The 288,358-nt window shown below is 41.7% G+C and overlaps 2 protein-coding genes across 3 annotated transcripts; one reads left to right on the top strand and one right to left on the bottom strand.

Moving 5' to 3' along the window:
- Positions 1-51,005: 51,005 nt before the first annotated feature.
- Positions 51,006-54,661, top strand: DBX1 (developing brain homeobox 1). The gene is made up of 4 exons (XM_066552930.1): positions 51,006-51,357; positions 52,010-52,111; positions 53,753-53,955; positions 54,263-54,661. The coding sequence occupies exons 1-4, from the start codon at positions 51,006-51,008 to the stop codon at positions 54,659-54,661; spliced, it is 1,056 nt and encodes a 351-aa protein (XP_066409027.1).
- A 6,803-nt stretch (positions 54,662-61,464) lies between these two features.
- Positions 61,465-274,850, bottom strand: NAV2 (neuron navigator 2). 2 transcript variants are annotated; one of them, XM_066552951.1, is made up of 40 exons: positions 274,167-274,850; positions 216,622-216,739; positions 213,358-213,410; positions 199,633-199,705; positions 194,454-194,685; positions 192,833-192,901; positions 189,776-189,933; positions 170,062-171,166; positions 167,715-167,827; positions 164,330-164,438; positions 160,557-161,000; positions 147,412-147,534; positions 115,856-115,994; positions 109,982-110,273; positions 108,344-109,046; positions 104,428-104,895; positions 103,369-103,434; positions 102,124-102,168; positions 99,489-99,649; positions 95,828-96,016; positions 88,974-89,026; positions 87,681-87,704; positions 87,497-87,571; positions 84,047-84,130; positions 83,360-83,471; positions 82,886-83,031; positions 80,318-80,326; positions 79,750-79,922; positions 77,763-77,916; positions 76,650-76,809; positions 76,074-76,174; positions 74,673-74,768; positions 73,822-73,990; positions 71,485-71,720; positions 70,160-70,314; positions 69,626-69,697; positions 68,952-69,148; positions 68,660-68,778; positions 65,390-65,593; positions 61,465-65,156 (listed from the first exon to the last, which is right to left on the bottom strand). In XM_066552951.1, exons 1-40 carry the CDS (start codon positions 274,422-274,424, stop codon positions 65,031-65,033), a joined length of 7,383 nt encoding a protein of 2,460 aa, XP_066409048.1. In that variant the 5' UTR covers positions 274,425-274,850; the 3' UTR covers positions 61,465-65,030. The 2 variants fall into 2 exon arrangements, with proteins under 2 accessions (XP_066409048.1, XP_066409049.1); XM_066552952.1 differs by lacking the exon at positions 192,833-192,901.
- Positions 274,851-288,358: the final 13,508 nt, after the last annotated feature.

The following is a 288,358-nucleotide window of genomic DNA, read 5'->3' as shown; positions in this document are numbered from 1 at the left end:
AAGGCTGATTTATTAAGCATCTTGGCCAGTTGTCATGATTTTATAGAAAAAAGCAGAACTGTGATCATTAATGGACATCTAAAGGGGTGCATTATATGGCTGGTTTTATTTGTAGTTGACTCAAGGCTCTAAAATGATGTAACAAGGGATCATTTTTTAATCCATGCCCCATTTGTTTCACTGCTCTGTCAGGGATTCTAAACGGAAAAGGAGTGCTTTGCGATATCTCTGCAATTCTTTGCTTGGATGTTTGTTTCCAAAGCTTGCTCGTCTGATTAGTAAGGCAAATGACACGCAGAATAAAAGAGGGGTGTAACATTAGTTCTTTGAACAGTTAAACATCTTCCTGTCTCAGTGATTATTTCTCTATTTTTATTTTAATTTTCATTTTTTAGCAATAAATTCCTAATTTACATTGCTGCCATGTGACCTATAGGGTAAAAAGTCCCTTCATTCCCACTTGACCAAGATCAAAAGCCAATTACAATCTGATTCTTTGATTCATTTAAGCACATAAACCAGGAATAATTCATAATTGCCCGATTTCAGCATCTCTCTGAATTGTGACACTCATGTTTTTTAAACCTAAAAAGAGGTTTTAGGTGTGTATCAATATGGCAGTGGTGGAAGATGAAAAGACTGACTTGCCAAGCAAAGCCCAGCTCTATAGAACAAGAGAAGCTGCATTGCTCCTGGGGCTCCTGGAGCAGCAATTAAGACAAAGCCACAATTAAAGACTGTATCTGCTGTAACGTTTTACAATTATAATATTATAATAATATTATAATTACAATTGGTGATTGCTAACAGCTGTGAAATACATTTCAAGGTGGTTTTGGTTCTGTTTTTTTTTCAATCAGCCATCATCCTTACATTAAGAATTAAATACTTCCTGTTAAAAGTATTGAGGTAGCATAAATGCTGCCTTAATGAACATACCTACCTATATATTAAAATTCTTGATTTCATTAATAGGATAAAGACCAAACAGTGGTTGTAAGGTAAATTGCATGAATAATTTACAGGAATGCAAATAGCACTTTGTCTGCTACAGAATAACAGTTCATCAAGAGCATTACCAGAGGTCAGCAGCTCAGTTAGGAAAGATTTTCATCTTTTTTAGAAGGAAAACTTACAAGCAAGTTGAATACAGGGCAGAGCTGTAAGTCAATAAACTTTAGTCTCAAATCATAAAAGGTTTGAGATCTAAAAGTACCCTAATAAAATTTTGATTTTTTTTAATAAATACTCACTTTTCACCTGAAAAAAAAATGGGGAAAACTCAATTTTACCATGAAAAAATTTCTCAAAGTTCTCCAGCCAGTGCATGCAGGATAGCACAAGCTGGAAGCTCTTAACTGATGGTTCTGGGCTGTAATTAGTCAGTGGCACATGCCAAAATCTGAGCTGTAATGAGTCAGTGGCACATGCCAAATGTGCTGGTAGGTGATGTCATACTGGGTTTGCAGATGCTTTCTCTGAGTCAAATGAAATGTGGCACATCCTTGATGCAACACCACTTCAGCATTCTGGGGTTTTGTTTATTTTTATGGCAGTTTATTTTTATTTCTGCTGGGCTCAGGCTGAGTTAATATTTGCCCTGCCAGGTGCTTTTCCTCCTCAGCCCCTGGCTGGCTGTGAAGGGTGCAGCACCCCAGCCTCCCCTCCCAACATCTGTCTCAAACAGCTGCAAAGAGAGGGGGCCCTCCTTCACAGGAGCACACCCCCAGCATTCCCCTGGTTTGAACTCCACGATTTTCCCAGTAATTGCAGCTCTTGTGGAGCTGCAGTTATTTTCTCACAGAGAGCAGATGACAGAGCAGAGACTGCAAGAGCTGGCACTGCCTTCAGCACAAAGCAAAGCAGAGTTGTCAGCACACAACCATCTGCTGAGAGACAAGACAATTCAAAAGAAACAGCCAAGAAAAGCAGGTGCTGCACAAGCTACTTACTGCCTGCTCATTTAGCCTCATAAAACCAACTTTGAAGAGCTCTGGCTTTTCAGATTTGGCAGTGGAATCTGGCAGTTTGGCAGTGATGCTGGTGCAGAGAGCACGAGTGCTGCCCTTGACTCTGTTTGCTAGTGAGATCCAGCACGGAGTATTTCTGGGATTGATAACAAGAAGTGTCACTTTGGCCCAGCTCTGTGGTAAACTACCAAGGCTTTGCTGCTAAACTATTCATTTTATGGAATCCAGTGGCCAAGAAGGCAGGGTTTATTCCCCTAAGGATCAGAAAGGAGTATTTCTGGGATTGATAACAAGAAGTGTCACTTTGGCCCAGCTCTGTGGTAAACTACCAAGGCTTTGCTGCTAAACTATTCATTTTATGGAATCCAGTGGTCAAGAAGGCAGGGTTTATTCCCCTACGGATCAGAAAGGAGTATTTCTGGGATTGATAACAAGAAGTGTCACTTTGGCCCAGCTCTGTGGTAAACTACCAAGGCTTTGCTGCTAAACTATTCATTTTATGGAATCCAGTGGTCAAGAAGGCAGGGTTTATTCCCCTACGGATCAGAAAGGAGTATTTCTGGGATTGATAACAGGAAGTGTCACTTTGGCCCAGCTCTGTGGTAAACAACCAAGGCTTTGCTGCTAAACTATTCATTTTATGGAATACAATGGTCAAGAAGGCAGGGTTTATTCTCCTAAGGAGCAGTAAGGTCTGAATCTCTGCTTTTGTACAGTTTTTGTGAGTGAGTCAGCAGCTGAAGGTAAAGCAGGATGAGGTGTCTCTCAGAGCTGAAAACTTCTTTCCCAAACACTTTGGACTACAATCAGAGATCATACAAATAATAAACCTCTGTCATCAAGTCCTGTTTTCCTCACTTGAGTCTACACACTCATCTGGAGAAGTGATGAAGGAAGCTGTGGGAACAAGATTTGATGTCTGGGAGAGCCTTCTCAGGCAAAGATGTGAACTGTGCAACTTCTCCATCTGCTAGGAATGATTCTTACTGCTCATCTGCTGTGGTTCCATAACTGTGAGCTGGAGGGACCTGTATTAACAGGTTATGCTTCTGAATGCTTCCTCGTGTCTATCCAGTGGATCCCCATTTCTCTGTGTGCCTTCATTTATTTAGAAATGAGGAGGAAGCAAAAAATGTCTGAGTGTGTGCCAGTGTCTGAGTCTAAGAAACTTCACACGTCAAGGGTTTTCTGGTGCCTATTTTCAGCCTAAGAAAATAAGTTCCCCTTTCCATCTTCCACATCCAAATCACCTCCACCCTCATCACAGACTGTTGATCTGCTTTACACTGCCTAGGATAATTTAATTTTTGACAGCCAGCATATCAGCAAGGCATCCTTAGTCACCAAACCCTGATGCACAACCTTAGAAAGGCACGACCCAGACTGCATGTTGCAGAAATTATATCATAGCCCTGCCTCCCAAAGCAGCCTGGAACTCACTTCTCCTCAAAACATGGCCAGCTCATTGTGCTTGATTTGAAAATGCTTCGCTCAGGGTGGAGTTTATGCCTGACACAGACCAGATAAACTCCCGTCAGTGCCTCACAATACTTTTTTTTTTTTTAATTTAATCTTTAAAAGGACAGGCTGCTGGTTAACTGAGAGTCCCCTGCTTGATTGACAGTATCTGTCAGAGGCAATGAACTCCACTTGAACATTGCCTTTATGTTCCTGTGTAAAGTTGTTCAACTGTGACCCTTCCATCTGTTCCAGCTAATCTGAAAGTCATTTAGGCCCGCTTCTCCATTCATCCCAAACACAGCACATTCTCCTGTTAACACACATATGCAAAGTTGTCAGGCTGTCAGCCACGTAAGGGCTTTTTTCCCCTCTTCTTTTTTTTTTTTTTTTCCAGACTCCCACAACATCTGTGTATACATTTCCTTGTAACGATTATAATCACGAAAAAATAAAATCAGAAACTGGCTCAAATCTTGCTAATTACATTAATGAACATAACAGTAAATGACCCAGCATCACTTCAGAAAATATTCACAGGGGGTCTTTAAGGAAAGGTCATCAGGTAGCTGACTCCAGTGCTCCAATGTGCATGTGCAAACCTCCATATTTTAAACACTCAAACAAGTTATTGCCTTGGAGGTGTAAGATCTTTACCAAATATGTGGTTTAAGATTTTCAGACTGCTACTCATAAACAGCTGTTCAAATATCTAAGTTTGTCATATCCTATTTGATATGCAATTTTAAAATGGATATGAACTTATGAAAAAATGTCTGGAAATTCTAAACAATGTGGTACTCTCAGTTAATTTGCTCTTTAGAATTCATCTTACACCAGTAGGAAACTATTCCACTAACAATGTCAGCACAGTTAGCATTTATCTTGAGAACAACTAATAAATCACCTGTTCCTTGCACACAAAGTTAATGCTGACAATATAGTTGACTTTAAATTCAGGAGAGTAAGTATTCATTATGGTCCTGCTCAGATATTGCTGCAAAACTATGAAATACATCCAACAAAACCAAGAAAAACCCAAGAGGCAATTTCTGATGTGTCCAAGGAAATACAAAGGGAAGGTTCTCACCCAATCAATTTGTTATTGCCACAGAAGAAAATATTTTTATAGATTTCGTAATTCATTATTCATTTCTGGTACATGCACACACCAAAATCTTTACAAAAGACCAGGTTTTTTACAAAAAAAAAAAGAAAAAAAAAGCATAATGCCATCTATTGTAAACTACTTCCAGAACAAAGAGGAGAAAAGTGCTAAAATTTATGGAATAAAAACAAAATCACAATCAGAGGGGGAAAAAACCAATATAAGAATTACTATGGAGTTTGTTGTGCTTCTCAAAAAGATCATGGCTGTGTGCTGTACACACCCACACTGTGCCTCCAGTATTTATTATATGGAATGTGTACTTCTGGCAGAATCTTGACTTCTTGGTAAATGTTAGCACAAAATGAGTGACACTTGTAGCAAACCTTTGTTCTCGTGGCTGATTTCTCTGACAGAAGTTATATAGAAGAATAGAATCAGGAAAAAGAAGGAAAAAAAAACCCAACAGAAAAAAGCCCCAAATCTCCCCAGCCTACTGTTCAGCTCTGTCATACAGAAGTAAAGAAACTAGACCTCCTATTCATGTATTACCCACTCTGGTTGTCATGCAAGCTTTTTGGCCATTCTCATTGTACTTGAATGGTGGTAAAGTAATAAAGGCAATGGGATGAACTTCTCCTTTTTTTCTCTTTTTTTTCCTTTCTTTTTTTTTTTTTTTTTTTTTTTTTGCACTCACAAGAAAAAAGTGTTCTGGATTCCTGTTATGATGTGATGGAGGCTCAGCAGTGAAAGTCTGCCAGCCTCACATTAAAGACTGAATAGTACAAGTTTAAGTACAAGGTTGCCATTTGTGCTATGATTTCTTTCAATTCTTTAAATACTGTGCTTTGAGCTTACACGAATTATCAACAATAAACTGAAGTAATCCTTATGTGCCCAAATGCTTTCCTGCTACAATTATAGGAATACTGCTTGTAAAACCTGATCTAACAAACTACTTCAAAGTTGCAGGGTTGATTGCAAAATGCTCAAAAATTACTCAAAAAGGCTTGTCTGTCTTTTCATGCATATAGTCTCTGCTTAAAATAGAGAGCCTCTTCACCTATCCATCAGCAAAGATTTTAGGATGAAATTCCTCTGCTGTCTTTTGAGCTCTGTAGAACAGACAGAAAATCTGAACTGGCCTGGTCTGCAGAAAAATGTCTCCTTTTAGGGTGTTGAAATGGCAACTTGTGCTGATGTGGGACACATTTTTAGATGTGTTTATTTCTCTTGCCATGAAGTCCTTGAGACAGCCAGCCTGTCCTGGTGGGGCTTTGACTGATGAGTGCAGTCTTGATTTGCCACAAGTGCTATTAATGGAGAAGCTTTGCCTTTATTCACCATTAGTACCATTAATGAGGAAGCTTTGACAGTGCTCCCCAACACTTCTGGACCCAAAAACTTGGTGTAGAGACACCTCCTGTTCGTTGTGGCACTGCTCTTCATACCTTCTTGCATTGCTAATGGTCAAATGAATGTCTTAGGGGTCTAACAATGCAGGTTTTCTAATTAACCCAGGAAAGTGTCATTAAAAATACAGTTAAAATAGCTTCCTGGTATCTTGACATGAAAATCATGCTGGACTTCAGGGATGGGTTCTGAGTGCTGCCTGATATGTATTGAGCTTTTGCTTTACCACCTGGGGATCACTGTTGCTTTCCTTTTATGTAGGATAAGGGAAAAGTAAAATGAGTTTGCCATAACACAGGGCAATAATTTCAAGAGAGAAGATGTCACAAAAAGGAATTAAATTTCCTTAGAGATGGAAGAGAAGGTGGATTTTCATGAGTAAGGGATCTATGCATATATAAAAGACCTTTAGGGAGAATGTGTGTTATTGTGTTTTCCCAAAATCTCAGAACAGTAAAAAACAACTACTATAGCACAGTGAGAGAGAAGTTATAACAAAACTGATATTGGAAGTCCAAGAAGGCTGCAAAGAACAAAAAGTATCTAAGATTCACTGAAATCTATGGCTCATGCCAAGTTCGAACCATAAAAATTCAAAATTCAAGTTTGAATTTTTGGAGTACTCATGCTGGTTGTTTTTCCAAACATCAACACTTTGTAGGAATATGTAATAAATTGTTAATGTGTTTAGTCTGAAAGAAAAATTCATGGATTTACAGTCCCAGGGAAGAGGCTCTGAAGGGGAGTTCATGGGGAAAGAGAAAAGAGAAAAGGGAGAGGTTCCAGCTGATAATAAATCTCATTTGTAGACATTTGTTTTACTCTGACAGCAGCACTCCTGGCTTTTCTAGGATCTGGTTATTTCTCTGTATCAGAAGATGAGTACTGAACATGCAAGGTACAAATTACCCTTTGGCTTTTTACCCTGTCTAGTTTGTATTGAATCTTTGCCCAGTCCTCACTGTGGGAAAAAAAGGTTATTTTATTTTACCCTTATACTTTATGATACTACTTTTATCTGAACACACGACTGATAAAATGATAAGAAAATCTGCTTGTAAACATTACTATGTCATCTACTCTGTACTCTCAATGATGAAAATTAGAAACTGCCTTAAAAAACAGACCTTTTTTTTTAAAAAAATGGGAATTCTTATTATTTGCCTTTTGAATTTTGCCCCTAAAAAAACCTTCAATAAATGTTTCAAGATTTATTTCACAGTCAAAAGGCCCAACAGTGTACTTTTAAATGAAAAGAGAAAGAAGGCAGCAACTTCTTTGCAACTCTATGACTCCAAGAGCTGGGGACTAGAAAAAGAACAATAAAAAAATACAGATTTCTGAGCTGAGATTGGGGAGCTTGAAAGTCAATGAGTCCATTCCCTTCCATACAGCAACTAATGGGAGGAGATAAAATCATTCAGCTCTTTGCATGATCCTGTCATACCCACAAAAAGAAAGGTTTTTCAGTGGACCAATGTCTGTCTTTAAAAACCAATTCTACACAACAGAAATTTTAGAAATAGAAACCTGATATGTTCACCCACTGAAAAGGAGAAACCAGAAAGTGAATTCTTCAACTTTCATTAGCAGTTCTTGCAATTTTTGAATGTGTAGTGACATTACAGAAGTATTTCTTGTGGCCCACAGAAAATGATACAAATCTGCTGATATTTTCCCATGCCCAGATTTAGGTGTTTAATCTTTGCACTCGGAATTGCCACTGACAGTCATTTTTGAGCTGATCACCTCAGGAACTTCTTGCATCTCATCTGCATGTAACAAACAAATCCCTAGTAAGGAACAGTTCTGTATCTCTGTTTGCCTGCCCTGATGCTTAATTTTTAATATTTTTTAAAAGAAATTGGTTTGATCCAAAAGAGAACTGGAAATAAAGAAAGGTACATATATTGCCCAGGTTTGCCTGCATATTTACAAAAATCAACTTTTTCAGCTACAGTGCTATTTTTGCTTTGATTAAACTGAGCTCCAGGACACTCCCTGAATCTTTAAAAAGCAAGGTGAAATACTTTTTCTTATTATTCACATTCAGCTCAAAATCAGAAAACAAAACTGGCATTGGAAAACAAAATTTGTTACGGTTTGAATGTGATCAGTTCACAATAACAACTGCACTGTATATCTGACAGACATTTTAAGGCACAAAGAAAGCTCTTTACTAAAGACATGGATGTGCAGTAGAGACAGTGGAAATAATTATCCTGTTAAAAAAAAGTCTAATCTAAAATCCCAAATTAAGTTTGGTTAAAATCCTGTATTTGTCACTTGAGGATGGCTGAGCTGCAAAAGAAATGTGGATGGGAGGGAATAATCTGTAGTGCAAGCAGAGCCAATTGAAGGATGTTAAAACAAACAGTCCTAAAAGCCAAGGAAGCTGAAATAATGACAGAAATGGGATGTAGGAATATCAGCCATGTTAACTCACATGCACCATGATCAGTCAATACCATCATCAATGTCCTTCCTGTTTAAACACTCATTATTGTTTTTGCATGTGGCAAGTTACTTGCAATGACTTTAAGATATTTGAGAACTTGGAAAAACAGATGCTGGGTGAAGTACAAGCATGAATTAATTACTGCAAAACTTCAAATATCACACAGCAATCACTTTATTTTACATCTTCTTTAAAACCTACAGTGGATGTTTTATTTTACTTTCAAAATAAATGCTTTCTAGGATATTTAAGCCATATTTAATCTTTTCTCTTGACTTCCAGTGAGACTGTTTTTTTTAATGAAAGCTGATATCCTTACACAATGACATGACTCCAGGAGCTGTGGCTCCTGACAAAAAGCACCACTTTGAAGAAATTGTCCAATCCATGAGAGCAGCTGGTTGCACTGGGTAATAACTAGTAACATGATCTGTCTCACTGAATAACTTTGAACACAAGTATTTTTTAGCTCTAAAGGACCTAAATATAAGTTACAGACACAGAAGTCAGTTTAATGCATAAAATTTAATAAAGAAATAGGAAAAACAGTAAAGACACGAGGCAAATAGCCATAGTGCTTTACTCACTCTTGAGCTTTACTCACAGGAGTATTTGCTGCTGCTCCTGTGAGAAACATTCACTCACTGTCTGTTCATCAATCCCACTCCCTTTCTCCCCACACAGCACAGAATTCCTCTGGGAAGCACCCTGTTAATTTAAATGCCACTTGCCCATGTCAAGCCACACAAACAGACTCATTTCTGGAGCTGGAACAGGCTCTCTTCTGAAGAGAACACGCTGAAGGGCAGAACTGGCAGAGCAGCAAAGGTGCTCACACTGGAGCTCATATCCAGGAGGGAAATTTGGTAGAGATCCCAGGTTTCAATAAAGGAAGATCTTGATGAAATATATGTCCAGAGATTTCTTCCTCAGCCCAGTGGGAACCATCAAATGGGTTTGGGGAGCCTGTTCCAATGGGTCTCTGCTCTCTTCTGAAGAGAAGCCTCTGCACTTGTCAGACCTCAGTTTTCCAGGGATTCACCTGGACACCCTGTCTTCTTTCACACATGTTAAATAATGAATTTACCCACTAATCTTTTGGCATTGTTGCACAGATTTATTGCCAGCTTTTTCCAGTGTCACGGTCTGTCCTTACGAACGGGGTTCGTGATGGTTCATGGATTGATCTCAGGCTGCAAAAAGAACCGACACGGCACAGGGGGTTTGCAATGATAATCAAAACAAATGCACCTTTATTGAATGACCACAGCAAAATGGGATAGAGGGATTAAGGGAGAGAAAAATATAGAGAAAGAGAGAGAAAAGAGAGAGAGAGAGAAAGAGGGGGATATAGCTACAAAGTCCTTTGGTCCAGTCCAGTCGAGGATCCGCCCGTTACGTCAGGGAGATCTCGACGTCTCTGGCTAACTCAGAGGTTTTATTATGATAACTCTATTGGAAATAGTGAGGGGGGGAACAGATACAATAAGGAATAGATGTGACAGGTAGTCCATGTTCTCAGCAGTAAACGAGAGCCATTGTGTTCTTGGTCCAGTGGTCACAACCTGCAGGCAAACATCTCGCTTTGGTCAGCTTGCCTCCCCCACACACCTGCCCCGGGCTGGGGGTTTCAGTCCCAGTCCTTGGAAGGAGCAGAGGGGCCTTTTCACATGGGGGTTCCATGTCTCAGTCCTTGGGAGGAGCAGAGGGGCCTTTTCACACGGGGGTTCCATGTCTCAGTCCTTGGAAGGAGCAGAGGGGCCTTTTCACATGGGGGTTTCGTGTCTCACTCCTTGATGGAGAGGCTCCTTACATCTCCGTCTGTCTGTCACGGCGGTTGCAAACGACTGAGAGGGATCTTCTGCAGGGGAGCACCCAGAACTCAGGAGAAGTCAGCCAGGACAAGAGGTGGGACAGCTCCCAGGGCTGTTGTTGCAAAAAGGACACGGTGCCCCCTTCTTCTTCTCACTGGGCTCAGTGTAGCATACAGCAAGCAACACCTGTGAAAACAATAACCTAGCAATGCTCTCAGGTCTCGGGCCCATGGCGTGTGTGACTTTCTCCTACAGAGAAGACAGGGGGGTCTTCTCTTCAGTGGTCCTCAAATGACGATTGTGAGGCAGATGAGGGAAAATTCGGACAGACTCTCACACCAGTCAAGTAGCCAGAGTGTCTAAGAGCCTTTGCTGGAGTCACAGCATGAGCCAGAGGCACTGGGAGGGAGAATCCTGGAGCTGCAGCAGGGCCAACACCCAGCACAAGTCACAGCAAGAGTCACAACTGGGCTTGTCAGACTGAGCAATGAACACAAGCACAGCCTCATCCCACCAAACTGAAACAACCCAGCCTCCTAAACACATGGAGAAAATCATTTCAGAACAACAGTAGCATTAAAAAAATAAACTCGTGTTCAGGAACACGCAGTTCCAACTCAATTTTAGCACAGCCCTTCCTCCAACACCCAGGCAAACAAAATGTCAGAAATTTTTTTTTCAAATTACCAAAATTGTTCGGTCTTTGAATGTATTTTCTTGAGCTAACCAGAGATGGAGTGTGTTTTCCAAATCCTTCACCCAGAGACAGAGCAGATTTGTAATCACCATGAGGTCCCTGTGCCCCACAGATGTGTTTTGGCCACCTGAAGGTTCTGCTTTGCCTGCCCTGCCTGCAGTTCCTTGCAATCATTCCTCCTCTGCTGTCTGAAGTTACACGCTGTGGTACAATATCTGAGCAAGTGACTAAATCCTTCTGGTACTTCCTTTTGTAAGTGGAAGTTAATGAATTGATTTGGGGAGCACTTTTGCCCAAGAAACTCAACAAGATTCATTTTGCCCAAGATTACAACCAGTTTATAGCTGCCCAGGATCTGATGCTATTCAGAAACTCCAGTGTTGGTGATTTTTATATTACTTATCCAATTACTGCAATGAGACAATTTTTTATATTACTTATCCAATTACTTTTATATTACTTATCCAATTACTGCAATGAGGTCTAACAGTCTTACATAATTGACTGCTCAACACAAAAAAGCCTAAATTCAAAGGAAAATGCAACAGAGGACTATTGGGAGGGAAAAACCTCAACCAACCACAAGTTTTGTTTGCATCTCTCACTTTAGATTCATTCATGCAACATCCAGAAGTAACAGGTATCTGTAGTACACAGGCACAGCAGCAGCAGGATTGTCTCTGAATCACAGCCCAGGAATTGTTTGTGTTTTGAGCTAAACTTTCTCCTCTAAGAATTTTTAATTAAAAAAAAAAAAAGCCCAGCCTGGTATCAATTAGCACCATCACCACCCCCCTCTTCCTCCCACCCCTGTCCCCCTATCTAGTTTGTAAAGCCCCATTTAATATATTTTCTTAAAGCTGTGTAGTGGTTTCAAGGACCTCTGCAGGGGGAAGCAGCCAGGCAGGTTCTGTGACACTGGTGCTGGGTGGCAGCAGCACAGGCAAGAACCAGGGTGGGAAACATTGAACTTCATCCTCAACAAGTATCAAAAGGAGACTTCATTAAAGCCAAAGATTTTTTGCAGTGAGGTAACAGCTTATAATGTATTGCAAAGAGATATGAGAAAGGGCAGATTTTTCTTATCTTTTGTTATTGGAATTGACCCTCAGGGTCCTTAGGCCTTGGTGAGAGCTTAAGCAAGCTTAGATCAAGGAAGGATTTTGAAATTGAATTTATTCAGATTAGCAAAACCTTCCATGAGAGGATTTACTCTCAACAAGCTGTTGCCAACTCGGAGCTTAGAAAGCCCAGCACATTTTACTGATTTACAATCAACTTTTTTTTTTTTTTTTAAACCCAAGGCTAGCCTCATTAAAATGTTTGCCATCAACATTCACACAGTAGCAAAGATTCCCTGCCAAATGTTTATTTATGGGTGTTTTCCTTGCTTGTTCAGATAATTTTCATTCAGATGACGTTTCGGGGTTTTAGGAAAAAGACATTGTAAATAATGATACAGGGGGAAATATGAGAGGAGGAATGCAGTAATGAAAAAGTGCTCTATTAAAATGAAAGCTGCTTCTCAGTCACTGCTTCATTTCACAATAAAAACATATCCAGACTGCACATAAAAAACTTCGCTCTTGCACTTGATGTATTGATTTTGATGTTTCTAGCTCTAAAAAAGTGAATTATACGTTCCTATTTGTGTCCTGTGACATGCATGGAGCTCTCTCTCAGTCCCAGCTGTTTCATTTCAGCAGGGAAATAAAAGTGTAGTGAACTCCAAGAGAAACCCAAGCCGTGCTCAAACCACCCAGCATTTCAGCATCCACTTTGCAGGGACAGGATTTTGTCTCACAGCTCCCAAACCCAATTTGCATGGTTGAAATTCATGATGTGCTTGCCCTGGGAAATCTCTTCAGGCAGAGGAAGAAGGTGCAGCAGGACTTGCTCAGAGATCACTCCTGGATGGCTCTGCCAGCTCTGTGCCACCCCTGTGTTCTGCAGAAATTCCATTTTGGCAGAGTGGGAAACCTCCCCGTCCCTGGGGGGGCTTGAGGACACAAATGCAGGAACTCACCTGTTGGGTTCAGCATTGTTTTGGTGCCTCAGACAACAACTGAACTGCAACAGTCTGGCTCAGCCAACTTCTGTTAGCACACTCTAAACAGTACTTTTATTTTTTTTTTCAATTAAAAATTTAAAGCCAGAGCAAGACTGAACTGTTTGTTGCAGCTCCTCAGTCTTGTGACTTCCTTCTTGGCTGAACCTTAGAAATGTATTTTGCATTTCAATGCTAGCTGTGAAAATCCATCAGGGGAAAGTGAAAATATAGTAATACTGAAATTGCGTATTAATATAATAATATAAATACATATTAGGATAATATAATTATATATAGTATATAATATAATTATATTTATATATATAATTAATTGTGTATTAATATAGGGTGAAATGGTGCAAGGAGCCAAACCCTGCAGCACTTGCTAAGAGCTCTCACACTGAGTGAATGCAGGAACTATTTTACCCAGATTTAATTTCCTCAGCACATTCAGATTTCTCCACACGTATCAGTGCTTATTTTATTTCTCCAGCTAAACTGGTTTTCTTTGACTTAGAGCTTTATTGTTTCTTAGTATAAAAAGGAAAAATAAACTCTAAGTATGCACCTTTCTTAGTGTGGAAGATTTTTTGTAGTATTTATCCTGAATTATATCTGTTTTGAGAAACAAACAAGCATAATTTTATAAAGCCTCCTAGAAAAATCTTCCAATATCAATCCATAAAATGTTTTCACACCTTTAAAGTGTTTTGGGTTTTTTTAACCTGAAAAATATGAGAAAAGTATATTTAACAAGGAACACTTCTACATAAACAAAGCTCAAAACTTGTAGAATATTAGAATCAAGAATCAAATAGAATCAAGAATCAAATAAAATCAAGAATAACTACTTGATTTTATTTAATAATCCATTGTTTTCATGTTTCATTTCTGATTCTGATTTAATTTTGTTCCTTGGAAATGAAAGAATTAACTATGAAATTTTATCAAGTAAAGACCCAGAAAGCTTTTTTTTTTTTTTTTTAAATGGAAGCTTTTAAGAGAAACTACTACAAAGGACTTTGAAGTCAAATCTTACATACAGCTCCCTTAAAGATGGACTGGTAAAGGCACTTGTGAACTAGAACAATTAATGAGATCTCAGCCTTTGCACCTCTGGTGTCTGCAACAGTCCTGCTGCCAGAGAGCTTTCTTCTTGTGATTAAAAAGCAAGTAAACCTTCTGTAAAAATGTACATAAATTTTCTTTGCATTACTGAAAAAACTGTAAAATTTTAATTAACAGAATTGAATTTTTCCTGCAGACAAATGGGATTTTCTTTTTAAGCGTGCATATATTTTGCACTAACAGCAATTTCTGAAAAATCATCTTCCCTGATGCATGATGTGTGCTGAGAATATGCTTAAGGTACATGGGATTCCCCTTTGCCCTCTGCCAAAGTGTGCACATGCATGTGTTATGCGAGCCTGGTTTGGAAACTGCTGCAAATTCGAATTTTGTATACTTGCCTAGCCCTAAGCCCATTGTGCGTGGCATTAGGCCATTTCTTGTCAGAAAGATTACTGTTGCATGTATACTATCTCAAATGGTCTTTTTGTGACCTTGCTCTGTGCCCTGAAACAAATGAAGCAGGTTTCTGGCAGAGGTTTTTGGTTTTGTTTTTTTTTTTCCCCTGATGGGCATATTAGGAGTGGGGGGGGAGAAGAAGGAAAAAAAAAAAAATCATCATTACACATGCGGTGCACCAAGGCACACAGAGTTCCTTGTGAGCCTACTGAGAGAAGCAGGCACAAAGAAATAGTCATTGCAGCTACAATGGGGGAGATCTAGTATGCATTTCCAAGGAATCACATTTTGGGGAGAATTACAGAATAATTACACATATGCTTAGATCATGAGCATTCAATGAAGCGGACAATATTTTGAGGATTTAAGATGTTGGTGTTGTGGTCGTCTCTAAGAAACCAGGATAATTCAGACATTCAAATGCAAAAATGCACCATTTGGAGAGTGTAATGCGCTCTGTTCTGGTCAGTGTTACAAATTCGGAAAGGATTCCCCGGCTGCAGACATCAGCCACTTAATACTTAAATCTGTTTCCAAATGTAAAGCATACAACAAAAGTCCTTTGCATTAATGAAATGGATCCTAACACCAGTGGAGTGACACATTTCATTAACGTGTCACATTACAGATGTAAAATATAATTACAACAGATATGCCTGTCCTACAGCTTGATAAAACCCGTGGATGAAATGTTGTTTAACTGATTATGCAATAAACCTCCATCTCAGTCCCATCATTTTCTGGCTGTAGACTGAGCTAATTTCATGCCAACATACTGAATTTCTCAGCCTTGCAGCTACACTTAGGGCTGGCTCAGCCACATCAATTTGATTTCTGCTGGTACAACAAAAATATCAGGCCATGATAATTGTCAACTGCTAATTAATTGTTAGGAAGCGCCAGCAAATGAGTGCAAATATATTTTGGGTTTCCCTACCAGCATCGCAGCATAAGCCATTGCCACTCAGGCTGGCTGTGCTTTTAAATACAGAGAAATGCTACGACACAAGTTTAAAAAACTTCACATTGTTTTCTCTCATATTTCATAAAAGCAGAGCCACTGAGACACTGAGTACAGCAGAGAATCAGCATCTAACTCATTTCTTTTCACCTTCTACTTTCTTCAAGTCTGTTTCAATACTCTTTAAAACATGGGACAGGTTTTGATCTTCTACTTCCTTCAGATATCTTTCAATACTATTTAAAATATGGAGCAGGTTTCGCTTCTCTGCATCTGGTCTCATTATAGCTGAGAGCAAAAGAACAGCATAATCAGTATGCAAATGAGTGTTACAGCATCACTCATGTGAGCCAGGGTGTTCTGCAGTCACCAAAGGAAAAACAAATGTATTATTATTGCTGTTATTGTTATTACTATATCTAAAATATGCTAAAATTACTATATCTAAAATATGCCTTTGCAAATCAGTGAAACCATGGCTGTAGTCTGAAATCTTGTCCTTGGACGAGCACGCTGCAGAATTTATGGGGCTGTTGGTGTGACGAGAGCCTGCTTGGAAAATGATGAAGTCTGGCAGACTGTATGTCATTGTGGCTTCTGCAAACATTTACTTCTGGGAAGTCCTGATACAGGGCTAGTTTATGGCAAGAACAGCCTTCAGACTGAGGCACAGGAGGGCTGGAAACCCAAGAGGGGATTTTCCACAGGGAACCCCATTCTGGGGTTACAGAGGCAGCACAAAGTCGAGCTCAGTGTTTGAAGGCTGAGCCACCACAAAATGCAGCCTCAGCAGAACAGTTACACCCCTTCAGAGCTTCTGTCCAGGCAACACAATGAATCTGAGACAATTCCTCTAGCTCTTCTCCCAAATCACACCACCAACATAAAATAATAAGGTCTTTTCCAAGAAATTCAGACACATTTCCCTTCATTTATACTGTGGTTCAATTAGCCTCTCTGATCCCCTTTGATTGTGGGCTTTAGCACTTCTCTTGGTGCATTAGCATTGAGGTTTAAAACTTTTGCTTCAAATTAATCTAATTAAATTTATGAAAGCAAATTAAACTCAACTTATTAAATGTACTAAACAAAAATTATCCACCGAACTGTCTTACAAGTTCACAGGATTTTAGAGCCTGAAGAACCTGCTAAAAATCTCCTACTTGGATCATTCTAGACTTGAGGGGTTTTAATACTTTTCAGTGGACTTTTTATATCTTTGTGTTTCTTGGCAGAAGAAAAGAAATTAATAGACCTCATAAAACTCTTTAAAAAACAACAAAGAACAAAACAACAAAAAAGAGAACCCAAACCCACACAACTTTATGTTTCTCTGACACTGCTGATGTAATTCTGCCTATCAGGAGATAAAGTCACTTGGCAGCAGTGAAGCATCTATTTTGAAACTTTGAAATTTTTATGAAGCACAGGCATCATGTGCACATGAAGTACTCAAAAAGAAAGGAAAAGATGGCAAAGCTGGTAACCAGCAACAGGTCCCTACTGTGTGCAAGAGTATGGAACTCTCAACTTGTAAAGTTTATTTAAAATCCTGGTTTTGTTTTAAACTGCCACAATAAGTGAAGAGTAATTATAATCAGGAATAATAAAATAATAATAATAATTTTAAAATTCAGGACCCTGTGGACCATCAGGTTCATATGAGCTGTGAAATTCAAGTGTAGATCACAAAATACAAATGTGTGAATAATATACATAAAGGTAAGCAATTCCCTTGATGCAAAAATTGTAAATGCCCTTGAAAAAATAAACAATTATCTTTCTATGATAGAACATAGAGAAAAACATGGTCTAGTATACATTCAGTCCTTGCTAAAACAAAAAGGAAATAAAAAGAGAGGAATATACTAAATAAAATAACAAAAAAATTGAACTTCATGATTAAAATAAGTTGATAAACATAAGGTTACATCTGTAGCATTCTATTACACGAGGATATAAACCAGGCAGAATTCACTTGACATAAATGTTTGGATTGAAGAAGCTTCTGCTGTGAACATGGAAGTGGAACAGGCATTTGCAGTAGCAAAGAGCAGCTTGCCAGTGCTGTGATTCCCCACTGATCAGACTGTGCCAAAGACTTGGCTGATGCACCATCCTAATGGATGGACTCATTTTCCCCCCAGAATCTTCATGTTTCTCTCTAAAATGTAAAACCCAAGGGCTTTTCTCAATACATATATTTTTAATTTGGTTATGCTTTGCTGGCAGCACCCCTTCACAGGATTTAGATTGATTTAGAATATGTGTTGATTTTGAGTACGACTGTGTTGCTTAAGTCTCTTTATGTTTCTGCTTATTATTAACCGTAAGTCATGAAAGAATTATGAGTTAATTACTTTAAAAAGAATATTTTTATTCCCTTGTAGTCATGTCACACTTTCACCCACCATTGTTTAATTGCATACTTTTTATGAACTTTACTGTGTTACAGTGACTTTCAAGCAGCACCATGCATACTTCCTTAGATGCTACCAGAGCTGAGAAATATCAATAAAAACGTTCATTACTGGGACCTTAGTCTGGGGAGACCTAAGGCAAGTTTTTTAAGCCATCTATTATCAATTCAAGCTCCCCTGTTTCAGCAATGGCTGAACAGACCTCTTACCTCCTTTGTGTTTGTGGAGTCACATCTCAGCCATTGTCATTCCAGCCCAAAATGCAGCATGGGCTGAACCCCCACCTTGCTGCTCTCACTGTAGTGGAAGGATGAGAAAGGGGAAGGGGAGCAAGGGAAAGGGGGAGTGTCATCCTCCATTCCCACCATACAGTGCCTGGAGCTCTTTCTGCCAGCACATTCCATTGCCAAAGGCCAAACCCATCCCATTCCAGTATTCCAGCCAGTATTCCCTGTGCTCATACCAGACATGGCAGATAACAGTCAGGGGTTTATAGGGAGCATTTACAAATACTCCTAGGAGTGTTCCCTCCCACCTGTTGATCCTAGACATCTTTGCCCCCACTAGGTTCAATAAGAATAAATTCCATGTAAATGTACAAGACAGAGGTAAATCTGATCATATCAGCCTAAATGAAATAGCAGCCACTCATTCTGATGGGACTGTATTCAATGCTTCCTGTGGTAACTGCAGACTTTGAAGCAAAAGCTCCACAAGTAGTGGAGATCTGTACAGTCATCTGTAAAACCTCACTCTTCCTACTGTCCCTAACAATATTTTGGTGATATTATCCTTAGCACAGCACTGGAGTAGATGTCTGAGCAGTTTATGTTTTCCATCAGCATTGTTTTTTGCACTGTGCTGAAAGATTATGGAGAGGGAAGAAGCAGAACATCAATCAAGGCTCAGCTGTCAGACAAGAGGAATGAATTTGGGAGTCCGATTTAATTTCATTTTCACAGAGAGTAAAACTGCTATGCAGTTTTGTAGCTCAAGCCTTCCCACAGGAGTTATTTGTTGGGCCCTGCAATGCTTTTGCTTAGTCCAGCTTTATGTTTTAGGAGCTGCTGACCTGAGTGAGGTTTCTCCTTATGCACACCAGCACAGGCAGCCAACTCCAACCCTTCCAGTCTCAAGTGAAGTGCTCCGTGGGAGGAGATACACAGCTATCTACCAGCAAACAGAGCAGTGGTCCCTGTCTCACACTTGCTGGGTCTCTGTTGTTGCCTCAGAAAAGCCAGATCCATTTCTTCCTCTTACTCAGACCTTCCTTTTGATTAACAGCTAAAAGAATTTCCCTGTTCGATCATGAACTGGTTAACTAAATAAAATTTCTGCTAGAAATGCAGAAGAACACTAGAAACTGAACATCCTCAGAGTTAGAAAACAAGAAGTGGAACACATTCTAAAAAGGATTTATTGAGGTCTTAATATGTCTTGGCTGTTCTTTGACACAAAAATGTCTGGTGGCTTGGGAAAGCATATTTGCATTATCACATCCCCACTGGCAAACAAGACTCCATAGGCTCTACTGTGGCTTCCACATTCTCCATAAAAAGAGACAGGAAAGCTCCCCCAGCATGGCTCAGTTTGCTCTGTGTGTCAGCCAGTCAGGATACATATTTCACCAAGCACAAAAGCAATGTCATGTACTCCCTCCACAGAGCCACAGGAAAGTGCAAGGGCAACTCTGACAGAATCACCATCACCTCTGTCAGAGGTCACCAAAGAAGTTTCATCAGCAATGAAACTCAGGCTACAAGGAGTCTGAAGCTTTCTGAGGTCACTCAGAAACATCCTGTTCATTATTATGGGTTCAGGCAATGGCCAGATCTGCCTGGCACACACGAGTTCCACACTGTAAAGTAAAGAATGTGATATCCATCCAAACCCACCTGCATATTTGTTAGGATGCTCTTTGCAGATGGTCCCTGTAATGTACTGGAAAAGTCCGTGACCTAGAAAGATTTGGAGTTGCATCTCTGCCTAGCACTAACTAACACAGCCCCAGGTTTATTCAAATAGCCTGAAGGTAGAATCATGGAATGGTTTGGGTTGGGAGGCACATTCAAAGATCCTCTAGTCCAACCTCCAAGATGAGCAAGATCTAGCCTTGCAAATATTTGTGTGCCTTCCAAATACCCAAAGCCCTGAACATGGCATTCATGTTCAATCTGAAATGTTTAATCATGTTTACTCTGAAATCTAATAAACCACCCCTCAGATGCAAACCAGCAAACAGTTAAAGTAGAAAAGCTCTGTGTGACTTCAGGTCTGTTCTAAACGATGACCAGCCCAAAACATAAAATACAAATTTCTCCAGAACACCATCTTGCTGTGGAACAAAGGACGCTGCAGCACTCCGCAATTTGGCTGGCTTTTCACGCTCTCCCTATTCTTCCAGGGAAATCTTAAGCCATGAAATTTCTTTTTTGTTAACGCAAAGACATGGTAATGTCAAGCATTCATGACCATAAGCATGGAAAATTGATGAAATTACAGTGTGTTCAGGAAAATAATGCAGTGATGACAGAAAGAATCTCTGCTTGTATCTGTGTCCTGGTGGCAGCTTTTTGAACAGGTGAACATTTTTTCCTCCCTCTATGCAAAACATCTCTTTGCATGAATACATCAAATAGATGCCCAGGGAGAAAGGTCAAAGGGAAATACTCACACAAATAATTAAGATATGAAGAGACAGTGTATTAGGTTCAATAATGCTTTTTCCACTGTCTTATTCAGTTGGGGTGCACCTTCCAACGTGACACAGGACACTGTCTGCAAGGCTCTATAAAAATGGAAAGCAACAGAGCTGGGCTTCTTGCTGCCCCAAAACCAGGACGGGCAGAGGGTGGATAAACAGGGTATCCCTCTTCCAGAGGTCCTCACAACCCAGCAAGGGCCATCTGGAAGCTCCACAACCCCATATTCTGGGCACTGCTGGTTTGGTCCTGCAGCTACAGTGGGATCTTCACACACCTTGGTCCCACAGAGTGGCCAGGTGAATAAATAAATAAATGAATACATCAGGCCCAACAGTCACGTGTGACACTATCTTGGGCAGCTCTTGAAAGGGTCAAGAACTGGTTGAAACATTAATTACACTAAGAATTCCATCAGTAACATTAAAGGCTAAAATTAAAACTAGAAGACTAGGGGGAAAAGAAAGAGAGTTAAATGAAACAATAAGGAAAACTAGAGAGAATGAATACAGGTGAACACTTTTCTCTAAGAGCCTGCCAGGATCCCCTCAGACTGGGGGGAGCACTTGGCTGTGTCCCCAGTCCAGCTCTCCTATCAATGGGAGTTCCTCCCCACAAAGAGTGTTCCCCTAATTTGTGTGTCAGTTTGCTCTGCTTGGGGACAGAGTCTTCTCTGCTAAAGAGCAAAGCTCACAAGCCCTTCTGACCAGCACCTAGCTTTCATCATAGACCAGCAATGTGGAGAACTTGGTCATAAATGGGAATACTACTCCCTCAAGGATGGGATTGCTTTGCTGGGAAGATATCCATCATAGTAACTTCATACACTCACACAGACAGGGTGTCCTCCTTTAAGGGTACCCCAGGAAAAGGCATTCTCTTCTGGTTTTTTTTCCTAAATTACTCTTTCCATTATGGCCACACCCTGATTTTAAAAGAATGGTTGCAAAGAATCACAATGACCATGCTGAAAGCATAAAATTAATCTAATAGCAACACAGTTTCTTCTAACTCAAATTTATCAGGGCAGGAAATACTTCCAGATATTTCTTGGAAATCCTAGCAGTAATATGTAGTTTCTTACAACTTTTCAGTCTTACATGAATGTCTAGATTTCAGATTTCCCACAAAGGTATCTTTTCCCCAGGCAGACAGAACACAACTCCTGTTTATGTGTCTTTTTTGTCCAGTAGGTGCACAAGTATTTAGGAAGGGGTCACACAGTCACAGCCTCCCTCCCATGCCCTGGACAGCTCAGCTGCAGCTACTGAACACACAGTCTGAGGCAAAGCTGCCACCATTTGCCTCCTCTTTGGCTTCAAACAGGAGACTGCATGTCACAGAAGCTCATGCCCATATTCATTATGGGGAAAATAAATGCATGACTAAATTTCCCCGTGGTTCAGGTGCTGCAGGCTGACACAAACCTAAGGTTTGGTTTTAAGGCAGCTCTTCATCTGCCACAAATTTGCTTCTCCTTCAGTCTCTGGGCAGGGACCCTGCAGTGAATCAGGGCAACCCAACGAGGGGGAGAGAAAATGATACATCTGACTCCATGGATATCAGAAGGCTAATTCATTACATTACTATACTATATTATTCTATATTATATCACACTACATCTAAACTGAATCTGCACAAGCACCCAACTGCACTGAAGTGCCCAGAATCTCATGGTTGTCACCCACAGCCCCCACACACACCCACACAGGCCCTGAAAGGCCAAGGGATCAGAACACCATCACTGTGGGTGAACCATCTCCATATTGCACCTCTGTGGCACAAACACAGGCACAGCAAGTGAGATAAGAACTGTTTCGATCATTCTTTTCTCTGCTTCTCTCACTGCTTGTCCCAGGTTCAGGGAATATGAATCCCACAGGGCCCTGCAGTTCCCTGGCCCAGTTTCCATCCAGCCCCCAGGTCTATGCATCCCAAGGTTTCCTTGCTAAGGATATCTTTCTGGGCTTCTTAGCCAAGCCAGCTGATTTGCAGGCAGCTGCCATCATACTACTACTTTTTAAAAATCATAAATCCTTCTTGTTGTCTTTTTAAAGTCACCTCTAAATGATTTCCTGCACACGTCTGGGAAACAGAACTGTTTTCTTAAAAATCTGGAATTCATATATAAGCAGAAGGCTCCAGAAGCAGATGTACCTTACATCTAAAGCTCTGCCATAAACTGGAGAGAAGCCGCACCACAGCTCCAGATCCCAAATCTTACCCAAGCCCTGCATTTGGAGAGAGCAGGAGTGAAACTCTGCCATGCCAGACAGTCGCGCTTTACCTCCCCCAGGCTCTAAGCAGCTTCCCGAAGCACAAGGCAAATGCAAACAGGGAGAAGTCCTGTACAAAATAAACAGGAGCTGAAGGCAGGGCGGCTGCACAAGTGCTGCAGGAATGAATGGCAAGCTGTGTTTTCCATCCCCGATTCCTCCCTCACCATCACTCCGCTGTGCTCATGCTCATGTTGCCCTCTCGTGGCTGCTGGGACAAAGAAGCAGCCCCTACCTCAACCCGCTTAGGACTGAACTGCGATCATAGATGTATTTTTGGAAGTTTAAGACCAGCTTTTTATCCCTAAGAGTAATCCATTATAGCAAGGATTTGTACACTGGTGATTCTACAAACATCCTTACATCTTTCACAGAAGATTCTGTGGGGTTGGAAGGGACCTTCAAGCTCACGTAGCTCCACCTCCCCTGCCAAACTACACCAGTTTGTCCAGAGCACCACCCAGCCCAGCTTCCCTGGGCAACCCCTGCCAGGGCCTCACTGCCCTCACAGGGAAGGATTTTTTCTGAGTATCTCGTCTAAATCCACCCTCCTTCCCCTTAAAGCCATTTCCCCCATCCTGTCACTCCATGTCCTTGTCCAAAGCCCCTCTTCCTGTCCCCATGCCAGCCCTCATCTGCTCCCACACACACAGCACCATCACCTTTGTGATGCACACTGAGCACATTCATACTGATTTTGCTGCTTTGCTCCACTGCTTTATCCCAGCACGAAAATTCAAAGGCTTCTCTCACTGACACAAATGAGTTTCCTCAGATCAAGTGCAAGCAAGGGAAGCCCCTCAAGCTCCCAGCTGAGGTTCCTCTGTCTGTGCCAGGGAAGCCATGGAAAGCCCTGTCACACCAGAGACCATTCAGCAGTAGGAACTGGTCTGTAAGGGCACCACCACCAACAGCACCCAGGGCCTCGGGGTTTCTGTCAGGCAGTGACTGCCACTCTCCCTTCTCCCAAAAGCCATTCAAGCTCTCAAAGCCCTACAGCTTCCTCTAATGCCCACGGATTTCACCCGCAATTAGCTGGCTTACCAAATACTCTAGAGATGAGCTTTAATCTCCTGGTGGGTCAGTGATTAAGGTACAAAGTGTGAATAAGCCTTTATAATCAGAGGACGCTTAATATACATGAGGCATAGATACTGTATGCAAAATAAACTTTGTTTCAGCAACAAAAAGAGCATCAGGATGTGGTGCTCAGGGGGGAAAAGAAAAGCAGTTTCATTTCTGAGAGGTTTTAGCTCTTCCTAAAAGCTGTCTAAGTTAATTCAGGAAGACAGATAATTGCTATAGATGGACAGAGTGCCAGAAGAAACGGGATCCAAAAAACCACAAAATTGTCAGAACTGGACAAGACCCACTATTCATCAATTTTGAGCCCTGAGAATACAATGAATTTATTTTTCCTAAACTATTTCTATAGCAGATGCTGTTGCATTTCTCTCTGTAAACACAAATAAATAAATAAATAAATGATGTTTACAAATAAGCACAAAGAAAATAATAAATAAATAAATAAATAAATAAATAAATAAATAAATAAATAATGTTCACAAATAAGCACAAACCTTTAAAAAAAACCAGTGCTGTGCGACACTGACTAAGAAAAAAAAATGCAGATACAAAACAAGTATGAAAGCACATTAATTTATATCCCCACAAAAAAAGAGTGGAGAGAACCTTTTTATTGCTAAAGCAATATTAAAGCTTCCACAGCTAAAGCCACTAAGTAGGCACTGTTTACAATTTGATTCCACCACTACTTAAGAGACTCAGGAAGTTAACTTGAAGAGTTTCCACTTCAGAATTCCCTTTTAAATATTTCTCCCTGTAAGGTTTGACATTTCTTAGAGCTCTCGTTTCTGCAAATGCGTGGGACAGCACAGAGCAGACACCTGGGACAGTAAATGGAATGAAGTCTCTTTGGTCTAGAAGGATGGAAGAGGAATCAGAAAATGTCTCAATTCTTCCCAGTTTGTTTCAAAGCAGCTGACAAATTTTTGTGGGGGGAGAAAATTAATCTTGTAAATTGGCAAGGCATGAGATATTCAAATGTTCAGAATCACAAGTCCATGGCTTTATCCAAACTCACTGTGACATAAAAGAGAACCTGTAACCAGCCCCAAGCCTTCCTTTTTGATACTGGGCTGATACTCTGTGAACCCACAGACATTTTTCTTCATAGATTACTAATTAAAACTTGAACTAAATTTCCACCAAGACTGAAAATTTGGGAGAGGAGTGTATGACAGAACCAAAGGCCACCAGCTGCAAGAAAGCACCCATAAACATGGAGCACCTTGGTGAGCTCTTGGGTCACTACAGGCTGATAACTCTACCCTAATAAACCACTCCAAGTAGAGATATGGTCTTTTCACTTTTCTTAAGCATGAGGAGAAAATTGGTGAGTTTAGAGTGAGCACGTGGTTGCCTTTTTCATAGCACTGTGGTCATCATTGTGGTAGCATTGTTTTCTCCAGCCCTGCCAATGAAATTTGATCTCAGTCTGAAGCACTCAGTGGTGGATGAAACGCTGCAGTGTTCATGAAGTGCACAGGCCAGCTCTCAAACAATGCGTTTCATTGATAGGCAGTGGACGTGAGGTTTTGTTTCAGAAGCCAAATCCTCCCCCACAAGAAGAAACATTCCTTTCTTAAGTGTTCTGGCAAAAATTACTGTGCACAACACTGCTGAGAAGCTGGACAGAGTCTGCAGATTCATGAGGACTTGGGAACCACCTTGAGACTTTTTGTCCCTCTGCATTGAGTTGTCTGGGGTTGACACAACTTTGCAGCACTCGCTTTGATTTTGATTTAAAGCTGTCCTCAAAAAACCATTTAAAGTTAGTTATGAGCAAACCTCTGCAGCACTTCAGCTGAACTACAGCAGAAACAATTCGTCACAGCAACAGCTGGAACAAGATGTGTCAGCAAGATGAATGTCTTGTTCATGCACACTGCAATGCTGATCAGCACCAGAGGGAAAAAAAAAACCAGTCTGTTTCCAGCATGTTTTAGGCAAGAAGAAATAGCAGTGAAACATTTTATTTCAGTAAAGATGGATAAATGGATGTATCTTATCAGATTTCTTGAAATAATCCGGGGCTAAGTAGAGCAGAAAGCTCCTGAACCAAGTCAAGTCTATTCATTTGTATTCTCAAGATCATTAAATGATGATCAGGCAGATGTCATCCAAACATCCAAAAATCTCCATTGGGAGGCTACCTCTTTCTGACAGAACTAAGTAGAGGAATTGGATTTCTCAAAGTGTTCACTCTGAGTTCATTTTTTAGATTTCATAATTATTTAGCACCTATTTTAATTGCCAAGTCTATCCCTATGTAGTCTAAAAATTTGCCCAGGTCTTTATTGCCCAGTGAGATTGTGGCAGGCTTTTGCACTGAAATTTCACACACCATGCTAAAGTAACTATGGTTCCACAGAAGCAGAGCACAGAGCACATCTTTTACTTTCTGGAAGTTAACATACACCTCTATTGGTCTCCAGGCATTAGGTAAGTACAGAAACAGACCAGTCTCTGCAGCTTTTGGCTCTGTGCACTCACTGAATTCCAGAAAAAGAAGAAAAACCCCCAACATTTTTGGACCTTTACCAAACATCTTGTGGCCAAATGTGATTGAAAGCAAATTTTACCTGATTTTAAGTTTTGTTTTGAAACATTTGGTCTGGTTCTGAAATCCTTAAACTTTCTGTTTATTTCCTGCAACTACCACCCTTTGCTAGCAGCATTGTTACTATTTTTTCTTCACCTAACTTACTTACCCTTTACTAATTAAGATTACTATTTGTGTAGATTTACCTTTTTTATCCCACTCCTCCCCTGAGTGCATCTGTGTTCCTATCCAGCACAAACCCAAGGCTGGCCCAGGGCATTATTTTCAGATGAGTTTCAAATCATGTAAAATTTGAACTTGACTGATATGGGAAGTGGATAAGGAATACTTGTGTTTGGGAGATTAGAGGGAAGGCAGAGATGTCCCATTTGACTTTTGCCATGAGTGGAAGATGAAACCATTGCAACTTCTTGCCCTTGGCTCTGATGTGCAGGACAAGCAGAGGAACAGAGGAAGACATCTCCTTTTACAGCTGGATTTGTTATTACTTCTAGATTAATTCATTCAGTAGGATTCTCTTCATCTCCTTCATGTTCCTTCTGCCTTTCTCTCCATTCCTTTGCAACTCTCAAATACCCCGAACATTAAAAAGTCAGTTAATATTACCTTGAACAAGTCACTCAAGTTTGAACACTAATTCTTAGATCTAAGAGGTATAGATACACATACACAGATACCTCTATCCCATATAAATGTCTAAAAAGAGTCATGTATTATGAAGCTATAATTCTATTTTTTTAGCAGCCTACAAAATCAACATTAAATGCCTTTCTGCTAGCTTTCCTGACTCACAGGTATCACAGCTCAAGATTTTTTCCCCTAGCATCTTAATCCTCCATCCTGCACCATGGATTTAGAAGGAGACAAGATAACCAGGGCAGCTGCCTTCAAGCTTCATGTGCTTCAGCATGGTACAACCACCAAAACTGTAAAATCAGTGCAAACACACACAGGCAGGCTTGCTCTCTTTTTGCCTTCTAAAACTTCACGAGGAAGTTTTGCAAGGTTTCTGCAGAATGCAAATTACCACACATCCAGTCCAACCTTCCTGCTTTGCTGCTGCTCTAATCAGCTTTGCCAGTTGCATCCATGCAGTAAAGAATCCTGATTCCCTTGAACTCAGCACCCCCAGTCCCCCAGGCTGGGGATGACAGGGTGGGAGTGTGCCACCTCAGATTGTCTCAGTGGTAAAGATTTGTGGGAAGTAATCGGGATCAAAAGGCATTTGCTTAAATTAGCCTTATCATTATGACATAGAGCCCAAGAAATCTTCACAAGGGAGAAAGTTTTTCCTTGAAACTTTGAGCTTTAGGGGTATTCAGGCCCTAAAAATTTCCAAAATTCTCCTCATAAGTAGTTTCAATGTACATATGTCATTAAAAATCATCCCCAGTGTACTTGTCAAAAATTAAAAAAAAATTAGAAAATTCCAACTTTTTGCCCTTCCTAACAGAAATCATTCCATTTTGACCACCTGATGTGCCCTTGGGGTTAATTAGAAAATCCCCATCAAGAGCTCAGAGGCCAATATCAGCTGTCAAAATCCCACATTCCCCTCTTTCACCTCTTTCAAGTGCAAAACAACCTGTGTCTGAAGATGTGCCAGAGAATAAAAGGGCACACCACAACTACTGTGGGCTCTGACTTAGACCTATTCATGGCCTCACCACTATGAATACAGCAAAATCTCAAATGAAAGTTTTAATCTCCCCACTGCATTCAATCCAAAGAGAAAAGGGCTTCCCTTTTAACAATTTCCCCCCTTAAATCTTTTGTGCTGCCGTGCTCCTGAAAAAGCTGAGATTTTGCTCAGCCCCAGCGAGGGCTTTTGCCACAGAAAGCACTGCACCTAACCCTTTGTGCTGACATAAGAGTAAAGGTCTGCTTAGACCAAAAGTAACTCATGCAAAAGGCCTTCAGAGGGTCTAAATACAAACTGAACAAGATCAGAGTTAAAAGTGCAGGCATCTGATCTCACCCAGTTTGCCTTCCATGCTCCTTTCCCTTGTTTCCCAAAGGTGTGTGGTAAATACAAAGACAAGTGGGGAAAAACAAACATTGGCCAAAAAAAAAAAAAATAAAATAAAATCAGATGTTCTAATGCTGGAAGATGAAGACAGAAAAGTCCCGTTATTCCATAAGTCCTGTTATTCCATGTCCTCTGCATCTGTGTCCAGATGAGATGAGATCTCTCTCACATGTTCAGGTGAACACACCACACCAGAAAAGTGCAGGCTTGTTGTTACCCCAGCCATCACCAACTGCTTTCCTCTCCCTGCAAGCAGACCCCACTTACAGGAAAGTCAGCAATAACTTCATTTTGCACTCAATTTCATGAATGCAGGAAAACAGCAAAGGCTATGATTTCATTAATGGCTCAGCCACGTGCAGGCACATTAATGGCCTGAAATGAAAACCAGAGCAAGCACTGAGCATCTTCAGATGTGCTACTCCGTCTTTTGGGGTGCTTTTTTGCCATTTTACCACAAACACACTTTTCATCCCACTTCACTGAGAGCAGAACATTCTTGCCTAGTGCCCCCAGCCTCCCTGGTTGTGCCCAGCCCCTCTCACCCACGGGGGCAAGGAGCTTTTCTATCCTGGAGGGACCCCAGGACTCCTTCTCCCCCCTTCCAGGGATTCTTGTTTTTTTCTCCTGGTGAGCAGCAACACCTACATTGTATGGGCAGAGACAGGGAGCATTCACAGCCCTCAGCAAGCCATTCACTCCAGGGCAGCTGGAGAGGCTCAGGGCTCGCCTTGCCCTCTTCACTCTTGGATGAGTTTTGTGCAAAGCTGGGGCTTGGGGTCCTTTCCATCCCAGAACCAAGCAATTAGTGAGAGGTGGAAAAAGGAGAGAAAGTGTTTTTTTCTTTCTTCATTGTTTGTTCTTTTTATGTTTGTTTGGAGCTAAATTATGTTATCTGGTTGCACTGGAAGGTATGTAAAAGCATACTTGGGGAGGAAAAAGGAAATGAGGTTTGATTAATTAATACGTCCTTGGGCTTTTTGCTTTTATACTAAAGGTTTGCAAATAGCACCTCCTATTCATGGAGCAGTGAGTGGAACTGCTGCTAGAAGAGAGGCTACTGGCCAAGCAAGATTAGGGGTGTTTTAATTTAGTATTGCCCTACTTCAGACAGTGACTCACCTCTTTTCAGAGAATGTTTTTGCAGATCAGAGTTCTAAAGATCCTAATAGGCTGCTAACAACTTTTGTCCCCTGAGATTTGTGCTGTACTGACCAGGATCACATTCTAAAGCAGCACTGTGGACCTTTACACAATAAAACCTATGAAAAAAACTGAGAAAAAAAGTTTTAAAAATATCCCCCCCTCACAGCTTTACCCATCATCCCATCTCCTTTCTACTTTATTTGCTGTTGATGCAACACCCTTGGATTTCCAATTGCATGTTATCATCACGCTTTATTTCTATTAGAGATGCACCAAATACCTCCCACCCCCTCAAAATTACATGGGCCACCCTTCCTTAGTAAGTTTAAATTTTGGTGTTCTATTTAGTGAACGAGATCCTATAAAAACAGAATAAACAGTGTGGTTTGTTTCTGGTGAGCCAAGCACTAAGATCAGTGAATTGGTTTCATTGGTTTGTTAGTGATATAATTCATTATCTGTTTTTAGGAAAATATTAAAGTAAAGTAAAAATACCCATCATTAGTGCAAAATGAAAACATACACCAGGGATGAATTACATCCTTGGGTTTTCCTTTGGAGAAGCTGACTGTGCTAAGCCACTGAAATAGCACAGTGTGATGACATTGTGATGAATCCAGTAAGGCAGGATAATTTAATATAAGTGTCATGGTACAGCCACATCCTACTGGTGGCCAAGGCAATGTGCTTCACACCCAAATACAATCACTACAAAATAATTTTACTAGAAAATTGATCAATAGAAAATGCTGTTGTTTTCCATATGACAGCAAAATTTTTTCGTCTTCCTTTTGCCTTTGCTAATACTAAAATAATAAAATATAATTAAATAATTATATCTTTAGGACCAAATAAATAATGTGAGAACTAATTACTACAGAAAATAATTTTGTCCTGTTGTTTTCCATAGTAACATAGTATTTTGCTATTCAAACCTAAAAATAAAAGTAATTAATGGCAGATGTTTCTGGATGATTTAGAAGGCTGTGCAGCCTTGTCCTGGTTGACACTGGACAGCAATCAGGAATATCCCTGTCAATCCAGAGTAAGAGTCAAACAGTTGGTAAAACACAGAACTCCAAAGAGTGAAACACTCCCTTCATTCCCATTGCACAGACAGATGGGGGCAAAGAAGGAGCGAGGAGCCTGCCGGCCTCACTCAGATGGTGGCTCACTGTTGCCAGGTCAGGTGCAGTAAATACAGAGCACGTGGGAGTCTTTCTTCACAGCTTGTGTAACCGAGCAGAAAGTTCAGTTTGAAGGCTTCAGTTCAGCTCTTTCCATCCTCTCTCCTTTCTAGATCCTGAATTTATCAGACACCATTAAAAATCAGCAATTACAGCTGATATACGCAGGCTTTAAGGAGAGTAGCTATAAATTAGCTGGTAAATTGTGTTTTGTGCTCCTATTTGTTACATGATTTGTTACCTGATGGTACAGGACAGCAAATGGAAGCAGAGACTCATTGACCTGGATATTGAGAAATATCTTCAGTGTTTATTCTCAAAAGGCATTTTAGGTGTTCATTGGACAATTAAGCTGCCAATTAATTAACACAGGCAGTCTCTTGGTGATCTCCAGACAGCCCTTGTTGGAACCCAGGACATTCCTCTGGCTGCCCTGGAGATCCTGGCTCAGGGGGCTCAGGGACCTTGGCACAGAGTCACAAACACCTGTGCCTTGGATTTTAGCCCATGGAAACAATTACCAGCTTTGTGTGAGGAGTTACAAGCCACAAGGGTTTGAGTAGAATGATAGTGAATTTGTCACAGGGTGGAAAAGTAGAATTTTGGGGTTTTAGAATGGGGGTTCAAGAGGCAAGATGGAGGAATCTGGGCATGTCCTGTCCTTCTTCTTCCTCTTGTCCTCCATCTTCTGCTGTGATGGTGACACTTCTGGATTGGTTTAGAGTAGAGACAGACTGTCTAACATAGGTGATGGGTATTGGGAAATTATTGTAAATAAAGCACAGGTGGTTCTTAGTATAAAAAGCCAACACCACCCCAAGGGCAGGGACTGTGCCACAGCCCAACCTGCTGGACAGATCTCAGCAGGTCAGAGAAGGAATGGAATAGACAAGAGAAAATAAACAACCTTGAAAAGCAGAGCTGAGGAATCCTGACTTCTTCTTCGGTTGCAAGGCTGGGGAAAAAACCTCTTTAATACCTCAGGAGCCATTTCAGCAACACAAAACCCAAGAAGCCCTCTCCTCCTGGCCCGTGCCTGGTGAGGCTGTCCCCATCCACCCCTCAGGTCAGTCTGGGTGGCAGCAGAGTGTGGCACTTCCTTTGAGGGTTCCCGGAGCACAGCATTTAAATAAAATGTCACACACAGCAGAGCAGGAATGCCCAACTCCCACAGGCAGCAAAGCTGCTCTGTGCAGCTGCTGATGGGAACCCCAAGTCCAGGAAGCCAGAACAAAGGAGACCAGAGGGGCCACTTGGATAAATTCTCAAGAAGGTTCAACCTCCAGGAAAGTCCAGGGACAAGTGACAGCTCCAGCAGAATAACAGCAACTTAAAAACAGGGGAGGGTACTAGGGAGGATATGTGACCGTGTTCACAGGGGTTCTTGGATTGGGGAAGAGATGAGGATCTGACTCCATGTTTCAGAAGGCTTGATTTATTATTTTATGATATATATTACATTCAAACTATACTAAAAGAATAAATGAAAAGGTTTCATCAGAAGGCTGGCTAAGAATAGAATAGGAAAGAATGAATAATAAAGGCTTGTGTTTCAGGCAGAGAGTCTGAGCCAGCTGACTGTGATTGGCCATTAATTAGAAACAACCACATGAGCCCAATCCCAGATGCACCTGTTGCATTCCACAGCAGCAGATAACCATTGGTTACATTTTGTTCCTGAGGCCTCTCAGCTTCTCAGGAGCAAAAAATCCTAAGGAAAGAATTTTTCATAAAAGATGTCTGTGACAAGGATACAAAACTTAACCAATAGTAGAACAGCAGGGGAGGAATGTAGGTGGGGATCAGAGTCCAGGTAACCAATAGGGGATGACATGGGAGGGGATCAGGCTGGGCACACCAATGGAACTTCCAGGTGTTAGAAAATTAATCCACAAACACAAGAGGTTTATGTCCACAAAGGAGACGGAGGAGTCCTTTCTGGCTTTATTCCAATAAAGGGAGAGGCCATGGGGCATTCCCCTGGGACGTCTCACATTTTTGGAGGATGCAAAAATGTGAGATCCTTTTTATCCCAATTTCCCAGCTGCATTTCCCTTCTCTCTTTCCCCATTGGCTGAGGGACTTGAGAGGTTCAGACTTCCCAAAACACCTGATCCCAGAGATTTCCCTCTGATGTATAACCCTCCCTTTTAATTTTAATTCTTATGGAATTTAGGGGTTCTTCTTTCCCATTGTTTCTTTCATCTCTTAATGTCTAATTTCTTTTATCAGCAAACCCAAAGTTTATTTGTAAAAGCAAAGATCTTTTTCCATTCATCAATCAGTGGAATCCTTCCCATTGTTTCTTTTATATTCCAGACCTAGTTTTATCTACCAGCAGACCCACAGCTTGTTTGGAAAGACAAATCCACTATTCCTCTCACAGGGAAGGGTGAGAGAAAAATCCACTATTCCTCTCATAAGGAAGGTTCTAGAGAAAGGGGTGGGGTTACAATTGATGGACAGGGCAAGAGGGCAGTACTTCCAGGATTGGCAGGGAAAGGTGTAGAAATCAGGGAGATTGACATGGGGGCTGACATAAAATTAGGTGGAAAAATAGTAGTGAACAACTTCAGGGCAACACCATTGGGGAAACCAAAGGGGGTACATGGAACAAACAACTTAAACTCACTTTAAGAGTACAACAGAAAAACAATCTACCACAGTTAATGATTTGGGAGATAGGACAGGAACAGAGTTGTGATCAGCCTCTGGTTGCTACAGCAAAGTCAAAATCTTGGGAACCCTGGGAAGAAAGGCATAGTATCAGCAGAGTGGGATTTGCTGGGATACGCCCTAGCAAGGAATCAGTGTGGCCAAAATTACAACTCACTTGGCCCTAGGGCAGGATTTTAACAGATATCTTACATTAAAAACAACCCTTTCATCCTGTTCAAGGAAAAAAAAAAAAACTCTCAGGACAGCTCTACTTTTACCTGATTTCAATAAATGATTGAGATCTCGGTGAGAGGCACAAACCCATAAAATTTTATTGCAGATTTTATGCAATTACTTTTGGCCTCCAGAAAACTTGAATTACTCTTCTAGTATGACACAAAGATTAGATTTGGCAGTAATATTTTAAATATTACTCCTTTAAGTCCTTTTTCCTAAAACTTTTGAGGATCTGTCACTGTCAGCTCAAAAATAAAAAAAAAAAAAGGTATATTCTCTCAGAATTGAGTTTGATGAGTACTGAAGTGAGGTAGAGAATCAAGAGTACCTTTGACTTGGATTCTTTACTGGATCTGTGACTAAGTCAATAATCTGTTGCCATGACTTTGGACTTCCATTTAGCCACCACTTGAATATCACTGTCAAAACTTTCTCTCTGGATGTGACCAGAGCAACCCTTCCACTCTTCTGTAGTTTCTACATCCTTGAATTGGTGAATGGCACTTTGCTGTTTTGTGCATGCAAAATGTTTTAGGTATGATTGTGCCACAGGTGTGGCACAAACTCCACTCCTTCCAGGAGAGATTCTCTGTCAAATAAAGACAATTCAGTGAAAACTCTAAAGCTCACAGTGATGGGCACAGTATAAAAACAACAGATAAAGACAAAGTGAGCAATGTGGCAGGGAATTGCCAGGGGATCTGCCTGTTTGCAGAATGTCTCCTGTTTGCACGTGAGCACTGCTGAGAAGCCAGAGCCCTTGCTTAGGACTGGTTTAATTTATACGCCCTCAGAATGAGGTCATATCCATATCATGCATGATCTCTATTAGCTTTACAGATGCCTTAACCTGAGAAGGTTCAAGCTCTTCAAGAGCTATTCACACTTGGCAGATTGATATAGTCACTGACAATTCACTGCCATCCAAGTGTATCTGGGAACACAAAGCTCACATAAATATTGTCGGGCATATCCCATTGTCAGTCACTCACTTCTGCCCCTCAGCTTCCTGCAGCCCTGAGAGGAAGATCATTTCTCTCAGTGTCCTATGTCTGGCTGACCCAGCAGGCACAAAGTGGTTTCCTTTTAACCAGCAATGGACTGTGCTCAGAATGGCAGACACAGGTTTGTTCAGCCAATAAACAATGTGAAAGCTCTGAGGCCGGGTGGGCAGAGACTGGTGAGAAAGCCTGGAACAGCTCCTAGTGGTGTTCCTACCCTGGAAAGGCTCCAGGAGGAAGCAGGAAGGCCTATTGGTGTTTTTTCTTCTTTAGACCTGCCTGCTTGCTCAACCTAAGCCCTTACCCAAGACAACTGTGAGCAGAGCACGGGGTTTTCATGCTGTACTCGTGGCTTTCCAGCCCAGAAATTCCCTTGCTCTGGGTTTACTACTCCCACCTGAGCTCCCCTCTCTCTGTGACAGCTCTCAGGTAGGAAGGCATGAAAAGAATAATAAAGGATGAGAAAAACAGGAGAAATAAGTGTGCAGAACTCATGGCTTTCAAACTTAGCCTGGACCAAATTTTCTGACTGATAAGTCTGGTTGAAAAAGGTCAGATGTGCTCCATTCCAAATTTGGTGAGTAGTCTTTCTTGCAATTGCCTGACATGCATCTCTCTCACACACTAATTTGGCCTGAAAAGAGTAATCAAATTAAATTAATATATGCTCCTAGCTGCACTAATTCCTTTTATTCAGTCATAAGCCCCTGTTTAAAAAAAAAAAAAAAAAAAACAACTTTCTTTTTCCCTTGATGAACTTCCAGGTGAGTTAATGAATGAAACTCACAAAGAAGGCAAATGAGTGGCAGAGCTGCCACAAGTGAAACCACAGACTCATGTGGCCCAAACAGGAGTGTGTGTAATCCCACATTACAAGCAAAGCATTGCAAGCTAAGCTCATCCTCTTTGTCTGAGCACCACCTTCATTTTCAGCTGGGCAGCCTGGACAGACTGGTTTATTGGAAGCACACGAAACAACCTGGGCACTGCCCATGCAACATTTTATTTTTTCATCCTAATTATTGTCACATGTACTGTTATTTGACAATTTTGACATGGCAGACACAAAAAAAAAGCACCTCTTTTCTTTTCTGCTGCTCCCCTCTAATGCAATGGGAATTACTGGAAGTAAAATCAGTTAATATCTAAACTGCAAAAATTGTATGCTGAGTACCAAATGCACGAGGGAGAAACAAGAAATCCAAAACTAAAGCTTTCCTTTGAGCTGTAAGCACAAGTAATTTAATGTCTGTTTCTGGTAAAGTATGGAAAAAAGTAAATCTATTACTTCACTGTCAAAAAACCTTCTTGATTTAAGTACTATGAGCACTATAGCCAGACCTGATAGAAGGAACAAGAGAGGCTGAGTGAAATTTATCCACTTGCATCATTTTGTGTTGCAAAATGGGACCATGAGAAGAACCCAGGTGTCACTGTGATATCTTCTGAAAAATCCCTTGCCAGGATTTCTTCTCGTGGGAAGCTGAGAAGCTTCAGCTCCTCCCTGTTTTGCTGCTTTGGAATGTGATTTGGAGAATTGTTTACCCAGCATGTGAATTGTTTTAACTTAATGACCAATCATGGTCCAGCTGTGGGAGGCTCCTTGAGGCTCTGAGGAGTCACAAGATTTTATTATTCATTCTTGTTAAGCCTTTTGGCTGTATCCTTCTCTTTCTTTAGTATAGTTTTAGTATAGCATTCTTTTAATATAAAATAATGTAATATAACATATATATAATGTAATATAATGTAATAATATAATATAATATAATATGATACGATGTATTATAACGTAACGTAACGTAACATAACATAACATAAAATAACATAACATAACAATCTCAGCCTTCTGAGAGCATGGAGTCAGATTCATCCATTCCCTCACCCTGGAGACCCTCATAAACCCCACTCCCAGGAGCCTTGGTGCCCTGAAGTGTCTTCAGGCACCTCTTCCCTCCATGGCATCAAGGTAGGCAGAAGTCCTGGCTTTGCCTGAAGTGCCCCTGGCTAATCCAGAGGGGCACATTGCATCCCCCAGGGCAGTCAGACAGGCACAGAGGGTCCATTCCCTTTGCCTTCCCCCAGATTAAACCACCAGACCCACATCAATCACTGGCTGTAAAAGACATGGAGTAATTGGACCAGGAGGTTGTCAGCAGGCTGAGGGCTTCTGTTCACAAAACAGATGTCTTGGCTTTTCCTTGGTCTTGTTTATTCCTCATAAATACCAGAGCAAGGCAGCAGAGTCACCATTCTCTCGTTACCCCGTTCTGTTAATCAGGCATGACATCTGCTTGTATGGCCCAACCTTCTGCAGGTCCCAGACACTGCCCTTCCACAAGAATTAACCACAAAAATGCTGCAGTGGGGCTGCTTTATGACCTTGGATAGGATCAATTTGTTCTGTGCTTTCAGACACTGATCTTGCAGCAGCAAACATACAGACACTATAGCAGGTTTGGCTTTTTTTACATAAATAAGGGGTTTTGACCACCACCTTTCCTTTTTCAGGGGCAGCTTGTCAAGATGTCTTGCCTAATTCCCAGCTTCATAAAGAGACAGCACTGAACTGAGGAACAGCACATCCTTCCCAAATGGCTCTGAAAAGCAATCAGCAGAGTGAAAGCCAGGTTAAAATAATAATTAAACCAGGAGCATCAATAAAATTATTATTATTATTATTATTATTATTATTATTATTATTATTATTATTATTATTATTATTATTATTATTATTATTATTATTATTATATATTATTATTTCTATATTAATTTTATATTATAATAATGTATAATATATTTATATATTATTATATTATTATTATTATAAATATATAATGATTATAATAACTTAATAAATGAATAATAATTATATAAATAATAATTTTAAAATAATAATTAAACCAGGAGCCTGGTGGGCTAAAACCAGGAAAGAAAAGGAAATAGCAAAAAAAGGAGAAAAAATGAGAGAAAGAAAAAGGGCAAAAGAAAATTGGGAGTTAAAAGAAGTAACCAAAGAATTCAAGAAATAATTATGAAGTAACAAATTGCAGCCTGAACTCGAATCATGGCAGAGGGGACCCATGGGTTTATGCAGAAACCAGCAACAAGGACCAAGAAGGGGATGAGGCAGGAAGAACCCCTTTTTCCATCTTTGTGCACACTTCCAAGTGATCCACAAATCACAATATTCCTGCCTAGAGCGCAAACTCTTCCTACCCTGTCATTTGCCTTGGCATAATTATAATCTGTGACATCAGCTTGATTCCCCCAAGTATCTGGATTCAGAGGTTTCATCAGGAATAGCCCCTGTGAGCTTCCTCAGCCCCCAGCTGAAGGGGGGTAGGTGGCACACCTCCTATCCCCACTGTCTGTGATGGAAATCTTTATTTTAGCAGGAGCAACTGACCTCAGAGTGAAAACCTTGGTGTTCTGCAGTGGGGGCAGGTTCAGCACAAAACCCTGACATCTTGAATCTCAGTGGATGCTTTCAAACTCAAGTGAATCCAAGAAGCAGCCCAGATCTCCTGCAAATACTCAACTAACTCTGGAAAATGTGCACCTGGAGGTTGCCTCCCACTCTTCACACGGACTCTGCTCTGCTGTGACTCCATCCTGACACCCTTGCTGGAAGTTTTATATTTTGCCTAATTAGGGCATGTGTTTTTCTTGCTGACAGAATGGCTACAGACTTCAATAAGAGCAAGATTTGGACTATTTTTTGAAGCTTCTCCCTACAGTGTCTTGTGAATTTTACACACTTCTGTCCTCAGAGGTCACACGGTTCAAAACCAGTCTCAGTATCTGTGTGCAAACATAACATTCTTTGCCACTCAAGCACTACAGGTGTATAGATAGTAAAGGAAAAAAATAATCAAAACCAGACATTACACTGCATTTTATACATGCATTGGAGATGCACAGTATTTAGGAAAATTAGGGAAAAGATGGGATGTGATAGAAAAAGATTTGTGTGACCTCCCCATACATTGTCCTCTGTAGGGGTGTGACCCAGGTGTCATCTCCAAAAGTGAAATAAATGGAGAGGCTTGGTGGGAGGGGAAGCAAATGAAAAAAAAAAAGCTTTTTTTCCTTTTTTTCCTTTTTTTTCCTCTTTGAGCCTCTGCTTGGTGCCAGCGCTGATGTTAGACCCACTCCTCCCTCAGCACTCTGTGAAGTGCACGTGGCCAGCAGGCCTGGGATCTTTCACTCCCATGTCTCACAGGATAACCAGGCTCTCAGCACTTACATTTCAAGGGCATTTGTCTCTCCTAGCTCTCCATCTCTGCACAGAGCTCCACTGCAGTCCAACATTGACTCCACCTACACACGCTGCAATTTTGTTTAGGCTTCATTTTTATTAAATATCAAAAACTATAAAGGATGCTATTGTTATAATTACAATGAGAGCAGCATCAAACACAAAAATGGAAGTGTAGCTAGACGTCAGAACACAGGTTTTTTTCAGGACGGTGTCAGACTCCCCAGTGAACAAGTTTAGCTTTCAGTTTTGCACATCAGGGTTGGGGGGAAAACGGCTTGAGGAGCCCTATAGAGGTGCCTTTGCTTCCCTGACTTCTCACACAATATTCTTTCAAATGAATTTAAGGCTTTTTTGTCCAAATCCCCGCAAAAGTAACCACACTGCAGTTTTTCTACTATTATGCAAATAGATTAATCAGCCAACGCTCCAGTGAGAATTAATTTATATTTGAATCAAATGAGGCCTTAGATTCTTTATAACCCAGTCCCCAGGCCAAGGCCTGGGCTAGGTAGCAACCTCATATTATTCATTTGACGAAATGTGAACTGACATAAATACCATGGCTAACTTTCAATCCGATTACCCCGTTACCTCACATCAATGCTCTCCCAGCCATCAGCCCACAGCGTCCCTCCTTTCAGCAGCGCAGCCAACAAGTGACAACTCCTCCCTGATAAACAAGCACCCACGCTGCCACCTCGGACCCCCACTCTTAACCCATCATTCCTGCTCAATGGCCCTTATTCAGCAAGGTACTTTATTTTGTTTGTAGGAATCAGGGCGCTAAACAACACAAAAATACTGTTTTGCCGGGGCTGTGATTCAAAGCTGCCCTTTCAGAGCTGCTGAGCACTTGAGGCACGAACAATAAACATCCAAAAAAAAAAAAAAAAAAAAAAAAGGGAGCATCGTGTCCAGCCATACACAGATATTACACAGATATTTATAACAGTCATGCACACAATTTAATACTGTCACTGACATCTGTTATCTTTCATACTCTCCTTAACCCTTAAAAAAAAATTAAAACTATGTTTGGGGCTACTATGTCCAAAGGTCAATGTAAAGTGAACCCACATTTTAGACAGCACCCTTATACTAAACTCATGTTGACAACCACTAAATTCTTTCTATTGCCTTGCACAGGAACTTGTTTTTTAAAAAGGCTTCCCTCCCCCCCACTTTAAAACTGTAAGCATTTAAAAAGCTTGGCTAAACAATCCACCAGGTGTGAGAAAAGCCTTTTCTGTGCAAGCAGCTCTGTGTCAGAAACCTACACTTTGTAATTAGATTAGCAAGCAAGGACTGAATAGCTCTGATCAAAACATCCCCCCTCTGCATATTGTTTATAGTGCATAACTGATAACTAAGCTTCTCTAGTCATGGTTAAAATCTACTTAAAAACAGGAGTCCTGTGCACTCTGGAATTTAAATGAAGAGGAAAAGAAAACAAAGTGTACATTCTTAAAAAGCTGTATGTAATTACTTGCCTTTCTTGCTTAAATGCAGCTTGATTTGAAAATACGTCATAAAACAAGCCCTATGATTTAACAGCAGCTCCTCATGAAAACATTACTTAAAACACAGCTAAGAAAGTTAGAGATGTGGGGGTTTTGCCCTAAAAACATTCTTCATGGTGAACTTGGGAAGAGAAGGGGGAAAAGCCTCTTGGGCCACATGGCCCCAGCATTGAGGGACATCCCAGATCCCTGTCAGCAGAGCCAAAACCTCCTCAGCCCAGGAGGATGGCTTGACTTGTCAGTCTTTGTGGATTTTTCCATGTGGCCAGATAATCTGCTTGTGGACTGGAGTCAGTTTCCCAAGGTAAAGAGCAAGTTTGAATGTGCTGACATCCTGGACACGCTAAAAGTGGGATGAAGAAGAGTTGCAGTAGGTTAGAGAGCACATCATCCCTCCTGTTCCTTCAGAGCAGGGACCTACACTCACCTGGCTATGATGCTAAATGGAAAATAAGGTGCTCCCTAAACCTTTCCTACAAAGCTTTTATATTTTTTCTTGGAAATGATGAGACTGTTTCACAGCCCTGTTTCATCTGCCCAGAGTGCAAATATCCCAGTTATGAATTTCTAACTCAGCCAGTCCAGTCTGACATCAATCCCCTTTGGCACTGTGGGACCAGGTGCAAGTCCTTGTGTGCACCAATCTTTCCAAAGAGAGACCTCTGATTACTGGTGCTTCCTGCTGAGGTCAGCACACCCCATAAATCCCATTGTTACTTCATTCTTCCTAAAGCAATCTTTTAGATATTAGGGCTGGACAGCCAGAACTGAGACCAAAAAGCTGCCTTTTCTTTGGCCAGTAGATGCCGTGGAAACAGCAGAAGATAACAAGACCTTCTCTGTTTTTCCTCTCACAGATCTGGACACAGTTACTGTATACACAGCAGTGGATGGAAAATTTTCCATGCTGTCCAGCCTGCTCCTGCTTCTGCTTTAAGTGCAGAAGCAGGGAAAAGGCCCAGACATGAATTGCCCTGGCACAGAAGTCCAGCCTCATTGCTTGAACTCTGCTGAGAGAGAGGGTCTGATCACAGTCAGCAATGTAGTCCTGTCTCTACACATTCCCTCCTGCTGATTTATTTACCTGTAAGAGCAGGAGACATTCACCAAAAAAAGAGGATATAAATTTTTTTTGTGTAGTACCATTAGGGAAAGTTAGATAAATGGTGATAGGTGAGGGACTAAGTTTCAATTTAAGACCTAAGACACCAGAGAAATTCCCCTTATCTAGTACATTCATGAATCAGGAGGTTGCAAATGTAGCTTAAAGCTACAATTATTTCCTCTCTCCTGAGCTTTCTGGGTCTGACAAGTCACAGCCAGAGTATGGGGCCTCAAAAGAGCCCTGTCCTGTGACAGGACAGCACAACCTTACCAGATTTCATCAAGTCAAACTTTAAATCTGCTAAATCCCACCTGATGCCCCTAAAGATCTTAATAGAGACATGTAATTTTATGTTCTCCACCCTCTTACATTTTTAATGGACAAGGAAAAACAGAGGAAAAAAAAACTATAAAAATCATGACATGATGAGAGCCAAAAATGGGAATGCAACCACTAAACCATCATTTTTTGTAAAGTAGTTCTCATTGCTACAGGTATGACGAGAAACCTGAGAAAAGCTGTTTCACCTTATGAAGATCCTCTTCAAATATTCTGGCTGTCTCATTCTAAACTTCAGTTGTCTTTGGTATTTCCCCCTGCAGTACCAAAACACTCCTGACAGAGTCCTGAAAGGAGACAAGTACATTCTAATTCTGCTAGGGCTTAACCCCACCGCATTGAAATTACCATGAGTTTTGCCCCTGACTTCAGCCCTGACAGAACAAGCAACATTCTCAGGCCAAAGGCATGGGGAAAAGCTTTTCTACAACTCTCTTTGCATGCTCACCCTCTCCTTAGTCCCAGAGATTTCTGTTTTGCTTTCAGAGAGCTGAAGGCACAAATGAGCAACACACTTTGGTGTGCGTCTGTCTGATCTCGGGGCTGCTGGAACACAAGTAGGGAGTTTTTCTTCTGTTTGTCAGAAAGAAAAACTATTTTCTGAGAGGGGATGTGCTTTCTGCAGCTTGGGAAAGCTCCCAGGAGAGAGGCCTTGGCTATTTCAAGAAAGATTCTCAAGGGCCAGGACGCCATCAGCTTTTCTCGATGATGAAATGGAAGAGCCCTTCATCTCTGGACATCAGGAAGCTGCACTACCTGCAAAGCAAAGCCCAGCAGAAGGGTGGTCCTGTTCTAGTCTCCAGGATAAGCAAAGTGTTTTCTGAAGAGAACAGCTCTTCCTCATGAGTGGAGATCCAGTGGAAAATCTCCTGGCTCTGCTATCTATATATCTAATCTATATATCTATATATCTATATATCTATATATCTATATATCTGTATATCTATATATCTATATATCTATATGTCTATATGTCTATATATCTGTATATCTATATATCTAGATATCTATGTCTATATGTCTATATATCTGTATATCTATATATCTATGTATCTATATATCTATATATCTAGATATCTATATATCCATATATCTATATATCATCTATATATCTATGTATCTGTAAATCTATATATCCATATATCTATATATCATCTATATATCTATGTATCTGTAAATCTATATATCTAGATATCTAGATATCTATATAATCCAGTCATCCTGAATTTAGATAGCTACCCTTAAGAATCCTGAAGAGATGTCCATGACGCCTAAAACTATGAAGCTGTTAATTCCTTGGGCATTATTGCTCCTTGGTTTTCTGTACCTGAAATTTGTACCTGTACTTGGTGAAAGCATCCCTCTGGGACACAGAAATACAGCAATTTTCATTCATCTCACTTCCCATTTTACACAAAGGAACTGGGAGCAGAGCACATGGACCACATGGACCAGGGCTTGCTAACTCGTTTCTCTGTGGTTCTGTGAAGGTGAAACATGAGGGGTAGTTTGTCATTCTTCTGTCAGAGCTGCAGAGATCAAACACACTCCACATCAGCATCTACAAGAGCAGCTTGGTATGTCTGGAAATCAAGCATTCTGTCTTTATTACAGAGGTCCACACAGCTGCTCTCATCATCTATGGGTGCAGCACCTTGTAGACATGGACATGGCTGTGCTCAGGGCTTGGTCTGTGACTGAACCACTGAACTGCAAACCCATCACCCAAGGGACAAGGTCACAAATGCAATACTTGCAAGGAGAAAACACTAAATGCCCAGGGAATATGATGATCAAAAAACCTTGGAAATCACTTTTTTTTTTTTTTAAGATATTCCCCCATTTCAGTTGTGAGAGCATTAAAGTATCCCAATGTCCCCCTAAACCAGGACACCCAACAAGGAAATTTTGCACTTGTGTTTACTAAGAACTGTTACACAGTGTTTGAGTTTCCTTTCCTTCCTTATCACACAGCTTTGGGTCCCTCCAAATGAATCACAGGATTTAAGGACCTTTCAGCACCTTCACATAGGACTCAGAGAGAAAAACACTCACCCCACAACCCCACAGCTGTTTTCCCCATTAAATCATGAAGTCTGAAGGTATTTTCACCTAAAAGGAGCAAATTGAGCTTCCCAGGCTATCACCATCCTTCTGGCTACCAGCACATAGCTTGGGGAGGCCTTTCCATTGGGAAAAGTGCTTACAGGTACCTGAGCTCTCATCAGCATCTCTCCCAGCCCAAAGGAAGTGAAGCATCAGCTGGCTGGCATGGAAGAATTCAAGGGGTTGAGGGTTAATGCCCTTTTAAGAAAAGGTGTACAAACAAGAGAAGGTCCTGGTTTTATCCCACAGGTAGTCAAATTGTAATTCTGTTCTTTCTCTGAGACACAGAAGTCCCTGTGTGATGTTCCATCAGGCAAAGGGGTAGAGAGCAGCCTTTAAATCCATTCTTGTGGCAGACATCAAGGGAGTGTGTTGGCTCCAGGACCCTCAGTTCAAGGTGACAGCAAACTCTCAGATTTTGTGAAATCCACCCCAGGACATACTCATTCTCCTGCTGAATTGTGCTGAGAGTCCTGTCCTCCAAAGAAAGTTGTCCTTCCTGTCATAACCTGGAGGGTGAGGAAAGAACTGGGTCTTAGAGGAAAGCTTTCAGGTCACAGTACTTAAAAGTGCCCACTGCAAAGAGATTTCAGCGGATCAGTCAGCAGAGAAATTTGCCACCGCCATAAGCAAAGGATCACAATGCAGTTTGCAGGAAAGAGGCAGAAGTCCTCTTAAGAAATTATTTGAAAGACAAAAGGATTTTTAATTCTTCTGACCTACTTGAGCAACATGAGAGAAACACATTTTTGAGAAATTAAACAGGCAAGTTTTGTGTTCTGTCATCCTCCTCCACATTTCATCTGTACAGTCTAATTTGTAAATCCTTGGGGCAGAAACCACAACTGAAACAAGCAGGACGCTGCCCACCAACATCTGAAATCCAAACTGCCTCTGTCCAACTCCCAGAAAGGTTCTACTGGGCCAAGAAATCATGAAATTGAGGCAGCAAATAAACCATCATGTTGTATTTTGCAAATCCTAGCTCTCCAAAATGTGGCAGTCTTATCTGGTGAAAGGAGTTGTTTCTAAGGAAGTTGTGTGGTTGTTTATTAGACAGATCAATGGAGAAGAAAGAAGAGGGATTGTTCAGCCCCAGATTATTTTTTTTAAAACAAAGGTGGAGGTTGGGGAAAGGATAAAAGGACGCAATGGACAAAAATAATCAAATTGGGAAGAAAGGATGCAAATCAAACGGGCTTGGAAGGAGTTAGTAAAGCGCGAGCAAGAGCCAGGGACTGAACTAAAGTTAATTACTTTTGACATGATCAGATCATCTGGTTGCATTTCAGGCTGTGTGCACTCCGGGCTGGCCAGCATGAATGGCGAGGCTAAAGAAAGTAACTCTCCCCTCGAGGTCCCTTTGCCAAGTCTGGGCTGTGCACTCTGTCCGAGATCCCTCTTTCTTTGCGCCGAGAGAGAGAGAGGGGGAGAGGAGAGAGAAACACAGTTAACCACCTGTCAGGGCTGAGGACACAATAAGGCAGCCCCCAAAAGAGCTTTTCATGCATGCGTAATATATTTGTTCAGCTATTCACTTAATGAAGCTGATAAATGTGATGCAAAACAATAGTCAAGTTAATCTATTTAGTAAAATGTTTTGAGACTCTCAGGCGATGTTAAGGAGGGTAGTGTGCTCGGGGACATTTTCATTTCAATACGCTCATCTCTCCCCTCTTAGGGGGGTTTCAAGCAACCTATGTGAATATAATTTCTTATAAATGTGTCTTTAATGGGTTTAATTCACCCTTGCCAGCTGTTTTTTTAGCTATTTTGTAAGAGCAAAACAAACGTGCCAGGCTTGGAAAGCTAGTTAAAATTAGTTTCGGTCACTGGGGCCAAGCTATATTTCCTGCAAACCATCTGCTTGATTGGCACAATAGAAGGATTTTCAAGAAAAGGGGGGATCTAGAAGAGCTTTGAACGAACCAACAGTTACTGTTCCTTGTGCTTGAATTCTAAAGGTGAAGACTTAGGTGTCTTAATACAGCCTCGCCCCCGCAGCCTCCATTCAAGCTGCCGGCGTGGTCCATGAGCATCGTTAGGGGGCTGGGACACAGCGGGGAAGGAGCATCCCTCCCCCTCTCCGGCGGAAAAAAAAGAGAAAAAAGGAGAAAAAAAAGGAAAAAAAAAAAAAGAAAAGGGAGTTGGGGGTGGGGGTGGGGGGGGGAAGGAATAAAAAAAAACAACCTTAGAGGCGCCAACCACCGCTTTCGGGAGGGAGGAAGGAGCGGGCGCCGTGGGCCGGGCAGCCCTGGCGGTGTTCGGCCGGTCCCTGGTGCATTGGCTCCGGGAGGGGCAGCGGGAATTGCGGCTCCCAGCCGGCTGCGGGAAGCGGCCCGGCAGGGACAGCGACAGGGACAGCGACAGGGACACTGCGACACAGGGACAGGGACAGGGACAGGGACAGGAACAGGGACAGGGCACTGGGACAGGGCCAGGGACACAGGGACAGGGACAGGGACAGGGACACAGGGACACAGGGACAGGGACAGGAACAGGGACAGGGACAGGGACAGGGCACTGGGACAGGGCCAGGGACACAGGGACAGGGACAGGGACAGGGACACAGGGACACAGGGACAGGGACAGGAACAGGGACAGGGACAGGGACAGGGCACTGGGACAGGGCCAGAGACACAGGGACAGGGACAGGGACAGTGACAGGGACAGGGGGACAGGGACACAGGGACAGGGACATAGGGACAGTGACAGGGACAGTGACAGGGACAGGGACACAGGGACACAGGGACAGGGACATAGGGACAGGGACAGGGACACAGGGACACAGGGACAGGGACAGGAACAGGGACAGGGACAGGGACAGGGCACTGGGACAGGGCCAGGGACACAGGGACAGGGACAGGGACAGGGACACAGGGACACAGGGACAGGGACAGGAACAGGGACAGGGACAGGGCACTGGGACAGGGCCAGAGACACAGGGACAGGGACAGGGACAGTGACAGGGACAGGGGGACAGGGACACAGGGACAGGGACATAGGGACAGTGACAGGGACAGTGACAGGGACAGGGACACAGGGACACAGGGACAGGGACATAGGGACAGGGACAGGGACAGGGACACAGGGACACAGGGACACAGGGACACAGGGACAGGGACATAGGGACAGGGACAGGGCACTGGGACAGGGCCAGGGACACAGGGCCAGGGACACAGGGACACAGGGACACAGGGACAGGGCACTGGGACAGGGCACTGGGACAGGGCCAGGGACACAGGGACAGGGACAGGGACAGTGACAGGGGCAGTGACACAGGGACACAGGGACACAGGGACAGGGGCAGGGACACAGGGACACAGGGACACAGGGACACGGGGACAGTGACACAGTGACACAGGGACACAGGGACACAGGGACACAGGGACACAGGGACAGTGACACAGTGACACAGGGACACAGGGGCACAGTGACACAGGGACACAGGGACAGTGACACAGGGACACAGGGACACAGGGGCTGTGACACAGTGACACAGGGACACAGGGACAGGGACACAGTGACACAGGGACACAGTGACACAGGGACACAGGGACACAGGGACACAGTGACACAGGCACACAGGGACACAGGGACACAGGGACACAGGGACACAGGGGCTGTGACACAGTGACACAGGGACACAGGGACACAGGGACACAGGGACACAGGGACACAGGGACAGGGACAGGGACACTGGGACACAGGGACACAGGGACAGGGACACAGTGACACAGTGACACAGGGACACAGTGACACAGGGACACAGGGACACAGTGACACAGTGACACAGGGACACAGGGACAGGGACACAGGGACAGGGACACAGGGACACAGTGACACAGGCACACAGGGACACCGGGGCTGTCCCGTCCCGCGTGGGGCCGCGCCGTGGCGCTGATTGAGACGTCCGGGGATGCGGGAGAGCCGCGGGGCTCCGAGCGCGGCTCCGGCCGCCGGGGGGGCGCCGGCCCGGCCCTGCCCAGCCCTTTGGTGTCCGGATTTGCAGTGCTGGCTCTCCCAATTTCATGCGGATTACCGGCCTCGGACCGGGACACACGCAGCTTCAGCCCTTACCTCCCCCTCCCTGCCCCACCCGCCGGCAGTTTTGAGTTTGGCCTCTTTTCCTATTTTTTTTTCCTTGACAAAGAAAGTGAGTGACTTTTAAGAAATAAATTTGAAGATAAGGACATTAAAATGAATGGCAGGAAACACAAAACTGCCCGAGCATAGGTCAAACGGCATTAGTCACAGGTTTTATCCTGAGACATTAGAATTCCCTTTCTCTTAAATGATCACTGCCTTTGAAAAGAAACTTCCAAAGGAGATCTCTTAAAATGAGATCCTTTCGTCTGATTTCTTGGTTTCTTATGGTCTATCTTCCCTTTCAATAGATGTCTAGTCCCTTTTGCCGTGGTGCTTAAGGAATTCTTTATGAGTGTGCTCAGACGCATCGCAAGGAACCGGGTCCACGCGTGCCCCAGCATGCGTTTGACCCAACCTTCCAGAAAATGTCAGCCCCTCTTCTTTAAAACCAGAGAAATTAGCAGCAGTTGGTCTATAGTGAGACCAAATGCCGCCAATGTATATGTAAAGAAAGGAGTAAATCATCTCAAAAGAAACCTATAATGACTGTAAAAAACGAAGTGTTCCCGGAACAGCCCGGGCGGAGCTCGTTTGGGAAACGCCGGGATCGGGGGGCGGCTGGAGAGGGGCAGGGGGCAGGGATGGCACCGGCAGCTGGCGGGGTGCCAGGTAATTATTTCACTGGGCAAGACCCGTTCGCTTTTGCCATTCGCTACCGTCCTAAGCGACTCCCCGAGACCAGCGCTGCTCAGAAACGGGGCTGGAGATAATCCCGGATCCGGGCCGGGGTGCGGGGCGAGCTGAGCGGGGCCAGGGGCAGGTGCCGCCACTCGTCCGAGCCCCCCGCGCTCTGCCCACGCCTTCCTTCCCCTTTTTCTCTACCTGCTAAGCACCAAGACCAACAAAACCTCCAGCGAGGTTTTATTTCAAAGTGATGCTTTCAGGCGGCGGACGGACCTTCCAAGCCAGGTCTGCAGGTGCTCGTCCGCTGGGGGCCGGCGAACAGCACCGGGAAAGCTTGTCAGTATCATAAGAGTTTCCAGGGCTGATTCCGTCCTCTCCAATAAATAACTTTTTGATTTGAATCAAGGGAGAGGTTTAACAGACTTTCTTTCTTCCCTAATGTGATATAAATCGCAGATGCACTTTTATTGAATGGTTAAAGCATCGACATGGAGATAATCAACACAAAACGTCCGGACAAAAACCATCGAGAGAAATAAAGCTGGTTAATAAGATTTTTGAGAAAGCTTTGTGTTAAAAAGTAAAAAGGGAAAACAGCTGAAGGTGACAGTTAGTTCATGGTTAATAGGATAAAGGCTGCATGGTTGAGCTGCACACTTCTGCTTGCAAAGGTTCAGACACACCAAAGGGCTGAATAGGGTGCTTTTAAAACATAGGACATTTAACACATCTGTTATAGTCTTTAACAGAGAAATCAGGTAAAACCGCTCTCAATAGTCGCTTTCATCACGCACCTCCAAAGGAAACTAACTACACTTGCGCCTATTTCCACCACAAACAAAACCTCTCTGCCAGAAAAACCCCTATTTTCTACTTTCCCCTGAGACGATGCCACTCGTCCCTCGCACCAAAGTTAGGGGACTCCGGGCTCTGTGGCAGAGACACCTTCCGAAATCCCACACACGCGCGCAGATAAAAAGCGATTTCAGGTGAATTTGGCTGCTTCGAGCCATCGACACCGACAGAGCCCAGAGTAGCTCGGACAGCTTCAGCCAAAAGGTCCAAATGCTCCAAAATTGTCTTCATTTTCACGGCTGGAGGGTGGCGATTCCCGCTGTTTTGAATGTAGAGAAGCTACAGAGGAGCAGCAGACTGCGAACCCCGAAGGGGTTGCTCTGGTCCCCCAAAGGTGCCCAGATCTCTGCTGTGTGCGATATTCAGATTTTGTGGGAGCGGGGTTCTCGCCGACCACACCAAGGCTCGCATTTCGGTCTGGGCAAACCTCTCTCCCGAGCGCAAGTACACGAGACTTTTACGAAGCTCGGATCTCGAAAGGAGAGGTGGACACCGCAAATATGCCTTATTCCGGACCTTTGATGTGCAGATAGAAAACCAACCCCATCTATACCAATACAACCCCACTAATTCTGCCTCACACTAATAGCAGGAGCAGAATATGTTCAAACTGCGGTGGGACACACTCTCCAAACGTGTTTCTCGCTCAACAGAGCTTAGTTCCGCGTTTTGTAATTCGTATTTTCAAATCCACAAAACCCGTGCTTTTCTGAGAGTCCGCAGATAAGTTTCTATGAATATTTATTGATTTATTTCCTAAACTCAGCAGGGGAGCGGCAAATAAATTTAGTGCTTTCTTTAAATAATTCCCTTTCTACGAGGCAAGATGTCATTTGAAACTTTTAAATAGGCATTTAATTAGCCTGTGTGTGTTGCCTCTGAACAAAACCCTGCTGGGAGCCTTTGGAGCGCTGTATTCCAAAGAGGCGGTCAATATGCAAAATTGATGACTACACTTTCTTTGTGGCGGGGCCATTGTGCCCCGGTTGCTTATGAAGTCTAATCCAATCATAAATTGCAGCCCCGGACCAATGGAGAAGCCGGGAGCTCGCCCTGAATGAAGCTCAAGTGGAGAACTTTGTTGAACCCCATTGTTGGGGCTGTCACTTTTGAAAGAGCCTCAGCGGGGCTGACCACTATAAAACCCATGGTCCATGAGGAAGGGGCAGAGAGAACTCCGCCAGACTCGCTGGCTGGATCTTTACCGACCCAGGTTTGCAAAGCAGAAAACAAAAGCAAACAAACAAACGAGGCGGCGGCGAGCGGCCCCAGCGCGGCCCCTGCGATGATGTTCCCCAGCCTCATCGCCCCTCCGGCCGTCTACCCCAGCCTCCTGCGGCCCACCCCCACCCTCACCTTGCCTCAGTCGCTGCAGTCGGCTTTTTCCAGCCATTCCAGCTTCCTGGTGGAAGATCTGATCCGGATCAGCAGGCCCACCAGCTACCTGCCCAGGACTGCCCCCCCGCCCAGCATGTCCCCCCCGAGCTCGGCGGCCAGGACGGACGCGGGGACGCCGGAGCTGCCCAGCTCCACCACCGCCGGCTCCAGGAGGATCTGTTCGCCGCAGACTTCCAGCAGCGACTCCACTTTCCTCAAGTTCGGAGTCAACGCCATCCTGTCCTCCACGCCCCGAGCCGGTAAGCGGGGACAGCCCGAGCGTCGCCAGCGGGGCTGGGGACACAGCGGGAGGGGGTGGCGGCCGGGGTAGCGCAGGGAGCCGCGTTAGGAGAGGGCGGCAGGAGCCGGTGCCGAGCTGCAGAGCCCTCCTCGGGCATCGCTCGGCTCGCAGAGCCCTCATCGGGCATCGCTCGGCTTGCAGAGCCCTTCTCTGGCATCCCTCGGCTCGCAGAGCCCTTCTCTGGCATCCCTCGGCTCGCAGAGCCCTTCTCTGGCATCCCTCGGCTCGCAGAGCCCTCCTCGGGCATCGCTCGGCTCGCAGAGCCCTCCTCGGGCATCGCTCGGCTCGCAGAGCCCTCCGGCATCCTCGGCGGCCGGGACGGACGGGAGGAGCAGGCGGAGGGAAGGGTCCCAGAGCCGAGGGGTCCCAGAGCCCGGCCGTGTCTTCTGGCTGAGCCTGTCCTCACTTTGTGGGGCGCCGCTTTGCTGGCAAAACCAGCGAAAGTGCCTCTTTCCCTCGGCCCTTCCAAGTTCGGTCTGATTCCTTTATTTTTTTCTAAAAGTGCCCAGCGTTGGTCTCCAGACCGAGCGACAGAACCCAGCCTCGCCATCGGTCGAATCCAACCGGCGGTTACCTTCCGATTAATTTAATTTTATTTATTCATTTACTAGAAACCTCCCCTGCGTTGCTTCAGAGCGTCCCGCCAAAGACTTTCTCCTTCCCGTACTTTGAAGGCTCCTTCCAGCCCTTCCTCAGATCCTCCTATTTCCCAGGTGGGTGTTTGAAGTGTCCCTGTGTGCCGGCGCATCAGCCCGCTGGTTTCTCCCCGTCCCCGCGTTCCCCCCGGCGGGGTTATGCCGCAGTTCAGAGGTTGGAGGGAGTACAACATTCAAGCATCAGTCGCGCCAATTTGCTGCCCGATTTAGCACAGGCAGTGACTGCCTGACATTCCCTGCCCGCTCCCCCCGCTGATCCGCAAATTAGCCGGGATTGTCACGGTCCCGAGGCGAGGCGGGTCCCCGCTCTCTCCCTCCCTCCCTCCTTGGCTCCCTCCCTCCCTCTCTCCCTCTCTCCCGCCCGGCCCGGGGATGTTTCAGCACCACGAGTTGCGGTCAGCTCCGCGCAGGGACACAGGGAAGAGGGAAGAGGGAAGAGGGAAGGAGGCTCTCGGTGTCCCGCAAAGCTCTCCGCGTTCCGGGCGGCTCCAGCGGAGCGCTGCGACTGCCTCACCCTCTGCTCCATCACCCTCTGCTCCACCACCTCCGCCGCCTACCAACCCTTGGCTCCTCCGCCTCCCCGGTTACACCGTCCAACAACACGGGGAAAGGAGAGAAAGCAAGGCCAGGGAGCTGTGGTGGCTACAGCACCGAAATATTGTGATGCTGAGAGAACAATTTGTGGGGTTTTTCAAATTTTAATTTTTTTAAGTGTTAATCTAATTACACAAACAAGCTATGAATTTAAAAAGAAAACAGGGAAAGGGAGAGAGAAAAAAAATAACCCAAGCTCTTCTATTCATCCTCTGGATAATGGAATTTGCTTCCTTTCTCCAGCATGTGAATAGCCTAACAAAAACAACTTGAGCTTTATAAATAGCTTTTCATGTCCATTTAATGAAAATGATTTGGGGAAAGAGACGATTGTGCCATCAGTATTCTCCCGAGGAGCCTGGCATGCCGTTGTGTTTAGTTTGAAAGTGTAAATCTCTTTTGTTCCAATAATATATGGCGTTAGCTGCTTGTCCTCAGTCTTTTTCTGTTAGTTCATTACTACACAATTACCATTCACGCTTCATTAGCATCTCTGTCTCTCTTGGGGAGGTTCCCCCCCTCCTTTTTTTTAAGGCGAAACTCTGCCCTTTCTTATCATACTAATGCCATTGGGAACCAGGCAGTGTGCTAATTAGCTGCAACTTTTCATGTCTTCGAATTGAATTCTCCAACTTTGGAGCAGGGGGGAGGGAGAGAGAAGAGATTATTATAAAAAGATGAATACTGATTGATCAAAACTGCATCTGAAGAGGAGCGGTTTTGTTCGGAATCAGAAAAGTCCTCATTTTCATCTCCAGCATAATAAAGCATCTGAAATGATAAAAGCAGCTGGAAAAAAAAAAAAATCGAATGCTTCTGAGTGGGAGGGAGAGCTTTTTTATTATACCTCTATCTTAGCCGGTACGCCTCGCTTTGCCTTTTCAGGCCGGGGGACCTTTGAATCTCCCAACAAAACCGGCCACCACTGACCCATTTTCTCCATGTGAGCTGATAGATCTAATCCCGGCCACCGCTGCCTGAAAGGGGACGCTCGGATAAACCCAAAGCTCCTTTTTCACGGCCCCGGGTCGGTGAGGGCAGGGAGGGATGGCGGGGGCCGGTCCCGCCGGCTCAGCGCGGTGTGTCCGTGTGTCCGTCCCGCAGCTGCCTCCGCCGTGGTGCCCATCCCCGGCACCTTCTCGTGGCCGCTGGCTGCCCGCGGCAAGCCCCGCCGGGGGATGCTGCGCCGCGCCGTCTTCTCGGACGTGCAGCGCAAGGCGCTGGAGAAGATGTTCCAGAAGCAGAAGTACATCAGCAAACCCGACAGGAAGAAGCTGGCGGCCAAGCTGGGCCTCAAGGACTCGCAGGTGAGAGGGAGGGCCGGGGCTCTGTGGGGATCCCCCACTGGCCGGGGGCTGCTTGAGAGAAACAGGGGAGAAGGGGATGGGAGCACGGAGAGCGCCCAGAGCGAGTTACAGCCAAAAATGTCACCATTCCCAGCTGGGTGAATAGGACCAGCCTGACTGCCCCTGAGCTCTCTCCTAGGCTCTTCCAAAGATCAGATTCTGTGTTTCCTGTTAGCTTTGCGCAGGGTTTTGAGGATGCAGCCAAAACCACCTTTTCTGGTGCCTGTTTCACTGAACTGTTTCGCTTCTTTGTTGCTTCGTCCCCTAGGTGAAGATCTGGTTCCAGAACAGGAGGATGAAATGGAGGAACTCCAAAGAAAGAGAGCTCCTCTCCTCTGGTGGCTGCAGAGAACAGACCCTACCCACCAAGTTCAACCCTCACCCAGACCTCAGTGATGTAGGCAAGAAGTGCTCAGGAGAGGAGGAGGAGGAGGAGGAGGAGGAGGAGGAGGAGGAGGAAGTTCCCCCTGTGTGCCCGGCCAGCCCCCAGCACCCCCTGACCTACCACCAGTCCCCAGAACATCTGCACCTGAGGGACAGACTGGACTCCCAGATGTGTCCTTCTCCATCCCATTCCAGCAGCCCCAGCAAACCCTCAGACTTCTCAGACTCAGAGGAAGAGGATGATGAAGGGGAGGAAGAAGAGGAGGAGATAACAGTATCTTAGATCGCTTGCCTCCCCCTACCATCACACGAGGACACTGCAAAGATGTAAATAAACCAGAGTGCTATAAATTGAAGAGGTGCTGTCCCACCCCAATGTCCACATGCTGCTTCAGTGCAGGTTCTTTATCACAATAGCTGCGAGAGTTCCTTCTCACTGGTATTCCTCATTTGTTGCCCTGTGTAGAGGTTTTCATGTTCATGATATCTGCCCAGCTTTTCATAACTCTCTCTGCTTAGCAATCAATAGTTGCTCAATCAGCTGCCTTCTTCCAAAAAACAGACAACAGGCAGCTCCTGGCCATTCAGTAGGGAGGAAAGGGAAATTTCCCTGTAGGAAAGGAAACTTCTTCCCCCAGATTAAAAAAAATCATCAAAAATACAATATAGACAGCATGACAATATCTGTTAGCTTTCAAGTGAATTTCCAGCTACTATATTACTTCAGCTGCTACTGAAGACTTGTCTGATCTAGCAACACTTTCTTCCAAAATAAATAACCTTGAGGGACCCAGAGCAAGCTCTGCCTCCCTCCTCACCCCAAATGGCACCATGCTTGTGCAACAAATCCATCAAAATCCCTGGAATGACTTTGAAGGTATAATGCAAGCATGCCCTGTGTAACGGAGATCTTATATATTTATGATTTTTGTCTTAATTTATTCATCAATATTGTGTTCAAAGCACTGTCTAACCCACCTTCTTGCCTATGTTTGTGCTTATTTTCCACTTTGCTTCTCCTATCCATGGTGTGGACAGAGGAAAGTGGATACATCTCTTTGATTTTTAACTGAACTTTGCTGTCTTTGCACAGCTTATATGAACTGTACACTATTTTGTACACTTACTCTGTATGGGTGTTTTATACCAAGGTTATTGTCAATGATTATAACAACGGCTCAACAATGCTTCTCTCTTTTATTTTTAATTAAATGACAGCTAAACTACAGGTGAATGCAGCTGTGTAATTGTGTAACTTATAAAGAAACACTTTTATTTTGTATTTTACCATGTACAGACTCTAAATATGTATATATATTAAAGTGGATGATTGTCAAATAAAAAAAAAAGTAGATTTCCAAATTTGATCATTTGGTAGTACGTGGTTCTAGGTAACAGGTTGTTGCATTTTGTGTCTGGGAGAGGAATCTACCTTATTAGTGATTCAATAAGAATTTATCAGTTTCTAAGTAAGTGACTTTACAAGAATATCTATCTGCCTTTTAGCTGGGGAACAACTCTTCACACATCACTGGGATACTACAGTTTATAGACTGGGAGCAGGTAATTAATTAATTCATCAATTCTTACAGGGTAGAGAAACAGAATGAAAGAGATAAACGTAACTCTTCAGCCTTAGGTCCAGCCAAGGATCATTACTATAACACCAGGCAAATCCTTAACCACCCACCTGCTTTTTGTTTTTACATTTTTGTGATACACTACCGAAATATCAGTGGGTTTTGCCTAGCAGAGTTTTTCTGAAACAGAGATTTCATTCCAAAATTGCATTTATTTTCTGCCACATGATCTTAATGTCCACCATTCATAACACACCAAAACAAAAGGAACAAATGCAGCAGATGTCCCCTGGATCCAGATCTCCCTCTGAGAGAGGAGAGCTCTCTCCACTTCACTGCCACAGCCACAAGGGAAGGTGTGAAAGGAAGAAGAGTCCTACAAAAATCATCTAGCCCAGCTTCAAGGCTGGCCAAAAATTAAAAGTGCTATTAAAGGGCATTGTCCAAAAACCTCCTGAACGCTGCCAGGCACAGGGCATGACTGCCCCCTGCTAGAAAAGCTGTTCCAGGTCTTCAACCTCTTTCCAATTGGACACATCTGAGCTGGGACACATTGTCACATTTCTCATCTTCTACCTCTCTGACACCTTGAAGCCATTAGCAATTGATAACATACAGGTGGAATGGAAAAAGAGATGGAAAAGACACAGACAGTATTTATCCCACAAAATACAGTGAAACAGCAAAAGGGCTTGTTGGGTTTGGGTTTGTTGTGTTGTTGTTTTGTAAAAGCCATGCACAAAAGAAAAGCTAAACAAGGAATTCATTCACTGCTTCCCATGGGCAGGCAGGTGTTCAGCCCTCCCAGGAGAGCAGGGTCCCATCACACAGAATGGTTACTTGGGAAGACAAACACCATCACTCCAAACATCCCTCCTCTTCCTTCTTCCCCCCACTTTATACACTGACCATGATGCCACACGGTCTGGAATGTCCCTTTGGTCAGTGGGGTCCCCTGTCCTGGCTGTGTCCCCTCCCACCCTCCCAGGCACCCCCAGCTCCCTCAGCAGTGGGGTTCACAAAAAGCAGAGAAGGCCTTGGCTCTGTGCAACAACAACAACAAAAACATCTCTGTGTGATCAACATTATTATTAATGTCTAAACTATTATTAATTCAGCACAAATCCAAAGTACAGCCCCCGACCAGCCACTGAAAGAAAACTTAACTCTGCCCCAGCCAAAACCAGCACATCCAGTAAGCATAAGGCTGTAGTTAAGCAACTTATAAAGACAGAACTAGTTCAAAACACAGTTTGTTTTTAAATCCAGTGGGTACTCCAGAGAACACAGATGCCATCACACAGACTACGACACTCTAGAAAGGAGCAAGATAAGAATATCTTGTTCCAAAATAAGAACAGGTATTGCTTGTACAAAACCCTCCCAATTCATTGCTCAACAGAAACTGCTGATCTTCTTGTACCTTCTGCTCTTTGCATTTTCTCTGCACTAGAAATGCTATCAAAAATAACTTTTTAAGACTGTTTCTTTCAGCATGAGGGCTATTGCATCTTACACTGCTAGACAAATAGCCTTACTAAAGGAAAAACATCATGGAATTGCCATTTAACAGGGAAAATCCTTACCCAAAATGTGACATTTATTAATCTTGAGGGAATCAGAAAAACAGAAACTTCCACAGACACAGAAGAGTTTAATTTGCAGCCTTAGGAGAAGCTTAGATTGATATAAAAATACAATGCACAGACATTTTTATAGTCATAAGTAAGAATATACCTTAAGTAAGTAAGAAACTGTTTAGGTAAGATGATGAGAAGTTTATGGTGTAGTAATGTAATAGTATGAAATAGGTTAGGAATTTAGAGGTTATAACAAAAGCTTATGTGTACATGTGAGACAGAATCCCATTAGGCAAAAGTATCCACAGTGCAGCAAAATTAAGTAAAAGTAGTAGGTCAGAAAAGCAAAATAAACCCTGTAGCAACTATATTAATTTAGAAAGTTATATACTGTCTTATAACAAAGAACTTGTAACTACTCTTGAACTAGAGCTGACAGCCTGCCCCTCTAAAATCTCCCAGCCTCTGACTGATGTTTACCTGAACAATAAATTGTTCTTAGCCTGAAAATAGTCCCATCCCTTCATTAAAATCAGCGACAATAATAAACTCTACACTTCATTTATTCTTTTCTCCTTTCAGAGTCTTTTTTTTTTTAATAGCAAAAAAGCATTGTGTGACTACTAAGCACAAACATTTGAGATTGGAGGATACCTTAATATGAAATTAAAGGGCTTGTTTTCGTTTACCAGCAGCTGTCAGACTGCATCCGTGGCTGCAGAAAAGGGGGCTCCTTCTCCAACCCTTCCCTTGAACACTCTGAGTGAAGAATCCAGAGCTCACAGTTGCCATGGGATGGCCCATGTGCCCAGCTGCACCCAGGGAAGCACTGCAGAACCCGCCACCCTTTTTGGAGATCTGATGTCAAAGGCACAAACTTGTTCTCTTTCCTCAGATGCGGAGGGATGCTCGTCACATGGGGAGGATCTGGGGGCAGCTGGGTTGTCCTGGTGTGCACTGGGAGTGCAGCTTGGGTGTATTTCTGAGAGCAAAGAGTTCCATCATTTGCTGTTAACATTTACAATGTTGGAGGCAACCTCCCTCACTCTCTCTTTCTGTCTCTCTCTCTATTTTTAACGCAGCCATCTGTGTGCTTTGGGAAAGGAGGGAAGGTGATAAGTCTCGGGTTTTGGTTGATAATTGCTGCCCTGAGATGTGCAGGGTGTCTCTGCTCCAGCCCACACAACTGAAGAACGAGTCTGGACTCTTCACTCTTTGGTCTTGAGGTTGTTTATTAATTCTTATCTATAAAATTTCCTTTCTGCCCAGGGGAGATCTGCTCAGCAGGGCAGCCACAGGCACTGTGACCGCCCCCGAGGCGCTGTTGTCCTTTTATACTACAAACTACATAGAACATATTGACACTGAATTCCCAATACCCATCACCCATGTTAGACAGTGCACCTCTACTCTAAACCAACCCCAAAGTGCCAACAGCACTGCAGAAAGTGGAGAAGAAGAAGAAGAAGAAGAAGAAGAAGAAGAAGAAGAAGAAGAAGAAGAAGAAGAAGAAGAAGAAGAAGAAGAACAAGAAGAAGAAGAAGAAGAAGAAAGGCTGGACACGCTCAGATTCCTCCATCTTGTCCCCATAACCCCCATACCAAAAATCCTAAAATCTACATTTTCACCCTGTGATCATTTTGTTCTTACACCATTCAAACTTGTGTGACTTTCATGTCCTCATACAAAGCTGGCAACTTGCTCCAGGGGTCAGAATCAAATCCCCAGGTGTTCTGGGCAGCATGCCAGGGTCCTCAGCAACTCTGGACACCAGAGGGATGTACTGAGTTCCGACAGTGAGGGAGGCATCAAATGCAGTTTGTTAGAGAGAGCACTGAAAGGTGGGAACAGCAGGGACAATCTTCTGTCCCTTAGATGCTGAGCAGCACCCACACACAGCATCCTGGCCACCCCCCACCCACGGGTGTGGGCATTCCAGGTATGACAGGAGGGGTTTTCTCACAGCAGAAGGACTCTATTAACCCTTTCTGCTGTCAGACAGAAAGGATGTACCCATGAGGCCTTCTTGCTGCATGGTTGGACAAAGCCAAGGACACACAGATGGCTCAGCCCCATGGCCAGCAAGAGCTGCTTATCTCTGTTAGAGTGGCCTGAGCTGGACAAGGGCTCTCTGGCCAAGCCCTGGCCACACTCAGGCTCCCTGACATGCAGAGCACCAGATCCTTGACCTACAAAGGGCTTTCAGTCAGGATCTCAGTGGAAGCACGGCCTCTTCCCATCTGCCTGTGGATCCCATCTCATGTAGGATCCTTCAGACCTCCTAATTTGGCTAGCCCCACATGGGTGAACTTCCTGGAGGGGAAATTTTCCATATTTAGCCAGAGCATGGTCTCCACCCCCTGTAACATCTCTCAAACAGCCTCTGAGCAAATCAGACATACCTGTGACTGAGCAAGCTGCTCTCACAGAAAATGTCCCAGCTCATTGCAAGGGGTTGGACGAGAGGACCTTTAAAGGTCCTTTCCAGCCCAAACCATCCTATGATTGAGGAAGGAGAGAGGAACATGGATTTCTGTGTGTGGCTAAACCAACCAAGATGATGATGATGGGGAAGGATTTGCCTGCAGTCAGCCCCACTGCCAAGGGGCAGAAAGTGGAAGCTGTCCTCAGCTGCTGTGCTCTGCTCTAACCCCCAAAAGCCCAGATTAAACACCCTCATTGGTCACCACAGAGCTCAGTGTCAGAATCCTGGGCATCAGGTAAGTGGTGAAAGGGACAGAAAGCGAGGGATGCAGGATGGGAGCCTGCAGGGTACCAGGAGCAATTTCCTCTCTGGTTCTTGAGGGGACCACTCCAGAGCAGCAGTGGCAAAGGGCAGAGGAACGAGAGAGGTGTCAATACATCTCACAGGCTGGAGGCTGAGTTTATAGAACGACTCCAGAGAATTTCCCATTTCCACTGCAGAAAGGAAGGAAGTCAGCACTGATCCTATGGCGCTGAGAAATGATGAGATGGATCCAGGAAAGACATAAAATGAAACAGGATGTTGGAAACAAAAAAAAGTAGGAAAATAAAGGTTAAAGAGAAGATGAGGTAAAGAAAAGTCAAGATAAGTGTAGATAAGATAAGACAGTGTGCATAGAGCAGAGAAAAGAATAATGCAGGAAAGGGACAGGGCAGCCAAAAAAGGAAAGGAAGAAATCCTGAGAGATAATAAAAATTTTGGCAGTCCAGTATGGATTCAAAAATTGTCCAGGATCATGGCTGAAGCATTTTCCAGGACCAAGTCTAGGACATGCACTTCTGTGAATCAAAGGAAGTTTACAGAACACAGAAAAATGTGCTTGAGCATGTCCAAGGCAATTCTGCCTGGAAAACTGCTGTGGGGGACAGACAATGCCCACATTACAGACCATTAAGAGTCATTTTTGGATTGAACAAACAATCATCAGTTTTCAGCAGAGCTTCTCTTCCTATTTTCTTTGAAATTTTCTACATGTGAACGTGTCCTACCAACATTAATCATTCAAACTGTCAAAAAAGAAATATGAAGCAGTAAGTCTCTAGGAAAAACAACCCAGACTCCCTGGATTTCAAGTGCAGAGGTCTTTGCATTTATCCTTTTTGAATAGAGAACTTTTACTTTTTTTTTTTAGTCAGAGTATTTATTTGTCAGGAGGATAATAGTTTCCTACATATTCAATACTGTATAACCATAATGTCTCTATCAAATGGGTGAAGAGAAAATGGGAACACTGTGTGGAATGTGAAGGTTGTCCAGAGGGGTGGGAGATGCCCCTGGGAACATTCCAGGCTAGACTGGATGGACAGGTGAGGGCTGTTGGCACCTCCTCACCAGTACTTAATAAAGCCAACAAAACCAAAGGAGTGAACCCCATGATCTGCAAATGAAAAATCATAGAATGGTGATTGGGAAGGGATAAAAAGTTCTGGGGAGCCACAAATCTGAATAAATAAGCATTAATTTTATTGAATCATGAATAATTTAAGACTGGTACAATCATCAGCTTTATTCTCCATGACACGGGGTGGGGAAGGGGTAGAAACAGGGAGAGTGAGAAAGGGGAGGCATGATCTCAAACAGACCATTCACAAATTCCAATCCTAAATGAGAACTGAAAATTAAATAGGGAGAGGAGCAAATGGAAAACATCATAAACGTACACAAAATACTCAATTCCTAGTTTTCTCTTTAAAAATGGCTAGAAAAAATTCATCAAAATGCAGCACTTTTAATCAAATATTTACATTTCTATGTTACAATGAAAAAATGTACATCTTATAGAACATATTTCATAAACTGTTCCACTGGAAACGACTAGATCAAAACAGCAACCTTCCATTTAATATCAACAAAGATTTTTTTGCTTTGTTTTTGTATATTATTTTTTTCTTGAAAGAAAATTGCCACATTTAGACAAGATTTCATACACATAATATCGAAGTTAAGCATCAACAATGAAATATCAAGTTTGCTTCTTTCAAAATGTACAAAAAGGCTAACCAACCCCCTCCCTCCCCTTCCCCAAATAAATCACATCTCATTTATGGCCTGTATCATTCTTGGCAGTTCTGAAGGAAAGAAAATGGTTTATTCTCTCAATTTACAACTCAACACGAATGTTGCATAGAATCTTGCATTTCTTGTTGACATTTTTTTTAAACAAGCCAACTTTGTAAGGAGGAGAAAAAAGGAAGGAAAAAAAAATAAAAAAAGGAAGTGTTTTGAAAAAGCCTTAAATGAGAAGAAAGTCACCTAAAGAAAGACTTAATCTATGAAAAGTCTTGATAAAAACTAAGACGTGTGCACAACAGGTAACCCTGCTTCCCGAAGTTTCAGAAAAGACATGGAATATTGTGATGCTCAGAATGACTAGCCTATTCAAAATTGCCTCTCTCACTTTAAGCCAAGCTAGTGTCAATAAAAAAAGAAGAGATAATAGAAATTTCTTCCTGAGCTTAAGCACAGGATTAAACATGAGAAAAAAAATACCCCGTTCCCCACAAATAAAACACTACTTTAAACATGTCTTTTAGCACTCAGTTAAAGGTCAACCAAGACATTTTCTAGGATATTAAGTCCATTTAAAGCCCTAGCCCTGCAACTGGATTTTTTTACAGGCACACGCTCTGTCTGCATGGATTCAGTTGGGGGATTAGGTACCAAAATTCACAGTAGTAGCAGGTAAAGTCAGTGCTGGGAAGCAGAATTGTCAAGACTACTGGAAAAATTAACTTCTCTCAAACTCATCATCAGCATGCTATGGATTTGATTCCATACAGATCTAACCCATTTTTTTTACAGTACCAAGAACTGGATTAGGAAAATTGGCTTTAATTTAATGGAGTAACCTTTGTTATTCCATTCAGTGAAATAATGAAATCAGAGTTCATAAGGTTAAAACAGTAACAACACCAAGCTCTTCCCCCCGTCATTAAAATATTTAAATTTTTCCTTTTACAATATTTTTCTTAAAAAAAAAAAGTCATCAGCACTTAAAAGTTGTAACAGGAGCAGATTCAAGACCAGCTTAGTAAGACAAAGTACAGGTATATTACAGAAAGTCATGAGGTATAATAAAACCATCCTCTCAAGCTGAGCCACAGAAGCATGAACTTGTTTGTTATGGTCCTTTAAACCCACAAGCTATTGAAAACGTGTTTGTAGTAAGATTTCTTTCTGTACATTGAAAAACCAGCATATTCCTGTAATTTATTAGAGTTGAAAAGCTTCTTTGTCCCTTCTGCATGGATAAAACAGCTCTTCAGTGATTTGTTAGCTGGGGATTGACATGAACCTGAAACGTTATCTCATTTCCCTCCTTTTTTTGTCACATTTAGACAAATTCTAGTATCTCATACAAACAATATTCACAGCAACTTATATTTCAAGAGATGACTTTAGCCCTGTTTCTTTAAATAAAATCCCATAATGTACAGCACTAATTTAATCAAACACAATTAGTACAAAATAAGGCATCGCTTTTAAAAGTCAGCACCAGAGGAGAGCTGGAAAGGCTCGTACAGATCCCTCCTGAGGAGTGAGGTGTTGGCTGAGGTACAGCTGATGTGCTGGGGGGGATGGTGTCACCAGGAAAGTGCAGCTCTTTGGGAGGTGTTCTTGCTCCCCAGCACAAGTACAAGCCTGAACACTGATCGTGTAGGTGTGTGCGTTCACAGAGGAGGAGAAACCAAAGCAGGTTCACAGCTCTGCCACAGCTCAAGAGCATGGCACAGCTAAACTCAAAGGACACAGTACTCAGTACCTTATCTTTTTTTTCCCAGACCTGAATACTGCTGAAATGCTATTTTTAAATTATTTTTTTAATTTGCAATTAAAAAGAAAATTCATGGAAGTATCATCACCAGAGTAGCACTGGAACTGCCACAGAGCTGAATTTTAATTAACCCCGTTATGGGGTGCTGATTGGAATGAAACCTCTGAACAAAAGCCAAAGTTTTCTAAAAACAGCTGTCACATTTCATGGCAAGAATTAAAGCCTGAAAGTCTGACTCATCCCTTTGCAGGGGTGCAGCTCACCTCTGTGTACAGAGCTCACCATGCCTGTGCACTGCCAAGGGTAAGCTGGGAGCTGTAGGACTCCATGGGGCACAGCCCTGCCACTGACTTCTGTGAAGGAGGGAAGCCCCCTCTCCTCAGGGTGGATTAGTGGGGTGTAAACACCACAGAAGTCAGCCCAGCTGGTGGTGTGGATGTAAGTGGGAAGAGAATTGGGCCCTGACTAGCAAAAGGCTACCTGATTTTTCATTTGTAGCAGGATTGATTGCTACACAGTGTTTGAAAAAAACCTGATTTGTTCAGACTGTATACATATTTTTATATATTCCTATTTATATATATAATCTTTATAAACACACAATGAAAGAAAACCAAGGTCTCAGACTGGCAAGGAGAGCAGCGCTTTTTGTTTTAGTTTTTTTTTTCCTTTTCTCTTTTTTTAATATTTATTCAAACTTCCCTGTTTTGCAGCTTTGCCTTCATTGAGTATTATTAGGAGGCAAGTTATAGATATTGTTATAGCACCAGAACTATACGAAGCTGAGTTTAACCCACAAAGCTGACTGGTAAAAGTCCAGCCCTCACGTGAATGTGTTTGGTCAGAAGCAGCATAGGCAAATATTCCCTCTCCCCTCTCTTTCCAGACAGTACATGGCACAAAGCTGCTTGCTTCACAGCTGTGAAACTGCCCCTCACCCCAGTCCCTTCAACTTGGTAATGATGATTATTTTTTAACATCTTCAGGATCTTAGGCATGAGAGCTTACAGCAACTAAAAAGAAGGAAACAAAGGAGTAGTGCAGTTCTCATCATCGTCAAAAGAAAAACAATAAAAAGGTCACTTGGGTTGCCTGCACCCAGGTTCAAGATTGCTCCAAGTGTCTTGTTCTTGCAGCTCTTAATACTGAGATCCCAGCTCAGGAAGGTGTTCTTTTCATCAGTCTGTGATCAGGGCTCTTGCCAAGAGGAAACAGCTTCTGTCTGAGGGAGATCACAACGTGGACTCCAGAGAGGAATCCAGGATGTCATCGTGATGGCTGTTGCTGTTGGAGTCGCTGTCATAACTCTGGGGACTGGAGTAGTTGGCTGCCTCCTGGAGTCTCATTAGCATGTTCATCTGCAGAGCCAAGGAAGTTCATGATTATTTGTACTTTTGAGGTAGGAGCAACATTAACTCCACGTGACAGCTACAGCGGCGTTGGCTTTGCCAGTGGGCAAGGAAGGAAAGGGAGGAACGAGCAGGGGCAACAACACTGAGACTCAGAACAGAGGTACTGACAGTGATTTACTGGGATTTCCCTAGGAACAAGGCAAATGAAAGAGTTCTGCTGTCCAGAAATGGGAGCTTACCAGAGGATCTCCTTCAGCATCACTCACTGGAACTTGTTTGCTGGTGGAGCCTTCCCGGGACACGGAGTAGCCATCGAAGCCCACGTCCTCAGGCCTCAGCTGGAGCAGGGGAGGCCACTCGTGGTGCTGGGGGCTGGCTGCCCAGGGGTAGGTGTCCATCACCCACTTGGCAGGATCCTCCCAGGGCGCTCTCCTCCCATACAACTGAAAGAGCACAAAGCCATGTCAAACATTCCAACCATCTCAGCCACTGCCTACCTAACCAAAATGAATGTGCCATGGCTCTTGTGCTGCAGGAAACACTTTACAAGCAGGACTGAATGGGAGAGTTTCCTTGCCCTAAACACACACAAAGCCCTTTGTCATGGCAATGATTTGGAAGGAGCTGACCACCTTCTCCAAGACTGCAGTGCCCTTCTCTTGGCACCAGCTGAAGGAAGAAATGCCTGAAAATAACATCACCTAATTAAGTCAACTTAAACAATGTCAGCACACAAAAGAAGCCGTCAGTGCTGACATCTGGCTTGCACTGGCAGCTGCCTTACAAACTGCCATCCATGGAATGTGGAGGAGGAAACGTGAGATCTGTCATCAGGCAAGAATGATGGATGTCAAGGCATAAAGTTTTCCATCAGATTTTTTTTGTGTTCAACCAAGAAAAAGCACCAGCAGCATTTGTCCATGCTCAGGTTCCTAAGTAGGCAAACTCTGCTTCAAAAACATTTTTCTGGATGGAACAGACTGCACTAGTGAATAATCCCAATGTATCCTCCCTGTTCTATTTTATTTGTCTTAGCTATTCATTTGAATGAACTCATTTGAATTCATTTGTCTTAACATCCATTTGAATGCTTCATGACTTCCAAAAGCATAAATACAACTGCAAGTGGCTTTAAAACATTTATTTCCACTTTATGAATATCACCAACATCCTTCAGCAACTGGTGCTTGTCTCTGACATTTTGTCACTGTCCCCTTCCTGTAAAAACAACGGTCTAGCAAAGACATTCTCTGATGGATCTAGGACTATCTCACTTTCCTCAATACTATTTCTCCATGGTATGTTTTTTGTGGGTTTAGATTCTGCATGCACCAAGTATTAAAGTGCTGTGAGGCAGGAGGAGCAGAGGCTCCAGCAGATGGTGCTAGGCAATCTGAAACAGACCCTTCATCCTTCAGCCCTGCTACTTTATCTTCCCAGCTGCAACGTGGGGCCAGCCAGATTTCCTATTTTAACCTTATTCTCAAATTTACAATGATACATGTCATTTGTATCATTAAGTGGTGAGGATTTTGTATTTTTCACACCTTTTCTCCTGCAAAACGCCGAGTGGATCTGAGCTCAGGAGAGATTAAATGACTCACCAACCATGGCAACCAGGTCTGTCACCCCTCCCACTGGCACATTTTCCAGTGAGCAAGTCATGGGACAAGGATGGAACAGGTTGCTCCACAAAGCATGCAAGAAAAATCACAGGAGTACGAGTGACAGTGGCAGGAAGCCACAGGGACTCTGTGTCCTCTTTTTGCTGGTGCTGCATTCTGTACTGATACACCAAGCAGGAAGAACTTGGGTTTTATACAACCTTCTAATTTTCACATCCCTGTTTCGAAGAACAAAACAAGCCAGCTCCCATGGGAGCAATTATTGTAAGGATTCATTTGGTTTGCTTGTATTTGACCCAAAATAATTCTCTAAATGAGAAACAGAAATATAAAAATAGCTGAGAGCAGATCCACAGAGATCAGAGCAAAATTAGGAGTCCACCTTTCCTTTCTGGAAGGCAATTTCAGGAAAGAAGATGGGCTCTCAGAGGAGTCTTTGCGGGTGTGAGGGAGAGAAAACTGCCCCAGATGAAACCCACCTTTCTAGCATTAGCTTGTTCATTAGCACCACTCTGGCTACTCCTCAAGTACTAAAGTGCATCTTCTTATCCATCAACCAAACAAAAGAGAAATTATTTAAATAGGGATGAATTAGTGCAATTTGGGGAAATGGGGCTGAAGGGTACAGAGAATCTAAAGCACAGTGAGAAACTGAAGTCCTTACACCTGGAAAGATGGAGATACTGGGCAGAACAAGGAAGCAAAAGGATGGTTTTATCAATTACTCTCTCTCCACTTCCACTACTAATTTTTCAATGCTTTCTACACGTACTGATCAATGATATGAGAGCTCCAAAACCCAGTAGAAGGAGCCCATCATTACTGGGAGTATCAGTTCTCTCCATTTCAAGAGCAAGCAAAATCACCAGCTCTCCTTTCTCTTGTTTTAGGTTGGAAAGATTCCTGGTTCCCATTACCTTCCTTTAAAACAAGTTGCATGTAAAATGGTTCTCTTGTTCTATTTCTAGTAAAGTTCCTGAGTGTGTTTTGTACTCCAGGATCTATTGTTTTCCTTATGGCTAATAGTCTACACAACTGTCCCAAAAAGAATGAGGTCTCCAAGTACTGGCAAATTTCAAATGGCAGCTGCCCAAATTGTACCCAAAACTTGGAGAATTCATGTATTTCACAATTTTTTAAGAAGCCATTAGTAAAAGATTAGTTCTAAACCATATTTTAAAGTAGGTGCTGCTGGGCTTATTCTGTGAACAAAGAGCTGATTATTAAGAAACCTCTTTTTTTCTCCTACCTAAATGGCAAGTCCACAGCAATTCTCTGCTGAACCCTCCTCCTGATTCCAACAAATTTCATAGTCAAAGGGACACCAAAAACTATTCTAAATTGCCAGATTGTCTGTGTTTAGTAATTGAGTCACAATCAATGATGATTTCACTCCATCCTCTGAAAGAATTATGAAGGAATCTACTAAAAAATAATCTTAAATACTGAGAAGTTTTCAAAATGTCACTGATACTGCTCCTGTCACTCATGTATACATTCCCTCCATGCAAAGCTTTGTTCCTATGCTGAAAGATTTGATTTCCAAAGGAAAATCCTGTGTAACACAGTTAATGATGACAAGCCTATTTCTCTGATGCACAGGATAATTTTAAGGTCTGCATTTGGAACTCAATATTGAAAAGTATTTGTATGTCTAACTCCCCCTACTGCAAACATCAGCAGTTTGGCATCTAATCACTTCTTCCCCTCTCTACTTCAAAAGTGCTTGAAGAGACTAATTCTGCCTGAAGTTATTGACAACTCTGGTTACATTTTCATAGACACGCGAGGCTGTATCTACAGAAAATGTTGCCACCACTGAGTTTTGTTGCCTTTTGAACAGATGCCATTCTAGACCTATGATTTTTCCCTTTGCCTGCTCACCTGTAGCCCTTCCCTTACTGCCTCCAGAAGATATGGAATGATGGAGTAGTTCCACAAGTCAGTGAACCAAACTCTAGAACCATCTACATCTATTGGACACGAAAGGAAGAGCCGTGGACCTGGAGAGGGAAATTCAGATATTACACTCAAATCACAAGCACAGTAAGCATCAAAAAAAAAGGTGATGACATCTAAAAATAGGGTTTTAAGGAAAGTCTTTTTGACACAGCACAAGGAAGTACACAAGGAAATAAAATACATATATTTATATATGCCTGGGCAGAATACTTACCAATAGTAACATCAGAGGAGCTGTGAGCCTCCAAGAATTTGTTCAGATGTTGCCAGACCTTGGGAATCCAATCAATAATCTTAACCAGCTCTGCATTCCTCATCCTGCCACTGATCTCTGTTTCAATCAGTTTTCTTCTCAGGAAGCGGCCGAGAAAGCCTTTGACTGGCTCAGTGTGGTTTGCACACAGCACCCATCTATGGCACAACAGCAGAAATGGACTTTATTTCTCTTCTGTGCTACTAAAGGTAACTATTCCTGACTACATTTCTCTTCTTATTTTCAGATTATCAGGATCAAAATGGGCTATTCCAGTCATACATGTTTTTCAGCAAAAGTGACTTTGGAATATTTCACTAGATGAGCCAGTTTTTATTGTGCATTGTTTCAGCTCATTTCTCAATAATCTGCTTTGCCTAAATATTGTCTTACTGAAAATCTGGTAGAAAATCAAATATCTTAACAAACCTCTATAAAATAAAAGTTTTATGAACCCAGTTCCTTTAATGACAACACCATAACCAAGCTGAGCATGTCAGGGCAGCAACGAGGAACAAATGGCATTTCCCTCTCACTTTGCTATTTCAGCTGATAAGAACAATTTCAAATGACTCAGTAGCCATTACTCCTCTGCCAGCCCACAAACATAAATGAGAAACATGAATAAACAGTACCTGAAATTATGGTGAAGTTGAAGATTAGGTGTGGAGGAGGTGGCTTGGTTCATTGTTCCAATAATATACGGACTATTGGGAGAAAAAAATCGAGCAAATCAAACTTGTGAACTTTGAAAAGCAAGTTTTAAGTAAAACCTGAACATTAAAAAAGGTCATTCAAAACTTTTTTGTCAAAGAAGGTTTTGTAGTTACTTATCACCAAATTCTCTGCTGAGATTCTGTGAACATCAAATTCTGGAAGCAAACCAGAAGTCCCAAAACAGGACCTTCCACTACAAACGGGGCTTTACTACTAATGATCTACATCATGAAGCAAATACAACTAGTTTTAAATTACTTATTTCAGAAAAATAGATTATTCTATGAAGGAAAAAAGCACTGAAGCACTGTCCACAATATGGACAACCTGGTCATCTTCCTCTACATTACTAAATTAATGCAGACTTTGTTTTTGTGTGACTGGATTTTGCAGGAGCGGTGCTCTGAGTACAGGATTAACATTTGCAATGTGTTTTGATACTATTTCTTTACCATTTGTGGTACTTGCAGTTTAGGAGTCCATTAAAGATCTCTCCTAGGGAGCTAACATGGTGCAAATTATCCAAAATGATGACAAGAGGCATATCCACAGCATTATTTTCACTGTTGCACTGGTCTGCCAGGTTGGACAGGTACTGGCGGAGTTCCTGCAAAGCAGATATAAAGAAAAGAAGCAAAAAATATTTTTTTTCCTTCACATTTCTTAAAAAATCAATTAAGATAAATAAGCTTGGTAACAAAATCTAAAGCAAAAGAGTCTGACATCTAACAAGGCACATTTCTCATTAACAATTTCTCATTTTCTATGAGAAAACACAAGATATGGTTTTCTTTCTCTTTTGCAGGTAATGCTGAAGACCCAGAGACTGTGCCAGAAATCCTGTGTGAGATAAGGGCTTAAAGAGGGGTAATATTTTGTAATTTAGCTTGTGCTTTTTATTCATCGATGTCAGACCTAAGAGGTCTGAAATGGATTTTTGTTTCTTTTCAGGAACTGGATCAACTCTCCCCATACTAAACCAAATTCTACATTCCAGCTAGATTTGTTGTATCATCTTGCAACTGTTTTTCCATCAAAATACAGATGACAAAATTAATCTGGAACAAACCATCCCTTATCACATGCCAAATTTGGATGCCTTCAGCAATGCTGGAATGAAGGATGAGCTTTTGGTGCTGCTGATGAGTGGTTGAAATGCTCTCAGCAGCTTTAAAGCATGTCTGAAATCATACCAGTGGCTTACAACCACAATTCCAACCATCCCTTTCCTCCAGAGGAAAATATGCCTAAGGCCATCAAATACACAGATTTTTTTTTTTCCTTTTCTTTAATCTAGATGATCACTGGAAGTACATTCATCAAAACCAGCAGCACATAAAAAAGCAAAGACACGCCTTACCTGCCCAGGAATGTGTCTGCACACCAGCCCCTCCAAACCCAGCACACGATTACAATGCTGATACCTGCAGCTGCAGAAGCTCCTGACAGCCTGGAGATGCATTTGAGGGTTTTGGGAAAAGTGCCCACATGCAATAGGGATTGCTTAAGTCTCTGGGAATTTTATGCAGGTGTTTAACTTCCTGGGCAATTCTCAGGCTCCTAAACACTTGAAAATCACGACACCTTTAGGTGTTTAAATACAATACACACCTGGAAGCCTGCTGTTCCAGACCCATAATCAAGTGAATCTGAAAACCTTTGAGCATTGTTTCCTTCAGGATAAACATAATGCTTTGAGAGTGAAGGTGAGTTCAAAATGCCAGGCTGGGAAAGGTCTCTCACTGTGGGCGGTGCGGGAGGGTTTGCGCGCGCTCACCTTGCTGGATTTGTGGTCCACGTTGAAGGTGGCGATGATGCCCTCAGCCAGCTCCCTGCCCTCCCTGAGCACCATGTACTCAGACAGCCTGTTGGCCAGGTAGGTTTTGCCCGTGCCACTGGGGCCCGACAGGATGATCCTCCTGTGCTCCATCAGCAGGGACACGTAGCGCTGCAGGATGGCCTTGGGGATCAGCGACTCGAACACCAGCCCGTCCAGGCTGTTCTCACAGACACCTGCAGCAGGGAAACAGCCTCTGTCAGGGGCATTTCCAGTTCTTATCCAAATGGACCTGAGCAAGCTGCTCTTCACTTCAGAGCTCAACCCCTTCCCCAGCCCAGTATCCCTCATGGCTGAGAGAGGCACACATATGTCACCAGACATCTTTTATGAAAAATCCTTCCCTTAGGATTTTTTTCTCCTGAGAAGCTGAGAGGCCTCAGGAACAAAATGTAACCAATGGTTATCTGCTGCTGTGGAATGCAACAGGTGCATCTGGGATTGGCACATGTTGGTTGTTTCTAATTAATGGCCAATCACAGTCAGCTGGCTCAGACTCTCTGTCCAAGACACAAGCATTTGTTATCATTCCTTCTTTTTCTACTCTTAGCCAGCCTTCTTATGAAATCCTTTTTTCTTTTCTTTTAGTATAGTTTTAATATAATATATAACATAAAATAATAAATCAGCCTTCTGAAACATGGAGTCAGATCCTCGTCTCTTCCCTCATCCTCAGACCCCTGTGAACACGGTCACACACATAAAGTGGGAAACAAGTGCAGGGGTGACCCAGGCCTTAGCCTGGATCCTCCTCCAGCCTGTTTAAGTCTTCAGCTGCATCCCTGAGGCCCTTTGGAAGCTGCCACACCAAAAGATTCCAGGCTACACTTTTCATGCACAAGTCATCCATTTTACAGCATTTCACCACGCATTCACCCTGAATGTACCTGTTTACTTTTGGATCACCAGACAAAAAAAAAAAAACCCAGCTATCATCAACTCCCCCTACTTTCCCAAATGCTTGTAATTAAACTCCTCCTCTTTATGCTGATAGTTATCTCCTCTAACAGAAAACTCATACTGATAAGCATTTATGCCATGTCAGCAGTCACTTTAGGCAGAATTGGCTTAGGGAAAATACACAGTGCTTCAAAATAAACAGCAGGAAGGGAAGTTGGCAGATCACCCAGAGAAATGTTTGCACCTCAGTGGTTACTTGGAATATTAAATATTTATATAGGCAGCTTTATATCTCAAAGGTATATGTCAGTGATTTTCCACAAATTGATTAAATACATTTCTATTTTATTGAAAACTGTTATCACTTGTGAACCTTCAAGGCACATGTCGAGTCAGTGCAAGTTAAATGTAAACTCAAACTGCAGCCTTACAGACACAGTTAGACCTTATGCAATATTTCAGTTAGGATTTATGACTGGACAATGCATTTTATATAAGTAGAATATCCTGGGTTCATGTCAAGCCTCAGTAAGTTGATGTATTTCACAGTTTATTTTGTCTTCCTGCCCACTGCTTTGCTATACAAGGTAACCTGGTTCTTACACCAATATTCAAAAATCTGCTTTCAGTCAAATTTCAAAGTTGATCTGCAGAATGTTTGGCACTGCTCTCAAATACCATCTGTCTGCAGATTTCACAGGTCTAACTTTGAGCAAACTGATATATGTTCAAAATGCAGCAGTTGAGAGTTTTACCCCTGAACTTAGTTTCACAGTATAGTTTTCATAAAAAAGTTTTTCCCTGAGAAATGAAATGAGAAACACAAATACTAAATTTTTATCAGTCTTACAGAATAAAATCGATGGGAATTCTGAAAACCATACATTTTGAGAAATCCACATTTTATGGAGTTTCATAAAATTTGGGCTCCCTCCTTCCTGAGGGACTTAAGGAGGGACCAATCAAGCAAATGAGTTAAGATCTATTTTTTTTTCTAACCCTGCATGAAGGAAATAACAACTATAGCTGTGATAAAGAGCCAATGAAATTTTGAGGCTTGACTCATTTGGAAAGCACTTTGCTGCTCAAACAGCTCCACTGCATCCTTTGTGATGTGAGGTCTCCTCCAGGACAACTGAAGATCTGTGGAGTGTGTAATTTTCCCTAGAGTTACAGGTTGAAAACTTGCTGAAATTACAGACTTAGCATGCCCCAAGTGCTGACTTTATCAAATGAAAACAGCAGGAAGTAAATAAACGGTAGGAACAGGAAAAAGCAGCGCAATAAAAAGTCTCTACTCCTCTGAGCTCCTTGACACAGCAAGTTCTGATAAACCTCAACAGTGAGAACTCCAGCAGGCAGGTCAGGTGAGCTTACCTTTGATGGTAACTGAGATGGTGTTGTTTTCTCCCACCAGGTAGCCACAGGGCAGCAGCTCGGGGGTCTCGGCGCTGCTGGTGCGCCTGATTTCCCCGATGCTGTAGCCCAGAACACTGTCTGAGTTCAGCCCCAGCTGGCTCAAGGGATCCACGTGGATGATGTACTCCTGGGGTGGGAAAGGGACACAGGAGGTCAGGTGTAGCAGACCCCATAGAATTGACTAAGACTCCGTGAAGGGCTGAGACTTAAGGGTAGGTATTGCTGGGTCATGATGAGACAGCAAAATAAGCCCCTGTCCTCCACCTCTCGGACCCCAGCTTATCTCTGTAACCCCATAGGTCACTTTCCCCTAACCCCTACTATTGGACAAGTTTGGATCCCTCTGCACCCTATAAAAAGGGGCTGGTTTAGCCCATTTGGCAGAAGAAGAGCCATCACTGGAACCCTTCACAGACCCCTCAATAAACCATCGCTGTGGAATCACCAGGACCTTTTCTTCTCTTCTCTTCTCTCGTGTCTGCTTCTCCCCCTAGCCCACAGGAGCCTAAGCAAGCAAGAGCTGGAATCCTAAGAGAGCTGAGAACCACTAAAGAGCTGAAATGCACTAAGCCTGGTTAAGGTAGCCACAGCTACGGGCGGCCCGGGTATTCGGGCACTCTGTCCCCAGCAGGGACTGAGCTGTCCGGCCTGCGCCGCCTGCTCGGGGGCAAAGCCTGCTCTGGGGCAGGGACCTCAGTCAGGCAGCACTGGGGGCCTCTTCTCTGCTGGACACTGCTTAATGCACAAAGTTCAGCACAGCCTGGCACCACCAGAAGCCCCTGGAGCTCACAGATTTTGTACCCACTGACCTTGAACAGGCGCCTCACAACCCCATCCAGGACATCCCACTTGGTCTTCCCACTGACTCCAATGCAGCCTATGAGGAAGGAGCGAGGCCTGGAATCCTAAAGGCACAGGAATAACTCTATCAGACAAGCGTGGTTAATGGAATTAAAATGCTGGCTCCCTGCCCCCTCCCCTTTTACTTCTAAATGATGGTGCATCCTTACTGCTCTATATGGTGAATTCTGAATGGAATATGGAATTCTTTTCACATGATAAACATTTTCTACAGTGTTGGAGTCACAAATCTAAACAATACTCAGGTGGCTGTGATGTTAAGTTAAAGGTATTTATTAATCAATTCATGAATAATTGAAAAATCTCTGAGAGGATTACAGTTTAGCAAAGAGACAGAAAGTCTTTTAGGAATATTCTAGACAGAAAAGTAGAGGCCAAGTTCATTCTTCCATGGCTTCACAATCAAAGACGTTACATTTGCTAGGTTTATCCTATTTATTTTCAGAAATTCTGCTGTGGGCACAGAAATCTATATATATAGATAAACTATACATGGCTCTAATGTATACATGGCTCTAGTAATATAGAAAGAGACTTTATATTTATATTCTATATTTTATGTATCACAGAATTTTGCATTTTTAAGTGATTTTTAAGGCAGATAAAATAAATCAGAATAAATACAATTTTTCTGGTTTTCTACAGCTACACTCACTGTGAAACATTAATTAAAGAGAAAACTAATTTCTATCATAAGATTTGAAGTGTTACTAAAACTTGCTGTAATTGCAGTCAACCAGCAGCAGTTTTACTATTTATCCAGGGTTGTAATAATTAATGCAAAATAGGTATTTAATGGAAAGAGCAGCTGATCATTCAGATCTGATCATTCAGATTTTTGCTCATCCTTCAGGAAGACATGAAGTTACTTCTTAAACACACTTTTACAGCTGCTCAAAAATGTGAGATAGCAAGGCCATTGCTTGTCAAGGACTGTGTAATACATTCAAGCATGTTAAACACACGAGATAGGATGCAACTTTACATTATTTGCAATTTATTTGGGTATTTAGGACTCTTTCACGTACTTGTGGATGGAAAACATCTGAAAGATGTCATTCTAAACAGGGTACTTGTGCCAGAGGGGACAACTTAAACTAGAATGATATGGTACAGATCTCCCAGTTTGGATTTGTCCATTTCTTCCATAAGATTGGTGCTTATGGCATTTTGGTCCCTCTCAGCAGCTCCAAGGAAGCTGGAGGTAGCCAAGTGCCCTCTCTATCACTATCAACACACAAATGAACCATTTTCCTGAGAAAAACCTTGAAAGTTCTTTGCAAACTTGAGTTCCCTCACACATTCTGAAGTCACCTACATTTCAAAGCTGGGGATGAAACACAACTCACCTCCTTCCATTTCACCTCGTCCTGGAAGTTGACGACTATTTTGACGTGCCTGCCTCCTTCCTTCCGGGCAGAGCCATCTCCAGTGTCATCCAAGAGCATGTCTGTGGACAGGAAACATCAACAGCCTCACAGCTGGAGCTCAATTACAATGGAGACTATGCTGGTTTATTGTAGTCAAACACAACACGTCTGGGCTTCACACGCCCCGAGGTAAAACACGAGAACCAGGCTGACTGACTTCCCCGCCACATAGCCCTCTCAAAAAGGGAAGGTCATTGAAAATGATTAGCCAGTTACTCTGGATTTTCCTTCCTATGATATATCCCCTGGGAAATGTGCACCATTAAATGGCTTTAAACAGGACTTTTCAGAGCTGAGGTCATAATTGGACACCTCTGACCGAGGGTGTAGCAGACCTTCGATGATATTTAAAAGAGGGCTCCGTGCCAGCTCGTGACATATTTCCACACCTCAGCTGTTAATAATCCTCACGCTCTCATTTTTCCATGGCTAACCAACCCAAGCCTTCCAAGTGCAGGATAAAACCTGCCCCAGCACCCTTCTCATTCAGCTCACCGAGACTGGTTGACTCCGTGAGGTTCAGGCTGTGTTGAGAGAGACCCACGGAGTGTCTGGGAGAGGAGGAGATGGAAACCTGAGACTGAGCCCTGCTGCAGCTGCCGTGGTTTTCAGACTTCAGCCGATCGTTCTCTGCTTTTAACTTTTCAATCTCGCTCTGCAAGAGACAAGTCAGACGTTAGAAGGCACAGTGAAAACATGATTATAAGACAGCAACGTAAGAAAATTAAGAATAAATAGCAGTTTAGCAGAAATGCTGTTTCCATCATGTTTCAATTATTAAAATGTCTGTTCTGTGAAATTTTTCAAAGTATCCTAAAATACCTCAGTATGTGGGAATTAACTAACACTGAAATGCAACGACGTTAAGGCAGAGAGCATGGAAACATCCTGGCCTGCATTAGGAATGGTGTGGCCAGCAGGAGCAGGGAGGTCATTCTGCCCCTGTGCTCAGCACTGCTGAGGGCACGCCTTGAGTGCTGTGTCCAGTTCTGGCCCCTCAGTTTGGGAATGTTGAGATGCTCGAGCACATCCAGAGGAGGGCAACGAGGCTGGTGAGGGGCTTGGAACACAAAGCCCTGTGAGGAAGGTTTGAAGGAGCTGGGGTTGTTTAGCCTGGAGAAGAGGAGGCTCAGGGGTGACCTTATTGCTCTCTACACCTTCCTGAAGGGAGGCTGTAGACAGAGGGGGTTGGTCTCTGACAGAACCAGAGGACACAGTCTCAAGCTACATCAGGGAAGGGATAGGTTGGATATTAGGAAAATATTTTTCACTGAAAGAATAACAAAGCACTGGAATGCTCTTCCCAGGGAGGTGGTAGAATCACCATCTCTGGGTGTGTTTAAAAAAAGACTGGACATGGCACTTGGTGCTATAGTCTGGTTGAGGTGTTAGGGCATAGGTTGGACTCAACGATCTTAGAGGTCTCTTCCAACCTCATTATTCTGTGATCCTGTGATTTTGACAGCCAACAAAATGCTGTCCCCCAAAAATCCTGTCCTGGGGCTGAAAGAGCCGCAGCCGAGGGCAGCGATGTCAGGCGTTCAAGCTGACTTTTAATGAAGGTCTGACCCTGGCGCAGGCTGCAGGGTGTGGGGGGCTGCTCCTCACCTGCATCCTGTTCATGGCCTCGCGCAGCTGGTCCAGCTGGTGGGCAGAGCTGAGGGCCTCCAGGCGGATGTCTGTCAGCTTCATCTCCTTGTCCCGCAGCTCGTTGCGCAGCTGCAGCACCGTCTCGGCCTCGCTGTCCGTGCACTCCGAAATGCTGCGCGACACCAACAAACACACACTCCTTCCTCTGCTGCTGCTTCTCCAGGATTTGTTAGCAGGAGAGGAGTTATTCTTTTTATTCTGCTTGAAGCAGGTAGCAGTTTTGGCTTATTGAATTAAGTCAGACATTAAACAGGCCATGGAAATTTTAGAGTCTGATGAAATAAAGATGTCTGAGGGTTAATTTTTTAATCAGCATCTGAAAGAGAATTCTCTGAAATCACCTACTATTGGATAGTCTTCATTTTTTTATGGTAGTTGCTATAAAGGAAAACTTCTAAAGCCAAAATCTAAATAAATTAAGGGGGTGCAGGCATTTAACAGCAGTTGGTTGGAGATTGATGAGTTCACAGACAGATTTAAAGCTCACCAGGTGTGCACAGCTGGGTTTCCCTGAACTGCTCTGGAGGGCGTTGGAACTCTACACCTATTCAAGCATGATAAATTCCTGCTCACTTTAAAGAACTTATGCTTAAAAAATTTTTGGTGGCATTTTCCTTCCCTCCACCCACTAAAAAAAAAAACAACCAAACCTGAGTGAGAACATTTCAGCACATTTGTAACTGTATCTGTATAAAGATCAACCACACAGCTGCACATTATAAGGGCAATTTTAACATGTCTCTCCCTAAATCAGTTTCATGAGAGATGTTTTCCCCACCAAAAAGCCAGTAAGCCAAGACACACCAGTTTTACTTGAGCTCTATCCTTTCCCCAGTTCACATATTTACTCTTTGTTCGTGTTTATCCTTTTGGCTTCCATAGCAAGGTGAGATGTACCCACACAGCATTTTGGCTGATGACAGATGGGATCACCATTTGACAATTTTCTGGCCTGAGAGCTGTAAGGCACAACTTGCTGTAGTCACCAGAAACACACTGAGCTAGGCTCAAGAGACAGAAGAAGCTTTGAAACAAAAATCATGGGGGATTATCTTCTGCTACTGACATTTCATCACTGTTATACAGCTGGAAACTATTGCTATTGTTTTCACTTCTTCATGTGAAAACAAGTGGAGGGGAACTACTCCAATGCATTTGTTCTGGAATCAGGCTGGAAGCTCTGCACGACCTCCCAAGGTCAGGAGGCTGTCTGCTAATTACAGGTTTCACAATACTGCCTGTTACAGCTTTCTGTATTTATTTATCCTGCTCAAGTGACAAAGCTACTGATGAAATTAACATAAAAGCTGTTTCACTAAATTTTCCACGTACATTCTAAAATGTGAGTTCAGACTGAAAACAGCCTGGCAAGGGAATTGTTAAACTTTATTTCACAGGTGGCCATGGAAAGGACCAGGCACAGGTGGCTGGGAAGCTACAGAAGGAAAGAGGAGTGGATCATTTCCATCCACCAGGCACAAGCAGTTAGATGAGTTCATCTGTATCACTAACCCACAGTGTTCGAATTCCTTTCCTTTATCTATATTTGTCAATAGAATTGGGAACTTATCACAGCAGATGAATACAACGTGTGCTGTGTTTAGACAAGAGAGACAAAATCCCAGATTTGACCTGGTTTGTTTAATCAACAGCAAGAGATCCAATTAATTTGGCACCTCAAGGTCACCCTGGTTATAAATATTCTTGATACTCAGTACATTCTGCTGAGACAGCAACCCAATGAAATATTTACACTTCGGTACTGACGCAATGATTTTTGGCTTCCTGGACACTAATGGAAAGGTACTGGGTTGGGAGTCAGCTCATGCATCTTTAAATCTCTGAATAAATGAATTCAGCATTTCTGTCCGCTGCCTTTCCTCTACCAATGCAGCAAGATGCCTTTCATGCCGTTTTCTGTCTAAAAATTACAAAAATCACTTACAGGGAATTGGAATGGGAAGCTCTCAGCAGTGGTGTTGAAACAGTGGTGTTGTGGTGTGGTAGCTTTGGTGAGGAAGGTAAGGAAGAATCAGTCATCTCCTCAATGTCTGAATGAGAAGATGCTGACTTGGGAGATTTCTTTTTCCCAAAAGCTTGCTTGAAGGAGCTGCGTAACTGGAAAAAAAAAAAAAGACCACAGCAGCACATCCATCATTAAGAGTGAAACCAGGCAAAAAAAGCCACAGACTAGAAACTCTCAACATGCAAATACTTCAGATGCTACAGCCATACTCACATACACAGTAACATGGGTGAAAAATAAAAAACAAAGCTTTTTTTTCCTTAACTATTTTATCAGATTAATAAGGTCAATAGGAGTGGCTATGGATGCTTCCTATTTTTTAAGAGCTATATGACAGCAAACTCTGTTGAGTGCAACAAGCTTTCCAGCAGCATGGTGACAGCTTGCAGCTGTGCTGGCACAGGGCCCAGGCCAGGTTAATGGTGCTGGAAGGGTTAGTGGTGTCAATGGGGGGTTAGCTGCAGAGTTTAAAGAAGGTCCTCCTTACCTCATTGACCTGCCGGAAGAAGTGCAAGCAAAAGGAAGTGGGGGAAGGAAAAAAGACATGTTTTAACAGATAAAGCCACTGATAAGGGAAGTTTTGGATTTCTGAGACAAACAAGACCAATGATTAACAAAGACAAACAGTTACTTTAAAACCAGAACCCTGTATTTTCCAAGACCAGGTGTCTCAAACCACATACAGCCATTGTTTTACATTACCTGAGGAAGACACCAGATCCAAACTCTTTAACTATTTAAATTACATTTTCTACTTAGCTCAAGCAGAGTGCTTTGGCTAAGAGCCAATTTAATAATGTATTTTTCCTTGCAGGAACAGGTATTTCACCACGTGAAAAAACTGCAACTAAAATAACCTTTAGTAATGTGACTGGCATTTTCCAAACAAGAATTAATATTCAAGTCATTATAAACTGCTGTGACCCCAAAGCTACAATTCAAAAGTTAGTGCTCAAGAAGCATTTGGACAATGTTCTCAGATATATAGTTTCACTTTTAGGGAGCCCTAAAAGTTAAACCCCCATGGAATCAAGGTCTGGACTTGATGATCCCCATGGCTTCCCTCCCACTCAGGATACTCCACGTACACCTTTTAATGCCACTGTAAAAATTGCATACATACACAGGCCGGCTTAATATGAGCTAAAACCAGTTTTTTTAAGCTAGACAAAGACTCCTACAATGAGAAATGTTGAAACTCTGATGTTTCAGCTCTGAATGGACATCTGCATTGCTTCTACACAGAACACAAAGACCTTGGCTGAGAACTTCTTCAGCACTGGTGGAATAAACAATGTGTGAATCAGATTCAACTCCCGTATTCTTCGTTGTAGTGTTTTAATTTCCAATCTTCATTTCACAGCAATGATGCACTCATTTTTAATAACAACATAAAAATACTGTCCTGTTTCTTCTACTTCATGAAAACTTTATTTATTAACCTTTATAATAAAAAAATGTTCTCTTAATCTTCTTCAAAAATAGTTTTCTGATGAGTGAGAAATGTGGGCCTGATGTAAGAGCATATCCACCAGGTTACAGTAACAAAAAATAGAAGCTAAACAAGAGTTTTAAAAAGTGTTTATCTTAACCAAGATTTAATGACTACAAAAGTTTTGTGTCACAAACTAAGGGTTGCTAGAAATTTAAAAGCTTCAGCAATTTACTTTGTCTATGTACTAACTTACAGTACAAGAAGGATTTGGACAAGATGCTATTTCCATTCTACCAATTATTTAAGGGGCAGAGTGGAAATGCTTCTTTTATGGAGCAGCTGGCAATACCAAGAGATACCGCAATGAAACCTCTGAGATAAGAGAGAAATAAAAATAAGAACTTGTTCAGGAAGCTCTTTCTTACAGTTCAGGAGTTTCATCAACATTTCTGAGAGAATACTGAGCAAATAGCTTTTACCAGCTCTAACCACATTTTGCATCTCTACAGATTTATCTGTACACCCAAGAGATACAGGGAGATTTAAATTCAGTGGGAAGAAAGGGGTGGATTGTTGTACTGACTACAAAAAAGGATCTAGGGACTTCAGTCCAAACTACAATCAGACTAGGTCACTAAGGAAGTTATGGTCTAATTGAAAATGGAGTTGAAGATAATGTACCTTTCCTCCAGTACAGGGTACCTTGTACATAGTACATGATGAGCAAAGAGGGAAAAACGGGAAAGGACAGGTAAGTAATGCAAAAACTTCCAAAAGAGATGTCCATCATGAAAAATTTTCAAAGATCAGTATTTTTTATATTATTCTTAGCAGTCCAAGTTAATTCTGGACAAAGAGTTCTTAAACTGTTTAATATGTTCACTTATAAGAAAGTGCTACGAGATAAAAACAGAAGAAAACCCACAAGAATGATCTTCTCTTGTGAGCTTGTTTTCCTTTAAGGACAGATGTCACATTTCCTAAAGGGACTGGACACCCTATTAGCCAGACCTGATCTTTGACAGCTGTCAAGCTAAAATTCAATCCTATGCAGAGTCAGCACAAGGATATACATCACTTACAACTCAGTTAAGCCTTCACAGGAGAGTTTACCCATGATTTAAGGAGTGCACAGTCCTTGTGCTAACCTGCTGCATGAGGCAGGAAGGAGCTGCATTTCACCAGACATCTTTTATGAAAAATCCTTTCCTTGGGATTTTTCCTCCTGAGAAGCTGAGAGGCCTCAGGAACAAAATGTAACCAATGGTTATCTGCTGCTGTGGAATGCAACAGGTGCATCTGGGATTGGCCCATGTTGGTTGTTTCTAATTAATGGCCAATCACAGCCCAGCTGGCTTGGACTCTCTGTCCGAGACACAAGCCTTTGTTATCATTCCTTCTTTTTCTATTCTTAGTCAGCCTTCTGATGAAATCCTTTCTTCTATTCTTTTAGTATAGTTTTAATATAATATATAACATAAAATAATAAATCAGCCTTCTGAAACACGGAATCAGATCCTCGTCTCCTCCCTCATCCTTGGACCCCTGTGAACACGGTCACACCGTGCATGTCCTGACAATTTCACAAAAACCTCACACAGTCTCCTACAACATACTCACCCAGTTCTTCCTCTTCTTTTTCTTGGAGTCACTGTCGATGTTGCTGCCCACGCTGGAGTGGCTGGTGGCACTGTTGATGCTGGAGACACTGTCTGAGGAGTGCTGCCTCCGGATCCGCAGGTCCGCGGGCTGGGCAGCTCCAGGACCTGGATATCAATGCAGGCAGTGTCAAAATTAGCTAGGCAATGTGATGAATGGCATTAATAATGCAATTCTGAAGATACATTTTGGGAAACCAGCACTCTGACAAGCCCTTATCCCAGTGGATGGATTGTGGATTTCAAATCCTTGTTTCTTGTGAGGAGATTAAAATCGGAGATGCTTCAAACTTTTCCTTCAGCAATTTATCACAGTGTAAATAAGTGGATTACTCTGGTCTCTGAGCAACCCTGATGGTTACATCAGCTGTTACACAGAGGACTGAGGTCTCACTGGAGAGCCCTGGCGTCTCTGTATGTGGTGCTTGTCTCTCACCTTTGCAGTTCAGCTCAGGTGTGTTGATCACTCCATTGATGGCAGCCTGAGCAGCAGCATTTTGTTTCTTCAGGAGTTCAATTGTCTTCCTTAACTCATTCAGTTCTGAGTCCTTGAATAAGGGAAAAAAACATAGGATAGTACACAGGAGAAGAACACCAAAGAAGCTGCTTTTCCATCTAAGTTTTGATAGTTCATAGTGACTTTATGGAATACATATGTACAAGGAGGTGAAAATTAGGTTTGGGATACCTGGGGAAGCACACCCTCAACAGGGTGCAAAACAGCTTAGGTATTATGATACCAAAAAAAATGCATGTATTCTGTAATGCAGAAATAATGTCTATTCAAGCATACTGTCCAAAAACACAATGCTGCCAGTCTTGTAAGTATTCTTCTTGGTGTTTCTTTCAAACATGCCCATTTATGGATGCATTGGGATGAAATATATTACAGAAATATGCAACAATCAATAGGAATAACCTGATCAGTTGCCACAAAATCCCAGTGCAGAAAATTAGTGCTTTATACAAATTATTTTTTACATTTTACTCTGTCACCACAAATGAGGGAGCTAAGTTAAATTGACTTATGTTTGTGACTTTTTCCCCCACACAGCTACAGAAGGAGCACGGGCAACAATGCTGGGAACAGAAATGAAGGCTTCCAAATGCTTTTGAAGCTTGCCTTTTGCTCTGCTGTCATGGTCAGGCTCTGCAGTCGGATTGTCATGTTCCCCAGGCTCTGCTCAAACGCTGCCACCAGGTGAGCCTGAAATCAAACCACACAGGAGGAGTCAGTTCTCTTCCCCCAAAAAGGAGTATTTCTGCAGGTATTTAATCAGTCCACCCAGTGCATGGCATTGTTTGTTGTGTAAATGGTGCAGAGAAAACAACACTGCCTAGAAAAGGTCAAATGAGTAGAGCACACATTATGGAAATGCTTGCCAACAATAAAACATAAATCAAGTTTTCGTATAGAGAAGAGTAAGGCAGAAATTTCCCTCCAACTCAATCAGTATTTTCCTTTGTGGATAATTAAGGTAAAAAGATGTTGGCAGTCACAGGGGTGGAGGTTCTCCCTGTGTTTATCCCACCAGGAGAGCAGATGCTTTGTTAGATGATGCACCTGCATCTAACTCCAAGACTTCTCCCCTATTTGAGTGCACCTCGCTTCCAGCCAAGGTCAGCTTGCTTACATATCATCCAAAATTCCTGCTGCTTGGCCAATTACCCTCTTTTCTTTTCCCAAGGAAAGAAAAAAAAAAAGTGCTTCCTGAGAAAAAGATTCTACATTCTTCTCCCAAGAAGCATGGAGAACACAGTGTCCATTACATGAAAGACATCAGCTAGGAATTGAAAATGACTGAGAGGCAAAAGGAAGGAAAAGTAGATTGGGAAGATGGAAAAGAATGTAAGAAACTGTATTTCTACAGCCATGACATGGCACTGTTTTCTAGGTATTCATATGCATACATAACTGATCACAGGTGTATTTCAATATGTATTTGTCTCATTAGCCATAATAATCTACACTAACCATTAAAAAATAGCTTCATTTATCTATTAAAAATAATTCTACATGCACAATGACAAGTCAAATGGTGAAATTTTTCCAAGCAGAAAAAGATATTTTCTCACCTAAAAAATACAGAATAGCAAAACCTTTCACAGACTCATTCAGCAGCAGCACACAGTTGACTTATCCTAAATAACTGTTCTCACATTCACAAAGAAAACAAACATGAGCAGTACAATAACATGGGGATGTGCAGCTCTCATTCCCATCAGCCCCTATGAAAATAAGCAGAGCTGAGACTGTGAGAAAATGGCAAAAAGTAATTCAAAACCTAACACTACACACGTAGGAAAATCTAAATATTTATTTTAAAAACACAGAGTGCACAGCTTCTGTTGGGGAGGATGAACAGGGAACAACAAAGCTGATATTCAGGGATCCTCAGCAATACTTTTCAAAAGCAAAAAATAAATGGGCAAACAGGAGTGCATGGATTAGTAACAGATACAAACCCTTAATGCTTTGACCTGAGCCTTAAAAACCAGTTGCTCTTTCCAAACTGGATCTTGCAATTATTCCTATCTTGAAATCATTCAGTGAGCTAAGAAAAAAAATGTGATCTCCATTTTCTATAGCGGGAGCAAAATGTTTTCAAATTCATGCCCTTGATAGCTTGAGAAGCATCAACAACTGCAATGTCTATGCAAGGAAATTCAGGAAAAAACCTGTTAACTGAAGAGATTCATTTAAATTGTCAAAGTTTTAATTGCCTTTTAAAGGAAATGTCCAAGTGTCTTAACTAACAGCATTTATTAGTCTCAATCTTTTTGGGAACAGACCCTGCCTTTTACATGGAAAAAGGATGTTCTCTGGAAAGAAGTGGCTAAAGACCGAAATTTAATAGTGGGACAGTTATAGCAACATCTCTGTTGCCAGTTTATGGACAGATCAGGAAGATCAGGGGCAGGCTCAAGTCTAAGAAGTTTAAATAGCATGAATAAAACACTGTAAGATTTTAGCAAAGTGAACTAAGCAAAAATGGAATATTATCAAAATAATAAATTATATGCTTTGTTACTTTGGGGGTTTTTGGTTTTTTTTTTTGAGAAAAGCCCACAAGAAAAACCCACAAAAACCCAAATGACCCCAATCTAAACAAAACCATACAGGAGTGTACACTAAAAACTGTTCTCCACAAAGAGAGTGGTAGTAACCACATAGAAATTCTTGGGCAGATGAAGAGCAGCTGGGCCAGGCAGTGAGCAGCCTGTGCTGAGCACCAGCCCAGTGACCCTGAACTGTGGGAAGGAGAATGCAATAAAGCCACAGCAGAGCCAAATGAGCTGCTCAGCTGACAAGGTCTTTGTTTGAAGGACACAAGCTGGGTTATTTAACAACATCATTAAAAACCTATGCAAGAAAATCTGGTCCTGCTTTCCCACAAGTAAAAGAATCTTCTGGGGGAAAACCAATTCCTGTATCCATCCCCTTTGTATTTGAAAGGCAAATGCAAGATTTAACTTTTGAAAGATGTTGAAACTGTTTTCTTTTCCTCTTGGGACAGTAACTAAGTGGTTTCATTCAGCCAAAGCCCTTTTATTTGACTTCCCTGTAGTAACTGTGTTCTTAGTTTTCTGGCCCCATTTTCAAGCTGGATGAAGCACTGTGGTGCCTGGAGTGGACAGCACAGATTTCCCCTTGAATCTTTCCTGTGATGCTGCTCAGGTGAACCTGTCCTTTCCTGTCCCAAGCTTTGCACTCCCCCAGTTCCCAGAGCTGATGGACAGGGAAATCCCCTTCAAGCAGCACAAGTTCTGATGTTCATTCATTCCCATAAACCAGGATGTCAGGATGATCTGATCTGCTATTCATCTCCAGCTTATTTACTCTAGAATTGCTTATTTTCCTTGCACGCTTCTGTGTTGCAGACTCCTGCTATCTGTGACTGCAGCACAGAACACACAAATAAACTTGCTCAGGGTCATACAGTATTGCCTCAACACCTCCTGGATTCCAAGTATTTTTTTTTTCCCTGAGTGTCTTAAATTACTTATCCCTCAAATTCCAGAAAGGAACAAGCAGAAGTATTGTCTAGACTGACAAAAAATCAGGTACCTCAGTTCTTCAGGCTTAACTTTAAATCAGTTTCCAAAGCCCCTTATGCCAGCATTATTTATCATGCCACATCTTTATGCAACAGAAAAACATAGTGAATTTCAGTCCAAGTTTCTATTAACTTTTATTCCTACCAATTAAAATCTTTATCTGTATCTCATCCTACCCAAATGTCAAAGAAAGACACTGTTTTTTAAAGAAAGACCCTGTCCTGAATGATCTTCTCAGGACCTTAAGATGGCTTAGACAGCTATAAAGCCAAATTCTTATTATTATAATTCAGTTTTTAAAGAAAAGTATAAGATAATTTATATAATTTAGTAGGGCAGAGGATGCTATTTTTGGACATGTCCCACACATGCATACAGTTATTTCTTTAAACACATCAGTAATACAAACGGAATGTTATATACATGAAATCTTTTTGTCACTTCAAGAACCTGGGTGGTAATTGTTGCATTAAATGCATTCCAGGTTAGTGTTTGCCCTCAGAGCTGTACTCACATTAGCAGTCAGCTGAGTTGTCAGAGCTGACACTTTTTCTTGGGATGCATCCAATTCTCTCCGCAGCTTGCGAATCTGAGGGTTTCAAGAGAGCACTTTAGTGCATCACAGCAAGGAGAAATAAAACAGCAGCACAGAGAATGCACAGTGGCATTTCTGCTTGTCAAAGAGGATGTGCTCTTACCTCTGACTGGCACTTCTCTTCAGGCTGTAAAATAAAAGGAATTATGTGAGGATATTGCAACATAACCAGCCTGACACATTTATGCAAATTATCTTTTTGTATTTCAAGAATTCTAATATGAACTCCCTATTTTGGATTCCCTCATCCATATTCAGTCTACTTTAGTCTCCTAATTTATTTACTCTCAAGGAAAAAGAAAATAGGCTGCTGGAGGTACTTCCTTCTGCAGGAAGGAATTTGGGCTCCACCTCAGCCTGCTGACCAGTGCACCTCTGATGTCAGTCATGGAAGAGTGAGAAGTCCTGGCTCTGTCCACAAGGGACTGCAGGAGGCTCTGAGGAACCAGGACTGCCACAGAACTTGGCTGATCCTGGGCAATTCCCTTCATCCCACAGAACTTGGCTGATCCTGGGCAATTCCCTTCATCCTACACTCAGCTCTCCATGGGAAGGAGGTCGCATTTTTGCATTCTAAAGTGATGTGAAAAAGAAAATAAAAAACTAAAAATTCCTCCCATTTGGGTGCTGCCAAGGCACTGTGGGCACACACAGCCAGCTCTGAGGATGCCAAGTGGATGCTCTGAGCCTCCACTGTGGTCAGCATGACAGAAGTGTGGCTGCTATGGCCTGTTTCTAACCACAGCTATCAGCTAAGGACAAGCATGGGGTAGGAAGTCACACACTCCACTGTTTCTAAGAAAACATGCTCACTTCCAGCCACCAGGAAAATTACACCCATCCCAACACACTATTGCAGCAAGCACAGGAACCTGAAGCTCTGGGTGCTCCCCTGCTATTTTCAAACTCCAGCAAGCCTTATTTTAGGATCAGATAACCAAAAGGAATACATACTTGTGGAGAAAATGTTACTGGCACAGTGACTAAATTACCTTTTTTTAAGAATTATTAATATTTGTGCATTGAAAAGTGAACTTCTTTAGTAGTAAATCATTAATATAAGGATGGGATGACTTTATTTAGCAAATTTTGGGATGCTGTAAGTAACAAAGTTAAAATCTCCTCATATCTACTAAGGTGCTTTGTAGCAAAACCTACTTAGCATGGCATAAAACACAGACTCAAAAAATCAGTGGCTGCTTTTAGGCCATTGAAGTCTGTGTTTAATGTGCTAAATATCCACAGGCGCCTTCATTCCTTTCCTAGCTAGCATTCAGAACACAGTCAAATGAAAACTGCTTTTTTCCTGCTCCTTGAATGGCAAAACTAGCACAGCAAGACCAGCCAATTCAATAATTTTGATGAATAAATACACACTTCATTTCATTATACTCACTGTGGAATAAATAGATGATGTACTGGACACCAAAGAGAGAGAAGAACCATGCACTACAAGAAAGAAAATAAACACAATGAATTTAAGTGCACTAACCACAGGGTGGAATCATCATAAATCATCCCCTGTAAACAACCAATCTGCCGTAGAAATACTTTCACAAACTTCACCATCCATCATAAACTTAATTATATTATTGTACCAATAATGTATGGTTTGAAGCATGCATTGCCAGCTGATACAATCCATAACCTTGGATTTGGTAAAGCTGTTTCAAAATTCTCACAATACTTGTTTTTTTTGGGAAAATTAGGTGTGGCCAAAACTTTACAAAAGTTTTGATGAAGGTCTGTTCAGAGATAAATATTTCTCTGGATAGTTTATATTAAAATTCTTGCAAAAGGGCTTACTCAAGACTAAAAAAATCCCAAGAAATGCAGAAGAGATTACAAAATTAAATCTAAGTATTTTTTCTTTAGTTTTAGGTGAGACTGAGGTTTGTTGGTTTTTTTTAAGCAACAGACCAAGATGGGAATGTCCTGAGGAAACCACAACACCCAGCTCCAGTGTGTAACCAGATGCTCCAGGAGAAGACGTGGAGGACCCAAGGAAAAAAAACCATTGTCTAATTTTGGGGCTGTGAATTCTCCTCTAAATGCAGCTGTGTCTTCCTTCTGCTGACTTAATGGAGCTGCATCAGTGCATCAATGAGCCCAATGTTCCTTTCCCTGTAGGGTTTCTTGGTGTTTCTTTAAAGCAAGGACATTTTTTTAACAAGGCAAAGTTTGTTCTCTCATAAAAAATTAACAGTGAAAACACAGCTACAAGACTTTCTGGAAAAGGATTAGTTTCAAGCAATTTTTGCATTTAAATTCAATAAAGGACATACATATACACTGATGACCTAGATGATCTTCAGAGGTTCCTTCCAACCTTAACTATTCTGTGATTCTCAAGGCTGTTGCCATCCTGATGCCTGTTACATCAGGATTTACATACAAATATAGCATTATTTCATTCTTTATTAGATATTGAAAAAAGTACCTGAAGCTATTCTTTCTGTGACTGAAACATGCAAAATTACTTTCCCCTTATTTTTAGTTTTAGAAACAAATAGTACTGAACTGAAACTTCATTCAAAATTCAGGTAACTGAACACAAATCATATGAAATAGCATAAAATCATTTTTTCTTTCTTCTAAGTCCTCCAGCAAAAAAAAAAAAAAAAAGAAAAAAGTTTAGAAAAGCTGCCATTTTGCTTTAATTACCTAGAGTAATTCTACATTTGTACTAAATGGGTTCTGCTTTCCCACTGACATTATATCCTAAGGCAATACTGGAAAGAGAAGTAAACAAGGTCTAAGTTGGCTTCTGAAGGAATTTAAGATAATTTAGAGAACCCACAAGAAAGTGAAAAAAACCCCTCACATCCATTTGCTTTCTCTGGGTAATCATATTTTCAATTAAAACGATCTTTCTAGTTACACATTAAGGACTATCCTGCACTAAGAACATAAAATAAGTGTGTGAGTCAGAGCCAGGCTGTGTCTAATGGTGTGCTCCAGCCCTGGCTGCAACCACAGCCCATGTTCACTGAAAAGAATGAAAAGAGGAGACAGATACACAGTGATTATTCCCCAGGTACATCTTTGCACCTTCTGGGAATCAGCAGAGAGGGAAATTCCAGGGGTGGAAGCTGCAGTCAGACCATTATTTTGTGCTGTGACCTGTCTACCATTAACTCCCTTAACTGCTACTGAATCCACTGACAGATTTTGTCTGCAACGAAAAATTCTCTTGAGTTCAGAAATATAATTCTTTGCAGCTGTTTTAGACCTGCTACTGAACTAGTAAGTTCCCTGAGTGCCTCCATGCCATTGTGCTAACAGAAGGAATGGATGACCAATCTCTTCATAACAAACAAAAATTCAATACACATTGCTTCAACCATCGCTTTCCATGCTGAAGACTTCTACTTTAACTTTATATCACAGATGTTCTGTGCTTAAGATCTCCTTCTCCCTTTTCTTTACTTGCATTTTCCCCTTAAGATTTTTAAGATGGAAAGTCCAAAGTGAGGCAATATTGCACAAGGCCACAAATGTGCAATTCAGAGAGGGAATATAATATATTTTCTGGTCTGCTTCCCTATGTTCTTCCTTGTTGAATTTTTTCCCTAATAGATATATAACCAAAAAAGAGCCCTACCACTGGCCAGAGAGGAAACAGAAACTTTATCATGGACTTGGTCAGACACAACACAGAGTTAGCATCAGCTGGAATTTTTAAGATCACATTGGGACTTTAATACAGGAGAGAAGATGCAAAATAAGAAAAAAGGGGGAAAGAACATATAACTCTGGGAATCCTACTCCTGCCTTGTGAAACACCAGCATCACATAGAATCATAGATTTATTTGGGTTGGAAAAGACCTCTAAGATTAGGTCAGCACTGCCAAGGCCATCAGTAAACCATGTCCCTAAGGACCACATAGACACAGGAATGGTGACTCATGTGCACCATTGGAACGTGCACATAATTTCGGATTTCTCATTTTAAGGACAACTGAGGAGTTAATATACTTGTGCAATTTCTTTTTAAAGGATCTGCAGATGGCTACTTGAAGGCTATTTAATTAGGAGCCTGAAGGCAGTTATGCTCCTGATGCAATTCCTGTTTCTTGCAGCCAGCATGCAACTGCATGCAGCCCACAAACCCAAATTAGTCTGGAGCTATTATTTTAAAGCACTGTAAACGCAAGGCAAGCATGTATCATTTTTAATGCTAGAAAAGAAAGGCTCTAGCTGTGACCATCTGCTCAGAGAGCAGAAAGAAAAACTGTAGCACAAAAAGGAATAACAATTTATATTCCAACGATAAAGAATGAACTTTGTTTTTCTCTTGGAGGCTGAAGTATCAGGGTGGAGCCAGTGGCAGCCCAGCTCCTGGGGAAGACTGTTGGCTGGAGAAGTGGGGAAACTGGAGAGCCAGGAGAGCACTCAGTTTTTATGCTGTGTTTGTTCCCCAGGAGGTTCTGGTGAGTTTGGAGGCTGCTCCTGCTGGCCCTGTCTGTCACAAGAGTTACTGCAAGGCTGACCAACCTACCTGCTGTGCTGTGAGAGAACATGACTGTACTTCATACCCAGAGACAGGAGAAGAAAAGGCTTGAAAGAATAAATCCTGGCCCTGCTTTGAGGTTAATGAGAAACAAATGCCTTGTAATACTATGTGCTAGGAAATAATTAAGAAGTAGGTTGGTAAGCTTCATTTAAGACCTGGATTTGCTTCATTGACACTGGATGATTGTATAAAATCAATTTGTTCATTAACCACAAATTTAAATTTCTCTAATACTTTAAAATCTCTTCTCTCAGGGCGAAGGCAAACCTCTGCTATATTCAGAAACACTTAACCACTTAGACCCTGAGAAATAAGCAGGAGCTATAAGCAGGTTAGCTTAGTAGTAAGCCTTCTCTTAGTAGTAAGCCAGGGAAATGAGGGAAGGCCTTTCTCCTGAAGACAAAAATACAGAGACTACACCTACACATTCAATCCATATGGTAAAATATTATTATCCTTTTAGGTGTGAAAAATTGAGGAAACTCTGAAAGGGATCTTCAGCATGTCCCTTGTAGGGTCAAATTAGTTCCTCAGATACAAAAGTGGTATTTTCCAACCACTTTCAAGTCCATTACTTAGTGGATATTTCTTGGACTTCATTTTTATTACTTTTTTCAAATTAATAAAAAGCACTTCATAGAACATTTCACCTAAGTCTTTTCAGATTTTCCTTTTCTTCTTTTTTTTAATGGTTTGTCTTCAAACATGCAATACTTATTGAATGTTTATCCAAACCAGGCTCTCTGCTGGACAAGAACTTCTGAACTACAGGAGAGAGTTTAACCTCCAATGTGCCAAAATGGACTTGCTGCAATCTTGAGCACAGTTAAAACACTAAGGCTACAATTTTTTGGAGGTTGTCTTCAGTAGAACCCAAGCAAATTTTGCTGCAGTAGCTCTTCTGGTAAGTCACTGAAGTGTAACACAGATACAGAGACTCAAATTCCTTCCCAGATTATACTGACTGACTGAGCATCTGGCAGCCTTTGACTGTTTCTGATCATTCAGCTTTCTGAGAGCAAACAAAGGTTAATTCCTGCAATGACCCAGCTTTTAGCTCTGTAGAACTATTATAATAATTCTCAACCCCTAATAAAAATCCTTAGCCACAGACCTCTAAAATACAATAAAATGTACTGAAGTTAGACTGACTAAATTTGATAACCAATTAATTAATCTTTCCAGAGACATATCCAATACATATTCTCTACCTTCTCCAATGGCAAAAAACCATGATGGGATAACCAGAATCTCCAGGAAGACACTTTGCAGCTCTCAAAGGTTTCTGCAAGCACTGAAGTGTGGCTCCCATGCAGGCCTGGTTCTTGGGCAGCAACAACCATGGGGCACTGGTATTAACAGTGCTGAGTAAGAGCAGGTCTCCAGAAGCACAGGAAAGAGCCATCAAAGGCTTGTGTGGCCTGTGAAGTGCAATCAAGATCCTCCCAACCCTTGCCAGAAAGGAGATTTAAGACTCAAAGGGTTAATGTTGAAAATGTTTCCTATGAATCCCTCCATGCTTGACTTTTCAAAGTGCAATGCTTGAGGATTTTAATGTGTGCTCACAGCTGCTCCTCCTACAGCTACAAGGATGCCTGATCAGGAGCAACCAAACTAAACATTCCTTTCTAGGTAAATGCTTTTTCTTACTATATTTACATGGGTTCTTTTTATCAGGTGTGGTTACATATTTGAAAAGATGATGCAGCACTAAATAGACAAGCCTAGATGTTTCAAAGAACTACTCAATGCCCTTTGGAATATCTGTTGTATCAAGCCAGGACATTCAGCAGAAATGAAAAGCAAAGGCTATTTGAGTACAGTTTAAATACTGGAAAAATTACTGGGATAGAAACAGTCCAACTGATATCACTTATCTATACTATAAGCAGAAATGTGGAAGTGCAAGTTCAGAATACCCCTATCGAAGAAACACTGATGTGCTGACTCTAACCTTGAAATAGTCGTTCTGAGAGCACAAAAAATTAAGCACAGGATATGTTTAAGCCATTTCTTGAACAGTCAAGGTCTAGGTACAACACTTATTTCCTGTGTCTGACCAACACAATCACTGAAAAAACATCATTCTCTCTGTCATCATTCACATCTGTCTCTGTGACCAGTGACAGGACCCAAGGGAATGTCCTGAAGTTGTGTCAGGGAGGTTCAGGTTGGATATCAGGAAAAGGCTCCTCACCCAAAGGGTGACTGGGCACTGAACAGGCTCCCCAGGGAAGCAGTCACAGCAGCAAGGCTGGCAGAGTTTAAGAAGTGTTTGGACAACGCTCTCAGGCACATGGGGTGATTGTTGGGGTGCCCTGGGCAGGGCCAGGAGTTGGATTTGATGATCCCAGTGGGTCTCTTCCAACACTCTGATTCTACAATCAGAACAGCCACGAACAGGACTATGGTTTTAGCTACCACTGAGAGCTCCACACTGAGAAAGCTGTGTTTGAACAGAGAAGGGCCCAGTTCCCGTGCAAAGGCCACCCTCTGTGTTGGCAGTTCTGGACACTGAGCATTTTAGACTTTCTGTGCTGACAGACTGACTCCCAGGAGAGCACTGTATTTGTCCTGAGGCCATGGAAAAGGCTTCAAAAATTGATTGATAGCACTGGGATTACAGGTGTGTAGTTGATTAGAAGTGTGTAATATCATAGGGTGGGAAAACATAGAGTTTGGGGTTTTAGAATATGGTAATATATATAAAGTAAGATGGAAGTTTTAGGGCAGAGGCTGATGCTTCTTCTTTACCTTCTTATTCCTTCCTCTTCCTGGGTTTGGGTGGTATTTTGTAATTGCACAGAAAAGTCCACATTGCAGACTTTGAGTGATTAGTCACTGGATTAAGAGTGAAAATAATTTAGGTGTCATTTCTTAATTGGATAGGTTAGCCTTAAAAGACCTTGTACAGAAAGATAGATAGCCATTTTGTAGCTTGTTAGTAGAACACTGCAGAACTCAACTTTAGGGTTTCTGTGGTTGAGGTGACCCCAAGGTATTAAAAAGTCTTTTTTTTTCTTAGCCTTGTGACTGAAGAAGTCGAGATTAGTTGGTTTTGTTTTTCAAGGCTGTTTATTTTTCTTTTCTATTCCATTCCTTCTCTGACCTGCTGAGGTCTGTCCAGCAGGTTGGGCTGTGGCACAGTCCCTGCCCTTGGGGGGGTGTTAACTTTTTACACTAAGAACCACGTGTGCTTTATTCACAATAATTTCCCAATACCCATCACCTCTGTTAGACAGTCTGTCTCTACCCTAAACCAATCCAGAAGTGTCACCATCACAGCAGAAGATGGAGGACAAGAAGGAGAAGAAGGACAGGACACACCCAGATTCCTCCATCTTGCTTTTTGAACTCCCATTCTAAAACCCCAAAATTCTACTTTTCCACCCTGTAACAAATTCACTATCATTCTATTCAAACCCTTGTGGCTTGTATCTCCTCACACAAAGTTGGCAATTTTCTCCATGGGCTAAAATGGAAGGCACAGGTGTCTTTGACTCCATGCCAGGATTTTTGAGCTCTTTGCCAGGGTCTGGAATCACCCAGGGCAGCCAGAGCAATGTCCTGGGTCTTGACAACGAATTGTAACACAGACAAGAAACAATGAACACCCTGAGTGCGAGCACGGAGCACCGTCTGTAGCGCCTCAACTGCGAGCGTGGCAGAGGCAGAAGAAGCAGCCAAACCCCGGCCCCCGTGAGCACGCCCAGCCCCGCGGGCCCGCACTGACCCTCCTCGAAGCCGTCGCGGAAGGAGCCGGAGCGGCTCATGGTGCGGCTCTTGTCGTCCAGGGACACGGAGCTGTTGCGGAGGCGTGTGTCGCCGTAGGGCTCGTAGGGGCCGTCGGCGTTGGACAGGCTGTGCGTGCGCAGCATGCTGGGGTTGGACAGGCTCATCTGCGCCGCGCTCGTGGGGCTCGCTGCAAAGCAAGTAACAAACACGCGCGTTGCTGCGGCGCTTTGCGGGCAGTCCCGACATGGGAAGAAAGGAGAGTCTTGATGAATCTTGACCCCATGTTTCAGAAGGTTGATTTTATTATTTTATGATATATATTATATTAAAAGAGAATGATATATTAAAGCTATACTAAAAGAATAGAAGAAAGGATTTCATCAGAAGGTGGGAAAGGAAAGGGGAAAGGAAAGGGGAAAGGAAAGGTTCAGGAAAGGAAAGGGAAGGTTAAGGGAAGGTTGGAAGGGGAAGGGATCTTGTGACTGACCAGACAGTCTGAGACAGCTGGACTGTGGTTGGCCATTAATTAGAAACAACCAGATGAGACCAATCACAGATGTGTTTTGCGGAGATAAACAAAACTGTACAACTTTGTGAAAGTTGTAAAGCCGGTATGTTTATTACAGCGCTGGACACATGTGGAGATTACTTTCTTTAAAGGACATGTGTACTTTTGGGGATGTCAGGTGTTTTTTTATCTTCTTCTCAAATACATATGCATACAATTTTACAATAGTTTCATACATATTCATTTTTACTAATTCCGCATGGCATTTGCTGCTTGTTCTTCTTTATCAGAAATAATTTCTAGGTCAGGTTGACCTGCTCTTACAGCAGTCTCTGTCCCTCTTTATCACTCTTTGCCTCTCTCTCCCTTATCTCTGTCTTTCACTGAAGCAGTTTCTCTGAGCTTAGGCTTTTGCAGTCAGGCTAAATAGCTATGTTTTCAAATTATAGACTCAACTCAAAGACGTACATTTCACTTAAATCAAAATGGATTTCTACTCTGAAGATTTCTACTCTGTCTCAGATGCACCTGTTGCATTCCCCAGCAGCAGACAATTATCGTTTGCATTTTGTTCCTGAGGCCTCTCGGCTTCTCAGGAGAAAAATCCTGGCGAAGGGATATTTCAGAAAATATCATGGCTACACACTGTCACTGTCACGCTATCTAAGAAATCCCTTCGCCAGGATTTCTTCTCCTGGGAGGATGAGAAGTCTCAGCTTCTCCATCTTTTGCCTGCTCTAGAATGTGGGCTGGAGATTGTTTAGCCAAATATGTGAATTGTTTTTAATTAATGGCCAACCACAGTCCAGCTGTGTCAGGCTCTCTGAGTCAGTCACGAGCTTTTATTATTCATTTTTGTTAAACCTTCTGAGGTATGCTTTCTCTTTCTTTAGTATAGTTTTAGTATAGCATTCTTTAATATAATATAGTGTCATAAAATAATAAATCAACCTTCTGAGAACATGGGAGTAAAATTCTCATCTCTTCCCTCGTCCTGGGGACCCTCACAAACACCACACACACCCTTAGTGCCACCAACACGGCCTCTCTTGTTCTCCTTCTGTTATCCTCCACCAGCAAAGGTGCTTCCCCCCGCCCTCCACTTTAAGACACAAATTTTTGTCCAGGCACCATTGGTTTTCCAGTAAGGGGTATGCAAACAAGGCTAGTGGATGTGAAAACTCAAGTCAAATAAGGTCATTTTAAAAACTGTCTGTGTGTCCATAATGTCCATGTGTCCGTAATTCCACAAACAAGCTGAGTCACCTCACTAACACCTCCCAGGCATGGGAGAATGAAAGAAAATTATCTTGTCATAAACTAATTCATTAATTAGTTAACGAATTAATTAATTAATCATTTGATGAATTAATTAATTATTTAATTTGGAACTGTTCTTCCACAAAAAATTGTAGTATTTTGTCTCTATAGAGCAGGACTTACCTTCTTCAAAGCCTTCGAGTTCTAAGAAAATGACATTTTTCTATGTATTTTAGTCATAAATATAAAGAGCTCTAGTTTCCTAATAGCTGTACAGTTCAGAACTTTCAGCTATGACATCCTGAGAACTGTAAATTACTAATTTTGCCTTAAAAGCCAATATTCTTCCAGCCAGTGTTTAGAGTACAAAAGTACTGTAATCTCACATTTCTCAAAAGAGCTTTTGTGCTAAAATTATGCCTGCTATCTACTAAGAATTAGTTCATTTGTGGGGAAAAAGAGAGAGCAAAATCATTGCTCATCTGGTTCCTCTTGGTGTGCTGTCCTTGCCTGTTTCTATATAGACCACCAACTGATACAGACTATTGTAGAAAACAGGATAATTCAGTTCACAGGTTCTTGACTTCCATATCATCATTTGCTCTTAAATTAGATACAAAGACCTTTCTTAACTCCAATATCTCTAAGCTCTCATCTTAAAAACATAGGAAAACATATTTTCTTTTTTTTTTTTTTGGTGTTCATTGCAGTTTGTGGCTATTATTTGAAGCTAATACAAATAATCTCCAACACTGTACATAAAGAGTTAAGTTTCTGGGCTTATGACAATAACTTTTTGGTTATTTTTTTTTTAATTTAATGAATTTTCCTGACAGTTTGCTAGCTGTTGGAAATGCAGCCACGCTGTATGTATATTCAGTTGAAATTTTGCTAAGTGTCAGTTTATTTAAAGCCACTTATTGAATGTGTTTCTTTCCAGAACACTCAAGGAAAGGCTCTAGAATGTCATTACTGCAACTCAAAATGACACTAGAAATAAGTGACTGTGCAATCTGCTCCAAATTCCCATAAGAAATTCACAAGTGCAAGCGTAACTATTTTGCACATAATTATTATCTATAAATTAGTTACTGTAAACAATATATTTATTTTAAACAATAATATTAATTATTATGGAGGGGCTTTTGAAAGTCATAAACAAACAGGTATTTTCTTTCCAAAAGTTACTTCAAGATGAAATTTATAAACCTGAAGAAACTGCAAAGCAACGAAGTCATATCTAAGCAGCTCAACAGAGATGAGCACCACTAGCACTTTAAATCAGGTTATTTCAACTGCTGATACAGTCAACTAGAACCTGCAATGCTTCATGGATCCTGCCAATCAGCATTTATTGTTTCCTTAATTTAAAATGTGTTTATCAAAGACATTAGGTGAAGGAATGGCAGTTTTTCTGATTTGAAACTCCCCTGATTTTTATATACTGCTTGACTGAGCTTTCTGCAATTTTCCAACGAGTCATTTGAAAAAGACAAAGATAAAACACCAAACTGATGAGACTGGCACACACAGCATGTAAAATGCTTGGATTTTAGAGGATTATAGATGTTGCAACATCTGCAGGCAACATCATATGTCCTCTAAGCACCCCAAGGGCTGATATCAACCAACAGCTCTACTGAACATTTTATAAACCTCACAGCTTATATTAAAGAATCTGATTAGTCCCAGAGAATCAAAGTTACTGCAAGAATGGCACCTTTGGGCATAGGAGATAATAATGCTAATTAGTCACACTCATTTCAGTGAGAGTGCTTCCACAGGTTCAATGTGGGCCTTGGAGCTGCTGAAAGAAAATTATCTTGTGCAACATGCTGCTTTCAGGACACACAATGCATTGCTGTGATTATTCAAACAGATAATTATTCACCAAGCTGTGAGAAGTTAAATCTGGTTCCAGAGGGTGATGTTATGCTGGATCCAGATGAAAATGGAGAATTGGCAGCAGTATCCTGCAGGCCTCCTGCTGAATGGGACCGGAGCCATTCCTTTGCATCCTCTTGACTACGGAGCTGGGAAGATGGAGTATACCTGCAAAAACAAACAGGTTTTTCACCATGAACTTTAGTATTTATCTGACTTTTTTGTTAAAAAAAAAAAAGACAACCAAAAAAAAAAACCAACCATGAAATGTCACAAGGCTTGGGGTGGGAGAGAGAGAGAAAGAAAAAAGGAAGAATCCTCGTATGAAATTAAAGGATTAAGTAATCTAAACCAAAGAGAATTCTGAATTAAGGAGCTGCTCCAAGCTCTTCCAACATGTTCCTAATTCATTTTGCCTCTGTTTGGTGGGGGGAAAGACGAAACCACAAACTTCATTCCAATGGCTTCAGGTGTAACCAAAGCAGAGTGAACCAAAAGTTACAGGTAGAAGTTGTGCTGTGTAGCACTGTAGGATAAAATGTAGTGTGTGCTACATCATATGATTTAAAAATAAAACTGTAACTTTGAAAACCTTTCCCTAAGTTATGCCAAAATTCTAACACTATTTAAATACTTTGGTACATCAGTAACCTTAGCTGACTCTTTGTGATATTATAATCAAATTCAAGTCAACAAAGCCATTATCAGGATTTTTTAAAACAAGCTGTGACCCAGTATTTCATATTCCAGAGACATCCATATAAGGTCTGTGGAGGTGTATCCCATTTAGTTCAAAACCAACAGCACTGAAACATCATAAAGGAGACTATGTTTAGCCTTTTCTGAAGGCAAAGAAAATAGCAGAAACATTGTCTATGCCAACACCAGTGGCAAAAAACCACCCTGGCTTCAGCTTAGGTTTCATTTATTGTGTTTATGTGTGAAAAATAGGTATGTTAGGACAGGTGCTCTGTGAGCTACGTGATAGGGCACAGGTACCACCAGCCAGAGCTTCATGGAAACACTTCTCTGCTGATGGAATTCAGTGTCTGTCTTGGGCTATGCCATTGCCTTTGGACAAATATTTATGAGTTCCCTAGCTCTCCTTCCAAAAACTTACAGCCTATTATTTGCTGATATTATCTATTTAATTAATTTGATTCCCTTCAAGTAAATGTCCTACAGTAAGATATCACTTATTAAGATTATTTTAAATCAATGGGAACACTGCAAGAATTTTAAAAGTCAATCTGCTTTCAAAAAATGCATTCATTCTTCTGCTTATGCCTCAACACTTCAGCAGCAATCCCTGACAATCTGCATCTCTTAAACTTTGCACATAAATCAGTTTATTTAGAAAGGGGCGTTAAACAGTCCTGTTACCTTAACACACTACAGATTTATTTTTATTGTCAGCATTAATACCTACCTCTTCAGCACTCAAATGTTTTGATCTTAGAAGAGAGTATTTATTAGAGACACAGTTGACCATAGAAACATTAAAACAAATTGCCATTTTAAGAAAGGCTTTAGTACTCAGCTTCATGGGACAAGGCTGCTCTGAAGAACAAAATGTACAGCACAGAAAAAATCACAGCTGCAGTTTCGAGACAGTGATCCCAGATGCTGCATTAAGCAATTCAGAATCTGAATTTTCTTAATTGTCAGAGATACCTTCTGTAAATTCTCTAACATGTAAAGCATTTCATTAGCATAGCTAATAGTAATTCTGGTTAGAATTGCTTGTATCAATGAGGAAAAAAAGTATGTTATAAAAATCACTACCTCACAGATGTACAAAATATGTGAGAAGACAACAGCTTAAAGTTCATTTGATGATTTTTTTTTTGTTATTTTCTACGAGAGTAGAGAATAAGGTATAGATTACATAGATTATAAATTATAAAATATAGATTAAGGTATTATGATGCAATTTAAAAAAAAAATTCAATATGTCCAATTTCATCCTGAAAGTTTTGGTGTTATCTTGCAAATCTTTTCTATTTATACCACAACACAAGGTTCTCAAGGTTAAAAAAACTATTTCAGGTCATTCCATGTAATAGGCACAGAAACAACAACATTACTGTTTTTAAATCAAGCCCAGGGATGGTTTGAGATGCTTTCCAGCAATAAGGCCAGCAAAAGCCACAGTTCTTGCTCAAGCAGTGAGGCCACTAGATGAAAAAAGCTCAGTTGTCAATGGCTTTCTTTGAGGATTGAAAGAAAGCAAGGAAGAAGGAAGAAGAAAGGAAGAAAAAAGGGAAAAAAGGGAAGAAAAAGGGAAGAAAAAAGGAAAAAAAGGGAAGAAAAAGGGAAGAAAAAAGGAAGAAGAAAGGAAGAAGAAAGGAAGAAAAAAGGAAAAAAAGGGTAGAAAAAGGGTAGGAAAAGGGAGGAAGAAAGGGAGAAGAAAGGGAGAAGAAAGGGAGAAGAAAGGGAGAAGGGAAGAAGAAGGGAAGAAGAAGGGAAGAAGAAGGGAAGAAAAAAGGAAGGAAAAAAGGAAGGAAAAAAGGAAGGAAAAAAGGAAGAGCATTGTTGCCACCTCTTGCAAACTGCGACCATCACCACCAGCCACAACAGAAACACAGAGCAAACTCCAAAGCCACCACAGAAGATGTTAAACCACATGGAAACACCAATACCTGAGTCCCTTCTTAGGCAAAGTGTTCCTATCAAGATGTGGGTCGCTGCAGAAAAGTTAAAAGAAAAGAACTTCAGAGAAGAACAAAAGGGAAGGAATCAGATCAGGACGAAGGACGCACAAACATCTGCATCACCTTTTCAGAGGAAAAGGTGCTGGGGCCTCCCTACAGAAACATGCACAGACCTCCTCACCAGGTGGGGTTTGCACAAACATGCAGCTGCTACCATGCCAGTGAACCACATCTCTTCACTGTTTCTCCTACCCACAATGAACAAAAATGGCTCTTTAAACATCAAATGGGTGTTTAAAAATCCACTTTTCAGCGGGCTATTGGTAAAACCTCATGGGAATATTCAAGTCCAAACTACCTTCCCATCATTTCTTTCAGCAGACACCCTTTAGGGAATGCACCTAATTACTGTAAAGAGGTATTGAGCCCAGACTGTTTAAATTTCCAAATCTTAGCCTAACTTCCATTAGCAAAGTAAAATAGACCGATCAGTTGCCCAAAACTCAACTATTTCAGTTTATGTTTTTACAACTGATGAGCAGAGCTTGTTAATTTGTTTTTAAAGAAAATACCCCTGTGGTAAGTAAATTAATTAAATTACAACCCTTATAGCTAAGTTACAGTATGGGACTAGGATAAAAATTACATCAGTGAGAAAAAGTGAGCTTGAATGTTTAGATTTGTGTCATCTTTTCCTAACTTTAACATTCATTGGTACAAGGATGACTGTAAAGTACCAAAGTACTTGGAAAACACTCATGAGCCAAGCTGCAGTAAGAGACTGACGACACTGAATGACACAGGGACTTCACAACAAAAGGGACAGGCCAGAAAGGCAGTGGGAAAAGCAGCATGCCAGAGGAATGCTGAAATGCTAGTGAGAGTTTAGATTTGTAGGAAAAAAAAAAAAAGGGCATGACTTTCAAATTGCCTTTGGCAAAGATATGAAGGGTGGGTTAAAAATAGTCCCCCAAACCAAAGGGCATTCCCAAAATGAGAGCAACACCAAAAACATGCCAACTGTGCTGTATGCCACTCTCCAGATTGATTTGGGTGGGGAGATGGGTGTTTGCAGGGACTCTCACTGGCATGTCTTTGTGTCAGTTCACACCTGGATGATGAACACAACAGAGCACTCAACTGAGCACAGTCTGGCACAAAACAATTTGCTTCACTGAGATGGGCAACAAAACCTGCAGCCTTGAGCATACTCCTGTCCTGAGACAGCATTACCTGTCCTGTCTCCTGGGCAAAGTATTTCGGCAGAATTTGGGGCTAGCAGCAGGGGAAGAAAGAGGGCTAGAAAGAGCAGTCCAACAAGACAGAAAACAAGAGAAGGACTATTAGAATGAAAAGATGAAGGAACAAAAAGGAATTATAATAAAACACAAACAGAACCCCAAACTGTCAGAACATTACATTCAGGTGCAATTTTCTCCATTGAGATGCAGCTACAAACATCTTGCTACCCGAACTCATCACTACACCTCAGGACATAGCTGATTTCCAGTGCTTGGAAGGGTTCTGCTTTCACCTACAAGAGGTCCCTCAGAGACCTGCAGAGCTCACCCCAGTGTCAGCTTCAGCTCAGTGTGCCACCAATCCAGCTCTGATACTGGAAAATCCCTGTTCCCGCCTTCCTGCTCAGCCTCCTCCCAGGTCCTACCCTGTGTCCACATAGGTACCAGTGAATCTCATTGTACACAGAGCTGTGGAAGTGATCAGTCTGAAATACAATTCAGCTGATTGCTTTTCACTCGGATCCAGCTTCCAATAGGATTCACTAAGCATTCACATGAATGCTTGTGCTGAAATATTGTAGTGAACAACTGGAGACAGGACAAGACAGCAGGGAGAGGATGAGAAGGGACCAAGTGACTACAGAGATGGGGACTTGTCTTTTCAGCATCACCTCCAGTTTGAAAGTCATTAAATTCTACAATCAAAAAGCTTAACAGGAAATGGTTGACTTTTCAAATCAAAATTGGAGGGTTTTTAAAAATACCACTACCAGCTCAATTAACAGTAGATCTTTGGAAGGATCTGGTAGTGAAAAAAAGTTGTCACATTGGCTGCGACAGCAAAACAAAAACCTGTTCTGAACCCACCCTCCTGCTCTGACCTGGGCTCCTTTCTGGGAATAACTTATCTGTATGTTCTAGTCCTGGAGCTATCTGCACTGCCTGCTAAGAGGCATTACTTGATCTGTATCTGCAGCATTGGCTACTGCTGCCAGGACTTCATTCCCACTCGAGATACAAATGTATGGAAAGAAGAGGAAAACCCACTAACCTTTCAGACAACGTGGTCTTAACACTGTTGGTTCGGACGAAGGGAGTCAGAGAATCATCCTTGGAGGCTGGAATCAAGCCACTGGAGGAGTTGTGGCTCAGCCCACCTCCACTGCTCAGGGAGATGTCTATGGACTCACAGCTGGTGTGAAGGCTGCTGACAGACTGGTATCCAATGCCATCCTTGCTAACTGCAGAAGAACTACTGGCGTTGGTACCCCATGTCAAGCTGTTGGAAGGAGCTGAGTGTGCAGAGCTGGGGCTGGAAGCCAGTGGAGACTGGTTGAGATCTGTGTTTTTACCATAGAGGGGACTGCTGCCCCCACTGCTCAGCACACCACTGCCAGATGGGGAGTCAAGGTTACCCTGCTGGTTCATGGTAGCATGAGGGTTGGAGATGACTACTGAGTTTTTCATATTTTCAGCTGTTGTGATGGGAACTTGTTTACTAGGCTTGCCACCAAAAAGTCTGTAAAAAAGAAGACAGCATGAAAAATACATAAAATGGAACAGTAAACACAAGGATATCTTATATTTCATCTTAGCTTCAGAAAACCAGTACTGAGTACCTGATCCTAGATTGTACATATGCAACTATACATTTATAATCTCCTTGTGTTCACTGTCCCTTTCAAAAAAGCCCAGAGGCAATTACAACAGCTCCAAATCTATCTCAGGTGTGTCACCTTTGAATCATCAACCAATACTTCCACCAAGCTAAAATACAGCTCCACAGAACTAAGATATAACCACATCCTCTTCTATTCCTTAAGGAAAAAGGACACCAGAGAAACAATCTGATGTATGGAATACTAGAGATTGGAAGCTTGCTGACCGGGTAAATTCTGCACAAAAGCAGCTTTTGCTGGCATGCAACAAAGTACTCATACCAAATGTAGGCTTGCTTCATTCCAAGCTGGCTGGAAACGGTATTTTTAGTGGAGAATGTGATGCTACCTGCTTTTTGGCACCTGGAATTGGCTAGTAAAAAGCTAGGTGAGTTCCAGAAGTTGAGGAGGGAGGAGATGGAGGAGGCTGACCACAGCATCACTGCTGCCTGTGATGCAGCTCACTGCCAAGGAAGCAAAGACCCCAATTCCCTCAAAAACAGTCAATGGGAAACTTCTCAGAAGTGCCCAAGTGCCTCAGTAGTAAAGTAATCAATCATTCCAAAACTGATCTTCAAAATTAGGAAGGAGGAGTATCTTCCACTCCAGCTTCAAACTCCACCCCAAAACACTGCTTTTGTTTCTGCCTCTTGGCTCCTGTAACTACCTTTGGAACCTCAGTTTTCCTCACACATACCTGTATAGATTTGCTTTTCTATCATTCACTGTGGATGACACCTTTCAGAATAGAGGTCTACAGCACTTAGACACAAGTGCTCCTGAAGACTTAGGGGTGGGCGTGCTCCAGGCAGAACTTTCTCTGCTTTGGAGCATGTCCAGGTTGTTGGACACCTGGACACTAACTCACACTGTCCATCACTTCCCAGAAACACAGGCTGTGCTAGAGCTGGGCACCTGGAGCAAGCCCACATTTTACAAGAAAGAGCTCCTGTTGCTCAGCTATAGCAGGGAGAGGGAAGAGTGGACACATAGGAGCTGTGAAACCATCAAGCTGATGTTGCTTCTCATTCCCAGAGCTCGGGAGGAGAAGCTGATCTGCTTCCCTTCCTCTCCAAAGACTTATTTTTGGGTTTAAGTAGCCAAGAGGCTTCCTCATCAGAGTTTTAGGCAGCAGCAGTAGGAAGCCTTGCTAGGGGGCCCAGCTTCTGCCAGCAGTGGTGGAATGATGCTGTGAATGGCCCAGCAGCAGTGTCCAGGCTGCACAGGTGCTTCCTGCAGCTCCAGTGCACAAAACACACCTGAGCTGGGCAGCTGCTGCTACATACTTGCCACAAGGCACCTGGACAACACTTCCAACTGAGAGGGCAGGTTTAGATCAGGCATAAGGAAGAAATTCTTCCTTGTGAGGGCGGTGAGGCCTTGGCACACTCTGCCCAGGGAAGCTGAGGCTGCCCCACCTCTGGGAGTGTTGAAAGCCAGGCTGGGTGGGGCTTTGAACAAGCTGGGATAGTGGAAGGTGTCTCTGCCCATGGCAGGGGAATCAGAATAAAATGATTTTCAGGGTCCCTTCTGACCCAAACCAGTCCATGATTCCATGGCTCTCAGCAGCTCTACCAGCTTAGGGCACTCCCCAAGGTATTCCTGTGCCAGAGCATACAACCTCTTCAGCTGCACTGGGGAAACCACTCTTAAAGAAAGCATCCCAGAGCTCAAAAAACTCCAAATACCCACACAACAGTTTGATAAACTGTTTTTAAGTTACCCCCTTATGTATGACAACATGGAAGTTACATATATTCGTGAACTTATAGGTAAATCTGTACCATTACAAAGGTATGGATTCCAATTCAGTGTGTAACACCAAAAAAAATACAGGGCCAAGAGGAAATAAGCAAAAAACAATGTCTGCAACTCAACTACAAAAATTAAGCTCAAAATCTTCTTTACTGTCATCCTAGAAATCAGTAATAAGCAGACAAGGCCCAATTCAACTCTGATGCATTTCAACACATGACAACTTTGACAGGCTGATGAAAATTCAAGTGTGAAATTGTAAATCAAATGGGGGAATAGTTAAATTGAGCCTCAGTGTCTGCTCTTTGAAGTTTCATGTATTTCTAATGTAGCATTTCAATTACACAGCCAGCAATGCAGCTTTTTAGTAATAAAAAATTCCCAATCACATTCCTGAGGCACACTGAAATCACTGAAAACACTGAAAATCTGCATTTACCATTGTGTATCCTATAGAAGTGAAAGGGCTACTGGAGTTTTTAAGTAGCCATTGATGAAAATTACATGTCCTAAAGTACATGGCTTATCTACTGTTTACCAGGTACAAAATAAAGTATCCTTAATTATCCTCACACAGACTCTTCAAATAAAACCACCCATCTAAAAACAGTTTACAGCATCAGCCTAAGCTGCCATCACAGCCATTATGCTTGCACTGGTGCTTCAGATGGAATGTGGCTTTCTCACATCACTGGAAGCAGGATGATGGAGCATAACTGTATGGGTATTATGGGCGTCACGACAAAATGAAATGCAAAACACTGCAACTTGAAACACACAAGCTACTCAAATTCAGTAGAAAAATAATATTAACAGAACTTTTCACCAATATCAAGGCTCTGATATACACTGCATCAACAATTAGCTCCTCACTAACTATTTGTTAATGTTAGTGTGGGGGGGTACTCTCGGAGAAACAGAAGACAGGATTTTTGTCCAAAAAACAGTATTAAATAAGAAAATTTAACCCAGCTTAGACAGTAATTTTATTTAGGGTTCTTCTTCACAGGCTAAAATGTTGAGTCTTGCAACATACTGGGTTAATCCACACAAGCTATAATAGCTTGCTTTGGGTGAATCCAAGTCTGGCAGGTCAATGCCACTGTCATCATGAAAATCTGAGATAACCCTCCAGTTGTTGGTTTATTTGATCCATCACTGGAATATTTCAAGGTTTGTTACATATACATCTGTGCAAGAACTCTTCAGTAACCTTCAGGTAAGAAAATTCTTATATCTGTGATATCTGCACAGATGAAAGCCTCCAGGTATGATTTCTGCAACAAGGTGACTCAGATTGTAATTGCCAAAGCTTCTGCCAGACAGGTTTGGTTTTTTTCCTGAACGTTAGACTTCTGCTGCTGTCGCGTGACGCCCTACGTATCCACAACGCTGGCCAAGCTGTTTATATGAAATTAAATGTAAATGCCAAGACCTTGAAGTAGGACACTACAGAGAAAGTGCTGCACCGAAGCCAGCCGGGCCTGGCTGGCAGAGTCCTGCTCATTGAGCTCCCACTAACACCACTGCAGAAGCGAGGAATTTGTTGCCTACCTGCGCAGGGTGGGAGAGGCCACATCGGGGTACTTGACTCCTTGCTGGTGGGTACTCTGAGCTCCGCTAGCAGCAGGCTGTGATGCAGGGTTCACTTTAACAGAATTACATGAAGCCACGCTTTCGTTGTCAGACGAAATCCCTTTCTCTTTATCAGTCTGATTGACTAATCCTGGCAGAGAGCTTCCAAGGATTACCTTGGCAGGCTCTCTGATTTTAGGGACAGGCAGCCCAGCTGACTTGCTGCTTATGTTGGAGTCTATGCTACTCGTGCTAGATCTATTCCCAGCTCCACTTCTGCTACTGGATTTACTGGGCCGGGGTAAGCTACGGTACTGAAGATTAGTTCGTGCACTAAGTGCTAAGTAGCCATCATCCTGGTTCTGGGAGCCATCAACACTAGTCTTCCGACCAGTGGTCCTACCCATGAGTCCAGATGACTTGGGGATCTTTCCCAAGGTAGCCGATCTACTGGTGAGAGTTGCCCCACTGGCAGTGATTATGGTCATGCCTACGGCTGACCCGCTCTGTTTCTTAAATCCAAATGTATTAGCATTAGCAGCAGCTGTCCTAGAGTTACTTGTGGGAAGCTTTTTGGATTCATCACCACTGCTGCGTCCTGCATCTGATGGGGAACGTTTAACATGTCCAGCTTTAGGAGATAGTCTACCCTTTTCTGATACCTTGGCGTCATCAGTTTTCCCTACAAAAATAGAAAAAGAATTCTAATATTTAATGACTTGAAAACATCAAGCAAATGATGAAACTCAAAGCAGCATGAAAAGCAAAAGCGTGTTAGCCACTGCAGCGCGGTTCAAAGTTATGATCTAGTCTGCACTGAGCTTACATGCCACTCTAGTGAGTTACACATGCAGACTTGCCAAAGAAAGTATGTGGTGCCTTTGCCTTTGAGAATATGAAAAGCAGAACAGCCTCACGTAATAGTGACAGATAAGAAAAAAAAGTTTCTCTCTGTAGCTACCACAGGTTGATCATTTCTATCATTATGCACTAGTAGTGTTAGGTTGATAGTATAATTTCCCTAAAAGGCATTGTTAAAGCATTTGTATTGTTCAAACAATATATAACTTTAACTTTTTGATATACAATTGTGTACAAGACCTAATAAAAAGAGAGATATTAAATTATATTGCTTGATTATGCAAATTCAATCAATTTTCATTCACACATCTGCAAGTGCTAAAATCATTAATACACTTTAAAGAAAATTCAGAAATCATGTTTAGTATAAACAAACATGCTTGTTTAGTAAGGGGGGGGAAATCTCCTCAACCATATATATTGTATGCTCTTGGTTAACAATGATTTTCAAAAACAGTGATTTTCAAAACTAAAATTATATTATTTATTCTTCACACAGCAATACTGTGCCAAATAAATAGTTTGGCTTAAGACCAGAGTTTTTCACGAAAACAACTGGCAGGGTCTACTAATTCGAAATACACATTTTCAGACAGAAATAGAAATGTGGACATACAAGATGCTGCTTAGGTTAAAGCAATGCCTAAAAATACAGACAGGATTACCTGAAGTTCAAGTTCTGCCTCTGCAAAGTACTTAAACTGTTTTCACACCGAACACATTTTTGGCTTGTTTACATCTTACGCCCTTTCTCACCTGTTCCAGGTGTCTTTAACGTGCCTGAGGTGGTTGAAGGTTTGGGCCTTGGTGTGGTAATGCCAACCTGAGCTGACATGCCCCGTCGCCAGGAGCCCGTCTGGGCAATAACAGTGTTCTTCCTACCAGAAGTGCTTTTATCAGACTCATCCGACACATCAGAGGGGTTCCGCCTCCATTTGGATCCCGGCTCCATTTTTATGCCGCTATCAGATCCCCCATCGGATTTCTTGACTTCATCACCCGACCACAAGGAATTCCGCTCCACCTGGGAATGCTTCTCTGCGTCGGTCTAGGACAGATAAGGAATTGCAAGGCAACTTTCAGAGCAAGTCTTTCTTTTAAGAAGCTTTGTAAGTAGGAACCATTACCCTGATTAATCAGCTCAGCAGTCATCTCTGAGTACCAACAAACATGACATGCTTTTGATGAAGAAATGTCACAGCAAGAAATTAACCCCAGCAATATTTTTTGAATATGCTTTATAAGAAAAATACAAAAAAACACAACAGCCACGCTCCTTGGAATAAATAAAGGGGAAAAAAACCCTACTTGATGTATAAAGGACATATTCAGCTCCATGACATTTATAATCCTCCATCTCAAATTTCTGACAAATCCTTTTACTGCAATGCCAAAAAAGCATTTCAAACCTGTGCAGCCAGCCTTCCTTTGTTCCTGCTGCTTTCTTATCTCTTGTCTGGCAATCTGATCTCCAGAGCATGAGGAGGCAGCTTTTGGAACAGATCCGAATATGTGGAATGCTCTTAATTCTAACCTAACATGGTAGAAGGACACCCAAGGACTGAAGAAAAACTTTCTAACAATACTCGAGACTGACTTCAATACATAAATTACTTTAGTTTCTCTTGCAGACTGTTTTTTCCCCCTACTCTTTGCACAGATTGATAGTGTTACCAGTCTCTTATGGAGAATTTTGCTAAGCTCAATATTAAATAGAAAAATTTCTCATTAGCAAACCTTTGCCAAAATCTCAGAAATACCTACATTAAATATATTACCCTACCTATATGTGTATACTTTATACATTCCCCATGCATTAATATTCCCCACTGCTAAGGATTACTCTTCTAGAATTCTACTCCTGTCAAATGCTGTTGGATTAAATTTGATGAATATGGTAACACAACAACCAACCATTTTGTGATCAGGCAATGACAAATATCCACACATTTGACTCTGATCAGGATAAAAAATTCACAGCTGAAGTGTTCTCCAAGCACCACAGCACCATGAAAGAGACTGACAATTCAGCACCTGACTGCAGTTCCCAAGTACAGCCTGATGGGTTTTGGTGAGGTTTGATGCCACCTTTCTGCCCTGCAGCCTCAGCAGAAGGTGAACGTGCTCAGAACTGTGTGGTAGGCAAAAGGAATAATTTATTTAAAAGGAAATTATTTTAAATATCCCAAAGCATTATAAAGCTCACAGTCTTTATTCCTTTTGGAAAATCAGAAAAACACAGCACAGGAGAAGCTGTAAGATTATTTACCATGCTTTTCAGCTTTTAAGTTCCTAAAGAATGTTTGAAGTTTATGACTTTCCTTTACCTATCAGATCACACCATTAATATTAAAGAATTCAGGGGAACTGTGGTTGAATTTCCTCTGCTTTTTACTGTAACTAATTTTTTTTAAAGCCTGAAAAACTAGTTAAGTGATCAGTGTGTGAAAGCTGACACCGCATATCACAACGGTCTTTCTTCAGTCAGGAAACAGGGCTTGAGTTATTTATCTACATATTGAGTCATTAGACTAACATGCATTTTGAATTATGGATTTAGGTAATATTATATTCTTGTATTTTCCTTGTGCTATGCAAATGTTGTTTCCCTACCTCTCCATTCAGAGAGAGCAACCCAGTGTAGGCTTGAGTGGATCTCTGCTTTCTAACTCCCTTCTCTTCCTGTGCCTGCCAGGTTTGGGGCTGGTGGGTCACCTTTCTATTTCTGACCATCAGTAGGTGTGCAATAAATTCACAGTGTGACTGTTCCTCTGTCTTGTGCCTCTCCAAAATCACTATTTCATGCAAACAGCTCCTACATTCACAAATCTTGGAAGAGAGCACAGGCAAAAAGTACCCAATAATCAACCAGCAAAGCCACCTCAAAGACTCCATTCCTCACGTGGTCACTTCAGTATCTTGTTCCAAGCTCCTTGTCTGGAATTGTGTGTATGCACTGCTAGTGTTCAAGAACAAGAAATACACCTACCTGCTAGCAAAGGCCTTATTTTAGTTTTGGTTGACTAGGAAATATTCCTGTACCTTCTATTTCCCCTCCCCTAATCTGTAAGGTTAGTACAGCCAGTCTCCACAGAGAGAACAGCACTGCAAGAAGTCCTCTCTACCTTTGCTCTCCTGCCTTTTATTCTACTACTACACCCACAGCCAAAGCTTTCCTGCAGCCTTTGAAATGCTGCACCTCCACCTCTGAAACCCTCTGGCCAGAGATGTTTCTGTTTAATGGTAAACACTGAGAACAGCACAGAAACATGACTAAGGAATCAAAACCAAAACACAGTGAAACCTGGCTTGGGGATTGCAGCTGAAACTCCACCCACCCAGAAGGGTGAAAGTGGAAATACTCCTGGCTGGAGGTCATGGCAAGACACAGCGAGCACAAGCTGAGAGCAAAGCCTGAGCTAGGAGCAAACCACCAGGATTTCTCACCTCACTCATAAAGTTTTTGTAAATCTGAAGCTGTGAACAGATCAAACCCATCTTTACTGAGAAGATGCCTTATCCAACTGCTTAGGGATGCTGCAGTTTTCTATTTAAAGGAACCTTTCTATCTTCCAGTCTTTTTACAATCCCATGATTGAATTTGTTACTTGGTCTCCTTCTCCCATCTTATTTCAGTTAAATAAGTTATTTTCAAATGCCCACCAGGTCTTAATTTCTCTTAAAAGAATGTATATGATGTGACTTTAAAGGCACACTATATGTAGTACTGCGATAAAGGTAACTTACCTAATGCTGTGCAATAAAAAGGAAAAATACTAGGGTGCCAAAACTCCTGTAACTACATTAAAGTGGTTTGGTACTTGGCATAATAACAGCAGAACATGGGAATGTGGCATGGCAAATTCTGGTTCCCATCACTAGCTTGTTCAGAAACAACTTGCAAACATCTTCACTGCATTGCTATGGAGAGGATGCAGCTATGAATGTCTCTGAAGATGGAGTTAATATCATATTTAAGTCCTGTTTCTCAAAGATGGGGAAACTGCAGCTTCTGGAGTATGGGGTACTCATCAGCCCTGAAAATCAGAGGGAAATCTCAACAGAGATTTTTTCCTACTGCAACTATGCCTTTCTTTGCAGAGATGATTCTGCCTGAGTTACTGATTTTATCAGCACACACTGACATGTTCAGACTCTCTCCCTTTGATGTTGCTGCATTATTTGCTTGGACTCCCAGCTGCACATGTATTAGCTTCAAGCTCCCTCCTTAATTAACTGAAATCCAACTCCTGTACCCTCTCAAAGAGATGTGACAGAATCACAACAGCTCAAAAGCACCTACTGTTTAGGAGAGCCAAAGCAAAGGACACCCTCAGAAGAAAAGTCCACAACTCTCTGCAAATGTGTGCTAGTCCTTTGTGGCTTTGTGGCTTTCCTTCCTGGGGAAGGAAAACCTGGGCACTGGCCATCACAGAGTCCTTCAGGAAAGACAGAAAAGGTGTCTCTGCAGCATTCACTGCATCATGAGCTCTGAGGTCTACAATTGGCAGCAAAAAATTAACCCTGCAAGCCACGCATTTCAGCACTCCAAGCTCTTTTTGTTCCCTTGGCTGACAAGATTCAGGTAGTTTGTTCCACTGAAAATGAACTATTTTATGGGCAATAATTTGCAGATAACAGAAGACCTGGAATAAGGATTGTCACTCATGAAAACTGAGGAGAGAAGCAGGTCAGAGACACACATCACACCAAAAAACTGCAAACACCACTTGCACATTCTTGGCTCCCAGCTTCCTCTGCCAATAACTATGCTCTACCGCCTGAACAAGCTCCAGCTGCTTTTCTTCTGGTGTCTGTCTGCACCCTCTTGGATACTGTAATAGTTGTGGAGGAGGAAGAGGAGTTTGTCAACACAGATTTTGATCTCTCAGAGGTGTTTCCAAGAATCTGATCCATCAGAAGATAGAAGTCACATGAGTTTCTATTTTTTTCCTTAGGTTAATGTTTAGTCACATCTCCCTAAGTATTCCTTTTTTTCCCCCCAACAGTATTGTCCCCCCCAATGTTGAGACAGTAACAATTGTCAAAAAATACTTCCAGTTGCCCACCTTACTCTGAAAAACATGCTTGATAGATCTTAACTCCTCTCAGCTTGTATGGGACTTGTATTAGCAGTTCCAAGTGCCTGTGCAGTCGCTGATAGGCAAACAGAGGCTACCTGGAAACCCTTTGTGCAGGCTCAAATATGCACTGCATGGCAAGGGAACAAGCTGTGCTTTGCACCACAGCTCTGGAGACAGAGCAATACTTCACAGCAACCACAGGTCTCCACCAAAACTGATGTCAAAAACAGATTTAGGAGCCAACTGATGAAAAGGACTGGAGAAGATTAAAAGAGGGAAGGAACAGAGGAGCAGGTCACACCAACATCCCTCTCCTGTACCTGCAGCACTACCAGGTCACCACATCCCAGTGGCTGCAGCACACAGCGCCCCAGTCCCTCGAGCAGGACCAGAACAAAGCTGGACTTTTCAGTCCTGCACTTTCCCAAACAAAAATCTATGGATTTGGTAAAAAGAAAAAATGCAGTTTGTATTAGTGCAAATCTCTGTGTTATGCAGTTTGTTTGATCAATGAGAAACTGTTAGATGGCTTCACTTGTTCCACCCTCTTTGGATGTGTGGTGTCTGAGCACAAAGTGTACATGTATCCTGCTGATGGAGGCAAAGTTTATCCTCCTACAAAATGCTGGCAACCACAGAAAGCCTTCAATAACACACAGCTCTGGATATTTAATAAAATCAATTTCATTTGCATAACATGCTTACATTTCTATGAAAGCATAAAGAACCTTTGAACTTTGATCTTTATTGTATTATTTAAAAGAATACTTACTTTATTGTATTATTTAAAAGAAAAACGTAATACCATTTCATTATATTCTATACGAAAAACATAATACCATTTCATTCTATATATTTATATAGATATTTCAAAAATATCTCTATAAAATCCCATTTACAGCTGTTTTCTGTGCAGCTAGGAAGACAAGACCCAGTTGTTGTGACATCACCACGGCAGAGATGCCTTGGGTTCCACCCACAGAGGAAATATTTGCAAATGCCATGGATGACAAGGTGGTTATTACTGACACTGTCTATACAGAAGGCTGGCTGTGTGTTCAAGTTCAGCAACCTAAAACTGTCACAGACATCTTTTATGAAAAATCCTTCCCTTAGGAATTGTCCTCCTGAGAAGCTGAGAAGCCTCAGGAACAAAATGTAACCAATGGTTATCTGCTGCTGTGGAATGCAACAGGTGCATCTGGGATTGGCCCATGTTGGTTGTTTCTAATTGATGGCCAATCACAGCCCAGCTGGCTCAGACAGAGAGCCTGAGCCACAAACCTTTGCTATCATTCTTTCCTATTCTATTCTTAGCCAGCCTTCTGATGAAATCCTTTCTTCTATTCTTTTAGTATAGTTTTAATATAATATATACCATAAAATAATAAATCAGCCTTCTGAAACATGGAGTCAGATCCTCATCTCTTCCCTCAACCAAGAATCCCTGTGAACACTGTCACATAAAACAATTACACTTCCTGCACAGAGAAAATCAGAGAAAATAACAAATATCAAGGTTAGCTGAATAAAGCAAAGCTCTTACCTGTGCATCTAAGTTCTTGCGGGAGGAGGCAGGAGTGTTGGCATAGGAGCTGATAGAGGAGCTGGTGTTAATGTCATCAGTACTGAGATTGTCTATGGTGTCACTGATCCCACTGCTGACAGAGCTGCTGTCATCCCAGCTGGAGAAAAAGCACAGCAGAGGGAGAAAACAAGGGTCAAAAGACAAGACATCATTCAAAAGGAAGATTGTATTATTTCTACAACCCTTAGCCCACTTGTGGTTGCCAGAAAGGTCAGGGCACGCTGTCACCAAGCCAAGGCACCAGTGACACAGCTCTTCCTGACTCAGCTGAAATGTATGTCTTCTCTCTCTGAAATCTGTGTCCCCAGAGCAGGGGAGAGCACTGGCATTAAGGGATATTACCAGGGAATTTTTTCCTGGGGGGTGGGCAGGCCCTGGCACAGGCTGTCCAGGGAAGCCGTGGCTGCCACATCCCTGGAAAGTGTCCAAGGCCAGGCTGGATGGGGCTCTGAGCCACCTGGGATAGTGGAAGGTGTCCCTGCCCATGGCAGGGGGATGGAACAAGATGAGCTTTAAGGTCTCTTCCACCCCAAATCATTCTGTGATTGTGTGATCTCCAAGTAGGCACAGCACTGACTCGCTAAGCTGTAACACAGAGGTGGAACTTAAATGCAAGGAAAAAAAATTCACCCTGAAGCAACCTTTTGTACCTGGGTGTTCCACAGACCTGGATCTACCACCAACAGTATCACCAGCCTCAAAGAACTTTAGCAACTACAAGCTCAGTCCTTCAGATGGCAAATAACCTTCCTGAGCTTCAGTGCCCTTTTCAAGAAGAGCAACTATTCAGGATTACCTTCTTCCAGCATGTGATAGCTTCAACATTTTCCAGTAAATGAGAAATGTCTGACTGGAAGTTTAGGACAAACAAAACACCAACAAAACAAAACCAAAACCAACTAACCAAAAAAACCAACCAACCAACCAACAAAAGACCTTGCCTGAATCAATTTGAGTGTTAGAACAGAAAGAATCAAAATGATCTAAAAATGGAGCCAGATGCTCCAACTTGTAAATGCCTGTAAAAGTAAGCTGCTCAAGGAAGAGATTTATGTAGTGGCTTACAAGTGCTCCATCTCCAAGAACAATGAAGCTGGGACTGAAATATTATGACATTTCATATGACATTTCAGTCCACTGGATAACTATTGCTGGAAATCTGGAAACGTAAATATATATATATATATATATATATATATATATATATATATCACAGGTCATTTGCAAAAGGTTAAGAGCTCATCACCTGGCAGCTCTCTAGCTACTTATAACCTCAGCTTCAGATTTTGGGAGCTCCAGACTCTCCTCCCTGTTGCATTTCTGTTTGCTTCACAAACATGTAACAAAGAGATTGCAGAGAGGTTTCTGGCTGGGCAGTGAAAGCTATATTCACAAATGAATGTACTGAGCAGGTAACATTTGCATTTAAACCTGAACTGTCCTAACCTGTGATAAGAGAACTGTGTAAAGAAAGGCAAACTACCTCTGTTTGCTTGAACTTTATTCACAGCTTCACCACTGATTTGCTACAGCCTTTCTACATAAACTTTGTCAGCTTTGAAATGGAAAGCATTTCATTTTTTCCCACTTAACACTACAAAACACCTTCCTTCGTGACTTTTAACGTTGCTTTAATAATTTTAATTGCTTTTCCTTACTTGGGAGTGCTATGCTCACCCACACCTGTACAAGGCCTTTTAGGGAACTGAGCACAGCTTGAAGAGCAGCACAATTTGCTGAACCACAAATGAAGTGTGGCCATGGGGACATCCTCCTCTGCATGTCACAGGAAGGGTGGCAGCTGCTCCTCGCTTCTCGGGTTTTGGTTGATAATTGCTGCCCCAAGATGTGCAGGGTGTCTCTGCTCCAGCCCACACAACTGAAGAACGAGTCTGGACTCTTCACTCTTTGGTCTTGAGGTTGTTTATTAATTCTTATCTATAAAATTTCCTTTCTGCCCAGCCAAGATCTGCTCAGCAGGGCAGCCACAGGCACTGTGACCGCCCCCGAGGCGCTGTTGTCCTTTTATACTACAAACTACATAGAACATATTTACACTGAATTCCCAATACCCATCACCCATGTTAGACAGTGCACCTCTACTCTAAACCAACCCCAAAGTGCCAACAGCACTGCAGAAAGTGGAGAACAAGAAGAAGAAGAAGAAGAAAGGCTGGACACGCCCAGATTCTTCCATCTTGTCCCCATAACCCCCATACCAAAAATCCTAAAATCTACATTTTCACCCTGTGATCATTTTGTTCTTACACCATTCAAACTTGTGTGACTTTCATGTCCTCATACAAAGCTGGCAACTTGCTCCAGGGGTCAGAATCAAATCCCCAGGTGTTCTGGGCAGCATGCCAGGGTCCTTGGCAACTCTGGACACCAGAGGGATGTCCTGAGTTCTGACCCTTGCTGGCTGCTCTGCTCCCAGGGAAGGGCCTCATCAAGGTGTCAGCACAGTCCCTTCTCCCATATCCCTGTGGATGAGCCAGCTGGGAGGCTCAGATCAACAGCTCCAGCAAGCCAGGAAAGGAAATGTGGGGTGCTCAGGCACACTGCTGTGCTGGCACAGGGGCACACCAGAACACACTGCTGGCCCCTGCCACAGGCCCTCTTGGATGGAGCCCTGGGGCCACATCTTCATCACCCTTCACATCTTCATCTTTTCTCCAGCTCATGGGAATTCACTGCAGCCAGCCCTGACTGACCCTCAGGAGTGTCCCAGCTACAGGAATTCCAAGAAGATTTTCCAAAGGCTATTGGATAAACCTGCAGACACTCCAGCTCTTGTGATTGGAAAGGAATGCTGCAGTCTACACTGTTGGTGATGCTACAATTCAAAGGAAAGTGATAAATTTTTCCCAGATTTGCCTTCACCTGGATAAAAGGTGCAATACAAAATAGAAATCCATGTTAAAATAAAATTCACAATATGAGACCTCCTGAATCTGAGAAAGCCGGGCAGGCAAATTTGACACACCAGTTTTATTTGCTGTTTTGAAAGATCTTTTCCAGCATAACTGAATGAAAGATGTGCTGCCCATGCCAAGAAATGGGCGGGGGGGGGGGATTGAAAATCTGGAAATGGATTGAAAGATTTTTTTGAAGCACTTTTTTATTTAGAGTAGGCAATTAAATATCACAAGGCAAAATATTAAAAGCCATATTACTTCTAAATTTCAGTTCTGAAAACAGGTCCTATAACTGATATGTATTTCTCTTTCCAAACCTACCACATAAAGCATTTACAATTCCTAGGTAAGTCTACAAGTAAGGTACCAAAATAGTTAATGAAATCACTAAATAAAAAAATAAGCCTTTTGTTTTCCAGAGTTCTGTGTAGCAACAAACTTATTTTCTACTTCTGAAGCTATAAAAAATAACAATCATAACAGTAATAATGTCATCAATGCCAATGCTTTCTGTGTTTAATAGTTCCGTTTCCTTCTTATGGAGATATGGCAGGGGGCAGAAAAAAAATATTAAATTCAATACTTTTTTTCTGTTTGACTCCTAGTCCCATCTTCAATGTATAGGAACTGAAACATTTCATTTTTGAGCACTCACAATTCTTAAACTACCATTGGCCACAGTTAATCAGCACCTAAAGAGTGTGTTTAACATTAATCATAAGTAGTTTTTCTGCCATCAGCCAGTCCTGTTGGCTTCAATTGGGCAATCTAAGGCATTATGAAAATATTTGAGTGCCCTTCTGAACTGGGACATGTGCCTGAGGACAAAGGTAGAAGCATGCACCTGAATACATTGATGGTTGTGGCTTCCCTTCCTGTGTATCCTGGGCTTTAGGTCCTTTATGTTCTGGTGGAAACTATGAACTATTCCAACTCTGCATTTTCAAGCTCACTAATCTGTTAGTAAATTAGAGAAGATTAGCTGTCCTGAGGCCTGAAGACAGGTGTCTGGGTAGATTTTGGGTGCCACAAGCTAAGCAGCACAGCTCCCGTGCTGGCATGCTGGTGACACTGGTGCCCAAGCTGTTCTGACAAGGCAGGATGTGTAAACCCACATATCTGCCTAAACCCAGAGAGCTTTGTTTAATAAATATCACTTCAGCTCAGTCTCTAGCTAGAAAAAACAACAGCATGTAAGAAAACATGAAAACACCTTAAGAAACTGAAAATAATTTTGTAAACCTACATAAACAATGACTGATGCTGCTCTTTGAAACAGCACTAGAAAGGGCTGCTAGAATTCACTGAAATCTGTAAAATAAATGCCAATGAAAGCCACTTTATGAGCACCCAACATATACAGCTACAAAGTAATGCAATGAACCCACACATTCTGGTTAAGGCTCCTCCATGGGACAGGACCAGTCACAAACTGAGGCTTTTGTTTCAGCTGCTCCTGAAACCACCCCAAGCCCTCCACGTAAATCAGTTCATTTTTACCTGGATCCGGTGCCTTGATGGTTAAAGTCAAAAGTGAGGAAGCAGAATGGGGCATCTAACAGCCCTAATTATGGTGTTCTTGGCTCCCAGAGCCCAGATAGCATCTTTGTAATTTAGCTGGTGCAATTAAAAATTTCTGATGTCAGCAAAAGTCTACTCAACCCTAACCTGAAGCTGAAATGTTTGGGTTTTGCTTTCTTTATTTGATCAATCACCTGAAACTTTACTTTGATTACTGAAAATTGCAAATTAAAAAAAAAATTAAAATCTTAAAAGTGTATTATACATGAAAATTATACAACCACCTACTTGAAACTCAAGTAGGTGGTTGTATAATTTGAAACCCCTGCTGCCACTTGGAAACTGCCAGGATACTGCCTCCTGCTCTCCATGAAACCCAGCACCCCAAGCAGCTTCCTGAGCCTCCCCACCTCTCTCTGCTCCCCCTGCTACTACACATTGCCCCTGGGCAGCCCCAGATAACAGCTCCAAGCTGCTTTTTCAAACAGCTTTGCAAAGCTGTTAGGCTCAGACTTGTATTTTTCCACAGTCTATCAGCACTTTTCCATCTTGCATAATCATCATCCACACAATTGGCTCTCCTTTGTCAACTTGGACAGCACGAAAAGTTATTCTGTGATCCTCAGGACAGCCCCTCTCAGGGCAGAAATCCTCCCCCTTTGCAAAGGAATCATTAAAATCCTTCTAAATAAAGCTATTGTTGAAGGCTGAAAATGCACCTTTCTCTACGGATGGGTGTGGAGTTTAATTTTGTTGGATCTTCACTCAAAACCAAAATTACAATGAGCTGCTGAAAAATACATTTGTCCAAGAAAGGGCCTTGGGGCTCTACAATATTTCAAGTGGAAACATGGCAATTATCCTCTTCTATTTAAAAATTTAACTATTTATGATTTGATAGGTGAACAACAACAACAGCAACAAAAAAGATCAAGGTACAAAATGATTGAAACCTCATAGCATCTTCAAAGATTTAAAAGGAAAAATTAAATGTGCTATAACATGAGACAGTAAATACCACAGCTTCCACTGTTTTCTCCTGGGATTTCCTACAGTAGTGAGAACTGGGCCAGAAACCCAGAAAGCACACACAGACCCTTGCACAGTTTTCCTTTCAAACTGTTCTGAAACTGAAACATAACCACTTGCAAAAGAATGGATGGAAATCTACCTCAAGAGAAGCGAATTTAATTAATGTGTTTTACACTGCTATTAATCACCCACTTCCCCCATGTCTCCAGTTACTCTCTTCTTACATCTCACTATAGGTATTTTAACATAAACCACTTTGTTTCTTACCAAAAGAGGAGCCCAGGGACAGGACTGTTACCTTGAAACACTTAGGAAAGTCAGACCAAGAAAAGCAAACCAGGAAAAAAGAATACAGAGCAGTTCCAGTTGTTCTTTCTGGAGCAGAATCTAATCCTTTAAAAGACATTTTTTTGGTGCAGAGTTGAAGTGCTGGAAGTGTGCTGTGAGCTACTCAGACATTTTCATGTTTAGTGACTATTGGGGTTACTGCCAGCAAGCTGAACTGCAGCTCTCTGTCAGGCTCTGTTTAGAATTCATCCAAGATAAGGTTTCAGGATTTACATTTAAAATACCTATTTGTAAAGGGAATAACTCACAGAACAAAATTATTCAGTGTTGAAAAATCCGGGTAAGAAAAGATTTGGAGAAGCTAAAAAACTGCAAATGCTCTTTTCATTTAATCTTCTTAGATCAGTGCTAATAACCTTATAAAAATAACACTGGATTTTATTTTGTCCCTTAAAATCTAACCAGGAATTTGACCAAGCCATTGACAAACTTGAACACAGCTGAGCACACACACACACACACAAAGGACCTCCTAAAAATCCACCTGATCTCAAGGAGTTAGAAAACCCTAAATTTTCATGAACTGATTTGACTTTCCACCGAAACTCATCACACCCTGCTCTGAAGCTGAAATTCCAAAGGTCCCTTCTCCACCTAGACCTTTGCTCCATGGCTGTCTGGGGTCACCAGCCAGCACAACCCTATTCAGTTGCAAAATGCCCGACTGGTGGAACTTGTTTTTTTGGCCATTGTTCACAACCAGGGTTCCTCTGGTACCTCCACAGCCTCGGGGAAGGGGAGAAAAGCAAGGCACTGCATGTGACCCAGGTGCTGGAGGAACTCCCAGCTAAGTCTGCAAAATTTACCGTACAAAACTACAACCAGCTGCCAGCCCCTTTTTCTTGCATTCACAACCTATAAACCGTATTTTCCCAGCTACTACTGTGTCTGAAGACTTGCTGTGTTTGTACAGCTGTTTACAGAGCAGCTCTACACTGGGTGCACAGAGCACCCCTTGGCCAGCTGCACTCTCACCTCCCTGCTTTGGAAGCCATGGGAGTGATGCTTGTCCCTGCTCATGTCTCTGTCACTAGGATGACTCCAGAGAAAGCTGCAAACAAAATCAGGGTCTTCATATATCACAATAAGGTCAGTGTTAAATCTCAGTCATCACCCTAAAAAAAGTGCTTTGTTTGTTCTGCCTTTGTTTCCACGACAGTAAGAAGTGCTGAGAAGAGTCTTCTAATCAAAGTCAGAAATCCTTGTTTACATACAGAAAAGAAATCCCTGTAAAGTGTCCCCATGACAGCAATGGGCTGGACAAATCCAGAGGTGAGGCCGAGCCCAGAGCGCTGTGGATTCAGGGATGGACTGGCCCAGCTCCCTGCAGTCCCCCAGCGTGAGGAGATGAGGGAATGGGGAGGAGGCCCCTGGCAAAGCTCTGGGTGTAGGTCACCACTGCAATCTGCCTGCAGCTCCCTGTCAGCAAGGTCCCAGCCCAAACACCTCCTTCTCACTGCAGGCACGCAGAGAGGGTGGCCTGCCCAGGGGATAGAGGGCTGTGAAAACCAACTACCTGATTTTGGAGGGTTTTTACCCTGCCTTACTTACCAGTACTTTTTTCTTACTACTCACTTACTTCTCCCCCAAAAGCAGATACTCTGGATCACATCACCTCCTCGTACAAAGACACAATTTAAGACTTAAAGAAGGGGGAAGCAGCCACTGAACACAGAGACAGTTTCTGACACCCACCTCAAGCTCCTCCAACACTGGGCTGAGCTGGTGAGAGCTCAGCACCTCACCAGCAGTTACTGGCACCTGGCAGAGGCTCCAAAACATAATAAAAACAGGGTTAAACACCGAGAAGAAAAAGAACAGATTAGCTAAATTCTTACAGGAATGATGTAACAAAAGCATGGCTACTTTTCTTCCCATCTTCTTCTAATCCATCCTAACACTAGACTTGTGTAACTCCACAAATCTTTCAGGCCTGCAGACTGTAACCCCAAGCAAGAATCACACAGGCACAAACTGAAGACAAGACATATATATGCACAAAAACTCAAAGCAATTCTGCTTTTCCCCACTCAGAAGACACTGCAAAGCTTCTACATAAATTGATCAAGGCCAAAACCTGTGCACAGCACAAGTGATTTCACACCTGAGAACTGCTCCTGTCTCACAGCAGCATCAGCTGTAGCTGAGCACATGGAGACAACAGATAATGCACATGGTTGTCCCATCAGGAAAAAAGGAGAAAAACAGCAGAAATTGTCTTTCTGAAGGCATGACAGCCTGCTGAAATACGCCTTAAAATAAACACTGAACTTGGCAATAAAAATGCGTTAATTTGATCACAGGGCACAGCACTATCACTCAGGAAACCAAACCACTGACAAACAAGAGTTGTTATCCCACCAGTGATTTACAGAACAAACAGACACATAATCAAGTCAAATGTTTTATTCTTTGCTGCTGGGAAGATGTCAGCTACTACCAACCCTGAAAGCAGTTTTCTGTCCTAGCAGAACTGCAACATTCTAGATAGTAACTCCTGGTTCATGTGAGCCTTTAAAATTAGGCTTATTTGGAAGGAACTACAAAAAGGAAAGAGATCTTACAACCTTACTCAAAACAAATCAGGAAGCCACCAGAAATTTGCACAGGAGTGAGAATAAGAACTGGATATTATGTACTAAAAAGCAAGTGCACTCTGGGTTGGGATCTGGCCTGAAACATCACACACGCCTTTGTTTCCTTGCAGGGTGAGCTCATTCCCACAGAGGCTCCTCCTTTGCACAGAAACCAGACTTAGAGTGCTAAAATATAACAAAGCCCCACAGTTTTCTGAGGCTAAAAGCCTGAAACACTAGTGGAAAGATAGCCAGCTAGATTGCAACCTTTGAATATCAATAAACCTCAGAGAATCACAAAATTAAGGCAGAAAAAGCAAACACAGCAATAGCTGTCAGTCCTCACATAGGAAATTTTCTACCATGTTATTCAAATATTTGCAATCTATTAAAAGTGTATTGAATTCATGCAGCATACAGAGATTGAAAAGAAACAGTGCAGGGAGAAAGCTGCTCAGATTTATCCATCATCTAATGTGTTTCCACTGCCACCAGTATTTGCACAGCTAAACCTCCCTTACTCAACGGTGTAACACAACACGCTCCCGTGTTTTCAAAAGTGCAGAAAATCTCTTACCTTGCAATATTCCCCAGCCAAAGCACTTCTCCACCTTGCTGCCCATGAAGAATTCCAGGAAAGGGGCTCAGATTTATTTTGCAGGTTGATACCTTCATTAGGCTACCATCCAATGCCCCCCCTTAAATAAACCAGCCTGTAACTTGACTATCTAGGAAGAGACTTGGAAAAAAAAAAAAAAAGCTGGAGCAAGGTTGTTTTCCAATAGAGACCTCCACACGGAGTCAGCAGCTCTGAGAGACACTGCAAAGTAAAACCCAGCTAGAAGGTGATCATCAGAAACTTCCCCTGGAAAGAAATCTGATCCCTCAACAAAATTAACCTCTGAAGTGCTGAAAAAGCGAGAGGTCAAGACTTGGTGCTGGGACTAGGTCATGTGTGAAAGCTGGGAGCTGATGGCAGTGACCAGGCAGGCTGGTGCCTCCAGGTCAGGAACTGCATCCCACCAAGGAAAAGCTCATGCCAGCAGCCCTGCCCTTGGAGGTACCAAATGGCACTGTTTGATCCCAGCTGAAAGACTGCAACCTCTAAAAGCATTTTTCCCCACTCTGCTTCTACAGAGGGGTTCAACAATGTGACTGCTGAAGCAAGTATTGTTTTATGTGAATGTAGCAGGAGACATACCTAAAATGTTTTAATACAAAAGATTTGGAATACTGGTAATTTTTTTGTAATTTTTTTTTTTTTAATGCCAGGAGAGTGGTGGTATAGAAAAACATTTTCAATAGGAATAGTAAAGAAAATAGCAATTTATCCACTGGTATCTCCAGTTAAGAACTTAAGAAACTGAGACAAGATATGCAATATTAATCTGACTCTTCTTTATTTAGCACTGTAGAGCAAGGGGGGCTTATTACTTCCCCTTATTTCAAACAGAATAGAGATGGCTATTTAGAAATATGAGGTTGATTAAAAAATCTGGTGGTTAACATTCAAAATTCTTATTTTAGTCTAATATAAATATTTTCTGACAGGATTCTACCAAGACCTCTGCATTCTGATGAACATGTGGGATGGTTTTTTTTTCCTAGTATGGGAAATCACAGCAGCTGAGTAGTGCCAGGATTTCTGTTGCCAGCGAGATCACCAGCAAGGGATCCTGTTCTGGAAAGGAGGTGGGAAGCCTTTAGGATGGAGAAAATGGACAGGGCACGATGCTGTTGCCTTAGCCTCACCTCAAGAAAATTATGGATCATTCAGGCCAAAACCAAAAAGAAAAGTAGGAAGTGAGAAGTCAACTACACCATTATATATTTATTAACTCAGGTTGAGTGCCCTTGTCTTAAATAAAACATACCTTTCAGCACAACACTGCAACGTTGGTTGAAAGAGTTAAAATGCAAGAATTCAAAGGTTATAAAACAAAGACTTTGTGGAGATACTCTGCTGCCAAAACCTTCAAATAAATGAGTCTCAGTCTGAGCTTGCCTTTTTACACTGGAGCCTGTATTTTAGTGGCTACTGTGTAACTATGGCAACACAGAGGACGGGTAATTTAGAGGCTGGTGGATGTGACAACTTGCAATTTTGAACAATGCTAATAATAAAAGTGGCTTGGGAAAAGCATCATTTAACACAAACCTTTGTGGTTCAAAAATTAAAAAGGCCTGTTCAATTAATTTTAAAAATTTTTAGATTTTTTTCAGCTGGATGATTATCTATATTATGTTAGTCTGATGAGTAAAAAAAGGTAGAAACATGACTCTTGTGCTTTTTGGTTCATCTGCACCTTAGAGTGCAGCCAACCCACCGCCTTTGTGATGTACAAATGCAAAGCTACTGATGTCACTATCTTTGCTGAAGATTAGACAAGAATCACATGGCTTTTTTAAAAGAAAGCTATGTATTGCCCATAAAGAAAGAGGGAGAAGATCCTCATGGAATGTTATTTCTCCTTTTTTGCCTCATTTTAACTGCTACCCTTTATCAAAGAATCCTGCAAACTGCTTCTCATTCTTTATTTTAATTGCTGAATAGTGAGCAGACATAATGCTCAGATATGACAGGTACTTAAAAGAATCACAACTGCAACAGTAAAGCTTTCTATTCATCCCTAACACCCTTCCTGTCCTCCTTTTACAAGTGATGTTTCTCAATTATCTGCCCATGCAGTTGTATAGGAAATTAGGGACTGACCCACTGCTAATGGCAAGTAAGAATAGCCAGAAACACTCAAAAAAAAAAAAAATCAAATCTGAAATTGTAATCTAGGGGGTAAAAAAAATCAGGACACTGCATCTGTTGAATCACCAGCTCCAAATAAAGGCAAAATCACAATATTAAGGAACAGCACTGTACTAACATCCATCTACAGCCCCATTGTCCTTCCCTTCCCTGGCAGTCATTCCACTGCAAAGCAGGGATTTTGCAATGTAATACCCATAAGGCTAAATACAGAGGGATACTTCCAGATGAATTTTACATGTAGCAATAATCACAGTTTTATGGGTCAGGAAGTTCAGAAGATTAGTGTGTTATGGCTGCAGTGCACAAAAGCGTTTGTGTTAGAAGTTTCACATGGCAATGGGGTGAGATAAGCTGTGAACAGCTTTACATGAAGTTCTTTTATGGTAGTTAAAGTTGGGGAGAAGTAAAGAGACCCCACAGTATTGATTTACCCAAAGAACAGCTGCTTAGAAAAGGCTGCAAAGTGTCCTAATACTCAATGTCATAAAATCACTGCACCTCCAAGCCCTTGTTCCTTCCCCCACACCCGTGTGCTATTCCCATTAACCTCAGGCACAACTGTGATCCTGGGCAGAAGTGAACTAAATCTGCTTGCAGCAGAACAAAAACTTATCAAAGAAATGCCTCCTTCCATTTTATTTGCAAAGGCCCAAACCCACAATTATAGGTTTGCATTCTAGGTTAAGGCAGCTCAAATCTTGCTGCATTTCAAATACTCCCTTGGACAACGCCAAAATGCCTGAAAATTGTGGGTTTATTGCAATACACCAAATCCTTTTTGCTTTTGTTCCTCAGTAGCTGAGATTTGTCAGTTAGAGCCTTATAAAATGTTTGCATTTGATAACTGGAATGCTTATAAAAGTAATAGAGGCAGCATAGCCTTTAAAGATATCCCACTTCACAGTCTTTGGAACCTGCTAGATAACGTGTGGCACGAGGCATCTGCCACATCTTGCCTGGAAGAGGCTCCATTACCACTGGGCAAACCAATGTCTTAAAATAATCTCAACAGCAATTTTGTAAGATTTGTTTTTCATTTCTTCCCTCCTACAGGACATTAAGATTATTTAAATTAAAAAAAACCCCAACATTTGTAACATAAAACATATTCTGAACAGACGCAAACATGCTTTTGAACACACTTCTATCCTTTGAAGTAGAGCACATGGAACAAAAATACACCTTTTTAGAGCACTTTCATTGATTGAGTATCTGCATGAGAAAATAAAAGCAGGACTACCGGCTGCACCATTACAACTCTTACACATGATACTACAGGGCTAGAACTCCATGTATGACCTTTGCATTAAATTAAATTTTAAAAAAATCAAACAAAACAACAAAGAAGCCCCAGCTTACTGAACTCATGTGTAATTGTTAATCCTAGGAAGGTATTTCTACCTAAAATCAGAGGAACACTGGCAGCAACATAAACTCTTAGGAGGAGGTATAGTAGAAAACAAACCCTATCTGCTACAAGCATGTGGGTTTTAAGTGAGGTTCCAAAGGGAGCTTGGAAGACAGGAAAAGTAGGACTGGAAAATGAAGCTTCATTTTCAATTCCTCTTATTCTTCAGAGGCACTGAGTTTGCAGGGATATGTGCTCTGAAACACTCCTCACATCCTTAAATCTCAATGGGAAGAACCCTCTGTTGCCTCAGGCTTTCCTGAGAGCAGATAATTATATTATGGTGGTGCTGTGTGGATTTATTTATTTTTATAAGTGAACACATGAAGGGGGTATACTTGGGGGTTTTGTTTGAATCACTCAGATGGTATCACACAGAAGAAGAAAGTAAAAAGGAACCATCAGTGAGTGCTGCTGCATGGGCATGTATTGTAATGCATAGGAACTGGAGAAAGGGGATTCTGACCCCCAGGAGACTGTGAATTTGAGCAGAAAACTCAAATACAGGGTGTATTAATAATTATTGCACAGTGGTAGATAGATTTAGCATCGCCCTCCAAGGAGCTGCTTTTCACTGAGCAACCATTAAGGAATACCCCAGCTTCCTCCAACAAGGTGAGATCCATGCCTGGTGGAGAAGAAAAGACTATTTGTGTGTGTGTGATGTATGATTAAAAATGGCTTTATAACATTTTAACATGTACTTCAAAGATTGTTGAAGAAATGCCAGTAGCCTGCACAGAGCAGTTGTGTTGACACAGTGGTGAGGCAAACTTTTCACTATGCCCACTTCAAATGAATAAGCACATCAGAGTGAAAAACACAAATGGCCACTTTCTAAAAAGAAAAAAAGGCAGGGAACTGGAGAAAATCCAATAAAAATGGGGGATGCTGAACAGCAATTTAGCTTGCATATTCTTATCTGAGAGGAATTCCAAATGAATGCTGAATCCAGGGCTTATACGTGGATGATCCAAAATGTTTCTATATTTAAACGCATTACCAAGTCTCAAACTCCTTGAGTGAGAAATATTACCAACATATTAACTATATACACATGTATTTGCTTTTGCATCTATGATTTCTATGCTAATATTTCCAGATATAACAAATAAACCCAACTAAAATTATATAAGACAAATAGCCCATTAGTAAGAACAGTCAATATAAAATGGACAAAAATCTGATCTTAAAGTGCAGTTCATGTGGTGAAACACAAGAATGATGTACCATTACCATTGCTTTAAATGCAGTTTTCTTAATCTCCTTCTCCAAACTATAAAAATCAGTGCTCCTTCCTAAGAACATAACAGTGCCAAGCATGATTTTAACACACATGCCACTCACTAAGGAAAAAAATATAATTCTTCCAATCTAGACTGCTGAATAGAGTAACAGGAACTGCTACAATGTTCTAGGACTTAAACTGTCTCCTGCAACCATTAAGGTTTTAAGTTTGATCCCTACCAAATGGAATTATAAACACTGTGCAGCTGGCATGAATTCTTTTTCTCAGGACTCTGAAAAAAAATGCTTTGGGGTGAATCTATGACAGATGTCCATATTTCATTTACAGTTTGTTTTCTGAGCTTTCTAACATCATGTCTGTGCCAACAAGCAATATAGTGGAGAACAAAAACAGATATGAAAGAAGCTGTACAAATCATCACCCAGGAGCAGTGAGGTAGAGAACAGCTCAGAAAGAGAGAAAATTTGAATTGCAGGTTCTGTTTTGGCCAGCAGGTACAGGGCTCTGTGTCAGAGGATGCATTCAGGCCCAAGAAGGATATGCCAAGTGTGATAGCTACAGAATTAGATATTTCTGACTGAACAAGCAGCTCTCCAAGGGGTTGTAGTATGGTTTTGAGAAGCCCTATAAAACTTGATTTAACCTTCCTACCCACACTCCCCAGTAAAATACTGAAATCATTACTGTGAAATCAATAGCAGTCATTACCATGGCAGGGCACCCACTGTAAAACCACTGCTGCCATCTGTATGTATCTTGTTCACTTATGATCAATAGAGTTTACCCATCTTAATTGCTTCAGCCTTCCCCTAATTAGAGCTGTCTCTGAATTTACAGTGGTTTATTGTTGCTGTGGATGTTTTTAAGCTTGCACATCCCACCAGAAAAGAAAACTCATTCATTCTAATGAAAATGCCACTACTACATCAAGTTAGCATCATTTTGTAGTGTTTGCAAATCCTCTGTCTCACTGAGTCTACAAACATTCAAACCATATAAACACTTCGACTGCATAATCTGCAAAGAACAGAGACACAAACTCTCAACTTCAACAAAAAATTATTTTTCTTTAGTTTTGAGAGTCCATTTGTGGTTTTTTTCTTAAAAAACAAAAGAATCTACTCCACCCATCGTACACTAGGATGTTGCATAGACTGTATCTGAGCCAAAAGGCATCACTCCTTCTCAGGTTACCTTGCAAAGTATTTCCACTCTTTTTGGGTGTGCTTTTTCATGTGAATTGGGTTTTTTTATTTTTATTGTTTCTGTCCATCAAATAGACTAACTTGCCATTTCCAAATTCACAGTAAGACTCTGAATGAAATACAGAATTTTGGACATTTCCCCTCCCTGCCACTGTTATCTATGCCTGGTTATGTAAACTAAGGGTTTTTTAGATTTATAATATTCCCAACACAAAATTAACTGACTCAAACCACTTACCTACAAGACATCAGCTCTAACCAGTGCATACTTTTAAACAAAAGTTTCTCCTAGCTCTCAGGTATTGTTTAAAATGCTGACAACTCTTATGGACTCATTGCTCTAGAAACAAAATAGAGATTCTTAATTAAGCAGCAAAAAAGCCCAAGCATAAACAATAAGGCACTAAATTTAAACGGATATTTAAGAATTGCAGCTGATTATTAAAATATTTAAATATTTTATTTACATATTTAAAAACACAGCTGTGCGTTCTCCATGAAACTCCTTATCCCATAAACATCTGTGGTGCACACAACTTGCCCAGGTGAACTTCTGGCCTCAGCTAAGCCCTATCAAAATCGTAGCTGAAAATCACCTGAGGATGGTCCTTCAGATCAGCTGCATTTCAGAGAGCTACCCAGCTTCTCAGGGGCTTGACTGGAGAAAAATTCAGCTGGCAGACTTGCTTTTAGCAAAAGGGCAACTTTTGAACTACTCCACCAGTTCTGTTGCTCAAAGATGACTCACATAGAGAGAAAACACTCCCCTTGCAAACACCGAGGTACCAATGAAACCTCCTGCTCTTGCTGACCAGAAGATACACACGTTTAGATTGCAGTAGGACAGGGGAAAACTGATGGCAGTAACAACTGAATATTGACATGGAGAGCTGCTGCATGTAACAGAAAACAGAGCTGTGTTCTTTTGAAACAGAACTCATTCCAAATGCCTGTGCCTTGTAGGGCCCAGATTATCTGATGCCTGACATCGTCTTCTGATACTTGGAAAATTACCAAATTAACCGGGTAATGAACTTTTATATTATATTGCTACAGTTTCCTAACAGGTAAATATTTCTTTCATATACCTTATGAACTATGTTAAATATTTAGTCTGAATGCCATATAACCTGATAAGCATTTTTTCCAGGGAGTAACTCTGCCCACATTATCCCACCTCTCCAAAGAGCCAGGTTGCACCTGTTTGACCCCCCCCTTCCCCAACTCAGAATAAAACTACTAAATTCTGTGCTCTAGTAAAAGGTGCAGCAATGTTCACAAGCATGCACCTAGTAATTAACCAACAAGGGGTTAATTATTATCATGCCTCATGGCATTATCAGGCAACCTTTTGTTTCATTTTATTTTCTTTACAATCAGGTGCAAGGACAGATGTTGTCAGAGCCAGAAGTGACACTAATCCTGGCCTTCTTCCACAATTGCCCTCGGTATTCCTGCTTATCTCAGGCCTGTCTGGCTCTTTATTCTATCAGCTGTTTATTTGCACGTGAAAACGTTGCAATATTCATTTCCATGCTGCATCATTTTACACATGAAAATGCTGAAGACAAGACCTAAGACGTGCATTACTGGCTGTGTGCACAGCGTAATTAACATGCATACGATCTGTATGCAAATCACGCCATTGGAAATAGTGACTATTAGCATAACAAGCGCTTATTATTTATTGAGATGCAACTAGAGCAGGCATCCTGCTGGGGTCTGACTTCCTCAGTCACAACGGCACCACCTTTTCTTTCTTTCTTTGGCACCATCTTTCCTCTCTTGGTTTCCACATTCTCCTGTCTCCTGCTGATGACCAGCACAGCAAACAGGGAGCCTCCTTCCTGAGCCTTTCTCTAGGGCTGGAAGCCTTCAGTGCTGAATTACCCTCGAGCATCAGAACTGAACTCCTGCCCAAACCACCCCTTCACCCACATTATCTCATTCCCAACTGATAACAAGTTTAAAGCAGCACCCACCTAGGCTTCTTTCTCTTTTTTTTTTTTTTTTTAAGGAATAAAATGTGAGAAAACAAAAGCTCAACTGTGCAAAGTCATAAACCTTTCCCAGTATCATGCCTACTCCTCCTATCCCACTTCAGAAGAATTTAACCTTTTAATCATCCCAGCCATGAAATATAACAGGAAAACACAATTTTACTATTTTTCAGCAGGTGAGCAAGGCTTGCTTGCTAGATCATTTCATCAGCCATGCCTGCTGAGAGCTCTGGGTCACTGCTGCCAGCACTGCTTCCCTACCCCACTGAATTCCCAGGGTCTCTGCAGGACTCCTTAACCTTTCCCAGTATTTCTGTGAGAGCAAAAACTGTTCCTGGCCCAGTAATCCCTTCCCCAGCCCTGTTTGTTCTCTCAGAGGCTACACCCACTGCTTCAGAGATGGCTGTGTTACAGAAATGAACTAATTAGCAGGGGGAATGAGTTCAATTATTTATCACTTTGCCAAAACTGACATGTTTGGCCTGAAATTTTCCAAGCTGCATGCCATCCTAAGGATTGGCTTTGGTCTTGGTTAAAAACAGAACAATTCCTGAGAACCATTAGAAAATAAGACATGATTTTTGTATTGAGTTGTACTGATCATCCCTGAGATTTTTCTATTGAGTTGTACTGGTCTTCCCTGAGAAACCTTGTCCTGCAATACGGAACATTTATTTGGTTCTGGAGGGCCCTGGCAAACAAGAGAGGGTAAGACATGAAAAGGGAAGCTGAGAATGTGAAGAGCAACTGGAAAAAAGAAAAGGAAAGTGAAAACCAATTTAGATGGAAAGTCTGGAGCTGAATGTTGGGCCTGCTGGAGGTGGGGGTTCACTGCTCTACACTGATAAATGGCTGTAACTCAGGGAACCAGCACAGAATCATACAACTCTTTGGGTTCAAAGGGCCCTTAAAGAGATCATCTCATTCAACCCCACTGCCATGGGCAGGGCCACCTTCCACTAGACCAGGTTGCTATGGGCCCCATCCAGCCTGGCCTTGAACACTTCCAAGGATGAACATTCACAGCCTGTGCCAAGGCCTCACCACCCTGACAGTAAAGAATTTCTATCAAATATCCCTTCTAAACCCACCCTGTCAGAGTGAAGCCATTCCCCCTTGTTCAAAGCCCCTCTCCTGTAGCCCCTTTAGGCACTGAAGGGACTCTCAGCTCTCCATGGAGCCTTCTCTTCTCCAGGCTGAACAACCACAGCTCTCTCAGTCTGCCTTGATCAGAGACACCTTTACACCACAGTGGTGGCACATAGCTGAGAAGTGACCAGAAATGTCCAGAAGTGACTGGAATCCTGTCAGAAATTTATTTTGTTAAGAAGAGGCTTTAAGGCACTGTCACACTATCTCTGGTTCATCAAGATTTAGCTAAAACTCTCCAACTGCCAGCTCTGCTCCTGCTAGAGCAAACATCTCTGCTTTAGAGAAATTTGGAATTTTTTTATTAAATATCCTGTTGGTTTATGAAAAAATGTGGCTTCACAACACTAAGACAACTCCCTTGGACCCCTGTTAATTTTCATAGTTAAATAAGCTGGGGGAGATGTGGGAGTTCAAGGACTTCAACCTGAATTCTTTCCGTCCCATTTCCTGTTCTGATAGCTCCCCAACAGTCAAGAGTCCAATCAACACCTTTCAGTATCTTATGTTGATATTATTTCCAGCAAATAATTTGGCAGGAGAGACAGCAAGAAATATTCTTACAGAAACAACCCTAACACAGGAAGCCAAAACAGAGATCCTTGCTCCAGTCAGGCACAGAAGCGACCTCAACTAAACTTTGTACATTGTGACCTTAATCTTTGCATCACGACTCTGTAAGGAAAAAAACAAGAACAAAACCCAAGCCCTTATTTTCTGTTTTATCCATGTACAATAATGAAATCATTCTAAACCAGCCTCTCGTTTCTCTGTCCTATTTCAACATTGGCAGAGTGTGGCCATCTGGTTAAGGCTGAGCTGTGAAATGGTGGCTCACTTTGCTATCAGAGACCTAAACTAGGACTGATAAACACAGCTCTGTTTCAGTGAATTCCTCTAGAATTAAGGAGTGGTCATTGGATAATATTTGTTTGGAGACTTCAGTGAACTGAACCGCACAAGGGAAGACAGGATGAAAGGACAAAAGTCAGTAGGTGTATCCTGTCCCCCCCCCCCCCCAGTTAAAAAACCAGATTACTAATTAGATTAATGCACACACTCATATTTAGCATTTTAACAGGCACACCTAAGAAACTGAAGAAACTCCTTGCCTTTGAGATTAATTAAGAAATAAACAAAGATTCATCTGGAAAACCCCTTCTTGGCTATTCCCTCCGCTTTCCCTCTAATGTGTGATTGTGCTTTGGGTCAAATAGATTTTTAAAGAAACAAGGAACAGAGTTCTCAGAGATTAGTTTATAAGATAGTAAGTCCACAGAAGCTTTTCTTCTAATCACCCTGTTCTTCTTGTCTGCCTTGAATCCATGCTAGTAAAGTTATAACTACAGTTCACTACTGTTCCTGAAAATGTCCAAAGAAAGTTTCATTCTCCTCCCATGATCTCACCCTGTCTTGCTTAGCCAAGTCATAAGTTACCTTTGGCTCTTATTTTTTAATTTCTAAAATAATCCCTTGTTCCTAAATGATTTGATAGCATACACGTTGCCATAATAATTTCAACCACATCACGATACATTGCAAACCCCTCATATTAAGGATGTTCAAATCTGGAGGTGAAATCAGAGCCCAATGTCAAAAAATAAGAGAAGAATGTACCCAAAGTGGGGAGCAACTTAAAGATTCAAACACACTTCTTTGGCAAAGGTGGGCTGCAGTAATTTGCTGAGGATACAGGTAGATGTGATGAAATCACAAGGCATTGTTTGGAAAGAGATGGATGGCTGCAAAGGACAGCAAACTGGTGGCATAGAGGGGATGATGCAGGAAAGGTAAAATAACTCACAGAAAAGAATGACCAGAATTGTGCTGGTGGAGAGAGGGAAACATATGGTATGACTCACAGAAAAGTGATCTTATCAGTCACATGTTTAGCTCACTACAGCTGATGTAAAGTCAGCCCATACAAAAATGATATGAGAAATGAGAATGTCACTAAAATCAAGAATTTGTCAGAAGTAACAGCAGAAAGGGATCAAAACTTTTAAGTCACAGTGTGGAGGACACCTCTGATTTTGCCCTCTGGCTGTTGGTGGTCAAGCCACCAGCACACTTAGACCTAAAGGAATAACAAACAACTTCTTGCTGCCATATGGCATTTTGGCTTTTAACCTCTATTAACAAAGGAATTACTCAGTGGTTATAGTTAGAAGCCAACAAAGAATTTCAACAGAAATAAGAGCATGAAACTCACAGACTGACTTCAGTTTGAAATCAGTCTTTTGATTTCAGAAAATTTCTGTCTTTCCTTTGCGTGCACATTTAAGAGATTAGAAATGTGTAAATGCAGATTTCTTTCTACCACCTGATCCCTCTCACGAGTCCTTTGCTTCAGAAATGCTCTCAAAGCACAAATGAATAAATTCTCTCCCTAGGAGTAGACAGAGGATACACACAGTCCCAAAACATGGGTCAAGTGGAATTTAAGGCTTCCCTGCGTGAATGTAACCTCTGTGAACTTGACCTGGCATGGTATACTCGGATTTCTTTCCCACAGGCTCATGTTGGTGATTCTTCCTTCTCCTTTTCCCTCTCATCTTTTTCCACAGAGATACACAGTTGCCTATGAATACATCTCCAGCCATTTCCTGATAATATTCTATTCATCCCTTCTGCATTCAAAACAGTTTCAGTTCTGCAAATGCAATATTATGTTTCAGATGTCCCTGAAAACAAAAATTAAGTCTTTGCATAAAAATGCAAATGGAACATGAAACTATGCATGTGCATATCAGATGGTATCAAATAACATGAATGGTTTCAAAGAAATGTTTAAAGCATTAAGTCATGTTATGAAGAGTATTTCTAGCTGCAAGTCTCATAACAAGAATAAATCAACCTTGACAATGAACATGAAAGAGGGAATGAAACCTTTTTGAACACTCAAGGTGGTTTGCTCATTTCCCCCAAACCAAAACGAATGAATTAGTTGATATATCTAAAAATTAACTTAAACTAACAACATAATCAGGAAAGATAAACTTTAAAGTTAGAATTAGATTAAAAATATTAAAATATTACTTGGGGCTGATGAGAGCACATGGTAACTCCACAGTAGCTGCTGAGCTGAGCCTTTGTACGTTAAGGAACAACAAAAAAATAACATATTGTTAAAAAGAGCTGACCTCAGCCCTTGGACTTTGCTCAGGCACTAATCAGACTTCCAATGTTTAGCATTCATCCCCTGGCTACTTATTGACCATCTATACCTGGACACACATAAACACAGCCTCTAGCAAAGGGGTGGTTACTGAGGCTCCCCGTGCTAACCCTGCACACAGGTTTCACACATTCCAATGCCACTTATGTCCAATTAATTAGCCTCAAACTGCAGCAATCAGTTTAAATAAAATTAGATGTTTTACTTATAGTGAGAATATATTTTAAAAAATCGTTGAGTAATAAAAACAAATTACACAACTTCTCATAATACTGCAGTAGCAGCACAATGTCACTCCAAGTGTTTCCACTGTGGAGTGTGCAATTATTTATCCTGGCCAAATGTATATTTAACTGCATATACTTAAGCAACATAAGAACATCATGTGGAAGCCTTAATGCCTGTTTATACAATAGCAGAGTGTTTTTAAGCCCCATGGAGCTGTGTAGCACTGAGCAGTTTAAGCCTCAGGATGTTGGAGCTCAGTGCAGAAAGATCAGGAGCAAAGTGACTGCTTGTTCTGTGGAGTCTCAACATCACTGTGAATCTTATTAGCTGTCATAAAAAGGTCACAAAGTCACCTTATCATACTGCTGAAAAATCCCTACGTCGTGAGGAGGCTGAGGACTTAAGAGAAACAGGATAGGATCTTCAGATAAGAAGTGTATGGACCCCCAGTATGGAATATCTAGTTGGACACCAAGGAAATTATCATGACACCAAGGAATGACACGACATAAGCTGCAGCTCCAAGAATCCTGGGGCAGCAAATAAATAGTTACAGTCTTTTGTCCCTGTCCCTCCACTCGCCAACTGGTGAAATGCAGCACCGCTGCTGCACAGAGGGGGAATTTCCTTCCATTGGGCACAGACATTCATTCCATATGGTCCATACACTCTGTCCTCTGCACTTCTGCCTGTGGACATACATGGGAAATGGGACATCCCCTGCTCTTTGAAAACCCAGCTATAAGTGACATATGAGGCCTGTGGCAGAAGGAAAAGAGTGCACCTCTTTGTGAAGTGCCATGGAAACAGGGAAGGAACCTTCATTTTAGCTGAAGGCATCTTCTGCCCCCACAAGTGCCAGGTCAGGGATGCTTTTACTTTCTTTGGTATCAATAAGCCCAAAAGCACCCCCTTGCTTACTTCATTACCTTCTAAAAACATAGGAGCTGCCATTCAGGACAGCTGAAGGAGGTAACTGCAAAATATTGAGAATTTCAAATATGAGCCTAAAGTTGTAGATACCTTGGAGTTTCTTCTGCCATGCTGGAGGTGTGGATATTTATTGGACATACCAGTGTAGTAGTACCATCCAGCTTCAGACATTTAACTGTCAAATGTAGGAGTCTCATTACCATGTATATGCAATGGATCAAAGTATCCAGATATTCTGAATTCCTTGGAGGGGTCTCACTGATGGAGACCCTTCTCCCCACCTGCAGTGTTTGAAATCTCTTCACTGGAGGGGACAAAAATGGGACAAAACGATGGAAGGAAGAAAGAAAGCAAGCTCAGAAGAGCATGCAGAAAGGCAAACACATGCATCTTACATTTGGACTCGGAATTCTGATATTATTTTCTAAACAATACCATTACAGGAAACATTCACCTGCTAAAAAGGAAGCTTAGATCCTGGCTATTAACATTAATATTTCTATTACCATGGAAGCAAACACTAATAAACTATTGTTATAATCACAGGACAATACATAGCTGTATACTAGGAAGAAAAATAAATACTGAAATTTACAATTATGGACAACAAAGACAAACTAAGATCAAAAGGTGAATGTTTAAGAAAAAATCACCAGTCTAGAAATTTGCTTCACAGCCACAATGAGCTTCCACGCTCCTCAAACCCCCAAACTGGGATTCTGTTTTGGGAGGCTGACAGCTGTCTGCTATTAGTTTTATCTATTCAATCTCCAAATCCCAAACTCAGAGGTTACTGGTGTAGGTCAGTTGTGAGACTGTGTTGACTCTCTTGCCATTTGACATGGAAAACCAAACAACAAAGTCTGCTCTGTGTCAGCAAGCATTTCACATTCTTCGGTTTGTCATGCAAAGCACAAAGACCCTGATACAGTTCAAAATGCTCTTTGTATCTACAATCTTGTTTACCCTGGGAATACAAGCTTAATTTCCCACATGTCTAAAGTGTTTTGAAAGCCACTTCATGCAACAGAAAAGACAGTGCTAATCTCTGGCAGTGGAACCAGAAATAGAGGGTTTCAGAAGAGCCTCTAAATCAGCACTGACATCAACTTTACACTTATATACTTTGAGCGCGGGTGTGCGAAAGGAAGCATCTCTTCAGGAAAATCTAGATGTAAATTATTCATCTGCTTTAATCAGGCAGTTTTCCCTGTTTACACAGAATCAGCACCAACAGTTCTGGAAAAGGCAAGGTCCCTTCACCTGTGCAGCCTTCCAGGGAAGCTCAAACTGTTTGCATGGGCAAAAAGAAAAGCCTGGCTTAGTCACCATGAATTGCTCCCTTGAGGGCACCTCCCACCTTCCTTTAGCTTTGTAGTGAACAGCAGCTGCTGGCCTAAACATTTTACTTAGATGCTACAGGAGAGATGTAAATATGCCCTTAAAATATAAAGGAGTGCAGAGTGAGAATCACAGCTACAAAAGCAAGGGGCATGACACCAAGGGTGAGGTTTCAACTAGAAATGCAGCTCCTAAAGCCTAGGTCCAGACTATCTCTTACATATGTTTACATCTAATCAAAACAGGCAATTCTGAAGAGGATTAGAACTTGAGTGATAACCAAGCATGTGAAGATTGCCCAATCAAATTACTTTGGAGGGAAGAGCTTGCAGTTGTAGGGTGTTTTGTTTGGTTGGTTTTAGTACTGAGTGGTAAATTCTTAGAAGTGGCACCTTCTCGTATGAAGAATTCTTGAAAAAGGCAAAGAACTGCTCTCAGTGCCTTGTCAGCCTGTGGAGATATTAAACCAGGTATTAGAGAATACCCGAGTACCCGAGTAAGAGAAGAACAGGATAATTCTTGGCTTCTTGAATGCACACAGGTCCGTACTGCAGTAAAATCTGATCTTTTTTTGTGGCCATGAATACATAAAGAAGGAACTGTCCCCAAGGAAAACCAATTCTAATTGTACAAAAAGTCAGTTAACTTATAGGTATAAAACTGCTTTGCAGCTAGCCCCCACAAGTCAGTCATACATCTGCTACATGATGTGGTATTTTGGAGCCTGGATAGAATTTTCTACACAAACACAATCTCAGCTGAAAAATTACCTACTTCCTTAAGTCATCCCCTCCTCAAAACTCTCTCTAGCCTTCCAACAGCTTCCAACCTCACTAAGTTGGTTGTTGGAATCCCACTCTTAGCTGCCATCATGCAAAGAGTAAAATTAGACCAAGCCTAAGAAACAAATGAAACTTTCAAACCTGTTTCCATTCCATTATGCCTCTCTGAACAGAACTAACACTACCAAATCCTACAGAAGCACTGCCCAGAATACTCTGTCCAGTGTACCACACGTACATCCCCCAAAATAATGTGTAAAAAGAAAAACATTGTGTCTACTGAACAAACTCACACAAAGCTTGTGTTACGAAATGAAAATATTTGCTTCTAGACCTGACGAAAACTTCACAAGTATTTTGTTGTCTTTTAGACCACTGAAACAGATCTGTCAAAGACACTGCTTCCCTTGACTAACCTTGGCATGTTTGTATGTGGAGTGTCCTTTTCTTCCTTTTGGTAATGCTCATTTCAGCCCCCTGGTACAGCTGCTACACCTTTGTTTTGAACTACTAGTTGTTGCTTAACTTTGCAATTACTCTATGGAATCTAAAACCACTTTGGATTGCAGCTTGTGAAAAGATTCCTTGGAAAATAAAAGTATATGGTATTGTGATTCTAATCAGCAGATCCCAGGGCCATAAACTTCAAAGAATCTTTGCAATGTGAATGTCTCCTGCTTCTGAGAGTCAGTTTTCAAGATAAATATATGGGATCTCTCAAAGACAGAGAGATGGATATCTACAGGTACCAAGGTACAATTCACATATTTAGAAGCAATAGCACATTTTTCTAATTTAGTGATAAAATCCAAACAGATGGTCAAACAGGGCAGATAATCTGCTGGGCATGAATCATCTCACCAGTCCTGTGACTTTGCTGTTAAGCAACTCTAGATGGGCATATATTCACAAACTGCAGTGACTCACAGCAGAGACACAGCTAGCAAGGAATGCTCAAAACCACTTTTTATCCACATTATCCTAAAAAAACATAGAGAGTTTAAGTTATTTTTAGGAAATTATGTTTATTTAGTGTACAGGATCCTTATACAGGGGTGTTTCACTGTCCCAGTAAGGAAAAGAAATGGGCAAAGTGGAGCTTGTAATTTATCTTAAATGTAGCAACTTAATTCAACTGCAACTGCCAGGGTGTTCTGGAAGTGAACTGATGGCATGGAATCTTCCAGGCAGAGTGGAAATAGTGTGGCAGCAGCTTCCTCAGCTGAGACCTCCTGAGGTCTGTAGGTGACTTCAGTGGACGTAGTTCCTCCTTCTCCTGACAGAAGGGACATCCTCCCCCTGCAAACCCATTGACACAGAACACCAGAGGAATCTCCCTGCAATTCCTTTACAGGGAAACTCCACAAACATGTCAACACTCCTGAGACAGCACTGCAGGGCAGGGAGATGCAGCAGGGGAAGGACATGATGGGAATTCCACTGCCATTACGAGGCAGGAATATCTATATTTCTACACATTATTATAGCAATGGGGTCCACCTGAACCTTAAGATATAATCCAGTCATGTTCTAACAATTCAGGATGAAGACTACCCAGTCAATGTGTCTATAGATATCTATTCCAGAACCATTTTCTCTGGTTTGCCCCTTTTCTTATGTATTGTGGTGCCACTGCTAGAGCAGTAGAATCCAGCAATGATGAGATGGGGAGTGATGGAGGAGTTCTGCTACACCTTCATTTAACTTCAGCTTCACTGTCTCAATTAAGAAGAAAAACTGAAACCACAGTCAGGACTTTGAGCTGTCTTATCCTACCATAAAACTACATAAAGGATATCTTAACAAAAATTTCCTTTTTTTTCATTTCCTTATTTCCATTGTCTACAATAAATTAGCACATAACAAAAAAAAAAAAAAAAAAAAAAGGAAATTTGGTGCAGCTTAAAGGAAATTTGATGCAAACTTCTTAAGCAACATCCATCAGCACCATGACTCTAATTCTGCTTTCAGTGGAATCTGCCTCCTTTCAGTGACATCTTCACATCTTCTCTCCTCACTTTTCAAAACAGGCCAGTATTTCCCCTAACTTGATGACTTGCTTCAGCTTGCTTTTCAGCCCTTCTGAAGTGTGATCCAAATCCCCTTGGTTGTGAAGGCAATCCAACAATCTCCCTGCACCACCAAGAACTAGCCCATCTTTTAGTAATCTCATCACTGTAGCAGGATTCAAGAAATTAAATTGCAATTAGTGAATTTAAACATATGCCAGACAAAGGGGTTTACTTCACAAATGTGAAATACTGTCTACTACCTGAGCCAAGACACATGAATAATTTTAGTCTGTTTTTATAAAATGCAAAATAGCAGCAAAATACTACTCTTCAGCTATTTTTGAAAGCCATAATTTTTACCATTTGTACTGCACTTAATGACATTCTTATTAATAGCAAAGTATGAGTGCTCTGCATGGAATGTCCTCCGGCTTTCTGCTTGGTTTCTGCTTCACTTCCAATTCTTCTTTCCTGTCCATCTCCTGTCCAGGGTCCACAGTCTCCCCTGGGATTACGCAAAGATCTTTCCAAAAGCAGGAAATATGTCTAAAATGCTGACTGCCAGGAAGCAGCTTCAGTCACAAATCTGCCTAGGAGTTAATCTGAATGTGGGCTTGTTTTTAACCAAGCTGCATTCATCAGATGTGATCAGGATACAGACACACTTTTGAAGAGCAAGCTCAGCACTGTTTTACCTACAGTCCATCAATGCTGTAGCTGCTGGAAGCACCAAGACAACACAATCCACTCCTGACAAGTCATTACAATCAGGAGCTGGAAAAAGCTTTCTGTGGCTTTATGCAGAGCCAGGTAATGCATGCAACCTCAAATAGAACTGTAAAAGGGAAGCAGTCAAAGTTAATCATGCTCAGCAGTAGGTTTTTAAGCACTTCATCAGTGATGATTTTTTAAAAGGTCACATAGACACTTCCTTAATAGCATTAAAGTTACTCTTGACAAGCTCACATCAGACTCTCCTGTCCCAGCTGCAAGTTTGTGATAAATCAGGTCTGAATAACCTCCTCTAAATAACAGCTTACACAGGTAAGCAACTACAGAAAGATGAATTCAGATCTAATTTACCTACACATATTACAAACTCAAGTTATATATATGAAGGCAAGGGCCAGATTTAGTCTCAGATGGAGCAGCTGTGTCTGACAATGTGAAATCAACTTAAATAACCAGATGGCACACACCATGTCCATATATACAGAATGGACAAAACAATAGGATATTTATTTCCAACCTTGAAAAAAATAATCCCAAACTAAATTAAAAAAACAATCACAAACTAAATAAAAAGGTATTTTAATGCCTTTTTAAATTTAAAATGCCTTTGTTCTAGGCAAACTGAAATTATCTTGAAGTCAGAAAGTAAGCTCAGCTGTGTTGTGCAATGATTCCATTAACCTTGCAATCAAGCATTAAATTCAATGCCCTTGTTTGGATTTCCCTGCTGCAGGGGAAAATGTAAGGTCTGTGCTTTACCTTACCTGAGCCAATGAGTAAAAGCCTCACAACTAAACTTCTACAACTAATAGCATAAGAAACTAAAGTTGCTAGCATATTGCAAAAATTCTTCTGATAACTTTTTAATGATTAACCTCATGCCCACAGGTTCACAGTCTTTCACACTTGTTCTCCCATGCATTCAATTAACATCTGCTTTGAACAAGTTAAATTGAATCTTAATATGTTTTCTGCATGTACCAATAAAGCAACTCAGCACCTCTGCTCACTGCCTCACAGAATGAAGAAAACAATTAGATACTGCACAGTTTTATTCAACTCCTTTTCCTGATGCCCATTTTCACCCCAGAAAACACCTTGAACTAAGATTAATTTTTTGTTTAAACTGAACATCATGGTCACCCAGCAAGCAAAGAGGAGCTCTTTTTAAATCATTGCCCTACTGTCAGAAACCCCTCATCTCCTGCATAAGGTATTATATTCTAAATAAAAAAGACTAAATAATCAAAGCAACACATCATAGTATTACTAGCTCTGGGACCAAGGGTAATTCTTCTGCCATGCAGAGTGTTCATTGTGTGTAAAGTCTGTCCCCCTCCAAGTGAACTGAAAGCATGGTTTTCAAAGCTGAAACAAATGACAACCTAGGGATTGCACTTCAGCCCCATTCTAGGTGTAGTACATTCAAACACAAATAATCCCTCTTGTCAAATGTTCCTAATTGGTGCCTGATGTGTGGCATCTTCAGGAAAGGAGTTCAGCAAACAAGAAGCGTTGCAAGCACAGAAAATATTGGATGAGGGAAGGAACCAATGACAGGAATTGGTTCCTATTACTGACCCTCCAGAAAAGCTCTTACTTAAACAACAATATACTTTATCTTAGACAAATGCTGAATTTTAAACAGATGCTTTTGCTACTGTGGCAATATTGGTTCAGAAGCCACAGCAGCAGAAGAGGATGACACTTGATTCCTCTCCAGCTGCATCACAAGGCGGCAACACCCTCACCCATAGAACAGCAGTGAGTGCTCGTTGGGTTTCAGGATGCAAATTTCAGAAAGAGATATGAGCTCCTGGAAAAATCCAGGCATATTTTACAACTGGCAAGCATATGTTGACCTGTAATTCAAACTGAGCTGGGATTCTCTGAGAGGTTTTAGTTCTTTTGTTTACATTTGACATCCTGCTCTTTGCTAATATTGCAAGGACACCAAAGCAGATTTAGTTCTAAATCTTGGCAGATTTAGATTTAGTTTGCTTAGAAAACAAGGCTAGATTCTCCATCACTTGTGTTTCCTTAGTAATATATGCATCACAGTGAATAAAGCATCAGTCATACCAAGCTCAGTCATATCCTGGGAATGACTTAGAGATAGCAAAAAGAAAAAACCTCTTAATTCAAAAATTGGTTTGAGCATGCACCTCAAAAGTCATTTTTTATACTAAGAGGCCCCTCATGGAAGAAAAAGGATACAGGTCACTTACTGCATCAGCAGTAATGCTGATCAGGCTATGGAAGGGAAAGAAGCAGCCATATGCTGACCTTGTTAAAAGCAACAGTATTTAACCCATTTATATCAACATTAATAGAATATTTCACTGGGTTCCTTTGTGACTGCACTCCCATGAATTATGGATTTCCAGTCCTCTAATTCTTGACATTTGGCCTTCACGGTTCACATTGAATCACTGGAATTGGAGGAGAATCAATGGACATGAGAAGAGGACTCGGTCATTTCTATTTCAAGCACTACTAAAACAGGAGTTTAAGTTAAAGCTTAAAACACTTTCTTGTGCTGTGTCCCATCCACAAAAACACTGGGGAGATTCCAGCAAAGCACTCAGGAGACACAAAACCAGCATTTTTCCTGACACCTCTATGAACACAAAACCTAAAATACTCAGGGGTAAGAGCCTGAGATGAGAGATGTGGGACCCCAGGCAGCTCTTCAAAATGCTGTTTATTGCATACAGCAGTCCAGGGCCGTGGGTGACAGAGCCATGCCTACAGCTGTCAGCTCCAGCTACAGGCAAGCCTGAAGACCCTTTAGTTCTGGTTACAATGCATCATTTCTTTTTCTTTGCTGACCATCTTAATACATAACAAGCAATCAGCATCATCTACAACACCTTTGCTATTACCTGTAGCCTATCATAACCACCATCAATACCATATTATGGTCAATATTATCCAATCACATGAGTTAGTGTGTTACAGTTTAAGCTTAAAGTAGTTTTTCAGTTTTCTTGGGGTGGAAAATTCTTTGACCTTTCTTCTGCTCGACATATCGGCATGTTTGTTTGTCTGTGGTATCTTTCTGCTTTTCCTAAGACCTATTTCTGCTTGGTAAAAACATCTTTTTTGGTAGTGGCCAACATATCCTTTGCTCTAGTCATAAAACAGAGGAGATTCCTTCCAACTCAACTTAGCCTTTGCTTTCTTAATTGTGGTGTTACATGTTAGTCAAATGGTTTGCTCTGTCTCACCCCTTGAAAATGTAGGCTTTGTTCCAAGCCTGTGATCCTCCCCTGCAGTATCATGGATCTGCAATCCCATTGGCCCAAGTCTTATTCTGTGCCCACTTTGAATGTCCCTGTTAAGCTGTGGGGGGAGACCACAGAGGCTCTCTTGGCCCTTTTTCCCTTTGGCTCTCCCTGTCTCCCCCTCCTTCCCATTCCCCCCTTTTCCCTCAGAAGCCAGGCTGCTCCCAGGGGTGGGACCCCCAATAAATCCTCATCTAATTAGCACTCTCAGAAGCTGTGTGGAGTCTCCTTGCCTGCCTGCTGTCACCAGGGAACACACAGCTTAGGGGGGCCCCTGGGGACCCCCTGGCCTCCCCCCAAACGAACTGCATCAGTCCAACAATTGTCAATTTAGACACCTACTGTTCTTCTATATCTAAACCCGCTTCCACCTCTATTCCGTTCGGATATGGGGATAGAATATAAGGAAATAAAGATAGTGTAGGAAGTAATCTCACCCCTAAGGAGTTGCAGCTGGGCCAATTATCAAATATTAGGAGCAGGCCTGACTTTAACAGGCCACAGCTGTAAGCAATGAGAAGAAGAGTGCTATAAAAACATGGGGTGGCTGGGTGAGAAGGGAACTGGAGTGTGTTGGCTACTTGGTGAAGAAGAAAGAGTCAGTGCTCTGAGGAGATGCCCGTAAGAAACACCAAGGTATGGAACTTTTGTGATAAGGAGACAACAGCATGGAACCCTTGCAATGACAACACCGTTCTCAGGCTCTACATTTCAGAGAGCTTTCTACCAAGCACACATATCCGTGAAACTTTCTCGTCAAACTTTCATCTTTTCCAACGCCCCGGAGAAATTCCCACCCGGGTGCCGAGGGCTGGATCGCCAAGGGTTTGTGCAGCCCCCTCCCTCCCTACCTGTCGGCGTCGCCGAGCCGGAGGGCGGTGCCGCGCTGCAGCGTCTCGCGCACCGTGGCCATGCCGTCGGGCAGCCGGTTCAGCCGCCGCGTGTACAGCCCCAGCCCGCCGTCCGTCAGGTACCTGGGGACAAAACACCCTGCTCAGTATCACAGCACAAATTCACACGTCATAACAGCACCTGTGTTGGGGTTGCTCCGTTTTTAAGTTACACGGAATTAGAAGCAAGCAAACGTCATTCTTGATTATGTCGGAGTTCTCCTCCGTTGGGTTCTCCATTTCACTTTGCACGCTCTCCCATCACCAAAGCTTGAATTTCAACATAAATGTGATGAAGGATACTTAAAGAAATGTAGGGGGATAGAATATAAGAAAATAAAGGTAGTCTAGAAAGTAATCTTACCCCTAAGGAGTTGTAGCTGGGCCAATTATCAAAGATCAGGAACAAGCGACAGCTGTACCCAATGAGAAGAAGAGTGCTATAAAAGAGTGGGTTGGTGTTGAGAAGGGAACTGGAGTCACTTGTCTGCTTTGTGAAGAAGAAAGAGTCAGTGCTCTGAGGACTGCCCATGAGAAAACACCAAGAAGGTGTGAAATTTTTGCAATAAGGAGACGACAACCCCTGCAATAAGATAGCAACAAAGAAAACCTAACTTTCATTAAGGATACCTATATGGAAGTAATTAAATATTTGTGAGTCCTATCAGTAATGTTCCCTTCTTGCCCAAAATATACACGGTTTGTAATGCCCTGAATTTTTCTGCATGGGCTAAAACACAATCAAAATTTCAAAACTTTTACAAGTTATGTGCAAAAATCACATTGACTTTATCGATGAACAACAAACCTAAAGTATTCCACAACTTACAGAAATCATCATGGATGAAAAGTTTTTTTCAGCCTTCTTAGGCATTAGTAAGTGCCAGGTGTACATATGGCACCTCAGAAATTGCTAAGATAGCACATTTCTTACCTTCTGGTTTAGACAAATGAAAAATTAATGTTAAATTGCACAGAGATGGCACGGAGCGAGCCCTGTGTTACCACCATCAGTTCATCAGCTCATGCAGGTGTAGATGAGCAGCACTGGCAGCTGGGTGAACACACTGTGAGGATTTTCACACACCTGAGACTGAAACAGCTCCAACAACCCCGGCACTAGGGTCACTGTTTCCAGCAGACTGCTGGACAAGCACCATACCCCACAGAGACAGCAGCTGGCAGGACTGTATCTCCTCAATCCCTTAGCCACTCTTAGCAAATCGACAGCAGACCACAGAATAATGTCCAGATACTCAGGACACCTTCCTCTGGCTTAAGAAAGCACACAACTTTCTCTCTGATAGTGAGACAACCCTCACCCACAGCAGGACAGAAGAGATGCTCCGAGCTGCAGGCAGCAGTGTCTCTGCTGGCAAGATCTCACTGTGCACATGTACTTTACCCAACCCAAATTTCATTCCTACATTTATAAAAATGGGATGGTGAGCAGTTGGGAAGCCTTGGCCAATCTGCTGATTTATTAGCGTATAAATCTGTACAGAGCCATCCCAGCAGCAACCCAGGAGTCTCTGTAGAGTCTAACAAAGAGGTTGCCAAGCCCATCAAGTCTATTCCCCATCCAGCAAACCCATGGGGATTCTCCCACCCCATAAACAAAGACTGTAAAAAGCACGAGGAAGAGTTGCACTGTAGCAGGTAGAATTTGCCTCAGGTTTGGCATTCTAACCTGTGTTTGACAGTTTATAAATATTTTATCACGGAAAAATATGTTTTTTCCTGAAGCTACCAAAATAAAGGAGAAGAAGAGAAAAATGGCTTCAGACCATAGTGTTATACAAACATGCGAAGAGTATTTTGCAAAAACATCTAATGTACATGCACTAATTGGTTTACTGCAGCTACTTGTCTGCACACGAAACAAGTTTCTGTATGAAAACTCTTTGCACGTGTGCTGGAAAACGCAGCTTCTGGCTTTGCTGTCAGATTCCTGGCATCTTGGTCCTTTGATAAAAAAAGATCTGTTACAGCTGAAATAGATTGTTTTTCATACCTATCACTCAGAACATGTGGAAATTAATGTAGTACTCTTAAGAGTTAGCCATGCTGAAATCAATGCCTTTTCACCAGAATCAGCAAATTTTATCTTCTACACAGAAGCCCAGCAAGCTAAAAGATTAGAGTAACACTGCAGTAGCTCAAATTGGAACTGGTTTCAAGCACTGATAAATCTCACATGAGCCAATGGGAGCTGGATGGCTTTAGCACCTCTGACAACTAGATCATGACACTTTTCTAAACAAGTCCATAGTTCATGGCTGTGAAAAAGCACAGCCATAAACAATGACTTCTACCCCCATACCAATAAGACAAGTTTCTTACATGCCAGAACAACACAGGATAGACTTCTGTATTTTGAAACGGGCTTGTGTAATCACAGTTTGAAAGCTTTATGTCTTATTTTTATTTCACACAATATCCTCTACCCAGGAATGTTTAATTCAGAAAAGATGCCAAAACCAATGATGCCTGAAGTCCTGCATGCAACAGCAAGGTGAAGGAACAAGGAAAGGCACTAGCCTCTGAAGTCTGTAGAGAAAAACACATTTAAAATAAATGAAAAAAAACCCTTGTAATTATCCATTGGTTAGCACAGAAGAGATTCAAAGCTCCTGGTGCCACAAACCTCCAGCCATTGCTTTCATTTCCTTCCTCTCCATCCCTTCAAACTTCACCTGCTTGGCTTTAAGAAACTATCTTGCCCTTATGAGTACATTATTATTGCTGCAGATTTTTGCTTTATGGGAAAGAAGAATATAATGAGGGCACATTTTCCTAAAAAAAGTCTTCCAATGTTTTACTCAGTGGGAAACAAGACCAAGGAAATATTATCCTGTATATAACTGTAACAGTATTCAGAGTTATTGGAATTTATTGTGCTATCACATCCACACAATGTGGAACCCAAGAATACTGGCCTCTCCTCTACAATGACACATTGCAGTTCAAACAACTGTACTAGGCCTAAGTGTAATTCATCTAAGTTTTCATATTAAAAACCATTACAAATTTTACACTAAAAGCCTTGCTAGCTTCATGACTGCTAAGAATTCTGCAAGCACATTCAGTGAAAAACAAACAGGACTTAAAAGTATTCTTTTACCTGCCCCAAAATAAGAAGTTTAAATATGTTATCTAGGGAAAAGCATAGTATACAGACTCTGACTTTTATAGAGATAGGTAATTGTACAAAAAAATTAATCTCACAGCTGCTTTATGAATGGTACCAACAGCCAGGGAGGAATGACTGCTTTTAATGAAGCTCAATATAATAATATTTAATAAATGGAAAGTGAAACAGTGATGAGGTTGGTTAAAAGGAGTTTCTGATCTTTCCAGGAATTAATGTACAAATACTCATCACTATAGCTTCGCTCTTCATCAGCAAGGGAAAAAGACCAAACCAAATTTCTGTCAATAAGAAAAGACTCAGGTTAAACAAGAGCAGTATTATGCATTTCTAACATACAATTAGTACTTCTAGCCCACTTTCTAGGTGACATTTTTTTCCTATTAGAAAGTGGCTCCCTGCCCTGCATTACAGGCATAAAGTAATTTACTTTGGACAACCTGGACCTTTAAGCTTCTCTTTTCTTTAGCCAAATACAGCCTTTCTGCGCCTCTCAAATTTTGAGTGCCATAACAAGCCCTTCCAAGTGTAATATTTTTAGGGTATTTCTGATGCTGAAGTGATTTATTCCCCTTTCCTGAAAGGCACACTGAAGAAACAGGAATGGGTCATGCCAAGGATCAGCAAAATCCAGTGGGCTGAATCACTTGACTCCTGTCTGCACTCCCTGCTTGCTGACAGATGTAGCCAGCCAACAGCACACTTACTTTTATGGTCAGACAACTCTACCACTTCATATATATTCATTTCACTCCTTAATGCATGAATATGAATTTTCCAAGTTTGAAAACAAACAGCCAAGGGAAAAGCATTCTTTATTTAAGGATTAGGAAGAGAAGGAGCAGCAGGTAAATCAGCAACACATAACAGACCAGACAAGCCTACCCTGACCTGCTCTGGATCCTGCAGCTCCATAATCCCAATCCCACAAGCAGGAGAACAGCAACATGCCTCAAATGGGACCTGACTGGCAGCTCAGGAGCTCCTGCCTTCATCTTGGTGCTTTGGATTACAGGCTGGTGTGGAAAAAGCTGCCCAGGTGTCTCCTGGGCAGAGAACTTGCCCAGCAATCCAAGAGCTTGAAACTTTAGGAAACAAAAAGCTTGAGGGAATTATTTCATATATCAACATTGGCTTTGACAGGGGGAAATGTTCTCTTATTGATGTAGCAGTAACACTGTTATCCCTAATGCTTTCCTTTAAATCTCCATTTTCGCTAGGCTTCATCTGTCTCGTCATTACAGTCAGTTAAATGAGATCAAGAGGCTTAATGAGCTTTGAGTATCAAAGAACAACTCTGACTTTGCCAGTGCTAAAAACCCACAGCAGAGAGTTCCCCAGTGCTGTTTCTGAAATACGCTGGATGGGATCAAAACCATCCTGTTATTGCAACTAAATGTCCTAAATCTGACTTAAAAAGAAATGCTACCCCAGCAGCTGGATGATGACAACTGCAAATTTCTCAGTTTAATATCAATTTGATCTGCATTTTTCATGTAACACTGGCATTAAACCATATGGGCTTTTCCCATGTTTATATCCCCCAAAGTCTTTCCAATCACTATTCTTGCCTGACTTGAGTCAGTACTTGGTAAGTACTTGATCTCTCTAGCCAAAGGGTTGGACACAGACACTGTCTACAAGCCTGTGGTTGGTTTAAATTCCATTATTGATCCCTGTGAATTTCAACAAGAACATTCAAGGACAGGATTAAGTCCTGAGCTTGCAGGTAGGGACTCCAATACAGTGCCTTAATCCCTAATATTAGACCCTAATATTACAGTTCAGATTCATAGAAAGGCAAACCTGTTGCTCATTTAATAAAATGGAATTTATATTTAAAGTAGCCTATAATTTATAAATTAATAGACTTTTATCCATAATCAGTAACTATTTATAATTAACAAACTAATGAATAAAATATGAATTGTTTTGCAGATGCTTAACCCAAACATAAAGGAGGACGTGAACAAATTACTTGCAGACTCAAAAATCCTAATCACTGCTGGAAAGGAGGAGATACCTGTTCCACCAACAGGTGAGACAGGAAAAATGAGAATATGCAAAACTTAATAAGTATATATTAGTTTCATAGTTTATTTAGAGAAACCTCTCGTGTAAATCACTGATAGTGATTTGGTGCTGCTTATTCAGTCTAGAAGCAAAACAAGTTCATCTCATTAACTACTTAATGCTCAGACCTTTTTCCATGAGAAAAAAAAAAAAAGAGAATCTGCAGAAATAAGTGGCTTCTGTGAAATCAATACTCTTCTGTCTGGATATATATTAAAGATGCCTGGCACATAAGTCCTTCAGCAGCCATCAAATAACAATTTTTGGGCACCACTGTCCAAGGCTATTTTTTTTTCCTATGTCTTCTTAGCTTCATGCAGTCTGCAGGCAAGGAATTCCAAGCACAGTGCAGCCTGTGAGGGAGTTGGGTGGCTGCTGCTCCTCCACATCCATCCTCTGTCAGAACAACAGCTTCTGACAGAGCTTTTGAAGAAACCAGTTTTGTGTGGAACGAGCAGTCTTAGATACCCATAGTCAAAGAGAAGCTGTCAATACTTAATATTGGACTGAAAGGAAGTGTCTCTCATATGGCTGCAGCCATTCCTGCTCCAGAGGAGAGTCTCCAGTGCATGATCCTCTTTCCAACACTCACTCCATCTGTCAGCCAAGGGCACCTTCACCACAAATTCACCTTCACCTCAAGGAGGAGGACTGCTCCACCACGGCTTTTAAAACTCCTTTTAAAATCTAATCAGCCCAGACAGACTGGAAAACAAGACAAGAGGTCAAATCCTTTCAGGTGTGCAAATGCCACTCTGCACCCCAGGGAAACACAGGTGGAAACTCACACCCACCAAGCAGCTGAAGGCCCACCAGAACCAGGCAGTTGTTCAATGGGGCTTTGCCTGTGGCAATTTTGATTTTAATGCCCAAATTCTTTCTCAGAGTCCATTTCAATGAAAATCCCAGAACTAAGCTATAGAATAAGTGATCCATTTTTCACCACCCTCTTCAATTCAATTCAGGAGAGGAATGTCCAGTGACCAAACAGGATTTAAGGAGGGGGTGCAGCTTCTCTAGAGGTTCTCAGTAGTGTCAACAGCAGAGCAAGAGTAACTCCACAGAGATTTTGGATTATTCCCTCCTGCCCACTCTTTCCCTGCAGATGATCCACATCAACACAGTGTGAATGACTGCATCCCCCTCTACTGGCTAGCCCCGGACTGGGACCTTATTTTGTCCCTTAGAAGCTGTCCCTTCACTCAAACTACAACGACCTGTTGGCACTGACGCAGCAGTTCAAACACTGCTGAGGTGTTTCTTACAGAAAAAAGCCCAAAATGGGAAAACTGCTATTAAATGGTATTTTGGTAATTGTTAACAGTAGGTCAGTGTGTAGAAGTAAACAAAAATTAAAAAACCACAGCTATTGCATTCACTGTCTTGATTAACACTACATATGACCTAACATATACTGAAAAAAAAAGCTGATGTATAAGGTTATAACTCATATAACTATGTTGTCTTCCTATGCTGAATCATGCTGCAAGAAAGGTTCTGTGAGAGTGTGTGATCTTAAATATCACTTCAGAAAAATGATAAACGCTGTCCTATTGATGAAGCTGACACAAGAACTATTCCTGAAGTGAGTGCAATATTTAAGAATACTTAAAACACTATAGAAAAGTAAAAACATTGAATATGCTTGTGCAATATCGTACTCCTGTCTCCTGAAAAGAACTGCAAGTATAGTTCTTGGAATAAGAATACTATCTTTATTTAAACATCTGCCAGAATTTTTTTCTTTTCATTTTTACAGCACCAAATCATCTCTCTGACTTTAAATCTAAACTCAGTTGCAACCTTGTTTGCTATAAAGTCAGAAGTTAATGTTTCTTTATTCCTTTTCATGAAAGTCAAACTTTTGAGTTTGCTTGCCTGACCCTTTCATTATTGGTGTTAATTATCCTTTTACCATATACAGATACAATTCTGCAATGTTGGAAAGATCACAATGTAGAAATAGCCAGCCCTAGCAAGATGAAAGGCAGTTCAAATAAACACTCTGCTCTAACACAGAAGAAAAATAACATAAACCTCCTAATGAGTCTTAGACATGTTGAAGTGCTAGAGCCATAAAAGGAATGCAGTTTCACTCATCCACTGCATTTAGATGAAAGCTTATCACTAAAACCATATCATTTAAAGAGCAGTGTCCAGTAAATGACTAATACACAGTAACCCAAAGTGTACAGAAAAAATACAGTGGTAATAACTATGGAAAGATATAGGTCAGAAAAGCCTAGAGATAGAGCATTGAATCAATGCACAGGGCACCCAAATTCTCACTCAGACCAAGATTAGATCAGGCACCCCTGATTTCCAGCCAGCCATGAGTTACCTGGAGCAGGAACCACTCCTGCTGCAGACAGCTTAGAAGGAAAGGGCTTCCCTCACTTGCTGTTACCAACAACAAACTCTCATTAGCAGCAAACTGCAGAGTCCTCCTCCTCCTGTGAAAACTGAGCCCTAGGGAGGTCTGTTATACCACCTGTGACCCTGACATCTAAAGAAAATGCGCCACTGTCTGGCTTTTAAATATGACAAAACCACGGAACAGCTGCAAGAATCCTACAAATACCAACCACACTTGAACATTCTGTGAAATCAGTCCTCAACTTCAGCTCTTTTATGCCTCCCAACAGATGTAACTCCTAAATGTAAGCCTCCTTCAGAACTCTTCTTCAATGATGGTTGTGGTCCATGAAGGGCACAGTGCTTCTGGATGAGTTTGAGACCTGAGCAGAAGCAGGGGCAGAGTCTGAGTCCCCAGCCCAAAGTGGCCTGGTCTCCCTTTTAGCATCCTTCACGCATGTTCCAAATCCAACTGCTCCCAGTGCTTGTAACACAATCCCCAGGGAGCATAAAGGTTTGAATAAACAAGAAGCAATCATAACTCTATGAGGATTGTGCATGCAAACACATTAAGACGTTATGGAAACAGAGATGTGGGATGGGAATATATCACTACCAAATCATCAAATATGGGAAGATTAATAAAATAGTAAAACGTATCCCCCAACAATAACCACTACACCCACAGGAGGTGGCTGCAAGGAGAATTTTAGCACAGTGCCCTGGCCATTGTTAGAACACAGCTGGAACAGCCATGCTTCTGCAAAAAATTATTTTGACAAAGGCGTGTTTGCAGACCCAAAGCCATTTCCTGAGAAAACTTGTGACCAGCGCTAATCAGTACATCCATGCTGTTAATTCTGCATAGAAAGCTGCACACTTCAGGTGATGAAAACAGGGACAGAGCATTAATCAAATGAAAAGAAAATAATTACAAAAGGCTCTTTTTTTGGATCAACAGCCCTGTTGCTGCATTCCAATAAGAGATATAAAGGAAATTAACTCTACATCTCATTAGAGAAAACTGGGGCTAAGGAGACAAAATAAAAAGGTAGGAATATGTATGTTAGTAGCCAGAGGGAGACTGAAGAGGACAAAAACCTTCTGAACAAATGCAAAAAATCCATGAGAATTAACATCCTCCACCTGGGACAATCTTTGGGGTAAGAGGGGAGGCAATTCTGGGCTCTGAGGTGCCACCTTCCAATGAGGCTCTGAGCCTCCAGCTTAGCCAGCCACCAAAAGGAGTGGCTTGGGGGCTCGCTCCCCAGCTCACACAAATCCTGCTCCTGTTGCTTCATCACTGGGTTATGTTTTAGACCCTGCAAAAAGGCAACTCCTTACCTTTGATCCACCCCCTGGAGACTTGCTTAGTTTAAGAGCTGTCCTCTGTCCCTTTGGCAAAGATTCTCTTCCTTAACCCTAAGAAAGCAATCCTGGTGTCTGCCAGAGCTCTGCTTGAGCAGACTCATTAAGGGAGGCCAAATGATGCTTCCCATGACCCAGTAAATTTCAGAGAAAGCACCAGGATCACAGGGCTAAACTAGTTTTTCTTGGCTATTGGATTTATTTTGGCTGTAACAAATATTTTGGCTTCCTTCCCTATCAGTTTGCCAATGAAAACACAGATCCAAGGTTTTCAGACTCCGGGATTGTAGCAACTCTGAAAAATGACAAAGTGAAACACATAGCAGCTAATAAAGAGCTATTCATGCTCTAAATACCCTCTTGTGCTGTTCTGCACAGAGTGTAGCTGGGCTTCTGGCAATGTTGAGCCTGTTTGCCCTGCCATTGATCTTGGTGATTTGCTCTGCAGCAAGTCACACAGATACTTTCCTTACAAGCAACCTCTCTGATTTCTAAGCAGTTTATTACTCCTCTCCCACAAAAACACAATGCAATCCTATTTTTTCTTACTATTTGAATTAAACACACATTGGGGAACATAACTTACAGAAAAGGCTACCAAACATCTGCTCACACTAGAGATGGCAACCCAGTGTCATTAGGGGTCACCAAAGGTAACAACCTTGTTTTTTATTCTTCTCCATTAATATTGGAATGCTGTTATTGCAATTTAATCCTGCAATATTCCCTTCTCACATGATTACCCTCCACAGACTGCAACCCCAGGCTTGTGGGGCTGCTTGCAGCAAGGCTCCCTCCAAATGCCCACAAGTGCAACAAGTAAGGAACCCCAAACTGCCCATATCTCCAAACTCTGTCCACAACCTGGAAATGGAGCTGCATCTTTCCAACAATGGATTTACCTACAACACCAATTGGAAATTAGTCAATGACTCCAACAGTGCTATATGAATTGACAAATCAACTCACACTATTTAGCAAAACAGACTCCTGTAGCTAAAGGCAAAAGATGTGGAAAAGAAAAACTTACTTGTACGTACTTCTTGTCCTAAGAACCTTAAATTGAGATCTCATTTATCAGTATGTAGCTACTACCTAAGTAAAAAGTGAAAAGTATCTCACTCCTTTAAAAACTAGTGGGGAAAAAAGAGTCAGATACTCAGTTAAAGATACCCCAGCACTGAAGGCCAGGAGGGAGGCAGGGCAGAGTATATGACTCTTGGGCTATGTTAATCATTCTGGGTATATAACTCACTGTTTTAGTGAGAGAGGTACCAACAGGCAAAAGCATTTTCTTGCCCAGAATCTGAACACCACTCTTGAACTTTCAGACTATGGAGACTCCCAGTTTTTACCCTGCAGAATGACCAGACACAGAAAAGGAAATGATACACAGAGATGAGTGAAGGTACAGATTTCTCTGCCTAAATCATTCATAAATTTGACAGCTTTTCTATTTCTTTCCTTTTCTTCAACCTGGAATCTGAATTTTATACACTAAGTAAAGGTCTGCAAAGAATAGGGCTCCTCTCTGAGCAGCAGAAGTCTGAGCTGACACAGTTCTGCCAGGGGTAATTCTCAACTTCCACTCAAGGTGTTTTATGGAAACCACAGTGCTACTTAGAATGTGCTTTCCTTGCTTCCAGACCAGAACTACAGCCACAAATTTAAATAGAATTCATAGTCCAGAGGAAAAGCAGTAACCGTTCCTACAAAAAACATTACAAAATCCAGGTGTAAGTTGATGTATATGAGAAAAACACAAGGTGCTTTAGAGATTTGATGCATTATTAATGCAGCAAGAGCTACTGGTGTTTTATCTGAAACAGAATTTCACACTGATTTTTGCATCAGCTACTTTACTATATGCTTCCCTAATGAAGCATATAAAGAAGGTGTTGGACTTCTCAAAAAGTGTGAAAATATCCAAATATTCATAACAGGCAGAATTAATGGAGGCTTCCAGATGGTGTAACTGAACTGGTTAAGTTAATCACAAAGCAGCAGCTGGATTCCAGTAAGAGACATTATGTCTTTTAAAAAAGCAAACAGCACTAGAAATGTCACTAATAAAAAAAAAATTACAAAAAAGCAAAAGAAGCAAGATGGTCAGACAGGACTGCCACAAAAAAAACCTAAACCAAACCAACCAACAAACAAACAAACAAAAAAAACCAAAAACAAACCCCACAGAAACAAAAAAAAACCCAACAAACCAAACAAGAAAAAACAAACAAAATACCAAACCATTTAAATCCCAAAGAAAAATTTTAACATCAATCCAATGCTAATGTACTTGAGCTAAGAAAAAATTACTTTTATAGTAGGAACTGAAAGTAGACTAATTGAAAACTGACTTTGGAGCAAAGAACAAATGCTTTTTCCACTCAAGGCAGAGATAAGATGCTGATGTAAAACCTTGTTGATAATTGTCTATCACTTCATATTTCTGCACACTGACTTGTTCTTTAAACGTTTTCTTGCTCGTACTACTATTTCACCCAGCACAGAGATGCAAACTCATTTCCTTCCAGCAAAATAGCCTGTCAGAGTTGAGGCAGCAAAAGAGTTCAGCTAAGTACAAAACATGCCTCACTCCCTCCATCTCGTGGGCACAAATCAATGTTGCAACCTCTGTGAGTCTTGACTCTGGAAAACGTTTAATCACATGCCTGAATATCTTCACATCTAGGGATACTTTCTTAATATGGGCTTAAAAACTTGAATTTTGTTCAAACCCCTCTGTGCTAACGGGCTGTCTCTCCAAAGGCCTATTAAAATGAGTAGAATATCTTTGGTGTTGGCTTTCATTTCTTGCAATAATCACGGAAATACAGGGCTATAAACAGAAAGGAAGAGTTGTTGAGTTTTCTGAGATCCCCAGGACGAGGTGAGAGATGAGAATCTGACTCCATGTTCTCAGAAGGCTGAATAATTTTATGTACTTATATTAAAGAAATCTATACTAAAACTATACTAAAGAAAGAGAGAAGGATACAGACAGAAGGCTTAACAAGAATGATAATGAAAAACTCATGACTGACTCCTCAGAGTCCCGACAAAGCTGATGGTGATTGGTCATTGAGTAAAAACAATTCACATGGAACCAATCAAACATGCACCTGTTGGTAGACGATCTCCAGACCACATTCAAAGCAGGAAACACAGAAGAAGCAAATGAGAGAATATTAGTATATAATATTAAGCAAATTTTAGTATTATATAATATTAACGAAATGAAATAATATTATAGTATATTATGAGATAATATTTTCCCTAAGGTGTTTCATCTTCCCAGGAGAAGCAAATGAGATAAAATTATTATATAATATTAAGCAAATTTTACAGATAATATTTTTATATAATATATATAGACATATTAATTCTATCTCTAGATATAATAGACACTATTATAAAATATTAAGCAAATGAGATAATATAATAGATATAGATACATCTATTATATATATCTATAGATCTAATGGATGATATTATTATACAATATTGAGCAAATAAGATAATATTATATAATATTAAGCAAATTTTATAGATAATATGATTATATAATATAGATATATCTATTATATATCTATAGATCTAATAGATAATATTGTTATATGATATTAGCAAATTTTAATATTATATACTATTAACCAAATGAGATAATATTATAATAAAATAGATATAGCTACATCTATTATACATCTATAGATATAATAGATATTATTATATAATATTAAGCAAATGAGATAATATGATAAAACATATTATGAGATAATATTTTCTTTAAGGCTTCTCATCTTCCCGGGAGAAGCAAATGAGATAATATTATTATATAATGCAGTAATCCGTGGGAATACAGCAATATAATATTACAGCTTAATATGATTATATGATACATGTAGATATAGATATATCTATTATATATCTATAGATATAATAGATGATATTATTTTGTAATATTAAGCAAAGGAGCTAATATTATTATATAATATTAAGCAAATTTTAATATTATATAATATCAACCAAATGAGACAATACATATAGTATGAGAATATTTTCTCTGAGGCTTCTCATTTTCCCAGGAGAAGAAACGCCGGCGAAGGGATTTTTCAGAGCACACAACAGTGACAAAGAGTCACGAGAAGTTCGAACTCACCCACTGGTGATGTCGTCAGCCCTGATGTTCTTGCCCAGCACGTCGCCGTCGCTCATGTAGCCGGTGGCGTCCATGGCGATGCCCTCGAGGTCGATGTCGTCGCCGGCCTTGTCGGCGATGTCCACGTGGCAGAGGCCGCTGCCGCGCGCGGCCAGCTGCCGCCGCAGCGGCGCCGGGTACAGGTAGCGCGCGGCGCCCGGCTCGGCGCTGACGAAGCGGCCGGCGCTGCCCCGCGGCGGGTAGGCGCTGCCCGGGGAGGGCAGGTAGGCGCTGCCCGGGGATGGTGCGTAGCCGCTGCCCGTGGACGGCGCGTCGCCCGCCTGCAGCCGCGGGCTGGACTGGCCCAGCCGCCAGGACAGAGGCGTCGGCCGCCCCGTCAGGCTGAGGATGCTGCGGCCGCTGATCTCGGTGGTGACGTTGGTGTCAAACGTGGTCTCCAAGGTGCTTGAAGGGAGAGACGTGGATAAAATCCCTTAGCTTTTATATGTTTCCAATCCTGTACTGCTTTAGTGTATAACTCTAAACTCCATATAAATTAGCTGACTGACTTCACATTTTGGTCTAATTTTAGTATTGTTTATTCTAGTTATTGTTACTGTAGTTGTTAGCATTGTTTTCGGACTAATCAAGCACATGGTTTACAAGCTAACTTCAAGCTCATCTTCCTCTCCTGAAGTCTACCATTTGGAAGCCCTTAGTGCTCCAATGGGTGACATGGATGCCTCAGTGCAAAACACCGACCCTCCTGTAGAGGAGGAACCAATTTACCAACTGTGGTTTGGCAAGCATTCTGTGCCCCAAACTCGGTGCTCTTCATTTTAAAGAAAACAAGGGGGAGATGTTGCAGTGTGATGTCATGGTTTGTCTCAGATACCTCAGGTTTCTCCCTGTAGACTTCCCCAGGTGTGCCAATCACCTCTCCCTCCCCCTCCCTTGCCCCCTGCTGAGTGCTGTCTGTCAGTCCTGGCATTCCAGAAGGGCATTGAGTGATTGGCAGAGTTCAAAAGATGCCATCCACCCCTGGAGGACATTGGGCCATTCAGGTGTCATTTGTCCCTTGAGACTTCCACTCTCTTACCTGGTTGGTGGGATCCCTACCCCTTCCCTCCCCCTCTCCCCGGGGTTCAAAGGAACAGCAACCACACAGTTCGAGAGGCTCTGTTAGAGCTGTTACGGGGTTCAGAGGCCTGTGGGCCAGGAACAAAGCTCTGGATCCAAACCCTCCAGCAGAACTGACTCCTTTCCTTCACCATCACCTTAAAGCTTCTCCCCTGAGTTAAACCTGAGCTCCTGCATGCCTGGACTTGCCTCCAAGCGCCCAGCTGCAGCATCCAGCTAGCCAAAGGTGTCTCTCTGGTAGACAAAAAGATCCCTCTAGACCCAAAATTCAAAGACACCTCACTGCCTCAGGCCCCGAAAAGTGTAAACAAAGGTGAATTGAGGGGGAGCAAACTGGGGGAATATGACTTCATTACCTGAAGAATTAACCTGGAGAATTAACTGCCAATATGTAAATGGACCAAACTTATAACTGTCTGAAAAACTGTGGCCATCGTCCATCTTGGGTGTAGCCTCTGGAAGGCTTCTGACTGCCCAAGGGGTTTGAAGGCCTTTAATAAATACCCACTTTATTCCCCTCTTAATCTTGTCTAGCCTTTGTTCCAGGTAGCCACCCCAAGACCTCAGATGCACTGGATCAAATGTGGCTCTTACATGGAATGCTGTGTGAGATTTCAGGTGCTTCCAAGGCCCTGAACACTCACCAAGTTACTGACTGTATGTAACAGCACTAAACATTGCCTGCTGCAGCACTGGGGGAGATCCTTTCTTTTCACTTTTCAGGTCTTTCCCCAATGATCCTAAAGAGACTCTTGCACCCAGGCAACCAGGTGCTCTACATACATGTCAAAAGACTTAAGCAGGACTTTTTAATGGATCATCCACGGTTTCAAAGTGTAACTTTCTCATCTTCAAGCACACAACTCCATTACACTATGGTTTTGCCAGTCCAGGCAAGAGAGTGGGATAATAAGCTGCTAAAGGAAAACCTGCTGAAGTTCTATTTTTCTGATATATTTCCTTTTATTGTCTGCATTCATGATAATTTTAACTCTGGAGATGTGTCCAGCACCAAATGGAAGCTATTTCTTCAAGATGAAGAGGAGCAAATGAAAAAAGTAAGAAGAAAGGTCAATTTTTTTTTCTTCAGGATATATTTTGTATACTAACGAATCAATAGTGAAATATGAACTGCTTCGAAGATGTTCAAACCAAAACCAGAAAAAACAATAAATGACTCATATATTCATGAGTTATATATATTTTTTAAATATTGGTAATATTTATATATGAAACCCTAAAAATGGGACTACGCCATGAGTTTTCAGGTGATGTGTACAGATTGCAAGACTACACCCTAAATACTCATAACTGAATTGTAGTGAATTTATTTGAGGCTAATCCATAGCTGCAACTTCTCTTACCCACATGAGCTCCTCTTTTCCTTTCCTGCTCAACTAAGTGCCACTTTTTTTTACTTATTGTGGATATTAGAAAAAATAAACAGCATTGTACCATTCCCAATGTTACATATAAGAAAAACCTCTGTATTCTCTGGTTAAAGCAATTAAACCATGAAGAGCTGTCACATTAATTGAAATTTGCAAAAAAAAAAAAACCAGCTTTGGGACTTCATCTTTGCAAGCTCTGCTTCAGTTTCAGACACAAGGACAAAACACAAAGTGTTCCCCCAATAAACTCAGGTAGGGCTGGGGTACATAAGGCACCAAGTGTTAGGTAGGACCCCAACCTCATCATGGGCCAAACATAAAAAAAACAAAGCTTATTCTCCAAAACATCCTGTTCAACACTGCAGAGATCTAACTCACATAATGTTTAAATGTAATAGCAATCTTTGTTTATTTTCAGCATATTTTAAATATTGCTGAAGATTTCCAAATGCTGCTTTACAAAAATAAAAAGCAGTTACATTCAGGAGATGACTAACAATATTAGAAGAACTTGTTTGCCTAAAGTTTGGTCAGGAATTTAAGTTATGCACTTGATAATATGGGTCAAGCACAGTTCACCTCTTATTTAAACAAAATATTACACATAGGGGGGAGAGAGGCGTAATGCACTGAAGTTACCCAACAGCAAAAAGAAACATTTTAAACTGTAACTTATATTCAAACATCACCTCACACATTTAACAAGAAGTGATTATTCTTGATCTTTGAGTCAATACACACCCCATCCCATCACTTCAATTCCTCTTCATACATCTCAGTAACTAGCAAACATTATTCAAATTCTGTGCATTAAAGACAAAAATTACAAGATGAGTATCTCCCACTGTCAGTGTTAATAATTTTTCTAAGGATGCAGCCCAGGTGTAAGAGACGTAAAGTAGGAGCAGAATTCACAGAATCACTGGGCTGGAAGAGACCTCCAAGATCAAGTCCAACCCATGTCCTAACGCCTCGACTAAACCCTGGCACCCAGTGCCACATCCAGTCTCTTTTTAAACACATCCAGGGATGCTGACTCCACCACCTCCCTGGGCAGACCATTCCAGAACTTTATCACCCTTTCTGTAAAAAACTTTTCCTTAATATCCAACCTATCTTTCCCTCGGCACAGCTGGAGACTGTGTCCTCCTGTTCTGTCAGTGCTGCCTGGAGAAAGAGCCCAACCCCACCTGGGCACAGCCACCTTTCAGGGACTTGCAGCGAGTGGTTTCCATTTTGTTGGGAGCCCAGAGGTGCCCTTACCTGTGGGTGACCTGGGTTCCCCGCAAGCTGGACATGGTTTCCTCCAGGTTCTGCCGCAGGTCAGCGATGTTCTTCACCGTTCGCAGCCGCCGCGTCTCTGGATCCTCTCCTGCAGGCAAAGGAAGCCATGAGTAAGGAGCAGGCAGGGAACAGCACAGAACTGAGCTGCTGGCCATGCCTGACTCAAATGCACTTTTTTCTGACTTTCTAAGCTGGTTTGACTGAGATTCCATTCCCCTCAGCAGGCACCTGCCGTCATCACATCCTGACTGAAATGAGCCCTGCAGGGTTACCCTCATTGCTGCCTTTGAGATGTTGCTGACCCAGTTTAAATTCTGGTTAACTTTCAACCTCATTAGAATACACACTCCATCAATACCACCCTTTCCATCTCATATATTGATGCAATTAACATTAACCTGACACAGGCAATTTCTCCAATGCTGTGTTTTCACTAGATCTTCTTTGTCCTACAGTAACAGCTTGCCACAAACTAAACTGCGCTGACTGGGTGGCTGCTCCATGCTGAGTGATGTTTCAGGTAAAAGAACAAAAGGTTTTGCTTGTTAACATAACACAGTTACTGTTCCTAAAATGTGCTACATGACACAGAGTTGGGGGATGACTTAATTTTCATGGCATTTAGAAATCCTGTTCTTTAAATACTTTATTCTAAAACACACTCATGTCCTGCTCCTTAAAAGTAGAGTTTATGTACACAAAAAATAAAGTCTTCCTACTGTTTCAGCATAATTTCATTTTATCAAATTAATAATTTAATTAGTGCTTCAGCATAATTTATTTACGTGCTCTCAGCTGTCAATTCAGAAATGCTTTGGTCGCTACCTCAGCTGAGCTTTATAGAGTTAAATCCTCTAAGAGGCTAAAGAGAAGTGAATTTCTAGCAGTGCCAGCCTATTCTTTGTAAGCTGAAAGCTGGAACAGTAAACCTCCAAAAAACTGTCACAAAGCTTCTGTTGGGCACGGAAGGAAATTATTTCATTCTAAAGGGTTTACAACTCATGGCTAAAGAAAATACTACAGTAAATGTAAAACTTTTCACATTTTGTATCAGCCTTCTCTGTACATGTGATGCATTTCTGAGTTGCTAGGATGCTGGGCACCCACACAATTGCTAGTTTAGATGGATATCTATATATTACATGCATCAGAAATGTGAAGAACCAGATAAAAAAAAAGCTGTTGTTGGAACTTTCTACATTCTCTGCTTTAAATTTCATGTTTCTAAAAGATGTCACGTTGGTGGCACAGAAAATCCCACTCACACACTCTTGTCTGCAAAGCAGCAGTGCTACAAACTACTGACCAAAGTGCTTAGTGCCCATGTGAGCACTTTTCATTTAATCAGTCTCTACTCTCTGGGAAACCACCTCCTTGAGTTACAATTCACTTAAGCCAGAGGGTCAAACAATTATGGTCTGGCTGGACTGAAAACATCCACCTAACAAGACTGATTACTTTAGCCAGTGGGTCTCTGGGACAGAAAACATTTTCTATACTCATGGATCTACAAATTTTTGTAGTAAAAACCATAAAATATTTATAGGCTTTTAGCTTAACAAATGTCACAGTGCTCTTTTACAGATCATTTCTCTCACATATGTGAAGGCAAATGGTAGGTAACTTCTTAGGAAAACACACAGGAGACAAACTAAAGCAATTTCTACTGAGATCACTCTTATGCCTAAATTGATACCAAATTTTCACTTAAATGACATTCCACTGCTTAAATTGAAAGTATACTTTAGAGACAGATATTGGACAGTTGGCGCCTAGAGTTCCATTCTGAAATCACTTAGCTCCTCATGAGCAGGCAGCATCCTTAAACAATTCTGCTTTTATTTTTCCCTACTTATGCTCTCTTCTGTTTTAGATGTGCTTTTAAATCAACAGCATCAATAGCTGCTATGCAAGGAGAGAAGATATCTGTGCCTTATTTCTTATAATGCATTTGTGCTGAGGGACTGTTTTGTTTAGTTTGTTTTGTTTCCCCCAAGGCCCCTCCATTGAAGCTGCTGTCTGGTCTGGCTGTGCACAGCTGAGGTTTGCAGCTCCCTTGTTTGAGTTTTTCAGCTGTCTTCTGCCTCTGGATCCCAAAACTTACATATTCTAGTTGAGTAATAGTTTGTACTTACAAAACATCTGTCATTAAAGACTGAGTATCTTTTGTGATCTAGAAACACTTCTCAGTTTGCAGGCTGAAATACATCCAGCCCAGCCAATATGATGATTAAGAGGTAATGCTGAAAAAGTTTTAGCAGCTGGACATTGTATTTCTTACTTGCAACTCTCATATTTAAATATGAACCCAAAAATGTTCTCAGGGATTTTACCCCTTGTGCCTTTTATGTACTTAATCCACCTATGTGTAAATTGTACACACAGGTAGGTTCACTTAGGCATTCCTGCAGCCCTTTTCCTCTCCAGTGACTCTGCCTCTCACCTTTGCCATCAGCACACAGGTAGTATTGATAGAATTTGCAATGCAGCATGAAATGAATGTCATTGTGAAACTTTCAGTCACATCACTTTTCCAAGGAGGGCATTTGGTTTCAAACCCCACATTAAACTGGGGGACACCAAGACAAAGTAGATGGAAAAAAAAAAACCTGAGAGATTCTACAGATGAGATATCCTGCAACAGCACACAGTAAGCAAAGTCATAGATATTGCTGAAATGGTGATAGGAGATCAGACTGTGACTTTAAAAACACATTTTAGACCACATTAGTAGAATCTAGTATATTCTAACCAAATATGTTGCTGAAAATCACTTTGTTATATTGGTAAGCTTAATTCATTTTCCTAACTAGCATATACTTACAGTAGCAGGAATTCTAGATACATATACCAGGTACTTTCTAATTTAGACTACTCATATTCTAGCCACAACCAGCTTCAGCTTCTGTATGCTGGGCAGTTGGATTTTGGTGCCCTATTGGTGCAAAGGTTATTTCTCAAATTGATCAGATTCATATGAGTGATAGTAAGATTCCTCCAAATCAAAACATCAAGGAAATGAACACAGTCTGTTCTGTAAGCTCTGAAATGAAGTTTTTAAAACCAAACAATGCACATGAAATGCTTGAGAATGCTTAGGATCCTTATAGTAGTTTAAGCCTAATAAATCCTGCACATCTCATAAAGCAGGCAGAATTCCTGGTGATTTCAAGAAATTTGGGGAGCACACCTGTGCTGAACTTAAGCATCTAGAGTTCAAAGCATTGACACCCAGTTCACTGCTGAAGAGCTGACAGAAATAGAGTTATTAAGAATGAAAGCAGTAGGAATAAAATCAACTTGCTCTAGCCTATTCTTGTTTAACCAGACCACAGTCAGTAATGGGTCATGCTGCAAGACTTACCTGAGAGGTCCTCGAGGGCAGGCTGGGCAGTTTTGACATAAAGAGCAGAATCCATGCTGACCCCTCCTGTGCTGGCCTCGGCTGTTACGTTCCCTTCATTGTCTGTCTGAGATCTGGAAAGCAAAACAAAACAGGGATGTGCAGCCACCCTCCATCCAAAGTACCTCAAGGATAACAACGAGCGCACCTGCCCTCAGCCACTCTGTCCCACTCTCCAGAACACACCAGCAGACTGGTTTTACATAATTCATTAGTCCCATGTTGAATTATGTCCTAGAAATGGAAACAAGCACTCAGCTGTAAAAAATAAAAAATTCATAGTCGAAGATAGGCTTCAGAGCTCATCAGATGGGTTCTTAAAACACTTGGATTTCCAGATGTATCTTAATTATCAATAACATCAGTTGTTGTAGCTAATCTGATCCTCTCCAATAAAGTTTGTATTGCATGAAGATAAAGCAGGGAGTATCATGTATTGCATGAAGATAAAGCATGTGATGTCATGTTACACTCCTGCTAGGTTCTCTTCAACATCATTTCAATTTTAAGAGAAATGACTGGGCAAAACCAACTTCAAACTCCAATTTATTGTCTGATATTATGGCTGCCAGGTAATGAAAGGTGATGTAAGGATCTACTGTCAGATTTGAGTAAGATATTGTGACTCATTTCACTGTACAAGTTGTGCTGTGTTGTGCTCACAGAGCCACACCAACAGGCAGCTGGAAGTTCTCCTGCCCCAAGGGTAAGTGCTGCTGTAAAAAAGTAAAGACACAGTGGGGAATTACTATTGCAGTGCTCTGAATGTCACCTGACTCTTGTAGCAGGATGCTGTGCCTGGAGTGGGGGTAAACCAACTGGAACAATGCCCTGTTTACAGAGTTGTCTGGGGCAGAAGGAGAAGGGGCCTCTTGCTGCTTTTGGTGTTGAACAACGCTGAAACCAGCCTGACTCACCAAGGCCAGAGCTCAACCTCCCCACAGGGAGGGGAAGATGGGGCAGACCTGGTAAAGCACCTGAGAAAGGAACCGACAATGACACCACTGATAACTGGGGATGCTGGGCTGGCACAGCTGGCCAGGACACACGTGGCTGATGTCATTTTGTACTAGAAAAGGCCAGGACACACATCACTGATGTCATTTTGTACTAGAAAAGCCCAATCCCACTCTTTATTGGCAAGGTCTTCTAAACACACCCCTCCTTGGAGTGTGTGCAGGGTCCTCCTGGAGTGGGGACATCCTGCAGGGTGAGCAAAAGAGATGTGCTCACATTGGTATGGGTGAATAACATCAATCTCTACTGAATAATTGCTTTTAATATAACTTCAACATCATTGCTTTGATATTGATTCAAAAATAGTTAATTATACTATACTAGTAATCATGGCTGCCTGTACTGTGTAGTAAACAATTCTGATTGAAAACTATTAGTCTAATCATTATCAAAATAAATTATTTATTCTCATATAAATATATCTGTCCCATCCTTAATCCTATGGGACAGTTGAGTTTTATGAAGTTCAATTACACCTATATAATCCTTCAGACATGAACAAAGTTGACAAAGTTTGGTGCTATCAGTTTTTGTGAAAATCCATGAATTGCCTACACTCTTGAAGCAAGAGAGGTCCCCATGATTTAGCATTTACCTTGCTGCTTCTACCCACTGGAAGTGTCCAGAATGCCCCTCCTGGGCACCCCAGTCCTGCAGCCCCCAGGGATGTGTCCTGTGGGCCCTGATGAAGGAGGGATGATGAGGAGGACTCCATCTTATCAGAAGGCTAATTAATTACTTTATCATACTTTATCATATTATTCTATACTATATTACACTTTATTACATTACATCTAAGCTGAATCTGCCAAGCACTCAACCCTGCACACAACTGCACTGAAGGCTAATTAATCACTTTATCAGAAGGCTAATTAATTACTTTATAATATTATATTATTCTATATAATAGAGTAACATAGTATTATAAATACTTTATAATAATCTGTATTACTTTATATAATACTATATTACACTACATTACATTACGTCTAAGCTGAATCTGCCAAGCACTCATCCTGCACTCACCTGCTCACAGTGCCCAGAATCTCGTGGCTGTCACCCACAGTCCCCACACACACACACACACCTGGCCCTGACAGGCCAAGGGAACAGAACACCATCACTGGGGGTGAACAATCTCCACATTGCATTCTGCTGTGGCACAAACACGGGCACAGCAAATGAGATAAGAACTGTTTTCACATCAAGAGGATGTGAATCCCAGAAGCCCTTGGGAAGAACTGTGCCTTAGCTTCTCCGTGTGAGGAGGAGCGTGGCGGCGGCGCCGTACCTGTACATGAAGGGCGCGACGGTGGCGGTGTTGGGGTGGCTGTATTGCTGCTGGGGCTGAGGTAGCTGCACGCTCACGGTGTTGCTGCCCGTGGTGTGCGTGCTCACCGCGGGCCCGTTCACGGCCTGGCTGCTGCTGCTGCCGTGCAGGCCCCCCACGCCCTTCCCCTCGGAGGAAGCCAGGCTGGAGGAGGAGCTGGAATGACGGCTGTCCAGCTGGGACTTCTGATGCGAGAGCCCCGAGCTGGCCTTCCCGCCACGGCTCCTCTCGCCTTCCTTGGCAGGAACAGGGGCACTTGAGGATTTCCCTGTGGTGTTTTTCATTCCTGGTTTTGGTATTCCGCTGTGAGAAGGGGCAGAGGCCTCCTTCTTGGCACTGTTCAGCTTCCCTCCTTTAGGGATAAAGCTTGCGATCTTGGAGGACTTTTTTGGCATCTCTGTTGTTGTTAGTGCTGTCTGTTCTTCTTTAGGTTCCTCCTTCAGCTCCAGCTTCTCCGTGATGGATGTTCTCTTTGTAATGTCTTTACTTTTATCCTTTTCTTTCTCTTTTTGTTTCTCTTTCTCCTTCTCACTACCCTTTGGAGAACTTTTCTTATTAGTCAGTGCGCGGCTGAAAGTCCTTTGTGCGATTCCCTTGAGTGCAATTTTGGGGCTGCTGGACATCGATCCCGGGTTGTTCACATTCTGGCTGGTGGCATCGATCTCTTCGCTCTCCTCAAAGCTGAGAAGCGCCTCCAGCTTTTCACAGCTGTTGTCCCGAGAGCCCGGACACTCCGGCGTTGTCCCGGACACTCCTGCTTTGGAACCCCCCTTGCTGTTGAAGAGTTTTAGTTTTTCCAGCATGGATTTCTGACTGTTGGGAGGTGCTTTGGTGATTTCCGAGGGAGGCTTTGGAGGATCCGCTGCCGGCTGCTTCACAGATAGCATGGAAGACGTCGCTGTGTGCTTGGCACTGAGGGACTTGCTGCGCCAAGGTTTAATAGCAGAGCTGGGCTGAGGGATGGCTGAGGAGTTATTGCAAGGAACAGCACTGCCGCAGCTTTGAACTGAGGATGAGACATTTTCATTCATTCCTGTGGGCTGGGAGACTGTGCTGTCTGCAGGCTCTGGAAAAAAAACACAGAAAACAACCCAATAAATCAACATGGTAGTACCTGGTATTAGAGCTACTGTGAGATTCTTTCTGTAATGAAAGATCAAGAATTTCACACTGATAACTTAAAAAGACACATCAGTATTTCCAATATCAGTGAAACCCAGAGAAAATAAAAGCCAGCTTTCTTTTCCTACCCAGCAGAGCAGCAATGAGCTCCTACTGTATAATTTACATTTACTTGCTGTTTCAAGAAAAAGAAGGAAGAAAAGGAATCTCTTCCAATTCAAACCAAAATGTGTTCTGCAATGTGCTCTCCCTTATTAAGTCCACAATACGTTTTCATTAGCAAGAACACAGCACTATTTTGTAACTAAGGGTTCCCTCTGTTTTTGGCAAAATACTTGCTGTCCAAGTTTGATTCTTAGAAAAACCTCAAACATAAAAAAATGCAGGAGTAAGGAAAAAAAAGTAAAACTAAAGTCCTTTCAGTTATTAGGGGTGGGGGTGGTAATATCTTTACAATGCAAAGGTAGAAGAAAACTCCACGTACAAAAATAAAACAAATTGTACCCTTTTGTAAAGAACCTAAATTAAGTACTACCACATATCCTGATACAGCTGTAAGAGAAACTTGTGGCAGTAACTGTACAGCCCTCCCCCTCAGAGAAAACAAATCTATTATTTAGTTAGTTCCTTCTAATGTCATTTGTTCTTATTAAGAAATTAGTTCTGCGTATAAAGAGAGCTTGAAAAATCACACTCACCTACCAGTGACCACTTCTCCTCTGAACCAGTTCCTCTTTGCAGAGTTTCCCTTTTGGAGATGTTACTCTCTCAATTATCACAAATATGTTTTCTGTTAAACTGCTCATGTTTCCAATTAAATTTTGTCATCTGTGTCTGTTCGCCTGCCCAGCAGCCTGCTGGGGATTAACGGCTCTTACCTATATTTCCCTGCCCTCTAGCACGAAAGTAAACTGTGTACAGAGCTGCATTTTTTTAATTCAAAAATCAACAGCAGTGGAGAGCGTGCGTTCTCGGCAGCAGGAGCAGCCCTGTGAATCCAGCCCTGTAAATCACGAGCTGCTGCAGCCACACAGGGACTGTTTTACTTCACTTTCAGTTGCTCAGTGAAGATACGGCTCTGTTAACCTCCCTCCTCTGATCCAAACCAGATCTACTGAAGATTTCAGTCACATACATCTTCCTGACTTAGCACAGAATTGAGTTTCTAACAGTATTGGAGACTCCTTAATAATAAACTCAGCCATTTCACATAGTTATGGACAAAGTGGAATAGCAGGAACTAATAGTACTTTTAAAACTATTACTGAAGACAGAAGGTTTCCAGGACTCTTGACCAGGAACTATTATACTGGCTGGTTTTGCTAGTCCTTTTCCTATGGCCAAGTACCCACATGGAGCTGGAAGCAATCAGGAGCTGGATTACAGACACAGACAGGACTTACGCTGCTTTTAAACTTGTGCCAGCCTGCTGACTTCCAGGGTATTGCTCCTGTTTGACAGAGAAGGAAAAGCAAGCCACCAAATATCTCAAACAGTGATATCTGGCCTCTTGCTGCTCTGCTCAAGCCTGCTGAATTCAACCCAATGTGTTGAATTGGGTTGAGGAGGACCAGGTGTGTTAAGGAGGACCAGAAAGATAATGGCACAGGAATCAGAGAATCATTAAGGTTGGAAAAGACAACCAAGATCGAGTCCAACCATTAACACCAGACAGCCAAGCCCACCACTAACCACATCCCTAAGCACCACACCTACACCTTTCTTTGAGCCCTTCCAGGGATTCCACCACTGTGGGAGGAGTCCCCGTGACCTCCTGTGTGAGCAGCAGCAGTGACCTGACACAGTGCCCTGACACAGAAAGGAAGGAAGGTGACAACCTCTTCACAAGCTGCCAGCAGAGTTCCTCACTCTGCTTTCAGAAGCTGCACCACTGCTCTTTCCTTCGTGCCTCTTACCATACACTGCTTCTTTGTTTTTGTTTTCATTTCCTGAAGTCCTCCTGCTCATCACAGTCTACTTCCCATCCCCACACCACACCAGGCTCCTTTTGCACACTCAGAACAAGCAAGCCTTTGTCTCAGCCTGCCTTCCACAGAAAACATCCAGCAATGAAATGAAAGCATCATGAAAATCCCAACTGTGCATATTGTACAGTTAATTTGTATAGATTATTTTTTTAAATAGTAATAGCCCATCTCAATATTGAGACATTGCTATAGGAACGGGAGATTGACAGTACTTTCAACACTAAGTTTTTTAATCCACATCTTCTGGCCTCATCGTGCTAAACAAATCTCAGCACAAAGAACAGCCATGCCCAAAAATCATCATAGCTGTCTGGGATTCATGAACATGCCTAGGATGGATTTACAACCAGGTCCTGGGGGGGACCCAATGCTCTGAGCAATATGGGCAGGGAAGCCTTCACTTGCTCAGAAAAACAGGACTGGGGCAATACAAGAATGACAAAATAAAAATGACCAGTAAGGGTTGTGTCAATAAAGTAGAAGAGCTGGTTGTACACCCTGTTAGCACAACATATGCAGGCACAAAACCTCAGCTGGTGGTCTGAGCATGCAGACAAATGAGCAGATTTCTTAGGAAAGAAATCTGCCTTTTCACACAGGTACTTCACAACAGTTTGAGAACAACACAGGAAACGTGTGTTTGGGATGGACAAAGCCAGCCTGTATTCCCCAGCACTCAGAGCCTACAGAGAGTCACTCACCTGAGACAGGAGGGACCTGAGAGCCAGGTCCATAACCTGGCTGAGAAACCTGACCCTGTTTCAGACACTGAGCTGGCTGTTAGGTCACTGCACAGCAGCAGAGGCCACCGCATCCAAACGGGGCTCTGACCAGCTCCACAACTTTCTTCTGGAAGTGAATGGAAGGGGTTGCTTGACTTGGGACCTCAACTACATCCTAACAGCACAGATGAATGCTCCAGTTCACAGACCTCTGGGAAAAGATGCTTGGCTTGGACCAAGTGAAATGGCTTGCTTTCCAAATCCCAATGCATTGCTCAAAATTTATTTCCCAGCAAAATCCAGAACTTTTCAATTTCTCCTTTTTTTAAAATTATTTTTTAATGTTTTCAGGAAATCTTTTTATTTATTTACTTATTTATTTATGTTTGGTCACTGACTAAAATATGTTCTTCCCAGCTTATTTGTTTATAAACACAACGCTCTCTTTGTCCCAACGCCCCCACATCCACCCTCCTGTCTGGAAGTGAATTTTGCTTCTGTTGCCAGTGGCGTAGGAGGAGCACAGAGCAGCTCCATTTACAAACATGTCAGAGAAACCAGAATTAGGACAATACTATGACTGTAACATTAAAAAAATAGAATATATCGCAACAGTAATGTAATTTTCAGAGTTTCTACTTAACGCTTTCCACAAAGTGAATTCTGTGAATACTGGATGCTATGCACCTGAAATGAATAAAAAATATTCACAAAGTCTACAGTTAAGCAGCAACACTTTGAGAAAGGAAAGAAGGTACTTTCTTACACAGCTTCAGTGGATTTTGATTTGTACTTGGGTCAAATACAGTGAAATTAGAAATTGAACATCCTCAAGTGATTTATTACATTGCACCACACACAGTTACTACAAGAAATTAAAGGTTCACCCTAAAACACATGAAAAATTGCTCCAGCTTAAGAAAACTTCAGTTTTTGAGACTCTCTGTTTCTTCCTTATGAACAAGTGCTGGCTCTTTTACTCCTCTGGCCAAGTTTGGTAAGCAAAAGGAGCTCTGCTGCCAGAATGCAGCTTCAAATGCTGGGTTTCCTAATGAAGCAGCAACATCAATTCGTGGAGCACACATCAGCATGCAGAGGGGAAAGTTTTATTCAGCATAGCATAGACCCTTCTTTCATGAAAAGGGGAGCAGGTTTCATGCATTCAGTTAATAAGCTTATTATTTCCCATGTGTTCCTTTGTGAGGGAGGTATTTTCTTTCTTCAGCAACCTGCATTAACTAAAACTGACTATAAAAGAAATGTTTTCAAACTCAAGCTACAGTCTACAATAAATAATGATCACTTTCCTCTTTTCAAAGTCAAATCTTGGCTTGAAATCTATTTTGTTCCTAGTGTTCCTGTTAAAAAAGATGTTGGTGGTCCAGTTCCAATGCCAATACACACTGCAGCATGGGTAAATCTGATTTCAGCTGCTCCTGCAAAGACTGAGCTGCATCTGCAAACCCACCCGTGTGTGAAGAAGAAAAAAAAAGAAACTGAAAGCTTATGACTTAATTCTTCCACAGAAGTCTTTGAGAGCTTATGTTATAATAAGGTCAGGAGAAAATATATGCAATTTCCCATCATTTGTCATGTTCACTCTAAGTAAGTGGACTTTGATTTGCTATAACTGAAAACTTTCAAAATCCATCATTATAAGCATGAAAGGCAACACACAGACAAAGGATGTTCTCATAGTTACTCTCCTTAGGAGGGTCAAGAACTTAAAAGCATTTTTTACCCATTTTTGAATGAACAAACTTTTATTTCACAACTATGGGAAAATTTCTAATGAAGAGAAATATCTTTTAGTGCAGCCCATAGATTAGATAACAGATGTGAAAGTAAATCCACAACCAGATTCTAATTTAGGAAATAAAAGCAGCTCTGCTCTATGACATTGCAGTGTCAGAACTGCAGAAACCACTGTGACAGTTTCATCGTATCCCATCTAGAAGAACAAATGGCAATCTTGACCCTTCCCATCCACCCACCAGAAGATTCTCCTTTAAAGCACTATACATAAAGCCCTACAGAGAAGAACTTCTTAGCTGAGTTGTTCTCTTCTCCAATGATCATTTATCAAACCCTCTAAGTATGGAAACGTCTGCATTCCTGCCAGGAGCCAACTATAAAAATCCCAATCTTTCCATAACCCAAACCACAAGCAGGTAGAGCAGAACATTCCCAACAAGAGCAACCTGGCACTCGGTCCCTCCTCAAAATAAGCACAACTCTTGTGGCCCACAGAAATTTCCATTTCCATTGTAACACTGGGAGAACTGCAGCTGGCTGAGCTACCATCAAGGGGTGGGCATGGCCTCCACCCACAGGATGGCTGAAGCTTTCTGTTCTCTCTTCTACTCTGCACCACAAAAAAACCCAACAGAAATTATCTTTTTAAAGCAGAGATTGCCAGATAGGGAAATTCTGCATAACCTGAGAAAAGCCTGAATAGGGAATATTTTTGCTTTGCTGAGGATGAAACCTTAGAATCATAGCTGGAACTATATTGGAAGAGACCTTAAAGATCATCTCCCTGCCACGGGCAGGAGCACCTTCCACTAGACCAGGATGCTCAGGACCCTTTCTAACTGAGCAGAATTGTTTCCTTCAACTTCTGCCCACTGATTTTCCCTTTAACTGTGATTGAATTCACTGTAACCCAACAGAAAATTTACCTTTACTCCATGACATTTTTCTTCCCTTCCATCATATCTACTCTCCAATCCCAGTGCTGTAAGCTGTGTAACTTCAACAGCAGTTCCAGGCATTCACAGAAATGTGTTCTACCCCTGAAAGCCCTCACCAAAGCCCAGGGATATGTCAGAAACTCAACTCCCACGTTTCTGCCAAGCTGCCTCCATTCACACAGAGCTCCAGCACATGGAACAAGGGCTCTGCTGTTGGCTAGCTCACTTAGCCAAGACTCAGCATTTTTGCTGAGGTGAGGGGAAATGAAACTGGAGCACAGGCAGCCCCTTTTCTCATTGTCTCACCATAACCAACTAAGACATTTGAATTCCTTGTTGTTTTTGTTTAGCTACTGTAAAATTCAAAATGCTGTTGACATGAATGCCTAAAAAAGGTTGGAGGGACCTCTATTGAGCACATACCAGTTAGATAATCACAAAAATAACGAAACCAAGTTTACTGTGCCATTCAAAACAAGTTGCACGCTCCATTTTATACTAGACAAATACCATTCTTGTTCATTCTTCTCCATTTCCTTCTGACTATTTGTACAATTTAATCCCCCAAGACTTCTCATAACACACTTATTTAAAAGCATTAATGAAGTCCAGGCAGGAAGCTGTTATGGAGTCTTTCATTAGACTTTATACTTCAAGTGGACTATATGTACAGTTAGCAGCCTTGCTCTGACACATCTCTCCTGCAGGTTGTATGAAATAGGCACTGTAAAAATCAGTGGGCTGAGAACTGCAGTCAGGAAATATTGACCATTTGTATCAAAACCAAATGACAGACACATACTGCAATTTATGGTGGGGTCTTCTTCCTTTCTGTTCTCTGCTGCCAGCCACAGATTCTTCAGGAATATTTGGTTATGGATGAGGAACAGGCAAAAGGCTCAGCAGAGAAGCCACAAATGGAACGGCCCAGGGAGGCTGAAAGTGCTCCTACCCAAGGAGAAGGGGCTTCTACAGAGGTGGTAGAAACATGCTGGCATTTGGGGAAGTCTGGGAGGTAGCACCACTGCTCTTTGCTTTCCCATGATTTAATAGTGAACCTTTGTTTCCATGGCTGCTTTTCTGGCACACTGCACCCAACAATAAATTTATGAGAAATTGTAAATATTTATTTTAAAAGGAAACATGTAGGCACTGCAGAGGCCATGAAATGCTGGACCAGCTCTTCAGCTGGTATAAATTAACATGGTTCCACCACCTCCAACGCAGCCATGCAAATGTACACTGGGCAAGAAGCTGCTTATCAAGGTTAAATTTTACTTCAAAGCTCAGGATCATTATCCTCATGAACTCTACTGTTAAGAACATGTCACTGGCTAGTATTTTTAGGGTACTTTTTTCCCCTGAAACTTTGTTTAAATACATTTTTGCCTCATTTTATATATTTCTAAAGCTTATATCAACTATGTTCAAAGTCCTGTGGTCTTGTAAAGCTCCACTTCAGCCATGATTAAGCCTTCAGCCAGGCTTTGTCTTGGTAGAAGAGGACATTTTTAAATGCCAGATTCAGGCAGCTGAACAGTTGTAAAATTAAGCACAAATACGATTCACTGCAGACTCATATCTTGCCCTATACACATGCCATGCTGCTTGCTATTTCCTGACTGTCTTTAAGCTGTTTGATGGGCACACACCCAACATAAATATGTCACTGAGGATTTACTGAGATGAGCCAATCTTTCAAAAGCATCTTTGATCAGAAAAGTGAAAGGGTGCAAACAATACCGCAGGATACACATCTATCTCAGCTGGCCAAAGATGAGTATTTTGTTTGACACAAATGACTCCTACAAGGGTCACCTTCTGACACAAGGCAGGAGCCTTATGTCAGAGGAATTTCTCAGCCTTAATACATTTGGTAAACTGGAGAAATAAACTTGAGACAGTAAGACTTCATTCACGGAGGCTGAATGAAGAGGTGTGTGCTGAGAAAGAAGAAACTGAACGCCTAAATTTAAAAGGTCAAACAACAACTGTACAACTCCGCTGCAGCAAAAGGAGTCCCAGCAGAATGCAACTGCACACTCCATAATGTGGAATACAAATGTCACTCAGAAATGTAAAGGAATACTCAAGGAATACAAATGTCACTCAGAAATGCTTTAGGAGCATCACATATGGAATCAGAGGTTTGGAGAATCATAGAATAGAAGACATAGAACTTAACTACTCCATGCTGTTCAGCAGCAAAATAAGGCATCAGGTGGAGTGCTGTGTCCAGCTCCAGCACCCCTCTAAAAGAGACTAACAGACTGGAAAGGAGCCAGTAGAGACCCTCAAGACATAAAAGAGATTTATCACATTAAAGGGATTTATCACAAGGAACCTATAAGAAAAAGGATGGAGCAGTAAAGATTGCTTAGTCTAGAAGAGAAAAGGCTGAAGGGAGACATTTTAAGCCTTCAAATACATGAAGGCTCTTATAAACAGGACAGAGATCAAGGTAGAGCAAAAATATGCCTTATTTTTAGCCAGACAGAATGGTTTTAGATGTATGTTTTTAATAGCTACTTTAAAGACCAAATGAACACTGGAAGGGATACAGTTGAAGAGATGGTCACATTCCTGTCATGAAACATTTCAGAACAGACTTGTGAACACCTGTCAGCTGGCTGAATCTGGCATTTAGAAATATGTCCTCTTCTACCCAGAGAAAGCCTGGCTGAAGGCTTAATCACGGCTGAAGTGGAGCTTTACAAAACCACATGACTTTGAACATAGTTGGTATAAGCTTTAGAAATTCATAAAACAATTAAGAAATTTTTCCTACATGGATACAGTTGATTTTCCTTCAGAGCTGGGGCACAGACTCCCCATGTTCTTTACAGATGCAATTCTACAAATACTTAGTGTAAGCTGCAAACTTGTGAAAATTTTAAGCAGAATTCTTTAAACAGAGCTAAAGGCAGGAGCCATATCTGTACTTCAAAGTTGTGACTCAGCAAAACAAAGTACCAGGTTCCTCAGCATATCAGATAACCTCACAGTCCTTCCTTTCTCTCTGTGTTTTTGTTTTTACTCTTGCATCATCAAATTCATGATCACCGTACTACATTCAAGGCAAAATAAATCACCCTGAGCATTTGGTAAATACTTGCAATGTATATTGTATTTATAAAAGTGGATAGGGTTACTCCAGCATCTGCTTTTGGTAATGCACACAGCAGAACAACAGAAATCACTCATTACTCTGGTAATGGATTTATTGAGACAAATCCTGTAAATTTATTTTACATATCAGTCTTACAGGGAAAACCCTTGGTCAATAAACCAGAGCATCTCTTGAATGCCAGCACAGAGGCAGCACCCTAAACACTAAGTAGAATATGATGTTTGCTTCATGTCTGACCTAAATGAAGAACTGAAACATTTTTACAGGGTAGGATGACTGAAATTTAAGTAATTATCACATTTTCACAGCATTGAGAAAATCACATTTATTTCCCAGTGAAAATTTGAAAGTGTGGGCAAACTGGTTTCATATTTTATGGACTTATGCCTCTTTAAAATAGAAAATCTTTTCTACTTTTGCAATCCTTTTAATCTCAGTGAATTTTGCACAGTCTTATCAAGTCATCATTTCAAAAGCAAATATAAGATTCATTCAACACTAGATTCATTTCTCAATAAATGATTAAATTCATTTCTAAAGAAAGAGAAACCTAAAAATAATACTTCCCCCAAGATGGATATAGAACAAGAGTGAAAGTAACTGTTTCAAAATGTCAAAGAAAGGGAATTTTTTCTAAGCCTATAAGAACATAATTTTCAGTCATGAAGAAAGTTATAGCTACCCAAAATAATAAATAAGAAAAAATTAACTTACTGTTCTATGTTGCACAAGCCAACTGTTTCATTCTGTAAAATGACTTCCCACCTTTCTGACATCCATATACTGTTCATTCATAAGCACAGGGATCTTTCAACCTCAGGAACTCTACCTGTTTTTGCTAGTCTCAAGTGAATTGTTTAGATCTTTCTGCTGCTCCTGGTTTCCAAAGCTTTCCTCACTCCTGTCCCCAGTCCTTCCCAGCAGCCTCACAGGGCTGGGCCCAGCACCAACCCACTGGCACAGCTAAAAACAGGTTCAGGGATGAGCTGGCAGCTGGTACCAAAAGGGTCCATGCCTTTTCAGTATCAACTGTAGTGCAAGAGAGTCCTCAGCTGGAAATCCTCAGCCTACAGAGGACATGGGTTGACACCAGGTTTAAAATTTTACATTTATAGCCTATCTGCATACCACTGGATCCTGCAGTGACTCACTCATTAGGGAGCACTGCAAAAACTAACTCTGGGTGCGTGTGGACTCTCCCTTCTACAAGACACCAAGCACCTGAACACTTCATGACTAGCCAGTCTTTAATTAGTAAAAGATGTAATTCAAAATATTAGACCTATTGTAACAATGTTATGTAATACCAGAATCACAGGACAGTGGCTGGGTTGGAAGGGACCTGACTGATCATCCAGTCCCACCTCCTGCCATGGCTACACCTTCCACTACCCCCTTTTGTTGTCATATATAGCAAGAGTTCTATTGTCATTACATTGCAAGGGTTCCATATAGCCAGAGTTTTGTACCTCCTTGATGTTTCTTGCAGGCAGCTCCTCTAGGCACTGACTCTTCCTTGCCCTCACAGCAGCCAACTGGCTCCAGCTCCCCCCTTGGCCAACCAATCCACTCTTTTATAACACTCTTATTATTGGCTACAGCTGTGGCCTGCTAACATCAGGCCTGCTCCTAATCCTTAATAATTGGCTCAGCTGCAACTTTTTAGGGGGTAAGATTACTTTCTATACTACCTTTATTTACTTAAGTTCCATCCCCCTACAATTCCCCCTTTTTAATTATGGAGTTGCAACATTTCTAGAAGGACATGTTCAAATAAATTAACATTATGACACAGTCATATATTTCATTCAGAGCTAATAATTATACAAATGTTCAGACAACATATTATGGTACAAATATATATATGTATTTTTGAGTGTTGGTTCAGTGTTGCAGCTTTTCTCAGTTTACAAAGTACTTATGTTCAAAATCTTTTATACTCATATTTAACAAACACTAATAGCTGCAATTGATATATTTTAGCAATAGCTTAGTATTCAAGTCCTTTCCCCCGAATCCACAGGGTCATATAGTCGAGTCCTATATCCCTGAATCCATGGGGTCATATAGCCAAGTCCTTTTTCTCCCAAATCATGTCAGGGTCACCACTTGTTCTCATATATAGCAGGAGTTCTACTGTCATTATATTGCAAGGGTTCCATATAGCCAGAGTTTTGTACCTCCTTGATGTTTCTTGCAGGCAGCTCCTCTAGGCACTGACTCTTCCTTGCCCTCACAGCAGCCAACTGGCTTCAATTCCCCCTTGGCCAACCAATCCACTCTTTTATAACACTCTTATTATTGGCTACAGCTGTGGCCTGCTAACATCAGGCCTGCTCCTAATCCTTAATAATTGGCTCAGCTGCAACTTTTTAGGGGGTAAGATTACTTTCTATACTACCTTTATTTACTTAAGTTCCATCCCCCTACAATTCCCCCTTTTTAATTATGGAGTTGCAACATTTCTAGAAGGACATGTTCAAATAAATTAACATTATGACACAGTCATATATTTCATTCAGAGCTAATAATTATACAAATGTTCAGACAACATATTATGGTACAAATATATATATGTATTTTTGAGTGTTGGTTCAGTGTTGCAGCTTTTCTCAGTTTACAAAGTACTTATGTTCAAAATCTTTTATACTCATATTTAACAAACACTAATAGCTGCAATTGATATATTTTAGCAATAGCTTAGTATTCAAGTCCTTTCCCCCGAATCCACAGGGTCATATAGTCGAGTCCTATATCCCTGAATCCATGGGGTCATATAGCCAAGTCCTTTTTCTCCCAAATCATGTCAGGGTCACCACTTGTTCTCATATATAGCAGGAGTTCTACTGTCATTATATTGCAAGGGTTCCATATAGCCAGAGTTTTGTACCTCCTTGATGTTTCTTGCAGGCAGCTCCTCTAGGCACTGACTCTTCCTTGCCCTCACAGCAGCCAACTGGCTTCAATTCCCCCTTGGCCAACCAATCCACTCTTTTATAACACTCTTCTGATTGGCTACAGCTGCAGCCTGTTAACATTAGGCCTGCTCCTAATCCTTAATAATTGGCTCAGCTGCAACTCTTTAAGGGGGTTAGACTACTTTTTATACTACCTTTATTACTTAAGTTCTATCCCCTAGACCCTTTTGCCCCAGGCCCCATTCAGCCTGGCCTTGAACCCTTCCAGGGACAGGGCAGCCACAGCAAAACCCATGCCAGCGCCTCACCACCCTCACAGGAAAACATTTCTTCCTAATATCTAATCTAAACCCACCCTCTGTCAGTTCCAAGTCATTCCCCCATTACCCTGTCACAAGCTGCCCTTGTCAAACAGCCCATTGTAAAAAAAAAGAGTCTGTTCAGTCATCCCAGTGACCTTCTGCCAGCCCTATGTCAGCTGGCTCCATGCCACAGGAATTGCATCCAACATCCCAGCTTCCATCCTGATAACTACCCCTGCACCTGAAGACATAAAAAGCCTTCTCTTTCCCATCCAGGCTGAATGCATCTATAAATGGGTAGAAAAAAAATTTAAATGCCCTAAGACAAATTTCTATCGTGCTCAGAGCTCTTTTTTCAACACTTCTGAGTTTTGTAGTTCTTATACTACTACTGGGTACAAAGGCAAAAGCCTGGGTTTTGTCTCTCTTTATAATTATTAATTTATTTGGAGTGGAAAAACTACATGAGGTTAAACAGAATGTTTCCAGCAAGGAAGTTTGTGCAATATCACTAGATTATCCTTTACTTGGTACAGAAGCCAAATCCAATCATTCAGAGCATCAAATATTTCATCTCATTTTACATAAAGCTACAGAAGAAGACTTGTCCTCCATTTTAATGTGCTTGAATGAAAGATTTTTCTTTCAGGTAAATTTTCCAGATCATTTATGTTGATCTTAAAGACAAAAGGGCTCAGTAATTTCTGAGCCAAAACTGGAACCTCTGTCTGAACACCAGCTCTGGGCAAATATTAATTTTTGACTCATTATGTCTGATTTAATCTCTTCCAATGGCTAAACACCCTCATTCTTAAAATTTCTATCCAATTTGTGGTCTTAATTGGACTAATACCAAATTCCTGAGACATGGATACCCACACACTATCTGTTGAGATAAGGAAGAATTGTCATTGCTATAAATGTCACTGCAGGTATCTTGTAGGTAGAAAGGGAACCTTGTAACCTTTCTTTTAGACAAAGAACGTAAATTAACCCTTCAAATACCAACCAGCAAAAGAGATTTTCCAAAGCTCTATTTATGCAGAGCTCTTTCTGTTTTATCAGCATCCCCCTGTTTCAAAGCCCATTTGAATACTACTGAATATCTCAGCCTTCAAGACATTACCCACACGAACTCTGAGTTTTCATCTCCTTATACACATTTCTCGCCTTGCTTTACATGAAGATGAGAGTTTTTCCTCTCAGTTGCTAAAGTAGCCTTTTCAATTGAATCTGAGGGTTTGACATAATCCAAATCTGCCATTTTAAATGACCTTAAGCAATGCTGAGTTCAAGACAAGCTCAGTATCGCACAGAACCAAGTCCTGGGAGGGTATTGTCGTGCATCAGTACAGGATTGAATATGAAACATTTTTATCATCAGGAGCAGAAATTCCAATGGCTCATTTCCAGATTTAGGATTTTCTACTCTTTCACAAGAGGGCATTTAGAGAAAAATATGGATTTCCTAGTTGACATGAAGATATTGATTTAACTCTGAAGAGCCTTTCCTGCTGAAGCTCTGACAAGATCTGCCATGGCCTCTTGGACTGTGCCCTTGAACCTGGTGCCCTGGCCTCCTGAACCTGATAAATATAACTGCCTACACACATTTTTAGCACATATGTGGCATGTGTAACCATACACCAGTTTGCTCACTGCAGTGGGGCTGACATTTCCTTGCTAACATTTTACTGATGGCAGTCAGTCCTATTTTCATAACATGAAGTTAAAAAGAGGAAAGAAATTCTTTAACTGTCCTTCAAAATGCCTTAGTAACTCTTCCTATTTCAGTGGTTTACACTTAAGAAAAAATTTAGAAGGAAATAATATTTATAGGTATCAAAATGTGGTAACCAGTGTAGGTCACAAGAACCCTCTGGAGATATTTCTCCCAAGCTTCACCTGAAAGCAGGAGATGGGGATAGCCTGGGTAACCTGAGATGAGGTTAGCCAGGGCCCTGTCAAGGCAAGTCCTAAATACTTCCAAGCAAGTGAAATCTGACCCCTTCTCTGGACAAACTTTTCCAATGTTTTATTCTTCTCATATTCTTCTTTATTCCTATTTCCAGACTTTTGATTTCCCCTAAAGGAATGTGGGCCCCTTGAACTGTCATCACACATCCTTGTGAACATAGTGACTACCCTTTAAATATTACAAGACAGTTATTAAATACATACAGTGTTCCAAGTTAAAAAGGTTTACCCAAAATTTGAAAGAAATAAAAATAAAAAAATGAAATGAAATGAAATGAAATGAAATAAAATAAAATACAATGAAATTAAATACAATGAAATTAAATACGATGAAATAAAATAAATAAAATAAAATAAAATAAAATAAAATAAGATAAAATAAAATAAAATAAAATAAAATAAAATAAAATAAAATAAAATAAAATAAAATAAAATAAAATAAAATAAAATAAAATAAAATAAAATAAAATGAGAGGAACACACACTTTTCTTATCTCCTGCCCATATGGACACTGCTAAACAGTTATTTATTTCTCCTCACTGTCTGAATCTGTAGGCATGTATTCTTGGGTTTTTTTCCTTTTTCTGATCTAAGAGAAACCTGACATCAACCTACCTTCTTTATAAACCTGAGTAATAAACATTTCCTTTGATCTCAAGCAGAAATGGGAAAAGTCTGGTAATACGGTTTTTTTTTCTACTGAGATTTTATTTAACATTCAATCCACAGGAATACTGTAATTTTTCCCACAGGTGTCTACTGCCCTCTGTAGGATTATTTTAAATAAAATATTAGGAACAAAGTAGAAGAAAAAAATTTTTCAAAAAGCATGTAAGCCTATCACAGTACTGTATCACATCATCAACATGGTGAAGGTGGCTTATTAAGTTGATGTCTCTTACAGCTTCATAATTTCATTGATTTTATAGATATGTCACAAGTAATAAGCAGAATATTCCCAACCAACACCATCAGACTTTTGAGACTGCAAAATGCAAACTGAATGCCTGAAGAACAGTGAAGACAATGGGTATATGAGGGTGTTCAGAGCTAGTCAAAAATCCCCACCATTTTGCAGAACTGCAGGATGCTTTCAGAGCATGTCTCAAGAGACTCTCTACTGTGTGCAAGCAAAACACTGACATAAACTCAGGAGAAAACCTACTGTATCACAGTCTTTACTGAAGTTGTAGGTTTCGATATATCTGGTCCTCACTGCCATGGATAAAAAGTAGATTCATGTATGCTAAATTGCATATGGATTTTTGCATTCCATTTGCCATTCAAATTTTGGCTGTATTTTATCTGGTGATCCTGTCAGACAACTAGAAAGATGTGGTAATGAGGAGCCTCAAAGTAACTACTCACTGCACACAGGCATAGAAATGCAATGTTCATTTGCTTCTCTACATTCATTAGAAAAGTTTTTGATAACTTAGATGAGTTCAGTAGTGACATGGGAATTGTCTGATGCCTTCCATGCCATAGGAGACCTGTGTTGTTCAAGGACATTAAAGGACAAGGAAGTAAACCAAAGCTATTCCTACGTAAGCACGGACTAAGTAATTCTGACAATTCAGAAGAAAATTGGCTCCAGTTGTATGAAGGGATTAGGAGGACATAAAAAATCCCAAAACCCACAAGCCTAACTGCTCAATTCCCCACAAAACAAAAATCTAATTAAGACTTTAATGGCATTTTTCTTTAAAAAAAACCCTGCAACACCAATTACACATATAAAAATATCCTCTCTGGAATGTAACTGCAATTATAAATGGCTAATCACTGTGACAATAAATAAAAAACCATACTACAGCACGTTATCATTTTATGATGTGAGGAATGAGGGTCCTGAAATTCCTGCGAGTTCAGGTAAATTCCCTATAAAAGAGGAATTTTGCACATAAACTGAGGCTCTAACTCCAAAAAGCAAGTTAAAGCTATCAGGCTCTAACCTCAAAGAAGGACCGAACCAGGTGTCTGAGTGATCCATACTAGAGGACACTTATCTCTTCTCTATATATTGAAAGTGGTGTCAGACAGCATGTGGAGACTGAGAAAAAAAAAATACTGAGGACACAAGGTCAGCTGTGGGGAAGAGAAGATTTGCATCTCTTCACATGTTCCTTTGCTAAGAGCACGTGTGCACCTCACGTCAAACACGTGCATCCATCCAAGAGCCTCATCTCTTTCTGCAGTGGTGCAATAACTTTTGAAATTACACAAATCCTTTCCCCAAGTTTTCTAGGAAATCAGTGGTCTCATCAGTAACTGATTTACAGAATCTTGTGAATAATCTAGGTTATTTATTTCCCAGTAGTTGGCTGTTCTTCCATGCTCCATTTGCTGTCCTTTTCCTTTCTGATGTTTTCTGTTTCAATTAATGCATTTTCATCACCACAAGACACAGACCATTGACTAACAAGACAATTTGCATTTGGAGGGAAAGGCCACAGATTAATAAAAGCTAAAAATTACAACCTACTTTTTGTAAGAAATGATTTAAACATTCAAACACTGAAGGCCACCTTCTATCACAAAGTGACCAATCATGCCAAAAGAGGCTGATTTTTATTTCTGCCATTTCCTTCCTCAAAAACACAACGGAGCAGGCACTGGGTAAAGAGATGAAAACTTACCAAGCCTGGCACACAGCACAGTCATGTAAGTCTCATTTTCTTAGGCAAAACACAGGATATGGGTCAGAAAACCTGAATTGTCCAAGCACTTTGACAATAAACTTTGCCTGGCAACGTTACAATTAACTTCAAAATAAGCCAAAATTTTGTCCAACCAATTGATTTTGTTTCTCATGGATGTAGGCCAACTTTGTGTCATGATTATACTTTTAAGAAAAGTTCAACTTTACATAAGCCTTTTTTTTTTTTTTTAAGACCATAATTTATGACTGGAAATTTTGACCAGAGCAAAATTCTGAGTAGTTAATGCAACTTATGTAGATTGTCAGCCTAAGAGCCAGCCTTGCTTCCTTTAGTCATTTGTAATATTTGTAGGAAGCAGTTCATCTCATGTGCTTCTTCAGCAACCAGTTTATCTTTCTCAGGAGATGAATTATAGTGAGGAATGAGGGTTCCCAGAACTGACTGTCTAAAAGCAGTTGATATTTAAGTTAGTTGACAAATTATTGTTATTTCTCTGTATGCATAACGATTTCTCTCTTTCTTTTTCTTTTCTGAAGACCAAAACCAGTACTTTACCTTCCTTATTTAGTAATCTTGGTTAACTGAGAAAACAGCTAAAATAGATGGAAGTCCTCTCCAGCCTGCAGCATAACCTCACACATCCCATATGGAGCAGGGATCATCGAGGGATCATCACCAACCCATGTGCAGGACAAAACAAATCCCACTCACCTCTCCCCAGTCCAGTGCTTAGTGGACATGAGCAGAAGAATATTCACAAGAAGGACAAAGAAAGAGGCTGGGAAGATATTACACAGGAAAACAAGGTTTCTACTGCTCACACTAGAACCTGTTAGCTTGTTCTTTGAACTGAAAGCAAGACCTAATTCAGATGTAGAGACAACTGTTACATGCTGATGTTACAGTTAAACCATTACTGTTTACACAGTGTACTATCCTAAAAAAGTACACATTGATTTACCAAGGTAGAATATTGCTAAATTATTTGCTTATTGTGCTAATATATTAATCTGTAATATAATTATATTAGACAGAGGTGAATTTTATTTTTCTGTTATACAAAACATGATCAGGGTGCTTCAGAATGTCCCTGGAGAATGCTGGGGGTCCTCTGCTGCCACCATAACTTTTTTGGGGTAACATTCCAAAACCTACTGACACGCAGCCCTCGGATAACAATTTCTAGAGAAGGAAGAGCAGAGTTTCCTGGAAAGAACCAAGCATGAGAACTACAGAGAAGCTGACCCAGACCATGCTTTTCCCTGGAGCAAAATGCTCATTACAGTTATCAGAACCTCTGCACGGCCAGCGAGGAGACTTGAGCCTGAAGGCTGCCACTGTCAAGTGAGTGCAAGGAGCCTGTGCTGAGGCCCAGAGCTGACTCCTCTTTGTCAGCAGAATGACTTTGGGAATGTGGGATTTGCTGCCAGCCCATGCTGACAATCTGACTGTGCCAGGCTGGAGAGATGTGCTCAGTTCTCACCAGCCACAGCCCCCAGCCCCACTCTGAGCTACAAACTGAGGCTAATGAATGCTGGCAGATCACTGAATTAGTGAATGGACACAAAGTCAGTAAATGTCATTCAAAAAAGCTCTGCTTCACACACAGCATGGCTCTGAGTGTTCCTGATGTGCTGAAGTGATGAACATCACTTCACTGCAACGTTTATAAAACATAACATATTCCTGCCTTCACACACAACACTAGATGATTCCTGAAATTAGATTGGAATTGTGTAATTTTGTCTCTTACAGGATAGTCCACAATAGTAATGGAAATGAAAGCAAATTGTACTATTTATCATATAAAAACTTTGCAGAAATCTTTAGCGGTCATTTTTCATTCTTGTCAAACTAATCATCAAAATGCCTTGTTTTATGATTAATTCCTTCTCCCTTATCTGTGCTTGAAGCAAAATGAAAAAACACGGTTCACTAGTGCCAGGACATTTTAAAGTTATTTTTTGGATGTACCTTCAGGCCAGCAAGTCACAACTTCAGATATATTAAAGGAGGACTATACTTTTTTCAAGAAGAGACAGCTGGCTTTTGGATTATAGATGTCATATTTACAACACACAACTTCGAGACAGTCTTAAATCCAATTCCCTCCGAGTTGAAGCCATCATTAAGAAAAATCCAAATTGTTAATTGCTTACCTTTGTCACTGCCGCTTGTTGGGGTTGGAGGGAGAAGGCCAGGCTTGGATTTGTCATAGTTGTTAAAGCTCTGGCTGCGTCGGTTGTTGGCACTGATGGAACCACGAGCTTTGGCCTCGCTGCCCGCAGCGGACACCCTCATGGTGGGACCTGGAAGTCTGGTGGAAGAATTTACAGCAGGTTGAAACACAGGTAAAAAGCGCTCTGGGCAAGAAACTATGGGACACCATGCATAAGCTGAAAATGAAAGTATCAACAGCACAAGTGTAGGCTCATAAGGGTGTTTCTACTTCCGCAAGAACAAGTCAAAGGATCATCTTAGATGAAAACTGTATGTCAAACAAGCTGCAGTCTGAAGTGTTTTACACCAGAAAAAAAGCCCTGAGACAAGATTAACAGTCACCTGCCATAAGTCTGCTGAATGAGAAATAGTTGCAGGTAAATTCAGGGGAGCAATACCACTGGCAAAAGGTTAAGACTAAGTGAGACATTACTGTTCTTAAACCAGACTGCTGGACACTTCATCACATGCTGGCCACATAAAGGCTACCCTTATTTCAGAAAAAACAATGAGATGGAACTTGGCAGCCTTTTTCCTTCTAGAGAAGCACATCACATCTCTGCCCTGACAACTACAAAGCTCAGCAGCCAAGCCCAGCAAGACTTTAACCTGATTTAATTATTTGAGCCCATATAAATCACACAAAGCTTCAGTACCCTCTCCTAATGTAACCACATTATCAGTGAGCTGGTATTAGCCTCTGGTTTAAACTGGGCATCTGCCTCTTCCAGCATTTTCTTACCATAGCCTGTACTTACCAGATTAAGCTGATTAACTAGGGAAAAAAAATGTAGTTATTCTGGAGTAAGTCAACAAACTTTTATGCTTTTCAGGCAAAAAGGAAGGGGGAAGACTTCTTTAAAAAGCCTGATAGAATCAGGAAAGCCACTGGCATCACATCTCAGAACACTTCAAAGCCAACATTCACACACAGAATCTTTTTAAAGCTTCTTCATGTAAAATACAAAAATCTATTCAAATAACTTGTGCCAATAATAAAGCAAAAGGAAGAACTCCCAGTTGTCAGAGAAAGTGGGGATGCAACTGGCCAAATCACCATTGTGCCTCTAAAAGAAGGAAGAGAAGCCAGGAAGGAACCTGGCAGGGCTTCCTAAATAAACTGATTTATCCAGGATCAGTGAAGAAATAGAAAATATGAAAAGAAACACGGAGAAAAAGCCAAAATGTCAGCAGTTGCATGCACATGCTTTCAAAGCTCAAAAGAGTCTAAGACATGAGGGCATCATTCAAATACAAACCCAAAAATTAATTTACAAGCTCAAAGCACCACAGATTCAGCACAGCACATCATGGTTCTGAGGTTGACTTTTAGACCAGTTTCTCAAATTATCCAGCTTTTTCCAGCACTGGGGGGTGCTAAAAAGTTGTCCATACTCATCATTGCAGCAAAGGGTCCATGAGAAAACCCCAAAGGGGCTTCATCCACTGCAGAGGAGACCACAGGGGAAGAAGCTGAGGGCAACCAGTGACAAATAAAACTTTTTGAGAAAGTCACCAAGACAAGGAAGTTCATGAAAAGTTCATTTTGTTTGACAGAAAACTAGCTAGGTTTTCTACAAGGTACCTCAGCCCAAAGCTGCCACCCAGTTTTGAAACACTGAGTATGGGGCACCCACCCCAGGATGGCTTCAAGGGCCCCAGTATGGGAGGGGAGCTTTCCAGCAGCAGGGAAGGGACAATCTTCCTCTAGGGATGGATGAGAAAAGGCTCCCTACACATATCCACACAGGTTTTGCAAGCTGTCACATTTTAAAGTAAACAAAGCTCCTCAAACCATGTGACCACTTAAGAAGTGACAAGATTTCCATCTGAGGCAGTATTGTCACTGCCAATAAAAACACACAGGGAATAAAAAACCTAGGTGCCAAAAGCACTCTTGAAGATATCCTTTCTCTTAGACCTTCCCCCCCCCACTGTAGTTTAACTAACTGCTTTTAAGCCCCTGCTTTTGGTATTAGGTCAGGATACTTCACTGCAGTGTCTGTGAAATCTAAGGAAAAAATCAGGTTCAGGGAGACACTTCTGAGAGAAGGTACTGAGCTTGGAGAACAAACTCTTTTACTACTCTTCAGCACCTCTGTTAAGCAAATATGAGCTGTCAAGCCATAATTAAGATCAAGGGAGAACATGAAAAGGAAATGTGAAACTTTTTAACAGGGATTATTCTGCAGAGATTCACTGAAAGCATATAAGAAATAAGATGTGGGAAATAAATCTAAATTATACAGCAGAAAAAACAATCTATACAAACTGAATAAAGATCATAAGCTATAGCTCAGAAGCTTAGCAAAAATGATATGGTATAATTTACCAATGTAAAACTATATTCTAGTCAAACATTTACATATAATAGTAAACTAACAAGATTATTACCCAGATTAATAACCACAGCAACCCTTAGGATCACTGAGATGAGATGGACAGATGAACTGGCATGCAAATCATGCTGGGATCCGGGGAGAAAAGGGACTGAAGTGCCCCTGATTCCCTTCCAGGGAGGTCACAGGCGCTGGGTGTGAGAGCACTGGGGACAGCAGGGACTCTGATCAGCAAGAGCCACACAGTGCTGCTGAGGCTCACAGCATGCAGGTGACACTCTCCTCACCAGGAGGAGATCTTCAAGGTCATTTCCAATCCAAAACAGTCTGTGATTCTATGATTTCAATAATGCAGGTCAAAATATAATTGACACAGTGGGGCAAGAACTCCCAGAACCATGTTTTGTTCTCAAAAGCAAAAGCTCCTAAGAACAAAAAAAAAAAATATCAAATTATTTCCTTCAGGGCCAAAATGCATTCCACACCTCAAAAAAAACCCCAAAAATTAAAAAAAAAACCCAAAAAACTAAAACTTTCCCATTTCAGCCGTTTGTAAAGGCCTAGTTACAAACTGTGTTTCACAGGAACCCTAAACATGCACCCAGAAATATTGCAAAAGGATTATTCATGCTTTGCAGAAGATGAAGAAATGCTAACCTAGAAGACCTTTTCTGACCAAGAGTGAATCGGATGATTTTGCTTTGAGATGAGTCCCTGGGAGATGCACTGTGACAGGAAAGAAAAAGCGGAAGAGAACATTGAACAAAGAAACTTTTTGGTTTTTTTCTTTAAAGCCACTGAACTTAGTAACTGGTTTTAGGGAAAATATGGGTTTTTTATGAATTTCACAAGAATATAAAGCTTCTTGCCCGAGTATGACTTCAGGTCAAAACCACTACAGTCTGAAATTAATTTTTACAGAGTAATGAACATGCAAATCTGCATGCAACCCCCAACTCTATTCCTCTTTTCCTTCTCCCTCCTTTATTATATATATTTTCTTTAGAATCTGAGCAATTTGACTTTGTTGATCTTCAAAAATGACATTGAAGATCTTCAGGATATACATGTTTATCAAGTATTTGAAACCCAGCCCAATCTACACAATGGACTGAAAACAGCAAAACAGTGTTCAGCATCTCTGCATGTTTGACAGAAAACTTGCAGAAATCTCTTGAAACACATCTTTATTTTACAGCAATTATTTCCTGTTCATACATGCTGTAGGAACACTATGTTTTTCAACTATACAAAACTATTGTTTACACCCAAATGAGCATAATTTGTGAAAAAAGACACAAAAGCCAAACCCAAATAACCTCTGGGTGATCCCACTTGGAAGGCTTCAGTGAAACTGTTTATATCCCTCATAGGGCAGCAGTTCAGCCAGCATTCACCTCAAGGTGTGTTAACACAAGCAAGCCTCAATGTGAGATTTGTAAGAACAAGAAGCCTTCATTCTTTAGTAATTGTGCAAATATGATTTCTGCTTTTAATTCTCTCTCTTATCCCCACTAAACCCTCCCTGTTTTAGCAGTGCAAGGGTCAGACCAGTAGAAGGCTGCACATGCATTTACTGTGGTACTGCCTCAGAAGACTGCTTTTATTCCAAGCTGGCCAGAGCACTCCTAGTAATAAAGACATTCAAGGAACAAAACCCTTTTCTATTCATCTGTACTCTGATCTAGGAGTGCCACAAACACCAATGATGGAAGTTATTTTTCATGTAAAGCCAGCAGCATATTATTTTTGACCAAAAAAGTCTAGATTTGATTTTGATTGCCAATAGAGCTGTTATGAGCTCTATTTCTTTTAGCAGTGTCAGAGTAACCCTTCCCCACAGTGGAAGGTAACCCTTCCATTTCTTAGTGAGGACTGAAACTCTTGCAATCTGAGAAATGAAGTTGGTTTTCATATGCCTTAAATGTATGTTTTCTAAGGGAAACAATGTGCATGCTTTGTGAGTAGAAAGAAGCAAAAGGAATAGTGAGAAAAACATCCTTTTACAATCCTGTGGTTACTTGGTCCAGCAGGGATGTCACACCCATTGGGCTGCACATTTCCAGTACTGAGAATATATTTAAACACACGTGTTTTAATTTCCAAAGGCTTGAAGTCAATTGCTACCCAGCATTCCATTCCCAACACACTTTAATCTAGAGCAGAACTAAAGAAAGGAGTTTCTTTGGCTTTTTAAGACCTGCAATAAGAAGGAAAAAAAAAAAAAAAAAGAGATAAATAATGAAAAAAAAAACCAACTTGAAGGAGATTTCCCCACCTGGACTGCATTTCTGGTTGTGCTTTTAACTGCTGCTGCACAGCTTGTGGGGGCTGTTGGCACGGAGTGTGGAGCGGAGCTGGCACCTGCTGCTGAGGCAGCCCCACCTGGCACTGGGATGGAGGCCCTGCTTGCTGGGATGGATGGTGCTGGGGCTGCTGCTGCTGCTGCTTGTACCGAGACAGGCTGAAGAACAGGCCCAGGATGGCCTTTAGATTCCCATTCCTGATTTCTGTAAGGCAAAGTGGAGAAGTCACTCGTCAGCCATCAGTGGGGGTTTTCTCTCCGACAGTGCAGTGGGTCAGCCTCTGCATCCCCAGAATACTGTCTGAACTGAGCTCCTCTGGGATATCCTTTAGGAGAAGTTTCTTTCTGCACATCTAATTGGCATTACAGTTGATTGCCAGTGAGCACCAAGGACAAATAAATAACTAATCTCTTCCCTGCGGTGACTGAGCAATATCTCACATTTCCACTGTGTTAATGAATGCCAGTGTGCTTAAAAAGCAAGCCCTTTTAAATCTTTCCTTTAAGCTAACAGAACCCAAAACAGAGCCCCCACAACAACAATTGTATTAAGGACAGCATGCTGTAAATGATTTCTCAGTCCTAAACTTGCACAAGGAGGAAACTACTGCGTTCTCACATTGGCGTCACATCTCAGTATTTTGATATTTCTGGAATATCAAAATAATCGTTTCCACTAAGAAAATTTGATGCAAGTTTTGCACTAGAAAATATGGTTATTGGGTGACACAGCTGTATTCAAACATAATTACCAGCTTTGGTACCATCACAAGCTGATAAGGGATGGGCACCCAAGGTACCTAAAGACAGCTTGACAGTCAAGGTATAAATTTTTCAATTCCTGAATGTCATCCTGCTCTTCTATGCAATATCAAAGGCAAAAATATAAAAGCAAACAGAAATACAAAGATGAAGAGGTGTATCAGACCATGCACTTAACCACTGTATCGTAACTAATACTCCAGAGGGCAAATTCTTCCTTGCAGACAACCTTAACGTGCTGTGACTTAATTATTTATCGTGTTTAATTTCCTAAATTAAAAAAGTGAATTAAAAAATCAAACAGCTGAACTTCTGCCTGTGTTGTACAGATCACTTGAACCAAATCTGACTGTTGCCCTGTGAGAAAGTAAGAAGAAAAGGACATGTGTTAAGACAGTGGCCAAGCACAAAGGCAAGAAGCAGAATTTTCATGTGTTTCCAGTTCCGGCTGAAAGGTTGCTCTGAGTTTGTGATGGGCCCCACTCCATCCTTTACTCCCTCTCCCAGCCACATTTCTGCTCACTTTGCTCATCTTTGCTGTATAAACAAGCTTCTGCTCCTAATCCTAAGCACTTTACCCAGCAGATCTGAGGCTCAAGGTTTAAAACTGTTCTTTACCCATTCTGTACCAGCTTCCAGCTTTGGTCCCCTTGTCTACCTGCACCTCAGTCTACTTTCCCTTCCCAGACACTAATATAATTTACTTTCTTTCTGAAATTTGTCTCAACCCATGCCCACATCTTCAGAGAACATTAGCCCTTCTCTAAGTGGCCCTGACCCAGGATATTCCTTTCCTCTCATACTCCTTGACTCAGTTTCCCCAGCCATTTTTTCTTCCCTGTAGCCTGGTCCCTCCATCAGTACTGTCTCCCACCACTGACCCCCCAATCCCTTGTTTAAAAGATTATCATTCCCAGGGCCCTCCAGCAGCCATTTTCAGTCTTCCTTTGTTTTCTTGGCTAATTTTAGTCTCTTCCTGAACAGTGGGGTCCCAATTAATCCTGCCTGTTCCCCCTTTTCCCTGCCCACTCCTGCTCCCATGCAGTGCCATGCACAAACCCAGCCTCCTCTCACTGCACCAGGCAGGTTCCTTCTCTAATATGCAGGTCCACTTCAATAATCTCTGTTTAGCTTAGGAGGACAGGGATGGAAGTAAAACAGACACAAAATACAGCAGAACACAGTAAAAAGGATTTCCTTATCTCCAGCAAGGAACTCAAATTACTCATGGGAGCTGTAAGGAAGGTAGCATCCAATCACAGGTCGAAGCATAACTAAACAGATCCAGAGGCACTGGGAAGCTTAACTGCACAAATACAGGTCAGATATAAAAGAAATTACCATGGACCTGCTTGTTTAAATTTAGCAAAGCTATATGCAACTGGAAACTGATTTCTATGTGAAGTGAAAGGCAATTATAACAATAACCCACCTACAATGTGTTGCTGCCCATTTTCTGCTGCATTTATCAGAAGGGCAACCTGCTTTTGACTAAATAATCAAAAGAACACTTTTCATGAGTTAAAGCAGTCTCTTCCCCTCTGGATTTGAAAAAAAAAACCACATTTTAAATCAGACTTTCAGCGGTACCTCTGTTTCTTTTATCTTAAAAACTGAGGTAATTCTGGCAGTTCTACCTTGCATTTTGTACAAAAGGAATATTTCAAAGACTACTTCAGCCTCATTGCACTCTGCACATCAGCAGTCTCAAATGCTTCCTGCTTCAAGTCCTCTCCAGCCCATGGTCAGCTCCAGTATCATATTGACTTAGATAAGGACAAGGATGTCACCCAGCCATTCTAAATATGGAGCCAAAAATTACTGTCCTGGATACTGGAAACAAACACTCCAGACATTTGAAACTGGAATTTGGTTTTCATAGGAAACCCCCAAATCCATTCTTCAGAGATTTCCATCCTGGCATATCCCTGCTGGTGCTTGTTTCCCCTACATCACTGCTCCAGGTTGTGTTCAGCTGATCATTATCCAGCTCATCTGTTATCCAAAGGATGTGCAGCTGCTTATGTGTGATATCAGTTTGGGTTTCTAATGCGCATTTATGTCCTCCAATATCTTCAATATCTTGAGAGCAAGAAGATATTGTGTGAAGGAGAGCAAGCTTCTCTGGGCAGTTGCAATTCCAGGAGTCTAAAACAGGTCTAAGGGCAGGGGTATAGAAAGACAGTTCAAAGAATGGACAATAAAAATGTGCAGCAAGAAGTGAAAAGAGATCTCCAGCTCTCAATAGTTTTCTTCAGTAACTAGAAATGGAGATTTTAGATTTTAAAAAATCTTTGATAAGGGGATGCCTTTTTGCCTTCATGTTTCTGGGGAAAGGGGCCTCTAGCACAGCATGGCCATCATCAGTGATTGCAGATCCTCAGCATCTCCACTGCATAAATCCATCAAAACAGACTCTGTGTCAGTGGCACACACATATCAAAGCAGGATTTTTCAACACTGGAAGGATATACATGTGCAGTCCCAAATTATTTCAACATTTAGGATTCATCCAAATTCCAGTTTTGAGTCATTAACTTCTGTCCACACTGAAGCTGCACTGTTGAAAAATACGTGCTCTTAACAAACCCAGGGGACTTCAGTGATTATTCCCTTTTGGAAGCAATCACAACCTTTTCCTTCCTCCTAGATGAGGATCTGCCAGTGAAGTAAATAAAGTTATTTGCAGTTGACCTAGCAGGTCTTGGCAACTCATACAGAAACACTGGCTTGTCTGGTAACAACATTCTTCACTTTAAATAGTTCTGTGTTCCTCAACTAGAGGAACAACTAGAGAGAGAAATTCACTTTACTGTTGCATTCAAGTCTTTTACCTTATTTTATAAAAATATATTCATTCCCTCCCCTTCTCTTTCTTCCTTCAATGTTAGTGGTGGAGCCAGTAAATGCTCTCATTTATATGCTGGCAGCAAACATTACAGGTCCCTTCTTAGCTTCCATGTGATTTAATACACTAATTCCTAGATGGTGTCAAAGAAAGGCAGAAATCCCGAATCAGGGAAGCCATGGGATAACATGTGTCCTGCTGGGCCTGACTTGTGCCTTGGCAGGAGAGCCATGAGCATTAATCATGCTGTCCCTTGCCCAGTGTGAGCAGCACCGCGCTGCCAGCTCTGTACACCCAGGCATTTCTCTCATCACTGACCTGCCATTCCACTTGGATTTTACCTTCTAGTGAGACAGGTAAATGATGTGAATGTATTTTTACAATATTTCCATGCTAAGGTCAAAATTGGCCTTTACAACTGACTCAGCCGCATTTTCTTTTTTCCTCATTTCCTGGCAAACGAATTCTCTGCTGTTTGAAGTTTTAGCTCATGCTTTCTTTTCTTGACATGAGAATCCTTCTGATTATAACCAAGCAACTGAGGCATGCAATGCTGGCAGCACTCAGGTGGACCACAGTAAAGCTTCTCTTTGGAGGAAAATTTTTGTTATTGCTGTTCTAATCCAGCCTAAGAATACACCTAACATTCAGCCTCCTCTTCTGCTAGCTGTGATGCACTCAGGTTAGAGCACTAAATATCTGCTATTTTGCCGCAGCCTCCTCCTCCAAACTAAGTTTGTGAAGAGACTCAGTCATCAAATGTAACTTTGAAGTCTCACCTGATGCCACACATTCAATTATGTGTTCTGCAAAGCACTGAAGGAGATGTCATATCATATATTCAGCTACTGAACCCAACTGCTTTTCCAGCATATTTAAATGAAAGTACAAGTGAAAGCTGGTGATGAGGACGACAGAAAGCTGTTTGATCTCCTAATAAGATAATAGCTAAACAGCTTCTGAGCCAACAGGTACCACACATCCTGGCATAAAGGAACAGAGTTAACCTAGTTTGGTTTCAGAAAATTCTGATGCTCTTCAAAAGCAGAGTGATTAATTGGAGGTCAAAATGTCTTGTTTTGTTTTGACTCAAAACATTTGGATTTGACTGTTTTGTGCACCTGGAAACAGGAAGTAGGATGGTTGTTCAGGTAAGAGAATAATTGAAGAATAAGGAAATAATTTTTCTCTGAAAGGGCAAACAACTGACAGCAGTTCACTTATATCTGTAAAATATACACTGATCAATGTGCAAATTATAGAACTGAGATAAGAAATTTCTGGTTTTCAACAGAAAGTAGTAAAGAAGTGACTGAACTCTAATTTGGTCTCAATGATTACTTTAACAAGTCAGCTGTGTAGAAATTAGATACATATTTTATCTACCTTTCACACTGAGATGGGGAAAAAAGAAATAAAGATTGTCAGAAGTTTAAATTGACCTTATTAATCTTCGATTACACTCCATGTTCTAGTTGCAATCACAGGTAGCAATTCAGGTTCCTCATTTAACATGAAATCTTAACCAACCAATGGACTCACCTTCTGCTGACAGCCCCTGGATGTTAATCCCCTTAGCAGCCAAGAAACTCAGGCATGCATCTATGTTTTCAATCTGTTCAAGAACAAACAAAACAAACAGAAAAAAAGGAGACACAAAAAGAAGATACATTGTAATAATTGTTTACTTCCATCTACCACCACCCTTGAGTGCGCTCAGTCTTTGCATCCCATAAAAAGTCCCTTTGCTCGTGATGTGGAAACCATAGCATGAAACCCTCTCAGTTACTGAGGTCCTAAATGGATTAGTGCATTGATTATAAACTGATTGTTCCACGGGTCAGGGCTTCCTGTTCTTTGCATCTGCATGAGGCAGGTTAGCTCCAGCCCCAGTTTCTTACTAGAGGGTCAAGGATGCTCCGTGCCAGGATTCGTAACCGACAACAAGTGCAAGAAAACATGAAACCGAAAATAAACATGGAGGCCATTTGTTTGAGAAGGCAGATTGCCACTTGCTCTGAGGCTGACAGCTGGCAGAAGTTTCCAGCCACAGCAGGAGCTGAACACAAGAGCTGTAACTGGAAACCCCGGCCGGAATGCGGAGCGCGTTCCCCGCGGCATGCCCCGCGAGGCAGGAACGCCAGGCCGCGCTGGGCACTCGCTGAGGGGCACCTCACAGGTGGGACAATGGGAACAGCCTTCATGGCATAAAATCAGCTTTCACCAGCGAGGGACTTGTGCACAACAGATCTGCCTGAAAGGTGCTCTACACAACCCTGTTGCTATACACAGACTGGACTCAAACCTACCTAAGAAAGTGAACTCCAGAGGGGCTGAAAGAGTCAGGAATGTTTTCCACTCTATCTCAACATTACAGTAAGAATCTTGGAGTAGCCTCACACCAGATTTCCCACCAAGCTCCCACTGAAGCTCTGCTGTCATAACCAGAAGATGCAGGGAGACGCCAGCCCCCACCCCAGCCCAAAGCACTTCCATGCAAAAGCCTGAGCTTGGACACCTCGAGGGGCTGCAAGGAACATTTGAGGAAATACCATGTTTTGTGTGTGGTTACACAAAAAACTCTTGGATTATACTGTTGAGCAACTCTTTTATTTAACCATGGTAATCAGCAAGTGATAAAATAAAGTCTTTGTGTTTGAACATCTCTCAAACATTAATTTATTAATTCCTGAAACATTGCAACCAAACACTGCATCCACCATATGGATAAGGAAGGAGACAGACACCAAGCCCCACACTTGGTCTCACATAAGTACCTTTATTCTGTGAAGCGTGGAGACATCAAAAGGAAACATGAAAAATCCAGCTGCCCTGGCAGCTCCTGCCTGCCCTCAAAAAAAATACACAACTGAGGGCTAAGGCAGCAGTTTAGAACTTGAGCTCCCAGCACCTGACCTGAGCTCCCTGTCCTTCCCAAAGTAATAAAAAAAGTACCAGGGAAGCTGCCAGGAAACCTTCCACATGGACTTCTCTCAGGGCATATTAATTTATTGTCTATAACTATAACAATAAAAACATTTTCTTCTATCAGGGGTGGAGGTTAAGTTATTGGCATTGCTGAACTGTGATTTCAACAATTAGAAACACTTTTATCAACCTCATTATACTTTGAGATATAATATAAAGTACACAAAGTATACTATATACTTTGAGTAAATGATACACTCCAAAACCCAGAGAGGGACCAAAGAATACATTTCCTGTACTGCTCAGACCTTAAGGCTTGGAGCAGGGTGCAGTTCAAAGGTTCATTTATCCACAGTTCAACATGATCCAACAGTCAATTGACACATTTCCTTCTTCAGTACTCAACAAGCCTTTCAAGTTTCCAACACAGCTCTTTTATTGAGGTGACTGGGGATTTGCCTGGAAAACCAAAGTTCACCTTTTCAAGAATAAACACCACATAAAAGGATCAATCCATTCCTACTACCTGCACTTAACAAGCTGAATCATTCCAAGAACATTTCCAGACTTCCACAGCTGTGGGTAGATGCCTCCTCTCCAAATAAGCAGGTAAGTGACTAAAGACAAGCAATATCTCACCCTCACTCCAGAGCTGCAGTAGCTCTCTCAGTCCTGCTCTGCTTGCTTCTCTTCCCATGCCCCTCACCTTTGCATAAACTCTCTTTTAGGACAGAGTGAGCACAAGATTAAGATTTACATCTGGGTAGTGAGTTCCTCATCCATATCCTCATTCTTGGTGCTATATAACAATCTTTGGTGAGGTCCTAATCTCATCCTCTTTAGATTCAGGGAGTCCCTTTAAAATAATTCCATTTCTCCTGTGGCAAAACCCCCCAGTTTTCCTGAGCATTGTAGCCACTGAATTAAGGTAAATCACTCCCATCCTCAGACTGATGGATGGCTCTCCATCACAGGTCTGTATCTGAACCATAGGTTGAGCAACCTGGAACCTCACTGCCACACAAAAGGTCAGATGGACTGCCTTGCCACACCAGTGGTAATTCCTGGCTAAAAACTGGGACAAACAAGGGCTCTTGGTGCTCTACTGGTATCGAAAACACCCTAATTTCATCAGGCATGACAAAACAAAGTGGGAGTAACAGGGATGTGCAAAGGTACACGCTTTACATTCAGAAAATAAAGAACTAGGATAAGACCCTGTGGGGATGTACAGCACTGCACATGTGAGAAATTCACTAAAAGAATAAAACCAAAAGATATAAATAAAAATATCTAAAAAAGTGAAATATTTAATGACTGTCTAAGATTTACACAGTATCTGTGGTATTAACAACATTACATGGCAGCATGGCAGGAATGAGAGGAATTGATTGATTTTGAAAGAAAAATCGAGCGTGAAAAGGAAAACAGAAGGAAATTAGAGAAAATCCAAGAAGCAAGTAGAACACTGAATGCAAAACTGTAGCTGAAATTATTAAATTTACTGCTGGTAAGAATTCAAGGTCCTTCCCACACAACAATGGCTGAGTCAAGAACCCTGACTTGGCTGAATCAGTCTCATGCATCAGAATTCATGTTGCTGTTTGAAGAGATGACTTCCCAGCAATGCAACATGTCATGGATTTCACTCATAAAAACTCCAAGGAAGAATTCCTGCCCTGGTCCCTGCTGTTTTAACTACTAATAATACAAAAATATTATTTTATGGAGAAATACGACCCCAGTGCAGACAGGGCTGGAGACAAACGAGCAATGATAATTAGACCATTTAGATGGAGAGAAGTGAAGTTTCTGGATAGATCTCAGTGAGATGGTAGGAAAAAATTCTTCCCTGTGAGGGTGGTGAGGCCCTGGCACAGAACTGTGGCTGCTCCATCCCTGGAATTGTTCAAGGCCAGATTGGACAGGGCTTGGAGCAACTTGGGACAGTGAAAGGTGTCCCTGCCCATGACAGGGAATAGGAACAAGATGGTCTTTAAAGTCCCTTCCAACCCAAACCATTCTATGATTCTAAGCAAAACCCCAATGACTCTGCATCCTGGTGACTTCCAACACAAAGTACAGTTGCCTCCTTGTAATTACAGCATGCAGCAGCAAATCATCACCCAGACTCTATAGGCCCCTTTTCTTCCAAGTCCACATATTGCTTAAACCCGTTAGGCAGATGTGAAAGGACCAGATTTGCCAAAGGGGAGTGGATATTTTCTGTTGCACTGTGAGCTACAATTGTTTTTTTGGCTGAGAATTCTGATTTCTCATTTGCTTGGTCAGCAACATTTAACACAGCAGAAGCAAAGCAGGAAAGATGGCAGCTGGAGGCTCTCAATCCCTGCCTACCCACAACAGGGGAAAGCTGTGCAAAAGAAGGAAAACCAAGCACAGCCACCCACCGTGATTATCTCACTCAGAAACATTACTGGGGTATCCAAAACTAAACCTCCCAGACAAAAAATTCAAGTGAATTTGCAATTTTAGATCATCACATTTAAACTATTTCAGGTGTAATCTACTATCAACATGTGCTATCAGTCCCACATCCTTTTATGATGGGTATTTATTCTGAAATGTCCCTAAATGCCAACCAAGGACAGCTGAGCCCACACCAGAGGGGCTGGCAGCCTCTGGGGTTCCTCCTCCTGCTTTCTTTTAATTAGGAGATTATAAGAAAAAAACTCCAACAACACTGTGAAATCAAATTTCTGCTCAGACATAACGTATCAAGTGTCATCATTCTCATATTCAGAGAAGGAAAAGCTACCTGAAAACTTCCTCTTAACATGAATAACCTGACAAGGTGGGAACAGAAGGCATCATGGCCAAGTGCTGCACATGGAGAACTGCCCAGGACCAGATAACCACACGAGACTTTGCGCTTGTCATACAGCAGCAATTTCAATTTCTATTCTTGCCAGTGCTAGAGAGAAAACATGCCCTGGCCTGTATGAGCAGAACAGGATATGCCAGAACCAAATTAAAAAAAACAAACCCAAGCCAAAATATCCCCATCCTGCAGCCTATAAATGGAGACCCACAGGTGGGCACTGATGTGTTGAACACTGAATATCTCAGACAAAAAGCTGAGTATGGACACAGCCCCCAGGCAAAGCTGTCTGTCCAACTCTGCCAAGTCAAATACACAAGGTGAAGGATAACTAGTGCTGTCCCTGGCACAGACACAGATGTTTTTCTAAACAAAAAACAGAATTGAACTTGTTGTAGGCTCCTTCGCTTACAAACCAGGGGAGGCTTCTCATATTGTGATGCAAGACCTCTGCTCCCAACTTTTACAGTGATAAATGGGGAGTTTTGATGAGCTTATCCAGAAAACCCACTTCTTATACTGAAACCAGTGCTTATGTAGCCTGTGGCTCAATTTTATGTGTAGTATATTAATTTTCAAAGAGAAAAGAATGAATGCACATGGAAGTTTTTATGGCCTCACAAACCTCTATGCAATATTCCAGCTGACTTCACATACAGTGCAGAAACAAGGAAATAGCCTAAGAAACACAAGCTGGTCCTTAGGACAAAATTTATTCCTTGTCTGTATTTTTGAATAAGGCGTTCACCCTCATATTTTATATCCAAAAGTTTGGAAAGAGCCTTAAAATCTTAAGTAATTACACTGACAATCCTTAGAATCCTGGAATTTTGGGGGAGGAAGGGCTCTCCATTCCAATAATATCTCATTTCCTCTATTTCCTAAACATAATTATATATAAAAAATACCAAAGCAGAACTGCAAATTCCATTTGTCCCAGAAGGATAGAAATACTAACTCTTATTGCTCTGTTTAAAATAAATCTTCATTAGCAGTTATCCCATTCAAAATGGATCTTTTTAAAAAGAAAATAATACATTGCTCCCAGTGTTCATCTGCTGCTCCTGACTACTTGGATAAAACTATCTCCCAAAATTAAGTTTAAGGATTTTGACAGAACTTGGTGGGCACCTTAGAAATTAAATTAAAATAAAATTAAATTAAATAAATTAGAAAAATAAAAAAATTAGAAATTAAATTAAAATAAAATTTAAATAAAAATTAAATAAAAGACATAATGGAAGGGTAAATGAAGCTAATCTGTATTCTGAAGCCAGACAGATATACCCACAGAAACCAAAATCTGCTCAAATATACATGAAGAGTTGAGTCTTCTCTTAAAATTGCCTTGCTTTGGGGTTTTAAAGACAAGGAGAGTTTGGGCATTTGTCTAAGGCTGGAGTACCAGCTTAAGCCTCATCTCATGCATCCTCTTCTCTTTGACCCTGGTAAAGCCTGTGCTATCCTGTGTTTGCAGTTCTTCCTGCAGAAATAATGGGACAAATATTCAACATTCACTCCCAACATGCCCAGTGTGAATAGAAATGAGGGCACTTAACCCCACAGAGAAAACTGTGCTTCACACTGGCCAAAATTCCTAAGGACAACAGAGAGCATCCAAGGGGCACATTGTGTTGTGGATGGATTCAGGCCATCCAGGGCAACTCCCAAGGTTTGCCAAAGCTGATCTGCTCAGGGACAGACACGTGGAGGGTTGTAGAAATGCTCCTGCTTTATTCAGCTTTCTTTCAGGTTTGTTTTTTCAGGTTTATTTAAAACTGAACTTTTCCCATGGGGAAAAACAAAAGTAAAGAGCATTTTCTTTGAATAATATTCATGGAAATATTATTTTTTGATTAGGTCTTCAGAATCAGACCTTTGAAAAGTTGAAGTGGGTAATTTGTGAATTTGGGTTGGTGAGATGTTCTAAATTATGATTAAGCAACACCTTTGCAAAACAAGTATCAACAAAGAGTCCTGCCTCTGGAGAATCATCAATTTCGGATATAGACGAAACTCTCTTGACAATATTTTAGCACATACCACAATAACTGTATTTCTTGGCACTGAATCTCTGTCCCTGTGTAACTGAAAAGAGGAAAAGCTGGGGAGAAGCCATGGCAGTGCTCAATAAACCCATAATTAGGACAGCAGTGACTCTCATGGATGCATTATTTCCCCCTTCCCTGGCTGCCCATGGAAGACCCTTTTCCATCTGGGGCTCCCAGGCTACCAGTTATGTTCTGTGCAACTGGGAAAAGGGGGAATGGCTTTAAACTGGGAGAGAGCAGCTTTAGATCAGGAAGAAATCCTTCCCTGTGAGGGTGGTGAGGCCCTGGCACAGGGTGCCCAGAGAAGCTGTGGCTGCTCCATCCCTCCAAGTGTCCAAGGCCAGGCTGGACAGGGCTTGGAGCCACCTGGGATAGAGGAAAGTGTCCCTGTCCATGGCAGGGGGGTTGGAACCATGTGGTCTTCACAATCCCTTCCAACCCAAATAATTTCATCATTCTATGATTCAATCTAAAATGACACCAATATCTAGCAAAGGTGGATTGCTAGATTGGTGGATTGCTTCCTAAAACATCTTTGAACTTTACATAAACCAATATTTTTCAGAGTGCACAAATGCTCAAAAGGAAGGACTGACACCAACACCACCCAGTGCACCAAGGGCAGGCTGCTCTGTCCCCAAACACCAGCTCAGATGCTGAAGGCTCTGTGTATCAGTAACCTGAACTTGCAGCAGGAATCCAGAATTTAATGAAACTTGTTCAGAAAGAAGCTCCTGCAATGCAGTCACTGGCAGTTGTTCATTTCTAAAAAAGGTCCCTGGGCAGGGAGCAGTGGCCAGAGCCCGTTCCCAGGCACTGGGCTCCCTCCCCACTGGCATTCCTGTGTCTGCAGGCCTGGGGCTCCCAGCCTCACCTGTTCCCAAGGGATTTGTTCCAGTGCCACCAACACACATGTGCCCCCTCCTTCCTTGCACCTGGGTAACATCTCCTACTGAAATTCCCCTGCATAGCTGCTCAGAACAAGTGCAATAACACCACTTGTGTATGTAAAAATAGCTCTGCACAGAAACCAGAAGAATAAAATGCTCTGGATATGCACTACCATCAAGAAATAGCTAATTAAAACAACCATTATCACTCATTACACTGTATAAGCAATGGCTGCAAATGAAAGATCTGTGACAGGACAGAGACAAAAAGTTGATTTCTCTGGACTGTTTAATTCTTTGTGACATCTGTGATCTGTTTACACAGATATTCCACAGTGAAGAGCTTATCACTGCATCTCCCATAGAAGAAACACCCAGGCAATCTTAATCCTTCAGCACCAAGCTGAAGGAGAATAAAAAAATAATTTTTACTTCTACCTGTCCTCAAGTCAACCAAACTTCTTCTTCTTTGTTAGAAAAGGTTCTCGTCCACGATTTCACAGTCTTCCCCATTTATGCCAAGCACAATAAGAAGCTGTGTGTTTGCAAAGTATTGCATAAAAGGTACATTCATGTAACAATTTTATATCAGCAGTGGTCATGGCAGAAAATTATGTTAATGGTGCTTCTAGACTTTGCTGTAGGTGTAAATATAAGTGGAAGCTATAGACACCCCCACATACACATGTGGAATGACCCTGGCCCCTCAATCCATTTGCTCTTTCATGAATACAGGGTGGGTAGAACCATAGATATTCAAAATGCAGTAATTCCATTTAACTGTGATGTAAATGATCAAACAGAATCTAATTCTGTCTTTATACTGAAGCTTGTACATTGCATTTTTTCAATAAAAATTACTTTGTTGCTCTTTATTGAACCTCACCCTGTTTCAGAGACAGATGATGCACAAATTCTTGCATCACTGTAAAGGGTGAAGAATTGAGAGCAGCCCACTGGGGACCACAAAGGAGATCCTTCATGGGACTGAAATGAGAGTGTCAGCAGCAATGTCCCCAAAGGCACCCTACACACCCATCCAGTGCAGGAGGCCTTATCACACTGCCTTATCATCCATCCCCACAAGCAGAAAGAGCTCTGGAAGCCACCCCTTCCAGAAATGAAACCAATCTCTGCTTGGTGACACTGCCATGCCTCATGGCAGGGAGATGTACATATTGGTCTTTCCTGATCTGGTCCAGCTCCATTTATCCTGCTATTTCCTAGGCAGGATGATGGGGGGGCCCAGTGGGGGGCTTGTGGTTTATTTGGACTGCAAGCTCTGCAGCACAGAAATCTCTGATCCAACCACACCTGTCTCACTGATTACCATGCACAAATGGGCAGCATAACAACAGTCTGGGTATCTGGGAAATACCAGAGTCAGTAAAATCAATCTTTATTGGAGAAAGAGGCATATAAACTGAGGCTGAAGGACAGCTAAGTACAAGCAGCCTGGCAGATCTCCTCTGTAGTAAATCATTCTCGTCTACATCACAACATGGGCTCACACATGACCAACAGAAACCCTGAGAGCCTAAAGAAAATTCTTTAAACACTCTGGAACTTGCTGTTTGGCCATGTCCCTGCACAGGCTGGTGTCTGTCACTGGCCAGGCTGGCACAGCACTGGGGGATGTCCCCCCCTCAGATGACCTTCAGCTGTGTGGAACTGCACCACAGGTTAGGGCCAGGAGACACCCATCTGTTACCATGGCAGCATCAAACCAAATTAAATTTCCAAACATGTGCTCCTGGTGAGTTACAAGCTCCCCAGGCAAAGTGGGGGAAGGCTCAGATGATGGGAAAGTTCCCTTTAACTACATTTGCTCAGCCTTGGAGTTGGATTACTTGAAAATACACAGCTATATTTAACCCCTGGCATACATTTCCAAAAATCCTACGCTAGGAATTCACAGAGAAAAAACATGCTTGTGATGCTTTTGATCTTCCAGCAGGGCTGCTCCCCTGAATTAGCAGCACATGCCCTGGCAGCAGAGCCCTCCTTGGCTTTGGGACTCAAGGGGGCTGGAGCAACACCTGGCAGATTTATTCCCCCTTCCTATGGCAATGTTTGGACAGCACTGGCTGTGTAAAACTGCCCCAAACTTTCAGAGGAGCAGATTAAAGTTCTGTCTTTGCTCTCAAAGAGAATTATTTTCCATGAGAAAACTAGCAACAAAAATTTATTTTTTTTTAAATACAGCAGCTATTTTTAGTTATTTGTACATAACACAGCAGCTCCCTCCCTTAGTGGATATTACACACACACACAGAGCTGCTCAGGTCATGCAGATGGTTTCAGCTCATATTATTCCTCCCAGCCACGAATGTGTGAGCCCAGCTATCTCCTGTAAGTATAAGCACTCCATGGCAGCACTCACACCCATTACATCAATTCCTTAAACTGCTCTGGAGAAAAAGAACACAGAAATATGGATGACACATGCCATACAAACCAATTAGTAATGGAGATTTCAACACCTATGCTCTTTTGACAATAAAAGGATAATGTATGGAGCTGGCAAGCATCACACTGAGGAGGGGAGTGGATACCCTTCTCCAGCAGTAGTGTTCAAGTCAAAACCAAGGTCCCCACCATGCTGGAAAATTTCCATACAAACTGTTCCTTAGGTGTCACACACATTACAAAACAGCTCATTATCAGAGCACAAGAAATCAGTCAAATATTACAATAATAGTCAAATTCCCATCACTGGAAGTAAGGTTTCCTTGAAAACGAAGTTATTCTACTGAAAACACGACCTTCATCCCAACTTCCATACAGTTCTTGGGAAGTGCTGGCTCTGATCCACACTGCAGTCAGTACAAGACCCTTTGTTTGCAAGACAAACAGCAGGAGGAAGGCTGAGTGATATCAGTTTACCACTACAGCTTGGTATCTGCACCAGAAAGAGATGACTCCTAAACACTTCCTGTCAGCACATTAAAAAAATAAACACCTCCTTTTGCTGTTTGAGAACAACTACTTACAGACACAAAGTGATCCTGAAAAATATTAAAGGCCAAGCACCAGCCCACAGCGAACCACAGTAATTTGCTGCCCTATTTATAGGAGGTGCTGTGGTGTTTGTTAAGCCTTTCTGCTGCTCCAAATTCTCGTCCTGGGTGTCCCACAACTTCCCCAGACAGGGGGAGATGAAAGTCTGGTGTATCCACCCACAGGTTCTCCAGCTCTCTTCCTTTCAGCACGTTTCAGCTTGGCTATATTCATCCATGTATAATGTAGCATAGACAGCTCATACACTTTGGGTTTTGCTCATCATTTCACAAATGTAAGTGGGATGAACCCTTTTACAAGAGGTAACATTCAACACTTCGAAAGGCACTCACATGAATAAGAAGAATCTGCAATACCCAGGAGGGCAGGTACAAACCTCCCATAATCTGCAAGATGCCACACATTAAACTCTAAAATCATGCCCTAAACAAGAAGCAAATAAGAAAAAAAAAAGGAAAAATATCTCTGTTTTTCTATAAACAAACCATATTACCAGAGATAGCCCTACTCAGGTTTATTCACCCAAGTCTTCTTTTCAGAAGTGTGCAGGAGAGAAAACTGCCCTTGATTTATTGACCTTCAGCCAGTTATCAAGGACTATGCCAACATTTTCTGGGGTTTTTATTAAAAACCCAAATGCTGCAATGTTCTCCAAATGTTCTTGGTCCCAGAGCCTGTGCTCCATACAAGCACATCCTCTCTTACCCACAGTATTTTCTGCATGCAGCTGAAACTAATCACCAGAATTGCAGGCTTTTGTTTAGACAAATATCTACAGTATGAAAATATAGAGGTTTGGGGGGAAAAAAAGCCCTGAAACAGATTTTATGCAGAGGACGAGCTATAGAATAGTGTATAATAGATTATAGAAAAACTAGCCAACTCTTATCTGGAGCAAAGGAAGACAGGGATACTCCCCTCAGCAGAACTACCCAGACAGGATGATGATGGGAGGACAGGTTCTCACCTAAGTAATTTTTCACGGAGCCAGTGGGGTCCTTGTCATGTCATTTTTGGCACTGGGACAAGGCTGATAAGCACTGATGGTCCCACATGGTTCTGCAGTACTAAACTTCACTTGACAAGGCTTATTAGCACTGGCTTGGAGCCTGACAGACCCAAGCTGTCTCTAATGCTCAATTTGGGCCAATTTGCCTGATGCTCTCCAACACAGGGAACGAGGCAGAGAGGCCAGGTCTGGCTCTGCAGAGAGCTCCCTCAGGTTTGGCACCACCAGCTTGGGACTGTGCCACATGGAAGTGAAGACACCTCTAGATGGATTTGGGAAGGCACGGGTTTGGTCCAGCTTTCTAAGCTGACACACCTGGCAGGGAGTGAGCTGATTCTTCACAGCTCAGCTCACATGTGTCTGCTCACGGCACTGGGACTCTGCAAAGGGAAAAGAGGATGGCAGGAGGCTTCCTTCCCTCTGAGATCTGCTGGATTTCTATACAATGAGCAAAGGTAAATCTCCATTTCTTGGTGCTATTCTTTTTTTTTTTTTTACATCCCCCCAAATCTCCTCATCTGTGCTGCTCACCTTTCAAGCACTCTAATATGGATATGGACACTTTGAACCGAAAGATTCATTTGAAAAAAGAGTGGCTATTACCCAAGTGGCTGGATGGCCTTGCCTCTGCCACCTCTCTGAGCCAGAGTTACCAGACACAAACACCAGCTTCCACATGCTGCAGGACCCTATAAGCTGTATTAATAGAGTGCACCGAAATGCAAAGGATGAAGACTGCTGTACCTAAAACAAGCACTGCAACAGGTCTGTCCTATCTCCCTAAACACTGCAAGTAACTACTGCACCAACACCACCCCTACGAGGACTCCTGTGTTCTGCCTTAGAAGAATCATGGAATGATTTGGGTTGGAAGCATCCTCAAAGATCTTCTGGTTACATCTTCCACCACCCCACGTTTCTCCAAGCCCCCTCCAAGCCGGCCTTGAACACTTCCAGGGATGGGGCAGCCACAGCTTCTCTGGGAAACAACACTCTTTTTTACAGTCAGACAACATAGAGCTCTGTAACCATGTGCACCTGAGAAAAGCAAGCCATAAGCATAATTCTCATTTTTCTCACATGAGGAAAACTGCAGGTCTGATGGGTGGGGGGGTCAGTCCCACCCACTGCAGCCTCCTGAATGAGCAAGTGGAGTAACATCAGAGGAGGCAGCACAGACCAAATGTGTCCTTCCAGCCCTGTCCAGCATTCCTGACCCAGCACATGCCCCCTGCATGCCTCTGGTTATAACTTGATCCAGCTTTCAAAAGCAACATGCATCCCACTATCCAACAGAGCAGCACTTTCTGTCCATTGAGAATAATGGCTTGAAGTGACTTTTTTAGCTGCAACGTCCTGGAACTGGTTACAGACTCTGGTCCTGAATGAAATTCAGTTCTTAAGACACACTTGTGGAACATTAAATTACAGTAATTGTCAAAATTTCCTCATTATTTATACTCCAGACAGCTGCTGTGGCTACAGTGAGAACAGCAACCACCCTCTTCAAAGCAGCAAAAAGGAGCACTGATAAATCTTCCTGATGGCTTGCTTTCTACAGAGTGCTTGCTCCATGCTTTCAACAAGATTGATAACTTCCAAGATCCAGCAAAAAGCCAAGAGAGACGAGCAGAACAGAGTGTGAGTTTTGACTTGGGACGTCAAGCTCTCCTTAAATCTTCATTTCATTTTACTACATGAGTGGCTGTGATCATGCTGAAGTCATGAAGGTAGGGGCAGACAGGAACACCCATAAAAATAAAAAAACATTAAAAAAGCTTCCCACAGAAAACAGATATCCAAGTGTCTCAAAGCAAGCATTTGCAACGCCAAAGGAAGACAATAGAATTTATGTTGCAAAATGACTTTTTCTCAAGATACTTCAAACAAGGTTACTTCTTTCTGTATCATAAATTTTAAAAACTCTTCATTTAAATGCATTTTAAAAACAAGTTTTTTATTATTTGTGTTCTTCATAAAATTCTGCTATACCTTTAGCTTCAGCAGTACTCACAGCAAATATACTCCTGAGGTATTATTATAATTTTAATTTTCCTGGACTGATTTCTGGTTCTCCAGGTTTGAAAATTAAATACAAGCAAGATACAAACCAAGTTCTTATCTGTCAACAAATTGCACCTTGAATTTTATGAAATTTTTTCATTTCATTCATACTGCTCATTTACTTAGTTTCATTTCAAAAGATATAGAAACTCTTAATCATACTTTCAAGTATCTAATTCTTTTTTCTATATATTTCTGTTTAATTATGTGATATTTCAGAAATATAAAGTAGCAATATAAAAATAATCTCAGTTGTAAATATGTGATATATTATAAGGCCTGATCCAACTACTGTGGAGTACAACAGGGCAAGAACTGTAATATTAATGTTCTGAAGGTTATACTTTTAGTCCACTACTGTGAAAAATTAAATAAAAATTGTTACTAAAAGTCTCAGACATTGAAGTCTGAGACTGTCACTCAGCCACTCACACACAAACAACAGACCACTTTACTACTCACCATTTGAGACCTATTTTTTGGGCAGCCATTGATGTCTTCAATCTTTTCATTTGCTGTAAGGCAAAAAAAAAAAAAAAAAGAGGCAATAAAGCAAAAAACCTAAACCAAGGGCATTTATTCCAATGATTCTTGAGCACCTGCTGCCAGCTCAGTGAAGGGGTTTTGGATTGTGGCCGTCCCATCCAAGTGAACGTGTGAAACACTGAGAGCCACAAAAAGGAAAAAAGCAGCTGGAGTTCTCCACTGGGTCGTGCCTCCAGAGACAGCTGGGGCAGAAGGCAACTGCTCTGACAACCTCTTGTACAGTGACAGGGAATTCCTTTAAACTGCACGAAGATGTGAGCTCTGGAAGCTGAATCAGTGCTGGGTGGAAAAGTGAGCACTGCACATACAGAGATGTTAGCATGGCAGAAGGTTTGCTTGAAGAGTGAATACAGGTTTTAAATCCAAATGGTAAATTTATGATCAATACCAATAATTTTTTTCTTTCTTTTTTAAAGCACAAATCATGAAACAACTTTCAAGATTCTCGACCATGGCTCACATGCTACCCCAACCTGCAGAAGAGCAGAGTTTGCATCTTTAGAAGAGCACAGTTTCCATCTTTAAGGTCAGAGGTAATCCCTGAGGTGGACAATGTTTGCCTTAGAGTCTGAGTTTGCTCTGTTTCACCTTTCAGCCTTGGATGCTGAAATGACTTTATGTTTGAGTCTGAAGAACCAGTTACAACCAAAGTTCAGTTTCCCATAGCTATTTTACTGTAATAAAGGCAGGCACTCACATCCCATTTGATTCATGCATTAAAAGCTGTATTTTGTTCATGTATTCTCAGGACACCAGTCAGGACTCCATCCACTTCACAGATCCCCTCTGTCAGGAGGATCACATTTGGCACAATATTCCAGTAGCAGTCATAGCCATGAGAAACAAAGCAGTAACAGAGCTTCACTCTTGCCTGATAGCTCCCATTTTACACACTCATGACACAATGCAATGAGAAACTGATGCTAATCTGAGAGAGACTGCAGCTGAATTCAGTGTGCTCCCCATCAGCCTCTACACATGAAAAGCACACGCTGCTTCCAGGAATGCCATCTCAGGTTTGGCCATACAGAAACAGAGATTAATTCATTAAACCCCATTTTCCAAGTCCTGTGCACCCATCTCGTAATATTAAATTTATTACACTTTTAAAAATTGATAACTGTACTGCTATAAATGGGCACCATTCACAGCTACTTGAAAGCAGACTAATGAACTTGTGAAGGAGGTGTCTCTTGTTTGGGACACATGGACAGAGATACCTCCAAGAACCCAGGCCAAACCCAGTGTGTCTGCATTCATGGATTTAAATACAGCTGCTCTGTTTATATGGCATTACTAAGGCATATAGGACTTACATGTTCTTTTACAGGCTCACAAATTTTGAACTGAAATGAACCAGCATGATGTGAATGCATTTTAATTGACTTGGAAATAGCTGCTTTTGCACATAGCACACCATAACATAAAAAAAAAACCAAAAAAACCTCTCCTACACTGCATATCAAAGCTTTCTTACTATGTCGTTAGGAAAAAAGCTTGGATTTTGCAGGCTACAGAAAAAGCTGCTTCTACGTGTGAAAGCCCTCCTCATCTTTGTGACAATGAGATGCAGCTGCCTAAAGCCATACACAGCAGAAACAAATTACTTTTCTGCACTATTAATTTGCTGGATTAAACTCAGAATGTTTAAATATGACCTTTCTTCCACATGAAAAAGGTTCTTCAAAAAAGAAATCCTTCCCCTCATACTTCAACTTTTGAAACCTTGCAGACCTTATCTTAAATATTAGCCAAAAGGCAGCTATAAAAATGACCAGAAAAAACAACGTGCAAAGGTGATCAAAGCAATAACTGGTTATGTACTTTAGAAGGAATAATTTGAATTTCATAAGGGTTTTCACGAGTCAATACTCAAAGAGCTACATTTAAATATTTGGTAGAAGGAACCAAGTCCACATTTTGATGGTGGTACTCTTGCACACATGTTCTCATGCAGAAGTTTCCTACAACTGTGTTAAGGCAGGGTAGCCAGAGAGGCATGAAAGGAATCAACACCTAACTGCTCCTGGGTTTCCAAAACCCCTTCCTATTAAAGGAAAGGGCTATAGGAAGGAGCATTGTTCAAAGTGAATGCCTGTCAACACACAATCATCAATTCATTCATGGCCTGTTTTTACACCTCTGTAACTGCACAGGCAGGTCTGCAAGGCTACTGAGATACAGTGCTGCTCTACAGCAGAGAGACAAAATCTTTTTGAACATATCCCAGTAGAATCACTGGAAGATGTTTCACTGTGTCATCCCAGAACAGGGCTTGCAGATCCATACCTCAAACCCAGAAGCAGCTCCCTTACAGCATCTCAAACACACATCATAAATATGCATGCACTGATGTCCTGCTCCTTCATTGCCTGCTTCTTAATTTGCATCTCAAATCTGTCAGTTTGCTCCTAACAATGGCTGTCCTAATTCCCATTAGCAGCTTTCCCATTCCATCCATCTCCATTGGCCCATGCATGTGTTTTGTGGCATCCCCAGATGGATGAGCCTCTGAAGGAACTAATGAAGGATCCAGGCCCAAGGGAAGAGGGACAATATGCAGCTCCACATGGAGAAAATTGTTCAGAACTTTCATTACCCACGAGCATTAATGCACTAATTTAAGAGAACTAAAGGCTTTGGATAAAATAACTGAGCCTGCACTTGAGATTTGTCCTAATGGTAAGTGATTTTCCTCATCTGAAAACTCGTTATCAAACATTTCTTTTTCTGCCACACAAAAATTACATCCTTTCTCCTTTCCCAGCTGTATATATGGATCTCCCAAATCCAACTGGAGGCAGGAGGTTCAACACAGGAGGCAACATCACTGTGAATTATATTCAAACCAGTACCCAAGAGGTATTAGAAATAGTGAGGGCTAACAGCATCCTAGCAGAAAAAAAATAAAAATCTCATGAGTTGTTTTTTCTAACATTCAGCCATGTGGAGAAATACTGCTGTGTCAGGAGATCTTATCAGCAACATCCAATATTTTCCCACTACAAGACAAGGCTTTTTCAAAGTAATTACCAAAGCCTCTGAAGGCAAATGACCTTCATAATTCCATGCAGTTTGATGGATAGCCCCCCATGCACTCTGTGTTAGTGTAGAAGATGAAAACAGGGATTGTCTGACTGAGCTGGTGGATACTTGGCACAAACACAGAAAGTCACTCACCTACAACCTGGATTATTTCAGCTAGCAGGACTCCATCGGTCACATCTTGCTGTAGATCTTTTATCAATCTCTTGTGACCAGATTTTGCCAGATAGTGATTAGCCCAGTCCGTATAAATCTGTTAGGAGACAGACAAACAAAACCAAACTGTTACTCAACCTGAAAAATGACAAGTCTTTGTTTCTCTCAGTATCCAAAAGGCTGGTTTCAGACCACTGCCTTTTTCTTTCCCCTCTTCTAAACAAGTCAACAGCATTAAAATTCAAGGCTTTGAAAATGGACTTTTTTATTCAGCAACCTGACATCAAAGCCCAAGGCAGATGACAGCGAGCTCCTGGACATGTTACAGCTTGAATGGACCATCAGGAGGCCAGTGGAATATTCTACAGCAGCAGTGAGTGCGCACAAGAGACTTCAATTTCCACCCAAGATTTTTTTTCTTTTTTGCATTTTCCCTTTGACATTTTTTTCTTCACAGCTGTTATTGAGACAGTTTTAAAGGTTCTTTTCCCACAAAAGCTTCTGGTAGATATTAGCCATACAGCAGTTTCATTGTGAGGAAACTCCTTTATTGTATTAGCAAAGAAACCTTTAAAGGTCCTAAACATCCACCAATTTTAATAAATTCCATCTCAGAGGTTAAATAGGCCCATTAAATCACTTTTAATCTATTATTCTATTTAATCTATTATTCACTATTAATTCTATTATTCCAAACTTCCAGCTGTTGGAATTTATTTCAAAATGTATTACCTGAAAACTAAGCAGACCAAGCAGCCAAAATCTCTCTTTAATTTCCATTAAGTACTGGTCATCATATGCCAGCACAACTTATTCAAGATCTCCAGAAAACCTATAAAAACTTTTCATGCTAGGTTATCAAAAAGAAGCTAAATTATTTCATTATGATTTTCTGCCTATGAATTAAATAACACTATTCTTTGCATAGGAAAATATTCTGAATTAAGATTTTGTAAAATTACCTATTATGTTCCCCAAAAATAGGGTAAAAACAATTAAATATCAGGATTTTACCTTTTAAATATATAAATATTAATGTTCATCCCTACTCTGAAGAGTGTCTAGAATATTGGAAACACATTCATCCCAAGCCAGTCTATCAGTAAGCAGATGTAGATTCCATGTGCTTCCAGGAGCACGAGCCATCCCAACCCTCAGAGAGCCTACAAATGCCTCCACACCAGGCTGAGAGTCACTGCCCCAGAGGGAACAACAGTACTGAGTCCCCAAAAACCCAGGGAAAGCCCTCCCTGTGCACTGCCCAGGAAATGCTGCTTTCCTTCATGGTTACTGAGCAATGGAAAGAAGGGAGCGCAAGGAGAGGTGTGGCTCTCCAGGCTGAACAGCTCCAGCTTCAGGAGAGGTGCTGCAGCCCTCTGACCATCTCCATGGACCTCCTCTGCACTCCAGAGCTCCACACCCTCCTTATCCCATGGGCCCAGGGCTGAGCAGTGCACATCCTCTCCCTAACTGACCCACAGCTCCTCACTCCAGAGGCATCTCCAGCCTTGCATTTCTGTCACCCTGATATTGTCTGAAAAATCCCTTCGCCAGCATTCCTTCTCCTGGGAAGCTGGGAAGCTTCAGCTTCTTCCTCTTTTGCTGCTTTGGAATGTGATTTGGAGAATTGTTTACCCAGCCTGTGAATTGTTTTAACTTAATGAGCAATCCCATTCCAGCTGTGTTGGACTCTGAGTCTCTCACAGGTTTTTATTATCATTCTTGTTTTAGCCTTCTGATGTCCCCTTTCTCTTTCTTTAGTATAGTTTTAGTATACAATTTTCATCAAAAATATACTATAATAATATATAATATAATTAATATAATATAATATAATATAATATAATATAATATAATATAATATAATATAATATAATATAATATAATATAATAATAATATATAATATAATATAATAATATATATAATAAATATAATATAATATAATAAATAGTATAGAATAGAATATATAGCATCTAATAGCATATAATGTAATATAATATCATCTCATACCATATCGTATCATAAAATAACAAATCAGCCTTCTGAGAACATGGAGTCAAATTCTCATCTCTCTCCTCGTCCTGGGGACCCAATACCACAACACATTTTCAGTGTGGTGATGATGTCCTCTCTCACAGGAAGCAAAAGCCAGCTTTTTACCAAGTCTAGAGGGCAAGTGTTTGCCACAAGACAGAGCAACCTGGATGTAATACAAGGATTGTGATTTCATGCTCCTGCTGCACTTGCTGATAAAATGTTCATGTGATAAAATGAAGAACTGAGGTTTTTGTTATAGCCCTCATAGACTATAGTCCAGTTTTTGTTATCAGGTCTTCATTTGTGGTTTTTTTTTTTTTACCTGTAAAACACAACTGATAGCAGCCATGAACAAATCACTTAATATCTGAAAGATATGCCCCTATTTTCCACCATTTATCCTTTACTTTCCCCTTCAGAACAGCAGGATGTGCATTTCCTATGTCAACAGCATCATGGCTTGAACAGAAAAAAACACTGGAACAACCCCAGGAAAAAAAAAGCCCCAGAGCTGAAAAACATCTCAATGAAATAAAGGCTGAGTACACAGGAGTGATTTCCCCAGCTGAACAAGAAAAGGGGCAGAAAACCCACGCTGCACAAACCAGACATTGTGTTCCTTAGCTCCTTTCAGAAGAAAACATTTTCCATAACAGGAAAATATTTTAAAAGATTCAACGACTCCAAAGAACTGGGGTTGGCTTAACCTACTTTTCTGCCACGTGGTTTTAGCTTTCTTATCTAGGAGTGAAGACATATGAGGAAACAGGTTATAAACCATTTACTTTGCAAGTGCAAGGGTCCAACCCCCCCCTCCACGCCTTCAATTCAGCTGACAAGGAACTTATCAAACACAATAACCATGTTTCCTTTAATGGGAAGGCTGCAATGAATGTCCTAATTTATCACTGAAGGACTTTCAGAAAAGGTAAGATTAAACTTCAATGTAACAGTTCAATCCTGGATCATTTCCATGATGCAGGCAGACAAATCCTGGGATCAGCCCCAGAGTTAGAACAGGAGCAGACCCCTCCTGGCAGAGCCTAAAATCACAGCAAGACCTTGAGAGCGAGTAAGGATTGATTTTTAAGTCAAGTAACAGGATGAGAATGCTTGGCTGGCATTGTAAAACTGCTATCCTGTACCTGCTTCCTACTGCCCTAATTCCTGCTGCACCCAGGAACACCAGATCTTATGTTCATTATATTCTTATATTCATATATTCAAACAGAACTGCATCAAAGAAATCCCTGAAGTCCCTTAATTCCTCCTGCTAAAGGAGACAACTTGAAAAACCCCAAATACCTGCTGCCTGATTCACTGCCTATGATAACACCTAAAGAAATTCCCTCTGATAGCAAATTATTCTTGTAAACCCCACTTTGGGTACTGAAGTCAGCCTGCTACAAGCAGAGCTTTTATGCTCATTATGAAATGCACACCAGTATGGAGGAACTATTTGTTTCTGGGGTATTTAAGGGTGTGGAATATTCTTTCATTCCACTAGTTGATTAGGAGAGCATTTCACAGATATAATAAACCTGTGTTTCTCTTAAAAATGTTATCACACAACATTATTTTGCAATATGTGTAACATGCAAATTATTATTTTTTAGCTGCCTGGGCTATGTATTTGCAATCTCTGAAGCATTCCTAGGCATACAGTGTTACCCAGGCTTGTTGGAGTAGCTCCTCGTGGTCACCACTGATTTTTATGGCACATATTAAGCTAATAACTGAAACTTTCCAGGATGTTTTTAAAACCTGCTTGTTACAAGTCTTTGTAATGTATTACACAAATAGATTTCTAATGTTTCTTTTCCTTTTCCTTACAAACAAGTGGAAAAAATAATTGCACAATGGCTGCTATTTCTAGACACATGAAATAAGTTTCAAAGCACACAGTGTTTTCAAATATTCAAAACCAGGCAAATAATTGGAAAAACAATAATAAAAGAAGCAAGAAAACACTGCTGAGAAACTTTCCATTTCCCTATCTTTGCACATCAATTATGAGTGTTCCTCAGGTATTTTTGAATATTCACGAGAAAATTACCTGAACAGTTGTCTAATTAAAAATATACAAATCTTAATATGAAATATTAAACCCACTACAACCCAGGAGACATTGCCTTATTATACACACCAGTATGGGCTTTTAAAACTTTTCAGTGATTTCACACAGTATGAAAATCACTGGAGGCAGCTTCTTTACTTTGGTTAGTAAAATTAAGTGAACATGGTGATTTGGGCATTATCACCATAAGCAGGTCTTTCTGCCCAAGGCAGGTTAATGTTTAACTCAGGTCTAAGTCCCAGCTTCTGTTGAAGGTGGACTCAGCTGTTTGGTAGCTTTTTTTCCCTCTGTTGTAGTGTATGATCTTAGGAATCCAGTTTTCTGGGAACAAATTAAAAACTTATGTGAAAGATCTTTTTCTTCTCACTTCTTCTCCGCCCCTTTGATCCACCAGATTTGAAATAAGAGCATTACAGTTAAGGATCAATTCTGGAGATATTCAGTACATAATGAGTCATAGCTAAAACACTAAAATGTAGCACAAAACCCACTGAGGTTTGGGGAAAAAGAATCCAAATTCTAAAGAAATTGAACTCTGTCTGTAAAGAAAAAGGCCTGAGCACTGTCATCGATCAACAAGATTGAAGAATTTTGAAACTTAGTGGGGTTTCTCCCCACTGCCCTTTCCTTAGCCTCACACCTGCATCTTTAAAGCACGTTTCAGATGAGAGAAGGATCTCGCTTTCCAGCCAGGAGACCCTGGAATCCTCTGGCACTCCGAGGCTCCTGCAGCATTTCTGGCTGTGCTGAGAGAGCACACCCAGCACACCTGAGCCCACCTGCCCTGTACCTGAGCACTGAATCAGTACAAAAGGTGCCTTCTGCAGAACTGCTTGGTTGTTCCAGCCCACACAGCCACCCCCAAGCGCCTGAAGAAGGCTGGGGAGCAGAACTGACCAGCAAAACCAGGATAGAAACCATGAATAAAGTCGTGGGAGCAATGAATGCAGGAAGATCCTTTAGAGGATCAGTGTATCCCTGGGACTGCAATTAGGTTAAGGTGCCAGGTATTATCAGTTTATATTGGTTTTGCCTGAGGGTCAGTATTCTGAAATACACTCATGAAAAGCAAAGGATTCTGCTTGAAAAGAATGTCTCTGTTCCATGCAAGTAGAAAATATGCCTGTATCTCTTCCTTGTTTCTCATTTCCACACACACACACAAATCTAATTATAATCAATGCCCAAGTAAATTTTCAAATCTTTCTCTCCTTCCCTTACCATGTCAGTTCTGAATTAATCAGACTTTGATTGTTTTCTCCCAATAATTATCATGAATCAGGCTCTCATGAATCTGGTAACAGCTGAAGAATATCTTTTTGACATCATGCAGCATAATTAGAGCAGAGCAAGGCTTGTTTCATGATTGAATAGCAGGGTTAGTCACACTGATGAGCTCCCATTCCAGAAGAGCCACCACAATGCAGTGCCTGTGCTGCTGCTAACCAAACCACACTGCCTGCTGACCTTCTCAGGGAAAACAAAAACCACCCCAAAACCTAAAAATAGCCACAACACACTGAGATGACCCAAGGGGAATGCCTGCAGTCCTTACAACACTGAGGGGTTTTGGAAAAGCCCCACAGATACTCACTGCTGCCCAGTGTCATGGGGCTTGCACATGTGGAGTCATAAAATCCCAATTTTTCACTGGCAACACTAATTGCAATCTCCTGTTGATCCATGCTCCAGTCCAACACAATGATCTCATTAACAGATATCACACTGCAAAGCCCAGAGCTGAACAGCTAGAGTCAAAGGTTTGGCTGGAAAGCTCATCCCTCTGAAGCATCTCTGGCTCCAAGGAAGCACAGGAAGGATAATGGATATTTTGAAAGTGCAGAGAGATTATGGCCCTGACAATATTTTGCTGAGTTACTGGCAAAAGGACAACAAGGAAGCAAATGGTAAAAAAAAAATTAAAAATCAAGTTTAACAGCATTTGTCACACATCTTTCTTTAAAGTTTTCTTACAATTTGTGGTCCCTAAATGGTTCTTAAACTCTGTAGAAGTCTCTATCTGTACATCTGTACCAAGACACAAATCCCACTAAAAGGGTAATGCTGACTCCTCCAGAATGAATTAAACTTTGCACTGCCATCCAAAAACACTCTGTCATGGCTTTTTCCCCAATATAAATCCTTGCAAAACAAAACAAACCAAAACAAATGCTTAAAAAGCAGGACACAGGATTAATAACGTGTCACTCCATTTCTCTGTGATAACTTTAAGGTGTTAGTGGGCTTTGAGCAAAGAGTTCTGACTGCTCCTTTTCTTTTAGGATGAGGGTCTGAGGACAGCAGGAGTCAAAGCAAACACACTTTGTCCTTAGGGGTGCCCTTGAATCCCCAGTGACTCCCAGCCCAGAAGGAAAGGACACATGAGGCAAGGACTGAATCACTTCTCCTCCCTGGTCCAAGATCCTGCAAACATCTGGAAAGCCGGGATGGAGGGCTGGAGCTTTGTTTACTCAATCCTACCAAGCACCTTGGCACCAAAGCCAGCTAATAGAGGGAGGAAACCACGGGAAACTCCAAGCCTGAGGCAGTGATGGGCTGAATTGCAGGTGGATTCCCTTCAGCAGGCACGTGAGACAGCAGAATTGCCTTCCTGGAATGTCACCTATGGACAACAGGCTGGATGGGGCTTTGAGTGACCTGCTCTGGTGGAGAGTGTCCCTGCCCATGGCAGGGGGGTGGAATGAGATCATCTTTAAGGTCCCTTCCAACCCAAACCACTCTCTGGTTTATGATTTGCAATCCCCTAAACACAGCTGTCACACACATATGCACATAGACCTACCAATTAGTACCTAACATGATGCCAGGACTCTCAATGACCCAAAGTGCTGGAACTTTGGAGTTATCATCAACTATTGAGAATTGACCTACAACCATCTGCAATTCCCACATTTCTGGGGAAAGAGAGATAACTCTGCTTCTTTTTTTTTTAATTTCTTAAGGCAACCCAACTAAATTATTCATTCTACTCAGATGTGCAAGTGTTTGTTGCAACTGCTTTGACTTATTACCCAGCTGGTGAGGATATTCTTCTGAATATTACATCTTACTGGACACTTGTGTACATAAATTAGCCCTTGGAAGTTAAATAGATAAATGGATAATTTAAACACCACTGGGACTACTTATTTCTCTCTCTTTAAAGCCTTATTCCCAGCTGAGGAGGGCTTTTCTCATGCATATGACTACTATTCAAAAGCAATGGGCTGACTCACAGCACACAGAGCCAAGCATATGTGTCAATTTTAGCAGGCCTGCAACCTTTCCAGGAATAGAGCCTTGGACTGTGAACACTTCAGAGCAGGCACTGAGTGTGTTTAGAGCAGATCTTTGGTGGATACTTAACAAGCATCGTGCTTTCAATTGCCCAGCTGGCACCTTTCCTACTCTTTCCCCACTGAATATTTGACTACATTTAATATAAAAGAGGAGCAAAAGAGAGAATTCCTTTTTTTCACCCCAGCTGCAAAGCTTCTGAACCCTGTCACTGACAGGTGTTGCCTACACAGAGGGCTGGATATTTCACAGCAGAGCAGCAGTTTCCTGTGGAGCAGCCTCCAAGGTGAAGCAAGGACAGTGACTGTGCTGGCATCCGGCATGCTGCACCCTCAATGCTCCCATTATCCATCCACACATCCCTGTCAAGCTGGAGCCACACACACCATGCCAAGCAGGTGCCACTCTCTGATTCCCCCTTGCAAAAACCCCCACCAAGTCCTGAATAAAATGAGATTGCACTCACACCTGCAGCGATTCCTTGGCGGACCCCAAAGTGAAATAGAGTTCAGTTTGCTGAGCTGATTGGCAAAACCCACTCCCAGTCACATTTGGCTGCAGTGAAACAACTGAACTCATCTCACACCAACAAATTATCATCTACCTCAGAGAACAAAAGCAGCAAATGCACTATTTTTTTTCAGTGTTTTCTAAAGTCACCTGAAGTGCATAGCAAGCTATTTTCAAATATCACAATTGTCATAGACAAAATATACCCATTTACATCTACTACCACACACAAACAGCAAGAGAAGAGGGCTTATCTGGAATGGTGGTACATTTCTACTCCAAAGAGAAACCACAGAAAATCCTAAGAAGCTGCAGAAGAAAAGGAAAAAAAAAAAAAAAAAACAAAAACCAAAACCAAAATAACACTTCTAAGGCTGAAGTTAGTAACTGTTCAACAGCACCACTGCCATGATCCAGGAGCCAAGAGCTGCTTACTGTTTTATAATGGTCACAGGAAAATTTACTTCTCCCACGAACAGGGACCTGGAAGGTCATACCACTTATTGGCATATTTAATGTGAATATATCTGCTGGAGTCCAGCTTGCTCTTCCTTCTCAAGGGGTCCACAGTTAAATGATTATATATATGCTGGCATGTGAAGCTTGGGTGGTTAATTTTAGCTGAAGACACGCATGCACAGTGCTCAGATTTCTGACACAGTCAAACTTTACAAATCCCACCCCTCCTGCAGCTCTTCCCTTACACCCCCACTGCTCCCTTCTCTCTGTGTCTAACACAGAATTCCAATGTTTGGCATCAATTTCAAACAGGATCAGTATATTTTACAGTATCAAAGCTATTTACAGCAAGAATAAAGTTTGGCAGGTCTTTTGCGTTGGACACTGCAGGCATTAAAAGAATGATTAAAGAAATTGCTGGGGTTTTGTTTGACTGTTTTGTTCTGTTGTTGTTTTGGGTTGTTTGGGGTTTTTTACACAATCAGGAGGCTTTTAACCTACTATAGAGACAATCCCCTTCTTGTAAATGCTTCTAAAATCTACTGAAATTTATGCTCTGAAAGGGAACCCAAGATTTTGCATGACAAAAACCACCAGGTACACCTCTTTTTAGACCTCCAGAGCATATTTGAAGGTTTTAGCCATTACAAATGCAAGCTAAAAAGCATCAGGCTGAATGAGACCTGGAATGGACAGAGACCACCTGGGCAAGGGCTGCCTGCCCTCTGGCCAGACCCCACCATGTGCAAGTCAGCCTTAATTCCATGGCCTGACCACTGTTGCTGGCATTCCTTAAAAATACAGAGAATTGGCACTTGTAAGATGCTTGGCTGGAATTCTTTATATTAAAAAAAAAATAAAAAAAATAACACAGGCGATGCTGCCAAGGTGAGAAGCGCCGGCTGCTTCACCTCCCCTCTTGCCAAGCTGAAGGATAGATGTCTGACATTTTCACTGTTGATTTTTCAAAAGGCACATGCCTGCCAGAGTCAGATCCATGGGGCTCTTTTGAGTGCTCCATGAAAAGCAAACAGCCTGGGAGCCACAGTGTCTCCACATCAGCTCTCCCCCCAGCAAAGGGGTGTTTGTTTTGGGGAGGTGGGGGACGACAGGGGCTTTGATGGAGTTTGAGGAGAACATGAAGGAGCTGGGACATGAAGGAGCTGCTTTACCCAAACAGGCTCTGATGTGCTCAGGACTGTGCTGTGAACAACAGCTCTGCCAATGCAGACAGGCTGAGTGGGAGAAGGGGGGAGTTTGCACGTGTTCCCCCCAAAACTCTGACCACTGAAGATGGGAGAAAGCTCTAACTCCAGGGTGCTACAGCCTTACAGCTTCTGCTGTGAGCACGCAACACTCAATGTGAGCGGTTCCCAAAACTCCATGTACCCTTGGCTTGTGACACTAAATGTGTCTTCTAAACTTTTCTAATAAAGACAGATTCATTTTCTCCATTTGGAAAAGATATGAGAGACTGATCCAAACAGCTGCTGTAATTTCATTGGTATTTTTCACCTGGGGTCACAAATCTGTGTGTTTGCAGTATCATCTCCTCTGGGCAGAGAGCCATGGCTGCAGGAGGGATCAGAACAGATGAACCATCACTGCTGGATTGGACTCTGAGAAACAAAGGGCAAGGAAAAGATTCCAGGAGATAATAATCTGAAGAGGGCTGGAAATGGAACCTGATTTGCCATGTAGCATTTTAAGAACAAAGTCACTCCTCTATTCCATTTTCTCTTGATTGCTTAGAAGATTAATTCATCAAAACAACTTTCACAGATGTGAAGCCACTCCAAGTAAAAATAAAATTGGTTTCTAAGGCACGTCATACTAAACCCTTTCAACTCCTAGCAGTGTATGAAGATGAAAGTTATCTGATCCAAACACCGAGGCCAGGAAACATTGCAAAAGCTTTTCTTAATTTTTAACAAAATCAGTTTGCTGTGGGGATTAGGGAATTACAGAAATTGGCCTTGGTCTCACAGCAAATCCTAGCCCTCTTTTAGCCAAGAAGGACCAGCCAACATTTCCTTTTGGGTCTGCTTAGTGCTTGATGGACAAAAATGAGACTTCAAAACCAGGGCCTGGGTAGGCTCAGTCCATATCAACACTGCAGTCACCAGCCAAATATCCTCCTCTCCCACAAACAGAGCATCTAATGCCACTCAAAAAAGAGTAAAAGTCAGCTGCACTTCCTCCCTCACTCCAGAAAATGTAATTTAGTTCAGTGTCCAAGGCTTTTCAGGAGAGGCAGTGCCTCTGGGGCTGCCAGAAGCTGGCGAGAGGCAGAGCTCTCTGACACCTGGAACGACATAAAGCAACAGGCAACCAACACATGGATGAAAAATCACTGCAGCTGAGCTAGGAAGGCCAACAATTCACCACTTTATCTGCCAAGCAAGATCAATGCAAAATCTGGAGATGGAAAAGGAGGAAACAAGACCCAAACTTGAGCAAGGACTTGACCACATGATTGCTTCAAGCATGTACTCAGGTCTCAGTTACTGAGCGCACATTTAACTCTTCTGAACAGGAACGCTGAAGAACTGGACAGTACTGAAGCTGGTAGTTAAAGAATTCCATATTAATTCCATTATTTCTAAAGCTTATTGATGATAAGAGTAAGAACAAGAAGGAGCCAATTACCTTTCCAAAGACTTTTTTTATATTCTGGCCATGTTTCTAACACACCTCCAGCTACTGGGCACTGTCAGAAATGGGACAGTTGGCTAGACAAATCCTAGGTGTGACCTACTTTAAGCTGCATTTTTAAGATAGTGAAAAATATTTTGTGACAGCTGAGCATTAATTTGCGTGGCAGAGACTCCATCCCAAAAGAAACACAAAATGACCAATAATCTCAGAAGGACCCAGCTTTTCCCATTAGAGCTCATCTTCCTCCTAGCCATCAAAATAAAAAAAACAATCTTTCAGAAAACTTCAGATAGTTTAAAAAAAACTAAATTAGTGCCAGATCTCCAGCATTTTTAAAATCTGGTCCTCACTTTTCAGTAGAGAAAAAGGAAATATTAATAAATATTTGTATCAACATACAGATGAGAGGATGCAGCCCACATAGGTCTCTGGCCCTAAAAGTTTTGTTAATGAGATCTTGAGGTAAAATTCTTGCATTTGAATATACGAACAACCATCTATACATAGGTGGAAGCATTTTTGGTTTTGTTATGTCATTCACTATATTGCCACACAGCCCAAAAATCAGGCTACAGAAAAAAGCCTCCTGCATACCTGGGATCACAAGGGGTTCACCATATTTTACAGGAAATGAGGTCATCTTTATAAATTGTTCCTGCTAAGCACTTACAAGTTGTTTCTTTTTTCCTTCCCCAAACAAAAAAATAAAGTGCTGAATTAATTTCCACAAACATAGCAAACCTAATCTAATGGTCTTGCAGTTGGCCATCTGTTTCACAGATACAAATCTAACTGAATCTCCCACTGGCTGATAACTTTCTAAATTACATTAAATTGTCAATGCTGACCCTGCTTCCAGCTTAGTTCCTCCTGCCTCCATTTAGGAGGCTGGGAGTAATTTCTGTACCATGATCTATATGCCAATTAGACAGAAGAAAATTGGCAATAGATAAAGCTACACACTTGGCACTAGATCAGATTTAAAGGGGCAGAGAAAGGCAATGTCCCCAGCTATGATGCAGACTAAGGGAATATAGGAAAAAAAGCTCTAGAGTGCAGATGTTACAGAAAAAATTTTAGTTCTCCCTTCTCCACTACAGTCTGTGTCACAAAGACCTTCTCAATCAAATGTACTTCTTTATTTATAAATAATTAAGGAATACCCCTCCTAATGGGAAGGAGCAAACCTCTGTAGCTAAGTTTAGCTTAGCACTATATAAACAATTAGTAATCTTATCCCTGAAGGCCACTTACAGGCAGTCTGGCCAAGACCCCAGTTACCAATTCACTGCCTTTGGGATGAAGAATGATTCCCTGCATGATACAAGAGGAAAATTCTGCTTTTTCATTTCCCATTGACCTTATGCCTTGTTGGGGAAGGAGGGAGGGGGGATGCCACTTCCACCAGAGCCAGCTGGTGGGCACTGCTGCAGGCAGGATGCTCATAGACTCACAAAACCACTGGCCTCATCTGTGATGGCAAATCCTATGCTCCTAATTAGAGAGGTTCACTGAAGTGACACCAGCCTGTGCTTTCATTGATCTGGCAACTAAAATCAACGCCTGTAGGGTTTTGTTAGAAATTCTGATACTGAACTTTTAACACCTCATTTTACATTAAAAAAACCCCAAAAATCTGGTAAAGTAAAACTTACAATAGATCAGAATTAATAATTTAAAAATATATTTTATGGCTGATCAGGAAGTGACAGTACAGGCACAATTCCCACAGGTACAGGAGATTTGGGCATCTCTGAGAGCCTCCTCACACAGCCATCATCCACTTATAGGCCTCCTGTACCTTCCTGAAAAAATCATTCAACCAAAAGGAATAATTCTTGCACTGCTTCTGAAGCCTTCTACAGAAATATATATACATATATATAGCACAGTCCTTTAATAGAACTGTCACGAGGCAGATCAACTGTAGGCTTCATCTATTTCCAGCAGAAAGAGTTTTAACATAAAGATATTTAATGGGAATTTCCATTAAACAGCATGGAATGCTGTTTAATGTTTCCATTAAACAGACCTACACCAGGCTAAGACTATTATCAGTTCCTTATGATTTTTCTTCGTACATCCCTTTTTAAAATGCAGACGGTTGAAATACTTCTATTATTATTAAAAGTCCTTCAAGAATTATAAGGCAGCAAGGAGGATGATCAAAAGACCTGCAAGCTCTGGAAAATTTAGAAAGCACAAGGCAATGACAGCAGCCTATCCTCACTGGAGCCTCCATCACTCAAATTCAAATGTAATTTTACACACACCTACACAGTCCCTTTCTCTGTTTGATATCCTGCATTTAGTCCTGCTTTTGCCTGAACACCTACACCTAAGAAAGTGTTACTCCAGCAAACTTACATTGCTAATATTAGCTGAGGAAAAGGTTTAGCAAGAAGAAAAATTATATGGAATTTACAGGTTATAAACTCCTGCAACTAATCCTTGTGGTCATTTTACTGGGATTCATAGAAATCAAACATTTGACCTCATTTTAAAAAAAACCACAACAACTTGGTAAATGCTCAGTTTTCCTTCGGGTGAGACCATTCATTTTGATCCATGCTACAGACTGGTCAAATGTTCCCACAGGATGCAGATGAAAGCCCACCTCTGTATGAAAGTAAGCATGGTTTAAAATAACATCAGGTAAGAGTAGTGGCTTAGTTGCAGATAAAATCAGAGCAATTTACTGGCAATCATTGGAAGGACAGATCCTCCACACAAGGCTTAGGGACATCAGCAACATCAGCTATTCTCTTCTGCCTGGAGCAAGGGTTGGAGGAATGCAGAACAAAGAGCATGCTGCCAGTTTGAAAAAGAAGAAGAAAACAAAAAAGTGGATTATGCACCCATATTAAATGTTGATTCAGAAATTAACCACAGAGATTACTAATACTAGGAGGGGGAAAAAGGGAAAAAAGAGCTATCAGGACTGGCTGCCTGTTATCCAGATTGAACAACTATTATTTATAGCAATACAGTTACTTACCTGGTTCTTTGTTAACTACAGTTCGAGCTCTGTAATCTTAAAACTTCGGAAATAAGCCAAAAAAAGAAAATTTTAAAAGGAAAAAAGAATGCTGCAGCAGCTGTTGTAGCACTATATTGAGATTTTAGGTTACAAGTCACTTTTTGCAAAAGGCAGGCTTAAGAGCATCATCTAAAAGCTAAATTGCAACAAATTGATTAAACTGTGAGGAAATGGTTGAGTTGTGAATGAAAATTAAAGCTACTATTACAACAACCTGAAAGAAAGAGCAGCTCACCACTTGGTTTTGGGGTTGGTTTCTTGTTTGAGGTTTGTCTGGTTTTGTGAGTGGGTTTTTTTGTCTGATTTTTTGGTGTTTTTTGAACAAAACAATTCTATTGCTGAATTTCCTAGAGCTGTCATTTTTGCAGTGTTTGTTTTATACCCTTGGCAACACTTTTGTTGAAAATTCTGTTTATGCAATCCCACAACGATTATGAGGTTACAAACTCATTTTTATCTCCACAAATAACCTGCAGGAGGTATCTGGGAAGGTTTTCTCCTGAGCCATCACTGCTGGACTCTCGAGGAGCAAGACTGCCAGGCATCATCAGCCTTTCACCCGTGGCTATATCTGGAACTAGAACATGCACAGCAGCCCCAGCAAAGTGACAAATCCTTGCATGGAATACAGGCTGTGACACCCTGGGAACATTGGGAGGACAGGTCCATGCAGATGACAATCAGTGGTTCAGGGCCAGCCCCACTGCTCTCAAACATGGACATCATTTTAAGGAGGTGACACTTCCAGGGACATTCAAGGGAGTGCAGGCTCATCCCCATCAGAGTGACTCTGACACAAAGGCCAATAACGAGAAAACATCTTAGTGAACTATATTGGAGCTGACTAAGGCAGCAGCTGCTCTGCTCCACAGGGCAAATTTATATCTCCAGGAGGTGTTGGGAGAAATGGATCCTTAGGGGAATTACTGTCAGCTCATCCTCTCTCACCACAACGCTATCTAAGAGATCCTGAAGAAAAAACCAAGCAAATCAGAGCACAATTTAGCTTTTAAAACATGAGAAGTTCACAGATTTACTCAGAGCTGCACACAGAGGTACTTCTGAAGAGCACAGAGGAACACCAGGAACTAACATTTCCCAGCACACACTGTAAAGAATATTAGTGAGTTGGAACAGTAGTGCCTTCAAAAGATACAGATCTCTTTATTATGATTCAGAAGCTCCTAGAGGATTTGAAGGATGCATGTTTTGGCATGAGGTCCTCAAACCTCATTTTATTAGTGCATAAGGGAAAAATTTACTACTACTACTACGACAACACAGTTGGCCAAAGAAATAATTATTGAGTATGAACTAGCTTAAGCAAGAACTGGCAAAAATCAGGATTACTTGAAAAATGAGCAGTCTTACATACTGAGATATTGAGTTGCACAAATCAAACAAGTGAAAAAAGCCCCAAGAGTCCATGTGGTATAAAACCCAGCATGGAATACTGCTGCTGTTTGGTACACTAAATCAGGCTTCTCCATGGGCTAAGGGACTAAGTCTGTGCAGTTTTGTGTGCTGACATTTGTCCACCTCTCAGCAACACATTCTGAACTAAGCATTTACAGACAATATAACTCTATTTAGTACATCTGTTCCTCTATTTCTACACTACCCATTTTTCCTTTTTTTTAGTATAAGTAGTAGGAAATAGCACGTTAAAGTATTCTGATGGTCTAAATGAGTTTTTTGTAGTGTTTTAAACACTTGTGTCTATTTAGTGTGATCCTTTATGTTTGCTCTTTATATAAACTAGGATGTGACAAAGCTTGGATAAAGGATAAGGGTTAGGGGAGGGCTTTGCACATTTTTAATGACACCTGCTTTGCACTGACAACATTTTGTTCTCCCAGCTCTCTGCAGATGCTTGTATCAAAAAGCAAATAACCCGAAGATCAGATTAGCAGCCTGATATTTCCATGAGGGCAGCTAAGACTGGCAGACCTGTGAAAGTACTGAGAAGCCCTGAGACCAACCTCCACCCCCAAGAAGGATTAAACACAATTAGCATCAGGAAAGCAGATGTCTAACAAAGTAATAAACCATAATTTTTATACAAGGTTAAAAATTTTCCTCTCCTTTCCTCGGTTCAGCAAATGATCCATGGTTCCCAAATGTATCTCTTTGCTGCTTTACACCACCTCGAGACTCCCTTATTCTCTCATCAGTCAATTCACTGGCAATCACTTGTCAGTGAAAAAGAAAAAAAGCAAATCAACAAAAAAGCTTGTTGAGCAAACGTCAGAGAACATTAAATTAACCAGTCAAAGATCAGCAATGAACAGCTGACACCAAATTGAACCCAACACATGGCCCCATTCACATTATTGTTAAACACACATAGCCAATCGCTCTGCCTTCAAAATTACATTAAAGGATCTTTATTTTATCAAACAAAAATATTTGCTTGTGGATGAATAGCCAGCCTAACATTAAGTACATCATAAAAAGTAAACTATTGCTTTCATGCAGTTTGGATTAAGGGTACTGTTTTATCTCTGAGTACAAACTAAATTATTAAGCATTATTATTAAGCATTTTCTCTTTAGCTCAAAGAGACCTGAAGTATATTTCTGTGTACTTCTATTTGTGTACAAAGTGTATAATCTTACAGGAAGGCCTCCCAAGCACCCACTCAAGTCTGTATGAACTTTCTTGCCTGCTTGGTGGAGTCACCTTACACCCCAGTACATCAAGGGAGGAGGTGATCTCCAGTGCAGGGGAGCAAAGCCTCTCACAGCTCATGGGGACATCACCTGGCCTTGGCAGAACAGGTCCCAAAATGACCCAACAATCAGCAGCACCATTATGCTTGCTTCTCCCAAAACAAGGATTTCAGCTTCTCCCATCAGCACCCACCTTCCCCCAAGAGCACACCCATCTTCTCCAGCCTTGCTGAGTAGAAATGGCATTTGGCATCGCCCACTCCAGAATGGGAAAATCAAATAGCACACCATACAAAAGCATTAAAGGAAGTGAGAAACCTGATGGCTTTCTCCCCTGGCAGCAAGGGCCATTCTGTGCTGGAGCTGTTAATCAGTTAAGGACAGGTTATATGGGGACAGAGACAGAACTGGATGTGGATGTGAGGGCAAGGAACCTAATTAAATACATCCATTCTCTCTCAACATGGGAAAAAGCCAACCAGGCAATATTTGCAGTATTTTAAACACAGAGTGTTGAAATGACACATGAAAAAAATCATATTTACAAGAGACTAAGCTACCCAGACTGGCAGGTGTGTTTCCTTTTATTCCTTGAAAAGGACTTTTTCAGCACTGAGTAAATCTCTCTATGCCTGTCACCCCTCCCACTCCTTGTCTTATTTAGGTAATAATTCTTAGACATGTTTATACTGCACACCTCCAGAACAAGAGCTGCCACTTTAAGTTTCAGCAACACCTCACGCAACTTGGTTGTGATCTAGTAAATCCATCTAGGCAATCTACTTAAAATTTAAATAAAGTTTTTCAAAAGGGCACAAATTTGCCTCCTGAATCCGTATTTAGTCATGAAAATGTTTCCACAGAAGGCCAGAACAGATTACTTGTTCCCCACAGACATCTCATCTCATCAATCCCAGTATCCTGCATCATGGACCCTCTCCTAATGGAAATGCTCCACTGCAATGTCTTAAACCAAAATCAAACAACAAATGATATTTCTACCTTCTGAATCCTAAGGCATGTATCACAAGAGAACAAAGCAGCACCTGCATGGTTTTGGAAGTCTCTGCCAAAACCAAGCCACAGTCAGGTAAGCCTTTGGAAGTGCTGGTCTTTTCACATGCCCTGTACTGAATCCACTGGTGGAGAATTCTGATCCCAGATTATTTACCTGCATTTTGGTCATCAAAAAAAAAAAAAAAAAACCAAAAACCAAAAAAACCAAACAAAAAACAACAACAACAACAAAAAAACCTCAACACCAAAAAACCACCAAAAAAATCTCCAAAGATTTCTTTCAAAAAGGAAACAGCCGGCATGGCAGATCTCTGAATGCAGAGCAGAGAGGAGAAAATCCATTGCCTTACAATGGCCAACTGTTTCACAGGTGATCATTATCACATTCCAGTGTGGGCACAAGGGTGAGATGCCAGAACACTGACACCACTCCACCACTGAAACCGGATACTCAGGAGTGCTCTAGAAGCTCTCCAGGGCTTCATTGTAAAAGATACTGATGGAAAAAAAAAAAAAAAAAAGAAAAGAGATATACAACTATTGCTTAGTTCAGAAGCCTCGTTAAACCCTTCCCCACCAAAACCATCCTCTCTCCTTCACTTTAACAGTACTCACCCTGATAAAAGTTCTGTAGGGTCATGATTCTTAGCCAACAAGATTAGGATGGTTATAATAAAATTAGCAGCTGCACAGATAATCTATAAGGAATTTATGTTTGTCATTTCAAAATAAAAAAGCAAATCCACTACAACAATAAACAAGTGTGTTTGAAGTAAGATTTTTCAGACAGAAAAGTCATCTGAGCAGCCACGGCCTCAGCATGATGGCCCTAATAATGAACTGTCTGCTAATAAAAGAAGGCAAGTACTGGTAGCGTGACAGACTTAATCCTTACTCACATGCAAAATTTTTAAATTAAGGACATATTAAAACCCTTGTGCAATGTGTAATGCCCTGGGAAGACTTCACCTGAAACATCTCATGTCATTCTTGCCACCTGTATTCAAGAAGGAAGAATTCAGAGCAGAAATGGTACAGAAAATTACCTTGGAAATCAGGAGAAAGTCTTGTGAAAGAAAACTCTTAGAACTATGTTTATTTGAACTTCATAGTAAGAGGTTCTTTGCCCAGAACACTGAGGAGGAGGAACAGAGCAGCCAGCAGACGTGCTGGCAGCATCCCCCCAAAGGCACACAAACAGGCTGTGAAGTCAGAGCAGATGAGGCTGGAGGAGAATCAGGGGCATCTTTCCACCAAGCACCATTGCAAGCCAAGTGGTTTTCAGATTTTATAGCCATGGAAATAATGAAATTGTTACACTAATCAGAACACCGTAACAGTGAAGTCTGACATTGATTAAAACAAGAAACCCTCATTCTCACATGCTATGAAATACCATCTGCATCTATCCCTGTGTGGGATAAGATGACTGCAGAGCAAGACTTTGCACAAAACCACATACAACAGGGAGTAAAAGAAATAGTAAGGCTTTTAGAAAAGTGTATGGAATTTTTAATCATTCCTCAGTGTCCTATGAGGGAAAGAAGTAAATAAGCCAAAATCAAGCTGCAATCCTAAAATGCATCCTGTACCAGAACAGGAATGCTTTTTGAAGGATCACCTACCTCAAATCCCTTTCCAGTCTGTTTACTGCCTTAATCCCAGAACAGAATTAAATGAGGCTCAAACCTCTACACGTGAATTCTAAATTGAGACAGACAAACATATTAATCTGGAATATTTCAGAAAGCCTAAACCAAGCAACATACATCATCTATGTATATTTTTAGATTTCCATTTCTGAAACTCTTTACATAAGGATTTTTTAAATGATATCTGCATTGAAATGTGGCATGCATAGTTTGTAACAAAGCAGTTATAATACAGCATTTATTTATCTTAAGATATAAATATCTGAATATGCACATTAAGTCATTTTCATGTGTTTGTTTTCAACTTATTTTGATTTCTGTAATGACATCAACTCCTTACATAACTAATACTGTGGCATTTGCTGGGTCTCCAGGACGAAGGAGGAACTGATGAATCTGACTCCATGTTCTTAGAAGGCTAATTTATTATTATATTATATTTATTATATTATATATTATATTATGCTATACTAAAGAATAGAGAAAGGATACAGACAGAAGGTTACGAAGAATGATAATAAAAACTTGTGACTGCTTCCAGAGTCCCAACATAGCTGTTGGTGATTGGTCATTGACTCAAAACAATTCACATGAAACCAATCAAACATGCACCTGTTGGATAAACACTCTCCAACCACATTCCAAAGCAGCAAAACACAGGAGCAGCAATCAGATAATTATTATTTTCATTTTTCTCTGAGGCTTCTCTGCTTCCCAGGAGAAGAATCCTGGGCAAATGGATTTCTCCAGAAAATATGACAGTGACATAATACAATTTAAGATATTTAGATTTTTATAATATTTAAATATCTGTGTATTGTACAGAAAAAATGCACACTGTGCTGGGTTGTCCCTGGCACGTGTATGCACACACACACTTGTATCTGGGAATTTAATTGTGTGATACAAGTGCTGTCATAAATGATCCAAGTCACTCCTAGAAGGTGTGTGGAGCTTCCCTCTTTGAAAGAGAGCTTGTTTCAGTTCCTGCTGTGGTGATAGGAGAACCCTGCTGTATTTTGATGTCTATACAGAGAATACTCACATGCCCACATTGTCCTTTTTTTTTTTTTTCCTGGTTAGGAGTACCAAGAAAACAGATTTTTCTCTATCATGGTCAACCCAACAGGCCTTTTTTCCTTTGCACTGATCTTTTGTAAGTGATACCACAAGTGTGTGTAAGATTGTGGGTGAGGTTTCACCTGCCTCCTGATAGTTTCAGTGCTTTCACAGCTCCTTATCTCTCCTGACACCTGGCAGGAACAGGTCTGCCTTTTGCACAGCCTTATGATGCTGCAGGTCACAGTTCTGTTGTCCTCTCCTGACTTCTTCCTGACTGATCCTCGGGAAAAGAGGTGTGTGCTCTTGCCACAACACATTGTCTGCTCACAGGCCTCTGTGGCAAAAGAACATTTCCTTAGCTGTGTGATTAAACAGAAGTGTGGGGAATGTATGATTTCATGCAACAGCCTTTTTCAGACAGATCCTATCCTATGAAACACTGGATTATACTTTACTATTTATTTTAATCTCTGTAGAGTGCCAGCAACTAAGCCTTCAATCTGGACATCTAACAACTGGCTGAAGTTCCACACTTTTTGGCTTGGAAAAGCTGGGTAACAGACTATGATCCAATTCCAACACCAAGTCAATAGTCAGCTGCAAGATAATGCTATGATCATTCCAATAAACTGCTTATAAGCACTACCAGAGATGGCAAAAGCTTTGGGAACTGCAGGAATTTTTTCCCTTAATGAAAAGTATTGCTAAATCAGCTAGCAAAAATAGGCCTATCAAATCATAACTTTGCAAATCTCTTATCAGCCCAGTCAATTCTTCTCTCTCAGTTTTTAAGTTAAGCACTTGAAAATCTCTTCCAGAATGAAGTGTTTCTTCCAAATAAGTATGTTCCCTTTGCTGTATTCTCCACACCAGCCCAGAAGGCACACAGAGATAAGAGAATTAAAGGGAAATGTTTAATAGAAGGAGAAGTCAGATGTAAACCAGGACTGAAATTTTACACATAGAGATAAACTTTTTAAGACTCTCTTCACAGAGAAAATTTTGAATTAGCTCACTATTTCACAAGAATAACGTTTTCCTCCCCCCCCCCCCCCTTTTTTTTTTTTTTTGCATGAACATGTTTTAAAAATCCAGTGGTTTACCCAGCTTAGGGCCTGTTAACTTGTGCAAACCTCAGCTGCTGATCCAGCTGGCACCACTCACCCTGGCACATGTTTGGGGAGGTGCAGAGCAGGAGCCATTCCTTTTTTCCCAGCCCATATGGACATGGTCCATCTCCTCCTGCACCTCCTGCCCTTCAGCAGGAGCAATTTTCCTGCTCCTTGGATCTCAGGGTCTCCTATGGAGCAAGGGCAAGGATAGAAACACTAAGGGGCATCCACACCCAGAGCCGTCCTGTGGCTGTGGAAATGAGAATTTGGTCCTGCTCAAAGGTGACAGCACAAATATTAAGTGCTTGTGCAAATACACGGACCTTTCTTTTCTCTCATGTTGTTCAACATTTTAAAATCAAAGCTCAAAATAATTATGGGGAGAGAAAAGTCATGAAAGAATTATATCTGCTTAATAGTAAGTACCATTCAATTTTTTAAACTGAAAACAGAAACTGAAAAAATAAAGTTGACAGCAAAAGCTGAGCAGCCTTCAGTTTTCTCCAGCTCTGTATAATCCATAAGTCTGATCTCAAATGAGAAAAGACAAAAGGTACAGAAGTTACAAATAAACTACATCAATAAAAACCTAAAACGCTCGAATTTTTGTGCATCTAAAACCAGTTTTTGAAACACTATTATGGTACATTTCACAATAAAATGCTACAGCCTCTGCTGACATTACTGTGGCTCTTCAGTCAAGTTCCTTTTACTCCATTCAAAGAAACAAATCTTTCAATACAGGCTTATCCTGGGGTCATTTATTACACCATGTCAGGCACAGAATGTTTCATCTTGAGAACACATATATAGGGTTTTCTTTCATTAGTTTCTTATGAGCTAAAAAAACCAAATGAACAAACAAAAAAGAAAAAAAAAAAAACAAACAACAAAACAAAACAAACCCAAACACCAAAAAGACCCCAATCTAACACAAACCGACCAAATCACAAAAGAAAACCCAGCCTGGAAAGGTTATCTACTGCCAGTAACATACTGACAGGTTAGTTAACATGTTTTTACTGATACAATAGCAGGAAAAACCTCATAAAAGGCTGCAACATTCTCATATTTGTATACATTGTAAACACACGCTACAAGGCTGGGGGCTTGTAGGATACGAACGGGACAATTTGAACTTGGCAGAAAGAAACAGGATCACATGCTTTTTACAACCCCTTGTGAATTCCCAAAGCCATAAAACAGTGAGTGGGAACCATCCTTGTATTGATTACATCAGAAAAAGGTGTTTGCATTAGGGTGTGAAGCTGACTCAGAACAGTTGAACAAAGAGGAGGAGCCAGTCTACCCTGAAATATTGTTAGTCTCAAACCTAAAGTGGAAATAAAATCAAAATTAAACATTTGTTTTTAGAAACCCAGGAATAAGGAACTCTGAGGTCAAAACAATTTTGTTTATCAGCTGTGCACAAGTCACTCAACACAAATAGGAGCAAGCTACACAATTCATTCTTTTTCTCCCATGAGTTGGCAATACCTTAGCAAGTGGACATAGTCTATTCAGCAAGAAAATTCTCTTGGTTACTGTCTGGCCACTCCTCTGAATATCCAGTAATAACATCCAGAGAGACTGGCAAGAAACCTGATGTGATTGCCCAGGAAACATACCAACGATGAAAGCAACCTTGTAGTTTGCAGCTAATTCAAGATTACAAGATGGCAGCTGAACGGATTCTATGATGGGTGACAAAAATTAGGCCACCGTCCCCCAAAATTATTCAAGGATAATATTATGAAAAAGGAGCTACCAACACAAAGTTTCAGCAGAATTAAATACTTATTCCACATTGCACCCTTATGGCAACATCACAATTTTTACGAACTTATCTGAGTAAGTCTTGCAGGATCTGATATTTGGAGATTCTGTGATAACAGCAGGCAGATAGATTTATCCCTGGCTGCCTGAAAAGCCCTTAATTACAAATCTGAAAAAAAACCTAAGTTTCCACACTCTGAATCTTACAATTTCAACTACCAAGTGATTTCTGCCATCACCGCCCAAAACTCTCAGCAGAACGTACCTGACTTTTGTCGGCATAGTAGCCATAATCAGCTCACCCTAAGCAATGACTGGCAAGCATTTTCTCATTCTTTTTTCCACAGAAACCTCAGTGGACCAAAGGAAGGAGGAGGAGAGAAGGCAGAAAGGCAAGGTCTAGGTATTTACTGTGACACTCACTTAGCTGAGGATTATATATATATATATATATATATATACACACACATATGAAAGACATATGAAAGACATACATATTATATATATATAATAATACATATATGATATATATAATGTGTATATAATTAATATATTGTGTATATTAATTATAATTAATATTATAGATACATATTATATATAATGTGTATATTATATAAGATGTACATGTAATATATTATATTATATATACATATTATATTAATAATAATATATATTATTTTAAAATAGTATATAAATAATCCTTAAATACATCATATATATTACTTCTATATATAATTTTATAATATATAAAATAATATATATTATTATATATAATAAATTATATTTATTTTTATATATATATATATATAAAAATATATTTTATATGTAAAATTATCCTCAGCTAAGTGAGTGTCAAAGTAAAATAATATCTATAATAAATATAAATAAATATAAGTAATATATAAATAAACTACATACACACACACACATATATATATATATTAAAGCTGTCTTTCCTTGATCCACTTTATCAGGACAGACCAACCAAGGAAGAGTTCTGCACAAAGCTGAGCCAGAACCCTGCCAGGCCCCCCCCGAGACAGCATCCAGCAAAGCACGCCAGACAGGAGGCGGTCCCACAAGGCAAACCTCTGTAATTCCCCAATTCCAGGGGCAATAAAAATCTGCTGCTGGACAGGGAATGTGGGTCCAGCAGGGGCATGGGGTGAAGGATTTTATCTTTTCTCCTCCTGCCCATGGAGTGGGTAAGTCCATCACTTTTCTTCCACTCTGAGCATCACTTGGATTTTGCTGGACACCACCAAGTATTTGATTTCTCGCATCTCCTTTTCTCTGCTTGAATTCATAGCTCAGTTCTCGCTGGTGCTGCTTGCGCAGCCCACGGGGGGCGGGTTTAAAGGCCAATGTATATGCAAAGACCTTGCGATACACCTGTGTACATAAGCTCTTTCTGCCTCCTAAAGGGCTCTTTGCATATGAAAAGCGAGAGAAAGGACTCACTTTAACCTCCCGCCCAAAATACTTGGCTTCAGCTGGAGCCAGGCTTGGGCAACCCCCACACAAAGCCGCCAGCTCGCAAATTCATTATTCCAGGGGCTACTCATGCGTGAAATACCCGAAACTATCTGATCCCCCCCACGTGAAGGGCTGCTGCTGTATGCAGAGCTGAATACTCCTTCACTATCACGTGTTTATCACCTCATTCCTTGCGAGGAAAGTATGTAAAAACAGAGATTGTTACATTACCAGCCGCGCTATAAATTTCTTTGATTGCAGAGCCTGATAGGAAGAGGTGCTGGGAACCTTTAACTCCCACGTGGACTTCAACAGTTTTCACACATAAAGGCTAAAGGATTAGACCTGCAGCAAATCCTGCGGCTTTATTATAAACTTCTCAAGAAAATAAATCTTTCCTCTTAAAACTGCATAGAAATGTAATTTTCTTTGTTTAAATAATCTGCCAGAGAAGCAGAGAAAACACATTTAAAGCTATCTTGGACAGCCACTGTCTTGAGATTCTTTACATCAAATAGCATAAAAAAAAAAGCTGCTGTTGAGAAGTCTCTCCAAGTTTGATCAGAGTTCATATCTTGGTACGGACAGTAATTCAAGCAGACAGGCATATATGTTTTCAGGGTTTTCTGAGCTGATTTATGCTGCAGGAATGGAGCAGCCACACACTTTATACTTACAATGTGCAGTGGGGTTTTTTACTTTTCAGGAAAGGAGAAGAAAGAAAAGGGGATGAGGGGAAAGAGGAGGGGAATTTAAAAACAAAAACTTATTGAGCAAACAAAACTCCAAACGCTCCCAGGCGACAAAATCATTCCAGCAAAACTGAAAGAGAGAAAATTGCTTCCAGGAAGAAGAAAACGAGAGGAAAGACAGTAAATAAATGAAGATGAGGGGAGAGGGCTACACACACAACTGAAACGAGCGTTACTACAGAGATGAAACATCAAGCAGACCTAAACAAGCCCAAAACATGATTTAAAAAGCAACAAATCCGTCTGCGACTCCGTGGCAAAAGAGCATCGGCTCGGAGAGCGCATCGGTCCAGCACCAGCCCTGCCACCCTAGGTAGCCCTGCTCGCTAATGAGAACCGTGCAAAGGGAATTCTCCCTCGACCGGCGGCAGTCCCGGGCTGTTCCTGGGCTGTTCCCGAGGTCCTTACCAGCTTCATGGTGCTGTTGTTGTGCTCCCAGCGCCACAGCATCACGCTCATGCTGGGGCCGGCACCTGCCGCGCCCCGGGGCTGCCCGCGAGTGCCCCGGGCCGGGCCCGGCCATGCCGGGGACACACACGGGACACACGGGCGGTCCCTGCGGCCGGGGGAGGATCCTCGCACCCCGGCCCGGGGAGGGGTTTAGCACAGAGGCGGGGAACTCGGGGGAAACAGCCCAGAAACATTGGAAAACGGAGATAAACCCAGCGCCCAGCCGCGTTTTGGCGAGATGCTTAAGGGTAGCGGGCGCGTTTTAAAGCAGAACTGCGAATTTACAGGGGTTTCTTCCCATTTTCACAGGCTGGCTCTGTTAAAAGCAGAGGTTCTGCGTTTGGCCCTGCTTCCACTCAAAACTGGGTTTATGCTTCAGTCTGCTAGGGTGGGAAAGGACCAGGCTTGCCCTGAGTGAAAGGGAAGAATATTCCGCCTTAAAAATGATTCAACAGGTGGAGCATCGCAGATCGGCTTCAGGAACATAAACAAGAGAATAAGGAGAGTGTTTAGAATAATTAGTATATCACAGTCTGCCACATCGTATTTGAGATACAGCTCTTAAAGATCTTTGTAAATGCCAGGCTGTTCCATAGGTGCTCTCTCGCACTCCCCTGCCCTCCTGGAGCTCCTTGGCCGGCAAGCAGCCCAGACAGGACACTCCGCTGCGGGAGCATTCGTGCCTGCTCTTGCCCAAGGCCCCTTGAAATCACCATGAAATCAGTGGCAGCCACACTCCTCGCCCTTCTGCTCTGCAGAAGGTGCTACACCCGATAAAGGCCAGGGAAATATGAGGAATTAAATCAGGAATTCCCCAGGGTACCCTTTTCACACCCTCTCTCCAAATACAAAGTTCTCCAAAGAGAACTTTGCTGGCTGCAGGAGAGGAGGCAAGAAATTACCACAGGCCTAACCCATAGCCAATGGATCCAGAACCCATGAGCATTTCAATATAATTTTCTAATTGTTAAATCATTTAATAATCCAGTAAAAAGATATTAAAACATTAAAAAAAACTTTAAATGGACCAAAATGTAGTCAAAGTGATTGCTTTCCTATCTGAAAATTCCCCCTTTGTATGATTTTACTGGCAAGGCTGCTTCATGTATCCACTCAGTATGTTGCTGAAGATATACAATAAATCAGTAAATTGGCATTTGAAACTCTGTAAATACCCTTTTCCATAAGAAAAAAAAAACAAAACACATGCCTTCTTACTGAAGTCGTTTCCCTAACAGTTATGCTTCCACAACTTTAAGAATTAATTTTTTCAGTCTGTAATTTTTCTCTTGTTCTAGTTTATTATTTTAAGTGATAATGAAGAAGGAATAATTATCGAAACAAACAATCATATATTCCTGCACTGCAAAAGTAATTGCCCTACCGAGTCTGGTGGCTTGAATAGCTATGTACAGAGAAAGAGCTGCATGTTGGAAGCACTCAAAGACTTTATGCACACAGGTTACCTTTGAACCATAGAAGTAAAATCTGAATCCTCTTCTGAGAATAAAGAACTCTTGTTCTTTTCCTTCAGGCCAACGTGGACCAAAGCCCTAGCACAGCCAAATCTTCCCAGCCAACCCTCTACGTAAGCAAGTACCCTGCTGAAAGGTCATTCCTACAACACTCACAAGAGGGGAAGGTCACAGCCCATTCCAGGGCTTGAACATAAGATGTATGGTCTTCAGGAGCGTCACAGGCTGAGACAAAAACCTGCTGACAGACTCGTGAATGAGGGAATGAATGCGTGCACTGGGAGGGAGAAGCCTGGTGTGCTGCCAGAAGGATTTTCTGAGAGCATCTCACAGCACCTTGGAGGAGCTGCCGGTGCCTGCGGCGCGATCCTCGCTGAGCTGCGCTTTGTCCCCTCCCTGCTGCTGGCCCCAGAGGGAGCATCCAAGGGCTTCCCATCCACCTGCTGGCATCTGCCTGAGTATCGTGACATGATGGTGTTCTGCTTCCAAAAAACACACCAGCTTCAGGCAAAAAACCAAGGGAACCGAGACAAGTGGAGCTTTACACTTGCAGGATTACGGCCCGTACAAAGGGCCAAGACAACCCACAGCACAAGTCAGCCTTGCCTCAGACACTTCCTAAGCCTCTTAAAAGGTTGCTGGTGATCTGCTCTGCCAGTTTGAACGGCCAAATACTTTCATTCAACACTCAGCCTGGTGCCAAAATCAGGAACTGTAAGAAACAAAGGAGAGGCCTCAGAAAATGGCAGATTTTTGTCTACCATCACAGGGAAAACTCCATTTCTGGGACCCAGGGAACAGAGTAGAGCCAAACTGCCTCAGCTACAAAAGGCAGATTAAAAGACCAGATATGGATGGAAGGACTCTTCAGCCAGCCAGTCTTGTTTCTTTGAACACAGTTTGCTGTTTTTACATTAACTGAAGTGTGGCTCATGCTTGAGTATTTTCTCATTTTATCCCTGTTTGAGCCAGCTGAGCACACTGAATGTGGACAGAGACACATGTAATCAGCCTGAAATACTAATAAAGCAAAGCTCCTGAGGTTAAAGCGTAAGCTCTGTGCCTCCCAATCACTTTTTAAGCTAATTAATATCCTTAACTAAAAACTGTGTTGCTTTTAGATACTTTTATTTAATGGATTTTCCCAAGCCAGCCTTGATTTAGGATGAAGATCCCTTGCTGATAGCGTTGCCAGGTGTAAACTGGAATTTATTTCTTCCATGAAAAAGTAAGACTTTGGAGCTGCCTTTCATCTTCCTATCTCCCTTTCAGGCTCCCACAACACAGTGAAAGAGATAAGGTCAGGACTGAAGCTGGTAAAATCCATGCATGACCTCTTGCCCCCTGGCAGAATCACAGCAGGAGTTCCTCCCCAGTTGCAGTGCCCGGCTTTGCTGATGGATTCAGGAGATGCCTTTCCCATACAATGCCCAATTTCAAAAGAGAACAAGGACCAAATATTTGCTTATATTTGAATCTTTTAAAACCATAAAGCATTCAAGCTCTCTAAGCCTTTATTATGTTCTTCAGCAACACATACATGATGACATGGGGTCAATATTAAGTTGAACCTTCAGGAAAGGACATTATTTACAGCCCTAATGGGCATCTAAACTTCCCTATTAAAGTGCTGAACAATACACTTGTTATTCACCAGCAAGCAGCAAGCCTTCAATGACACAGAAACACGTGTCCCCAGCAAGCCCCATGCTCTAATGAGACGTGATTCCAGATTCCAATGCTTTCCAAATAAAACTGCTGGAAAAACAGGAGGAAACAGGTGTTGGAGGCATTGTGAATGAACTCAGTGCACACAGTCCTTGTCCGTGCAACGTTTACTATAAAGAAAGCTTGGGGAAATCCGTTCAGTAATAATTCATTGTTTGCCTATGAAAAATATGTGTGCTAACAACTTGCTCTGCTGTCATTAAACAAAGCCACACTCCTGTACTTACCCATTACTTTTGCTTTTTAAACACATCAACATTTTGCTGGTTTTTTGTTTGATTTTTTTTTTGCTTTTGTTGTTTTTTGGTTGTTTTTTTTTTTTTTAATCTGGAAAAGAAAGCATATTAGGGAGTTTTATTACTGCATTTCAATTCATTTTGGTCAAAAGGACTACAATCTTCTGTTCACTGAAAGCTGGGGTTTTATTTGTTTTTTATTATATAACATATGTCTTCCTTCTTCCTTTCATGCATTACAGAATGGAAATATCTGCAAATTATAATCTTGAAAGTATCCTAGAAATCTTGAAGCTGTCAATAACAGTATTTTGCTAAGCATGACATGGGAGAGAACAGGAGCCTAGCTCATGGAATCATAACAGATGCTCAACCATTTTCATTCCAAAAAAGCCCTCAAAATGGTGTTGAGCAGGAGCCTCTGAATTCAACATTCTCTAAACCAGCAGAAGAGATGCCTTGCACTGAGTAGCACCATTAGAGGACCCAATGAAGGAGCTGCCCACATGGTTACTCTTGACTTTCAGCAGTTGTTGGAAGGTTCTGGAGGACACAGCCACAGCTGGTGCTGGGTACCATGTCAAAGAGAAGGAGATGGCCTTGATAGTCAGAACCTCCCACCAGTCCCAGACAGAAGTACAAAAAGAGACAGAAACTCAATTAATCAACAGCTGAAGCAGACAGTATTATTACTGGCAAATGAGCATCCTTTCTCTGGAAAACATGTCTTGTTAAACTGGTATTTTCTGCTGAGTTCACAGGAGCTTATGAAAGCGATATCACAGATGTGATTCTGTGAGGAGGCTCTTGCCTCATTTTCACCTGGCATGGTGAAAACCAGAATAATAACAAATCAACCCAGCAAACATCTGGTGGACTGAAAAGGAGTTAACAGGTTTAAAAATGTATGTGAGAGATTATCCTTACAGAAATAAGCAGCTTGACTGTGTTTCACAGGAATAATTTTCAGCCCTACTTTTCAGAGCAAGCCCTAGAAGGGGCTACAAAATTTGTTGTTGGCACATCAGTAATGGGAGAAGTACATGGTAAAAAGAAGAGGAAGCTCAAAGCAAGAGAAGCTCTATAATGACTAGAACTATGAAAAGGTGCTAACACAGCAAATGCAATCTTGGAAGGAGGAGAACCTAAGAATGTCACGGAGCAAATGACTCTCCATGAGTTCAGTGCACCTGGAGAGAGCATCAGAGCCGTGATGTGCCACCAGGATGACAGGTTTGTGCTCTGGTGTAGGGGTGATGCAATACTTGCACATAAGAACAGGGGGTTATCAAACAAGAACAGGCTTTATCACCTGCTGGGTTTAATGCTGGTTGTGTAAAACAGTTCAACAGGTTGAACCTTTGGAGAGGCTTCAGAGAGAAGCCGTGAGAATGACCTAAGGACTGAAAAATGCAGATCACAAGATCCAAACAGCTCCTTTTCATTTGTCAGAGAAGAGAAAGGGCAAACATTATATCATAACATGAAGTAATTAAAAAAAATGAAAGCAAGTCAGCAGAAGTCATGTGGACTGTTTTATGGAGGAAATCAGAGTGAATTATCACATTTATTGCTGTCTTATTTATCATCAAAGGCTAATTCTAAGTTGCCGATTAAAGTGTATCAGTCAGCCACAGATCTGTTCCAGCTGACCTCGAATCTTTACTACCACCTGACTCCTGCCAAAAACCCAATGTAACATACAGCAGCTGTCAAGGATTCAAGGAATATACAAGTAATGGAAACACTCCTGTGCTCTATCCTAAATCCCAGTCTGCTGGCACTCAACAGCTCACCAGCGCACCAAGAAATTGCTGGGTGTCCTAGGGTGACTTTATGATGCTCATATCCCCAGTTGTGTGTTCTGTTAATGCTGGATATGACATTCTCTGCCTTCAAGACTGGTTCTGAGAGCAAAGGTGGGGAGAAGAAGAAGCAGGGAGTTTGTTATCAGAGGCTGCACTCACTCCTCCACATTCTGTGCTGCACTGTGTTGGCTGGGCACTGATGGAGCAGAACAGAGCCCTCCTTTGCTTTTTAGCTGGTTCAGCTGGCTGAGGCAGAGTTTTCCCTGGACTGTCTTTTTTCTTTCCCTTTTCTTGGACCTGTTCAAACCTGCTCTGGTCGGGGAGCTGGGGAGCACCGAGAGCTTGCACTTTGTGGGGGCCTGCTCTGGGCAGCAGCCTCTCCCAGTGCCAGAGGGGTTGATAACAGAGCGAGCACCCACAGGAGAGACTTTCTGCATTTGTCATCTCTTCAGAGCAGCCAATGAGCTCTGTCATCTGGTATTGTTCATTTCCTGTGCTGGGGAGTGCTTTGCCTCTTAAATAAACAGGCTTTTTCCACTTCTCTCCCAGGAAATTTTTCCCAAACCGGTTGGGGAGAGGAGCCATGTGGGTTGGCTTTCTGGGGGGGCCCTTTTGGAGGTTTTCTGCCAAATTCACCCTAAACCAGGTCTGGGGAACTTAAAAAAAAAAATAAATTCTTGATTCAGAACACAATGTGTTGGGGAAAAAAGCTGCTAAATAAAGTAACAACAATACCAGTACACTGAATATGGACTGGTTAAGCAATGCTGAAATATTAACAAGGCCACTAAGACGATGGAGAGCAGTAAATTCTCACTGCGGTCTGAGGGACACAAGCGCTCAAACCGTCACTTCCAACCACCCTGGTCCCACAGTCCAAAGGTCTGAAAAGGACAGTAATCCAGGGATTATCCTTGCCAAGGAAACCTATGGGTCCTCCTCCAAAAGTCATAGGGCAGTGTTGTCTTTGGATTGGAGCATAATCCCAGCCCACACTTCCAGCTCTGTGACCTGACATGCCCTTCCCCAGTTTGCCAATATGTAAAAAATAATAGTATTGATATCAAACAAAAATAGATTGACTTACTATATTTGAGACTAATTCTTGAGTCATATTATTATAATAAGCAGACTAAAATACAGACAGGAAAATGTTATTTGCTCTGTTACTGCTGAGTCTTTGCCAACTACCCTGAACAGCAAGAATTTAAAATTAACTAAGCAATTCTACTTAAGCAGATGCAGAATAGCACAACAAAAGTGATTCAATTAGTCTGTAGACAGAGCTGCTCAGTGCTAACAAAGGACTTCTCACCATAACTTCTGAAACCTGACCCACAAAAGAATACATACCAAGAGTTAATTAAAAAGTAGCTGTTACTCATAGCCTTGATCAGCCACCTGGAACACGTGATAACAACTGGTATCCACTAGATCCATTTGCCAAACTCTTTATACTTCACTTTTAAATGAAGTGGCTGCTAATTCAAGAGCACAAAATTCTGTGACCCAAAGAGCCTCTGTGGCAGATTTGAGTTGAAATTTATATTATGAAATCACTTATGCATACAAATACAGAAGTACTGAAATATATAATGACTTTTTTAGGGGTGCATTTATTAGGGGTGGCCTTCAGTACCTAAAGTGAAGCTAGAAGACAGATGGAAAAAGACTTTTTGACATGGGGAAATGACTTCAAAATCAGAGTAGGTTTAGAATGGACATTAAGGAAGAAATTCTTTACTGTGAGGGTGGTGAGACCCTAGCAGAGGTTGCCCAGAGAAGCTGTGGCTGCCCCATCCCTGGAAGTGTCCAAGGCCAGGTTGGATGGGGCTCTGAGCAATCTGGTCTGGTGAAAGGTGTCCCTGCCCAGGGCAGAGGGCTTGGAAGAATCTGATCTTTATGGTCCCTTCCAACCCAGGCCATCCTATGGCTCTATTTAGAGTTGAATCCATTGAGCAGTTTACCTGTAAAAGCTGCAGTTATTAACCTATTATTGGTGGAAGTGCCATAATCAGGTCTTCCCAACTAATTTGATTTCAAAGATGTATTTCCAGTGTTCACAGAAGGTTCTGGATGCTGCTGTTCTCCTCACACTTAGGTTTCCAGCACTGCCTTCTGGACCTGCATCTTCATTTCTAAACAAGTAAATACAATGCCCAGGCTTGTTTTGAGCCTATTGACAATGGCATGGAAAAACGCTAATGGATTAAAAAGGGCCATGCCATTAGTTTTTGGTTGTTTATTAGAGCACCAGCTTTGAAAGCTTCCATGCTTTGCTCATGGCATGGCTTTGAGTCAGAGGCTGATTTCACCATGGGCAGCCCTGCACAGCTCCCCTTGCTGTTCCTGCTGAACCCAGAGAGGGGAGGGAGCTGCTGCCAGCCCCAGAACCACCTTCTGTGTGCCCCCCTGAAGGTACAGATGACTTCAGGAATGCATCATTCCCCCTTCAGACATTAGCCATAATCAGCTCCCTGAAGGCAGCAAGCTGGAGATGCAGGTTATGAAATGCAGTCTAGTATTTTCATGATAAAATGATGCTTCTTACTCTGCAAGCTGGTCAAAGACCACCACCACTGGGGACGGCAGAGCTGGGGTAGATCTCATCTCTTACCCAAAGTGACCAGTGACATGATGAAGAAAAGCTCTTAGTAACCAGAGCAAGGCACATTGCAGCTGCTGCACAGCAAGAGCTGGATTTGAAAACCCACACATTATAAATTAATGCACATGTGGAAACAGAGGAAAATCCCTGCTAGGGAAGCCCAAGTACCCAAGTTGGATGCCCAAAAAAACTCTCCTCTCTCTCCTCAATAAATTCACATTTCATTCAGCAGCCCAACCAAAACTGATTTTTAGTGCCCATGAGAGTTCTATACCCTCAGTGAACCTTCTACTTGAGCTAAGAAATTAAGCTATAGTGAGAAACTGAGAAACATTTCTTTGTTGTCTTTTGGGTTTTTTTTTGTTTTTAATACAGGGGACACTTGTGAAAAACTCAATTACTTGATATGATCATACATAGCAAAAAGTAATTATTCTTCCTCTGCATACTCAGATTCTGCTGAGTTGAATGCACCAATTCTTCAATTTTTCATAGAATAACACTCATTGTGCACGTCATAGGGGAATGACAGGCTGCAGTCAGAGCAGCACTAATTTGACATTACAAAACAAAGATACAAGGAATTAAATAATTAGAGCCTTAATGACAGAGTACAATGCATGTCTCCTTTGATAATCTCTCCAACTCTGAAGATGAAAGCAGGGTAGAAATGTGCACACAAGATGTTCAATAACTGAGAGTCTCAAAGTGTAGTGGAACACATTGTGGTGCACCCTTCCATAGTATTCCAACATGATGAAAGATCAGCCTTTTAGAGCAAAAAGGTCTCCAATTGTCTGGGCTCCTCCTGCTCCTTGGTACCTCTCTTCCAGCTGCTCTCCCCTCACCTCCTCTGCCAGCCTCCCCTTGGCAGCCACAACTTCTCTTGCTCTACTACTGTTTGATAATAGCAGAAGTGACAAGAAGTAACTTACTTCATGTTTCTCCCTACTCTTCAAGATCATAAAAAAAATAAATTAATATATATCATCTATTAAGTCCATTGACTGGTGTCATGGTTTGAGGCTGGTGCAATGCCAGTGAATACAATGCCATGAGAATACATTCTCCCTGGTGTCTGCTGTGAGATGGGACCAGGAATAGAGCAAAGCAGGCTCCAGCTTAGGAATAAAGAAGAGAAAACTTTATTAACCTACAACCACATGTAAAAAGAAACACACAGAAAGAATGAAAACCTGCCAAAAACATTTCCTCCTCCTTCCACTAAATTTCCAATACATCTGTCTCTCAGATCACCAGCTCTCAGTCCATCACCACCCTTTAGATAATCAATTCTCAGCTCATCGAGGAGAGAGGAGTCCCCCTTGTGCCATAGGCTTCCCCTGGAAACACAGTTGAGACTCCTGTGTTTCCTGTCACACGTGGCACCACCCAGAGATCATTTGCCATCGTGACATCTTCCTTCCATGCCCAGTGCTCTCACCACTGCACATGCACCAGAGCTGCTGCTTTTTCCTAAAATTTGCCTCCTTTTTTTTTTTTTTTAGTTATTATTTCAAATATTATCCTTTCTGCTTGCTTTCAACTTTTCTTTCAGTTTTCATCCTGCCACATCATCAACTTTGTCAAGTTAGGGGGAAAAAAAAATCAAGATCCATTCAAGCTCAAAAGAGTTTGCAGCAGTCTAAAAGTCAACTAAAGATATTACTTCGCTAGTTTTTATCTACTTTTCCCCTATACTCTGAAATTGAGGACAGAAACAGAAATAGTAATAACAAAAAATAAGTTAAGATGCTGATATTTATCATGAAAGACTGCTCTAGGCTGTATCAAATATAAATGCAAATTCTTATTCACAATGCTGGATACAGACAGCCAAATCTCAACATATTCATGCTACTTTAAAAGAGAGAGCTTCCACTAAAGGGTAAACAAATTATGAGCTGTCTAAGATAGGGGTTTTGCAAACAAGTTTTATCTAAGAAAAGCTTTTCTAGTCCCTGGAGTTGATATCCAATTAATGCTTCTGGTATTCTAAAGGCATTATCACTTGCTTGAAAATAAACATAAAAATTCTGCTAACAAAACTTGGTTTGTGTTTTTGATGGATTAGTAAAATAGCACAGAGCTATGAATATAGATTTTTACTTTAATATTATTTTCCCACATATTATCATCATCAAGGATTACTTCCACGGCTTACTGGCACTGTTATTCTTCTGTATCTCAAAATACGAGACAAACAGAAAATATGAATAAATAAAAAGAAGCTACAGCATGCCCCACTGTAAACAACCAGAAGCATTTTGCTGAGTTCACCTTATATTGCACTAATGAACAGAACACATCCTCACCCCATAAATGTCAAAAAGAGTTTTATTATCATTCAAATCACTCTAAGAATTGGACTATATTTTCGTGATGGGGCAAAGAAGTGCATGTTACTCTAATCTGCTCCCCAGATTGGCCCAATCTAGACTATAACCTACAGCCCAGTCTGACTTGAACTAAATAATTAGCATTTACTAGGATAACTCAGTTACCAGTCTCAATGTAAGAGGCCTCTAAGAGCATACCATCAGCATTTTGGGATTCACTTAAACTGTTAATAGGTTTTCAGTTATAAAGTTATATTAGAATACCATTTCCCCCTACTTGCACCATTTCCTATCACTTGTGTGTCTAGCTTATATCTCAGTACTAAAAAGTATTGCTGGCCTGTTCTCAATGTACCTTAATATCATAACTAAAGAGAAAAAAAAAAAGAAAAATCCAATTAAGATTTATGGGATCTGACTCTTCTTTGCCTTTTAGTTTGACCACATAATTTAGCATTTCACTTTAATATTCAACTAGTGCTACTAGCAATTACATAAGCTGCAAGGTATAAAAGAATCAGACCCGTTTGATTACATGAAGTTAAATACTTCTCATTTTTATTAAGCATTCTTTCATTGGTGTCAGGCCATGCCCCAAAGAGGAGATTCAAATACTGCTTTTAAGCTATTTAGAGATTTTAAAATATTGTCAAACTATGCTCTGAATGTCCTAAAATGTGGTAGTCATGAGCACAATGTTATTTTCAGAGGCAAGGAGCCTCTGAAAACAAGATTGGTTTCCAACCTCTAGTCTGGTTACACAGAGTTCAAATCACAGACCAAGTAAAAAAAAAAAGAAGACTCTGCTGCTACTGTTACAGCCCTTCACTAGGGTGAATAGGAAAAATAAATAAACCTGAGAACAAGCTATTATTAGTTTTCCTCTGCAGATAAACATTATTAATGCTGCTTGGTTTACTCTCCAAGCACTTGGCCCAAAAGAAGCAGCATTGCACTGATCTGTGCCTTGGAAACGTTGAGGTTTGGTTCATCCAAGTCCCAAGAAGAGGAAAGAGGAGGGAAGAAAGTGATGTAAAAAGAGACATCTGCCTGAAGATGCCTTCCAAAAATCGTGTGTCCTGTTCATATGGTTTGGGAATGCATTGTCCTTTTGTCACAGACACAGAGCATTCCTGGACAATAAAAAGTGGGGGACCTCTTTGGCTGAATGGAACGGGGCAGGTCAGACTGCCTGAGCTGGGGTGGCAGGCTTTGTCTGCACCCAAAACATTCACTCACATATTGCTCCCTCAGGCTAAGAGGGTTTAAATCTAAAGGGCAAGCCCAACAAAAGTGTCCTTAAATAAGCTCATTTCAGCCCACTTTCACCTGTCACCAAGAGCCAGCTCAGCTAAACCCCTGACCTGCAGCATCCTCTGAGCACAGCCCAACAGCACCAGGGGGACTCTTACTTGTGCCAGGGGTGCCTGCACTCTGCTCACTGCCTACCTGAGAGGCCCCACACTCACCTGGGCAGTAAAACACACCTAAAACCCATCCTGAACCAGCTCCAGCAACCACCTGCATGTCACCACCTTTTACCTGCTGCTGCCAGGGGGAGCAGAACCTTGGATGAAGGAGACCAAGGTGTCCACCAGAGGACTGGGAAGAACAATGATCTTTAAAGACCTTCTGGTGTGCTGGCAGAATCATAGAAAAGACTATAAATGTTCAATTACAAAGTCTTTGCAAAAAAAAAAAAAAAAAACAAAAAACCTCAAATTCAATATATTTTCTTTCACCCCTTTTCACTGCACATTACAACCAGGAATTGCTGCAAGCAGCATTTGTGCCACCGTGACCCAATTCATTTTCCAAATACTGTGAGGGTTAAGCACATATGAACCAGAAAGAAAGAAAAAACAAACCAACCATCACACATGAGAAATAAGTCCTGGCTTCCATTTCAAGGAATATCAATAACTGAAATTGTTAACAAGTGACTGACAAAAATTGTTCTGCTTCCTGCTGGTTTAACTGCTTCTAGGCAAAATTATGATTACTGCTAATAAGCCTAGAAATCTAATAAGCCTTAATAACAATACAGAACAGCAAGTCACAAAACAACTACACTTTGCAGTCAGAATGGTTCCCCTGCAGTCAAAAATACAATGTGAATGTGGCTTGAAAGAGCCAAGTGAAATTAGCACTTGAGATCCATGGGGGAAGGGACTTTGCACACAAGGGCACCATTTAGTTGTATTTCAGGTCCTGTTAAATTGGCTCACACTACCATATAAACTGGAAATCCAAAGGTTATAGCTATAAGGACAGTGTAGCTGCTTCAGAAATAATTTTTCCTCCATTAAGATTATTTTTCATTCATTAAGAAGGATCATGGTTTGGATTGGAAGAGACTTTAAAGACCATCAAGTTCTAACACCTCTGCCAAGGGCAGTGACAACTTCCACCAGGCCAGGTTGCTTAAAGCCCCATCCAACCTGGCCTTGAACACTTCCAGGAAAAACTTCCAGACCTGACAACACAATGGAGATTTTTTTTCAGCCATAATTCCAAGCAAAAGCTTGTAACTTTAATGGATTTGCATCTTCCCCCCAAAAACAGAGAGAGCTGTGGCACAGTTCATGGCAGCTACCACAGAGGGAAAGAGACTATTAGGTCAGACCCCTACCACAGGTCAGATCAAATTTCTATATGTGACAAAGCTGATCTTAGCTCCAAAGTGCTGCCTGCAAGATTCACAGCAAATAACCTATGCCAGTTCTCCTCTGAAAAACACTATAAAGCTCTGAAATGCTCCAGCAGATGCATATGCTTTCTGGAGACAGAGAATCTGCAGATTAAGCTACAGAATGTGGCTTTGTTAGTGAACAGGAGGGGCTGAACAGTGATCTGCTTTTTTTTCTCGGTAACTACAACTTAATCTGTATTCCCCTGCTAAAAGGATTGCAATAAAACCCTTTGTAATGAAAGGACAATTAAGTCACATTATGTGCAAAAAGCCATCATTTGTTAATGATCCACTAATTTCAGCAAGATAAGACACTAATCACTTATGGTAATCAAATTTGCCCTGGTAATGCAGCGACTGGACCCTGCTGCAGCAATTCAGAGAAGTTCACTAGCTCTGCACCCAGATGCCACCAGGTCACAGCGTGTCCCTGATGAAGACACTCCGAGGCTGGGAGGACACCACGTCACCTCCTGCTCCATTTTTGAACCAGAAAAGGCAGATTCTGGATTCATCACTCATACTTATTGCATGAGTTTCCAGCCACACAGCTACCGGTGTCTGGCAGTTCAGAATATGATGATGCCCAAAGAAAGGCTCAATTATGTATTTTTTTACAACATCATCTATTTCCGAAACAAATGACAGTCATAAAATACTGCGGATTTTTTTCCCGACATTGGAAGAATTATCTATAATAAAAGCATATCCATAATAAATTTAATCCATATCTAATGGATACTTAATCCCATGCAACTCATCCGAGAAAGCAAAGTTAGGTGTGCTTTGGTTCTGTCCAGCACCACCAGGTGGCAATAGCAGCCCAGCGAACCCATCCCACAGCACAGCAGCGGCACCAGCTGCTTCATTCCCCTTTTCCTTTTCACTCAGCCCTACCCCGAGCTTTTTAGAACTTCAACTCAGCGTCAGACTAAGCATCTATACTAAAAAGGACGCCTACTCCTGCCTCATGAGCTAGTCCAAAGACTGGGTCCAACCTAAGCAGCTCCCAGGAACCCAGGACTGGCACTTCCAATCTGGCAAATCCTGCTGTTCTGTGCTAAAGGCATAGCTGCCTCATTCAGATACCCATCACATTCCCTTGATTTCTGCAAACTGACACCCCTCCGATGTATTTTGGCTCAAAGAGAGAACAGCATGCAAGACTCCACTCATTCCCTATCCAAACACTGCATATATGCCCCAAACCACATGATATATGGAAAAGCAGGAGAAAGAAAAAAACTTTTTAATAACCTAGAAATGATAGAAGTACACCAGGCCTGGATTTGAACAGAAAGTTAGATCCAAAAAGTGGTTTATATTTTTCAGATTTCAGCAAGTTCTTTCTGTAAGTGAGTTAGGACTGCATGGTCTTGCTTTACCAGTCATCTTAAGTTCAAGGAAGAGGCAGAGGTGGCTTGGTGCATGGAAATTAATTGCCATTGTAAACACAAGTTGCAGACATCAATCACACTGAATGATGATGCTGTAAATCAAAGAGCAATCTGGCTTCATCCAGTATCCCAGGACTACAGTTTCTAAACTTTGTAACAGTCTAGTAAACAGATCTGTGGGGTTTTTTTCTTAATGCAGCTGTAGGAAAAATGTAATCCTAGACAAATTCATCTATAATGTTACACCTCTGATCTGACCTCACCACTATCCTTTCTGGAATTATAATAAGGTAAGAAAAAGTGTGAGTGACTGATCTACACCTGCTTTTCCGACTTACAGTTCTAAGTGCTCAATTTCCTCAGACCACCAGGAACTTCCAGCTCTGGCCCCAGAGCTCAGCATTCCCTCCCTAACAGCCATACTTCTGACCTGCAAGGTTTCACCCACTTACCTGAGTCAAACACTATTTTATATGACCCTAAAAGAGAACCTGGGATAACTTGCATTGTAACCACTGTTCTCTACTATGATTTTCTGGTAAAAGAGCTTTTTAATCAAAAGTTTCATCCCTGCACTGGAAAAGGAAATGTGACTGAAGGTGGTAGAAAAAAAAAGAGGAAGGGGAATTACATTCTCTTGGCTTCCACCCATCACTGTAGACTTCTAAAACTGAGTGTGTTCATGCTTAGGATGGATTTATATTCTGGTAGTCAAAACCCACAGCATCTTCTTATCAGAGGAACACCTGCTCAAATGCAAGTTACACACTAGGACTTTTTGTCCCAAATTGCTTTGATCTTTAATTTCAGCTCCAGTATTGTCTGTATGTCTATTCATAAAGCTAAATTATGACTTGAACTGCAAAATTCATTCTAGCTCCTTCAGAATTTGAAACACTGAATCAGAATATGAAATTAGCCGCTGCCTCCAGCTGCAATACATTTCTTATTTCTCATTTTCACCCACACTCATTGGAAACCTAGTTCAAATGACAACCTGAAAATTGGTTTTAATCTCAACTAGTACATGGAGGTTCCTCCTCCCTGCCTTTTTGTTCCTTATAAGCTCCCAAAACAATGACAGGAGTGGCAGGAGATGAGCCAAATACCCCTCTAAGGTACTCCAAGTCACCACACATCTGAGCAACAGGTGTCGAGCTCTGCCAAACAAAACCAGACACCAAAAACCCAAAACACTCTTTAATTTGATTTAATTCTTTTGAGCATTTAATTCTTTTAATTCTTTTTAGCCTCAGGCCTAATTCTGCAGCTGTTCAGGGCATCCACTGATACTTCTGTGCCATTCCTGAGCCAGAGGGGCAACATTTCCCTTTCAGCCTCTTGAGTGGCAGCAATGCAATGTGGTGGAGCCAGGCAGAGCTCCACGAAGAGGGGAACAGCAGCAAGCACTGCACCACTATAGATTTTCCTGAGGGAGAGTCCTGCTCTTCAAACCTGGCTCCCTTTTGTGACAGGGTAACTCACCTGGATGATCAAGGGAAGCCAGCTGATGTAATCTTTTGGCATTTCAGTAAAGCCTTTGATACTGTCTCTCAGAGTGACCTTCTGGACAAAATGTCCAGCACACAGCTGGATAAGCACATCGTGTGGTGGGTGAGCAAGTGGCTCACCGGTTGGGTGCAAAGAGTGGCAATGAATGGGGTGGCACCAGACTGTCACCAATGGGGTTCTGCAGGGCCCCATCTGAGGCCCTGTGCTCTTCAACACCTTCACTAATGACTTGGATGCAGGACTCAAAGGAATACTAAGCGAGTTTGCAATGATACAAAGCTGGAAGGAGCCTGCAGGGAGGCCCTGTAGGGAGATCTGGGCAGATGAGAGGAGGGGGCAAGCACCAACAACGAGGAGCTCAACAGGGGAAAGTGCCGGATTCTGCACTGGGGTGTACAGCCCTGGATGCACAGAGAGCCTGGGGAATGAGACACTGGACAGCAGAGCCACAGAAAGGGACCTGGGCTCCTGTGGATGGCAAGTGAATGTGGGGACATCAGCAGTGCCCTGCAGCAGGAGGGCCAGCCCTGTCCTGGGGACATCAGCACAGCCAGGAGGGCCAGGCCTGTCCTGGGGACATCAGCACAGCCAGGAGGGCCAGCCCTGTCCTGGGGACATCAGGCACAGCCAGGAGAGCCAGCCCTGTCCTGGGGACATCAGGCACAGCCAGGAGAGCCAGCCCTGTCCTGGGGACATCAGGCACAGCCGGGCAAGGGAGGGATTGTCCTGCTCTGCTCTGAGCTGGAGCAGCCTCACCCCTCGAGCGCTGGGGCAGTTTTGGGCACCACAAGGTAAAAAAGCCATGAAGCTGTCAGAGAGTGTCCAGAGGAGGCCACCAGGATTGTGAGAGGCCTTGGGGGAAGCTCAGGTGTGAGCAGGGGCTGGGGGCACTGGGTCTGTTCAACCTGGAGAAGAGGGGGCTGAGGGGAAACCTCAGCAGGGTCTGCAACCTCCCTGTGAGGGGAGGAGGAGGCGCAGGCACTGATCTCTGCTCTGTCACAGGGGACAGGAGCTGAGGGAATGGCCTGAAGCTGTGTCAGGGAGGTTCAGGTTAGGTGTTAGAAAAGGCTCTTCACCCAGAGGGTGGCTGGGCACTGGACCAGCCTCAGAGCACCACGCCTGGCACAGGTCAAGAAGGGTTTGGAAAACACTCTTCAGGCACCTGCTGTGATTCTGGGGGCATCCTGTGCAGGGTTGGGAGTTGGACTTGATGATCCTTTTGGGTCCCTTCCAACTCAGCATATTCTGTTATTCTGTGGATCAGGCTGCCCAGGGAGGTGATGCAGTGCTCCCCTCTGGAAGTATTCAAAATCCACCTGGACACGTTCAGGTGTAACCTGCTCTAGGTGATCTGTTCAGGTGTAATCTGCTCTCTGCCTTGGCAGAGGAGTTGGACCAGATGAGCTTCAGAAGTTCCTTCCAACCTTAACTATTCTGTGATAAAAAGACCACATAAGTCAGGCTTTGTTCTGTGTTCAAATCTGCAGAGCTAAATGCAAAGCCAACCTGCAGTAGCTCTAGATCTCTGGAAAAGAAGCTATTTTTAAACAGCAGTAGCAATGTGGACTGCATAAATTAGCATAATCTCAGCCTTCACAGATAGTTCTCAGCTGTTTTACATACTACAAATCAACACTCTGCAGATTCCTCACTTCTACTAACGTGGTCAATCATGCATTTCATGAGGTTTAAAATGTCCTATTTTCATCCTACAAAATCTCAACGGCCTTTTTATACATTCTCCTTTTCCTATTCAGAGCAGCACTATCACAGGCTCAGGTTCCATTACAAATCTCACAAGGTTTCATGTGTAACTGGTGGTTCTGTGGATGCCTAAATGCAGGACATCCTCTTATTTTCTCAGCTGATATGATTTTTTCCTCATGGGCAGATGGCATAGAAGGGGAATGCAGATGGAAACCCACAGCCCACAAACTCCTCATTATAATTTGAAATAGTGCTAGCAGCTCTTTGATTCTCATCTTCTCTTCAAATTATTTTCAGCAATAAAGGATGAACTGCTGTTTTCAGAAAGCTCAGCCAAAAGTAATGATATCTGTTTATAGCTGAGGACCTTCTAACAATGTGACTTCTATTTTCACAAGTTTTATTAAAATCTATAAATCGTTGCTGAAAAGGACTTCAAATTGAGTATCTCTTGCTTTGATTCAAGTATTACCTCAAGAAGAAAGATCAGTAAGAAAATAACAGATCACACATGCATGAAGGTTTAGAAGTCCCACAGTTAGCTATTTAAGGTAATCCATGGCTCCAGGTATCACTTTACCTGAGCTGCTTGGAATTATAGTGGATTTATCTCTGCAGAACAGCTGTGAGATAAGGGAGCTGCCGTGATAAACTGCAGCAGGGAGCAAGAGGGTGACAGTGATGCTGATGGCCTGTGGCTCACAGACTCCTCACCCTGCATCCTCCCTGCCCTTTAGGACTGAAACCCCTCCTGGCAGAAAGGCAGGATGAGGGTGCTATAGAAACTCGTGTTATCATTTCTTCAAGCTGTTTCACAGCATGTCCAGTCTGCTGGAACTGACTTTCCTAACCTTCCCACCGGTTGGAAAAGTCCTAAAAACAGCAAAATAAAAATATCTGTGGTGGAAAATAGCAAGGAATGAAAAATAATAAGAATTAGAGGTCAAGCTTGGATCCCTGAAAAGTTTGTATTAACCAATGGAAAAGCATTAAAATAACTAAACTTATCCCTTAGTTATAAAAAGAAAACAAACAATACTTGAGACACCCAAGTGGCATGGTTGGTGAGGATTTACAAACTCACAGACAGCTCTCTCACACAGCAAAAAGGAAAAGCTGGCTGATTTGTTCCTGTTCCAGAAACCTGGAGTCAGGTCACAAATAGCCTCTTTTGTTCCAAGTTTTGACCTGGTGCCTGACAACCAATAATTAAACCACACTGCTCTAGCTCAGCTAGAAAGGAACCTTCTAAACCATCTCACAAAATGGTTTCTGTCCATTTAAAAGATGGATACATGTTGCTTAACTGTATTTTCAGCTTGCAAGAGTAAAGGCTTTTTCTCAGATGGCTGAATTTATTTGCATATTAAATATCAAAAACATCCAGATGTTCAACCTAGTTGTGATATACATACTCTACAACATCAACAATTTGCCTATATAATGCAGGGCTATAATCTTCCTCAGCATTCAGGCATGCTAATGATCTTACACAGGGACCACAGAAGATGAAAGAATTAAATATTTCATCACCAAAGACAATTTCTCTTTCCTGCATTCATGGAAGAAGATTATGGGAGGTCATCATCTTAGAGGCTTCCCTTTCACAACAAAAAAAGACAATAATCAGTTTTCATTAGGGAACACTTGTCCTTTCTCCTGCACCCCATGACTTTCCTGTCCCATCCACCAGACACAGCACTGGTATCAACCAAGTAACTCCATAGTATTGTCTACCCCAAAGGTTTATAAAGGGCAATAGAAACGCTCAAATTTGAGATGCAGCCCTTAAGGACTTACCCGTGTCAAAAGAACCTAACACACCTTTTATCTCCAGCTTAATGGCTTGCACTTGATCAAGGTCTTCAAAAGTGACCATTTGAAACTGTTCTTTCAAGAGAAAACTCAGCTCGAGCGTGACAGAATAAATAATTTCCAGAGGAAGAGAAGGCTCCATTGTAAGTGCCTTGAGGAAGCCCTGATTCTGTGAAATCCATCAATATCCCACAGCTCATCCAAAGGCACGTTTAGAGCCTCTGGCACTAGAGGCTGATCACCCAGGGAAAGGCAAAGAGAATTTTGGCAGAGGATGAGATACTGTGCCAGCATTTCTGATGCAGTAAAAGTGACTCTACCACACATCTGCCTCTCTGAGAGAGGCTGAATCTGCCTGTGACAAGGTCAATTTTGAGAAAGGTTGGTATTAAAAGATTATGCTCCCTCCATCCTCTCACTGAGGTTATGCTAATTATTGCAGGGGAGCAAAGGAATTCTTTGATCCTCCAAGTCCTCCTTTCCTCACAAGTTGACTCTGGCTGCTGGCACAGCACCCAGAGGAACAGCACAGCATATCCTAATTCCATAATTGTGGAATTAGCCATTTTCAACCTTGAAATTTAACCCTAAGAAATTGAGAATGCAGTAATCCACATAATCCAGGCCTCTACACCTGTCCCTCTTCCAACTAATCTCACCACCCTTCACCATGACACATCTTAATTTAGAGTCTTGCCTGCTAAGGTCAGTGAGTAAGTGGATGCTCAGGAGTTGCAACAAGTATTTGTCACACGGTGAGACCAATTGCTTTGTGAACTCTGAGAGACACAGAAATATCAGCAGTGAGCGGAGCCCTTTGCCAGCCATGCACACACAGCCTTTACAAAGGTTCTGGGAGGCAGCAAGGGGAAGGGATAGATGAAGAAATAAAGGCGTGGAGCACAGCCCTGGATAATGCGATCTGCTGGTATTAAGTTTTCTCCTGAAGGAGTTAAGTATATACCAGCTGCTCTACATTAAACCGAGCTGGCATTTTAAATCATGCAAATTAGCTGAGCTCCCATCCCTTTCAGCCCAGCATTTAGCAGCATTGCTGCAAACAGTGCAAAGTGCGGGCCGAACAAGCCCTGCCATTCCAGCTGCTGGCAGGGAGGAGGGGAGGAGGCAGGGCAGGCAGTGGCTCTGGGTGATGCTGCAGCTATTCACAAGATGGTTTGCAAGAGCCTCCTTCCACCATAGGTACTGTCTGCGTGACCAAAACGTGCCCCATGCGCACAGAAAGCCTAGGGCTTTTATTTGTTGAAAATTCATTTAATATACGCTAATGAGAACCACTGAAAAATTATTTAAAATTCAATTATTTGCCAGTGGAACACTGAAATTTCAAATTTCTCTTTCCCTGATGCAGCACAATAAGCATTGAGTAGATCTGACAGGTCATTGGCCCAGAAATGCTGACACAGCAGCCAAGGGTGGCATCAGTCCCCTCCATAATGTCCAATACCAGTGGACATTTCTCAGACTGTGAGGGGAAGAGATGAAAATCTGTGTTTATCCAACACAAACCCCTCTTCTGCTGAATCTGAGAGCACTCAGGAGGCAATAAGGAGGGCTAAATCCTCCTTAGTTCACACTGCTGTGGCCAAGAGATTAAGTTTCAGCACAAAGCTGAAATTGTGAGTGAAGGATCTGATATTAAGAAGTCTAGGACCTCCATAGACTTTTTAAAAACATCATTTCAGGTTCCTCGTCTACCTGCTCAACAAGGGAAAGGTGGAATTCATGTTTGTGTTAAAGACAGGCTAAACTGCCTTGCTATCCAACCTGATATAAACCAACCCAGCAGTGGTGGTGACCCAGGGGCATGACATCCCACCACACCATCCTGCATCTTGGTGGTTGCACCAGCCACCAGTCTACATGGTCCAAACCCTCCTAGGGGAAGGCCAAAAGGCATGGAAAGGAAAGGAAAGGAAAGGAAAGGAAAGGAAAGGAAAGGAAAGGAAAGGAAAGGAAAGGAAAGGAAAGGAAAGGAAAGGAAAGGAAAGGAAAGGAAAGGAAAGGAAAGGAAAGGAAAGGAAAGGAAAGGAAAGGAAAGGAAAGGAAAGGAAAGGAAAGGAAAGGAAAGGAAAGGAAAGGAAAGGAAAGGAAAAAGTCTACATTGCTGCAGTGTGGAAAGTTGCTATCTGACTGCTTGGAAACAGGATCCTAGGCAACCGCTGCTCTTCCTCTTGAAAAGCAGAAAGAGGTTTGATTCAGTGAAATAAAGCAAATTCATTACAATTCCCCTGGAGATGCTCCAGAGGGATGAAGAGGATGCTGCTGCCTCCCCTTTCCAGCTGCACACTAGAGGACCTGGCCCCTTTTTGCCAGCTTTCTTTGGCACTGCCCATCTGGCACGTTACTGTGGAGGACCAGACAGACCTCTGTGTGCTCCAGAGCCCATCCCAGAGGAGTAAGATACAGTGATGCCAAAAATACTCCTTCCCAAAATAATCCATCCCAGCTGAGCCTCAGACAAGTCTGGAATACATGTGGCTGTCCTGAGAAGCAGACTGACCTCTGGTTATTGAGCAAGAAAAGCTTAATTTCTAAAATATTACATCAAATGGTCAATGCACATTTGATCTTGACACAACACCTGACATTTTTCCATTAGTTTTGAAGATTTAAATATCCATACATCTCCGGCAAATGGAGAATAATTTAAAACTGAATCAAATTTGTCTTACCAGACTGATCCATTAGTTATTGTCTCCACCAGTTGCAATCAAAGTTGCACATTGATCACTGTGGATCAAAATGCCAGCACTGAAACTACCTGTAGTTTCCAACAGTGGACACAGCTCAAGTGGAGATGGCCGAAGAAAAAGGAATCTGCTTCTCAACACTTGTTTCAAGATATGCAAGTATAACAAAGTCTTAGCACCCATATTCACCATAGAATATCACACAAGCTAGATCAGCAACATGAAATCCCACCAGGGTATTCATTTTGTTCTACCAGTAGGCAAGTATATAGAACTAAGAGATGGCAGAAACAGATAATAAAATAATTTTTGGTCAGCATTTTCAGAAGATAAGCAATCCTGTCAGGGAAGATCCCCTCACGGTGTGAAACAAAAAGGTATTACTACAACAGCCTTCACGACTGAGAATGTCACTCCATGAGACAAAAAATACATAAAATTACAATTCCAGCCTGTCACACACCTCTCCCACTTCTCCCAAGAGCAAAGCATGGGTGTCCTCAGACAGCTGTTCCAGAGGATGTTCTTCCTAAACAACTCTGAGAAATCTAGTTCCTTTGGCTAAAAGGCCTTGTCAGCCCCTACAAGGTTATTTGGGAGATGAGGGAGAACATGCAAATGGTCAGGGAAGCTGGGTCAGTCCTTGGAGAAAGTGTAACCAAGCCAACAAGACCCCTGCACTGAGAGCTGAGCTACTGCTGCAGCCAGAGCACAAGTCAGCCTGTCAAGGGCTGCTTCAGGGCTTCTCTTTATTTATTTATGGATTATTTACTTCATGAGGAACCCTGGATGTGCATGACTAGCTCGCTTTCTTTAGCAGGTGAGACAAACATCTCCGGCTTTCTCCAAGAAGGCTTCACAGCCTTCACAGCAAAGAGCAAAGGCTTTTTCTCAGATGGCTGAATTTATTTGCATATTAAATATCAAAAACATCCAGATGTTCAACCTAGTTGTGATATACATACTCTACAACATCAACAATTTGCCTATATAATGCAGGGCTATAATCTTCCTCAGCATTCAGGCATGCTAATGATCTTACACAGGGACCACAGAAGATGAAAGAATTAAATATTTCATCACCAAAGACAATTTCTCTTTCCTGCATTCATGGAAGAAGATTATGGGAGGTCATCATCTTAGAGGCTTCCCTTTCACAACAAAAAAAGACAATAATCAGTTTTCATTAGGGAACACTTGTCCTTTCTCCTGCACCCCATGACTTTCCTGTCCCATCCACCAGACACAGCACTGGTATCAACCAAGTAACTCCATAGTATTGTCTACCCCAAAGGTTTATAAAGGGCAATAGAAACGCTCAAATTTGAGATGCAGCCCTTAAGGACTTACCCGTGTCAAAAGAACCTAACACACCTTTTATCTCCAGCTTAATGGCTTGCATTGAAACCGATCAGGTCAGTCCCTTTGTTTGGAGAAAAAGCGTAACCAAGCCAAGCAAGTGTAACCCCAGCACTGAGAGCTGAGCTACTGCTGCAGCCAGAGAGCAAGTCAGCCTGTCAAGGGCTGCTTCAGGGCTTCTCTTTATTTATTTATGGATTATTTACTTCATGAGGAACCCTGGATGTGCATGATTAGCTCGCTTTCTTCAGCAGGTGAGACAAACATCTCCGGCTTTCTCCAAGAAGGCTTCACAGCAAAGCCAAGGCACTTTTGGATTATACCATGGCTGTCACTACACAAAGGACAAGACAGAAGAGATGGACCAAGATTAGTGACAGGACAGGTAAAATAAAGACACTTAGGGAGACTCCTTCCCACTGAGAAAGAGAGGATAAGGCAACTTATAGCCACTGCTGTAGAGACAAAAAAAATCCATGCAAGGAAAAGGACTTAACATCCAAGACAAGGCATGAACACAAGCTAAAAAATGCAAGTAAACAAGACACTGTCAAAATATGATGATATGACAGTCCAAAACTCAACATGCACGGGGGGAAAAGTCCTGGTAAAAGTGAATTTTCAAATACAGAAGTTGGATACCTTTCCCTTTCAGGCATTGTTTTCCCACACATTGCTTCCAATTCTGAAATAACCCAAAATTAAAATGAAAATCAATCCAAGGATAACACAACTAAAAATACTTTCAACAGGCAAAAAAAGGTGGAATCAGAAGAAAACTTCAGAATTCAGCCTGTTTTAAAATAAGAAGTGACCTGTTTTCTCATTTATTTTAATAGGTGGTTTATTTGTTTTAAGTTTTAGCAGTTATTTCCATGCCTTTGCAAAACTGAAGAAACTGAGACTGTTTCCAGAAACTATTTCAGAAAAAACAATTTACAGATAAAATTAGAGGCATACAACTAAGTGCCAAGTGTTTGACTGAATTCCAGTTCTTGGTGAATGGAAAACCAGCAGCTTCCTGTTACAAAATGTACCAACAGTTCATGTCTAATAATACACATCATAGCTAACCATTTATATACTTCAAGTATAGATGTTTCTAAAAATAATATTAAAGCAGGGTATTTTTAGCCAGGTGAATTTCTCAGGAGAATGAGATTCTACATTTTGCAGCAAAGAAAAAAACAGATTAATGGGTTAAAATTTTCAGAGCATCTCTTGATTTATATCAAAATAAAAAGTAGAAGATTTAGCTCCAAAGCTTCAAGAAGCAAAAAAATAAATGGGAAAAAAGGTCAAGAGCAGAACACACACCTTTTCATTAAAGGCCCAGCTATTGCTCAATTCACAAATATATCTTCTCAAACAGCACTTACAATATTTATCCTGTTGCAAACTTGGAAAGTTCAAGCAAAATAATTATTGATTTAAGCACCTCCTTAATTTCTTCCACTTTGGTAAGAAGAGGGAACTTGTAGGCTAGAAGCATTAAAATACTCTACAAATTGTTCAGAGATTTAAATCTAGTGGTGAGACAATCTGGAAAGTAAAATTATAGAGTAGACAATGTTTCTCAAAGGACTCTTAAAAGCAAATTAAAACCAGCCAATACCAATCCTTAATTTCCAAAACCCAGAACTTAATTCACACTATCTCAGTAAATAAAGGCTTTCTTTTCTGATACCCTCTGGACAAGCAAAAAGAGCATAAGTAGTGTTGGTTTGGGGTATTTGGATTTTTTTGTTTTGTTTTGTTGGGGTTTTTTTACTTCCTAGATACTTGAAACTTGGGAAAGGTTAATTATTTGTTTATCAGACTTCTTTATAATCAGATTTTTTTTTTCTTTTTGAGAAGTACAGCTCAGGTTCAGTGCCAGCAGATTTCAAAAGCAATATCTGTTGTTCTCCTCTATCAATATGCTTGTACCTCTTTCTGCTTGGTGTCATCGTGCATCAAGTGTCACAGCAGAAGGTGATAAAAATCACTTGCTAAAGCAGGGACAAAAGAGTGAGAGTGTTCACTTCAGAAATTCAACTTAATGGAGTGAACTAACAGTTCCAAGGACAGAAGGAGAACACATGGACACCATATGCATGAGCATTTTGAGCTGTTAACAAGTAGCAGCAAAGGAGAAAGATAATCTAGTATCAAGGGACTAGCTAGTAATTTTCTATAGAGCTGCAGACTTTCTGACCTTGGCTACATTTCTTTGTCCCTTAGCCATCCACTTCACAAATGTTCTCCAAAAAATAAGAACAATATCCCTACCTCTAAGGTGCTTTAGGTTAAGCACATTCAAATTTTCCAGCCAGATAGATAGATAGATAGATAGATAGACAGACTGTCACAAGTAAGAGGGAGAAAAAAACATTTTCCAATATGACAAAAAAACAAATGGAGCTTTGAACAAAGTCACTTTATGCAAAGTAACCCTTTGCATATTCTAAATGAAAACCCAATGATTAAGGAACCTCCTGAATTTATAGTGCAATGTTACACCTGTAGTTCAAATGCAAGGCTACAGAAAAGGTAGCTCTTTATATCAAAAGACAAATCACTGGAAAATCCATGTTCATAATCACAGTAAAACAACTTTGGAATTGTTATCTTGTTTTCTACCTGAGAACATTTCATCTAGAGCAAACCCTCCCCTGCCCCCCAACAATTAAATATTATTCAATATGTATCTAGAAATATATCAAACCTACAGCAATCATAAATAGAAGAAGAATTTCGCTACTTAGTAGCCTCAAATTGCTTACAGTGGGTGTAAAAAAAAAAAATCCATCATAAAGATCCAGCACAGGCTTTTTTGCAAGAATGACTTAGGTACATAACTATAATCATACCAACAAGCTCATTAGCACCAATTTCAAATTTATTTTGTGCTTATGTATTTTGATCATCTGAATCTATAGTTTTCCTCAGCTTCTCCCAACTTCAGTAAAATCTATCCTTTGTTCATATCCTAAACGTGACTCCATTTGGTTTCTTGCAGCTGCAAAAAGCAATCTTTTATGTGAAAGTTATCAGTATGATTGACCATATTTCCCATAATTTCATTCATAATTAGCTCAGCAGTCATAGTGAGACCAAATTTCACACGACTGAGGCAGCTCATGCAATGGCACTGAAACCAGTTGATGTTCATCTGACTTTAAATTGGGTCCAGATAAAGATTTGCTTGATCCCTATCCCTTCTGCAAGCTGGTTCGGCATGAGAACTGTGAAACACACAGAAAAATGGCTAATGCACGTGAGAAGGGAAGGCATCATTTCTCTGCAATATGCTCCATTAATCCTTCTGTCTATGAAGCTTCACATTGGCAAGATAGTGATATGGAGGTTTAAACAGTGGAGTTAATGAAAATACAGAAAAATAATTGCTACTATCTGAACTATGTGGCTTCATTTGGATTGCTAATGGCATGGGCACAAGGGGAGTGAGGCAGAGAAGAGAAACCAAGAGCCCACAGATCATGGGTCACATGTGGCTCATCAAACATCTGATGTGAGCCTAACTCTGAGGTGTGGGAAAATACTGGAGGAACCTGTTAAGTTAACCTGTTTGAGAGCAGTTGACTGAACTGCCTGGGATGTGCCAGCAGTGTGCCACCAACCTGGGAATGGCTGTCCACTCCATTTCTGTCAGGGAGCTGTAACAGAGCTTCCATACTCTTGTCATTACTTGGACTACCCAATGGGAAATGAGGCAAAAAACTGAGATGTTTTTAACCTCAACAGGTGTGGCAAATGCTTCTGGAACACAACCCAGGTGTAGATAGTCTTGAAAAATTAGGACAGAATCACTAGGTAAAAAATCTAGAAAATATAGGACACTCCAGAACTAGACCACCCCAGATCTAGGCTGCCAAACTCAACAAGATCTTCACAAACTGGGAAAGCAATATGAAGAAAAATCTAGTGTAAGACTAGAAAATAGGAATATCTAGAGCATCCCAGAACTAGACCACCCCAGATCCAGGCTGCCAAACTCAACAAGATCTTCACAAACTGGGAAAGCAATATGAAGAAAAATCTAGCTGAGCGAGATAGCTTGATTTCAGACAAAATCTAACCAGTTTTAAATGGAATTGTTTTTAAAAAAGGGTCTAGGGAAACTAAAAAGAGTTCTGTAGACAGCATAAGGAGTTGCAAGAGTTGTAGAAATCCTAGGCTTTGCTGAGTGCAGTGAAAAAGAAAAGTGAGGGAGAACATCACACTCTGTCAGCACCTGCTTGCCATGTCCACCAGAAGATCTTTCAGCAAATGAATAGTGCAAAGAAGTTTACAAGGAAATACCAATTCCTAGCCCCTCCCCTCCCAGCCAAACAAAGCACAATTACAGGTAATTGCTGAACACACATACTTTAAACCCAGGTTAAACAGATGTCTCTTAACTTGCAAGTGTTTTAGTGGAAGGGTGGGACCAACCATTTAGCAAGGTCCTGGTGCCTTTAGTGCTGCTTCAGTTACTGAAGGTACAAACAGGGATTATTTTATTTTATTTTTTAGGTTCTCTGGAGAAAGAAAATCAAGAATTTGGAGAATACAACATAGCAGCAATAAACACAGTAATGAAATCTGGGATCTCCTTCAGTGACATTCCCAATGGCATCTTCCTTCTTGCATCTGCATGAACAATTACACCACAACCAGGGACTCCTAAGGGGCAACGATTTCTTTCTTAAATAACTAATGCAAATTTAGTAGCCAAATGCATCCGACTTTCTCAGAATCACTGAGAAATACCATTCTGTAGATGAGAGATGAGAATCTTGCTATCTACTCGACAGAAGTTTCTCTGGTAACAAAGTTAAATATTTCCAAAACAATTCTCTCTAAATATGGGTAGTACAATTTATTGGCGGTGTTTTCAAATTAGACAAAATAAGCACCAGTGCAACAGTCAGATACTGTTGTGCACAACACAGGGGATTTAATATGGAAAAATAGAGTGTGTATATCAGTAACAGTAAAATAGGAATGATACTGCCATGATTCATCCACCTAAGATTTCCGACTAGCATTTACAATGGGCTTGATGCTAAAATTCTCAGACCTTTCTTTGGAAAGTGCCCCTGAAATACTCTGAAGTGTGCTTTTTATAAATTGCACAGCATTTTAAAAAACACACTGCCCTTATAAAGGCTTAAGGCACAAAACTTCCAGTTATATAAAATCCAGCTAACACACGTAAAACCATATCAAGAGGAATAAAATCAGCAAAACATTTAGAAGTTTTCACTGATACCACATTTGTGAGTGGGACATCTTGAATTTCAGCAGGTTTTTGTTTTTAAATTGGTGCTTTAATGAATACCACCTGCAGTGCTCACGTTCTCAGGTTCTAGAAAGGTAGCACCTGGCAGCAAAAAAGCTCATGAAGCTTTGCAGTGGTGTGTAAGTGGCTTGAAACATGCTAACCCAGCACGAGAACATGGTATCCTCATATGCTGGCTTCTGGACTATTCTGCTCTAGACTCTTCTGCAGAATAATCAGTCCAATAAGCCACTAAATTTTGTATTATGTAGTGCAAAAAGGACTCACTTCAACGGGATTAAGAACAACTCCCTGAAATACTCTCAGAACCAAGAGAATTAGTCCAAGTGACACAATCTCTCTCTCATTCTCCCTCCACCCACACAGGAGGATGTCCTTTCTTGTGGGCTGAAAATTCTGCAGAGGGACCAAGATCTACAGAGGATGGGAGCCAGAACACTGGGCAATGGTCCAGCTTGTGGATCTAAACTATAAATTCTACTGTAAGAATATCACAGGTATTGCCAGGTGCCTGCCCAATAAAATGGTGAGGGTCACATTGGTGCTTCAGATAAATCCCCCAGAGGAGCAAAGTGATCACCCTCAGATTCTCAAGCTATTCAGACCTGGTGCAGTGTTCAAGTCTGAACCTTACCATGGTTATTATCAGAAAGCACTTTTGCACCTGAATGTAGCTGAAGGTCTTCCAAGATAAAAGTTTCAGCTGCTGACCTATCAGCTGGCAGCTGTCCATCCATCCTGTTCCTCCTCCCTTGGCAGGGAGGAACAATAGGAAAAGGAATGAACAGTGCCCTTGACACAACACATCTGGAAAAATCTCCCTCTAGATACAGACTGCCATTCCAAATGACCACCTTGAATGGCAAAACCCTGCATGCTTTTGTGGGCAGAAGGATCAAAGCTCAAAGGATCAGCAAAATTGCTGAACAACAACAACAACAAAAAAAAGACTGTGTTTATTCAAGAATAATAGGTAGTGAAAAAAGCCTCACTGGTTCACACCTTAAAAGGTGCTGGTCATCTGCTCAGACTGCCAGCCAGAGGAGATTACTGAGAATGCAAAGTTCAAAATTTCTCCTGCTGCTGAAGAAATTAAAAATGTAAAATTATCTGACATTTCCTTAGCCAAAATCTTTCCCTGGTCAAATATAACAAGTTAGCATCAAGACCCTTTCATCATCAGGCTACAAAAAATGGGGTTTGTTCCACGTCCTTGTAAGGGTTAAAACCACCATAGTGTTGCCCTTAGTGCTGCAAAGGCTCCCACTGGCAGATCTCTGTGAGCATAATCTGTTACAAGATGAGAGAGTATTTCTGAATAAGAACCACTTTTTCAGCAATGTAGATTTCCATGCAGAAACCCTGGCACGTGTGAGAGAAAGGGCAGCAGATAATGAGATTTTGCTGACGTTTCATAATCACAAGGACAGACTCAGGCGCGAGTGAGAGAGAGCACTTGATTATCTTGTAAGGGCAAGACGTGATGCACAGGTTGGTCTGTCTGCTGCCACTTCCCTGCATCCCTGCTTGGCTGTCTCCTGTTCCTGCTCTCAGTCCCTCAGGAACTGCTCCAGTCATATCTGTCTGGCCTGAGCAGCCCAATACGTCACCCTGTCTACCAGCAAGGAAAGTGCAGCACATCCTGAAATCAGGGCATGCGGTCAAACACACCCCATCAGTAGGCACACTTGTCTGAAGGGAATAGGGTTACCAGGCCACACACTTCACAATCTAGGTGGTAGGGATGATCCATTATTTCTCAAAGAAGGAAAAAAAACTAGTGAGTCTCTGTCATCATTTCCCTCTCTCAGCATAATGGTATCACCTTCCACCGGGCTCAGATATTGGCAGAAGCAGCGTGTAACGTTTATGGTTGTTGCCAAAATACATCCCAGGGCTGTACGGCCATCTCTGGAGCACAGCAATCAATCGTGCTTGCTGCAGCAGCCCATCTGCTCTGCTCCCTCCCTAGCACAGTCACACACACGCTGTGCCCATGCTGCTGCAAAGCTCACCAGGGCACGGCAGCACAGGGCAGCCCCAGCCACACTGACAACCTCAGGCAACCACAGAAATCGAACCAGTTGAGCATCTCTCCCCCCTATACAGCAAGCAGCACATATAAAAATACATTCGAAGGCTGACACAGATTAAAGGGAAACCTAAAATGTGGATATTGATGATGTGCTGCATCTATGATGTCATGCACGTATAGCATTATACAGGCAATTCTACTTAAGTGTTCATTTCCTCCATAATCTGTTTAATTCAAATGCACTGAATGACATGCACATTGTAATCCAGCATCAAGCACTGCCTCTCATTCACTCCCCACAGAACGTTCACACAACTAGTGCTCTGGTACAGTACATGACCGAACACAAAACACATTAATGACAACCAGCAATCCTCCCCCAGCCCAGGCACACGAGCCAGCCCTTACACTTAGCACCTACAGAAAGCACACAAAGAACACACCCCACAAACAACATCTCTACCATCTCCCTCCTGTAAATCCCCCCCGGGTTCCAGCAGAGGGGATGGAGAAGGCAGCACAGGCAAGCAGCACACGCAGCCCCATCCCTCAGCACCCCACCATCAGCTCCATCATGCTGACAGAATTACACATGCCACTGTGTGGAATATAAAACATCCCACCACTGCAGACAGATGTTGGCACACACACACACACACACATCCCTTCCCTGCAATTCCATGCTATTTACCCCAGAAAACCTGCTGCACACTCCACACAGAAATAAATTCGCACATACACCTCCCCAGCATTTGGTGCCTGCTAACCTGTGTGTCAAATCCATTTTCTACCGAGCTACTCTTCCTTGCTGGGAGGCCATCTCCCGCGTTTTCTTGTCCGTTGGATGATTTGAGAGGAATCTGGCTGGAATACAATGGCTTCGTCACCTCCACCTTGTTCCCAAACTTCAGGTAACAGGGCTGTGGGATGGTCCTGGCTGTCGGGACATGCAGGATTGGAGCAGCGCTGTGGACGGGTTTAGGTAGTCCCGATTTCATTTTGGAGGCTACCAGGATGGCTGGCATTTTCTCTTTCTGCTTTCCTAACACGTTTCTGTCAGCAGCAGCAAGAGCAGAGACAGCAGGCAGGGAGAGAGAAAATGACACGTTGGGGAAGCTGTTCTGCTCTAAAGCAGCCTGGTTACTGCAGAGATCTCCAAAATCAGCTTAGAATTTAAAATCAACAATAAAACCAATTAAAAAAAAACTTAAAAAAAAGAGAAAGGAAAAAAGAAAAAAAAAAGAAGCAAAAATACACCACTTTCAGTCTAAAATATCTCCCAGCTTTATGCTAGCCTTCCACCTGTTTCCTCTAATTTTATTTTCAGTTCCTTACCACTGTCCTCTTTCCTATTTCTGCTATGTAACTTGCTTCTTCCTTTCTCTGACTCCTGCAATTTTCTTGCCTGGAAATGAAAGACTTTCACTCCATTATCTTGTCACTGCATCTCCAAAGTGAGGCAGCCTTTGGGAGAAAAAAAAAAAAAAAAAAAAAAAAAAAAGGAACCTGCTGCTGCATATGCTTCCCCTTCCGTAAGCACTAGAGAGTGAGCGAGCAGGATTTGCAGCTTAAGATGTCCTTCTTCAGTCTTAGCCAAGAAGCAGATGTAGCTCAGTGTGTTAATGACTGATGCCCTTGGATACAAGCCTTAGAGAATCAAGCTTCTTAAGCCTAAATAGCTGTGAACAGGACAACGCTGCCGGAGCAGAAGGAGAAACGTCCGCTGACAGCGATTTTTTAAATCAAAATATGTCAGCGGCCACAAAATTTCCCGGCTCCCCCAGTGCTGAGCATAAAAACCTGGAAGGCGGGAGGGGGAATGGGGCGGGGTGGGGGGGGGAAGCGATTAAAAATGAAAGCGATTCAGCGGCGAGAGGGAAGGGAAAGCAGCAGGCGGCAGCTCAGGGTCCCTCCCGCAGTGGAGCGGGCTCGGGCATCCCGGGGGGGGCGCGACCAGCAGGGCGGGAGGGAGGCGGCGGCTGCCCGGCACCGAGCGGGCAGGGCGGGCCCCGATTGGCCCTGCCCGCTCCCAGCAGCGACAACACTAAAAAATTAAATAATTAAAGAAAGAAAGAAAGAAATCTCACCCTCTCTCCGCAGGGGGAGGAGCGGCGGAAGGGTCCGGAGCGATGGATGCTCCGGAGGATGGATGGATGGACGGATGGACGGATGGACGGATGGATGGACGGACGGATGGACGGATGGATGGATGGATGGATGCTCCGGGGGCACGGCACGGAGTGAGCCGGGGATCGGTTTCTTTTTGAAATTTGAATAAATAAATAAATAAATTCAAATCAAAACACCTGGAGGTGACTTATTGTTCGTGGCCGTTCGGGAAAAACTCCCGCTGCCAGCATCAACAGGAATTTGAATAAGCACAGTGAGTAATCCGGCCCTATTATATAGCAACTCTTGGCTCTGGGGAGGCTCTCAGTGTCGCAGGTTCCTCCCCACGCTGCCAGGATCCCTTACAAGCCCCGGAGCCCGCGTTCCTGCTCATCCTGACACATTCAGAGCTGCACACATTCCCCTTGCTGTGCACACCTGCACCAGCCCGGCCCGTGGGAGCTTGATTATCTCAAATCAGGGCACCAAGCCATGCCTTGGACTGCATGGGGGGCTCAGCACCAGAACAGACAGTGCCACAGTGCCCAGTTAGGGCGCTGACTTGTCCCTCACTACAAGAAAGACATTGAGGGGCTAGAGTGAGTGCAGAGAAGGGAATGAAGCTGGGAATGGAGCACAAGTCTGATGAGAAGCGGCTGAGGGAGCTGGGAGGGCTCAGCCTGGAGAAAAGGATGCTCAGGTGGGACCCTCTGGCTCTCTACAACTCACTGGGAGGAGACTGTAGCAAAGTGAGAGTTGGGCTCTGCTCCCAAGCCACAAGTGACAAGAGGAGAGGAAATGGCCTCAAGTTGTGTCAGGGTAGGTTCAGATGGGATATTAGAAAAAATTTCTTCACTGAAAGTATTGTCAGGCACTGGAACAGGCTGCTCAGGGAAGCGGTCACAAAACACATGGATAAGGCACTTGGGGACGTGGTTTAGTGGTAATATGGCAGTGCTGGATAACAGTTGGATTTGAGCATCTTGGAGGTCTTTTCCAACCTTAACAATTCTATGATTATAGGAGGGTGTCTCAGAATAACATTCACAAAACCAACATGAGACATGGAAGCAAAAGGTGCGTTTCAATCAAATCTTCATCACAGTTCCAGTTAATTGCTTTATTTCCCTAGTAGGGCCGCTTCCTTCAGCTCCTTATTCCCACCTCATCCACTCCCCAAGTACTGAACCACTAAGCCACTGCCTGGGTGGCAAGGACAAGAGTGATCCCAGCAAGAAGAGAGTGGTTTGGGTTGGAAGGGATCTTAAAGATTAGAAGTTCCAACCCCCTGCCATGGGCAGGGACACCTTCCACTAGTTCAGGTTGCTCAAAGCTCCATCCAACCCAGCCTCAAACACTTCCAGGGATGGGGGATCCAGAGAAGCAATGAACCTGCACTTGAAATGTCTGAAATACACACTGGGTGAAGTGACTCAGCAGGACAGAGGAAGCCCAGCCCCAGTGCCCCTGCCCCATCCAGACTGTGAGCAGTGCTTGGGGAAGGGAGGCTCAATCACGCTCAATCATTCATGGCAAGGGGAGCTGGGACCTACCTATTTAACATTCAATCTTTTCAGGAAGTTTCAAATGAGCAAACCTCAGGTTTTTAGAGCTGAGACTCTTTCAGACAGAAAAAAAGAGGCATTTCTTGGATTGTATGGTAGGTGTCTCCGGGATGAAAGACAGCATTGCTGGATCCTTCTGCAGATGCCGTCCTGAATGACTTACCCAAGGTTACACATGACCAAGTGGCAGAACTAAAAACTAAAGTCAGAAATTGTGCTGTACTTGTTATCAAGTACTGTTCTTCCTCTAACATTGCAATGTAAAATGTAACTCAAGTTCCCGCATAAAGCTCACATGTTCAGTCTTGGCTGTTGCTGGGATTTTTCAGCACATCTGCTTTCAGGTGTACCACTTCTGCAGGCTGTTCTGTAGTAACTACAGAAGGGTAAGTTTTATGGTAGCTAGTTTTTTAAGTAACTGCTTCCACCTCAATCTCTTCATACACCAATTTCAGATGGGAAAGCATACATCTCTCATCATCCACCTCACTGAGATCCCACCAAGACAAATCTTCTAATGTTCTGCCATAACTGTCCACAGTGTCAGCTTAAACACAGCTATATAGAACATTTCAAAACCCTACAAGTCGATAAAGAATGTAAATTTACCATCTGAGAGGACTGGTAGTCCTTGGAGCAGAAATGTGTCAGATGCTCCAACACCATTTCCATCGTTCCATGCTGAGAACTCAGCCCTGCTGGCTTAGAGAAGGTTGGGCTCCAGTAAGAACATCTTGAAAAAGATCCAGGCCTGAAAACCAGGCTAATTTTAGATCTGTAATAAAATACAGTAAGGTTTAAAAGCTATTAGAAGATCTAACTGACAGCTTTACATTCTGTTCTTCACACGTTTTATGAGGTTCAGGCCACCAATCCCAGCTGCACCCAACTTGCCAGTTTTTGTTGTTCTGTTTTTATCTTGGAAAACTGGCTAGGGCATGGGATACCAAACCAGCCACAAAGTTAATTGGACCAAAAGAAAGGATTCATTTCATTGCTCCCATAACAATTATGGAATCTGATCCTTTGATGATGGTGGATTAAATAATCCACAGTTCCTTTGGACACTCAAAGGAGTTTTACTGATTTCTCAGTGTTCAGTCCAACCTACTGAATATGATTTCTTCTGAATACACTCAGTCTATGATCCTGACAGATATTTTGCCAAATCAGTGGACATATTCTTCATCAAAGCTTAATGTGAATTCCTGACAACACATTTGAAGAGTGACCTAGAATTACTGCTTCTCTCATGGATTCAGTTTGCATCTAATAATCCTTTGTCACCTAAACCCTGGGGGAGTTTTTATGTTATACATATTATGCTTTATATATCTAAACATCACAGCATAATGGCACTGAAATGCTGCTGTATCCAGTGGCAGTGTAATCACATGAGATCATAAATTATATCACATTACAGGCTCTATCTACAAAGACTGGCAACATCAATTTTGGTCTGTCTTTGGAATCGACAAGTTTTTGGGTTGTCTGTGTTTTTAGTTTTGGGTTGTTTTTGTTGTTGCTATTGCTTAATAAATTAATTTTTATCTAGTTTTAAGGGTAGGATTTTTAGAAGAAACTGCTTCTCTTAGACGGTCAAAGGGATCTGGGAACCTCTCTTATCTTTGAAAAGCCCAATCAGTTTTCCCTTCCCTGTTTTGAGTCACCCAAATTTCTGTGTCTAAGGTAGGAGTAAGTAATCTTAAAAAAGGAGGCGAATTATCTAAACAAAAAGCAAGAGCCTCATTCCTTCCCAGAAATGTTGAGTAAGCCTCTGACTAGGAGAAATTCCCTTGCAGCTTTAAGTCTGATGAGTATCTTTGCCTGAATAACCACAACATCCCCTCCTTATCTGCCTGTAGTCGAGGGAGCATCCACCCACTCCCCAAATGGGAAAATATGGAAGGAAAGATGCTAGAAACAGGCAGTTCCCTGTTAGAAAAAAAAAAAAAAAAAAAACAAACAACAAAAAACAGTACAATGAAACCACAACAAACCCTACTGATTTGGCTTACACAGCTGATTTTGAAGCTCAGAAAGTATCACTGCTTTGGACTCAAAGCAGTGTGTGACTGTGACTGCTCAGCACCATGGAGTGTCAGCTCAAGTGCCAAGATTCTGGTGTTGAGAACTGGCTTAATACTCTCAAAATTTTAGTGAGCAGGCTCATGTGAACTCAAGAACTTAACACACCAGAGGGAAACTATTTGAATGGCCTGTAGTTCAAGAGCTTGTAGGCAAGTCAGCACATCGCCCAAAATAAAGCCAGTAAAGAGAACAAAAGCCCCAGAGTTGACTGCTCTTGAACAGATGATCTTTATGAATGAGATGAACATTTCTGGAACAGTAAAACCATTGAAGCTGCCTCCACAGCTCACACATTATCAATTAACAGCAAAACAGGGTCTCTATACCCAAGTGGAAAGAAAATGTCTGTATGAATTGCATGTGGGTATTGCAAATAAAATTAAAAGCTTGATGAAATATTGCAATAAGATCAGAGAATCAGATCTTCCTTTCAACTTGTGGTTAATATTCGTCCTCAACAAAGCCAAATGTTACATTAGCCTAAATGGAAAAACCATGTAGAATTATGCTATCAATTAGAACACCTCATTAGCTGGTCTGGTGATTCAGAACTGCTGATGGAATTGAACTCAAGGCTTGAAAATACCTTGATCAAGTCTATCCTCGGCTTTTAGGCATTAAGGATGGATCTGCAATCTCCCAGCAAAATAATGTCAAGCCAAGGTGAATATCCCTAAAATGTGTGTCAGATCCTGACACAGTGTCAGAATGAGAGGGTTGAATTGTTCTCTCCAACCCATTCTCATCAAGCTTCACTGCTGCCAGGCAGCTGTCATATAGACTGTGGGCATGTTCAGCCTTGGCACAGCTCCATCAACTTAACTGGAGTTACGACAGGAATAAATATGAATCTATTTTTGGTACTGCAGGCATTTTGCACATTCACATCCATCTTTTGTTCCTCGTCTGTATCAAATATGGAAGGGGCTGATCCCAACTGTACATTCATATTACGATTCTATGGAAGAACCCATAAGGGTGTAGAGGAGTAAAGGTGTAAACCCCATAATTTTTTGTTGTGCTCCCCGATGGGGAACAGTAGAGATTAGAAGGAGGAATGTGGATAGAAGCATTATATAATTTGGCATCCTCTCACCACAGCAATTATAATCTGTACATGTGAGTTCTTTATATAGAGCAGTGAGAAGAGGAGGAAACCTTGGTTCTGTTCCCAGTTCTTTTGACAGAAATCTTGTCTGCATTACACTAATTCTGATCTAAAATTCCACTTGTAGTCCCCTGACATGCTTCTAATTCACACTGGGTTTAATTCCACTTCATTTTATAATGGTGTAAAATTTTTAAAAATATACAAGCCAAGTTCCACCTGGACAAGAACATCTGTTCCACTCATTTTCAGAAAATACACAGGAATTTTCACTGGCCACACTAGTGATACAAGCAAATGCTCTTGCATGGTGACAGAAAATGGCACCATTTAAAATTAGCATCTTCTGAACAATGCTCACATTTAATCCCATTTCTGTACCAGAGTGCTGCATGGTTTTGTAACATGAGCCTGGAGTAGCACTGCACTCCATAGCTTCTTAGGTTTCTATTGTCACAGCAAATGCAAACTCACAGCTTTGAATTCATTATGCTCCCACTGCTTTTGGATTTGTAGCCATATCAGTTTCCCACAATCTAATAAAAACTGGGCCCTGCTGTCTTGAGACACTCACTGATAGGAGTTCTGTGATGGCCTTTGAAAAGGTCCATCTCTGACTTGGCATGTAAAGTTCATTCCTCAGACAAACTCATCAGGAACAGGACTGAAAGGGATGAGGAATGCAAGAGCTTATTTGAATTCATGCTTTCTGTGGTGGTGTAAGATGTAGATGCTTACTGTTTGTCTGTGCCACGGTCACAGCAGCGACCACAGTGTAAAGCATATACACATGAATAATCTTTATGATCCTAACAGAGGAGCTCTGTCAGGCCAGCCCATAGCTCACCTTGACTTGCACATCTCTGTGTCTGGGACTGTAACAATGGGCATCATCTCTCCATGCCACTAACAGCACCTGGAATAAATATTGCAGTACTGTTTTGGAAAGAGACTTGCAGATCACGTCTTCCTGACAGGGATGTGCATCTGGGTATTCTTAATCTATTCATGTGTCCTTTGTTTCCACAAGGTTAATGGTACTAGCTCCTACATTATTTTATGCCTGACTTGACATTGCCTATGTCTTGTTGTGTTTGGAAAAGCAAAGAAAACATTTGTGACTAATGAGCATATCACAGAAGAAAGGTGATGACGATGATGATGTTATAAATACCACAAGCTACTCTTGACTTTAAGAACCATCATGTTAAGATGAAATATGAAGGAGAGGACCTAAAAAAATGCTCTCTTCCCGCTGCTGCTGTTCTCCCTTCCCCTCTTGAGAAGTGGCATGTTAAAAATAGCCACCACTTACAAGCTAACAACCTCACATCATCAGGTAGTCACCTTCTGTAACCTTGCTGGCACATTTCAAATGAACCTGCTCCATCATCTGGAAGAGTTGTCAGAGCCTAAAGGCAGAAACCATCTGAGAAGCAGATTGGAAGAAAAGGCTGTATTTCAAAGCCTTTTTACAACTGGATCTGCTTAAGCATTCCAACCCACCCTCAGCTGCCATCAGTCTCTCCCACATCAGCAGTTCTGAACAAACACAAATTGGCCAGATTATCATTAAGCAACTTCAGCTATTTTGTAAAGAGCAAAGTTTCACTACTCAAACTAAGTGGATGGGACCAGATTTTCACTTGCCCTAAATCAGTGTAGTTTCTCTACAGCCAACATCAGAATTTGCCTTCCAAATTCGAAGTATTTATCAAAATCTTCTTTACAGAACGATCCAATCCTACAATACGCTCACATTATCTCCATTCCCCTCAGTACAAATTTCCTGTCAATTTCTAGTAAAAATGAGCCCAAGCATCCAGTTCAGCTGGTGCTGCACCATGCAGCTCTGGAGCCATGGAGTAAGTGCTTGTGGTGCTCACCTACTGGCAGCTGATACCAGGGAATGATGATTATCATCCTACACTTCCAGTTTTTGCTAAGTACACTTCACAACCCAAGCCTGCAGGCAGCCACTCTTCCCTAGGACCCAAAACAAAAAGGGAGCATTTCCACAGGGCAACTGTTCAGTAGCAGCTCTGCACTGGAAGTCACCTGCAATGCACCACAGAATGGCACTAATTGCAATAATACAAACACCAGCGTTAGCAGAAAAAAAATAATATACAAACCTAGATTGTTCACTGTGGTATCAAAGGAAACACAAAAAGTGCCTAACATAATGCCCTGAAATGAATGCTGCCTACCTCCACAGCTCCTTTAAAGAAAGATCTGTCCTGAGTTGATGTTTATGGAAAATAAAAGCACACCCTAGTCAGCTAAATTTTGGGGTAATGGTTCTATTGAAATTCTTAAATCAAAAAGTTCAGGGAAATTTCTTCAGATTACACAGACATAAGTCAACCATCAACCCAACAGCCAGGACCATTCTTAAGAGTCAACATCCCCAAAACCAACCTCCATTTCCACTGTGATGATCTAGCAAGGGAATTTGATGAGGATTACCTAACCCATAAACTGGGGTGGGGGAGAGGCAAATAGGAATAATTCATTTTATTTTAAAAAACCTAAAAACCACATGTCCGTTGAGGGAGAGGTTTACTTGCACCTGCTGAATATCACACTCAGTTTTAAGCCAGAAAGCTTAAATAATCACTTTGCAAGGAAATGTACAGGAAACAGTTATTCTTTAATCTGTCTATTAACCTAGCACAAAATAATCAAATTTAAAGTGCTGCAGGGCCACTGTGCAGTCTCGTGCATGGCAGGATCAAGCTTCCCTTCTCAAATTTCCTTGTGTTTCCTTTGTTCTCCCATTAGCAAACTGATAACAAACCCTCCTGTGCTGTTCTAACACTGATTTTTTCAAGCATTTTTAATGTCCACCACCCAAAACTGACATTAAAACCTACTCATGAATGCTGTCCTAATATTTTGTTTCCTACCAAATCAAAGGAGGTTCCCACTGTAACAATTAGTGACACATTTGTTGCCCAGCTTTGATATTTCAGCATTTAATCAATTTTAATTTTTTTAAGGTGACAGGTTTCCTGCCACCCTGAGTTTTACCCATGATGCTGTACTGAATTCAATGGTTTACAGCTACAGTATGAAAACCTGACAGCCTTGCATTTATTTTACACACCCCATCAATAAGATTTTTAATAACACTGCTCTCACTGTCTGGAATATTTTGGGAAGGTATCAGTGTCAAAACAACTCATGGCCATATTGGAGATCTGGCTGATGTTTGTCACTGGACAACAAACAACACACTGAAGACATAGCACTGAGAGAGAAATTTTCTGAATTTTGCATTTCCCCTTGAAATTTTAGCAGCAAGGACACTGTAACACACAACCTTTTCCCAAATAAATGGCACACAGATGATGGAATGATTTTCTGTGTTTTGAGACATAATCACTTCCTGTATGAGAATTAACATGAGCTTTGTTCCTTCCAGCGGTAGAACAACCTGTATTCAAGCTTGCCCAGCTGTCTAGAAACTCAACTGATTCCACAGGAAAAGCAGCAGGTGTAGTCAATCATTCCTGTGATTCACAACATTAGGACATGACTGGCTGTTGGCAAGTGGGTCAGCTCCTCACAAGCAAAGCCCTTCTCAGCTGCTGCTTCCTTCCATCCCCGCTGGCACACGAAACAACGCTGCTACAGCTGCTGAATTTCAAAAGGCATCCATCTGTTTAACTTCCTAAAATGACTTTAAAGAGTGGGATATAACAAACACATCTGCTACCCTCAGCATGTTAAAAAAGATCATCTGGAAATTAACTGGGAAATTATAAATCTTTTTAGATGGGGATTCACAGTGTAGTTCCAATGCACGTGTAACATCTGCTCCACCTTCAATTATAGCTCAAAGCTTTGCACCTCTGGCTTGCTGAAGAATCAAGGCAAAGTTTAGTTGTAACCAGCTCTGTATCTCCTCATCTCACTGCTGGAGTTTGTTCAGGCCAGCTGGGCATCCATCTATTCAGTTTTGTCACTCCTGAAAGGCTCGACTGGATAAAGCCTTGAGCACTTGGTCTGACCTCATGGTTGACCCTGCTCTGATTAGGTCAGACTGAAGACCTCCTGAAGACCCTTTCAATCTGAATTAACCCAACTATTTCCAAATACAATAAAAGAGAAAAAAATTAAAATTCCATAAGTACCTACTGGAAGAACACGAAGTAGAAACCAGCTATGAGCAATAACCTGGTCCATCACAAGAAAATGCTGAGGCAGGAGGGCCAGCAGAAGACACCAGCAGATCAGATTTTAGCAGGAAAATGTTAGCGTGTGTTAAAGTGTGATCCTCCTTTTGGTTCTTCTCTCACATCTCTCACAAACACAAATGTGTAATCACTTTGAATTATGTGAACAGATACTTACATCTAGGATTTGCAATTTACATTAACCTAGCTTGCATTAACAGCGATTTTGACACCAAATGCAAACCACAGAGCGTATTTTCACCCTTCACAACATATGTGTACCCTGCAGCACCAGGACACCTCAGTAAGCTCCTTGGCTACCTGCTGCACTCTCAGCAGACTCTTCAGGCAGCCCAATTTCATCTCCAGAGTGCAGGCAGAGCTGCTGGGACACCAGCCAGGAGAGACGTGCATCTTCCATGGGCACCAGGAGGGCTGGCAGGAGCACAGTGAGCCCTGAGAGATCCCTCACAAGGAGCTGCCATATCCACTGGGGAGGTGAGAGCAATTTACAAGGACACAGAACAAAAGCAGCCCTGGGGAATATGTTATCACCAAACTGGGAACCAGGTGAGGTGTGCTGGCTAAGGGCCTGTAACAGGAATTAGTGTTTGACACTCAGTATTGGAGCAAAACCTCTGAAGTGCAGCACCCAGCAGCAGTGCCAACGCTGTTCTGCATGTATACAAATGAGAAACCAATTTTTCTGTGCTGTAAATAGCTTGTGCAATTAATAGCAGTTAGCTTTTCCTGTCTTTTTCCAATTACAGACTCAGGAAAAAAGGGCATATTAAGTTACCTCTGGACCACCTACTGTTAGAAGTGCAATTTGAGAATGAGCTGCTACTGCTAATTATCAAAATTAAAACCTGAAATAGCAACGTTCACTTTTAAAAGTGAGATGATTTCCTATTGCAGGCATAACTTTCCACTGCTCTTTCCTGCCAACAGTTATCACTTTTGTATGAGACTTCTGGACTGAAACTTTGAACACAGAAATGCCATCATCCAGAAAACCTTTCAAAACATTTCAGGTCACCATTTTGGGTCTTTCAAAACAAAGCCATTTATTTACCCTTGGCTAATTACCTTTTAGTCTCTCTGCACAGACACAAAATATTTGTGTTTCTATTTTGTCTTTTCTTTTACGTTTTCAGACAGCTGCGGCCATTTCCAAAATCATCATTATATTTCCACCATGATGTTGGGAAAAAAAATTCCTCCTGGACAGTACCACTATTAGTACAACAATAAAAAAATTACAGCTGTGTATGCATATGCATGTGCACACACACACATGTAGTGTGAGCTGAATAAAATTGTGGTGATGTCTAATTTGACCTGAGAAAACCAGAACAGCACATCCACATAAACAGGAAAAGTTCGACAATATTTGCAGCACAGCATCCCCAATTCCAATCTCTCTTACCCTGTGCTGAACAAGCATTTCCAATTCAAAGGAATAATTATCATGCTGAAAAGAATCAGAGCACTAGCAAATACCAAAGCTTTAACTTGGTATTAGCAAAGATCAATGAGAATTCATCGCTGTAAGCCCACCACGAGCACTTGCTGCCCAAACACGCTGGGACAGGCAGGACTGTGCCTACACCACCCATGCTGATCACAGGAAGTCCAAACTTCATTAGGAAAGAATTAAATAGCACATATCATTCTTCTAAACATCATTATTGACTTTTTAAAACCCACTGAGAGACTCCTCACTCCAATACCTCATTCTCAGCTGCTGACCATTTTATCCAATTTTAACACTCTCTTATGAGCACACAGTGCCAGTGCCCACCCCAGGCTGAGAATTTTGGAATGCTTTAGCCAAAATGCCAGAACCAAGGTAGAACCACATGCCATCACTCAGCCACGTCCAAAAAGCACCAGTGACCTTTGCTTCAACAGCTCAGGCACTCCAGAGCTTTGAACAAGGAACTTGTGCTTGGGCAAGGTAGTTGTGTTTGTGCCAGAATAAAGTTTAACGTGGTTTTTTTCTGAAAACTAACACAACACAGCTGATTTTAAAATCACTTCACTTTACACATGGTCTGTAAGAATGCTGAAATTCAGCAGTTGAGGTCTGCTGAGTCTGTGCTCCTGAGCACTACACTGCTCCCAGGAGTGAGGGACCAGGCCCACAGCTGAGCTGAGCACTCCCCAGTCCCAGAGCATCCCACAGACCAGAAGAAACAAAAGGAGGATTCTGAGCAGCAGGGAGCATAACAAGGCTCAAAGAGAAAACCTGTATCTGGGGCTGAGAGCATGGATTATGGAAAGACATGGAGATGGAAACTGGTTCTAAAGAGGAAGGTGTGAAGCGCAGAGCCAATGATGGGAACAGGACTGGGATGAACACCCAGATCTAAAGAGAGAGAGCATTAGGACATGCAAGCTCTGAACCTGTAAAACACTACACAGTGCATGCCCAAAATCAGGTTCACATTTCATGAGTGAAGCTAGTAAAATACTAATTTCAACTAATGTTTCTGGCCCATATTTATGTAACAGAGATTACAGCATTGCTATAACCCACCAAACCTCATCCGGAGATCAGGTGAAGGCACATTACTGCCAGGACAGTATTTAGATATTAAACTGATCAGCACAATGTGCTGGGAAGCAGGAAAAACACCAGGAAAAATCCATGAGGGTGTCAGGAGGGAAAAAAAATACAAAAAATACAAATTTTGCCATTAGGCAGGAATTTAGTTAAGTACAGTAAATAAAGCTGAGAGTCTCACATACCACATATTGTTCTTTCTTAATTAAACATAATATTAAATAACTGGTTGTTAACTTGCTGCTCTTTAAGGCCAGCACTGGAAAAAACAGTGTATGATCATGCCCTTAAAATTGAATCATCATGACAAATAGGCTTTATGTCACAAAATGTAAAAAGCAAGTGTCTGGGATTTTGTATTTGGCATTTCCTAAACTTTGGGTTCTTAACCTTCGTTTTTCAGCAACCCTAATATTCTTTGAACACTTCATTTGTTCAACAAGTTTGATATTGTTTCCCAGTGTAGACTGGATGGCATATCAAAGAATTTCAGACCCTTGCACAGAAGATTTCCAGCGACTATTTGCATCCTGGGAAATCGGGAGATCTGCACACAGCCCACACACCCCATCCCAGTGCTCCACACAAACACCCCTGTACCCTGTCCCAACCCTTTCAGCACAGACACAATGGAATGGATCACTGAAGCTCAGCATCCCACCACAGGCACAGCAGCAACTGCAAGGTCATCTCTGCACAGCACTGCTGGGATGAGTCCCACACAGCTCTGTCCCCAGGGAAGGAGCAGGCACAATATCCCTGTCTGGGGTCTCTGTACAGATCACCAACAGGACAGGAGTGCTGGGAACGTGCCTTGAGCTGTTTGATTTTCAGCATCACTCTCATTCCATGGCTATGACAATGGGAAGATGCCACCAGCTCACATCCCAGGCAGCAGACCAAGAACTCAATGCTACAACTCACTTTATAAGTTTTTTGCCCAATCACACAAAGCAAAAGCACATTGACAGTAGTTCTATCCAACCACTATAAGCACAGGTACCTTTGGTTAAACAATGCTTGCTTATTTCGAATACAATACCTGCTTGTGAGCCTTAAAACACAATGCACAGAGCTCCGTTATTAAGCTTCAAACTGCCTAATATCTCGCTAGATAAACTTTTCTGTAGCTTAGGGAGTTATTCTAGACAAGCATTAATACACAGACCATTGTTCTATTTGTCCTTGCTTTTCTACTTTTTAAATAATTTTTCTGCTGACCAATCTCATGGCTGCTGCTCAGCTCCAATCCCAGCTCTGCTGTCTCTGAGGCCTGCCCTTTGCAGCTTTCCCAAAACCCTCTGATTTTGTGGATTCCCACAGCACAAGGCCAGCT

Source organism: Molothrus aeneus, chromosome 6 (genome assembly GCF_037042795.1).
Source record: "Molothrus aeneus isolate 106 chromosome 6, BPBGC_Maene_1.0, whole genome shotgun sequence".
In the NCBI taxonomy this organism is placed as follows: Eukaryota; Metazoa; Chordata; class Aves; order Passeriformes; family Icteridae; genus Molothrus; species Molothrus aeneus.
Note: the sequence above shows the minus strand (reverse complement) of the source record. Positions and strands in the feature narration are given on the sequence as shown.

What these genes read in the sequence shown, in the direction of transcription:
- DBX1 (XM_066552930.1), top strand. Translation starts at nt 51,006, where the DNA reads ATGATGTTCCCCAGCCTCATCGCCCCTCCGGCCGTCTACCCCAGCCTC. An exon ending in GTCCTCCACGCCCCGAGCCG is followed by an intron (nt 51,358 to 52,009) that starts GTAAGCGGGGAC and finishes TTCATTTACTAG; the next exon opens with AAACCTCCCCTGCGTTGCTT. An exon ending in CAGATCCTCCTATTTCCCAG is followed by an intron (nt 52,112 to 53,752) that starts GTGGGTGTTTGA and finishes TCCGTCCCGCAG; the next exon opens with CTGCCTCCGCCGTGGTGCCC.
- NAV2 (XM_066552951.1), bottom strand. Translation starts at nt 274,424, where the DNA reads ATGCCAGCCATCCTGGTAGCCTCCAAAATGAAATCGGGACTACCTAAA. An exon ending in AAGACCACGTTGTCTGAAAG is followed by an intron (nt 103,435 to 104,427) that starts GTTAGTGGGTTT and finishes TGCTCTTTCTAG; the next exon opens with CCCTCTTTCTTCCCCTGCTG. An exon ending in AACTGCAAGTACCACAAATG is followed by an intron (nt 69,698 to 70,159) that starts GTAAAGAAATAG and finishes TTCTCCCAATAG; the next exon opens with TCCGTATATTATTGGAACAA.